This window comes from Pleurodeles waltl, chromosome 2_1, assembly GCF_031143425.1.
Source record: "Pleurodeles waltl isolate 20211129_DDA chromosome 2_1, aPleWal1.hap1.20221129, whole genome shotgun sequence".
In the NCBI taxonomy this organism is placed as follows: Eukaryota; Metazoa; Chordata; class Amphibia; order Caudata; family Salamandridae; genus Pleurodeles; species Pleurodeles waltl.
The window spans coordinates 51,732,554-52,020,911 of NC_090438.1; the positions used below are offsets into that span (position 1 = coordinate 51,732,554).

Below are 288,358 nucleotides of genomic sequence, written 5' to 3' on the forward strand. Positions count from 1 at the left end.
CCCTTCCAATCCTCCGCCACCAAAATCACCTGCGGAGTCCCACAAGGCTCCTCCCTCAGCCCCGCACTCTTTAACATCTACATGGCCCCACTAGCCAACATCCTCAAACCCCACGGCATCACCATCCTCTCATACGCTGATGACGCACAACTCATTTTTTCCCTTACCCGCAACCCCACCATCGCCAAAACCAACCTACACGCTGCACTCCTTGACACCGCTGCCTGGATGACAGCCAACCACCTTAAACTCAACTCCAACAAAACCGAAATAATCATTTTTGGTCCACACAAAAACACTTGGGACCCCTCTTGGTGGCCCACCACGTTAGGCCCTGCACCCACCCCCGCAAACCAAGCACTCAACCTCTGCATCATCCTGGACCCCTCCCTCTCTATGGCCCAACAAATCAACGCCCTCACCTCCTCATGTTTTAACACACTCCGCACACTGAAGAAGACATTCAAATGGATCCCCACAGAGACCAGAAAGACAGTCACCGACGCACTCATCAGCAGCAGGCTTGACTACGGCAACGCACTCTACGCCGGCACCACACTAAAACTCAAACGCAAACTACAGCGAATCCAGAACTCAGCAGCACGACTCATCCTCGACCTGCCCCGCCATGAACACATCTCACGACACCACAAATACCTCCACTGGCTCCCCATAGACAAAAGGATCACCTTTAAGATCCTCATCCACGCACACAAATCCCCCCATAACACCGGCCCAACCAACCTCAACGAAAGAGTGACCTTCCACACGCCACCTCCGCTCAGCCGACCTCTCCCTCGCCACAGTTCCTCGCATCAAACACACCACCACTGGAGGCAGATCCTTCTCGTATCTGGCCCCCAAAGCCTGGAACTCCCTCCCCACCCACCTCCGCAAGACCCAGGACCTCCTACTCTTCAGGAAGAACCTTAAAACCTGGCTTTTTGAACAGTGATCTCCCCTCCCCTGCCCCCCACATCCCCCCCCAGCGCCTTGAGACCCTCACGAGTGAGTAGCGCACTCTATAAGTCTCTTTGATTGATTGATTGATTCCAGAGAGGTTCTGTAAGCTCGGTTATAAGACAAGAGAAGGAAAGCAGAACAGACATAAAGCCCGTTTGATCAGGGTGTATCACGGAGGTGATAACTGTACTTAGTCTACACATGAGAGTCTTTGCCAGGACTTGGGCTTCTACATTTAGTAGGGAAATTGGTCTACCTTCCTTATGTATTACTACTATAGTAGCTAGTCTTTGGTCTTCCAGCAGATATCCGCTCTCCCTTGCCACCTTGAACATGTCTAGCATGTGCAGAGCTACCTTGTCCGCCAGTGTCTTGTACAGTTCAATGGGTAGGCGTTTAGGCCCTACCACCTTCCCTGACTGGAGGTCACATATGGCCAATGCAATCTTGGACACCGACAGCTCTTCCTCCAGAGTCTCTCTTGCATCTCCTATTAATGTCTGGAGGCTGATACGCTTTAGAATCTCTGCACAGTCCCCTTCTGTCATAGATGTTGTGGATGCATAAATGCCCTCGTAGTCGGTTGCAAAAATCTCTGCTATAACGTTACTATTATTGTGGAGCCTACTGTTGTCTTCGGTCACTCCTAGCTCCCAGGACCGTTCTGTATCCCTCTTCTCTAACCACGCCAGTAATTTATTGGCCTTATCACCTACGTCATTTGTCGGTGTTGTGTAGCCAGGACATAATTATGTGCTTTTTCCTCCACCAGGACTCACAGTCACATCAAAATTGTAAGAGGTGATGGAGTTCTTCCATATTCTCCCTCGCTATTTTGTCCTCTAGGTCTGCAATATCTTTTTCTATGACAACATAGTGTTGCAGAACTTCCTTCTTTTTCCCTCCCAACGGGGCCTGGGCTTGCTCACGTATGACAGCTTCAAATGTCTCCCAAAGGGTATATAGGCTGATGTAACTATTTATACTTATTTTCTTCAAAGTAGGAGCTCCAGTTTGCAGTTTGTCACTAATCTGCATTTCACATAGGTGCTAAAGGTCTAATTTGGGGGCCGGATTAAAATGACAGATTGGGCCTCGCAGATACACCTCAATTGGCGAGATCTGAGATCCCTCTCGGCTGTAGTGCCGCAGCTTGGAACCTGTCTGCCTTGGTGTGTTGTGTGAAATCATGGCCACTATGAGAAAAACAACCATGGGTTGCCAAGAAATAAGTGTAATGTCTCATATGTGGATTGTTTATGCGCCAAAGATCAGTGAAGCCCATGGCCTCTACAAAGGGGCATAGTGGACGTCCCATACCGCCAGAGGCAGCACCCCTTGCTGTATCTAGTGCCGGGTCTATCACTGTGTTTGTGTCACCCCACAAAATAAGTGCCCCTTGGGGCAATTCCAGAAGAAGCGTGCCTAAGTCGTGGAAGGTTTGGACATGAAGTCTAGGCGGGATATATGAGGAGCAAATATTAAGGAGAGAGCCCTACAAGGTGGCAGACAATACCACGTATCGACCAAGGGAGTTGTGTGTAATGCAGTGAGGGATGAGTGCCACTGACTTCTTCAGTAGTATCCCAATCTCCCTCGAGTCAATTGTGTATCTGGCGTGGGCAAGCAAGGTATAGCCAAATCTGTATACAGCCTAATAATGAGTGCCACGCAGATGTGTTTCTTGGAGCAGTACTCGGTCAGGGGCAAGTTTGCACAATTATTGCAGGACAAGTGTGCGCTTCACCTTACCCCCCAGTCTGTTCACATTCCATGTCCATATGGTCAGGTCATGTTGCACATGTAGTGTAGTTTATACAGGTAAAATGTAGTAACAGGATTCTGGGCACACAGGAAGGCCAATACTGGAGTGGCAAACCTCTGCAGATTCTCACGCGAAGGGGCTGAGCTTAATGAATCGGTGTTCAAGCATAGAGAGAAACAACCAGGTTGAAAACTAAGCAAAAATAATTGTTCCCAACTAAATCCCCCCTCCACCATGCTACCCTGCATTGTGGGTATAGAACTCCCCCCACCCCAGATTGCAGACAGCCTGTCACCCAAGAAATATCGACATTTGAGGGTGGGTCTTGCTGCCATGCTGCCACACATCATAATAATATATAAGGAAAGCAAGTTATGTGAGTTGTCAAATCAAAGAAACAACCTCTCTATCTCTGATTACCGAAGAATGTGACATCCTCCCCACCTCGGAAACTACTATATCAGATAGAGGTTCACAGGCAAGTCTCAAAAGAGGTTACAGATCATCACCTCTCCGGTCTTCCAAAGCACGGAGCTCGCTGCAATTCCACCCCTCCGGTTGGGTTGTGCCGCCCTCAGCACTAGAGATCAGAACCAACTTTGCTGTCATTCTGGATCGATGAGCCACTTCAAGAGTTCACTCGGGGAGAACAATGCTGCTTTGTCTCTGAAGAGGCGGGGCTATGCTGCGCCCTTCCTGCCTGCAACACGCCAGCCCTCCAGCCAGTCCCACACCTCCTCATGCAAGGCAAAGTGCCACTCTTTACCCACTGCAATCACTCACATTGTTGCTGGGTATATCATCATGTACTTAACTCTTTCGCTTTTTTAATTTTGTCAAAGTTTTGTTGTTGCTTTTGTATAGTAAAGTCAGGAAAAAAGCAGATGATGGCGTTTTGCTGTCAGAGATCACCATGTGTTCATGCTGCTTGTAGGATCATGTTGTAGTCATTATAATTAAATATCCTGGCGATGATCGTCCGTGGAGATGCCCCTGGGGGAGGCGGTGGTCCCTGCGCCCTGCCTGGTCTCTCAATAGAGATTACTTTGGAGAGCCTCTTTGGGCAGAGGGAGTTCAGGATAAGATTCAGGATAAGTTCTTCCATGAGCATATAGGCCCATCTCCAGCAGCTGTGGCGCGTTGCAAGTGGGGCAGCCCCTACAGTCCCACCAATGTTATCATGGCCCACAAAAAGTCATGGGCAGCGTTCCCGAATGTCTATCTCGCCCAAAAAGAACATGCACATGAGAACTCTACTCCAGCCACCCCTGGCTTAGTTCTCCCGGCTGGATTTTCCTCTGTTTCTGCCAGGGGGCTACTGACCTCTATAGTTCCAAAATGGAGGGAAAGGAAGGGAGCAAGCTGTCCCTCCCTCTTTCCCGCTGTCTCCCGCTCTCACCATCGACCAGGCCTCAATAAGTCTCTGGATCTCTCTGGGCCGCTGCGGGGCAATGTTCCAAACTCCCTGGCCCCCGCTCCCAAATTGCTCACCAGTTAGGACGCGATGCTGGTTCTCAAGCCTTGGTGCCCATGAGGGCCACCACGCACAACTGTGGCCAATCAGACAGGTCTCGTTGCGGCGCCCACGGGAGGCCTGCCTAATGTGGTGCCGCTGCCTGCAGAGCTCCCACAGGTACATGGGCCGCTGTCCTCTGCCCCCACCACCGCTTACCAGGGCACTCTTGGTGCTCCGATCACACTTGGTCTCATTTGGCCCACAGGTCAGTCCCTTGCTGCCACTTTGCTCTGGCGGTCTTCAGCGCCTCTGGCTGCCATTTTGGCAGATAATCATTTCAGGTCCGACTGCCCTACTCAACTTAGACAGGCCAGAAATCACCCCGGCACTGAAGGGAGGGAGCTGGGTGGGGGGGAAGCTCAGTAGTGGGGCCCCCACTGGGCTCCGATGGACAGGATTTTAGGGGGGTTGCAGGGGATAACCGGCCAGCAAATAGAGAGCTGCCCTAGTGTGCCCCCATTGTCAGTGACAGCTAGCAACACCCCCACAACTAGCAGCCTCATTGCAACAGATAAAACTAAAGAATTACTCTGAAGCATAGAATCTGAGCACTGTCTATGTAATTGTATTCCTCTGCCTCATCCCTCCTCTATATATGTGTAGACTTAGTTGGCTAGACAGTGACTTCTCACTCTGCTAAGAGGAATGGGGGGAGGGGAGACAGGAAAGAACAGAAAGTTAAAGATAATGGTGTTTAGAGAGAAGTGAAAAGAGGGAGACCGAAGGTAGAGATATAAATGAGTTAAAGATATTGGTAAAATAAGGAGAAACATAAGAGAAGGAGAAAGGTTAGAAAGCTAATAAAATAGAGAGGGGAGGCGGTAGGGAGAGGAATAAAAGCAGAGAGACAGGCCACATTTTAGAGGTAGCTAGGCAGTGTTTTAGAATGAGGCAAGGGGAGTTAGGGAAAGGGTGAAGGAAATGTAGAGAGAATGAGAGCTTGGGGTACACAGAGGCATGAGGAAGAGCCAGAGGTAATGTATGTTATTAAGAGGAAGTGGCAAATAGCGATTGCGGTAGACAGAATAATGCAGTATTGAGGGAATCTAGACACATGAAAGGTAGGAAAACTGTGGTGAGTGAAAGAAATAAAGTCATGAAAGAAAGAACAAGAGCTGAGTAGAAGCGAAAAAATGATTCAGGTAGAGGCAGGGACAAGGTTGAGCAAAGGAGACTGATGCAGAGGTAGAAAGAGATAGTGAGGTAGAGACAGAAACAATCTGTAGAGGTGTATAAAGAGATGAGCGAGAGGGAGAAAAGGTAGAGATGCGAGTTGAAATAGAGGTAGAGGAGAGAAAGACAGCAAAAAAGGTAAATGAATGGTGAGGTAAATTGAGAGGTTAGGTAGAGAATGTTAAAGAAATATTGAGTAAAAATGAGGAAGTGAGACGGATGTGAGGTATAGAGGCTAACAAAGTGGAGAGAACTGAGAGGGCCTCATTTAGAGTTTCTTAAAGTGTTTCTCCATCACAAATGTGATGACTATCCCATCCACCTTACTACAAGTACAATAGCATAGAATGCACTTGTAACAAGGTGGACATGATATCTGTCACATTTGTGGCACAATAACCCATCTGCTAAATTCTAAATCAGGCTCCGGGCAGAGGTGAGATAAAGAGCACAGGGAAAGGCGAGGCTAAGGGCGACGAAGTAGAGAGAAGTGAAGCATATAGACAGGGTATAGTGTGAGGTAAGATGGAAAATAAGCAGTGAGGCGCAGAGAAGTGGCGTAGAGAGAGAGGTGATAGGTACATAGGCATGTAGAGACAGGTAGAGAGAGATGTGGTAGAGAAAGTGAGCTAAAATAATAAAGGATTTACAGATACAAAGGAGATTAGGATGCAGGAAAAAGAGAGGATAGAATGAAAGAGCTAAAAGAGTTAGTGAATGAAAGATAACAAGTAAAAAGAACTAGAAAGAGTGGGAGGTGGGGAAATGAGGCAGCAAACAAATGGTAAATTAAGAGGTACAGGTGTGTGAGAAATAGAATGGTGCAATAGGTCTGAGGTAGTGAGATTAGAGTTAGAAAGTGATGACTTACAGTCGGTGGTGAGGGAGAGGGGTTATGGAGAGGTACGCATAGAGCAATGGAAAGGTAAAGTGAAGAGGGTTGAGGTTTAGAAAAAAGTTAATTAAATGGAAGACTGATACAGCGAGGTAATATGGAAACAGCAGTGAGGTAAAGAGAGAAGTGAGATAGAAAATAACTGAAATAGAGAGAGAGAGAGAAAGACAGGGAAGCCATACGGAGATGTAGAGGTAGGTAGAAAGTGAGAAGAGTGAAGGGGAGGGGTGAGGTAGAATGGGTGATGTCCAGTAAGGACAGACATTAGCCAGAAAGATCAATAAAGCAGAAAAAGAAAGTTAGTGCGTGGAAAAGAGAGGTGACAGAGGTAGAGATTGGGATCAGTGGAAAAGTGAGGTAGAATGGTGGGCATTGAGTAATTGGTGCGGTAGAGAGAAAGATACTACACGAGAGAGTAGTTGATGTTGAATTAAAAACAATCTATTTTTAATTCACATTTTATTATAGCTGGACTTCTGATTGCCCCAATTACTTTACCTGCTTGGCGCCTGGAAGTTGGTAGCTCTGGACAACTCCCGATATGGCCCATGCATTAAATAGTATCCCCTCCTTGTACACCGATTAGCCCCTTTGCAAATAGGAAGGTATTTAATGAGTACGGAAAGCACTAGCCTGTAATGTCAGTGTAGTTGAACAGTGTGTAATTTCACTTCCAATATGCCTGCCACTTTGGTGAATCAGTGTGCAAGGTCTTTTTGTCTCAAAGACACCACAAAGCCCATCAGGGAATCTAATGGAGAAAACTGTTTTTTTTTTATTGATAATAGCCCTTATGAGAATAATATTCCGGTCTAGCCTAAATGAAAGACTCTGACTACAAGTGTGTTGTTAAGGGGCATATGTGAAACAACAGGAAATGTTTCTCTTTACTGACATGTATCACACAAAATTACCTACTCTTCTATTGTATTGGAACCTCAAAAGACAGTATTGTATTTTTAAATAAATGCTCTGGAGCAAATTCTGGTTTACAAGTTACCTGTGGTTTCGACTTGGTACAGTTTCAGCAATTGGTTGTAGACATAGAATACGCTAGTATGACGAAAATTCCATTTGATATAAGTTGCATCTCGAAAATGGTTAATTTCCTTTGGCATTTTTGTAGAACATATTGAATTTTGCTTGTCTCTTATTACAACATTTATAAATCAATGTACAAAAATCCTTAGGAAGCAAGTGCTTTAGGTATAAATCATTTACAAGTGTTCAAATAGAAATTAATAGCTGGTAATGTCTCAGATAGCTCAGCAGGTGACAGTAAGTACCTGTCTAACATGGGTAAACTGCATGTCACATGACCCAGCCTCAGTAGATTCACCTAGTCTTTCATCCTTTTGAGTTTGAGAAAATAGGCAATCTTAAGTTATGTATTAACACCTGCTTTTGACACAATTTTAACAAGGCAAAGATGTGCTGTAGAAAGTGTTAAATAAAAAGCTTAGTGAAGAAAATAAGAATAAGTACACTTTTTTAAAGTTACTAATAAACATGGAAAGAGGACTATGCGCTGCTGACCCTTAATCAAACAAGTTACATTTTTATGTGTGTTTTAAAATTTTATTGAGATGTTCTTTATGAAGACTAATTCCAACCATAAATATTTACATTTATACATGATACTTTGTGAAATATTAGACAGGGAAAGAATGGCAACCTAATTTCTGGCAGTGCCTTTTTTGTATTGACCGGCTGCTTTCCCGAGTCTCTCTTACAGAGGTGTGTCAATTAATTTTTTGTAAAGTGTCTGTGTTTAATACACACTGCTAATATAGCAGGACTTTTGACTTCATCTGGGGACCCTTGGAAGGTGGGGCCTAAAACTTTTCCGACTATGTTGTGACAGCGCGGGCAGTCTGTGATGGGTGAGATGATGCAGCTGCTCAGGGAATCAGTGTTGCTTCTCCAGGATTTCATAAGTCATTATGGTCTTGATAGAACGACATGCCCACAAATAATTGTCCTAGCTTGACAACAACATGTATCCTAAAGCAGTTGTCTTTTCTAACCTAGATCATATGATAATGCAGTTAGAGGAAGATAAGCCCTATGGAAAGAGCTAAATGAATCATAAACTAGTACTATTGCTTTAATTCTAGATAGTCTTTTGTTCGATCCATGGTCATTACTGCCTTCAGTTGAAACCAGACCTTATCCTCCAATTAGACCTGCAACATTCCAGTTTAATAGAAGCACTGTTCAGAATATCCACATTTGTTAATGCTAATGTTAGCTAAACTTATAAAGCCCTTGAATACCCAAGGGTGTCTTGAGGCTGATACTGCTGAGCCGAAGGACTGAGACCACATTAAAGATTGAAAAGCCAGGTTTTTAAGGCCTTCCGGAAGGCCAGGAGATTCAGTAACTCCTTGATTTCCAGGGGTAGGAAGTTTCATTCCTTCATGGCAACCAACCGGAAACTTTTTCCACCCCATGAGGCTTTCTTGATTGTGGGGACACATACATTTTTAGATTTTGCTAATCGGAGAGTCCTGGACGGGGAGTACCATTTCAGAGAATACTTCAGCCGTGCTGGACCAGATCCATGTAATGTTTTATAAGTAATACATAAAACTTTAAAAATGATTACTCCATTATTGGAACTTTCCTAGATTCACATGCTTGAATCATTCCCCGTCGTTGAGATGGAAGTCCTCAGTACCTTTTTAAAAATAGCGTCAATATAGACCCAAACTTATAGGCCTTCAGCTATCATTTTAGTACTATATCATAGTCATTATGCAAAAAGGACTAAAGTTAAGAATCAACCAATCAGAAGACACCACCCTGTAGAACCCTACTGCATGTTGTGTTAGGGAGTCTCCACTGACCTCTGCTCAGCTTTTTTTCCTCACAACTGTTTCCAGAACATCTTGCCTGCTGATAGTTTTTTCAACAACCTCACAGATTTACCCTGAACATCAGTATTCTGTGCTTTTTAGGTACAAACTGACATATTAAAATGTCAAAAACACCATAAAAAGGGCTCTTCAGATCCTGTGGGACTTGCAGATGAAAGAGGCTCCACATCGATGACCCACACAAGGACTACATCCACTACCTTTATTCTGAACACAAACCGAAGGAATGCAATGCATGTCACACCTTTTCTAGAAAGCCCATGAAGGGCAACTCCTTTTATGACTCCAAAGACTTAAGTCAAGAGAGAATTCGGTCTCTGAAGAGGAGATACATTTTTGATCTATATTCTCTCAAAAAACGCCTGTTAAAAGACCAACAGAGGAGCCCTGAACTCATACTTCTGATCAGCCACCTAAGAAGTCTTCCAAAAAGTCTCAGGATTCACAAAGACACACATCTAAATCTCCTCAGGAGCTCACCCTGATTTTCGCACACAAACCAGTAAAAGAGGCTTCAAAACATCCTAAAAGCCATCTACATCATAGCCTCCAACCCCTCCACCTCAAATTAACCATACTTTTAAGAAGCTCTCTTCAGCACCGCTGTCAAATGGCTCGTTGACAGCTTCACCATTGATGAGAGTACCATTGCTGATGGCCTCGGCTACTACCACACCTATCCCGTTGACGCTAAAAATAACTTCAACGTCGACACCCGTGTCGCCAGCGGCATACCTGTAAAAAAAAAAAAAAGGATTCACCGACGGCAATACCACAGATGTCACCGACGTCCACAGCCAAAGACCCGTCGATGGGAATTATTCCGTCAATCTCATCATCAATGGCAAAAGTAGAACATCGCACTCTTCCATAATCACACCGGCACACACATCAGCAAGTAAGGTGCCCTCATTAGTACCCTTCCACCTCCTGGATGAGAACTCAGATGAGGACAGCCTTTTTGGGGAAGCTCTTAGCTCTTCACAATTGCATGTAAAATGTGAAGAATATTCCGTGAAAGGGGACGATTATGATCAACAATATTATGACCAACCACAATATTATGACCAGCCACACTATCAACGACAGCAATACCGGTAACCAATGGTATGTATGCCATCAGCATTGGTAACGGATCTTCAGATGATGCTTTTGGATATCAAAAACAGATTTCTGCCTTCTCCAGACCCTCTTCAACATTCTTCGGTGCAGCCTCCACCTTCAATGCAAGCACTTTTTCAGCCGTTACTTTCTACTCCACGTCCATATTTATAAAAAATAAAATACAAGGTCCCAGAGGATGCCCCAGCTTGCCTGACTGGTCATTCAAAACCAGGTTTGGTAGTATCTCAAGCAGCCCAAGGAAGAAACCCTTCAATACCTCTGTCAGCGCCCATATAAATATGGTAGACATTTAGATAATATAGGAAAATGCTTTTCAGGAATATTAGCGCTCACAGTCAGCTGCAAATACATTAGCCCTGCCGGGAAAATACGACAGACAACTATGGTCTGATATAGCACCATATATAGAAAAACATCTGGATGACATCAACGGAGAGGCCAAGAAGATCTTAACTGACGGTGAACACCCATTTCTGAAGTTATAGATTGTGCGATGGATATTGCTATGACTAGGTTCAGGCACCTCGCGGGAGCAGCGGTCTTATGCCATCTAGGATGGCACAAAGCTACCTCAATCAGACCGTAGGTACAAGCCAAAATACTAGATCTACCCTATGATGATCAAACTTTGTATGGAAAACATGTTGACAACGCTCTCCAAACAAATAAGACAGATACTGACATGGCCAAGTCACTGAGCATGTTGCAATGTAGGAAACTGCCCTTTCGAGGACTCCGAGGAAGAGGATAGGTATCTTACAGAGTGGGATACCAGCAATACCTTTTCCCAACATACTCCTCTTCAACACAACAATTTCAGGGCCAGTACCAACAACGTCAGCCACCAGCAGTGGCCTATGCCAGACCTCCACCCAGAAGGAGATCTGGACGGCAAACTAAGGACACTGCACGTCAACTATGATATGCCCCAAACACCGGCTACTGCCGCCAGTTTCTAACCAAAATATCAGGAAGAATAACCATTCATCTTCACAACTGGAGTAAAATAACAACAGACCAGTGGGTTCTGGACTTATTCTAGTTTGGACACGCACTGGAATTTATACAGACACCACTTCCAATGCCTCCACAACCTTTTCTCCAAAAACATCTTTGTATTTTCAAAGAGGAAATCTCCAATATGATTTTGAAAGGAGTGATAAAAAGAGTACCCCTATCAGAAAAAGGAAAAGGTTTCTACTTCCTTAATACGAAAAAAGTCAAGACAGTGGAGACTAATCTTGGATTTACGGAACCTCAACAAATACCTCAAGAAACAGTCTTTCAGGATGGTCACACTCCAAGATATACTATTCAACAACGGAGACTACATGGCATCTTTAAACCTTCAAGATGCATATTCTCATATCCCCATCTGTCGAAAGACACAGAAAGTTCCTAAGATTTACATTAGTCAGCAGCCACTATCATTTTTGAGTTCTACCCTTCGGTCTCAAATCCACTCCTCGAATCTTTACCAAATACCTTTCTCCGGTAGGCAGCAACAGCATCAGGTTTTCCCAAACCTCGATGACTGGCTCATCAAGGCACGTCCACTCAGTCAGCAAGACGATCCACCAAGGCTTGCATATGTTTGTTCCAGGATTTAGGACTTGTGCTCAATCCAGCAAAGTCGTCTATCCACCCATCACAACAGATAACATTCTTAGGGGCTGTATTAGACACGAAAGTGAACAGAGCATATTCGACAAATGAGAGACAGCAAATAAGTTGGCAAAAATAATACATAAAAAAGGCCACTTTTTGTTCGCCCTTACAAATCCCTTTTGGGCATTATGGTGGTCATTACAACCCTGGCGGTCGGTGTTAAAGCGGCGGTAAAACCGCAAACAGGGCGGCGGAAACAAAAATGGAATCTCGACCGTGGCGGAAACCGCCAACAAAGACAGCCACTTTAACACTCCGACCGCCACGGCGGTACAAACAAACAGCGCGGCGGTCACCGCCAACAGACAGGCGGAGGACAATGTACCGCCCACAGTATCACAACCTACCAATCCACCACCTTTTCCGGGGTGGATTAACCACGAACAAAAACACGGCGGAAACAGGACTTCGAAGGGAAAACGCTCACCTCTACACACCCCACGAGGAATCAGGACGCCATGGAACCCGAGCTCCAGATCCTGCCAGCCCTTATCTTCTTGCTCCTCTACCAGGAGCACGAACGCCGGCAGCGAAGACCACGGTGAGTACTGCACCTACGACACAGGGGAGGGGGGTGGGAAAAAACAGGGACACACACACGCAATATGCAACACCTCCACCCTCACCCACGACAACATACACACTAATAGATATTGATACATTACAGTTACACCCCCTAACCCACCCGGAAGAATGCAAAGACAAAAGGAAATGAGTGTAACCATTGTAATATATTAAAATCCAGGACGCAAAAATATATATATACACTATAAACAAAATATACACCAAGAATAGTAGTCCAGGTAGTGCTCTATTGAAGTCCGTAGAACACTGGGCCCACACGGTATGGGCGAGGCCCACACTCAATCCCCGAACATGACGGAGAGAACACTGCAGGGGCATCAGATAGCAATAAAACAGGCACCTCAGGGGGAAGGGAAAGGGGGGGCACCTTAGCCGGTTAAGTGCACAACGCCAAATCCACGAGGGGGCCACATGCCCACTGTTCCTTCCTGGGGAGGGCAAAGCCACAGTCTCTCAAGTCTCACAAGGGGGTGGTTTGCCCACTGTACCATCCTGGGGAGTGCAAAGCCACAGTCTCTCAAGTCTCTAAAGTGGGTGGTTTGCCCACTGTTCCATCCTGGGGAGTGCAAAGCCACAGTCTCTCAAGTCTCTACAGTGGGTGGTTGGCCCACTGTTCCATCCTGGGGAGTGCGAAGCCACAGTCTCTCAAGTGGATGCCTTTCTCCACTGGTTCTGGAGGGGGCTTTGTGCCAGAGTGCTTCATCCTGCCAAGAACAGAGGTAGTGGATGTGATACTCCACTGGTTCTGGAGGGGACTTTGTGCCCAGAGTGCTTCATCCTTCCAAGGACAGAGATAGTGGATGTGATACTCCACTGGTTCTGGATGGGGCTTGGTGCCCAGAGTGCTTCATCCTGCTCGTGACGGACTCAGTAGCGTCAGTGCCCTTGGTGCTCATGGGCCAGCGGTGCTAGTGGCGGCGGTGCCCTGTTCAGCGGTGCTTGTGGCGGTGGTGCCCTGTTCAGCGGTGCTTGTGGCGGCGGTGCCCTGTTCAGCGGTGCTTGTGGCGGCGGTGCCCTGTTCAGCGGTGCTTGTTGCGGCGGTGCCCTGTTCAGCGGTGCTTGTTGTGGCGGTGCCCTGTTCAGCGGTGCTTGTTGTGGCGGGGTCCTTTGCAGTGACTCAGCTGCTGGCGGTCCTGTCTGGCCCAGCGGGGCTGGTCCTGGCGGTCCTTCATGGTCCAGCGGAGCTGGTGCTGGCGGTCCTGTCTGGCCCAGCGGGGCTGGTGCTGGTGGTCCTGTCTGGCTCAGCGGGGCTGGTGCTGGCGGTCCTATCTGGCCCAGCGGGGCTGGTGCTGGCGGTCTTTATGGCCCAGCGGGGCTGGTGCTGGTGGTCCTGTCTGGCCCAGCGGGGCTGGTGCTGGCAGTCCTGTCTGGACCAGCGGGGCTGGTGCTGGCGGAGGCCTCCTGGGCAGCTGTGCTGGTGGCGTTGGCCTCCTGGGTAGCAGGGCTGGTGGCGGTGGCCTCCTGGGCAGCAGGGCTGGTGGCGGTGGCCTCCTGGGCAGCAGGGCTGGTGCTGGCGGTGGCCTCCTGGGCAGCGGGGATGATGGCAGTGGCCTCCTGGGCAGCAGGGCTGGTGGCGGTGGCCTCCTGGGCAGCAGGGCTGGTGCTGGCGGTGGCCTCCTGGGCAGCGGGGATGATGGCGGTGGCCTCCTAGGCAGCAGGGCTGGTGGCGGTGGCCTCCTGGGCAGCTGTGCTGGTGGCGGTGGCCTCCTGGGCAGCAGAGATGGTGCTGGCGGTGGCCTCCTGGGCAGCGGGGATGATGGCGGTGGCCTCCTGGGCAGCGGGGATGATGGCGGTCTTCTCCGCTGTGCTGCTCTTCCCAGCCTTGCTGACTTTCTTGTGGCCCTTCCCCACCTTGGAAGGTGTCACAGCTGAATCCACAGTCCCACCTGTACCCCTGGGAGTGGCTTTGGTGGCTGGAGTCTTCCCCCTCTCCCGCCGGGCACTGGCCAACTTTTGATGCTTGACAGGTTGGGGACTGTCCGTGCTGTGGCTCCGTGCCACACTGGCTGCCCTGGTGGCCGGTGCACTCCAGATTCCGGTGACTACAGGCACCACTGGTCCCGGAGATGTTGTGGCTGAGGTGCTAGGTTGGGACCTGGAGAGTTGGGCCCTAGGAGACGGACGGGGTGGGGGAGGTGTGGGAAAGAGGTCAAGGTTGGTCAGGAAAAGTTTTTTGGGAACACTGGGGGTAGCTGGAGGGGGTTTGGGAGTGGAGGAAGAGGTTGTGGTTGTAGGAGGTGTTGGTTTGGTGTTGGTTTGGGAAAGAGGTCAAGGTTGGTCAGGAAAAGTTTTTTGGGAACACTGGGGGTAGCTGGAGGGGGTTTGGGAGTGGAGGAAGAGGTTGTGGTTGTAGGAGGTGTTGGTTTGGTGTTGGTTTGGTGACTTTGGGTGAAGGTGCATGCGCTGGAGGCTGTCGTGAGGTGGATGGCTGTTGGGTGGGTGTGTGCCTGCGTTTGTGTATCTTGGGAGGGGGGGTCACAGACGCACTGGGAGAGGACACAGGGGACGTGTGAATGGCAGTGGGGGTGGTGACTGCACGTGAGCTGGGTGTGGTGGTGGGTGTGCTGGTGATGGAAGTAGTGGCTGTAGATTAGTGCATGCAGGTGTGAGTGTAGACGAGACAGGGAGGGAGGAGGGAGACGAGGAGGAGGGGGACACAGTGGAGGCAGTGGATGTTGGTGTGTCTGCATGTGTGTGATGCTTGCGTGAGTGCCTTTGGGATGTGTGGTGCTTATGTTTGCCAGAGCTTCCCTTGTGTGTTGACATGTGTGCATGCTGGTCTGAAGGTGTGCTTGGGATAGGCTGAGGTAGAGGGGATTGGGTCTGGGTGGAGGTAGTTGGAGGGGGAGGCTAGAAACAGGGACAATGGCTGCCATCAGTGCTGAGGCCAGAGTCTGAAAAGCTCGCTGAGGGGCCGTCTGACCAGAATGAATGCCCTCCAGGAATGCATATGTTTGTTGCAACTGCCTTTCTACACCCTGGATGGCATTCAAAATGGTAGACTGCCCAACAGTGAGGGACCTGAGGAGGTCAATGGCCTCCTCACTGAGGGCAGCAGGGGTGACTGGGGCAGGGGCTGAGGTGCCTGGGGAGAAGGTGATGCCCACCCTCCTGGGTGAGTGTGCATGGGGCAAAGGCTGAGGGGCTGCTGGGAGGGCGGTGGTGGTAGGGGGGGTGGCGGCTGTACCTGTAGATGCTGGGGGCACAGATGTTGCCACCACCACAAGGGAGCTCCCATCAGAGGACGAGTCCGTGTCACTAGTGTCAGCTCCTGTCCCCGCCGTGGAGCTCCCCTTGCCCTTCGTCCCACTGGTGAACTCCGAGTCCATAGTGTCGCCCTCCAGGGCCATGTGGGATGCAGCTCCCTCCTGCTCCGGTGCCACTGCTCCTCCGCCTGATGATGCTAATGCATACAAGAACAGGGAGACCACAAAAAGGTGGGGGACGACAGAAGAAAGACATGTTGAGTGCATGCATTACCGCTACCGTTGGCCGACACCACAGACACAGAAGCCCCCTGCACTACGCCGCGGACTTGGCCTCCACTGTTCAATCCCTGGGACATGGCCTACAAGGCTATGGACGACATCTGCACACATTGATGACACAGGAGCCTGACTATGTGTACTTGGCACTGTACACAGGTGGGTTTAGGGTGCCACAGGGTCTGCCAGAACAAGGGGACCTAACTAGCACACTCCCCTGGCCTAGGGAAACCCACAGCCCACCTCCCCCATCCAGACACCTCCACTGCGCGCAAAATCAGCAGAATGAGAGTGCACTCACCCCCTTGTGGCTTCTGTGATGCCCTCAAGCGCCCATCCAACTCCGGGTACGCCACCGCCAGGATCCTGAGCATCAGGGGGGTCATGGTGCGATGGGCACCCCTCCCACGTTGGGAGGCCATCCCCAGCTGGGCCTCTGCCGTCTTCCTGCTCCAGCAGCGAATGTCCTCCCATCTCTTACGGCAGTGGGTGCTCCGTCTGTGGTAGACCCCCAGGGTCCGGACGTCCTTGGCGATGGCACGCCAAATATCTTTTTTCTGGTGGGCGCTGACCTACATGAATTGTACAGGGGAAAAAGAAAAGTTATTACCAAATGCACCGTCACAATCATTGGCCCCCATCCCTACCCTTGCCATGATGCACATGCACTCACCGTCGTTTCATGCACGCGTCAATCTCCCCCCCCCCACCTTTCATCCACCCCACTCCACACAGGCATAGCCCATACAGCATGCTCCCAGTGTATTTACCTGTTTGTCTGGAGGACCGTAGAGTAGCGTGTACTGGGGGAGGACCCCTTCCACGAGTTTCTCCAACTCCTCCGATGTGAAGGCAGGAGCCCTTTCCCCAGACGCACGAGCCATTGTCTCTTCCAGACCGAGGTCACAGCAGCACTTGCAGTGTAGGTCCTCTCCTGTCGAAGATCAGGCATCGAGTGATTGAACAGATAGAAAATGGCGGTCATGTCTGCAGCGGTGCATACTGTCACCGCCGGCGTACATCGTCATTGTCTCCTGGGACCCATAGGGTCCAATGTTAACCAATACAGCATTGCGCCGCAGTCTTCGACCGCCTACCGCGACGGTGTACAACACCAGCGCAGTTACCTCACATCCCATTGTCCCACTTTACAGGTCAGGCAGCCGCCATTTCAGGGGCCCACATGGCTTAATTTTTAACTGCGTCACACATACCTAGGCCTTGCCTCAGCACTCATACAGGTCAAATATCGGATTATGATTTGTGTTCTGTGTAAGCTGTGGGTACGTACCTCTGAGTTGGTTGACTCTGTGCTCGCTGTTGTCCTTCATAGGCACTGTCCGCTGGGACATGTGAGGAGATGGCGGCATCCTCTGGTGTACAGACCGCTGGTGGACCTGTCGACAATGGAGGAAAGACATGTGATCATCACCTACAGGCTTGACCGTGCCACAATCCTGGAACTGTGTGCCCAGCTGGAGCCAGACCTGATTTCAGCTATCCGCTATCCCACAGGAATCCCCCGTCAAGTGCAGGTGCTGTCAGTACTCCATTTCCTTGCAAGTAAGTCATTTCAAACAACAGTGGCTATAGCATCAGGGATGTCCCAGCCTATGTTTTCCAATGTGTTGTCCAGAGTGTTGTCTGCCATGCTGAAACACATGCGGGGCTACATCGTTTTCCCTCAGGTGAAGGATTTGCCTACAGTGAAAGGAGACTTCTATGCCCTGGGACATATACCCAACATCATAGGTGCCATTGATGGGACCCATGTGGCTTTGGTACCCCCCGCAGGAGTGAACAGGTGTACAGAAACCGGAAGAGTTATCATTCCATGAATGTGCAGATGGTGTGTTTGGCAGACCAGTACATCTCCCATGTTAAAGCCAAGTTCCCTGACTCAGTGCATGACGCTTACATCCTGCAGAATAGCAGCATTCCTTATGTGATGGGGCAACTCCAGAGACACCGTGTGTGGCTATTAGGTGAGCACCTGGAAGCAAGTCTGTGGGAATGGTTGCCTGGGTCTGGGGATATCCCTAAAGGTTAGTGTGTGCCTAACAGTTGTCTCTCGCCATTTGCAGGTGACTTTGGTTACCCTAACCTGTCATGGCTACTGACCCCAGTGAGGAATCCCAGGACAAGGGCAGACGAACGCTACAATGAGGCCCATGGGCTAACTCAGCGGATAATAGAGCGGACCTTCGCCCTCCTGAAGGCCAGGTTCAGGTGTCTCCATATGACAGGTGGATCCCTATTTTACTCACCAAAGAAGGTGTGCCAGATCATCGTGGCCTGCTGTATGCTTCACAACTTAGCTTTGCGACGACAGGTGCCTTTTGTGCAGGAGGAAGGTCCAGATGGCGGTGTTGTTGCAGCTGTGGAGCCTGTGGACAGTGAAGACGAGGAAGCAGAAGAAGAGGACATCGACAACAGGAACTCGGTGATCCTGCAATATTTCCAGTGAGATACAGGTAAGAATACAAACCTGCCTACTACATGTACTTTAACACTACTACCTCTCTACTGTCTGTCGTTTTCAGCCAGTGTATGGTCACTGAGTTGTCACTTTCCCTTACGATTTCACAGATGTGGGTCCCACTGTGTGACATCTGCTTTGTTTCCTCATGGACTAGAGCTGTGTGACATAGGAATGTTGACATTACATATGAAAGAGCATTTTGACACTGTAATTGCTAATACACTATTTCGATATCACAGACTGACTCCAGATTGTTTGTGCTTCAAGGGTGTTTATTTAAGTGCTCAATATTGGAGGGGGTTGTAAAATGGTGAGGGGTGATGGTGGAGGAATGTCCATGGCAGAGTCCAGTCTATTAGTCTCACAGGTGCATTGCCCAAATGGGCATAGGAAGTGGAGCTGGGGCAGTTTGAGGATGGACAGGGTGACAAAGTGGGACAGACAGATGACATTCAGGGTGGTCTCATTTCTTGGTGGGGGTCTTGGCATCGTTCTCTGTCTTTGTCCTGGATCTCAGGGACCGCTTGCGGGGTGGTTCTCCCTCTGCAGGGGGTGGGGTGCTGGTGTGGTGGTCCTGTGGCGGTGCCTCCTGTCCACTAGCGCCAGCAGAGGTGGTGGGCAGTTCATCGTCCAGGCTAGTGTCAGGGGCCCCTTGTTGTGCCACAGTGTCCCTCCTGGTTTTGAGTACTTCCTTCAGCACCCCTACGATGGTGCCCAGGGTGGAATTGATGGCTCTGAGTTCCTCCCTGAAGTCCAAATACTGTTCCTCCTGCAGGCGCTGGGTCTCCTGAAACTTGGCCAGTACCGTTGCCATCGTCTCCTGGGAGTGGTGGTAGGCTCCCATGATGTTGGAGAGGGCCTTGTGGAGAGTGGGTTCCCTTGGCCTGTCCTTCCCCTGTCGCACAGCAGTCCTCCCAGTTCCCCTGTGTTCCTGGGCCTCCGTCCCCTGGACCGTGTGCCCACTACCACTGCCCCCAGGTCCCTGGTGTTGTTGGGGTGGTGGGTTAGTCTGGATTCCCTGTAGTGGTGGACACACTGCTGATTGACGTGTCCTGGGGACAGAGGTATGGGCCCGCTGGGTGGGTGCTGTGCTGGTGTTTCCAGAGGGGGGAAGCTCTGTAGTGGCCTGTGACTGTGTGAGGGGAACCGACTGTCCCGAGGTCCCCGATGGGCCGGGCTGGTCATCTAGATCCAGTTGGACAAAGCTGCTGTCATCACTGTGGGCCTCTTCTGTTGGTGGTGTGGACATGTGTGGACCCCCCTGTCCGGTGACGTTGGGTAGGGGTCCTGCAGGGGTATAAAAGGATGTTTATTACATCTGTGTGTGCCATGGTGTGCAATAGGTGGGTGACTGTGTACCCCAGTGCTTGCATTCCTGTGTGGGACCTTGTGTGATTGTGGTTTAGGGGGGTGTATGGGTATGTGCAGTGGCCATGCTTTGGTGATGGGTGTCCATGCTTTGTTGTTGCATGCAGGGCTTGGTGTTGGGATGGGTGGTTTGTGATGTTGGGACATTTGTGAGGAGTTGGAGTGATGCGGGTGAGGGTGGGGGTATGTGATGGCATGCAGGTAGGGTGGGGGATGTAATAGTTAAGAATTGACTTACCAGAGTCCATTCCTCCATCTACTCCTGCGAGGCACTCAGGATGCAAAATCGCCAAGACCTGCTCCTCCCATGTTGTTAGTTGTGGGGGAGGAGGTGGGGGTCCACCGCCAGTCCGCTGAACCGCAAGGTGGTGTCTTGAGACCACGGAACGCACCTTCCCCCGTAGGTCGTTCCACCTCTTCCTGATGTCATCCCGATTTCTTGGGTGCTGTCCCACTGCGTTGACCCTGTCCACTATTCTGCGCCATAGCTCCATCTTCCTAGCTATGGAGGTGTGCTGCACCTGTGATCTGAATAGCTGTGGCTCTACCCTGACCATTTCCTCCACCATGACCTTGAGCTCCTCCTCAGAGAACCTGGAGTGTCTTTGCCATGCCATGGGGTGGTGTGGGTGATGTGTGGGGTGGTATGTGTAGTGATAAGTGGGGTGATATTTAGTGGTGTGTTGTGTGAGGTGCGTGGAAGTTCTGTGGGTTAATGGTATTGTGTGCCTGTGGATGCTTGGTAGTTGTTTGTGGTGTCTCTCTCTGGCCTTCTCTCGGTAATTGTGGTCGTAGGGGTTTGTGGGTGATGTGGGTGTGTGTTTTATATTGTAATGGGTGTGTGGGAGTGGTGTGTGTATGTGTATCAGGTGTGTGTGTTTCGAATTGTCCAATGTGGATGTGTTTTGTAAATGTGTGTATTTTGAGAGCGGCGGAGTGTACCGCCAATGGAATACCGCGGTTGAAAGACCGCCGCGTGGATTCGTGTGTCGTGATAGTGTGGGTGTATTTCTGTTGGCGTGACGGTGGAGGTTTTGTTTTCGCCAGTTTATCACTGACCTGTGGTGTGGCGGACTTGTGTGGGTGTCTGAATTTTGGCGGATTCCGAGCTGTGGGTCATAATAGCTGTGGCGGCGGTCTTCTGCACGGCGGTAAGTGGCTTTTACCGCCAATGTTTTAATGAGGGCCTATGTCTTCCTGCATCCATCTGATACCAAACTGCCATCTACACATGCAGCCACTTCAGGAAGAGCTGGATTCTCAATGGGAAAAACCAACAGGAAACTTCAACATGGTCCAGATCACTCCGACGATATTCAATTTGTTAGTTTGGTGGACATAATCAGTCATCCTCCCACACAGCCTACCATACCTGGTTCCACCATCACCCTTAGTGGTCACCACAGTTGCGTCTTTTGATGGTTGGGGAGCGTTTCTTGAGGACCTACAGATCAGGGGAAAGTGACCAGTTTTCCATTGAGGACTTCATATCAACCTTCTTGAATTAAGGGTGGTACATCTCGCCTTACAAGAGTTCCTTCCCAGGATTCAACAATCTGCAGTGCTTGTTCCAACAGATAATACAAAACAATGCACTATATAAACTAGCAAGGAGGAACCAGATCTCACCTGTTATCTCAAGAGGCTCAACTACTTTGGAAATTCTGCATTGTCACAACATACATCTGAAGGCAGAACACCTCTCTGGAAATCAAAACGACCTTGCAGACACGTTAAGCAGGATCAGAAAACCTTGCACTAGTGGGAATTGCACCAACATACACTGAATCAGATCTTCCTTCAATGAGGCAAGCCAAATCAAAATCCTTTTGCAGTCCCTCTTAATGCAAAATGCTGGTACTTTGCTAATTGGCATCCCGATCTGGGATCGTGGAGGAATGAATTTTCAATAGTATGGTCCGGCATATTTGCCTGCGCCTTTCCTCTGATTACTCTCCTTTCAAAGGTCATCAGGAAGATGAAGGCCGAGCCCTGCAAATGATACTCATAGCCCCATTATGGCCATGTCATCACTGGTTTACTGAGCTTCTCCTCCTCTCAACACAGCAGTACATTCACCCAAACCAATTCCAATACTGTTGATAATGAACCAGGGTCAAGTTCAACATCTGGACCCCAGATCTCTCCGGTTAGTGGCCTGGCTCCCGGGTTCCACGAATTCAGACATCTAAACATTCCTTTAGCTTACAGAGGGATTTTAGCTAGAGCAAGAGCTGACAGTACTAACAAGATGCAGCGTCTGAAATGGAAGAGATTTTGCATATGGTGCCAAACAGCAAATATTTACCTCATCTCTTCATCACCAGAGCAGATTCTACCCTACTTGCTACACTTGGCTCAGTCCGGCTTATCACACTCTTCTGCTAAAGTCCATCTTGCAGCAATCTCTCATTTTAGGAGATCTCCAAAAACTCAATCTCTGTCTGAAGGGCTCATTAAAGAATTCCTTAAAGGACCTTTCCACACATTTCCACCTATTAGACCTCCTCCTGCACAGTGGCAGCTAAATACAGTTCTTTTGCAACTAATGAAGTCTCTTTTTGAGCCTATCCACAAGGCAGATCCTGGAAGGTAGCTCTCCTCCTTGCTCTCAAGTCAGCTAGACAAGTAAGTGAAATCCAAGCATTTATCATCCAGGAACCTTTCCTTCAATTAAGGGACAATAGGGTTATCCTACGTGCTAACCCTAAATTCATCCCTAAAGTCCCGTTGGATTTCCATCTCAATAAACTGGTGATACTGAAGTCTTTTTTCCCAAATCTCCAGACTGCAGCAGGAAAAGCTCACCACTCACTTGGTATTAAAAGATGCCTAAAGTTCTGTCTTCACAGAACAAGACATTTTCGTAAATCCAATCAGCTCTTCATTGTATATAGTGCAGTTAGAAAAGATTTTTCACTGACTAAACAAAGCATTTCCAGATGGATCTCTAACGCTGTTTTATTCTGTCACCAACAAGCTGGTAGACCTTTAACTCCAAAAGTTAAATCTCATTGCACAAGAGCTGTGTCCACAACCATTGCGTTGTTTGCTGGATTATCAGTAACAGACATATGCAGAGCAGCAACATGGAGAACTGATCATTCCTTCACTAAACACTACTGCTTGGAAATGCAGTTCCTTAAGGATGCAGCAGTAGGCCAAGCTGTTCTGAGACACCTGTTTCAATAAAGGTGAGCCAATTTTCTTCAACTCACCATTCGCTTAATTTCTTGTGCACATTTTATTCTCTTTGTGCACATACAGTGAAATGAAGATGTATGTGTATATATACATATATACATGTATACAGCTATATATGTATATATTTAAGTATATCTGTGTATGGGGAGTGGCAAAGCAAGATGGCCGGTGGGATGTGCTCCTAGTGAGATCCCAGCCCGATCGTGCCATAATCCTGGGGTGCCTGGGACATTAGGTGCCCCCCCTCAGCAAGGGAAGGTGCCCTGGTAATAGCGGTACACTATATACCCCCGTTTTTGGGGTTCCGAACCTCTGAATTTGGTGCAGAACGGGGAAGCCCGTATCAGGCTGCGAGGAGTGCGTGGCTCAGCTGCCCCAGTCAGACTTTCTGCCCCTTTTTTGGCCGTGTGTCGACGGTCAGACGGCCCCCAGAGTTGGAGTTGTGGGCTTGCTGGACCTTTGGTGCGCGCTCCTCTAACTAGTGGAGAACCAGTCGAGTGGGGGCTACGGAGGAGCGGCTGGAGAGCAGACCAGTGGATCGTGGTGCAGCCCGGAGGGGTAAGGCTGAGGCTCCTCACTTGGAGAACTGGCATGAGTGAGCTTGGGCCTAGTGGCGCATGGTCTATGGCCCAGTTGCGGGGCCATCGAGTGAAGGGGCATTGGGCTTACGGCGTGGAGCTTTTTGGGCCCCCCAGATCGCCTGAGTCCGGGGCTGACTGCAAGGAGGCAGGGACATAATGGCGTCCCGTGGCTAAGGGTGTTACGGAGCCAAGCGACCAATTTCAACTGTTCGAGGGGTGCTGCAGCTTCCAGGTTTTTTTATTCCCCTTCTCAGTTACTCGAGGCGGTGATAACCTCTTAATTTCTGGCTGGCGGTGAGATGGGGAGACACCGGCAGGCGGCCACGTTGCAGGGGAACACCATGGAACAGTACACCACGCCGGTGCCTCTGCCACAGTGCCAGACTTGTTCAGGTGAGTCTGGAGATGTTCTGAGCATGCCGGTGACTGCAGAGGAGCCATCGCGAGCTGAACTTCTAGCAGCTACACAGGGTTCCAGGATAGCCCTCGAAGGGAAGATTGAAACGGTGGCGGTGGAAGTGAACCTCCTTCGGGCGGACTTCCAAAAGGTCTCTGATAAGGTCAGAGTGGCAGAGGGCTCCATTGCAGAGTTGCAGACCGATGTGGGTGCTCTGTGAAAACAGATGGTCCGCCTGCTTGGGTTCCCGGAACGCACAAAGGGTGCCACGGTGGAAGGCTTTGTGGAGAGCTGGATTAAGGATGTTTTGCATCCGGTTGGGCTGTCCAGGGTGTTTGTGGTAGAGCGTGTTCACAGGGCCCTGGGGTGCCTCCCCGGGCCATTATTGCCTTTCTTTTCAATTATAAAGGCAGAGACTGTATCCTACGGGGGGCCTGTGAATCTGACAGGGCGGTGTTTGAGAATTGTAAAATTTCCATTTATCCTGACTACACGAACAAGGTTCAGACCTCTAGAAAGGGGTTTCTGGAGGTGAAGGCCAAGCTCGCTGCCATGAACATCAGATAAATGTTGTTGTATCCGGCACTCCTAAAGGTGCTCTGTGGGGGCGAGTCCCACTGTTTTGAACGACCGGAGGAGGGTTGGAGATGGCTGGAGATATGGGACAAAGTTACTCCTGGTAGACCTGAGAGGACTGGCCTGGTGGTTCATTGTGTCTCTGGTGTGGAAGGCCCAGACTGGAGGACCCGCAGGGAGAGCCAAATGAAGGGCACTGTGGAACAGGGTGTAGATACTGAATATAATTGAGATTCAACAGGATGGTACAATGCGTTGGTGATTCCTGGACTGGTTGATGGACCGAGTGGGGCACTAGATCAGGGAGCGGAGAGGATTCCTACAGATACTTGATTTTGTTGCCCCTATTTGAATCCTGTTGCCGTGCCCTCTTTTGTGGGGCCTGTGTCTATGCTGGAGGCGCCTGTGCTGCGTGGTGGGGGGTTTCCAGTTGATGGTTAAGTATCCGAAGGGGCACTATTTGAGTTTGAATTTGTATTGCATGGGGGGGCAACGTGCTCACTGTTTTATGTTGGGTAGTTATTCAGGCACAAGTGCATTGCTTACGGGGCGGGGGGTGGTTACTCCATGGTTGTGGTAGGGCCTAGTAACTGGGGAGTTGGGGATTAGACTGTTGTCCTAGCAGCATTTACAAATATAGATCTACAGTATGGTTTGATGCATTTGTTCTACTGTTCATCCGGGGCAGGTAATGGGGCGTTGGTTTATCTGGTTGGTCAGGTTTGCATATGTTTGAGGTTCTCAATAGCAGTGTATGTATGTATGCGAGAGGTGAAATGGGTACTCATCTTGCCTTTTCTCTTCGGGAGGGAGGTGAGGGTTGGAGGTCTAGAGGGACAGAAGGTAACAAAGCCTTGGTATGGTCCGACATATTAACCTGCTGTCATCTGACCTCAGGGGACTAAAGAGTTACACTACACGTTACAGGGTGCATTCCTTTCTGAGGCGTCATGAGGTTCATATAGCCTGTCTCCAGGAAACGCATATGATGGAGGAGGAATCGCAAAAACTAGCCAAGAAATAGCTGGGTCAGATGTTCTCCTCTTCCTTTTCCTCTGACAGCTGGAGGTGTAACAATATGGGTTGCCCCAGGGATCCCATTTACCCATGTTTACAGTGAAGTGGATGTAGAGGGGAGATATGTACTTATACAGGGCACCTTAGATGGGGTGCCATCATTATTCTTAACACTCATGCACCCAATATATATGATCACTCCTTCTACAATAATATACTGTGGTTCTGGGGGACGGGTGGATGTGCCTAATATATGGGCTGGTGATCACAATTGCATTTTGGATGGTGAGAAAGATTGTTACCGTCTAAATTGGGTACTAAACCGTTGATGACTATGGGCCTGATTACAACTTTGGAGGAGGTGTTAATCTGTCCCAAATGTGACGGATATACCACCAGCCGTATTACGAGTTCCATAGGATATAATGGACTCGTAAATGTGACAGATATACCACCAGCCGTATTACGAGTTCCATAGGATATAATGGACTCGTAATACGGCTGGTGGTATATCCGTCACATTTGGGATGGATTAACACTTCCTCCAAAGTTGTAATCAGGCCCTAGATCCCTTGTGGAGGAATTGCGCAATTTAGGGCTGTGGGATGGATGGAGGGAACTACACCAGAGGCTAGGGAGTACACCTGTCATTCTAAGACGCATAACACGCATAGTCGGCTAGATCATTTTCTTTTGGGTGGACTGAACTGCTCACAGGTGTTGGACATTAAACATCTGGGAAGGTTTCTATCTGATCATGCACTGGTGTTAATGCAGTTGCAACGTGGATATGATAATAGGTTAACACATAGTTGGCGCATACCTATGGATTTTCTGACAGATGCTGGGTGTTGCGATAAGGTGGCGGTTGCCATTAAAAATTATATGGACTTGAATTGGAGCACGACAAACTCTAGGGGAACAGAGTGGGAGACCATGAAGGCTGTACTGAGAGAGTTATGCATAGGCACCGCTTGTGGGGTGCGTAAACAAATGAAATAAGAACTTACTAAATGGGATGATAAGCTAGCGGTCCTGCAGCATCAGACACCAACAACAAGGGAGTCAGAAAGGGAGCAGCTCCGGTTGTACATGACAGTCAACAGCTGCTGGGACACACTAGATAAGGTAACACTTAGATCATATAGACAGCGGCTGCCTAGGGAGGGGGATAAATCTGGCAAATTATTGGTGTGGATCCTAAAGTGGAAAGTGGAGTCTCCCCCCCCCCATTTTACATATTAGGAATGCCAAAGGTTTGACAATTACTAATCGTAAGGATATCCTTCAGGTGTTGGTTGAACATTTGCAGGGATTATCGAGTGCTGGCGCCTCAGTCCCAGATGATGAGTTAGGAGAGTTCCTGCAGCCGATGCAGCTTCCACGGTTGGAACTGGAGTGTAGGGAGACTCTGGAGGCTGCGATAACGGTAGAGGAAGTGAGTGAGGCGGTGGAAGCATTGACGAAATCTAGTTCCCGGGTGAGTGGGGGAAGGTTCCCGGTTAAGCTGTATCAAACGTTTTCCCTCCTCCTGCAAGAGAAATTGTTGGCGGTGTTTGAGGAGACCCGGGAGTGGGGTATATTGCGGGAAACCATGCGCCAATATTGAATATTGATGTGAAGATTCTGTGCAAGATATTGGCTACTCGGCTCTGTGGAGTGATCCTGAGTTTGGTGCATGACGATCAATGTGGTTTTATTCCTGGCCATAGCACAACCTATAATGTATGTTGCATGGCACATGTGCTGCATGAAACTGAGGTTGAGGAGGACAAATTGGTGCTAGCGTCAATGGAACTGGAGAAGGCCTTTGACACAGTGGAGTGGGGCTACCTCCTGGCGGTGCTGCGGGGCACGGGGCTTGGCCTACAATTTTTTGCGTGGGTGAGACTGCTGTATACTGCACTCTCCACGCTTGTTCGGGTGGGAGGAGAGCTCTCTGAACTCTGGGTGATTGGCAGGGGAACAAGGCAGGGATGTTTACTTTCACAACCTCTTTTTGCCCTAGAGGTGGAACCACTGGTGATCTGGCTCGTGAGGAATTGGAACCTTGGGGTATTCGGGTGGGGCAGATTACCCACATTATCACCCTATATGCTGATGATGCGCTGCTATATCTTCGAGAGCCAAGTGTTTCGGTGACTTTGTTGTTGCGGTTGTTGGAGGCTTTTGGGGCAGTGTCTGGTCTCCAGGTGAATAGGAAGAAGTCACTTCTGTTCCCTTCAGGTTCTCTCTGTGGTGTGCCTCAGGAGGATTTACCGGTAATGGGGAGTTCGGCTGTGGCTAAGAAGGTGTTCCTGCCACTGTGTCTTTACCTGCTTCAGAACTCTCTGTTTTCGCTTGCTGCTCGGCTCTTTAATCACCTAGACAGCTTGTTGATTTTACTGGTGTGAACTGGGCAGCATAGTAAGGTGGCAATGTCGATGCTGCAGAGGGGCATGGAAGAGGAAGGATTGGCTAGTCCTAATATTAGACATTATTATTACGCGGCACACTTACAACATGCTGCAAAGTGGATGACTGAATCAGACAATTGAGAGAAGAGTGTCAACATCAGGGCAGTGCGTTCTCTACGGGCAACTAGAATGCAAAAACCAAATAATTTCAAGCTAACATAATTTATGCATTGTGCTGATATGATGTTGTTTAACCTTTTGCATTGCAGAGTTTAATCCTGAGGACTTATGTTCAGCATGCACATAAATACTGTTCTCATGTAATGTATTGCTGCAGGCTTTCAGACTGTGTCAGGGTGTGGTCCCTTTCCAGGGCCTTCTAGAAGCTTTCCCTGTAGCATGCCTGGGTGTGGTTGGTGGGCTGGGCTAAGACTCTATAAAAGGGAGCCAGCCCAGCTCCACGTGCTCACTATTCAGAGGTCCCGGTGCAGAGCAGCAGCAACTTCCTGAGCTCCTGTTCCGGCGGCCTACTTTGATCCTCCAGGCCTTGCCCTTTTTTCACTTTCATTGGTGATCCTAGATCAGGGAGGTAAGACGGAGGTCGGGCTGGGCCCCCGACCCAGTTATCGAAAACTCTTGAGTTCTTGGGCCTAATCTTTGCATAAAGTACTCTTGTGCGTGTGAATGTGCGCTTGGTAGTTTCGTGGCATTTGCATGTTGATATTCGAATCGGCAAGACGCGCAATTCTTTTCTCATGCTTAATTCTTGATATTCATTGTGCGCTACCATTCCTAGGCAGTTACATGGTAGCATTCGAATCGGCAAGACGTGCGATTCGTTTTCTTGTGTGTTAACTTTTGATATTCATTGTGCGCTACCATTCGTAGGCAGTTACATGGTGGCATTCGAATCGGCAAGACGCGCGATTCGTTTTCTTGTGTGATAACTCTTGATATTTATTGTGCGCTACCATTTTATGGCATTTACAAAGGAAGCATTCGAATCGGCAAGACGCGCAATTCTTTCCTCGTGCTTAATTCGTGTTATTCATTGTGCGCTACCATTCCTTGGCAATTACATGGTGGCATTCGAATCGGCAAGAGGCGCGATTCTTTCCTCGTGCTTAATTCATGTTATTCATTGTACGCTACCATTCCTTGGCAATTACATGGTGGCATTCGAATCGGCAAGACGCGCAATTCTTTCCTCGTGCTTAATTCATGTTATTCATTGTGCGCTACCATCCCTTGGCAGTTACATGGTGGCATTCGAATCGGCAAGACGCGCAATTCGTTCTCTTGTGCTTTAACCCATGATATTCATTGTGCGCTACCATTTCTTGACAGTTACATGGTGGCATTCGAATCGGCAAGACACGCGATTCGTTTTCTCAAGCTTGATCTCACGATGTTCATTGTGCGCTACCATTCCTTGACAGTTACATGGTGGCATTCGAATCGGCAAGACGCGCAATTCGTTTCTTGTGCTTAAAATCACGGTGTTCATTACGCACTACAATTTTAAGGCATTTACTTGGTGGCTTTTGAGTTGGCAAGTCGCGTGATTTATTTCTCGAGTCTAATTTGTGTTATTCATGGTGCACAATCAACCTGTGGTATTTTTACTACCTATGTAAAGATGTGCAATGTGCGCAAGTCATGTCCCAGCAATTTGAGAGAACAAAGAACCAGGTTTCTAGATGTAATGTTGTGTGTTCCTAATATGTTTCTCAAACACGATTCATATGATGGTTTAGAAATCATTCAGATTCTTTCCTAATCCTCATGTAAATGATAATTCTTGAATTTGAAAATTGCATTTAACCTTTCTTGATTCCCTCACAGGTATCCAGTCATCTTGAAGCCTAATCATTTTAAGGCTATGCTTAGGTTGTCCATGTTTTCAGAATGACAATGCTTAGAGTCATAGCCTAGTATTGATATTCATATGATGTAATTTTGATATTGTTTGTTTTAACCTTTTTGCTTCCTGCAGGTCTCCTTCCCAGCTGTTCCCTTCCTAATCCCCTTTTCCCCACTTGGACTCTCTCAGACTCTGTGACAATTCTAATCAGAGTATTGGAGCTGTCTTGTGGTGGAAGTGTTGGGAACGTGCACAGACCCCGAGGATCTGGTGACTCTGACAAAGAGATTGTTTGCAGGAATGCTGGGTGGGCATGTGTTGGCGCATGTATTGATGTTGGGCGGTTGGTCGGAGTCTGCTATCCCTTACTTGGTCAAAACTACTGTCTGGATCTTGGAGCAAGCCATTAGGAATGTGCTTTGACTTGCCCCGTTTGATAGGGAATTAATGATTTTGGACTCAGCCCCCTTTAGGGACATGGATAACCTAATGTCAATAGATGGCTGGAGGCTGGGAGGATGTGTAGTGGTGGGAGATTTATACCCCAATAGGGAGTTTATCTCCTTCCCTGATACTCTGGACACGTTCAGATTGGGCCCAGGTCAGTTCATGCAATATGCTAAAATGGAGAGTGTGGTTCGGGAGATCTGCAGTGGTTACCCGTTGTCCACTCCGGCATCGATGGTGTTGAGTGGGCTAATAAATTGGGGTGAGGGGACTCATTTGATCACTCGGTTTTATAAAACCCTTCAGAAGGATCAACCAGGTGCGATAGGTGTTGCGTGTAGGGCTTTGGAGCGTGAACTGGGGGACCCAATGGAGGACGTGGACTGGGCAACGGCCTTGTCGATGGTGTGCACGTTATCATGCAATAACAGGTTTAAACTTTTGCACTTCAATTTTGTGCATCGCACGTATATCACACCTGATCGTCTTAATAAGATTGATCTAACAAGAGGAGCTGGGTGTTCCAGATGTGGCGCATTCAATGCCTCATTTCTACACTTGGCTTGGTCCTGTAGGATGGTGCACCGGTTATGGTGGGAGGTGGTTGGAAGAGTAGAGGAGGTAACAGGATTGGGGTTAGAAGTAACGCCTTTGACATGTCTTTCAGGTGTATTGCGGAGACCGTGGGTATGAGTATCCCATATAGGCTTACACAACTGACCCTGGTACTGGCCAAGCGCAGGGTGGCCATTGGCTGGATGAGTGTCTGGAACCCTTCCATCCCTTGCTGGATTCAAGATTTAATGGAGTGGGTGCTGCTGAAGAGCAATATATGCTGATAACATGTAGAGAGGAGGGGGCACTAACAGATGTGATTGCATGGGGGACACTACTGGAACATTTCACTCGCGTGTGTCAGGAATAAGGCTGTGCGCGATCCAGGTCCTGCCCGAAACTCCGCTGCGTGTATTTTGCGGTGCTTCATGCGCACCTCTTGTCATCCCCTCTTGTTCTAGAAGTGGTCATCAGCATCGCCTGCCCTGTGGTAAAGCTCATGTAGCTGCAGGGTCAGGACATTGGTGGACAAGATGCACTTATCAGTGCTATTCTATGAAGGGACTACAATTCCCATGTTTCTAGAGGCAGCGGCCATCTTGGGTAGTGGCAGCCCTATAAAGCCCAGCCACACCCAAGCACATTGCTCACTATTTTGAAGACATCGATGCAGTCAGACTTCGTGGAGGTTCCTCTGAGGAAAAGCAGATTCCTGAATGGCAGAGTGGCAGCAAACCGGAGCATCCTTGTTCCATGGTGAATTCAGATACGAGTAGGTCGTACTCGTAGCGGTAAGGTCTTGATGAGCCACATCTTGAAGGGGGTTGTTACTTCCAAAGGTAAAGCGCCCCTTTAGCACAACGAGCAAGGCGTCTTCGGTCCACACGAGTGGAGCGCCCTTGGCAGGACAATCAAAGCGCTTCAAGCCACATGAGTAAAGTGCCCCTTAGCACAAAAAGCAAAGCACTTCAAAGCACGAAGGCCAAAGCATTTCAGGCATTAAGAGAAAGCGTTTCACACACAGAAAGCAGAGCGCTTCAAAGCAGGAAGGCCGAGGTAATTCAGACATTAAGAGAAAGCGTTTCACACACAGTTTATTAGTGGCAGCCGTGCTGTTTTAACTGTTCACTTCCCTTGGGTAGGTGCCTGACAACTTGTTGTGATGTACCGGGTCAGTATAGTTCATTTACCATTTTACCCGTCCTTACATTTGTTGTTTTGCTCCTTGCTTTAGTTCCTCCAGGTTTCTGACCTTACGCCATAACTTTGACTTGCTTCTAGATTACAATTTTGCTTGGTTTGCTGTGTTTTGTCCCTTACTTTCTCTTGCCTATTTTCCAGAATTGCTGTTAACGAGGAGTTCACCATTTCCAGTGCTGGCTTCCTCAATGTTAATGCTGTGCAGGCAGTCGGAACTCCCAATGGCAAAACAGGAAGTCAGGCAAGGTAGAAGGGTGCAGCCCTTCGTGCTCATGATTGTGTACAGAACTCTTATCACTCCGATGACCAGAGTGTCTCACATCATGGACTGCTTCCTCAGCCTTGCTCCTGTGACTGAAGTCTGTTGATTACTGGATTCTACAAGCGTTTAGAGTGAGCCTCAAATCATGTAAGGATTTTATTGACTCTATTTTGATACTTTCAAAACTGTTCAGGAAAGAAAACTTTGATTTTGATCTTTTTGACATTTGATGAAAAGTGTGGTTCAGAAATGAATCACCTGTATCCTTAACTCTGTTTTTGGACCTTTTCTTGTAAAAGCCAATTCAGTAATCTGTTGTATTGCTGCATGGGGCATAGTATGTATTAATTCCCAGTATGTGTGACATACAGCTTTATGATGCCATTAAGCATAATTACTAACAATTCGTTACAGTTTACTCACAGATATTACCTTGAGCAGGTGGGAGTAATTCAATAACAAATTGTTTCTGAAGTTAGACGTACTTCTTTTTGTCCTTTTGGTGAATCTAATAAATGGTGCACTGTGAGCCTTGCTTTGAATATAATTTGTATCAAAATTTAATTAGGAAACCAATGAGTACCAGTAATTCCTCGTGCAGCATATTCAGGTTATAATGGTTAGAGTGGATCTGGCTCGACAGTAAGGGCTGATCTGTTCCTATTAGTGCAGGGCCATGACTGATTTCCATATGTCTGGGTATAATCTGAGGTGGCATTTTGGGCAAAAGAACACTGGCCTGGAACACTACCCCAAGCGATTGCCAGTGGGTAGGTTTATTGCAGGCAGTCCTCCTATCACTTTTCTGTGTGTTTGGACTTTATTAGTGGCCTTGACCATATGGTGGCAGACTATTATTCAAGATTCCCTCCACAGCCATCACAACCTACAATTAGTACCTCACCTATGCCTCAACTCCAGGTGGCTCGGTAACCGGCCTGCAGCTTCAGTTGCCACCAAAACCTATGCTGCAGCCTTCATGGCCCAAAACTTCACTGATCTCCACAAAGACACTGATTCTACAAATGAAAATTAAGGAAACGTCATTGAAAACCACGCAACCATCTCAATGGATTCCATTATTATGTGGCACACACCGGAGGGCACCCTTCTGCTCCATACGCGGATCCCTTCCCCGGATGATAAAGCCCGTTTTTGCACAATAGTCAAGAGAGCTTCCAAAGGTTTTTAGCTCCTAGTGACTGTAATAGAAAGTGATTGCTTCATTTACTTTTTTTAAGGAGCTGGCAAGAACAGCAGTAACAGCATTAACTGCCTTATCCTGTAATTGGAAAGAATTTATAAAAAGTATGCAGACAACTGCCTCATTGCCAGCTCTGGTGCCGAGATCTGATTTTAAAAAAGAAATACAGAGCACCTGACAACACCTTTCTTTGTCTGACAGGCTAAACCAAAGCTGACTCTTTGGTCATGAAAGTGACCCAAAGAAGATCATATAAACCTCCATTTAATGCACCATCAAGTCATGAGAGGAGGAAAATTGAAAATGTGGCAAAAGGGAGTCCACTTTGGTGTCAACACCTATTAAGACAGACGATATATTGGCCATTATCGACTGTTTGAATAAGCAAAATTGTTTGGACCATGCTCCATACATTATCCTTATACAAGAAAGCAAGAGAGAGATGCTTATAGATGTTGCCATTGGCATTGTAATTACAGGCTTCAGGCTGACAGGAGCTGCATTCTTCATGCTCCACGGATGATTAAGGTACACATTGTTCTGACCAGAGTTTCAGAACTTCATTTTTGATATGCTCTTTTATGGGGAATGTACGAAATTGGATTGTTGGTTGATTGGGGTGTTAACCATGGTCAAGTAGAAACCACAATCCTTGTCAGGATAAGACACAAGTAAACCCCAAATTAATCTGTGCTCAACCCCTTGTATGTTGGCACAGAGTAGTCAGGCTTAACTTAGAGGAAATGTGTAAAGTATTTGTGCAATACTTCAAACAGTAAAACAGTGACAACACTCCACAAAAGAAGTTTAAAAGTGCGCATCACCCGGCCAAACTGACGTGCACTTAGCTTTCTCCAACCCAGCTGTGTTGCAGAGCCGGGTTGGAGAAACAGCTCAGATTCCCATGCACTGTCTGAACGGCAGACCAAGCCGCTCAGACCGATCCTGGTGCTGCTCTCATGCCTGGCTTAGCATCAGAGCAGTGCCAGGATTGCATGGGGAGCCTGTGCTGGTGTTCCAGGGACTGCTGGGGCACCATCAGGAGCCAGAGCCCCTTTTAAATTAACGCAGAACTTTTAAATTCTAGGTCACAGACCGATTGCCATTTCCTATGCTTCTTCCTGGTCAGGTAGCTTATGCTCTCCCCTCAAAATATTGGCTTAAAAGCTTCCCATAAGATACCAGGGGATCCCACAGAATTTTGGTTCTGGGTCAGATAAGTGTCTGTTGTTTCTCCCAGGTGTGAAGTGAGTGCTGTGTTCTGGTGCATCCAGGGAGTCAGGCGCATTAGAAGGACATTTGAGCACCTGCTGTGCAGAGGTTGAGGGTTATCAGGGAATGATTGGAAAGCCCTCGAGGTAGGATTTGTGCATCAATTACCTTATGTAGCTCTGTCTTTGGGAGGAGGACGTAATTGAGGTGGGAGATCGCACTGTGTGCTCCTGAATAAAATGTGTATCCCCTGTGCCTTTGATGGAGTTTGCGCCAGACCTTCAGCAGCCCCATGGCCTCAAGGAATGGCTTCATCAGGGAGCCCCCCTCGGAGCCTATCGAGGACGTCATTTATTTGCCCTGTTCCCATTGCCAACCAACACAAGGGGTCCCACCGGTAGGTTACTGATGAGTCTTCTGATTACCTCTACAGAGTAGTTAGTGAGCAGGGGCGGGCGTAAACATTCACCTATGTTAAGATCTCCCCAAACTGGTGTCCGATGACTGCAATATACCTTCTCCTTTGATTGGTCCAGGGTTTGTTGACCACATACAGGAGATGCCCTTTAATGAGTTTTGCTACTCCCCAAGTGTTTCCTCAGCACGCAAGAAATGGAACCCTGTTACCCAATAAGTGTGTTTCTTGCAGGAACAGTATGTCAGCATGTAATCTCTTAGCTGCCCAGAGGACCTTATACAACAGGCCATTAACAATCCAGGACATAGGTTGAACCCAATTGCATGGGGTTGATCCTCATTACCTGCCATTCGCTGAGGACGTGTAGGTTATGGTGGTGTGTGTCAGTGTTCATCGTGTATACTGCATGCCCGTCAACATAAATTAAAACTCAAAACGATAACTAAAGCAGTGACTATAGCTACCCCAACCCTCCCACCCTATACTCAGAGAACATAAAGAACCTGTCATTGGACAGGTCAACCACCGGTGCCAACAAGGCAACAGTACTGCCATGCCCCAAACTCTCTCAACCCTATCAAACTAGTTCCAGTTTTAACCACCCTGCGCCAGAGGCTTAGGCCTTTCATGACAACACTTTATCAGCCTCCTTCTTACTAAGGTCTCTTTCTCTGCTGTGATCTTAAAAAAACAACCTTAACACGGAATTAGGCGCTGGGAGATTCTGAGTTTTTACCTTTCTGGGGGCCCTTATAATCACTTTACCTTCCTTAAGGGAAACGCCTTGGCTCTCAGGCTCTTTAAAGTCCCCTGCCCTCTTCCCATTGCCTGTGATATACCTAAAGGGGCTTCGAGAACTGTGTCTGCGGCTGTCCTCAAAGGGTACAGTTGAGCTGCTTGAGCTGCTTATGGGGATGTTGGGCTGTTTTTACATTCAGTACTTTCCCTTTGTTCAGAGACTTTAGGACAGTCAAATTGTGGGGAAAAATAGCTTATACCCTGCTCTTGATCCCTTGTACGTGTTGCCAGGGCGGCAGTCTGCTGTCTTTTGCCACTAAGAACACCCTTTTCTGACATTTGCGGTTAGGATACCTTCCCTTGGGTGAAAAGATTCAACTTGCTCCTTGAAATGGTCCACACTTGGTGCTGGCCAGCTGACTCACATCCTTCAGTCTTGTTCTGATGTTGCTCACCTTCCCCCAGTAGGGGATTCATGCTCCAGCCCTATGCTCCTAGCATACCATCCGCAGAACGAGCCTCTGGCCAACAGCAAGCCAATAATTTCTGCTGGTCCTGAAAGATCATGCAGTAAACACCCAAAGAGTTCTTACAAGAAAGATTAAACCGGCTCTCAGAGGGGGTGGGTAAAGACACTTCTAGACTATCTATATTCTGTTTTTAAGCCATGACAGGAAGATGTAGTGTCTTCTCCAGCCCTGGAGCATGCAAATAGATTGTGCCACAAATGGGAGCTGCAGTTAAACATGTCTTTATTCTCCAACATCCGTTCACACTTCACAATATGTCATACTTCCCAGAACCACACCCTAACACCTCCCCTAATATGATATGATTCCTGTTTAGAGTCCGTCCAGAACCACAAGGAGTCCCAGAGCGCATAGCATCAATACACTACAGAAAGGGAAGCCACATTTGCAACAGCTTCTCAACCACCTGCGGCCATGTTCCCCAAACCGACTGCATCAACACCTTTATCCATTGCAGTCCAAATCCTCACTAGCAAAAAAGAGGGGCTCTTGTGCCCATCCTAAAATCACAGCAAAAAAAGATTACACTCTTTTTTTTGCTTGGTCAAGAAAAACTCGGTAGAGTGGCTGGCCGTAGAGGATCTCAGAACAAGTTCCATCACGAGAAGTGTTTAGTTCTGTTACTGCATCAGGGCGGAGAATTCCTGATGTATTTAAATGTCCAAAAGGTATATATTCACATCTTGTTCGACTCCAAGCAACACAAATTCCTTTGGTTGGGCGCCAATATCAGGGGCAGGGACCGCATAGTCCCTGGAAGAAAGGATAATAAGTTTTGAGGCTCTCGCAAAGCAAGTAGAAAAGATGCAATTAGTGACGGCACACCTATTCACATCTTCACTAGACATGATTTTATCCTGCATGTCATTGACAGCACGTTGCTGATTCTACAGTGCTTTAAATGGGCCGGTACTCTCCGGTACTGAGTACCGGCACTTTTTTATTTTTAGAGGGAGAGTACCGGCATATCTCAAGAAAAACGTAATACTTTTAATTGCAGAGTACCGGCACTTCCCAGAAACAAGCAGGTACTCTGGTACAGAGTACCTGCACTTCTATTTTTCCATTTAAACCACTGAAGTATCCTCTGCAGGAGGAGTGACACCCAGTGATTGCAAACTTTGGGATCCTTAGACGACTTGACGTTCCGTTATGCCAGTATGGCAGACTGCACCCTCTCCTGGTGGCACTCTTGCTCACCCATAGCAGTAGGATTCGCATTCCTTCGGGAATCGGCTCAGTTCGTCATGATGATGAAGCTTCCACGTGTAGACTGGGTTCCCACCTATAGAACTGGGGAACCACAGGGCACTAGTCCTTCAGTGACAAGCAGGTACACCGCAATATCCTGGAGCTGAAAGTGATAAAAAAAGGGCCTGCAATTGTTCCTTCCAAAGCTGATGGACTTGACGGTGCCGCGACAACAGAGAATGCTGGCAGACAGGCGTCGATCTCCAAAATCGGCTGGAGTGCAGGTCAGGGTCTAAATAGGGTGAATGGTCCACCATGGTCTTAATAGGGTGGACCGTCTGCCAGTGTCTAAATAAGGCCCATAGCTCGGTCCGCTGTCTGGACCACTGAACAGGTCTTCAGGCGTCATTACACAACACTTCATACATACGCCAAGAATAATCTACGTTTTACCAGGGTATTGCCTACGAATACTAACTTTCTCGCTCTTGCCCTTTATTATTTAATTATTTTCTTAAGCTGGTTACATTTGGGAGGGGTTTTCAGTTTCCGTTTTTCTAGTTCCTGTTTGTATCGATTCCAAAAACATGAAAATAGGGTAAAAAACTATTAGTGACTCTCCATTCAATTCTTTCACAGACTCGTATGCAACCATGCTTCCTCCTTAGAGATCAGTCCTTGGATGGGGATCAGGTCAACTTGCTTCTCCCAGAGAAAGGAAAACATGGCAACTCCCCTCTAGGGTGACATCTAGTGATATGGCTGTGTTTAGCCTCCTTTTTTACCAATAAACAGACAGGCTTGAATTTAAAACTATAAATTATTTTTCTGAAAGAGCATGGGACCCCTGAGAAGTCTGAGGGCCGGGGCATAACGCTCCTCCTGCCTTCCACTTGTGACAATCCTGCTGCTGTTTGCTGGCTTTGGAAGATATCCATTTGGAAACATAAAATGAAATGAAATGGCATTTAGGAATGGAGCTTTGACTAGGTGGGAGGTAAACAGGTGTAAGAGGTTCGAAAGTAAGACAAGGGTGAAAATACTTGATGCTATGCTGCTTGTCTTTACCGTAGCCACACAAAAACATATTGATTTCCATTCATTAATGGACAGGAAGCGTGAAGTCTATGACCAGTAACAATGCTGGAGGAAATTAACATTGACTCTCCAGCACTGTTATATGTAATATCTGTCCCTGTATTTCAGGTTTTAAACAACTGAACTTCTAAATCCAGAGAACTGCATTAAGATGGATCAGACTCACACTGCAGCACAGTAAGTATGCTGATGCCTTCTCAAGCTTTTTGTAGTTGGTTAGCCAGCCCCACTCAAAGTAGTGTCATCTTCTTGTGGAAAATAAGGTCCTCCTTCAGAGTTTTTTCGTTGTACTCGGATTGCTGAACACAATACTGTCAGGCAAAGCAGGAAACATGATCATCTCATACACAGAAGTCTGCATGAACTCTGAGTCAGTCCCTTTATTGAGCTGTCACATGTAGATTACTGGAGCAGGAGGAAGGTGTGCCTTAATGTCCCAGACCCTGATATGAGGGTTGTACCTCCTAGAGCAGTGGTTCCCAACCTGTTGACTTCTGTGGACCCTCACTTTATCATTACTGGAACCCAGGGACCCCCACTGAATCATTTTTGGAATCTGAGCCCCCCTCCCCCCACTGAGTCATTACTGGAAGGCCTAAACATTGTCGATGATCTGAACCGCAAAACAATGCACAAAAAATGCAAAGGCATTTATCAAACACACACACAAATGACAACACATTTGATTTAATTTGCAAACAAATATAAAACAAACATACAAATGTTAATTGTAATAGAAAGGCTGGAGCTTTTCCAAGTTCAGTGGAAGCCACACATCGTCCATACTATATTCTGTTTGATGCACCTGCGCTGCTCCCAAGAATCAATCTGAGGATACTGATGTAAATTTTAGTCCCCATTTTCAAATTCCTTGATATTTATAGTACTTTTTCAAATTTTCAAATGTATATTCAGCCACTATTTATATACACTTTATTGATCTCTAATATTATTTAATTTTGTAAGTAGTCACAGACCCCCTGAGGAGGCCACAGGTTGGTAACCACCGTCCTAGAGCAACTAAAAACTGTCCCCGAATGAGCATAACAAGAGTGCTAGAAGTTTTCATGAGAGGTCAAAGGATCTCTTTATTTTAGTATCCTCTGATCCGAAACTGGATCACCTGCATGAAAGTTACAAGCTACACACAATATGAGGTGCCTATGCATATGTGGAAAGAGAGTCCACTAGTAGTTTGGGTATGATGCAGCTGTTCATGTTTCATAACATAACCATCTCAATGCACACCATTACCTCTGTGACTAAATGGTCTGACTCAAAAGATGGAAGTTTTAGCATTGGGACTAAAAACCTTCAATGTTACAATGTGATGAATCCTTGCTTTCCTTCATTGATGTTGTGTTTAAGATATCAATGTGTTTCAAGTATGCCCCTTGTACAGCTCTGTAAGTTGTTAGACTTTCACGATAGTAGTCTTGCACCCGATGCACAAGATGCACAAGAATCCAGGAGCTTTACTCAGCCATGTTCTTAACATGAACTGTAGAGAAGTGCCAGGCGAGCGTTTGTTAACATGCGAGAGTGTGAGAAGGAGGGTTGATGATGTGAGAATCTCGAATTCATAACTAAGAAACCCATACTGCAAATTATTCACCAAGAAATTCATAACCACTTATTTGTGGGCCCCAGGGGGAGGACAAGGTGTTCCCTTCAAGACAACATGGGAGGAAGTGGTAGGAGGTTAAATGGGTTTCCATCACCAATAGAAAGAGCAATGAAGACAAATATATTTAAAAAAAAGTTGTTGTGAGGGTTTCTTAGTAGAGGGATAGCAGTTTTATTGACAGAGGTTTTTTCACATAGATCTGGAGGGGATGTTGCAGCATAAACCGGGTTAAGTTGAAGTCCAGTTTACCTCGGGGTTTTACATTAACATATGCAATCACAACAAAGTTTTGAAGCAAGTTAAACCTTTACGTTGTGCTGTTTTGGCCACATGCTTAGACATAAGTCAGGTTTTAGGAATAGAAAAATAGTTGTATTTATTTATTTAATCATTTTATTTTTTGGATTTCGAAAAGTACTGCTCGCAGCGTTTGGCTGCCTCAGAGGGCGTTGTGTGGAAGATGTTAGGTGGAACATATAGGTCCATCTTATTTAATTTAATTACCAGTCATTCATATGAGTGCTAGATAATGGGGATTGGGCATATGCTCAGGTACAGCATGGTACCTGGCAAGTGTTAGTCTTAATAGTATAACCAGTGACTATGCATAGTAAGGAAAAAGATGGGTAGTGCCTGTGTAAAATGAGGTAAGAGTACCCAGAGTAATTAGTGTGCCTCACCAGCACAGAGCACTCTATGGGGCTATATCTAGGCGAGAGATGTAAAAGAACCACCTTGTTACAAAGCTAAGGGGCTAGAGCATCCCATAGTGAATACTGGCTTGGTACAACATAGCAGTTTGAGCTGGACGGTTCCCATTGGAGCAGGGTCTAGACTGATTTGCATATGACTGGGTCCAAAGTGAGGTGGCATGGTGTGCAAAATAACAATGGACTGGGATGCGCCCTGGATAAATAGAAGGTTGATATTAATTCAAGCATTCCATCCATCATGTTGTGTATATTTTGTGGTACCCCCAGAATTCACGCTCATTGTTCATTACAGTGGCACCTTTGTAGAAGGATATAGCATTCCTGAGATATGAGGATGTACTGTATGAGGAGTCCAGCTGCAAATGAGTTAATGGGAAGCTTTGAACAGGGACGCAGCCTGCTTAGCACCCAAGCAAGAAGGTGCTCCTTATAGAACCTCCAACATTGCTCCTACCAGTCTTCCTGGATTTTTTGGGCTGCCCACACTGCTGACATCCCACAGACAGGTTTCTGCCCTCCTGCCCCTTCACCAGCTAAAGCAGAGGAAGGCAGAACAAAGGATTACCTTTGGGAATGGGAGGCAACACCCTCACCCTTTGGAAATAGGTGTTACATGGCTTGGGAGGGGTAGCCTTCTGAAGCCACCGTTATGTTTTGAAGGGCACATTTGGTGCCTTCCTAGCATAAACCGGTTTGCACCAGTCCAGGGAACCCTGCTCCCTGCTCTGGCGTGAAACTGGACAATGGAAAGGGGAGTGATCACTCCCCGGTCCATCACCACCCCAGGGTTGGTGCCCAGATTTCCTCCAGGTGGCCACTCGATTCTGACATCTTGAATCCAAGGTGAGCAGAGGCCCCCAGGAGCCTCTGAGTGGCCCGATCAGGCAGGTGACGTCATAGCCCCCTCGTGATAGATGGTCACCCTGCTAGGTGACCAATCCCACTTCCTGGGATATTTAGGGTCTACCTCCCAAGTGGGTCTTAGATTCAACATGCATGATTCCAGCAGGACTGCTCTGCATCGTTTACTTAATCTTCTGGCCACAGGGACTGCAAGTAGACCCTCCAGAAACCGACAATCTGCAACTTCACCGACAACCCTGCTCTGCCACATCCTTTCCAGGTGTGCTGAGTGGGCCTCCCTGCGACTCCTGTGCTTGCTGCCTGTGGGTCACCTGTGGGGGCTGCCTCCTCTTCTTGTGATCTCCCCGCAGCTGAGGGTCACCTCGGACTCCCCTCCTTGGGTCGAGACCCCCGGTTATTTTCTGGTCCTCTTCACCCTTGCAAAACCTTCTTCTCTGGCTCTTGCATTTGCCAAGGCTTGTTGGTGGTTCTCCAGCACCCGTGCTGACTGCTGACTTTCCTCATCCACCGTCGACCTGGTCCTGCATCCACAGAAGTGGGGTAGTGGCTCCTGCCACAGCTGGACACTGCAACTCGAACTGGACTTGGCCCCCTTCTTTTGCAGGTCCTCTTCTGTCAGGATCCACTTTTGGTTTCTTCCATTCTTATCTGGGTCTTACACAGTCCTTTTACAAAGTTCTCTTGTGAGTTTGGGGAAAAAATAGGTACTTATCTCTCCTGGTTGCAGGGGGGCACCCTGGTGCTTAGCTTTTTGCTCCTCCACAGCTACCTCTAGAGAGCCCTGGCTTCCTAGACACTGTCTACACCTCACTAATAGGGGATACATGGACCTGCTTTATGGTGATAACGCAAGAGGTGCTCACCACACACCAAGCCAGCTTTCTACAATAGGGTCCTCTTTGTCCTTACTGGTATTAATATTATTTCTGTTTATTACAGTTTATTGATTCCTTAGCCTGATCATTCAACCATTGTTTTTCATAGATGTCTATGGTGTTCAGGTCCACATACTATGGGTGCAATGGCGTTTCAGAAGTCAAAGATTCTAAATAATGCAATTAGAGGAAAACAGTATTTTCGACTCATTGGTCCTCGTTCCAAATTGAGTGGGCAAACTACATCACTAATACTGAGATTACTGCCTAAGCTTTCAACTCAGGGTAGGGAATAACATCTAAAATGTGTGTTTGGACAACACTTCCTATATGTTTTTCCTACTTCCTGCTGCACTCTCCCTAAGCAAATTTCAGCTTGTTATTCCTGGTGCTATCAGCATGGGAAAGGATCCCAGACTCTGGTCTTCTTGCCACACTTATCTGATAGAGACTTCCAGTGGAGATTCCTTACCTTAGAATTTCCCCCAGACGTCAGACTGGATCCACAGACTTTTCTTTGAGCAGTACTCTTGCGCGCCGTTAGGTGGGTCAGTCAACTCTGTGTTAGTTGTTGGCGTTGTGGTCGCTGTGATGACATCACGGTCATACATAAGCGCCACCCAGGCGCGCTGATGTCAGTTCTTTTCTTTCCGCGCCACACGCAGATCCAGAGATAGTTACCCTGGTCTTTTTTTTATGGAATTCAACCTTTTTGTCATCTTTTCGACATCTTTGGTGCGTCAAAGGATGTCTCGAAAGACCGGCTTCAAACCTTCCGATGCCTGTCACTGCATGATGTTGGTGACTTACTGGCACCTGGTGTGTTTGTGGTGTCTGGAACGCGACCACGACCCAAAGTCATGGTCCGAGTGCCACGTCTTGAACCCGAAGGCTTTAAGGGAATAGTCCCTAAAGATAATGGCGGGCCAGCACTTTTCTCTGTGTCGCTCCCAGTCTCACTCGAGAGGAGGGTTTGGAGCTCGGTCACGGACTCATCACCACTCCTCCTCATCCCATTCCAAATCTTCGGGACATTCAGGTCACAAGAAAAAGAAGTTGAAGAAAGCTAAACATTCTTCAACTTCACCCTATCGCTCGGCCAATGCGACGCTGGAAGAGCATCGAAGCTCAAGGCCTCCGTCCGAGGAGCCTGCTTCTGGCCCCCGCTACGTGCCTCCCTGAGTTTCCGGGAGCTGGAGCCACCCCTGCCCAGGTCAAGGAATTGTATGAGGCCATGTGCTTCATCTTTGGGCAGACCAAACCTGCTGCAGTGCCTTTGTGGCCGGGGGGCTCAGATGGGGGCCCTTTGGGTTCTGCGCCGGTGGCTCCGGCCCCGGCCTCCAAGGGCCCCTCCGGATCCATTTGACATAAACCCAATCCTCATCCCTGATGACCCGGAGCTGGAACAGCATCGATCAGTGCCGCTTCCGACTTCGACAGGGCCTACTCACCCCAGGTTGGGTTCTGACTCGTTTGATTATGGGTACGAATATGAGGAAGGATTGGAGGGGACTCCGGATCCTTTAGAATACCAGCTAGACAACCCTGACTTGGACTGGGCACAGTAATTGGGCGAGGCTAGTGGTCTGGATACTTTTCCATATGCTAACATGCTTTCTCCTCCTACCATGGCTACCGCGGAGGGACTGTCTTACTCCATGGTGGTCAGTAGGGCGGCTGAGGTCCTTGAGCTTCCCTCTGTGGCAGTCAAGGCTAACCTCCTGACAGAAGTGCTTCCGCCTGGGGCTTCCACTTCAGAGCCTCTCCTCCCATTTAATGAAGCCCTCACCGATGTCTTTCTGGGTCTTGGTCCGGACCCAGCACAGGGGCTCCTGTGAATAGATAAACAAATGAAGGGATAGGGAGGAATAAGGGTCCAGTGTATGACCTCCCTTATTGAATACTCTACACAACAAAATACACTGTTCCAAAAAGAAAGAAGGAATGAGGAGTCCTGATTCTAGGAGCAAGAATCCTCACACACCCGAATGGGTGTCATGCTTCATCATCGGAATGGCTCCTCGTCAGACCGGCGCCGCAATGTCTCACGGGCCCCCCCCGCAGAGGGGCTCTTTGCCGGAGATCCAGACCGGCGCTGCAATGTCTGACGGGCACCCCCCGCAGGGGGGCTCTTTGCCGGAGATCTTTACTCAATGATGCCAAGACCCCAAGGGGGAGACCATGTACTCAATATGGTTATACTGCACTTACAATGTCTAAGAATGGACTTAGACAATGTAGGGGCATATTGCTCATGCAGCTATGTCCTCATCTGTGGTATAGTGCATCCTGCCTTAAGGCTGTAAGGCCTGCTAGAGGGGTGAATTACCTATGCTGAAGGCAGTGGTTTGTGGGCAGGGCACTCTGAGAGGGGTGCCATGTCGACTTTGTCTTTTTTCCCCACCAGCACACACAAGCTGCAGTGGCTGTGTGCATGGGCTTAGTGAGGGGTCCCCCAGGGTGGCATAATACATGCTGCAGCCCTTAGGCACCTTCCTAGGCCACAGGGCCCTTGGTGCCATGGGTACCTTTTACAAGGGACTTAACAGTGTGCCAGGGTGTGCCAATTGTTGTAGGAAGGTAGCCTCTTTCTAGCCTTGTTACCCCCACTGTTGGCCTGTTTGTGAGTATATGTCAGGGTGTTTTTACTGTCTCACTGGGATCCTGCTAGCCAGGGCCCAGTGTTCATAGTGAAAACCCTATGTTGTCAGTGTGTTTTATATGTGTCACTGGGATCCTCCTAGCCAGGACCCCAGTGCTCATAGGTTTGTGGCCTGTATGTGTTCCCTGTGTGGTGCCTAACTGTATCACTGAGGCTCTGCTAACCAGAACCTCAGTGTTTATGCTCTCTCTGCTTTTAAAATTGTCACTGCAGGCTAGTGACTAATTTTACCAATTCTGATTGGCACACTGGAACACCCTTATAATTCCCTTGTATATGGTACCTAGGTACCCAGGGTATTGGGGTTCCAGGAGATCCCTATGGGCTGCAGCATTTCTTTTGCCACCCATAGGGAGCTCAGACAATTCTTACACAGGACTGCCACTGCAGCCTGAGTGAAATAACGTCCACGTTATTTCACAGCCATTTTACACTGCACTTAAGTAACTTATAAGTCACTTATATGTCTAACCCTCACTTGGTGAAGGTTAGGTGCAAAGTTACTTAGTGTGTGGGCACCCTGGCACTAGCCACGGTGCCCCCACATTGTTCAGGGCAAATTCCACGGACTTTGTGAGTGCAGGGACACCATTACACTCGTGCACTACATATAGGTCACTACCTATATGTAGCGTCACAATGGTAACTCCGAACATGGCCATGTAACATGTCTAGGATCATGGAATTGTCACCCCAATACCATCCTGGTATTGGGGTGACAATTACATGCATCCCCGGGTCTCCAGCGTAGAGCCAGGGTACTGCCAAACTAACTTTCCGGGGTCTCCACTGCAGCTACTGCTGCTGCCAACCCCTCAGACAGGTTTCTGCCCCCCTGGGGCCTGGGCAGCCTGGTCCGAGGAAGGCAGAACAAAGGATTTCCTCTGAGAGAGGGTGTTACACCCTCTCCCTTTGGAAATAGGTGTGAAGGGCCTGGGAGGGGTAGCCTCTCCTGGCCTCTGGAAATGCTTTGAAGGGCACAGATGGTGCCCTCCTTGCATAAGCCAGTCTACACTGGTTCAGGGATCCCCCAGCCCTGCTCTGACGCGAAACTGGACAAAGGAAAGGGGAGTGACCACTCCCCTGACCAGCACCTCCCAGGGGAGGTGCCCAGAGCTCCTCCAGTGTGTCCCAGACCTCTGCCATCTTGGATGCAGAGGTGTGAGGGTACAATGGAGGCCTCTGAGTGGCCAGTGCCAGCAGGTGACGTCAGAGAACCCTCCTGATAGGTGCTTACCTTTCTCAGTAGCCAGTCCTCCTCTGTGGGCTATTTAGGGTCTCTCCTGTGGGCATCTCACCAGATAACGAATGTAAGAGCTCACCAGAGTTCCTCTGCACTTCCCTCTTCGACTTCTGACAAGGATCGACCGCTGACTGCTCCAGGACGCCTGCATAACTGCAACAAAGTAGCAAGAAGACTACCAGCAACATTGTAGCGCCTCATCCTGACGGCTTTCTCGACTGTTTCCTGGGGGTGCATGCTCTGAGGGCTGTCTGCCTTCACCCTGCACTGGAAGCCAAGAAGAAATCTCCTGTGGGTCGACGGAATCTTCCCCCTGCCAACGCAGGCACCAAACTTCTGCATCACCAGTCCTCTGGGTCCCCTCTCATCCTGACAAGCAAAGTCCCTGGAACACAGGAGCTAGGTCCAAGTGTCTTCAACAGTCCAGTGGCCCTTCTGTCCAAATTTGGTGGAGGTAAGTCCTTACCTCACCACGTCAGACAGTAATCCTGTGTACTGCGTGAACTGCAGCTGCTCGGGCTTCTGTGCACTTTTGCAAGACTTCCTTTGTGCACAGCCTAGCCCAGGTCCCCAGCACTCCGTCCTGCATTGCCCAACTCGCTGAGTTGGACTCCGACGTCGTGGGACCCTCTTTTGTTGCTCTGAGTCGACCGTCGTCCTCAGATCTTCTAAGTGCCTGTTCAGGTGCTTCTGCGGGTGCTGCCTGCTTCTGCGTGGGCTCTCTGAGTTTCTGAGTGCCCCCTCTGTCTCCTCCTCCAAGGGGTGACCTGTTGGTCCTTCCTGGGCCCTAGCAGCACCCAAAATCCTCAACCGTGACTCTTGCAGCTAGCAAGGCTTGTTTGCGGTCTTTCTGCGTGGAAACAACTCTGCATCCTCCAGCACGCCGTGGGACATCTTCTGACCAAAGGAGAAGTTCCTGGCACCTTGCGTTGTTGCAGAATCTTCGCTTCTTCCACCCAGAGGCAGCCCTTTTGCACATTCATCCAGGGTTTAGTGGGCTCCTGCCCCCCTGGACACTTGTGTGACTCTTGGACTTGGTCCCCTTCCTTTACAGGTCCTCGGGTCCAGGAATCTGTCTTCAGTGTTTTGCAGTCAGTTGTTGCCTTTGCAGAATCCCCTAACTCGACTTTACTGTCTTTCTCGGGTAGTAGGGTAACTTTACTCCTACTTTTCAGGGTCTTGGGGTGGGGTATCTTGGACACCCTTAGTGTTTTCTTACACTCCCAGCGACCCTCTACACACTACACTAGGCCTGGGGTCCATTCGTGGTTCGCATTCCACTTTTGAAGTATATGGTTTGTGTTGCCCCTAGGCCTATTTCCCCCTATTGCATTCTATTGTGATTCTACATTGTTTGCACTACTTTTCTAACTGATACCTGATTTTGGTTTGTGTGCATATATTTTGTGTATATTACTTACCTCCTAAGGGAGTATATCCTCTGAGATACTTTTGGCATATTGTCACTAAAATAAAGTACCTTTATTTTTAGTAACTCTGAGTATTGTGTTTTATTATGATATAGTGCTTTATGATATAAGTGGTATAGTAGGAGCTTTGCATGTCTACTAGTTCAGCCTAAGCTGCTCTGCTATAGCTACCTCTATCAGCCTAAGCTGCTAGAACACCTCTAATCTACTAATAAGGGATAACTGGACCTGGCACAAGGTGTAAGTACCAGTAGGTACCCACTATAAGCCAGGCCAGCCTCCTACAATTGTGGAAACAATAGTACAGGTTTTGGGAAAGAACACTGGGGCTGGGGCCTGGGGCCTGGTTAGCAGGATCCCAACACACTCTCAGTCAAAGTTGGCATCAATGTCAGGCAAAAAGTGGGGGGTAACCATGAAAACAAGGGCACTTTCCTACATCTGGTCTCTGGTAGAGTCCAGACTCAACATCAATCTTTTGGAGCTGTGGGCGATCAGGCTTGCATTGAAAGCATTCCTTCATTCTATAAAAGTGAAAGTGGTCCAAGTGTACATGGACAAAACTACTGCCAGGTGGTACTGCAACAAGCAGAGCAGAGTGGAGTTGTGGACTCTTTGTCAAGAGACTGTATGCATCTTGACGTGGCTGGAACATCAGGGCATAATTCTGGTGGTTCAACATCTGGTGGGCTTTCTGAACGTCAGAGCAGATGAACTCAGCAGTCAATGCATAGTCGATCACGAATGGCGTCTCCATCCGGAGGCAGCGCAAGCTCTCTTTCAGCAGTGGGGAGAGCCTTGGTTAGATCTGTTCGCCTCCACAAAGAACGTGCACTGTCAACTGTTTTGCTCATTGGAGTTTCCAAGGTGGCACTCGCTTGGCGACACTTTTCATCCAGAGTGGAACTCAGGCCTCCTTTACGCCTTCCCGCCAACACCACTTCTGTCCAGAGGTCTGAAGAAGATCAAGAGCGAACAGGCCCAAGTAATCCTTGTGGCTCCAGAATGGGCATGAAGAGTATCCAGCACTACTGAGCATGGCTATGGATCCTCCGATCATACTGCCTCTTCAGGAGGATCTTCTGTCACAGCAGCATGGGACGGTTCTCCACCCAATCCTGTCCAGTCTTCGCCTTCTTGCGTGGAGATTCAGCTGCGGCAGTTGGCAGGTTTCGACATTCTCCCGAAGTTTGTGATGTTATTCTAGCAGCTAGGCATTTCTCCACCAAGATGGTATATGCCTGTCGTTGGCATAAATTTGTGGCATGGAGCACCAACAAGTCGGTTAATCCCCTTTCTGCACCTCTCTCTAAAGGTCTCTTGTTCATCCTTTCTTTGTCCCAGCAGGGCTCTGCTATGGGCACCCTTAAAGATTACTTATTGGCCATTTCAGTCTTTCTTAGATTGCCAGACCAACCTTCCTTATTCATATCTCCCATTGTTGGAAGGTTCCTTAAGGGACTCACTCATTTATTTCCTCCAACCCCGTTCATTATGCCCCAGTGAGACTTGACCCTGGTCCTAACTTAGCTTATGTGTGCCCCTTTTGAGATGCTGCACAGTAGGCCCCTGCAGATCCTAACAATCAAGACTGCTTTTCTTATTGCCATCACCTCTGCTCGCAGAGTGAGTGAGCTTCAAGCTCTTTCTTCCAAGCCACCATTTTTGTCTGTCCACCCTGACAAAGTCATCTTGCAATGGTTACTGCTCTGCATCAAAATGTGCTACTCTTTGGCATGTTTTAGTTGCAGATTAGTAATAAGCAACAGAGGAACTGTGGGGGTTTGTTGGTCAAGGAATTAGAGGGTGAAGGCAATGTTATATGTGAAGTGATGTAAGAGTTAATCAGCAATGTAATTAGAAATCACTCATTTTAGGATTGCTGTTTCAGGTCAGTACAAGTATATCCCTACATGTCTCTGGGAATTATCAGTTGCTTGTTGGTGCATCTTGGCCACCCAAAGTCTCTGGAATATGTTTGTGACTATAACTGTAAGATCTAATTGAAAATGCTCACAATGTACATATTGGATTGAAACAAGGTGCCAAGCGATGGCTTACTGGAAATATATCAATGGTTTTACTCTTTTTTCTTGAAATTTAAACTTTTCACACTGAAGCTTTTCCTGCCAAATCCATTGACTTCAGCAAAACCTTATTTAATGGTTATCCTGCTTTGTGATGATTTCCTCAGACACAACCTGCAACTTTGCCCTTTCGGAGAATTTTGAGTTTCATTTCAGAAATTGAGTCAAACGGTAAAATCTTTGATGTGAAAGAACCAGCTTGGTGTATTCGACCCGCACTCCCTTGCGGTTGTCTTGAAATCACACTAGGTCCCAGTTACGCGCTAACAGTGCCTTCTTTTGGTGGTTTACTTTTTGTTTTTCTCTTCAATATTTTACAATTCATATTTGTGGCTCCCTTTATTGACTTTTGATCATTTAGGAATGGAGCTTTGACTGTGTGGGAGGTACACAGGTGGAAGGTAAACAGTTGTAAGAGGGAAAAGTTAATTTTGTTTATTAAATTATAGTCTATTTTTATAGTTTGGAGTGGGAGTTGTATTGTGTTGTGTGTAGGAAGATGGGCTGGTGTGTGGTGAGCATCTATGGTGTTATCACCTTATACCAAGTCCAGGTATCCCTTATTAGTGAAGTGTAGGCAGTGTCTAGGAACCCAGGGCTCTCGAAGGTAGCTGTGGATAAGCATCCAAGTCTTATCTAGGAGACATGCAAAGCTTATGCAATACCACTATAGCCACACAGCACTCTCACTCATGAAAGAACCACACACCAAGGTGACCACTCCAGACCACCACCTGAGATGCAGGATTCATGCAGTTCCGGAGGAGAGCAGATCCACACAGCCGGTCATCATCGTAGTTGGTGCCTGCAGGTGCAGGGGAGTGACTATTTCACTCCAAGGGAGATTCCCTCTTACTTCTTGTGCAGGCTGAATACTCGTCGCCCTCAGAGGATGCACAGCCGGAGATATTTTGCAGTTGCTGGAAGGACCCGGAGAAACAATGTTGCAGAGCGAAGTCGTCACTGTAGTTGCAGATTGTCGGTTCCTGGAGGGTCCAGGTGCAGTTCTGGTGGCCAGAAGTTGAAGTAAACAATACAGAGGAGTCCTGCTGGAATCGTGCATGTCGAATCTGATGGCCCACCGAAGAGGGAGACGCTAAATAGCCCAGGAAGGGGAAGTGGTCACCTAGCAGGGTGACCACCTATCAGGAGGGGGTTTTGATGTCACCTACCTGACCTAGCCACTCAGATGCTCCCAAGGACCTCTGCCCACCTTGCATCCAAGATGGCAGAGTCAAGTGGCCACCTGGAGGAGCTCTGGGCACCACCCCTAGGGTGGTGATGGACATGGGAGTGGCCACTCCTATTTCCTGTGTCCAGTTTCACACCAGAGCGGGAGAAGGGTGTCCCTGGACTGGTGCAAACCAGTTTATGAGAGGAGGTCACCAAACGTGCCCTTCAAAGCATACCAGTGGCTTGGGGAGGCTACTCCTCCCAAGCCATGTAACACCTATTTCCAAGGGAGTGGGTGTTACCTCCCTCTCCCTCAGAATATCCTTTGTTCTGCCTGAGCTGGTCAAGGAGCAGGAGGGGAGAAACCTGTTTGAGGGGTGACAGCAGCGTGGGCTGCCCGGAAAGCCCCAGAAGACTGGTAGGAGTAATGCGCGGTGTCAGTATGGAATCATATGACCAATACTGGCAACAGTATTGGGGTATGATTCCGACATGTTTGATACCAAACATGCCCGATTCGGAGTTACAGTTATATAACTGGACACAGCAATACAGCTGGAATTCGTAGGGGCAGCTCTGCTCATGCAGGGATGCCGTCACACACAGGTACCTGCATCCTGTCCTCTGGACTAGGAGGGCCTACCATAGAGGTAAGTTACAGTGACCTGGTGTAGTGACCTCTGGTGAAAGGGTGCATGCACCTTTTCACACAGGCTGTAATGGCAGGCCTGCAGACACATTTTGCATGGGCTCCCATGGATGGCACAATACATGCTCCAGCCCCTGAGGAACCCTTGGTGCCCCAATTCCCTGGGTACCAAAGTATCAAATACTAGGGACTTATATGGGGGCACCAGTATGCCAATTGTGGGGTGTGCAAAGTCCTAGGCAACCACATTTAGAGGGAGAGAGCACAATCACTGGGGTCTTGGTTAGGAGGATCCCAGTGAAAACAGTCAAAGCAGTCTGACAGCAGGCAAAAAGTGGGGGTAACCATGCCAAAAAGAGTGACTTTACATTGTGTTTTTGACTTTCTAACGGCTTTGGTAATTCTAAATGCTTTACACATTTTCTCTAAGTTTAGACTCTCTGCTCTGTTTCAAAGCTAAGGGGGTTGAGCTCAGGTTTGAATGGCTGAAAACTTAGACTTGATCTAACAAGTTAGTGACTTTATTACTTGTGGTGGGCTCCAATGCACTTAAATTACTGATTCACCTTTTTGCATTACTCAAATGAGTTTTCAATACTAATACATTGATAGTTGAATTCCTTGCAAATGTAGCTTACTTCAGTTCATTTACACCATGTTTTAATCTGCTGAAATATTGGTCTTAACTGGTGGTAGGTTTCCCTTTACCTGCGCTAACATTGTATTTTATACTGTGTGCCTTGGGCCATTGGTTCCTTCATATTAAGGTGTCATCCAGATGAACAGATATGTTACATTTGGTGTTTGCAGTGGATATGAAGAATTTCTTTCTTTCCTCTCTTACAAAGGATAAACACTTGAGTAAAATTTTTAAACAAAAGTTGGCCAAAACAGCGGCTTTTTCTAATGAGATTTCATGTCAATGTTCTGAACAGGTGAGATTGAATTTTGATCTGTGTATTTTACAAGTACACAGACCACATTATGTAATGGGTGCTGCAAGACCACATTATGTAATGGGTGCTGCTAGACTTGCCACTTTCCGCAGGGTCATCCCCAGTCTTTTTGCCTTAACCCTCCTGTTTTCTGAACCAGCTCTTTTTTGGCTTTTAGGACTCTGCACATTTTACCACTGCTAACTAGTACTAAAGTGTTTGTGCTCTCTCTTTTAAACATGGTAAAATTGGCTTATACCCAATTGGCCTGTTTAATTTACTTTTAAGTCCCTAGTAAAGTGGTACTACGTGTACCCACAGCCTGTAAATTAAATGCTAGTAGTGGCCCTGCAGTACATATTGGGAAACCCACTCAAGAAGTCTTTTTAAACATGTCTCAGGTCTCTCATTGCAACCTGCATGTGCCATTTTAAATTGCCTTTTCGACCTGGCAAAATAAACCTTTTGCCAGGTCTAAACCTTCCTTATAAAACACATAGGTAGCCCCTAGGGTAGACCCAAAACAGCCTGTAGGGCGGGGTGCATTGCATTCAAAAGGTTTGACATGTACTTTTAGGTTTTACATGTTCTGGTAGTGAAAAACTCTTAAACTTGTTTTTACTACTTCAAGGCCTACATCTTCCGTAGGATAACATTGGATTATCTAATTACATTTAATAAGTGATAACTTTCAATCAGGAGCAAGTGAGATGTTGAGTTTGGTGTCTAAAGAATTGTAATTTAAAACCTCCTTTAATGGTAAAGTTGAATTTTAAGTCTGAAAATGCCACTTTTAGATAGTTGGCAGTTTGTTGTACTAACCATTTGGTGCCTGCAGCCTGTATCCTGGGCCACATGGCTGGATAGTCCTTATGTTTTGCTCCCAGACAGTGAGCAAGGGGGAACAGGTGTTGGCAGGATGGGCCATCTCTGACTTGATTAGGGGGAGGAGCTGTCATCTACCATACTTGCACATCACAAAGCCTCTGCCTGAGCACACTCACAAAGGGTTTGACTCTAGTCTTTTGTGACCCCAGACAAGCTGGGGCCAGGGCATGGAGGTAGAAAATTCCAAGCAGCTCTGGGGGTGGAAACCTCCAGAACCTTCTCCTACTTCAGAGTGGACACCAGGTATAAATAATGGACCCTCAGAAGCAACTCTTCAGTACACCTCTAGACCTATGGAATACTCAGAAGGACTGCTGTGCTCCTCTGGAAGAAGGATCACTAACCTGCTGCCTTGCTGCCCTGCTGCCTGAGTGAGAAGGACTGGACCTCATCTTGAACCCAGGACGACCAGAGTAACTCCAAAGGCGAGACTCAAGACAGAAAAGGCTCCAGCCCCCTTGAACCCAGCATCTGGACTCTTATCTGCTGTGAGTCTTGCCCCTCAATTGGTGCCACCACAGCCCTGGACCTTTGAAAGTGGTCCCTCTTCGATGGCATCCTCATCAACGCAAGACTTCGCATCACAGTCCTACAGCTTCCTCAGAACTACCACTGTACGGTGAATCCTTGACACAGCACTTTGCATTGCAAGCCCCTCGTCAAAACCATCCTCGACAAAGATGCAGGACTTCGCATCACAGCCCCGCCGCTCCTCAAAAAGGCCACAGCGCAACACATTCTCAATACTATATCTGCCAGTGCTTCTCAACCAGGATTTAGCATACTTGGTTCAGTCCAAGCCAAGCCAGGTCCTCTCTGGACCGGAAACAAGCATCCTGGGACCGGTTTCAGGGTATCACCCTTCATCAGCTAGGCTAGCTTGAATCTAGTGGCGCAGTGAGCATGTAACCCACATCTGGGCATACCCTTCCCACTTGGGGTGACAAATGCAAAGAGAACAGATGATGGACGGAATGCAGAACAAATCAAACATTCACCCCCAGTCACAGATCTAGGTTTAATCCATCAAACGATGGATTAAACCCAGATCTCTGTGACTGGGGGTGAATGTTTGATTTGCTCTGCATTCCGTCCATCTTCTGTTGTTTTTGCATGCATTCATAATGTGGCACGAGCACAGAGCCAATGTGGTTCCCTCATTTGCACGGGGCGATGCCCCCAATTCAAATGAGCAGCAATGGCCAGTCCATTTGAGCTGAGGCCATGCCCCCACACTTTTCCTGGCAAAAAGTGTGTCTGTCAGGCTGAACAAAAGTCATCCTGACAGACACTCTTCATGTCCAAGCAGCCAGGAGCTAGGCATGTGCTAAATGTGCATGCTCCTGGCTGCCTGAGCTGAACTTTGCCAGGCTGTGAGTATTGTGAATCGGTGTGTGTGCGTTTGTGAACGCATGAGTGTGTGAAAGTGTGTTGCCCCCGCACACCTCCTTGGTAAAATTACCGGTTGACACCACAAATGAGGGTACACCTTCTAAAGATAGCACTAGGGCTACATGTGCACCAGCACTATCAGTATTAAAGAAGTGGTTGCAGAAGCATTTGCAGCCCTCATGTAATACCATTGTGCCCAGGGGCACACAGAGAGGGTGCTCACACCTGTTGCACTCTGAGGCAAAATGCATAATACAGCCCTGTGAGAAGGTAGCCTCTTTCTAGCCTTCTTACCCCCACTTTTGGCCTGTTTGTGAGTGTATGTCAGGGTGTTTGTCACTGTTTTCACTGTCTCACTGGGATCCTGATAGCCAGGCCTCAGTGCTCATAGTGAAAACACTATGTTTTCAGTATGTTTGTTATGTGTCACTGGGATCCTGCTCGTCAGGACCCCAGTGCTCATAGGTTTGAGGCCTATATGTATGTGTCACTGGGACCCTGTCACACAGGGCCCCAGTGCTCATAGGTGTGCATGTATATGTTCCCTGTGTGGTGCCTAACTGTCTCACTGAGGCTCTGCTAACCAGAACCTCAGTGGTTATGCTCTCTCATTACTTTCAAATTGTCACTAACAGGCTAGTGACCAATTTTACCAATTTACATTGGCTTACTGGAACACCCTTATAATTCCCTAGTATATGGTACTGAGGTACCCAGGGTATTGGGGTTCCAGGAGATCCCTATGGGCTGCAGCATTTCTTTTGCCACCCATAGGGAGCTCTGACAATTCTTACACAGGCCTGCCACTGCAGCCTGAGTGAAATAACGTCCACGTTATTTCACAGCCATTTTACACTGCACTTAAGTAACATATAAGTCACCTATATGTCTAACCTTTACCTGGTAAAGGTTGGGTGCAAAGTTACTTAGTGTGAGGGCACCCTGGCACTAGCCAAGGTGCCCCCACATTGTTCAGAGCCAATTCCCTGAACTTTGTGAGTGCGGGGACACCATTACACGCGTGCACTACATATAGGTCACTACCTATATGTAGCTTCACAATGGTAACTCCGAATATGGCCATGTAACATGTCTATGATCATGGAATTGCCCCCTCTATGCCATCCTGGCATAGTTGGCACAATACCATGATCCCAGTGGTCTGTAGCACAGACCCTGGTACTGCCAAACTGCCCTTCCTGGGGTTTCACTGCAGCTGCTGCTGCTGCCAACCCCTCAGACAGGCATCTGCCCTCCTGGGGTCCAGCCAGGCCTGGCCCAGGATGGCAGAACAAAGAACTTCCTCTGAGAGAGGGTGTGACACCCTCTCCCTTTGGAAAATGGTGTGAAGGCAGGGGAGGAGTAGCCTCCCCCAGCCTCTGGAAATGCTTTGTTGGGCACAGAGGTGCCCAATTCTGCATAAGCCAGTCTACACCGGTTCAGGGACCCCTTAGCCCCTGCTCTGGCGCGAAACTGGACAAAGGAAAGGGGAGTGACCACTCCCCTGACCTGCACCTCCCCTGGGAGGTGTCCAGAGCTCCTCCAGTGTGCTCCAGACCTCTGCCATCTTGGAAACAGAGGTGCTGCTGGCACACTGGACTGCTCTGAGTGGCCAGTGCCACCAGGTGACATCAGAGACTCCTGCTGATAGGCTCCTTCAGGTGTTAGTAGCCTATCCTCTCTCCTAGGTAGCCAAACCCTCTTTTCTGGCTATTTAGGGTCTCTGTCTCTGGGGAAACTTCAGATAACGAATGCATGAGCTCAGCCGAGTTCCTCTGCATCTCTCTCTTCACCTTCTGATAAGGAAACGACTGCTGACCGCGCTGGAAGCCTGCAAACCTGCAACATAGTAGCAAAGACGACTACTGCAACTCTGTAACGCTGATCCTGCCGCCTTCTCGACTGTTTTCCTGCTTGTGCATGCTGTGGGGGTAGCCTGCCTCCTCTCTGCACCAGAAGCTCCAAAGAAATCTCCCGTGGGTCGACGGAATCTTCCCCCTGCAACCGCAGGCACCAAAAAGCTGCATTACCGGTCCCTTGGGTCTCCTCTCAGCACGACGAGCGAGGTCCCTCGAATCCAGCAACTCTGTCCAAGTGACCCCCACAGTCCAGTGACTCTTCAGTCCAAGTTTGGTGGAGGTAAGTCCTTGCCTCACCTCGCTGGGCTGCATTGCTGGGAACCGCGACTTTGCAGCTACTCCGGCCCCGGTGCACTTCCGGTGGAAATCCTTTGTGCACAGCCAAGCCTGGGTCCACGGCACTCTAACCTGCATTGCATGACTTTCTAAGTTGGTCTCCGGCGACGTGGGACTCCTTTGTGCAACTTCGGCGAGCACCGTTTCACGCATCCTCGTAGTGCCTGTTTCTGGCACTTCTCCAGGTGCTACCTGCTTCAGTGAGGGCTCTTTGTCTTGCTCGACGTCCCCTCTCTCTTCAGGTCCAATTTGCGACCTCCTGGTCCCTCCTGGGCCCCAGCAGCGTCCAAAAACGCTAACCGCACGATTTGCAGCTAGCAAGGCTTGTTAGCGTCCTTCCGGCGGGAAAACACTTCTGCACGACTCTCCAAGGCGAGAGGGATCCGTCCACCAAAGGGGAAGTCTCTAGCCCTTTTCGTTCCTGCAGAAACCTCAGCTTCTTCTGTCCAGTAGAAGCTTCTTTGCACCCGCAGCTGGCATTTCCTGGGCATCTGCCCATCTCCGACTTGCTTGTGACTTTTGGACTTGGTTCCCTTGTTCCACAGGTACCCTAGATTGGAAATCCACAGTTGTTGCATTGCTGGTTTGTGTCTTTCCTGCATTATTCCTCTAACACGACTACTTTGTCCTTAGGGGAACTTTAGTGCACTTTGCACTCACTTTTCAGGGTCTTGGGGAGGGTTATTTTTCTAACTCTCACTATTTTCTAAAAGTCCCAGCGACCCTCTACAAGGTCACATAGGTTTGGGGTCCATTCGTTGTTCGCATTCCACTTTTGGAGTATATGGTTTGTGTTGCCCCTATCCCTATGTTTCCCCATTGCATCCTATTGTAACTATACATTGTTTGCACTGTTTTCTAAGACTATACTGCATATTTTTGCTATTGTGTATATATATCTTGTGTATATTTCCTATCCTCTCACTGAGGGTACACTCTAAGATACTTTGGCATATTGTCATAAAAATAAAGTACCTTTATTTTTAGTATAACTGTGTATTGTGTTTTCTTATGATATTGTGCATATGACACTAAGTGGTACTGTAGTAGCTTCACACGTCTCCTAGTTCAGCCTAAGCTGCTCTGCTAAGCTACCATTATCTATCAGCCTAAGCTGCTAGACACCCTATACACTAATAAGGGATAACTGGGCCTGGTGCAAGGTGCCAGTACCCCTTGGTACTCACTACAAGCCAGTCCAGCCTCCTACATTGGTTGTGCAGTGGTGGGATAAGTGCTTGAGACTATTTACCACTCTTGTCATTGTACTTTTCATAAGAGAAAAATATACAAAACAAGGTCAGTGTATATACACATAGCCAAAAAGTTTTGCATTTCCTCTTTTCACTCTTTTCTAAGTGCTGAAAAGTACTTCTAAACTTTCAAAAAGTTCTTAAAAGTTTAACAAGTTTTTTTCTGTCTTTCCAAAAAGTTCTGAAAACTTTTTTCTTTTTTTTCTATCACTTTAACTCTCTCTAAAAAATGTCTGGCACAGGCCAAAGTGTTGATCTGTCCAAACTTGCATATGACAACCTTAGCTGGAAAAGAGCAAGGAGTCTCTGTATAGAGAGAGGTTTGAGTGTAGGGAAGAATCCTTCCTTGGAACTGTTACTAAACATGCTTAGAGAACAGGATAAGGCCATAGGTGCCCCATCTGTTGAAAAAGTACCTAATAGTTCCCAATCTGATTCAGGGACTCCCCCAGGAAAAGATTCAGGAAAGAAACTTCCTAGCCTGCCCATTACTAGACAATCTAGCATAGATGGTAATGATGATGAGCCACACCAAATAAATAGTGTTGTCTCACATCATAGCAAAAGCATTTATTCTCACCATACTGGTAGTAATGTTTCTGTAAACCAAGCTGTTAGGGTGGCTTCTGTAAGGGACAGGTCTCCTTCTGTTCATTCCCATCATAGCTCTGTTTCTAGAAATGTCCCTCCCACCAACCCTGATGACAGAATGTTAGAGAGGGAACTCAATAAGTTGAGGGTGGAACAAACCAGACTGAAGCTTAAAAAGCAACAGCTGGATTTGGATAGACAGTCTTTTGAATTAGAGAAGGAAAGACAGAAGTTGGGTTTAGATACCCATGGTGGCAGCAGCAGTATTCCCCATAGTCATCCTGCAAAAGAGCATGATTCCAGGAATCTGCACAAGATAGTTCCCCCTTATAAGGAGGGGGATGACATTAACAAGTGGTTTGCTGCACTTGAGAGGGCCTGTGTTGTACAGGATGTCCCTCAAAGGCAGTGGGCTGCTATCCTATGGCTATCATTTAGTGGAAAAGGTAGGGATAGGCTCCTTACTGTGAAAGAAAATGATGCTAATAATTTCCAAGTTCTTAAGAATGCACTCCTGGATGGTTATGGCTTAACCACTGAACAGTACAGGATAAAGTTCAGAGAGACCAAAAAGGAGTCTTCACAAGACTGGGTTGATTTCATTGACCATTCAGTGAAGGCCTTGGAGGGGTGGTTACATGGCAGTAAAGTTACTGATTATGAAAGCCTGTATAACACAATCCTGAGAGAGCATATACTTAATAATTGTGTGTCTGATTTGTTGCACCAGTACCTGGTAGACTCTGATCTGACCTCTCCCCAAGAATTGGGAAAGAAGGCAGACAAATGGGTCAGAACAAGGGTGAACAGAAAAGTTCATACAGGGGGTGACAAAGATGGCAATAAGAAGAAAGATGGTGAAAAATCTCAAGATAAGCATGGGGATAAGGGTAAAACCAAAGATCCCACTTCAAATCTTAAACACTCTTCAGAGGGTGGGGATAAAACAAATTCTTCCTCTTCTTCCCAACCTGCACACATTAAAAAGCCTTGGTGCTTTGTGTGTAAAAATAGAGGCCATAGGCCAGGGGATAAGTCCTGTCCAGGTAAACCCCCTGTGCCTACCACCACTAATACATCAAGCTCTAGTGCCCCTAGCAGTAGTGGTACTAGTGGTGGGACTGCTGGCAACAGTCAAGCAAAGGGTGTAGTTGGGTTCACTTATGGGTCCATAGTGGAAACTGATGTAATCAGTCCCAAGACAGTTTCTGTCACACCTAGTGGCACTGGCCTTGCCACACTGGCTGCTTGTCCCCTTACAATGGATAAGTACAGGCAGACAGTTTCAATAAATGGTGTTGAGGCCTTGGCCTACAGGGACACAGGTGCCAGTTTCACTTTGGTGACTGAAAACCTAGTGCACCCTGATCAACACATCATTGGACAACAGTATAAGATTATTGATGTCCATAACTCCACTAAGTTTCTTCCCTTAGCTATAATTCAGTTTAGTTGGGGTGGAGTTACTGGCCCTAAGCAGGTTGTGGTATCACCTAGCTTACCTGTAGACTGTCTCTTAGGTAATGACCTAGAGGCCTCAGGTTGGGCTGATGTAGAGTTTTATGCCCATGCAGCCATGCTGGGCATCCCTGAGGAATTGTTCCCTCTCATTTCTACTGAAATGAAAAAGCAAAGGAGAGAAGGCCTGAAAACTCAGGAACCCTCTCCATCAACAGGTAAAAAGGGTATCACAGTATCCCCTAACCACCCTACCATTCAGGATACCATTCCTGTGGTGGGAGAAACCTCTCCTGGGGTGGCACCTGTTCCAAGGGAATCATCAGTTGGCAAGACTGTACTCCCTGAGGTGGAAGTACCTCTCTGTGGGATAACTAACATTGGTGAGAAAAAGAGCACCATTTTAGTTAACATGGAGCATCCCTCCAACCCTCCCAGAGAAACTTTAGTGCAGAAACTCTGCACTGCCTCACAACACTTAGGACAGCATCCCTGCCCTAGTGTGGAGCTGATAGGACAGCATCCCTGCCCTGCTCCAACCCAAGAGAAACAGCATCCCTGTTCTCTCTTCCAGCCATATGGACAAAGTTTTTGCCCAGCTATGGCTTTTCTGAGACAGCATCCCTGTCTGGCATTTCCATCACTACAAATAGGTTCAGTGGACAATTCCCACTGCTCAAAACTAAAACTTACTGATAGAAACTCTGAAAATACATCTTCACATTGTTGCTTAGCTAAAAAACTTCAAACAGGGTGGTTTACATCCCCACAGGGAAGTGACCATATAGTGGATGATAAAGGGAGTAACCAGTCTATTGCAGAGCTACTCTCTACTTATCACCACTTAGACAATAAAGTCTCAACTGGCCAAGGTTAGCCTTATTGTCCTTCGTTTGGGGGGGGGTTGTGTGAGAAGGTAGCCTCTTTCTAGCCTTCTTACCCCCACTTTTGGCCTGTTTGTGAGTGTATGTCAGGGTGTTTGTCACTGTTTTCACTGTCTCACTGGGATCCTGATAGCCAGGCCTCAGTGCTCATAGTGAAAACACTATGTTTTCAGTATGTTTGTTATGTGTCACTGGGATCCTGCTCGTCAGGACCCCAGTGCTCATAGGTTTGAGGCCTATATGTATGTGTCACTGGGACCCTGTCACACAGGGCCCCAGTGCTCATAGGTGTGCATGTATATGTTCCCTGTGTGGTGCCTAACTGTCTCACTGAGGCTCTGCTAACCAGAACCTCAGTGGTTATGCTCTCTCATTACTTTCAAATTGTCACTAACAGGCTAGTGACCAATTTTACCAATTTACATTGGCTTACTGGAACACCCTTATAATTCCCTAGTATATGGTACTGAGGTACCCAGGGTATTGGGGTTCCAGGAGATCCCTATGGGCTGCAGCATTTCTTTTGCCACCCATAGGGAGCTCTGACAATTCTTACACAGGCCTGCCACTGCAGCCTGAGTGAAATAACGTCCACGTTATTTCACAGCCATTTTACACTGCACTTAAGTAACTTATAAGTCACCTATATGTCTAACCTTTACCTGGTAAAGGTTGGGTGCAAAGTTACTTAGTGTGAGGGCACCCTGGCACTAGCCAAGGTGCCCCCACATTGTTCAGAGCCAATTCCCTGAACTTCGTGAGTGCGGGGACACCATTACACGCGTGCACTACATATAGGTCACTACCTATATGTAGCTTCACAATGGTAACTCCGAATATGGCCATGTAACATGTCTATGATCATGGAATTGCCCCCTCTATGCCATCCTGGCATAGTTGGCACAATACCATGATCCCAGTGGTCTGTAGCACAGACCCTGGTACTGCCAAACTGCCCTTCCTGGGGTTTCACTGCAGCTGCTGCTGCTGCCAACCCCTCAGACAGGCATCTGCCCTCCTGGGGTCCAGCCAGGCCTGGCCCAGGATGGCAGAACAAAGAACTTCCTCTGAGAGAGGGTGTGACACCCTCTCCCTTTGGAAAATGGTGTGAAGGCAGGGGAGGAGTAGCCTCCCCCAGCCTCTGGAAATGCTTTGTTGGGCACAGAGGTGCCCAATTCTGCATAAGCCAGTCTACACCGGTTCAGGGACCCCTTAGCCCCTGCTCTGGCACGAAACTGGACAAAGGAAAGGGGAGTGACCACTCCCCTGCACCTCCCCTGGGAGGTGTCCAGAGCTCCTCCAGTGTGCTCCAGACCTCTGCCATCTTGGAAACAGAGGTGCTGCTGGCACACTGGACTGCTCTGAGTGGCCAGTGCCACCAGGTGACATCAGAGACTCCTGCTGATAGGCTCCTTCAGGTGTTAGTAGCCTATCCTCTCTCCTAGGTAGCCAAACCCTCTTTTCTGGCTATTTAGGGTCTCTGTCTCTGGGGAAACTTCAGATAACGAATGCATGAGCTCAGCCGAGTTCCTCTGCATCTCTCTCTTCACCTTCTGATAAGGAAACGACTGCTGACCGCGCTGGAAGCCTGCAAACCTGCAACATAGTAGCAAAGACGACTACTGCAACTCTGTAACGCTGATCCTGCCGCCTTCTCGACTGTTTTCCTGCTTGTGCATGCTGTGGGGGTAGCCTGCCTCCTCTCTGCACCAGAAGCTCCGAAGAAATCTCCCGTGGGTCGACGGAATCTTCCCCCTGCAACCGCAGGCACCAAAAAGCTGCATTACCGGTCCCTTGGGTCTCCTCTCAGCACGACGAGCGAGGTCCCTCGAATCCAGCAACTCTGTCCAAGTGACCCCCACAGTCCAGTGACTCTGCAGTCCAAGTTTGGTGGAGGTAAGTCCTTGCCTCACCTCGCTGGGCTGCATTGCTGGGAACCGCGACTTTGCAGCTACTCCGGCCCCTGTGCACTTCCGGTGGAAATCCTTTGTGCACAGCCAAGCCTGGGTCCATGGCACTCTAACCTGCATTGCACGACTTTCTAAGTTGGTCTCCGGCGACGTGGGACTCCTTTGTGCAACTTCGGCGAGCACCGTTTCACGCATCCTCGTAGTGCCTGTTTCTGGCACTTCTCCGGGTGCTACCTGCTTCAGTGAGGGCTCTTTGTCTTGCTCGTCGTCCCCTCTCTCTTCAGGTCCAATTTGCGACCTCCTGGTCCCTCCTGGGCCTCAGCAGCGTCCAAAAACGCTAACCGCACGATTTGCAGCTAGCAAGGCTTGTTAGCGTCCTTCCGGCGGGAAAACACTTCTGCACGACTCTCCAAGGCGAGAGGGATCCGTCCACCAAAGGGGAAGTCTCTAGCCCTTTTCGTTCCTGCAGAAACCTCAGCTTCTTCTGTCCAGTAGAAGCTTCTTTGCACCCGCAGCTGGCATTTCCTGGGCATCTGCCCATCTCCGACTTGCTTGTGACTTTTGGACTTGGTCCCCTTGTTCCACAGGTACCCTAGATTGGAAATCCACAGTTGTTGCATTGCTGGTTTGTGTCTTTCCTGCATTATTCCTCTAACACGACTACTTTGTCCTTAGGGGAACTTTAGTGCACTTTGCACTCACTTTTCAGGGTCTTGGGGAGGGTTATTTTTCTAACTCTCACTATTTTCTAATAGTCCCAGCGACCCTCTACAAGGTCACATAGGTTTGGGGTCCATTCGTTGTTCGCATTCCACTTTTGGAGTATATGGTTTGTGTTGCCCCTATCCCTATGTTTCCCCATTGCATCCTATTGTAACTATACATTGTTTGCACTGTTTTCTAAGACTATACTGCATATTTTTGCTATTGTGTATATATATCTTGTGTATATTTCCTATCCTCTCACTGAGGGTACACTCTAAGATACTTTGGCATATTGTCATAAAAATAAAGTACCTTTATTTTTAGTATAACTGTGTATTGTGTTTTCTTATGATATTGTGCATATGACACTAAGTGGTACTGTAGTAGCTTCACACGTCTCCTAGTTCAGCCTAAGCTGCTCTGCTAAGGTACCATTATCTATCAGCCTAAGCTGCTAGACACCCTATACACTAATAAGGGATAACTGGGCCTGGTGCAAGGTGCCAGTACCCCTTGGTACTCACTACAAGCCAGTCCAGCCTCCTACAAGCCCCTGTTGCCCTAAAAAATTATGTTATGACCTAGATTTGTGAATTCGCTCTTGTTCATCCGTATCACCAAGAGCAAATTCACAAATCTAGGTCATAACATAATAAACTACAGGCCCGGGATCCAAACCAAAGCATAAATATATCATCAATATATCTTCCTCTACTATGGTCCAGTTAATATATTGAGTTACCTGTACATTACATGCACCTTTTTAAAATCTCTGCACATGCAGATCTGTCCACTATCCTTGGAGGAAAAAGAGAATCACATTGAAGTGTCCTGTCATATTGTTTACTTAATGTGATCTAGAGATTCGAGTCTCAGCACCACAGACGCTCTCAGTGTTGGTCTAAGGTGAAGGTGGTAAAAAAGCTACCAAACCAAAGAGGATATTCAAGTCCCCTTAGGCCCTGAAGTGGGGGGACAAATTAGTAAATGATGACTTGGTCGCCTAAATAGTTCAACCAATGGAATAAACAGTCAGTAGACGCTGATCTTAAACACTTACCAAACTCTAGATGCACAGTATACCTAGATCCGATTGGGCAGATGGGTTTTCAGCAGAGTCCTGAATTTTACACCACTGCATTTTCTTCTAAAGGAGATGAGAAGAAATGTCCATAGTATAGCTTTGGGAACCATAAACTTCAAATCTCATATATTGGCTATTCCACCAGATGTTGTAGAACCAGTAGGAAGATAAAGTTCACAGATGTGAGTGCCCTCTCTCGCCGGGAGCGTTTGACATGGGCCAGGTGCCTCCTACATTCTGGAATGAACCTTGTTAATTAGCAAACGGAATGTGATTTTAGTTGACAGGTAGAGTGCAGATAGCCAGCAGGATGTCTCAAAGTGTGGCACTTAACTGCGCTAAAGTCCTGGAATTTCATTGTTCCCACATCCAGTGTGTCTAGTGCTAGGGACTGTTGCTGCAATATTGAAATTCCTAAGAAATGAAGAAAGAGTTGTACCACAGGATTCCCAGTCATTGATCCCATACGTCTGCAGAGTCGATAAAGTGCTCTGTGAGAGCAGAAGCATGTTAGAGGGAAGATGCTGTCTGCTCCCTAGAGAATGAGTGCTCAGGCAAATGCTGGGAGTAGATCACTGACATTTCTGTATGTTGAAGATAGGAGGGCGGATTCCCTCACTGCTCCTGATGGTTCTCTAGGGTTGCAGTGGTATTCATAGCTCAGCAAGGGTGGGATACTTCAGCCTTCACCCAACAACAGGGGGCTTGAGGGCCCACACTGGCAGGACTTGCTGCTCACGCATGCCATCATACCCCTGCTGCTGTGGCAAGGGGGGAGTATGATTGGTCTGTTGAATGCTGACGCATGTTCTGGCAGGGTGTTTCTGGTGTAAGAGTCTGTTGGTGGTTGAAGCAGAGTACTTGAAGGAGGAAAAAGGAAGACAAGCCACTTGTGTGTCACCTGAATAAATCACAAGTGTTTTATTGAGATGTCTGTGTTTATTTAGGGAGAGAGAAGCTAATACTGGACCAAAACACTGGACCAAAAGACATCACCCTATTATATAGCACTCAAGCACAATTGGACCTTTGTGCACTTGAGGAGACCAGAGGACACCCGAAAATTAAACTGAATTGAAAAACACATGCTTTCGATTTGCTCTCAGTGGGAGCAGACATTGTACATCTATCCGGCTTCTGAAGGAAAGGGAACTGAAGGGTGATGCTTTGCAGTTTCTTTGCTGGCCGGGGAATATGCTCCATTCCTGTTCTTCGAGAACAAGGTTGTCCAGTGCGTAGGATGTGAAGGTTTTTGCTGACTGGGGGCAACCATCCTACAGTCTTGTGGGATGTGCTCCATTCCTATTTTTTGAGGACCAGGATGTCCAGTGCGTAGAGAATGATGGTCTTCATTGACCACCTGGGAGTGGCCAACCTATAGTCTTGGGGGATATGCTCCATTCCTGTTCTTTGAGAACAAGAATGCCCAGTGCATTGGGAATCAAAGTGGCCAGATACTAGGGTAACTCAGGTGCCCTTTTCAAGAACACTCAACCACTGCTCTGAGTATCAAATCTGTTATGAAAGAAAGAAAAAGCAGCAAATGTTGAAATCTTCCTCTTGCTATTCGGGGCTCACACTTTTGCGACACTGTATTATTGGTGAACACAGATACCAACCACTCCCAAGTTTCATGAACCTGAAGTTCCTCTTCTGAAATGACTTGCCTGGGCTGATGTAGCTCCTTCCTGTCCTGAGCGCTAGTGCACTCTTCAGTAGGTACTGAGAGCGTTTGTTGGGTCTTGCAGACAGAGCCAGCAGCTGCAGTGGCCCAGCATGAAATCCCCGAACCGGACTGAACATAAAACTGAGCCGCATGGAGGACTAGCCGGTCAGTATGTCTTACTTGCCATTTCCCTGGCAGCCTTGGCCATCTCATCAGTTCTGTTGCAGCAGGCCTCCAGCTTGCAGGAAGAGTTCAGACAGCTGGGGCAGTATTTAAGGAAGGGAAACTCTTCTGTGACAAGGCCACCACTTCCTGCTTTCAAAGAGCTGGTGAGATTCTTTCAAATGCTCCCTTTTCTCTCCCATATCTCAATATCTTGGTTGATTTAGGTTTTGGAGTTGGAGGGGGTGGTATGGGGAGTGATGGATTGCTTTTAACACTGTGAGTGTGGCTCTTTCCAGTAAAGGGATGAGCCCATTCTCTATTTCATCTTCTCACTTTTTGGGAAAATATTTAATTAATGTAGATAGTAATATCAGTTTTTATTTTTAGAAAATCAATGTATTTCTTTTGTGTCTTTACAAATAGGATGATAAACTATTATCAGCAAATCTTGTATTGCTTTAGTTCAGTTATAAACGACGTTTGAGATTCTTTGAAAGTGGAAATGAACTCAATAGCAGAAGAACTATTTGTTAATTCTTTGTATTTTTATTTTTCATAGTTGTAGTTGTGTACTGCAATAACATAAAAAATAACTATGTGTTGAGTTTGTTACTGTATCATATTCAAACATAAAAAATAAAAGCTCACAGCACATCTTCAAAATAATAGACAGAAAAACCAGTTTGCAACTTTCACAAGAACATAACTTTGGTAGCTTTTGCTGCGGTCTATTGACACATGGAGGGTTTAACGTATATCGTCAGTTAGTTTGGTATTTGAAGCATTCACTTCTGGTCTTCTGCGGAAGTAGTCATAGCACGGTTCTAACTTTGTTTGTGACCTTAGAACCCCATCATGGGACCTTCATTGATATTATATGCATTGAATATCTCAGCTAATATCGCTCGCGCACTTTTACAAAGAGAGACTTTGATCCTGTTTACATCCCTAGTTGAAGGAAACACTACTCGGATTTATTTGTTTTTCTTTTAAAATAAATCCAGTGGGAATTGTAAAACACCCGGCAAGAAACTGGACTGAATCGGTCCTTTCACATTTGTGGGAGAAAAGGAAAACTAAAGTACCAGAAATTAAAACAAGAAAGACCTCAGCCATTTTAGATTTGAAGAATGGCTCCGTTTCTTTAAGGAAGTCAACAGCCATACAGCTCCACGATGCACTGCAGTGTAAGGAGCAGCGAAAAACCAATGTGACTTCAGATACCTTAGACCTCACTCCACAGCCTAGGGTAACTTCTTGTTTTTCATTCCATTTTTCTCTGAGACGGACTTATATCTAGGCCTTTTTTCCATCTTTCTTATTGTTGCCTGAACTCTACCGTGCCTTCATTGGTCATGCAGTGGCTCTCCTGTGTGAAGAAGCGCAAAAGGTCCTCACAATCTCTGCATCATTTGTCTTACTGAATGACGCACCATACAAGACTGTTCTCAGCCGCGGCCGCTGCATAACTCAAGGGGAGGGATGGAGGAGGGAGAGGGGGAGGTTTGGACGGAGACGAGGTAAAAATGAAAAATTAAAAAAGCACTTACCTTGCCTCTGTCCCTGCCACCTCGCGCTCCTCTTCTTCTGGTATCCCAGCATTCACTGCTGGAACACCAGCATAGGCTCCCCTGCAATCCTGGTGCTGCTTTTATGCAAAGCCTTGAATGAAAGCAGCACCAGGATTGGTCTGTGTGGCAGTGACTGCTGCTCAGACACAGCCCTTGGGTCTGTGCAGTTTCTCCAGTCCGGCTGGAGAAACCTAAGTGCGCACGTGTGTTAGGCCGGCACAGCCAGTGAGGTGACGCTCCTTTGCCATAGCGAAGGAGCCGCCCCTGCCCGTTCTCCCACAACATATTGAGGCGAACATTTTCACCGAGAGCGGGTATTAGGCAGCAAAGGAGGCTTGTGGATGTCAACAACGTGTATGATGGTTCAAATCTGGCTCAGAGTCTTTCTTCTGTGTTACCTAATAGTTACAATTCCCAGTTTAGAAAATGTGAACTTCCTTCTTCTGAGGTGTGAACAGTAAAAAGTAATTATCAAAACTTCTCCCATCCTCAATCAGTATTCAGAGGATCGTTGTGTTTTCCCACCAGGACGCAGTGGACAACAAAGATTGTATTTTTAAATGGGCGTGAGAAAGGTCTGAGCTGAGATATTGGACGAGGCTGACCTTCCACAAAGTAAGAATAATCTAGGTACTATCAAGTAAACAGGCTTCTGTTACTCTTGGTACCTTGGCATTCCTTAGAGATGGTGCATGAACTGGGCATTGTTATGTCAGTCACACTTTCTGTTGAAAAGTATTTTTATTATTTTCCTACAACTTTGGTCCCAGGAAAAAGATCTGCACTAAATTTGGCCCTTGCCTAGCATAGACAGCTATTTTTTTTCATGACAAATGTCATGCTTTTCTGTGAAGCGGGATTTTTTTTTTAAGAGGATCAAAAAAAGATGTGCTTTCACATTTTAGCTCATATATGAAATTTTGGTCACACCTACAGCGAAAACTGCTGGACGAGCTTACACCAAACTTTTCATGAAAGTAGAATTTTACTGAAAGTGTACTTTTGTTGGTTTAATGTAGATCTGATCAGTAGTTTATGAAATATTCGTGTTTTAAAGTATGCCAGATATGCTTTAAAGGTTTAGCACTTTTGTATATCTTGCCTTTTTTAAGACGAGAGCGGTCCTCGGATGGTCCACGAACACAGAATGTGGACCGTACGTGAACCTTCTGTTTGATTCTTGTGCTTGCCATTACAAGATGCAGGGCATGAGCCTGGTCTCCCCCCCCCAAAAAAGTGCTACATAAAGGGGTAGGCTGAGAACACCCTGATCTCAGGCCTTAGTGAGGGAAATAATGTCTTTGTGCCGAGGACCATGGATTATATTTCAAGAGCTTGGACATGAAAACACCCATTGTCCGCAGCCCCTACTGAAACCATTGTTTATGAAAGTCATGGACCCATGCTGAGTCCCCTTACAAGGTCAGTACTTTCGGTACCAAGGACTCAGACTATGGGCACTATTTTGGATGTTTTGAGTCGGTGCTCTCAACAAATAGTCCACAGACTACACAGACATTTAAAGGGGATGTGGAGAGTTAAAATAAAACATTACTATGCCTTCATAAAAATGTCCCGCGGTTGTACTGTGGCATCATTTACACATTTTAGGGGCTCTCTCATTGTGAACTCAACTTTTTCGTGTTGCGTCATGTATGCATCTCTATTGCAGAACAACAGACATAGCACACCTAATAATGAGGGCAGGACATCCTCTGTGGACTTCCTTCTTAGTCTGCAGACTGTTTCACATTTTTTATTCCATTCTCAGCATTTCATTTGCTAAAAAAACAAGCGACCGTTCACCACAACAAAGCATACATTTTCTTTGGCCACAGGAGGAACATCCATGATTTTGAGAAACAGGAGACCTGAGCTGGTGGTACATTTTCTACAGGGCATCATTCTAACCAGAAAAGCAAAGACAGTAAAATCACACCTTCCATGACCATCTACTGCTGCTCAACAGAAGGAAGAAGGAGGCGATCTCCAATGCATAGTTGGCTAGGGGAGAATGGAGAGACAGAGAAAGAGTTGGATGTCTCGGAGCTCTCCAGCCATCTCCCAGGTGAGTAAAAGATGAATGCCAGGTGTAAGGAAATGCCTCTTTTTCATGTTCACCCGCACATGTTTAGACTGATGCTGCTGGTTTTTTTACTCTGAGAGTGCACTAAGGCCTGCTAACCAGACCTCACTGCCTGTGTCTTAACCCCATGCAAATTTCATGTCGAATAGGATACACCCAATTGGCAAGGCCTGACTTACTTATAAGTCCCTAGTATATGGTGCCCAGGGCATGTAAGATAGTGTGTCCACTCAGGGCTGAAGCACTGTTTGTGCCAGCCTTCATTTGATAAGGTACAAAATGTCTTTCAGCCTGGAAGGGCAGTGCTAGCACTGCCAGTTCAACTTTGCCATGTAAACTATGGAAAAGGCAACCTATCCCTTAACATTATATGTAAGTCTCCTCTAAGGAAGGCCTATCGTGTCCTATGGCAGGGAGCAATATTTTGCTAGGGAAGACATATATTTTATAATATGTCTTAGCAGCATCACTTCCAAATTGTCGTTTTGCTGCTGGTAAAGTTGGGAGCTCTATTTTCTAGTATAGGGTTACCGCGTTACATCCCCACCCGGCTACGTTTTGACTGTGACTACCAAACTTTGTCATGTGATGTATCAAATTAATTGTGGCATTAAATGTGACCTGATCCCACGGTTGAAATTAATATCATGATTAGTGGTGGGCAGCTTTTAGAAAGTTGGCCCTCTGTGCTCTGCTTGTCCAGCAGACTTACAAAGGCATACACGCTCAGACAGGTTTCTGACCATCTGCAGAGATCAGTGAATGCCTACCACGCTCTGGAACAAAGGGCAACACCGCAGCAGAGAGAAATAACCTACTCTACTTGGATGGGCACTCAGGGGGTTAGCCCAGAGGCAAGCTTCAAAGAGGAAGCTGCCGTTAATGGGCTGTATGGCCCAACACCCCTGAGCAGGATGCCTTTTGTTCATATAGACAGCATGGAGACAGGGCCAGAGAGGAGAAACTTATTTTGCTGTGGACGTGTAGCTCTGAGGTAGTCACACCTCTAGGGTGGGCTACCTTGTGCCTCACAACTGAGGAAGACTTATGTCTTGTTAAAAGGGGCAAGAATGTGGCATTCTGGGATAGTCAGTTGCCACACATCACAGGAACATCGTCACTTGGTAGGAGGGGGACCCAGTAGCCCATTGGTTAGTGACTGCCTGGTTCTCCTCAGAGCACTTTCCTGGGATAAATATGGCACCCCCGGCAGGTTGACCCTCTGTACTTGCTAAGTAGTGGCTTGCAGGATTAGTTGTGCATTGCATAGCTTGCATTAGTTTACCAAAATAATATTAAAAAATATTATGTCAACAACTGAATTGTAACATTAAAATCAACCTGTGTGCAAAGACCAGATGGTATACTTTCATCGTTAATGAAGTCTTGGTGCCCTTGTCAATTTCTGTCTGTATGAGAAATTTGTGAAAAATAGAATAATTCCCATACCTGCAGTACACAGGCAATATTGTAATGTTAGATCAGGCACAAATAGAGCTGCAAAGGTAACTCAATATTTGTCATTCATATATCATATCATTGAAACTATCTGTCAGGGTTCTAATAGGGTGATCTGTCACAGAACTAACTAGGTGAGACTGGGACACGACTGAGAACTGGAGTGTAATATAAACAAGAGAGTACCTGAAGGCTGCAAGGGATTTATGACAGAAGCTGAGGACTGATGCAGGTTGGAACAGGCAGTGAATGGGGAACTAGATGTCTGCAGCGAAACACAAGTACTAAAAACAGGTAGGTAAGCAGTGAAAAGATAGACAAACTATCATAAATGCTAGTGTATCTGCTCCTTGGAAATGATCTCTCTGCGAGGTGAAAAGATCTTGTACTAAAGCAAGGAGCAGATTAATCTCATAGTTCTGGGAGACACCTAGCAGCTCCTACAGAGATGGAGTGCAAGGTGTTTCTCTGTGCCAAAGGCACACGCCTTAGAGTCTAACTAGCACCCTTGGAAGCTAAGGCGATCAGAATTACAATATAACAACAAGACACCAACAAAAGGGAGCAGACCAAGGAACATCAAAACAGAAACTAGGCTCAGGGCAAAGGAGGCCTTTAATGAGGTCAGGAACAGAATTGGAATACACGGAAATGAAATACTGAAAACAAGACTAGGGGAGGGCTACACTCAAACAAGACAAGGCAGAAATATCCAGACAAACTTGAACATAGAATGCAAGACAAAGAGTCTGCATATGAAAGGGCAGATCAAGAAGAGTGCAGACTATGATCAATGACTAACACAGGAACAGAGATGTAGGAAAACAAGGGACACAAACATACTACAAAATAGCCAATACAGAAAAATGGTTATGGTGAATAAGTGAAACAGAATCAAAGAAAAAGCCTGAAATAGCAGCAGCAGGAACACAACAGAGCACATGGGAACTCAGCAAAAGTTAGTTGCCAACTGCTGCACTCTGAGATGACAGGGCTGAAATAGCTGGAGGCTCAGAGGAAGATTACAGGTACAGGGAGAAAGCCAGGTGCAAGGACTGAACTGAGGCTTTTAAGAGAAAAGACAAAGGAAACCAGGAGTCACTAGGGTGGGTGTAGGAAAGCCTGGAATGGAGTATGGATTGGTGCAAACATAGAGAAGGACACTGAATGCAAATATAAAGGGGTCAGAATAAAAGTAGGAACGTAGGGCCAGATGTAGGAAAATAAAATTTTGCGACTCGCAATTTGCGAGTTTGTGCGACTCGCAAAATGCGAGTCGCAAATCGAAATGCAGGCAAAACAACAGTGCCGAAATAGCGACTCGCACCCGGAGTCGCAACGCAGTGTGCGAGTCCACCGATTGCGAGGTCGCTTTTTGCGACCGTGCAAAAAACGAACTCGCAATTTGCGAGTGGGTGTCGCAAATTGCGAGTTGCGTGTAAATTGATTACAGGTGCTGCAAAACACTCCAGAAACCACTCCAGAACACTCTGGAAACACTTCCTGGCACATGATGATGACATCACAGCCAGGAAGTTTACTAATACACCTTGGAGGAGGGAGGACCACACCCTTTTATAACTGCTGAACTGCACACAGGAGAAACAGTAGCTGCCATGGAAGGAACTCCAAGGAAGAGAAAGCTGAAGTTCTCAGAGAGGGAGTTGGAGGTGCTGACAGACGAATGCTGTCAGCACTATGACGAATTATTTGGCAAGCCAGCCCTAAATGTGCCTGAAGCCACCAAGAAACAGCTGTGGCAGGACATCCAGGACAAAATAAATTCCCTGGGGGTGAGCCACAGGAGCATTGATGACATCAAAAAAAGGTGGTATGACCTCCGCTCCCGGACCAAGGAGAGGGTGGCTGAAAGGCTCCGGGAGATGAGAGGCAAAGGAGGGGAACCGTCGTCAGTGCCACCACCCACACCCCTGGAAGAAAGGGTGGAGGAAACCCTGGAGCAGGAGGCAGTATCCGGATTTGGGGACCTGGACACCTCAAAGCCCAGCACATCAACCGGTGAGTACCATGTGACATGCCTGTAACCCTATCAATGCCATACCCCCACCCACCATGTACACAGGGGCATGCTCAACCAAGATAGCTCCATTTCAGGGTAGCAAACACCAGAATGATGCATTATGGGAAATGTAGTCAAGTAGGCAGTTCATAGGCAAATGTTTATTAGGAAGTGTGCAACAGATAGTAGACACTGACAGTCTGTTCCCCATGTCCCACAGGTCTCCCACAAGACACCACCACTACTCAAATCAGCCAGCCCCATGAGGACACCTCAGGACCCGCCAGCACTCCCACCTGCACGGCCAACATCATCCCTGCAGTATCCACACCTGCTGCAACTGTATCCCAAGAGGCTGCGCCAGCAACAGGCAGGAGTGTGACAGTGGAACACACAGGGCAGCCACCGCTGCGCAGGCGACGCAGGTCCAGGACATCAGGGCTGCAGTCCGGCCAACAACCTCCCAGCACCAGTGAGGCACAGCTGCTGCATGGTCAGCGCCTACAAAATAGAATTTTAGGGAGGATTAGTGGTGTGCTGCACCGCTTCGTGCGCAATAACGCGGCCAGCATGCAGCAACTGAACTCCAGGATGGACATGATATGCACGAACACTGGGGACCTTGCCCTAGCCATGAGGGAACTGGCGGGAGGACTACTGGCCCAGGCCGAGAGTGGGCGGCGCAGGGACTGTCAGCTCCTGCACAGACTAGACAGGATGGCCACATCCATCGGCAGGCTGGCTATGAACACCACAGGCCTGTCGAGGAGGACAGTTGGGCTGCAGGTGGAAATGGGCCATTTCGCTGGGGATGTGGCTAGGGGCCTGGGACATCTCACCCACGTCATTGACTTGATGGAGGCACGGCATCTGTCTAGGGGCACAGGGGAAACACCCCAGGTCAGTGAGGAGGGCTCTACAGTGAGCAGTGTCTCTGCCACTGACAGTAGGGTGCTCAGGAGTACCAGGCTGAGCACAGCGGAAGCACCAGGGACCAGCCAGGCTGGCAGGAGGGGCAGAAGGTCATAGAGATTACCCTGGTCCTGTTGAAGTGGCACATGACTTCAATGTGCCACATGCCTGGTTTGCATTTTCATGCCCATGGACATTCATTACTTGTATATAGTTCAATTTTTGCACTAATTAAATAGTTTATTTGTTCCACTTAACAAATGGTGTTTTTGGTCAATAGGTGAGTATGGTTGGAGTTGACACGTACCTTCCAAAGTATTGGTTTGCGATGTGTTCCCGTCTCAGTCTGCCTTGATTAGCTATACTCCGATCCCCATGATGGCGATGTGGTTGTTCTTGCTCTTCATCATCAGGATCTGGGTCTGCAGGGGTGAGAGGTAGCCCACGTCGGGTGGCTATGTTGTGGAGGATGGAGGATGGCGCATGCGACCACAATTTTGAATGCTGTAATGGGGGTATACTGGAGGGCACCTCCACTGCGGTGGAGGCATCGGAATCTTGCTTTCAGGAGTCCAAAGGTGCGCTCTGTGATGTTCCTGGTCCTCTTATGTGCATTGTTGTATCGCCTCTCACATTCATTGCTGGGTGTTAAAAACTGAGTCATAATCCATGGCCTTAGAGCATATGCACTGTCACCTGTTGGGCACAAAAAGTACACTGTTAGGAAGTCCTGATTGGTGTGCACAGTGGCCTGTGTGTATGTCTGCAAGGTGTCTGTAGCTCTACCTAGGAGGTATCCGTCTCCAAATTCCCCACGTTCCAGGCGTTGATGTATCCCACTATGCCTACAAATGTATGAGTCATGGGTACTGCCAGGAAACTTAGCTACAATGTCAGTGATGATATAATGGGCGTCACAAACAACCTGAATATTGAGTGAGTGGGTACACTTTCTGTTGCGGAAAATATGTTCCAGGTTTGCAGGGGGGCATATTTGAATATGTGTCCCATCTACACATCCTATGACATGGGGAAAGTTTGCAATCCTGTAAAAGTCCAGCTTGGTGCTGTTTATTTCTGCCTCATTCCTTGGTAGGTATATGAAGCGTGCCATGTGTGTGACTAAGGCATCTAGGAATGCCCTGAGGAACCTTGACACTGCACTTTGGGATACCCCACCTGCCACAGCAATGACCCCCTGATAGCTCCCTGAGGCCAAGAGGTGCAGTGAGCATAGCACTTGCACATGCGTAGGGATGGCGCAGCCACGCAGAGTCTGGTGTTCTAGCTGTGGTTTCAGTAAATCAATTAATTCTAGTATGGCTGCGCTGCTAAGGCGATATTTATCGTATATCTCATCCTCAGTTTGCTGAAAAAGAGTCTGCCTTGTTCTATATATCTTCTCCTGTCTGTGGCCCCTCCTCCTCCTCTGCTGTGCGGCGTGGACTCTCCTCCTCACTGCTATCAGGTATATCTCCGCCATCTTGAGTAACCCAGATGCTTTCTGGGTCTCCTTTTATGCTTTGGTTATGGTTACCACCTGCTCTGAGTTAGTGGTAAATGGGACATGCAAACTGGGCTTTTTGCGACTAGTCGCAATTTGAGAGTTGCAATTGCATAAGCTTTGCGACTCGCAAATTGCGACTTGCTATTTGCGGGTCGCAAAATGGGGTCGCAATTTTTGCGAGTCGCAAACGGCTCGCATCGCTTTTTGCAAGTCGGAAATGGGGTTTTTGAATCCCATTTCCGATTTTGCATTGTCGCAAATGGCCCTAAGATCCAACCTAGTGAACAGGAAACCACCACCAGGACATGATCTAGGAAGGGTCTGAAGACAGAGAGAAATTACAAGTACCAGAATGCTTCAGGGATGTGGAACAGAAATCTGGACTAAAAGGTGAAGCAAAACTAAGTATGTGTATTCTTTCAAATATGGATGGGTGTAAGGCCTGATTCTCAAACAACCCTTACACCTAGTGGGAGAATGTCAGAATCCTGACACTATCAATCAGTTTAGATAAAATTAAGGCAACAACATTTTCCAGATAAATAGTAAAGTCCTATATTAAAGAAATGTCAGTGATCTACTGCAACAAACTGTCAAGTCTTATTTGATCTTTATTCAGGATTGTAGTTTGATTGCTCGTTGTCATGGAGAATTCTTGTTGAAAACAGCCATATAAAATAATGTCAGTGACAAAGGTCTTCATTTCTTCCTGTTTGGTCTAACAAATAATTGATATATTTACACAAAGGTATGACACTGAAATGTCACATGTTGTGCTGTATTGAGTAGAATATTTCTATGCTGGTGTTATGAAAATGTTAATATATTCAAGGCAAATTTTGGAAACATATTCTGAGCACGTGCATTTCAAGGCAAAGTTTTGAAAACCAGTATGTGAATTAATTAGAAGCACTTATCAAGAAACTTGGCTTCATATGTATAAAATACAAAGTCACATTTCTTCATGTAAATGGAAATACAGTATGATTTGGCATCATTAACATAATTCCGCAAAGGCATTGATAATATATTTTATACTGGAAGAACATCAAAAGGATGGAAGAAGGAATAATTAGTTACTCGTTTATTATAGGAGTCACTTGATTTTTTTTAATGGTAACACAGGTGTAAAAAATGAAGGATTGCTTGTTTTGCTTATAATTAGGAAAAGTAGGAAACCGCATTTTATCTGTGCACAACTAAGAATCCGTCAGTTTGACCTTTTTAACCTAATTTTAAGACAGATACCTTCAGTTAGGAAGTGAGAGTGATCAAATATAATTTTGCCTTAGCAGTCAGAAGGCGCAGGTTATTTGAACATAGTATAAAGTCTACGATGCATATTCTGCTGGTGTGAAAATCAATAAATATATGTAGGGGGAAATGTATTTGACACTTGTTTTTAAAGAACCAAACATATACTGTTAGAATGGCTATAAATTATTTACATCCATCAATGGTTATTGTGTATTATGCTGTATCAAATTTGTCCCTCTGGCATGAAAGTTGCTCCACCTCATTCTGGAGGACACAATAACCTATGGGCATAGTATCAGGCCAACTACTGGGGACTGGAATCTCCACTAGTTGTCACTAGCTAAAGCAAACCACCCATGCACTGCATCCTGCCTTTACCCTATGTTGCGTAGTGCACCTAGATCTGAGCGAGTAATTGCACCTGCGTCTCGGACTCTCTTGAAGCCCATTGTTATATATTGGGCGTAACCAAAGTCATAGTCATGGTAAGTCAGAAACACACCCTAGGTTACCCTGTGCTCACCCTTTGATAGCTTTGCACAGAGCAGTCAGTGTTAACTTAAGCTGCAATGTGTAAATTATTTGTGCAAAACCTCAAACAGTAAAACAGTGAAAACGCCATACAAAAAGATACCACACCTGGTTAAAAAATAGAACCTAATTTAATAAATAAAACAAGACCAAAATGACAAAAATCCAAACAGTAGTACTTGAGATATTAACTTTTAAAGAGTAAATGGTAGAAAAGCGCTTGGAAGCAAGCGCCAATTGGGATATCTGGGTGCGCCAGACTTGGAGAAAGTCAAGAGTTCAGGCAGACCACAAGGGAGCGTGGGCCAGATACAGTGACCCACTTTGGCCATGTGAAAAAAAGTACCTTAATTCTGGTTGCGTCAACGTTGAGAAAGATGTGAGCCAATGGGTTGGTTCCGATCCCGCAACAGGAGATGTATCGGTTGTCTCCACGCGAAGTCGGCGTTGCATTGGTTCCGAGGCAATGCGCTAGTCCTGAATGTGATGCGTTGGTTCCACTCCTCTAGCAGAGGATGCCTCGATTCTGAAGGATTGATATGTAAGTGTGCTGTCATGATATTCAACTTTACTTCAAGTATTCAGGGGTGTTGGCATTAACAAAATGACAGCTGTACCAATCAGGCTGTCAAGGATTTCCAAACCTGTGAAATCAAAGCCTGTGTGTCAGTAGCTCTACTGAAATATGCCTGGGCTAATTATTTTGCCTAAGCTGTTAAGGATTCATGGCTAGTTATTGTTACTCATGGAAGTGTTACAAATTTACATGGTTATCAGCAGTTTTATTTCCTGGATTATATATAAGGGCATGATGCTAGTTTGTGCAAAACCTGAGTACAACACAGACTGTCATGTAGGTTGCCATACTGCAAGTTAAGCACTTGACATGAGCAAAAGATGAACTTTCTAGAATAGCTCACAGTGACATACCCAACACAGGTACGTAGAGATACAATCAACTACAATATAAACACCCCACACCCCTGTAATTGGACACTTTGAAACAAATATAGTTTTGCAGAGGTGAGGTACTACCTGGCTCCAATATTGTGCGTCTTGCACTAGGTTTCAGACAGGAGCCCCATAACTCAAACTGAACCTTATTATTTCCTCTGCTGGAAAAAGGTGGGTCCAACTATAATCTCCTGGTCAGGAGGAGCTACACACAACTACACAGAGGAGCATATTCTGGAGAAGACTAGGCACACATAGACAGGTAGACAGAGCTATAACCACCTAAGATGGGTGCTGCATAAGTCGGTTACCTTTGTGCAGTTTCAAAGTACGTTTTCACTGCACCAATACAGTTTGTGTGAGAAGACCTCTCTATCACATTTCTTACAATAATTTCTCTTAGTGCCCATCTCATGCCTATCTCTGTCTCTCCTCTCATGATTTAACCACCCGGGTGTAGCTAGCATTGCCACTTTGTGTGCTGTAACAATGTTTTAGTAATACAGCTGCACTGCTGCTTCCCATACTATTACTATTTTGTCTGAAGGTGCATGCATAGTTGCTTTCCATGCTCTGCCTGTTTGTGAAACAGTTCACACTCCTGCTACTACCCGTGCTATACCTGTTTTCAGTGTGGGAAGCATGCATGTTTGCTTTCAATACTGCACCTGTTGTGTGATGGGCACTTGTACTTCTACATTCTGTAGTGTGCCTCTAATATGTGAAGTTGGTTTTTTAGTGGGTGTCTGCTCTGTGACTGTGCTATGTGTTGAAAGCCTTCACTTCTGTTGCATCTGCAGTGCTTGTTTAGAATTGAGGAAACTTTCAGCTAATCCATATGTTGTCCCTATTAATTGAAGCACACTTCACTGTGAACCTGTGTGAAGAAATCTTTCAATTTTGTCTCTGCTGTATCTCATTTGTGTGTGAATGAAGTTCCCAGTACTACTTACCCATGCTGTACCTTTTGTATATGTCAACAAATGTGCAATCATGTTTCCTGGGCAGGACCTATTCCTTATGGAAGAAACCTCTTTTGGTTTGTCCTGGAGGAGTTATCTCTGTGGCCTATTGCCCCCACTACTTTGATCTCAGCCAGATCTACTGGTTACTTTATGTCCTGTCATGCAAATTATGGGCAGAAAACTCTTGAAATTTCCCCCGCTTCACCACATATTGTGCTCCGAGCACATGATGGACATTAGATGCAGGAGCACTCCCTTCTTGGCCATAGAAAACTTGGAACTAGAACAACCAGTGGATCCCACTTTTTACAGTAAAATAGGCAGGTGATGCAGATCTGTTGTCTGCACTCCACAAACTAGTGTGGGGTGTTTTATCCTTTCAAGTGTCCTTTCCAGGCTGCTTTCCAGAAACAGCCTTTGTGTAGAGTGGTACCCCTCATATCAGTATAGTCTCCAGCCTAGAGGTGTAAAAAAGCGTGCTCTTTCTGACACAGCTTTGATCAGGGGAAAGACAAAAACTTCACTTCACCTAAAGCCTCCCTTCCACCTTGAAAAACAGATACTGCAGTTCCACCCTTCACCTCAACCATCCTCCAAATGACAGTGGTACAGGATGTCTAATACGACAGCTCCTCTCAGCAAAAGGCCTAATTGAATTACCGAGGGAGACTCTTATCTCCCCACTTCAGTGTCTAGGTCTCCCTCCTCCAACTTCAGGAATGCCAGCAATACACTTCCATTCTCTAGGAAAACAAGCTCACCTCCACCTTGTGAACACTGCCAGGCCAGGGGCATCCAGAATGGACCCCACAGGCCTCCATTTACTTTGGCTCACTCGTGCCATTCTCTCCACATATAGAAAAACGCACTACATATTTTTGGAATACTAGCTATAGGATGGAGGTTAGTGCACAGAAGAAAGAACACTACATGAGTGTGCCATTAAATCGTTACATAGGTGACACAGATAAAGTCTAGTTACAAATATGGATTCACGTAGCACAGTTTGCTGCCACCACCATTCTATGAACCACATGGATTTCCCATAACAGGGACGGTAGTCCACTCCCTTCCAGGTCATGGGACAGGTTCAGCACCTCACTCATGTCAAGGGACAGGCCTATTCCTCAGTACATGCAGTAGATTAGGGTGAGGCTAAAGCCAAAATCAAAAACCAGCATACCAGATACACACAGTTAGCACTTTGAGAAAAGGGGAACACAACTGTACACCATGCAGATGGCATTCCCGTCCCAACAGTAGCTGTGCACACCACATCATACAAAGAGGTACAGCATAGGATATTGTAGTGTATTATGTATTCTCATACTGGTGCGGCATTGCTGCAAAGCTATGTAGGCTTCCCTTACCCAACACAAGGTAACAAAGGAATGGGACACTGCAAACCTTTTTCATATCACAGGTGTAGAACACAACAGAGTTTCATCACACAAAATAGGTACAGTGCAGGCAGCACAAAATAAATGCATCACTTCACCTGAAAAAAATTGAAACTTGGTGAGGGATGATTTATGCAGCTGCCAAGTGACTCCTTCAGTCAGTCTTTTTGTAGGCAAAACACTTTGCAAGCTTTCAGTTTTGTATTCTCAGAAACACGGCTATGAGTCCCAGAATGCAAAGTAATGTTGGCTAAAATATAAGGGTTCAGCTAACATGTCACATATGACATTGGGCCAATTGTCAGATGCGTGCATTCACTTGTGCCAGATACTTAACCTTAAATGTGTTAACTAAGCTTCATCACCAAATTTAGGCCCAGATTTACAAGAATCTGGTGCATCAGTACTGATGCGCCAGATTTCTAGCCCCCCACCCCCCACCGCCACCTAACAACACCATGTCATGTCATGCCATATTTAGAATACAGCACACCATGGCTCACGTTGGGCAAATGGCATCAACATTTTTGATGCTATTGTGGCGCTTTGCTGCACTAGTGTAAACATTTTTGATGCTACTGCAACAAAGTGCAAGGAGCCCTTTTGTTTTCAATGGGTGTGTCCTTTTAATGCCTGCTCTGAGCAGGCATTAAAAATTAAGCCAAAATGGCGCAATGAAATCTTGTAGATTTCATTACACCATTTTTGCGGCCTCCTAACTCCAGACCTCCCCCTTTGCATACATTATGCCTGGGGCAGGCATAATGTGGGGTAAGGGGTCTCAAAGTGGTGCAATGCATGCATTGCGCCACTTTGTAAATATGGTGCAGCAATTTTTGCCTTGTTGAGCTACATCAGCGTAAAACAAAATGCCGCTAATGTGGCGCACGGAGGTCCTAGGGCCTTGTAAATCTGGCCCATAGTCTCTCCCAAAGTAACATCTGGAGCAGTCAGATTTTAAGTTTGAAAGTGCATACTTTGAGGTCACCTACTGAGGTCCAACAGGAATACATAAAAGCTTCTGAGTTGAATATGTGCATTTTTAAAGAACATCTACATATTGATTTTTGCACAGCTGGGACTGTAAACAGAGTTTTAAGACTCGCTTTCAGCTTGCCCCGTGAGTGTCAGCAGGTCACCGAGAGGAAGCAAAACAAATTTACTTTTGGCAGGAGACACATTGGAAGAAGTCATCCAGGGGTCTGTTAGACTCACTGCTGCAGGATAAAGGTGTCATTTCGGCCTGGGCACACAATTTCACTGCAGCAGCTACGAAAGTGAAGTGAAACTGCTGCAGGAAGAGCCGAGCTGCTTGCTCTCACCAGGTGAGCCCCACATGACACAGCGTCCTCTCAAGAGTGCTCTGCACCTTCCCCAGGGAGACTCGAGAACCGTGGACTGAAGGGCTCCACTCAGCCCTGCCTGCTTCTCCTCAGCTCATCGTGAGCCCTGCGTGCAATTAGTGTTTCCTCTCCTGCAGGTGGTCCCCCTGAACAGGAAGGCCCCCACCCACCGCGGGGGCTGCGGGAACATGTGTTACGGCCCGGCGTCCGATCGTAATCCTTGTGCGATGTTTGCGCAAGAGCAGCACATCACCAGGAGAGGACATCCCAAGATAAACATTTGTATCATCAGCATATCGATGCTAGTGGAGCCATGTGTGCTCATCTGCATCTGTGCAACCGAACTGGAAAATCAAGGGTCAGTCTGCTGCTGCTGGCCCAAGAGGTGCGAGTGAAATCAATGCCCCAGCACTCTTTGAGAAACTTAATCAACTGGAAATGTATCACTATATTGAAGGTAGCATTTAAGTCCAGAACACCAAGAAGTACATTCTATCTTTTCCAATAACATGTTCTGGTTATATCGATTCAGGACTCATGGAATTGGATCTAGTTTCTTGTAGACATCCATAGGATGCCTAATGTGTGCCAAAGGCTTTGGGGACCCAACCAAGGCAGGAATGTTCTGCTATTTTCCCAGATATTTTTCTGTAAAGGAAAATGTACATAAAATATTTTCATTCATCATCAGCCATTAGAATTAGTTCCAGCCCTTTGTTCCACTGTGTGCACTCTCCTTTCTGGTTATCGCAGGCTGGGACAGGACTGAGGATCTCATTACGACCCTGGCGTCCGGCGGTAATCTGGGGAAAGGTACTGCCAACAGGCTAGCGGTACCTTTTCCCAAATTATGACATTGGCGGTTTGGCTCAAGCCAAACCGCCAATGTACCACTCCGTCCACCAGGGTAGTAGCGGTCGCTGGGCTGGAGACTTCGGTGAGCGTCACAATCCCACCCTCGGGATTATGACCCCGCCTACCGCCATGGTTTTCGTGGCAAGCGTACCACCACGAAAACCATGGCGGTAGGCACTATCAGTGCCAGGGAATTCCTTCCCTGGCACTGATAGGGGTCTCCCCCGCCCCCCTCCCAGAGTCCTCCCCCACCCTCTCCTGTCCCCGCACATTTACACACCCACACGCGCACACATACACACACGAATACCCACATCCACCCATGCATGCACAAATACATACCCACACACTGCAACACACACCAACATACATTGTCGTATACACGCATTCACAACACACAACATACACGTACACTCACATTCAGTCATTCATGCACTCATTCAACTCGACTCACACCGCATGCACGCATACAAAGCATACACACCCCCCCCACACACACACACAACACCCCCACACACGCTCACACCCCCCATCCCCCTCTCCTGTCGGAGAATCCGACTTTCCTGCCTGCAGGGGGTCCTCCGGCAGGAGACGGGACGCGGCAGCGTCCGCCAGCAAAGCACCGCCAGGCCGTATCATTGCTCATGATGCGGTCTGCAGTGTTTTGCTGGCATGGCACTGCTGCTGACAGTAGCGCCGCTTTACCGCCTTCCGCCACCATGACCGTCAACGGTATTCTGCCAGCCGTCTGGCGGAATTCCGTCTACGGTCATAATACGGGTGGGCGGCTGGTAGCCACAGCAACGGTATGTTGGCTGCCGTCGCCGTGGCTGTAGGCGGCCAATACCAACAATGTTGTAATGAGGGCCTGAGTGTTGTGTAACACTTGTTCTCACTCCTTTCTACTGTCTAAAATTCTCCAGTATCATGTTCCAGTGCTGAGCATTGTCTCTAGTTCCTAGGCCCCTGAGTGTTTCCCTTAGTAATACTGTCCCTTCAGTTTCCGCCCACTTGATTAATGCATTTCTCCAACGATTTATCTGTGGTCCCTTCGGATCTTTCCAGTGTGAAGTTATTTCTCTCCTTGCAAGTATCAAAGCCAGGTCTATGAATCTGTTTGTGATTTTATGCTTGCTGGGGCGAGGGAAATCTCCCAAAACCGCCACCATGGCTGATCGGGATAATTTTCTGCCCGTGCAAGTGGAGAGTGCTTCAAATATCCCCATCCAGTAGTCCCCGATTAGTGGGCAACTCCAGAGCATGTGCAACAACCCTGCTGCTAGTTCTGCACATCGGGGGCAGCTGGCATTTTCTACACCATAAATCTTTGATATCATATAGGGGGTTAAGTAAGCTCTGTGATAAACATATATGTTTATTAATTTAAACCTGGCATTTCTGGAAACTGTATATATGTGTGTGGTTATTCTGGTCCACTGTGTGTCATCTATTGTAACATCCAGTTCCCCCTGCCATTTGGTCTTAAGTTTATTTAAGGGAAGACATATGCTGGTTAGTAGAGATGTATATATCCCTGAAATCAACTTCCCTTGGTCTCCTATAGTGCATATTTGGTCACAGGTGTTATGTCTGGGGGGCTCTTCTAGTCCTGTACCCCATTGTCTACGAAGAGTCCTAGCAATTGCGTTAAAGGTTAGGAACAGCCCTGGTGGAATCTGGAACCTTTCCTGCAGTTCTGCATAAGTGCACAGTTTCCCGTTATTATATAGAGCCCCTATGGTGTCGATCTGAAGTGCCATGAATTGGGTGATACCCCTTATTACATGATTACCTGTGGCAGTTCCTATACAGATCAGGGGGGCCTCTGGCGAGTACGGTGTTCTAGTGTGTGTTCGTTTTAGGTATTGTTCCCAGCAGTGACGTGATGCTTCCCATTCTATCGGAAGTGTTTTATTCTGTTTCTTGGGGTTTAGTAGAATGCCCAGAATTCTATCACAGGGGCAGTGGAGAGGGGTTCTCAGTGCTTCCCCCACTCGGGGTGCTCTGATGAATCGCGCCAGCCATTGGAGTTGGATCGCCCAATAGTATAATTCAAAGTCAGGAATAGCCAAACCACCCTCTGCTGTTGTTCTCTGGAGGGTGCGCAATGCTCTCCTTTGTCTGTTGGTTCCCCATATAAATCCTGTAATCAAGGACAAAATTGTTTTAAATACCACCCTCTGTATAATGAGTAGGATGGTTGCAAAATAATATAACATTCTAGGTAACACTATCATCTTAATCAGTGCAACTCTCCCAGTAACCGCTAGCGGGAGTGTCTGCCAGAATATCATGCTGTTTTTGATACTCCTAATTGTGCTCTGAATGTTCCCTTCTAGTAAATCCTCAGCGGAGTGATAGATATTGACCCCTAAATATTTGAATGTGGACGGGGACCACAGAAGACCCCGATTGTCCATTGGTTCTTCGATACCCCTAGCAGCTGGAAAAATGGACGACTTCCCCCAGTTTATCCGGAGTCCGGATGCGGCTCCAAAGTTGTCTAACATTGTCATTGCTCCTGGTAGATCGGTCTCTGCGTTCCGGAGGAAGAGTAACATGTCATCCGCATAGAGAGCAATATGATGCGTCCAAGCATTGATTGTAATGCCTTCGTAGAACCTCTGGGACCTAGCTGATTGGGCGAGAGGTTCAACTGCCAATGCAAAAAGCAAAGGTGAAAGCGGGCATCCCTGTCTTGTACCCCTACCTATGGCAAAGGAAGGGGATATTGTACGGCCAGTGCGTACTCTCGCTGTGGGGTTTGTGAAGAGAAGCCTCGTCCATTTGTCAAATCCTTCTCCTAGTCCTAGCTGCAGCATCACTCATTCTAGGTAGTCCCATCGTAGGCTATCAAAAGCCTTCTCGACATCTATCGAGATGATTACTGTTCTATTTGCGTCAGGGGGTAGGGCATGAAGGAGTGAGATCAATCGACGGATATTTTGGGCAGTGCTTCTCCTTGGGATGAATCCCGATTGGTCCTGATGGATTAATGAGGACATATATGGTAAAAGTCTATTAGCTATTATCCTGCTTAGTATTTTATAATCTAAGTTCAACATTGATAGTGGGCGGTATGATCGAACTTCTGTGGGGGGTTTGGTAGGTTTCAGAAGGGGAATCATTATTGCCTCTGTAGTGGAAGGAGGTAAGCTGTTGTTATTCCATGCCTCTGCATATAAGATGCTGAGCTGGGAGGTTAATGAGTCCTGATATGTAAGGTAGAACTCCAGAGGGAGACCATCTGCTCCCGGTACCTTGCCTCTTGCCATACTCTGGATTGCAGCCTTTATTTCTGTAAGTGATATGGGAGTCGCCAGGGCTATTCTATCTTCCCCTTTCAATGCTGGGAGGTTGAGGTTCCCCAGATCTTGTAATTGAGCGTCGCTGAGTATTTCGGAGGGAGGCGCATACAGCTCTGAGTAATATTTAAGAAAGGTGGTATTGATCTCCTTCTGTCCATATACTTTTATACCCGGGGTGGTCTCCAACTCCACCACTATGGTTTGAAGTTGGGGCGGTTTGGCCAGCCATGCCAATAGGGCACCTGCTCTGTCGCCCTCTGTATGTTGCTTCTGCAAGAATTGTTTGTAATCGAAACATGACAATCTAGTGTTAGTTTCTATTATTCTAGTCCTTGTCTCTTCTAGTTGTATTGAGAGGTCGGGTTGTGATGGGTGCTTACATTCGAGTTCCCTAAGGGAGTTCTCGAGATCGGTTAGTTCTGTCTCTAGCATTTTCCGTACTCCCACAGTAGTGCTAATACAATATCCCCTGATCACTGTTTTAAAGGATTCCCATTCGACAGATCTGGATGAGGCAGTTCCAGCATTGTTCTCGAAGAATTCCGTAATCTGCGTGCCCAGTTGGGTTCTAAAGGCTTCGTCTTCAAGTGACTCTGCTCTCAGGTGCCAAGTGGGAATCAAAGGTCTTTCGCCGCACCAGGCCAAAGAGATCAATAAGGGATTATGATCTGAGATGGTGCGGCCAAGATATTCGGCCTTCGCCACCACAGATTGCACCTCTGGAGATGCCAGAACGGTGTCCAGTCGTACATGCAGGTCGTGAACTGCTGAATAAAAAGAGTATTCTCTATTGTGGGGATTAAGTTTGCGCCAACAATCCGTTAATTGCCAGTGTTTTTGCCACTGCTGGAAGTGCAGTGCTGTTTTATGAGTTACGGATTGTGACAATGGTGGGTGCGATCTATCCATTGCGGTATCCACTACACAATTAAAGTCTCCTCCTATTAATGTAGTGCTAGTGAGAAGTGTGCTCATGGTCAGTGATAATCTGTCTAGGAATTTTCCCTGTTCGTTATTTGGGGCGTATAGTCCTGCAAGAGTTATCTCTCTCACGTCCAATCTACCAGATATTACTACGTATCTCCCCTCAGTGTCGATCAAGGTATGAAGAACCTGTAATGGAACACCTGGTCTGATCCATATCAACACTCCCCTCGCAAATCCTGAGTGGTTAGTGGCGAATATTTGTCCCCTCCAGCGCTTTTTCAAGGCCTTGATCTCCTGCTCCAACAAGTGAGTTTCTTGTAAGATAGCTATGTGCACTCCCCTTCGTTTAAGAAAGCTGTGAACTTTGTACCTCTTGGACATGTTATTTAGGCCCCTGACATTCCATGTGATTATCTTGTATTCTGTGGTCATAATTTAGGGAGGGGTGTGGAGACGGTCCGCTAACACCGCTCTATTACTACTACTGGACAAACGTATTGAGTCTCGTAATCTAAGGTGTGAACCGTTTGGGCTGTGAGATAGATGTGCCTGATAAACCCTGAAGACAACAGAACCAAAATCAAACCCCCTTTGTAACTCCCTCTCCCTAGGACCGGTACCTACAACTCTCCCCGTCCAAACCATTACAACTATTGTAATCCTAATTATCAACCTATTGGAGGGAGGCGTGCCAGAGACCAAGAGGCAGCGTCCCGGACTCTCCCCCAGGCCCGATTATATGTAATGTGCCGGTTAAGAAATGACATCTAGGTTCCTATAGCTCTATATTTACGGTTGGGTCTTATCAATGTCCCTAAACAGATTGAGATTCCCCCACAATTGTCCGCTCACTTGCCAACTTGTTCTTTTAGCGAGGTCAGATAATCTCGTCTGCCGTTCCTGGGGTGATCAAAGGCAAGCCGACGAGAGTGTCCTGGGAGGATATTGAGGACTGTTCGCAGTTTGAGTCAACGTCTGATGTAGCATCTGGGGTCCGGCGTATGTGGAACTCCCCCGCTTAATGCTGCTGCTGTTTCCACCGCATCACGCATCTCCTGTTGTGATTGACGTTTCGATGGAGCCGCTTCTATGGTCTTTTTCCGGGATCTGCTACGTTTCTTCCCGGGGTTTCGGAATGTCCGGTCGCGGGTTGCTCTGCAGTGGATGTTCAGCGATTCAAGCCATTCCATTGCCAGCTGAGGTGTGAGAAAAAAGTGGGTTCTGTTATCGTATTCCACTCGGAGTTTTGCCGGAAAGAGCATGACACATTTTATACCATGCTCTCGCATGGTTCGTTTGACTGCGATGCAGGATGCCCTTTGCGCCTGTGTTTCTCTCGTAAAGTCTGGGAATATCATAACCTTTTGGCCATCCAATTGAATCTCACCTAGCTGGCGGGATTGTGATAGTACGTAGTCTCTATCTTTGTGGTGGAGTAATCTAGCGATTATTGGCCGTGGCCTGACTCCTGGTGGGGGTGGTCCGCCAAGGATCCTGTGGGCACGTTCCACCGCAAAGAATGGTGAGAAGCCCTCTGATGCTATCGTGTCTCTGAGCCACTGTTCTAGGAATACTTCTATATTAGCTGCGGAGGCCTCCGCCCCCTCCGGAACCCCCACTAATCTGATGTTGTTCCGTCGGGCTCGGTTTTCTGCATCCTCTGCCCTTGCCTCCAATGTTTTCAGCCGGGTGGTCAGGTCTTTGATTTCTGAGGATGAGCCTTTGTGCTCCGCTAATACTCCTGTCAACGTGGTCTCGTGCAAACCCACCATTTCTTTTAATTTACGGTGGTCGTCTCGCAAAAGGGAAAGATCTGTGGTGAGGTTATTGATTTTACGCTCAAGCGCTTCCCGGGAATCTTTAATAGCCAGTAGCACAGTGTCCAGAGTTGTTTCTTGTTGTTTGTGCCCCGTTTGCGATTCTCTGGCGGGCGTTGGGGGTGGATTCTCAGTGTGCGGGGAGTCCCCCGCTGGTGATTTGTCTTGCTTTTTTGGTTTTACCATTGTAACAGGTCTCAGACGCTTCTCTTCACTTTTTGAGATCTTAGGTTGTTATTATGGCAGTATCTAAGCTTTGGGCCTGGATTGTGGCCCGAGGGCGCTGCCCTACACTGTATTCGCTGATGTTCCGTACTGTTGTTCTCGTCGTTAGTGGCAAAAGTGACTGAGTCCTTTGCACTCTTCAATGGATCGAGGGCCGCAGCTGTAGCTAATTTCCTGCTCTGTCGCGGCCGCCATTTTATGTTGTGGCAGCCGCGAACTTGTCAGGGGGAGTTTTTTTTTGGGGGGCGATCTCTGCCCCAAAGCCGCGGTTCCTACTTGTGCTGTATATTCTCCGATCGCTTCTCTACAATTTTTAAGACCTCCGGTCGTTATTATGGCAGGATTTAAGCTTTGGGCCTGGATTGTGGCTTGAGGGCACCACCTTACTCGCATTCGCTGATGTTCCGCTTCGTAATGTTGTTCTCGCCGTTGGTGGTGAAGGTGTCTGAGCCCCTTCTATTCCTCGATGGATGGCGTGAGGGTCCCCACCTCCACGAGACCCTCGTGTCCTCACAACCGAGGGCCGCGGCCGCAGCGAGCTCTCTGTTGCGGCTGCCATTTTGGGTTGCGGCAGCCGCGAAGTTTTCGGGGGGAGCTTTCCGGGTGATCTCTGCTCCAGGGTGGGGCGCCGCGGCTCCTACTTGTGCTGTATATTCTCCGATCGCTTCTCTTCAATCCCCAAGACCTCCGGTCGTTACTATGGCAGGTTTTAAACTTCGGCCTGGATTGTGGTCCAGAGGCCCCACGCTATGCCGCTTTCGCTGATGTTCCGCTTCATACTGTTGCTCTCGCCGTTTGTGGCGAAGGTGTCTGAGCCCCTCGTATCCTCCAACGAATGATGTGGGGGCCCTCACCTCCACGGGACCTTCGTACCTTCTCAGCCGCGGACTGCGGCTGCAGCGGCTTCACTGCTCTGTCGCGGCCGCCATTTTAGGTCACGGCAGCTGCAGAGTTATCGGGGGAGTTTTCTTGGTAAACTCTGCCCCAAAATGTATCGCCTCGGTCTCTACTTGTGCTGTATATTCTCCGATCACTTCTCTTCAACTTTTAAGACCTCCGGTCGTTATTATGGCAGGATTTAAGCTTCGGGCCTGGATTGTGGTCCGAGAGCGCCGCACTACGCGTGCAGCTCCATTGGTCCCAGGCCACGCCCCCCCTCCTTTCTACTGTCACATATATAGTTCTTGTCATGTTGAAGGGCAATCTTCCATTCTGTTATATTCTACATGAATTACAACACTGGAATTTTCCCTACTTTTCCTAGGTATTTTCTTTCTTCGCTAGTGCTATTTTATGGTAAGTATGTTGCATTCTTGAGGACTTTCTTCCCTAAAATTTGAAAGATTATGGTGGCCATTTCTTGGAATGTTTTCATTTTGTTCATATGTGCGGAAGCAGGTGTGAACTTTTTTCCACCACTGTTTCTGCTTAAATGTAGATCAACAATTACTTTTACCATGAAGGTAGTAAACTCTGAGTTTCTGATTCCTTTTCATGTTTTAATGTCATGATGACGTGAAGGTGTACTTGTTCCTGATGGCTGTTTGTCATCAGCTCTTTCAAGACAACACTTACAAGAGAACAGTTACCAGTGGTAATAGTGAATAACCTTTGAAAAAGCCATTAAGGTTATAGTTGGGTCTGGTGTTAGAGTAGTCTGTTTTAATGTATGCACAGTTGCTTGTTCCTTGCACACCAGCCTCAGGACTTATCCCTCTTTGTTGCCAGGCTGAACATCATCTCTTGACGGGAAACTCCTATCTACCTAACACCAGTCTCCAGGCGCTCCTTCGTGGGAGGAGAGGCCACAGGAGGAGCCGGCGGGACACTAAGAACTGCACAAGTAAGAACACCGCGCTGTGTGTACACATCTGTCATAGACACAGAAGGAGAATTCACCCATAGACACAGAACTGGAAAAACCCTTTGATACATCAGGCTAAATATAAGAGCATCTCGAGAGAAACAACCATGAGTCAAAATTAAAAACTTGAAGAAGATAGAAATAATTAAGAAAATTCTTAATCAAAGTACTTGCATTGACTTTTTTCCTAAATGACACATGACCCTACCTTACACAGTGAGCTTCCATAACCTATTTGTGAAGATGTTCCCTAATATTTACATAGTGTGCTATTTAAGTGCCATTCACTAGTTTCTCCCTCTGCCTCACCGCTCAGTTCTTCCAACAGAGATATACAGTATAATATTTTGCTGCTAAAACTGTTGTTACCAAACCAAAGATCCCTTGACCTGTATCTTACATGAAGCTGTGGCTGTTCCTTGCAAGGGGGGCAAATGATGTGTGAGTGGGTGTGGAAGTTCATGCAGGTGCCACTTCCCCAAAGAAAGGAGCACAAGTAAAACTATGGATTGATGGAGCTGCCAATTGTGAACCTGCGTTTTACTGTCTTAAGTGATTAACACCAGTAACCATTGGCAAAAATTCAGCTAGCATTTTGGATTAATATTCTGGAACCCATTCCATATTACTAACTACTACTGTGCCTAGAATTTTGCGAGTGTGTGACTTATGCTAAAACAATAGAAGTGAGTAGTTATGTGAGGTGCCAGGCTGAGCACACTTATTATACATTTGGCAAAACAGGCATTTGGATGTGCAAGGGTCGCAGTCTGGGTACAGGGAACAGAGGGAGAGACTTGACATCGACGGGAGACACAGGAATCAATCAGTCTAAGAACACTTCCAAGGCTCCAGGACTGTTTTAAGCACTGTGCAATCTTTGGAAATCCCAGTTTAGAAGTGATAGTCTGGGATTTTTTATGTGTCTCTGCACTTAAAACATTCAACAAGATATCCTCTAGCAACAGATGGTAAGGAAGACATTGCATGCATATACTTAGCTGAGCGACTATGAGTTTAAGGTCTGTCTGATCTGAAAGGTTCTTGTAAGGATGGATAGAGCCTACAGAGTGAGGACCTACCAAGGAGGATAATGTTGTGGTGCCCCAGTGGGTGCTCTGCTTAGGTTCTCTCAATGTGAAGAGACTCTGGGGATGGGGCAAGTTCCCAGATGTGAAGTCCAGTTTGGGTGGACACAGTCTCTCTGACCCTCCAGCTGTTGGGCCACCTTGGCATTAAGGTTGGGTCTTTCAACATTACTGAAGAACTGTAGTGCCTGAGGTCATGAAGAAATAGGATGATAAGCGTCTCAAGTATAACATATTTGGATCACCATAATTGGCTATGTATGGGTTAGGGTACCCAGGCCCTGGGGAGATGCTGAGTACAAAGAGGACAACACAGGGTGAGTTTTACAGTTTAGAGTTGGCAGCACAATGCTCCTGATCCAGACTCTCATTAGGTGCACACACAGCAGGGGCCAGAAGGGAGGTCTACAGGCTCATGATACAGTAGTCATAAAATGGCCCTCTGCTGTACTGAAACAAAGTGTATGCACTGTCAGGAGTGCATGTTCTTTTCCTGCAGATGTATATGCAAGGGCCTCACTCTCATTCCAGTGAACACTTTTGCCAGTTGTGGCAAGGGGACGCCTCTTCTACTAGGCTGTTCCTATCAGATGGTGGCATTGTCACTCAGGATTACTATGGGATGAGAAAGGCTGCAACCTTCCCTAACATTCCTTAGTCTTGCCAACTGTGTCACTCTTCTTTAAGGGAAACAAAACATGGCCAAGTGATCAGGCATACACACTGTGACGTTTACGCTTCATTTTTTTTTCCATAAATCTGTTTATTAGTATTTTTGCCATTACATCGCTTCATGTTCTTGCATTTGTTTCATCATGACATAGTGTGGCGTGTATCCTTATATATTCACATATCAGTTAATGCATCAGAGGTGCATTGTTGGAGTATATTATACAATACATACTTTTAATCAGTCAATTAGTTTGTTATGTTACCTGCGTTGTCTTACAGCATTGCATTTGTTACTTGATGAATGTTGTCATTGTCAGCCCTTTACATGTTTGCGATTCAAAAAGTCAGTAATGCATTCAATGTCCATCATCCTACGCGCCGTTTAATAATGTTTTCTGAGCTAAAGTTATTTCTAACATATATGTTCAAGTGGGGTAGCTTGTTTAAATAGGTAGAGATTATGGCGGTGATTCTAACCGCGGCGGGCGGCGGTCGCCGCCCGCCATGCGGTTACCGCCAAATGACCGCACCGCGGTCACAAGACCGCGGCGGCCATTCTGGCTTTCCCGCTGTGCTGGCGGGCGACCGCCAAAAGGCCGCCCGCCAGCACAGCGGGAAAGACCCAGCAACGATGAAGCCGGCTCCGAAGGGAGCCGGCGGAGTTGCAGGAGTGCGACGGGTGCAGTAGCACCCGTCGCGAATTTCAGTGTCTGCTAGGCAGACACTGAAATTCCTTTTGGGGCCCTCTTACGGGGGCCCCTGCAGTGCCCATGCCCTTGGCATGGGCACTGCAGGGGCCCCCATGGGCCCGCGGCACCCCCTACCGCCATCCTGTTCCTGGCGGGAGACCCGCCAGGAACAGGATGGCGGTAGGGGGTGTCAGAATCCCCATGGCAGCGGAGCGCGCTCCGCCGCCATGGAGGATTCTCAAGGGCAGCGGAAAGTCGGCGGTACACCGCCGACTTTCCGTTTCTGGCCGCGGCTGAACCGCTGCGGTCAGAACGCCCAGCGGTGCACCGCCAGCCTGTTGGCGGTGCTACCGCGGTCATTCGCCCTGGCGGTTTTTACCGCCAGGGTTAGAATGACCCCCTATGAGTTTTATATATGTTAACATTAAAAGAACAGGGGGAGGGAGGTTAACATTAACAGTTGCAGGCGAAGGACACTTTTACTTATTACACCTGTATAATTATTTCCTAGTCAGGGCGGGGTTCTCATTATTGCAAATCAGCTCACTGCCGGAGGAGTTAGGCTAGGCGCCACAGCAAGTGGATATTGCCGCTTTAATTCCCAGAGTCGGGGTCTGTTTGTTCAACCTTTCGTAGTTGATTCCCCCAGTTATATATATATATTTTTGTATTGCTTTTTTCCCCTTTTCCCCCCCCTCCCGTCAGTAAGGTGTCCACTAATGCTACTCCACTCCCCTTTCTGGTGGGCATATTTCCGTATTACGCAGTCGCAGCAGCATTTCCTCCCAGTTGGCAGATAATGGAAACTGTCTCAACCCCAAGGCTTCTTCTTGCGCCAATGCCGTGCCCTCAGACCCGGCCCACACCTCAAATGAGCGCCTCCAGGCTTGTGTCGGTGGTGGGTCAGGTGATTTCCATCTGCGGGTCACTAAGCGCTTTGCTACAATGAGTCCTAAGTCTACAAATCGTGCCTCTGCTCTGTAGTGTTTGCTTCTGGGGAATAATCCTAGGATGCATGCTTCCCATGTGTAGGGTATTCGTTGTGTTGTACAATCAGATAGGTTGCCAGTCACTGCTCTCCAGTAGGAGTCTAAATCAGGACAGGACCACAGCATGTGCAGCAAGTCTGCTCCAATCTCGCGACATCGGGGGCAGGCTGCATCTCTACGAGCAAAGTATCTGTTCACGCGGACTGGCGTGAGGTAGGCTCTGTGTACTATGTAATATTGGATTAAGCGAAATCGAGAATTGCGAGGCACATTAAGGTGGCCCGAGAAGGCAGACTTCCATTGCGTTAGCGCGATCGAATCGCCAGTGTCTGTTTCCCATGCCACGCGTAGCGTATCGGTTTCAAGGGCAGTCTGGGATCTCAAAGCGCCCGCCAACCAGCTAATCAGCTGACGTCCCTGACCCATCACCTGTAAATACTGAATCAGCAAGTGGGTGGGAGGAGCAATTGAGATGTCGCCCCACTTGGATCTCAGTGCCCCTATCAAGGAGCAGTGTAGTAGAAACTGGCCAGGTGGCAGTCCCATCTCCTGTAGCCTGGCAAAGGGGAGGAGTTGGGCTTCTTCATAGAGGTCTCCCAGTGTGTACAATTCTATTTCATGCCACGCGTGTAATTCGGATTCTGACGTGACTCTGATACCTCTTGGTGTGCCCATTAATGCCAAGGCCGGTGCAAAGGGAACTGTTGAGTTTGTGAGGCGGAGTGATCGATGGAAACATTTGTGAGCCACTTTAAGAAAGAGTTGCCGTGGGGTCCACGTTTGTGTGAGTGGGTGGAATAGGTGTTGTATCTGCTGGAGTGACCAAGGTCTGCTCTCTGATGCTGTGTCCACTAGCTGAGCGCCTGCTAGCCATCTGGATATCCATTGAAGCTGTGCCGCTAGGTAGTATTGTTCCAGGTTGGGGTCTGCCAGTCCACCCTTGTCAGGTGGTAGGTACAATTTTTTTAAAGCAACTCTACAACGGCCACCATTCCAAATAAATTCCCTCAATCCTGTCTCCAGAGCCCTGAAGAAACTAGGGGAGATATAGTGTGGGAGGTTAGAGAAGAAGTACAAAAGTCTGGGCAGAACTACCATCTTCAGGAGCGCTATCCTGCCTGCTACCGACAGCAGTAGCGTCCTCCAGAAGCTCATTTGGGATTTAACCGAGGACACAGCCCTTGCGAGGTTACCTTCAAATATGTCTGCCTCGCGGTGATAAACTCGGACACCCAGGTATCTGTATGTGTGGGGTTGCCATGGAACGGGATTTCCAGCAAGGGTAAGTCCCGGGTACTGGAGTTCCGGATCAAAGGGAAAGAGGCAGGACTTAGATCAGTTTACCCTCAGGCCAGATGCTAGCGCAAATTGCTGTAGTAGTAAGCCAGCTTCAGGGGGGACTCGTGTGACGTCTTGGAAGTATAGGAGAAGGTCGTCTGCGTACAGTGAGACTATGTGGACACCGTCACCCAATGGTATACCCCAATTACTCCCTTCTTTACGCAGGGCTGCTGCCAGGGGTTCCATAGCAAGTGAGAACAACAATGGCGAAAGACGACAACCCTGTCTCGTGCCCCTGCGCACCTGGATCGGTTCCGATATCTCGGATCCTAACTTCACCCGGACTAGTGGCCTGGTGTATAGTAATTTAGTTAGGCGAGTAAAGGACGGGCCTATACAGAACTGTCGGAGTACTCGGAACAGATAGGGCCACTCCAAGGAGTCAAAGGCCTTTTCCAGGTCTAGTACAAGGCAGCCTGCCAGTGGCCAATCACGCTTCGCGTATTGCATGACTCGGAACAACCTTCTGATATTGTGGGAGGTGTCTCTGGCTGGGACAAACCCGTTTTGATCCGGGTGTGTCAGACCCGGCACTGCCGGTGCGAGGTGTGTCGCTAGTAGTTTGGCTAATATTTTATAATCGGTGTTAAGCATTGCCAATGGTCTATACGAGACCATGTCTGCCGGGTTCCTTCCGGGTTTAGGAAGGGAGACCAGTAATGCTTCCCTTTGGTGGCCGATAAATGGCCTTCCTGTTCAGCTGTCTCGTAAAGTTTGAGCAATTTGGGCGCCAGCTGTATGGCGAAGGCCTTATAAAAGTCAACTGGGAGTCCATCAGGAGATAATGAGAAAAACAAGGAGGAGTCACTGGCCAGTCAGGACAGCCCCTAAGGTGACCTGAGCTGAGGTGACTCTGACTTTTAGAAATCCTCCATCTTGCAAATGGAGGATTCCCCCAATAGGATTAGGGATGTGCCCCCCTCCCCTCAGGGAGGAGGCACAAAGAGGGTGTAGCCACCCTCAGGGCTAGTAGCCATTGGCTACTAACCCCCCAGACCTAAACACACCCATAAATCGAGTATTTAGGGTCTCCCAGAACACAGCAAGATAGTTTCCTGCAACCTAAGATGAAGAAGGACTGCTGAGCTGAAAAACCTGCAGAGAAGACAGAGACACCAACTGCTTTGGCCCCAGCTCTACCGGCCTGTCTTCCCACTTCAAAAGAACTGCTCCAGCGACGCGTTCCACAGGGTCCAGCGACCTCTGAAGCCTCAGAGGACTACCCTGCATCTAAAAGGACCAAGAACTCCAGAGGACAGCGGCTCTGCTCCAAGGAAGAAGCATCTTTGCAACAAAGAAGCAACTTTGAAAGAACACACATTTCCCGCCGGAAGCGTGAGACTATGCACTCTGCACCCGACACCCCCGGCTCGACTTGTGGAGAAACAACGCTACAGGGAGGACTCCCCAGCGACTGCGAGCCCGTGAGTAGCCAGAGTTGACCCACCTGAGCCCCCACAGCGACGCCTGCAGAGGGAATCCAGAGGCTCCCCCTGACCGCGACTGCCTGCTTCTAAGAACCCGATGCCTGGTAAGGACACTGCACCCGCAGCCCCCAGGACCTGAAGGATCCGACCTCCAGTGCAGGAGCGACCCCCAGGTGGCCCTCTCCCTTGCCTGCCTGCATCGCTGAAGAGACCCCTAGGTCTCCCATTGAACTCCATTGCAAACCTGACGCCTGTTTGCACACTGCACCCGGCCGCCCCCATGCCGCTGAGGGTATACTTTTTGTGCTGACTTGTGTGTCCCCCGGTGCCCTACAAAACCCCCCTGGTCTGCCCTCCAAAGACATGGGTACTTACCCGCTGGCAGACTGGAACCGGGACACCCCCTTCTCTATTGAAGCCTATGCGTTTTGGGCACCACTTTGACCTCTGCACCTGACCAGCCCTGAGCTGCTGGTGTGGTAACTTTGGGGTTGCCCTGAACCCCCAACGGTGGGCTACCTTGGACCCAACTTTGAACCCTGTAGGTGGTTTACTTACCTGCAAAACTAACAAACACTTACCTCCCCCAGGAACTGTTGAAAATTGCAATGTGTCCAGTTTTAAAATAGCTATTTGCCATTTGTGTGAAAACTGTATATGCTATTTTGCTAATTCAAAGTTCCTAAAGTTCCTAAGTGAAATACCTTTCATTTAAAGTATTGTTTGTAAATCGTGAACCTGTGGTTCTTAAAATAAACTAAGAAAATATATTTTTCTATATAAAAACCTATTGGCCTGGAATTGTCTTTGAGTGTGTGTTCCCCATTTATTGCCTGTGTTTGTACAACAAATGCTTAACACTACCCTCTGATAAGCCTACTGCTCTACCACACTACCACAAAATAGAGCATTAGAATTATCTCTTTTTGCCACTATCTCACCTCTAAGGGGAACCCTTGGACTCTGTGCATGCTATTTCTTACTTTGAAATAGTACATACAGAGCCAACTTCCTACATTGGTGGATCAGCGGTGGGGTACAAGACTTTGCATTTGCTGGACTACTCAGCCAATACCTGATCACACGACTAAATTCCAAAAATTGTCATTAGAAACTGATTTTTGAAATTTGAGCTATTTTTCTAAATTTTTAAAAGTCCTGCTAGGGCCTTATGTTAGTCTCTGTTAGCATTTCTTTTAGAGTTTAAAAGTTTTGTAAAAGTTTGAATTAAGTTCTAGAGATAGTTTTAGATTCCTAAAAAGTATTCCAACTTTTAGAGAAATAATGTCTACTGCAGAAGAGACGGTGGTGGAGCTCAACCTTACCTCCATCTTAGGATGTCAGAGTTAAGGACTCTCTGCAAAATCAAAAAGATAAAAACTGGGTCCAACGCTACCAAAGTACAGCTCCAGGAGCTTTTGGCAGAGTTCAAAAGGGACCACCCCTCTGAGGAAAATCCGTCAGATGGGGAAATTAGTGAACAGGAGGATGAATTCCCCCCTCCTGTCCTAAATAGGGAGAACAGGGTCCCTCAAACCCTGACTCCTCAAATCCTAGTCAGAGAGACTGGTTCTTCCATAGGGGAGTCCAGTACCTCTGAAAACATTGAGGGCAGCCTCAATGAAGATGACCTCCTGTTAGCCAGGATGGCCAAAAGATTGGCTTTGGAGAAGCAGCTCCTAGCCATAGAAAGGGAAAGAAAAAGATGGGTTTAGCTCCCATCAATGGTGGCAGCAACTTAAATAGGGTCAGAGAGAATACTGACATCCTAAAAATCCCCAAAGGGATTGTAACAAAATATGAAGATGGTGATGACATCACCAAATGGTTCACAGCTTTTGAGAGGGCTTGTGCAACCAGAAAAGTAAACAGATCTCACTGGGGTGCTCTCCTTTGGGAAATGTTCACTGGAAAGTGTAGGGATAGACTCCTCACACTCTCGGGAAAAGATGCAGAATCCTATGACCTCATGAAGGCTACCCTGATTGAGGGCTTTGGATTCTCCACTGAGGAGTACAGGATTAGGTTCAGGGGGGCTCAAAAATCCTCGAGCCAGACCTGGGTTGATTTTGTAGACTGCTCAGTGAAAACACTGGATGGTTGGGTGACTGGAAATGAAGTGCATGACTATGTTGGGCTTTATAATTTGTTCATGAAAGAACACATTTTGAGTAACTGCTTCAATGAAAAGTTGCATCAGTATCTGGTAGACCTAGGTCAAATTTCTCCCCAAGAATTGGGAAGGAAGGCAGACCACTGGGTCAAGACTAGGGTAACCAAAACTTCCACGGGGGGTGACCAAAAGAAAGGGGTTACAAAGCCTCCCCAGGCGAAAGTGGGTGACACTAGAAATAAAGAAAAAGAGTCCTCTGTAGGCCCCCAAAAACCAGACCAGGTGGGTGGGCCCCAAGACACAACCCAAAACAAAGGTGGGTACCAGGGTAAGAACTGGGATGCCACTAAGGCATGGTGCCAAAACTGTAGACAGACAGGGCACCACACCAAGGACACTTCTTGTCCCAAAAACAAACCCCCTAGCAAAATCCCAGGGGTGACCAGTGTAGCCATTGGGGATGTCTCCTCAGATGAGGAGGTCTTCATAGCCTTCAACTGGAAAAAGGGCCCAACAGGTGAGTTGGAGGTTCCAGAGGGAAGTAGACACTTCCACCACCTACTGGTGAATGGAATCCCAGCCACTGCCCTGAGAGACACTTGTGCCAGTCACACTATTGTGCATGACAGGCTGGTGTTCTCAAACCAGTACATCCCAGGTGAGACTGCCAGAGTAAGAGTTAGCCCAGACAGGGTCACAGATAGGCCTGTGGCTTTTGTGCCCATAGAAGTGGGTGGGACTTTTAGTTGGAGAAGGGTGGTAGTCAGTACAGACCTCCCCCTTGATTGTCTCCTTGGAAATGACTACCCAGAGGTTAGTCAGAGCCCAAGAGAGGAACTGGTCCAGTGCCAGTCCTCTCCCAAGGATTCTGGAGGTGCTACCCCTGCAGTAACTGCAAGTAGGCCCCAGAAGAAAAAGAAAAGAAAACAGAATAGGAAGGGTGGACAACCTTTAGCCAAGGTTCCAGCAAGCCAAGGAGATTCTGCTCCAGTAGGGGAGAACTCCAAAAGTGGCACTGGTAAAGTCCAACCTGACCCACAAGAAGTCCTGGCTAGTCAGGCAACTGTTAAACCTGAGTGGTTGGCTCCTCAGTTAACAGAAGAAAGAGTGGAAGAAGGGTGTTTACTACAAGATGTAGTAACCCCCCACTCTTACACAGCAGACAGGCACCCTGAAACCAAAGAAGCCTGTAACTTAGCTCCTTCCCTTGTAGGTGAAGAGCTAAAGGTGTGGTTCTGGGCACTGACAGCTGTCAGTGGCCTCTGCTGGGTGTTAACCTTTATGGCTGCACTATCCTTGGCATGGTGGTCTGATCCCATGCCAAATAGCAAGTTAGGTCCCCTGGCCCTGTTGGTCATGGTGGGGTTACTCCAGCTCTGGGTAACCTCTTTGGGTAAGCTAGGGGTGACCATGGCTAAGATAAGATTAGCAGAGGTGGATACCTCTAACCCCAAACTAGAGAGAATGGGTGAAGACATTAAAAGCACAGACAAGAGGCAATTCAGACTAGGTCCTATCACTGTGGAAGTGGTTCACACGGCTTTTCGCCCCTGGGCCGCTTCGTCCCGCGGCCCCGGTCTTGAACGTGGCCCGCGCGGTCGCAAGGCCGCCTTTCCTCCTGCGCAGGGGCTTCCTGCCCCCCAAGGCACCACGTCCAGGAGCACCAATTTCAGGTGCGTGACACAGCCCTGCCATCGCAGCACGCCGGGGGGGTCCACCCGCGGCCCACCCAGGCCTCCGAGCCTCCCAGGCTCCGGCTCAGGCCCCGAGGGGAGCCGCGCGCTCGCCCGGCGATCCGGTCCGTGTGCGCCGCGAGTGCGGTCGCAGCAGCCCCGTCAGCGCAGGCCAGTCCTCACCTCCGGGTTGTTCGGCCCCGCGGCCCAGAATATGATCGCGGCTCACGTGGGCGCAAGACCGCCTCCTCCTCTGAGTGCGGAGTTCTCCTCCTCTCAAGCGCCACCTCCCGGGGTGTCGACTTCGGGCACGGCCCTCGCGGCCGCGACACAGCCCCGCCTCCACAACACGCCGGGGGGGTCACCCGCGGCACGTTCAATTCTCCGAGCCTTCCGGGTTCCGATTCAAGTCGCTCACCCCCAGTTAGGTCGGATTATCCGGTGCGGAGCTCTAGAAGCTTGCGTCCGCCACGTTTAGTGGCCTGGCCACGCCCCCCCACTGTGACGTTTACGCTTCATGTCTTATTTCCTAGATATGGAGAAGACATATTTTCTTCTGTGTACGATTTATTTGCCAACTGTGTCACTCTTCTCTAAGGGAAAAAAAACATGGCCAAGTGATCAGGCATACACACTGTGACGTGTACGCTTCATGTCTTATTTCCTAGATATGGGGAAGACATATTTTCTTCTGTGTACTATTTATTTGCAACATTTTGGAGTGTTGAACATCACATTTCTGTGACTTCAGATCGCTTGCACCAATATGCATCAAGAAAGGTTTACTTTCAGAAATCCAGGAAGTGACCAAGGACTAAACAGACTATTCAGTGGCAGGTTTTCCCTCCAAGTTTCACCCTACACTAGACCTGCATTCACTTCCACCTGTCTCAGATTTGGAATAGGACAGGTAGAAGAGAACAGAAGTATTTCAACCTCATGCATAGAAAAGGAAAAGGCATCTTTACCGAAGGCATACTATCCTTGCCAAGAGTTCTTGCTGCTGTGGTATTTAGATATTGTCTTGTATTGAGCCTTACTAGGTGGATGCCGGATTGGGAATGTTCCTGCTGCCACTTCTTGTAAGGCATCTATTCCTTCTGTCAGTTCTGACTTTCCTTGTGATTCAATAGGGATCCGTTGCTGTTGCAGGAAGAATATTTATAGGAATCCAAGTGTCCTTCTCTTACTGATGCGATCACAAGAAGCCTGTACCACTTCTAGCACCCCTCCATGTTACAGAAACAGCCTCACCTGGGCAAAGAGTGATTACTAAAGGAGGGATTGGAGTAGCAAGAATAGATTCTCTGTAGTCTCCCAGATTTGCTTGCTGGTCAGCACCATAGCTTACAGGATGTAAGAGGAAGTCTTCAAGCAGTGTAGCACTCTGAAAGGATAAGGAAAAGAGCTAATGCTCATACAAAGCTTTGGTCGAGTTTGGCTGCGCAAAAGCTGACAAGATACCATTTATCTTATCTCCTAGCCAAACAAGGCCAGAAAACTATATCACAGCATATGACACCTTTTTGATTTGGATGGGCTGGTTGAAAGGTCCACTTATACAACAATGAATACACAAACACACAAACAATGTGGGCATGGTGGTGATATACAAGCTGTCCAGTTGGGGTGCTCAGTCTCCAGCCTGCCTGCTTATGCACGTCATAAATGAAGGACATATGGTGGGTTGGTGGATCACGCATCTGTCTAGCCAGAGTTTCTCAAATATGCAGTATCTCTAGGGTTGCAGAAAGGAAAGATCATGTAGTTCTACCATACCCCCTGTGATCTAACCTAACAATACTGGGATGTGCCTCCCTTGCTTATCATTCTCCTGAAAAATCTCAGGACATTGCTCTTCATGAAGTCCCCACAATCATTAACCATTATTTTATAAATTCCTTATACACAGTCCCACAAACATTTATCCTATGGCTTGTTCTCTTCTGTTCTCACATGTTTGTTAGATTTTCACCACACATCCTTACTTTCTTTAAATATTCTTGTCACCAACATTAGGCACCTAGTTCTCTGGAGTGTGGCAATAGCTTAGCGACCTCCATCTATTTGATTACCTTGACTTAAGGGTCAATACTCATATTAGTAGCTGTGCACTGCTTTCCAGCTAATAGATAAATAAATGTTTTCAAACAGGAAGATGGACTCTGGTCTTATTCATGCCATAGACTGTTTCTAGTCTCCCCAGCAACAAGAAGACATGCACTGGACACTCTTATTTTTCCACTAACATCAAGCGATAGTTAATAGCTGAGAGATACACTTTTGTTGAACATGCTCTGAGTGGGAGAAATTTGAATTTCACTCCCAGAGATGGTCACTGGCAGGCTGGATACTTTTTGTGTCTTCACCCAGTGGAGATTTCTGCCTTCAAACGTATTCAATTTTTGAGCTTGGATTCTTCTGGCACTGCAAGGCTGCAGGCTGTAGCCAAAGAGGGCTCCACAAGGCTGGACACTTTCTCCACGAAGACCTGATTAATCGGATTTGCTCCAGAGGAAGAGAATGTAGCAGGAACAAGCTAACTCTTTGACCCTGCCGTGATGTACCTTTGTCAGATCAGCTTGACAGGTTGGTCCCGGTCTTCAGTTGGGTCTCAGAACAGAAAGCAGCTATACATTTCCAAGTCCTAGGTTTCAGGAAACATCAGGAGAAGTACACCTTGACACCAGCCAAGGGGTCAGCACCTTGGGGAACTCAGATGGGAGTCAAGCCTCACTCCAGCAGAGGCTAGCAGCAGGATCCAGGGCAGGTCCAGGTGGAAATGGTCAGCTGGGCAGTTACAAGAAAGACCTCTGGAAGCCTGTTGTGTCCCTGTAGCTCAAACAAGAGGTCAGTCAATTGACCACTGGAGTCACTTCAGGGGTCCTGGGTTCAAGGCAAGTTTGTCCAGTCTTCTTTCAGGTTCCTCTGACAGAAAGGCAGTCCTTCGTCTGATTCTTTACAGGCCCAGGAGTGTTCTGAGGAAAGTTGTTAGGTTGCACATTTATGCCCACTGGCAGCCTATGGGTGGGGGAAACTACTGATCACTTCCTCACCAATGTGGAAAACGTTCACAGTGCGACCCTACCCACTTTTGCAGCACTTCCTGTGTCTTTCTTTAAGCTATCACACAGTAGCCCTCTTTCCCAAAAACCCACCATGGCAGAACTGTTCTTCCCCTGGCAAGAGCTCCTGGGCCCACCCAGAGTTTTGGCTATTTAAATGGGCAAACACTCCCTTGTGAAACTAGTTCTGTGCAGCTTCCCCCTCCCACTGAGTTTGGAGCCAGGCTGACTAGGACGCCAAAGGGAGGCAGGCCTAGGTGTGAGCTACGTCTGAAGCTCCCTCTGAGCTACGTCTGAGGCACCCTTTGAAGCTCAACTCGGTGGGGGCTGGGCACAGCCCTCCACCCACTGGCCATCCTGCTTAAGGAACAAAACCACCTCTCCACACCCAATCCTTTTGTTCGTTGTCTGGAAGCAATCAATATCTTACCACAGGGGAACATTAAACAGTCAGGTGCTACTGGGCACTGTCTGAAAGGCTCATTTGCTTTAGGCAGGAAAAAGACAACTTTATGATAGGGTAATTTTCAAAACAGTGATATAAAATCCTGCTTTACCATTAAGTTGGGTTTGAAATTACTAATAAAATGAGTCAAGGACTCATTTTCCCAACTGCTCACAAACTGAACATAAGAATTATTAGTTGTTATAATGTAACCCAGTGTTTTTGTATTGGAAAGGTAGCATTGCTACAGTGAAAATGGCTTTTGGTGGTGGTCACTGCTAGGACATGTAAAACATTAACTAAACATGCCCTAGGATTTATATACCATGCACCCTCCCCTATGGGCATTTAGGGCCTACATTAGGGTGAATTATAAATATTAAAAGGAAGATTTAGACGTGGCAAAAGGTTTATTTTGCCTGTTTAAAATGGTAGTTTAAAGTTGCTGACACAGGCTACAATTGCAGTCCTGCAGGCATGTTTTACAGGGCTTCTTAAGTGGGTGGCGCAATGGGCACCTTTGTCTACTTGTAGCATGTAATTTACAGGCCCTGGGTACCTGTAGTACCACATACTTGGAACCTATAAATAAGTTAAGTAAGTTATACATGTGCTAATTAGGTGCATTCCAATTTTACCATGTTGAGGAGTATTTTATTATTGGTTAACAGGAGTGGCATGTGCAGAGTCCTATGGCCAACAAAACAGGTTCAGTTAAAAAAAAGTTATTATCTAGGGAAATACGACACAAAAGATGGCCATTGCCAACAGTAGTCCCTTTATTATCGACTTTACTACTTAATTTTTAAGTAGTTAAGAAAAGCCCATGCATGATTAATGTAACGTTTGGTACTGCATGACGAGTGACTGTAACCTAGCATTATGAGATCTACAGTAACCATACAAATATAGCGCAGTATGTCTCTTTTACATTTAAATGTATTTTGATAACATGTATTACTTTTAGCAAATGAAGATTAAACTATTTTTTTTTAAATGTATTCTGACTTTCACATTGAATGTTACACAAAAGTAAGCATTGTGTTTGCCTACAGACACTCCTATACTTCTGGATGTGGAAAGTGAAAGAAGGAAAGTAGATTAGGAGATAGAATATGATGAGCTCAGTCCAAGTCCACCCACAAGAATACCAGCAGCAGAGGACCCAGACAGAGGCCAACACGTAGTCTGTCCAGGACTTTCATGTATGTAAGCTGCTGGAGATTCCAGAAGACAGCGAGAACTGCAGTTACTAGTGAGGACTAGATAATTTAGATTTACACTAATAGCCATTTGTAATGATGTTCTAAGACAGTGTAGCACTACGGATTGGGAAAGAGAAGGTTGAGTTCCATCACCTGCACAGTTTTATTGTATAGATTCCTATATGCATGGTGTTCAATGCCAGCAATTCAAAATTTTAAGAATAAGAAAGATGGTTAGGGTCCTTGGCACTCATATCAAGCAAGGTTACCAACATATATATTATCCTATGAAGCAGTAACTTTTTTCAATTAAGATGTTAGGGCTCAGATTGGGAACGGGAAATGGGCATATGTTGTATGCAAGAGACGGTGATATATTAAGGAAGAGAATGTCCTAAGAAATTTGATAAAGTATGGTCAGGATGGATCGGTGTTTTGGAGAGTTGAGCATGGCAACTTGGGAAGCAGAGGGGGGTCAAGGAGGGAGGGTAGTATGGCTGTGTTATGTTCTGTATGTATCAGTAAACTCAATAAAAGACTATTTAAAAAAAAGATGTTAGGGCTCCCCTACCTATTTTCTGCCTCTTATTATTTTTTAAAAAAATTTATGGCCCTTTTTTGCTTCATCATTACCACTGTGATGCTCGCTCTGAGCGAGAGTCAAGCATCAAAGACATTTTTCAAAACAACGTGTGCTAAAGCACGTGTGCCTCTTGTTGCTGGATTTACTGGGCGTCATTTATTTCAGCTCTGGTTCTGTTGGGCCTTTGGCACCGTTGGGCCACATCCCACTGTGATTTGGGGCAGTGTCACTGATTGAATGGAGCTTGGGCACTCTAGTCTTATGAGCTGCCCTGCCCAAGGGTGTGTGTCAGTCAGAAAGGGGCACATGTCGCAAGTCTCACTGATTCCACCTCACTCTGTAATGAGATGAGAAGGGGTGGAATTCTTACAGGGATGCACCTTAATGTTTTGGTACTGTAGGAGAGGGTGGACCAGAATGCATGTGACACTGGTCACATGCAGTAACAACACACAATGCATACATCAGATAAAGTAAAGCATGCATAGTATATCTGATCAGTGTCTTGCTATTTGCGTTGACTCCACCACTCAATTAACAGGAGTTGCTGGAGTCAATTGTATTAAAAGAAAGAACTAGACTGGCCTGTGCTGAAGTTAGGCAACTTCAACTGAGGCTGGAGAAGAGGAGGAATTCACACAGCTTATCCACCTGAGACTTGACTTCATGCACTTTCTACTACCTGTGTCTATGCATAGTGCCCCCACATCAGCTCAGAGTGTCCTCACTGTGGACCTCTGTTCTTGACATCAGCTTAAGAGTAGGTGAGAGTTAGACACAACCTTCTATGTAATAAATACTCCTTATTCTGAAACATAATATGAAGTGTGCAGTGTTCTGTCCCCACAGATATGATGAAGGAAGTGAGGGAAAAAGTGTTCCTGCCACACAGAACCGGCAGAGAAAAGCATCATTAAGATCATCATTAAGAACAGACAAGGTTATTAGAAGCAAACTCTTCAGTTTGCATGAAGCACCAAAAATCCAAAGCTTTCAAGTTCTGTTGCTGAAGCTTTTGTAACTCATGAATGAAGGGTTCGAGGAAAGATCTTCAAAAGCATTTTTGAGGTCACAGATGGACTGATTTGTAGGGGAACTGCACGACCCCCTTCCCTGAGCCATTAATGGCCCCAGGAACCCCATTCCCTGAGGCCGACTCAGTAGCTATGTAACGGGGAGTCCACCCCCGGGACATAGCTGTTTCCTAGACCGCACCGACGTGGGCATGGAAACCTGTTTTTGCTCTTACATAGTGGGACTTTTCAAAACTCCTACCAAGCGGGAGCAAACTCAGAGTCTGCTCCCAGCAGGTGTGAGCTTTGAAAATGCTCCCACCGTCTGGGAGCAGATTTTCGATGAGTTTCCCTGCCTGCATGCTCCCATCCACCGGGAGCAGCATAAGTAGCTGCTCCTTGCGGGCAGAAGCAATGCTGGCTCTTGCTTCATGCGGCGAGCTGGATGGGGCAGTGGGGGCCTTCGGGTCCCCTCTGCAGCCCCTCAACAACTGTATGGTGGATGCCCTGGCACCAGGCCACCCACTTTTATTAATAAGGGCCTCAGGGATGGGGTCCCTGTGGCGGATAACATTCCTCCCCTTTATTTTCAGAAATGTTCCTGGGGAGTGGTTTGGAAATGGGGGGCACCCCTCCCCCTAAAAAAAAATAGGCCCTGGGGTATGGCCAGCCCCCGTCACGCACGGCCAAAGGCCATGTTCAGCGTGGGTTTGGATACATGCGGGGGTTGCCGGTCCTGTGGCCAACCCACTGCCATGCACGACCGAAGGCCCTGCACAGTGTGGGGTTGGTGGCTTTTACTGGAGTTGGCTACATGGCTTGGAGAGCCACCCCCCACCATGCGCACCAGAGGCCGGGGCAGGGGTTGAATTTGCATATAACAATTAAATATTACTTTACATTTAAAAAAACAGAAATTCACTGGAAAAAAAACCACAATGGTTAAAGTAATGTTAAATTAAGGTGAAATGTTCAGTAACAGCATAACGTTTTAAACTCTAAAAACCACTAAATTTTACCAGTTATAGTTATCTCAAATAACTATAACTCGTGGCCGAAGGTAACTATAAACTTGCGCCCTCACCATGCACTGCTAATTACCCCACATATTAAATTACATATGACATCTTCTATGACGTCATTGATTATATCACTTCAACATTTGCAGTGAAAATATTGGTGACAAAACTGTGAGTGGCGGTGGCGCAAGTTAAAGTTACCTTAGAGCCTGAGTTATAGATTATATATAAATATTTAGAACACCTAGTGGCAGTCACACTAGGTAGTTATAGCATTAGTTAGGACCTAGTTTCTATCTGGAAAGCTTTTTTTTGTTGCTAATAACCATTTGATGAATCTTAACGAAATTTTCCAAGAAAATATGGCACTTACTTCAGCATCGGTCTGGAACATTTTGGGGTGATCCGTCAAGCGGGGGCCGAGAAAAGGGGGGTCTCAAAATGCTTCTTCCCCATTCATCTTTCCATAGGGTTTTTGAACAGCGATAGCGCAGAAACCACTGGATGGAATTACACAAACTTTAGTAGAAAGGTAGCTCTTGGTCCAGTGTAAATCTGTTCAATAGTTTTAGAGAAAACCCAAGTTTGTATATATAGGGGCGTGAACGATTCACGACGCCTCCCACTCTCGTGCCGAGACCTGATTGGCTGGATTTTGACTTCAGCCGAGTCCCTGAAAAAGATGTAAAAAAAAAAAATAGAAAGAAAAGGGGCTAGGGTAGAGTCACCCTGACCCCTTAGCTCTGGTGCTGGTTCCCAGTGGGACCCCTCCACCCCCACCAGAGCTAGAAAAGCATTACAAAAAAAAAAAAATTGTTGCAATTCAGAGGAGCCCACGGATGGCCCAAGTCCCGGGGGCGTTGATATTTTAATATGGGGCGGCTACCCCCCACCGCTCTTGGGACCGCCACCTCCCAAAGGCTAAAAATATTATGTGTGCAGGGGGCTCCTGGGGCTCATCTGTCCTGTTAATACAGGGGGGGCTCTGCTGCCCCCCGCAGCCCTAGGGTACCACCACCTTCCCGGGGCTATAATTATAAGAATGATAGGGAGGTCAGTTTTGGCACTCCCGCAGCCCTGGGGAACACCACCTTCTTGGGGCTATAATTAAAATAATGATAGGGGGTCCCATTTCGGATCCCCCGCAGCCCTTGGGACCACCACATCCCTGGGGCTATATTTGTTGGAGGGGACCCCTTCCTGGAGCCACTGATGGCCCTTGGGACCACCACTCCCCAGGGTCAGCTCCTGCTGTGCCCCGGGGTGCCCACCCCCAGGACATAGCTGTTTGCTTTTGTGCAAGAGAGAGCTGTCAAACTGCTCTTCTTTGTAGAAAGTGGAGTTTTCATCTATCTTCCCTACATGCAAATATGCAGCTGCTTGAAGGAGCAGTGCCGGCTCCCACAGGACGTGGGGAGCTGGCTAGGACCGTGGGGGCCAAGAGGCTCCCCCATGGTCCTGTCACTCTCTCTGTTTCTCTTCCATCCCATAATGGAATGGAAGAGAAAGAGATATAGGGGGTCATTCTGACTCCCGCCGGCCGCGGTATCCGCAGGGCCGGCGGGAGCCGCCAGAATACCAGTGCGCGGTCACAAGACCGCCGCGGGTATTCTGGGTTTCCCGCTGGGCTGGCGGGCGACTGCCAGAAGGCCGCCCGCCAGCCCAGCGGGAAACACCCTTCCACAAGGATGCCGGCTCCGAATGGAGCCGGCGGAGTGGAAGGGGTGCGACGGGTGCAGTTGCACCTGTCGCGATTTTCAGTGTCTGCATGGCAGACACTGAAAATCTTGGTGGGGCCCTGTTACGGGGGCCCCTGCAGTGCCCATGCCATTGGCATGGGCACTGCAGGGGCCCCCAGGGGCCCCACGACACCCCATACCACCATCCTGTGCCTGGCGGCCAGAACCGCCAGGGACAGGATGGCGGTATGGGAGTCGGAATCCCCATGGCGGCGCAGCAAGCTGCGCCGCCATGTAGGATTCCCCAGGGCAGCGGAAAACCGGCGGTACACCGCCGGTTTTCTGTTTCTGACCGCGGCTGTACCGCCGCGGTTAGAATGCCCAAGGGAGCACCACCAGCCTGTTGGCGGTGCTCCCGCGGTCCCCGGCCCTGGCGGTTTTTACCGCCAGGGTCGGAATGACCCCCATAGTCATTGCAATAAACTTTCCATGCAGTAACTTTTAGCACAGGCAAGAGTCACCTGTGGCATAGTGGTTAAGGTCATAGACCCTCATGCTGAAGATTGAGAGTTATAGTCCAGGTGTGTGTGTGGTAATTTCCATATTTTAAGTTTTTTCAACTTAAAAAATAGAAGGTTTATACTGAAAGGTGATCTCACTCTTTTTAATTGACAAATATGTTTTTCTTTTCTTTGTCCAGAAATATCTTATTCTAATTATATTATTTTCCTAAGCCTAAAAGAATCACTATCTCTCTCCCTCTCACTTTCTTTCTCCCTGTATCAATTTCTCTTTTTCAATCTCTTTCTCCTACTCACACACCTACTCAGATCCTTACGCACCCACTCACAGATCCACTCAAGCACCCACTCAGATCCTCGTGCATCCACTCACAGCCCCACTCACACTGTCATGCACCCACTCACAGACCCACTCAGTCACGTTAGACCTGACAGCCTTAGGGTGGTCACCCCTAACATTTTGCCTTCCTCCCTCCACTTTTTGGGCTCTATTTTTGCTGGTTTTAGGACTCTGCGCCCTTTACCACTGCTAACCAGTGCTAAAGTGTATATGCTCTCTCCCTTAAAACATGGTGACATTGGTTCATACCCAATTGGTTTATTTAATCTACTTGTAAGACCCCAGTAAAGTGCACTACATGTGCCCAGGTCCTGTAGATTAAATGCTACTAGTGGGCCTGCAGCACTGATTGTGCCACCCACATAAGTAGCCTCTTAACCATCCATCAGGCCTGCCATTGCAAGGCCTGTGTGGGCAGTTTCACTGCCATTTCGACTTGGCTTTTAAAAGTACTTGCCAAGCCTTAAACTCCCCTTTTTCTACATATGTCACCCCTAAGATAGGCCCTAGGGCAGGGTGCTATGTAGATAAAAGGCAGGACATGTACCTTTGCAGTTTATAAGTCCTGGTAGTGTAAAACTCCTAAATTCGTTTTTACACTGCTGTGAGGCCTGCTCCTTTCATAGGCTAAGATTAGGGCTACCCTCATATACTGTGTGAGTGGTAGATTCTGATCTGAAAGGAGTAACAAGGTCATATTTAGTATGGCCAGGGTGGTAATACAAAATCCTGCTGACTGGTGAAGTTGGATTTAATATTACTATTTTAGAAATGCCACTTTTAGAAAGTGAGCTTTTCTCTGCACTTAACACCTTCTGTGCCTTACAATCCACGTCTGGCTGGGTTAGTTGACAGCTCCCTTGTGCATTCCACTCAGATACCCCCCCAAACACAGGATACTCAGTCACACCTGCACACATCTGCATACTGAATGGGTCTTCCTGGGCTGGGAGGGTGGAGGGCCTGACACTTGCATGTCAAAGAATAGTAGCCTGCCCTCACACAATGGACTGCCACAGTCCCTACTGGGACCCTGGCAGACCAGATGGAACTGAAAGGGGATCTTGTGCACTTCTAAGCCACTCTTTGAAGTCTCCCCCATTTGAAAGGCACATTTGGGTATTTAAACAGGGTGCCTGACCCCACCAACTCAGACACTTCTGGACAAGATACCACTGGAGAAGAATCCCTGAACCAGAACTTGCAACCTGCCAAGAGGAACTGCCTGGCTGCCAAAAGCACTCACCTGACTGCTTTTCTGCAAAGGACTGCTGCCCTGCTGTTGCCCTGCTGCCTTGCTGCCCTCTGGCTCTGCTGTGAAGTGCTCTCCAAGGGCTTGGATAGAGCTTGCCTCCTGTTCCTTGAAGTCTCAGGACTTTATCTCTGCAAAAGAACTCCTTGTGCTGCGAAAATCGATGCACAGCCTGCAAGAAACGACGCACAGCCTCCATCACGGTGAGAAAATCACCACATGCTGAACCGGAACAACGCAGCCCGGCTCCCCGAAGTGGAGATCGAGGCAGCGGCAGCGTTGCGACCGGAACTTCGATGCACGGCCCACGGAATCGACGCATAGCTGAGCCGGAACGATGTAGTCCGACTTCCTGAGAGGAATCGGCGCAATCGTCAACCATATGGCAGAAATTTCCACGCATCGCCCACCGGATCGAAGCAGTTCCTGTGACTTCGTCCTGCACGCCCAGGATTTTAACGCATCATCCCCGGGGCGTCCGAAAACCTCGCAACCCGAAGAGGATCCAGGTCAGCGCGCCGGAAATCGATGCAAAGCCTTCCCTGCGTAAAAACTCAACAGCGCATCGTCTGTGTGCGCCGGAAAAATCGACGCACACCTTCCTGTTTTCCACGCATCTCCTCCTTTGCGGTCCCTTGCGGAGAATTTGAACACAAACCAGGTACTTTGTGCTTGCAAGAGACATTTTTTGCTTTTTAAGAACTAAAGACTCTTTATATCATTTTCTAAGTGATATTTCAACGTGTACTTATTGAATCTTGACCTGCATTTAACCAGATAAATATTCTATATTTTTCTAAACACTGTGTGGTGTATTTTTGTGGTGTTATACTGTGATATTGCATGATTTATTGCACAAATACTTTACACATTGCCTTCTAAGTTAAGCCTGACTGCTCACTGCCAAGCTACCGGAGGGTGGGCACAGGATAATTTGGATTGTGTGTGACTTACCCTGACTAGAGAGAGGGTCCTCGCTTGGACAGGGGGTAACCTGACTGCCAACCAAAGACCCCATTTCTAACACGCACCCACTAACAAACCCACTCAGACTCTCACACACCCAGTCACAGACCCACTGAAACCCTTAAGCACCTGCCCACAGACCCACACAGACACTGAAGCACCCACTAAGACACTGAAGCACCCACTTTCACACCCAGACAGACACTCACTCATCTACTCACAGACCCACTGAAATCCTCACGCACCCACTCACAGACCCACACTGACACACATACTAATACACTTATGCACCCACTCTCATACCCATACAGACACTCTCACAGCTACTCTCATTCCCACATACACCCACCTATACTCACACCCAGAGGCTGGATGAGGCCAACTCCCGCCATGCACTGCCAGAGGGCGGTGGGCAGTGTGGAGTTGGGGGGTTGGCCGCAGCATCTGGCTGCAGGCCTGGCCCTGCAACCAAACGACGCGGAAGGCCTTTGGCCTTGCGCAATGGTAGTTGGATTAACGTGTAGTAATGAAAATTACTTTACATTATAAAAACCATAGAAATCCACTGAAAAAGCCAAAGGTTACAGGGACGTTATGGTTAGGAAATCAAATATGAAAAAAACAGACATTCACTTAAAAAACACAAAGGTTACAGGATCTTTATAGTTAGGTTCACATTTTAAACATGCAAAACCATAGAGATAACTCTAACTCGTGCCCTAAGGTAACTATAACTCACTCCCTTGCCATGCACTACTAACTACCCCACATATTACGGCACTCATGACATCTTTGATAACATCATTGATAATTGTTCTGCATAGCTTCATTCTAAGAAGGAATGAGGCTACAGAATCCAAAGGCTGCAGCACTCTTAGTCTGAGTAATGAATTTATTAAGGCACTTCCCAGGTCTAAAACAAAAGTATACAATAATATTAACGTGAGCATTTAACTTGAATGCAGCAAAACACATGCAGATACTAAAATAATCACAGCAGTTGTATAATAATAAGCAGAAAAAGTGCAATATATCAACAATGAATATTTAGGAAGTGCATATATATAAATGCATGCACACAGCAAAGCTAGCTAATTAAGAATTAAAAATGCATCACTATGGGGATCAAATTAAACATCATCCTTGTCCTTGCCAATGTCAAGCTGTGGAACCCTGGACAGCTGAAACAGGAGAAGTTTTCCCCAATGGTACTCTGATTTTCCGAGCAATGCATCCACCCTCAGAAATTAGTTCCTTCTGCCTCAGCGCCAGGTTTCCCCACCTTATATACCCTAAACAAACTCAAGAGGAAGGTTCGGGTAACCTCCCTTCGATTAAGTTGTGAAATTTAAGTGCTGGCTGTACTTGGTCAGTGTTGAAAAAACACTAAGGGATTGGCCAGATCCCGATTGTGCATTTCCAAGACAGAGCCGTACCCTTGTCTGCTATAACAATTATCATCCTTGTACACTCTTATCATTGTTGCCTTTCCCATGTTATGTTCCCTTCTCTGGTGAAAAAAAGTGAAAACACATTCAATGCAAAGAACAAGCAGTGCATGGAAAAATGTCTGCGCCGCCGATGTGACTTCATTTGAAGCTAAACTAAGCACAAAATGGAGTCAGTGGTCAAGATGAAATTGGTGGTTAGCTACAGATAGCATTACAATAATATCAATGTGATATTTGCAGGAAACTCTTCAATGAAAACACTGTGCATGGCGTGGTTACTTGAGATAACTCTAACTATAACTGATGAATTTCTGTGGTTTTTAAATTTTAAAATGTGAGCCTAACTATACCATCCCTGTACCCTTTGTTTTTTTAAAGTAAATATATATATATATATATATATATATATATATATATATATATATATATATATATATATATATTTATATATAGTTAGAAATGGGGTCTCTGGTTGGCAGTGGTTTCCCCAAATAGGGACCCTCACTCTGTCAGGGTAAGGGAGTCACATAGCTAAGATAACCCCTGCTCACCCACTTGGTAGCTTGGCACAAACAGTCAGGCTTAGCTCAGAGGCAATGTGTAAAGTATTTGTACACCCACGCACACACAGGAAAATAACTACAAAGGTACCCCAAACCAATTTAAACAAATAGCCAATATTTATCTTAGTAAAACAAGACCAAAACCGCAAAGACAATTTTTTAAAGATTAAATATCAGTAAAGCGCCTAGAAACACAATAGCTCCAATATGGGGCTATCATGATGCCTTGATGGAGTCATTCCCAATAGGCCGTCTCCACTCACGAGGGAGTGCGGGCCGGTCATGGAGACTCACAGACCCCAGGCACAGTACCTTTAAAAACGATGAGGAAACAAAGACATTGCACGGAGTCGGGGGAGATGAGGGTTGCTGGAGACAGTGCGGCGTTGGTTCCTTAATGCTACCGGAGAGGTGAGGAATCCTTTCCTTACTGCGAGGCAAGGGAGGTGAGATGTTGGTTCCTTCCGGTTGCACAGGAGGCAGTGTGGTGAGGTGTCGGTTCCTTATGATCCAGCAGGTCAGGTGAATCCAGCAGGTCAAGACGTGAGATGTCGAATTCGTAGTGTCACAATCACACCACGGGGCCACAGGTACTGCGGCGGAGTAGAATGTCTCAGACATTGGTGACACGGCACTTACGACTCAGGCTATGGCGCGACATCAGAAGTGCTGCTGTAGCGGCGTACCAGTGGCGTCAGTCGCGGTCATTGCACTCAGCGCAAAACCACAGAAATTCAACAGTTACAGTTATACTTATCTCAAAAAGCTATAGCTAAGGTAACTATAAATTGCACCCCCGCAATGCACAGTTTTCGCATCAATACTTGTATTGCAAATGTTGCAGTTATATTATAAATGAGGTCATAGAAGATATCATTACTGATGTAATATGTGGTCTATGTAGCAGTGATGGTGCGGGTGTAAGTTATAGTTACCGTATGGCACGAGTCATAATTTCTTGAGATAAGGAGAACCATAACTGTTGAATTTCTGTGGTATTGTGTGTGTAAAATCTGAACCTAACTATAACGTCCCTCTAAGCTTTGTAGTGATTTTCTAATGTTTGTTTGATTTGATTTCCTAACTATAACGTCCTGTAACCTTTGTTTTTTTCATTGCATTTCTAGTTTTTTTTAAATGTTAAGTAATATTTAATTACCTTATGTTAATTCAACTCCTACCGCATACGGCCTTCAGCTGTGCGTGCCAGGAGTTGGTTGCAAGGCCTGGCCTGCAGCAAGGCCCTCTGACGAACCCAGCATATGGACCCATCCCCTCGCCATGCATGGCCTTTGGCCGCTGGCACCTGACCCCACTCCATGCATGGCCTTTGGCCATGCTCAGCAGGGGGTCGGCCACAAGACCTGGCCTGGAGCAAGGCCCTGGGTCCCACCCCTATATGTAGGCAACCCGGGAGGCGGGCACACCATCCGCCCTTTCCGGGCTTATTACAGCCCCGCAGACCCCATCCCCCAGGGCCTTCCCAATTACTGAAAGGGGCCACACAGCACACCTCCCTGGACCAATTTTGGACCTGGGGACCCCATCCCTGCGGCCCAGCCAATTAGTGCAAGGGGAGGGGGACTGCATGCCCTTCCCCCCTTCCTGGGCCAATTTGGCCTCAGGGACCCCACCCCCCCCCGGGCCTGGCCAATTACTAAAAGGGGAGGAGGGGGTCAATCAGCCCTCTTCCTGAGCCGATTTTGGCCCAGGGACTCCCATCACCAGGACCCTGCCCATTACTAAAAGGGGAGCGGGTCAGCCCACCACACTGCCCAAGCGACTTCAGCCCCAGGACCTGGCCAATTACTGAAGGAGTCGGTCATGTGGCTCCATCTCTGGGCCAGTTTTGGCTTTAGGGACCCCATCCCTGGTTCCCGGACAATTAGTAAAGGGGGAGGGGGCCAGTGTGCACTGTTGGGGGTTGCAGGGGAAGCCTGAGTGCCCCCGCAGCTCCTGCAGGCTCCCCACCTCCCGCAGGAGTGGGCATTGCTCCCGCACTCCGGAAGAAGTAAAAATGCTGCTCCCTGCGTGCGGGAGCAATTTTTTCATCTGTTTCCTTAACAGCGGGCAGGTAAGTAGATGAAAAGTCTGTTCTCAGCAGAAAGGAGCAGTTTATCTGCTCCCACCCTCTGGGACTAGACTTACTGTCCACGCATCCCCTTCCGCTTACAAACATTGTCGTCGTCCTGGGGAGGTAACAGTCCTCAGGGCTGTAAACAGCCTGGGGAGGGTCCCTCATGTGCCCCCTCTTCCCCAATATGCTTATGTTGATTTGCCCCCGGGATCTGCCCAGCCGAGGACTAAAGTTTAAAAATATACCAGAGGCCTCACTTTTTGAAAAATGTTTGCTGAGATTCGAGTATGCGCAGCAATTTTTGAGACAAAAATTTTTAAAATGCTTTTTGGCCCCAGGGAGGTATCTGGGGGCCCCCAACACCAGGTACAGGAGGTCAGGGTATTCCTACTCTGACTCCTTCTCCCTTTATTTAAATTTTTTTGTTTTGGGACTCGGCTAAGTCTGAGTCCCAAGATGACTACCAACACTTCCTGGTTGAGGTGTTGGCAACTAATCAGATCTCAGCATGAGATCTGTCAGATCTCTGGAGAAGCGGCATCCCTAGATATACAAATGCCTTTTTTCTTCAATAACTCCAAAACTACAGAACAAATTTTCACCAAATTACAAAAAGAGATCTTTCCGGACCAAGATCTAGCTTTTTGCCAAACTCAGGGCACTTCCGTTCAGCAGTTCGGGCTATAATTGTGTCTAAAATCTCTATGGAAAATAACATGGGAAACAAACATTTTTTAACCATCTCTTTTTCTCAAACCTACTTGATGGATCACCCTGAATCTTTCCTTGCAGTACTAGACAAACTAGGGCACGTTTAAAAAAATAATAATTGTGAGATTCTTAAAAGGGCACCAAAGTTAAAAGGAAACCAAAAAGCACTTTCCCTGTAGAAGCTAGGTCACAACTTTAACTGCCTACTGGTGACATCTCTGAAAAATGGGTAAAGCCAAACTTACAAGTGTAAATTACTACTGCCAAAAAATAAACTGTAGTAAGGCAGTAAAGTGGTAGTAAAGAAACAGGAGAGACTGATTCTCCTTAGGGAAAAGTAAAAAAAAAATGTTTTTTTAACTAAAAAATGTGAGTTAAAATATTTGTTCACCTAAACTTCAAACAATTATTTAAAATTAATATATTTACATGAATTAAAGATTTAATTCAAAATTAAGTTACTAATGCTGTAATATTTTACTCTTTTGTTCCACACTGATAATATCTATATGAAATTCATGTACAATAATATTTATCATGAAAATAGTTTTATATTGTAAATCAATTTTATAAATAATAAATGTAGAAAAAAAGAATAAAATGATGCAGCACTGTTGACTTAATTTTGAAATGTCTTTAATGTATTTAAATACTTCAAAATTATGTTTTGAAGTTTGTTAAAAAATAAATTTGCACTTAACTTAAAAAATATTTCTAGGGTTTATTTAATGTACAATTAGTACTTTATGACTATACGTAGTGCCAACCCCATGCCTCACAGAGGCCCTGATTACGACCTTGGCGGATGGGATGCTCCGTCACAAACGTAACTGATATCCCACCCACCATTTTACAAGTTCTGTAGGATATAATGGAACTTGTAATATGGCAGACAGGATATCCGTCATATTCGTGACAAAGTATCCCATCCAACAAGGTCGTAATCAGGCCCATAGTTTCCATTAAAAATATTTTTTTAGGTTTCTTAACATTGGCATCATTCCACAAATGCACACAAAACTTTCCTATAAAAAAGTTCTTCAGACTTTGGCTGGGCACGTCAAACTTCATGCAGACCTGTGAGATGTGTGTAAAAAACAGATGTGTCAAAAAAAGTGACACTTCCTATCTTAATTCCCATCCCAAACTTTGCCTTCTTATACAGAAACACAACTGAACAGAACTACACCAAACTTGGCATGAAAGCTGAACCTCATTCAAGAAAGTGTATTTGCTTGGATTGCTGTAAATCTGTTCAGTAGTTTTCAAGACTGTTTCAGGGTGGTCTAATGAAAGGTAATAATTTAGAAAAATGTGGACTTTTACTGGGCTATTCACAAAGGTAACTTGGACTTGTAAGTAATGTATGTGTAATTTATACTTCTGAGTAACTTTACTACTTTTGGCTACTCACAAAGTCAGAGTGTAAAGTTTCTCAAAAGTGTAGACTTACACGTTTATACCCCCTGAAGTAGTGGGGTGAAGCCAAACTTACATCTGTAAGTTACTACTGCTAGAACAATATGTAGTAATGTAGTAGTAAAGATTTGGCAAAGTATAGGAAAAAGTAAAAAAAAGTTTTAACTCACAGTTAACAAAATGTATTTTAATGTTAAGTGTTATTGTAATTTAATTTCATATATCTATTATAACTATAATTTTTAATTAAATCTTTAATTTAGATATTTTAAATTACATTAAAATTATTGTTTGAAGTTTACATTAAAAAATAAATTTCCACATAAAGTCAATAAATATTTTTTACCAAGCAGTGATAAATAGTAATGGTTATGTATAGAATTAATAAAAAGTAATTTAATTATATTTTATTAAAACCAAATCTTACACTATGTTTTAAATTAAAAAAAAAGTTAAAATGTTATAATGAAATAATTTATGGTTATATATTTTTTAACATTAAATTATATGTCTTTATATTTTTAACTAGTATAAATGATTTAATCTTACTTCTTATGGGGTTTTATTTTAAGTCTCTACAGCCATTATTTTCTATGAAGTGTTGTTGCAGTACCAGTGGTTGGCCATATGTGATGCTGGACTTACTTCTGATATGAGGTTGAGTAATTTATCACTGTTTAGGGTCCCTTTTTGGCTGTGGTTTGTGAACCGTTATAGGCTTCCTCTTTTGTGGTTAGGTGTATGTCCGTTAACCCTCCCTAATACCCTCTAATGCCCTTTAATCGTATCATTCTCTAGCCACTTCCCTCTATCCCGCCTATATTTGCTACTAAAATGTACTTGTGTGTTTGAAGACTCTGCAGTCGGGATGAAGATCTCTGTATCGAAAAATAAACGAGAGGTGGAGGCATAACTTCTGAACATGTTAGTCAATAACATTTTGTAATATGCTTGTAGTATTATTGTAGTACTTCAAAATGTACTGCAAAATGCAGTTGGTGAATAGGCCCCTTAAGCTGGAAGTGTCATCAAACTCTTTTTTTTTAAGGATAGTCTGTGGACTAAATTACAAAAATAAACAAATTCTATTGGATGAGGGAGCTTTTCCCCCCATTTTTGATTCCATAGTGCCAAAGCTAGGTCCATGGACCCAAGCACACCGACTGGCTAGCTACAAGAGAGGATTTTCTGTAGTAGTTGCATTATAGGACCAAACAATAGGTTGGGGGCCGCAGGGAGAGCTCCAGGGCCTCCGCTTCCCCAGCCAGCTCCCTGCATGCTGCTAGAGCTGGTGCAACTCCAGCAGGAGCAGCTTTTTTTTCCTCCTGCCAGCCCGGAGCAATGTGTGTTTCCCTGCCTTCAAGAGCATGGGCAGGGAAACAAATGTCTGCTGCCACCTGGCGGGGGCATTTTTAAAGCTTCCTCAGAATCAGAGCAGATATGCCTTCCTTGCCTGGCCTTCTGCAGGTAGGGAAGTCATATCTGCTCCCACCCTGCAGGAGATTTAAAAATGCAGAATGGTGATGGGGACAGACATATGTTTCCCTGTGCGTGCTAATGTGGGCATAGAAACTACTGTATCCCAAGAGTGGGCTCCCTGGGACACAGTAATTGTTCCAGCCCTGGGGGGTGGGGTCCCCGGGGCCTTTAAAGGCTCAGGGAGGGGTCCTCACTCACCCTCCCCTTTTTGTTAAATAACTGCTTCACGTTGTTAATTACATTCAAATAAACTGCACTTTAAACGTGGTCCCTACAGGACTCAACCTTTACAATTACAAACAGGTTTAGTTATCACCCATAGAGGGTGTGTATCAACATGGAACCTCACACTGAATCGCTTCAGGCCACAAAAGCCCAACACCGGGGAGTGCTTGGTGATCCTCTAAAATCCTTGAAGGGTTATTGTTTTAGAGTCCCACCCAACTTAGCGTGGGGACTCTAGTACATCTTTTTAGGACTCTGTTGATGCTCCCCATTGTCCTGGGACCACCGCAGGTCCAAAGCGAGCAATTTTGGTACAAAAATGTGACCAGGCCCGCAGGGCATTATGGGGTGCTCCTTGCATGCTTGTATGCATATAAAAGTAGCAGCTCTCCAGCTATGCCAGGCAGAGCCGCTTCCTTAGTTGTCTTCATTTCCCTTTCTTTTTTCATAGGTGGCTTTGTGCTGGGCTTTCTGTGTTTAGATGCAGCCTTGTGCAGACGTTTTCGGGGCACCCCACAAGCAACTCCAATGGGGAGGATGGCCGAGGAGTCCACCCCCGGCTGTTCTCGCCAGCTCCCCATGCAAACTGCACTCTTGCATGGAGCTGTTGGAGCAGGCCTGCTCCTGCGGGCTGACGCACACACAGAGGCTGACCTCCCCACTCCCACTGACATAGAAGACAGGAGGAAGGCTGGCTGCCTGAGCCCTTTCTTCAACCGTGCAGGGGCACAACAGCGCTCCTGCTTTAAAGTACTTTCACGGGGTCACAGGGATCCTGGACCTCTTCTCTTCTTAGGATGGAAAGAGCAATAGAACTTCCTCATTGGTTCCTCGTCTCTTGGGGGCAGTCCCCAGGCCCTACCCCCCACCCCCCGGAGGCAGAACTGAGAATGGCGCAGAGTCCCATGTGCTTCACTGAGTCCTGAGCAAAAAAGGCCAAAGGTTACCAAAACTTCACCTGGGCATATCTCCTGCCCCGTTGGGCTGATCTTGGTCTTGTTGTGCTCCTAGTGGCAAGCCGTAGTCGCCTGGAGCATTTTCTTCCAGCTTCCTGGTCTCAAAGATGATGAACTTTGTAGGAGGCTGGTCTCACTGGCTCCCTGCACCAGCCTTTCGCTTTGTTTTCATCTGGGCCCCTCCTTCTCCTGGTGCAGAAGCCCAGTGTTTTACCCAACTGGTCCTCAGGAGGTATTAAGGGGCCAGATCATCTGGTCCTGGGGGAATGCCCCCCTGGTCCTGTGGTCAATCAGGGTAAGAGTCCTGGAGCCAGATGGCAGTCAGGGGGTTCTTCCTTCCAATTATGCATGCCGGTTGCCCCCAGTTCCAGGATCCAGCAGAGAAGCACACCCAAGACCGAGCTCTCTCCCTGGCGAAGGACCTTTTAAGTGGGGTCGGGGGTGTCCATAGAGCTATGCCTCTGGCCTATCCTGATGTGCCATATCATCTCTCTGCTCCTGTCCTAACCTCCTGGCACATTCTTCTGGGATAGCTCAAAATGGCGTCACCCAGGAGTCACTTGCCACATGTGCTCTGGGGGTCTCAGCTCCACCCCATGCTGACATCACTACCAGGGCAATCCCCAGCAAATCTGCAAAGGAGCCCTACTTCTGTTTTGGCTCCAGAGGTTTGGGCTCCCTGCTTTGTTTAGTGGCCTGGGGCAGGACCTCTTCCTGGCACAGGATGACAACTGGCTGATTGATTCACCATCTCCTTTCATCCTTCTGAGATGATTTAGGTACTGTTAATTGCTCACTTTGATGGGTGAGGCCTTTGTTCCTATAGCTGGAGAGAAAAGTAATTAATTCATCCCAGCAGAGTAACAAAAGGCTTGGACTCTGATACTAAGCTGAGTCAGAGAAATATGGCATTCCTGAATGACTCATAAGCTGTACAGATATGCTTTTCTACTTTACAGTACTGGTTATAGTGTACATTGGTGCAACTCTGAAGTCTATAGACCAAGGGGAACCAAAGCTGCATCCTAAAGCAGCCTTTCCCATAGGTGCATAATGGAGTATTACTACAGTCAAGACAGTAAAGCTATTTAAATCTGCTTCCTGCTTGTGGGAACAATTCCGGCTCCCACAGTATGTGGGAAGCAAGGCTAGGACCACGGGGCCATGAGGCCTTTATGGCTTTCATCCCATAATGGGATAGAAGAGAGAGAGAGAGTTATTGCAAATGTCTCTCCCTGCAATGACTTCTCCAAAAAAAAAAAAAGTCAGCTGTGGCATAATGGTTAAGTTCACGACCCTTACACTGAAAGTTGAGGGCTCCAGTCCAGGTCTGTCTGTAGTCATTCCCCTACTTTAAATTATTTTCTACTACAAAAATGTAAGGTTCATAACAAAAGCTGATCTCACTCTTTTTAATTGACAAATACATTTTTCTTTTCTTTTCAATATGTCCAGAAATATCTCATTCTATGTATATCATTCACCAAAGCCTAAAAAACTATCTCTCTCTCTCTCACTCTCACTCTCTTTCTGTTGTTCTCTCTCAATTTTTCTTTTTCAATCTCTTTCTCCCACTCACACACCCAATCGGAGTGGGTGTGTGAGTGAGTGCCTGAGCCTCTCAGTGGATGTATGAGTGAATGAATTAGTCTGTGATTTTTAGTTCAAATTTTGTATTTTTCCATAATTGCGAATATTTTGTGAATAAATCACGGAAAATCGTGAAAAAGTCACACATTTTCGTGAATATCGCACACCGTGATGCAAAATTATATTAAACCTATAATTTGCCCCTAAAACACACCTAGATCACACCCCTGGGGTCAGGTTACCTTCACCCTGGCCCCTTATGCCACTTTCAGTTTAAATTTTCACCCCTGGGGACCGTGTCCTGTGAAATAAAATGGCAGTCGCAAACTTCCTGTCAGGTTGCGGTCGGCCAATTGCAACTTTTCTTTTTGCACGCGTATTTGCGAAAATTTGCAAATTTCGTGAATTATTCGCAGCTGAGATATACAACTTTATTTGCCCTTAAGTATCTCCTGAACGGATTTACACCAAATAATACAAACCACACTCTGTGTACCGGCAGCTCATTTTCTGCCAACTTTGTTGTAATTCCGTCCAGTGGTTCAGGCTGTAGACATGTTGACAGGTCCTATGGGAATTAACATGGGAAACGCAATTTTTGTTAGCCCCCTTTTTCTCTGCCCTCGCTTGACGGATCATCCCAAAACTTCCTGTGTGCAACAGGAAGCACTGGGCCACTTTTTTGGGGAAAATTTTGTGATGATTTGTCAAACAGTACTAAAGATATAGGCAAGTCAAAAATGCTTTTTCTATGGAATCATGGTTTTAACTATAACTACCTGCTGGTGGCCGCCAGTAGGTAATTAGGTAATATATATATATATATATATATATATATATATATATATATACACATATAATATATATTTTTTCCTGAAGCATATTCAAGATATGTTGCTGTGGAGCTAAGAATAATAAATCTATGCAAATATATTTGTATTTATCTTCCTGTGGTACTTGATAGTGAGACATAGAAACATACACCTCAAAAATACTTCTTGCTATGTGGCACAGCAAATATTATGCAGGTTAAAATAGAGTTAATTGGTATCTCCAAAGTTAATTTATTTTCCAGGTGAAAGCTGACTGCCTGCAGCTGTCGCATCACCTCTCTCACCTCTTGGTTTTTGTTTTGTGTAATATCTCCATTTGTTGTTGCAGGTCAGCAGTCCTTCATCCAGCTGGTCCCTGCGAAGAGCCTGCCCCTCCTGCAGCAAGGTATCAGTATTCCTGGCCACCTGGGCGTCTCTTCCCCCTCCTCTTCTCTTAAGAGGTATCTCCTCATTCTTTGGTTGTTTGGGCTTCCTGGTCACGAACGTTTATGAAACACGCCACTCACCTGATTGGATTCCCAAATGATTGGGGATACCAGATGAAAGACTACAAAGACAAGTTGCAAAAGTTCAATGAGTGATAATATAAGCGTTTTTCAAAATTGCATTGTAAGAATTTTTGTAGTGCAAACCAAGTGTAGAAAAGTAGTGAAGCACTTCACAGTAAACACATTTCTGACGTACAACGGGACATACGAATTCCAAAACATGTTTGTGACACGTGATTACTTAACATCATGTACTTGTAGGGAAGAGGGGAAATTTTGCAATTTGTCAAGAGTGCTCAGCGGTTTCTCAGAGTATTCTAGTACCCTAAGAAAGGTAGATGTTTTTCACACCACTCTGTTTGCCTCCATGTAGCCTTTACCCCTGTACAATGAGTTGATGAGTCCTGTGCTAAGAAGGAAGTGCCATACGCGAATGATAGTGTGCAGGGTTACATTACTGCATTTTGGAAATCTGAGACTGGATGATACCAAACACCCAGCAGTGGGAATGAACCCCACCATGTGTTCTACTCTACCCTCAAACCTATAGCAAAAGTACTGCAGCTTAACACCCAAACCAGATTTTAGAGCCAATGCGTATCTAGTGTTACTTTTCCAAGTGCAAACTGAGGGCTAATATGATACCTGTTAGAGGTATTCACACTGACTCAAAGGAAGTCTTAAGGAAAGAAAAGCAGTCTGTTACCTATGAGCTAATCACCGACTTCAAGCCTAAGGGCTTGGTTTAGATATTGGTGGACGGGTTACTCTGTCACACAGTGATGGATATCCTATCCACCGAAATATAAATACCGTTATATACTATGGGATTTAGATTTTGGCGAACGGGATATAGGTCACCGTTGTGACCGAGTAACCTGTCTGTCAATATCCAAATCAGGCTCTAAGTGTGAACTTCATCTGATTTGAGGTATTGGAGTCATAGGTGTTAACTATCCTTGACTAAATTTTAATTGAATACTTATGTGCCAACTAAGTGGTAAATCAGGAGTGCAGGAATAGTCCACTCTATGACAGATCACTGTACCACTGTGAGCGACTGGAATTCCTTAGAAAGTGTAGGGGTCCACCATACGGGCCTCTGGTGTTAAAAGGACTTCAGCGAGCATGTAAGCACTTAAAGGTGTCCCATGGATAAATACTGCTCTGCAGTTGTAGTTACGATATCTCTGGGATTTATTTTTGGAGTTGGGTTCCCTGGGACTTGGAGATCTGACAAAAGGACCAACGTCCATGATTTCACCTCCATGATTTGATTTGGGGGTGCGAGATACAATATGACATACTTGATAGTTTGTTTCCATGGCGGCACACTACCGAATAGAACCCGCCCTGTGTTACCCTTATGTCTTCACCCCTCCATGCACGCCAAAGACTTTCTTAGATCCCAGAGAATTTTACTCTTTCCAGTTTGCATGTAGATGCATCCTCTTGAGCTTCTAGAATTTCCTCCCAGACAACTTTCCTTTCCTCTTTAGTAGGGAATGACATTTCAGGGTAACAAAAGAGGCACTGTTGCAAAAGAAGACTTGCTCTGCTTCCATTATTCCAGCAAGGACAGCAGCATGAGGAGCAGTTCACTCAAACTATTGCAAATGGCTTTGAAGGCATCAGGGCACAAGCGCATGCTTTCAGTGCTCGACTAGGAGCTCTAAAATGGCCTAGAATTCCAGCAAGGACAGCAGCATGAGGAGCAGTCCACTCCAACTATTCCAAATGGCCTTGAAGGCATCAGGGCACAAACCCATACTGCCAATGCTTGCTTAGCAGCTAAAATGGCCTAGGTTAGAGGGAGAAGGGGAAGACTGTGAAAGGGCTGAAGAGCCGATGGGCAAGCGTTGAATTGGACCCTGGGGATGGAGGAATTTGGGGATGAAACCATAAGCTGAGAAGGGGGAAAGGGCATACCTGAAGGAGGGAAAATAAACAGCAAACAAGGAAAGACAAATCGAGGTTCAGCCCCTACAAATGGATGTCCAGGTGCTTAAGCAACAGAGCATGGTTAATCTAACCTGAGCAGTAGACTTGAGGTCAGTTAAGGCTCAAACACATGCTCTCAGAGAGTGTTGTCAAGAGTCTAACGAAAGCTTGCTCTGGAGGTGAGAAGGATAGATTAGCGCAAGAAGAAGGAAGAGCAGTGGGGGTGGGGGGAGTACAGTGGAGCTTATGGTGAGAGAAAAGTGCAGAGGAACCAGCAGCAGAGAAGAGAAAGAGCACACCTGAGGCTGGAAGGCAGTACTACATGCAGAAAGAAAGATGAACAAATTGAGCTGCAGCCCCTACAAATAGGATTCTAGCAGCTTTAGCAAGAGCACATTTGTGTTTCCTTGGATGTACCATTTATATAGTGTTTCATGAAACTTGTGGGATGCCAAAGTATATCTTTGGGAGGAAAGCATGCTACACCATGGGGAAGGGCTGGGGTAGCAGAGTGTTGATCCTATGTAGGAACCGGTTTGGTGGTGTAAGATGAGTGACCGGAGAAATGTTCCCAACAGGTTTTGGGGTGAAGTGCCTATTGGTGTAATGGAGGTGGTGTCAGAGATAGATGTGCAAATGTAATTAGAATTAATATGATGGTCATAATCCTGCACATCGGTGTGGTCCAGCTATAAAATAGCAGACCTCCTTGCAAACATTTTGGCTATCCATAGCATGACGATGCTGTTACTACGTCACCACGACAGTGAGCATTCTGGGCAACATTTCAACACTCTCTGCCCGGCTCAGCCTTCACATAAGGCCATGTTTGGTGACATGATGGTGGTGAAAATCCGATGATGGTGGTTAATGAGGGTGGAAGGCTGAATATGTCCACTTGTGACAGTAGTACTTGTGAATTCTTAGTGAACATTGCCACCTTTTCTTTGAGGACCAGTATTAAAGATCCAGCAAACAAGAGCAAAAATAATGTTTTGGAGGACTGAACATACTTATCCAATATGCAGTTATTGTGTTCCATAATGAACAGCTGCATTTTCATAAAATGAACAAACCGATGTTCCGGTAAAGTTGTTGCATTTCAGAATTATATTTAAAGCTAATATTTGAGAGATCATCCATAGAATGCCTGAGGGCATATAGTGCTGTGGCTCTTGTTTCACGATTTGTGTGTGGGCATCTTACCATCTTTATAGTGTAACATTCTGTAATATCACTACTTATGTCTGGGGCTTGATCGTGTAATAGTGGAAAAGCTGGTCTGCTTTCTGATCCTATTAGATCTGTGTAATTGAGAATGACTGTCTGTGGATATGGGATTAGGCCTGTCGATTACTGCTGTCTACAACATGTCATTATTAGATTTGTACATTTGATTTTTCCACTATGCCCTTGCCAAGTGGATTCTCAGTTATAACATATAACATATGACTATGAAAATACTTGGAAGGGGTTGGATGGTAAATGAAGTGGAGAAATATTATGACAAATGATAGTCCATGTGCAACTTTAATATCGAATATTTAGCTGCATATAGTATATTTAAGTGTTTAGACAATTATTTTTAAAACTGTGCTTAAAACTCAACTGTTCTGCTACCATTATTTAAGACTTCTTTGGAAGGTAAGCTCCAATAACCCCAAAGAAGCAGAGGCACACCTGGCATTATCCATAATTATGGGACTATTTCAATACTGCCCCTGACAAGTGTTGGATTTTTATTCAATTTACGTGAAAATTGTGCTATAGAATTCACCATTTGGCCCCTTTTTCCCTAAAAGTTCTCACTGCTGAGCCCTTCCTCGTCCCCTCAAACACTATGAGATTAACACAGTCTCGCTCCCTTTCAAGAAACGTGTTTACGAGAGGATCCGGAGGTCCTGCTCTTCAGGACAGTTAGACTTCCAGCACTAGAGAATCAAATAAATGTCCCATACAGACTCATAAGCTCATTGTTCACATATCCGCTACAGCAGGTCATTAGAACAGAGCAACCTTCTGTTTTGCATTGGAGGAATTAATAATGAACATTTTCATGAGCAACTCTCTTTTTCACTCTTTGTAAATACCCACCTCCTTACCCAAGCATACCTCGTGATGGCTATTCTTTTGCTTCAGTGCATTTCCATAACTAATCCTCTTTACTTTATAGCAGTGTATTGTTTTTCCTTTTGGTGTTTTATGTACATTTCACTAACATTTTGTGCATAAACAGTTTACTCCTTAGAGAGATTTAGAAAACATTGCTGATTTGGTCGTATGAAAATTGGACCAGTGTTTAGGCAAGTGATCACGTATCATGTACAAGTCTCATCAGTGTGTCTGTTGGCTAGTGTCATGTAATCACCCGAATATGTACCAGTAATTTTCATTCCGCTGAGTCTTACTCATCCTTGTCCCCTTCTTAAGCAATGGGGGTGTCCTACCAATGTAAGGGCACCTGACCACCCAAGATTTAAAAAAACTTTTTTTTATTATATAACTCCTCCTCTTCTCTTGTAAGGGACAAGAGTATTGTCCTCAAAAATAGCTTCCTGTAACCAGCCTGCAACAAGGAAAATGAGTAAGTAAGGGGGTCATTACCACATTGGGTCGCGTCCCCTTTGTCCTCTCCCACCCTGTCTGCCCCCCTCCCTCCTAAGAGACACAAATGCACGCACTCAGATACCCAACAGCCATCCACGTCACATACGCACACACACACACACGCACACACACACACTACATTCCTAATCATGTACGATGTAGCAATCAATAAAATTCAGGTACTGATACAATATGACAATGTAATACACACATATGTAGTTTATTTATAAAGAAGTCACCACAAAGTGAAGAACAATGGAACCAAAAGCAGCAGCAAACTCATGATCTAGAGTGTGTAGTGATGGATAAAGTTATTAGGAGAGATCCATCTAGATGTCCAGCATACACCCTGAGAACACCTCCAGCAACAGCTCAGGATGCTGCCATGCCATAAGTACAATGGCCCAGAGCTGTTGCAGGTAAAGGAACATTTGATCACTCAATCACTCTAGAAATCACAATTCTCATCCATCATCTAGGGTAGAAATATAAAGCTTCTGACCCCGTATTCCCACTGCAGAAGTATCAAATCAGGAACATTAAAATATAAGGTTCTCTGTAAATAAATGTGTATTCCACTTCCAACAGTCAGTGAGTGCAATGCAATTTAATTCTCGTGACGAGAGGGGGCTGGGGGTGATAAAAATAGCTGAACAATTTCCTGGTGACAATGACAATCCAAAACAATTTTTGAAATAAAATTATGGGTAACTGCAACAAAACACTTTCAGGAACAAAATGAAGGAATGGATCAGATGCAAAAAGAGCCACTGTTTCTCCATCTTATGAACAAATCTAAAAAAAAAACATTTGCTGAAAGAATTGTTAATACTACTTCCTTTAAGGGCGTAAAAGGACTTGACTGCAGAGCTGCAAAAACCAAGATGGAACTACTGAATCTACACTAGGCCCGGTTAGCCTAAAACTACACAAAAGGCGAACAGCAAAGGTAGAACATAGTTTCCAGACTACCCCATAGAGAGAGAGAGAGAAGTTGAAAAGCTGTGAGATTACATAAAAAGTGGGAGTGCAAGTCCCTTTCTAAAGAAAATGAGGGACTACATAGGACCACAGGAAATTGGCACTGAGGAGCTGATTTAGAGCAACCGAGACGGAGTACTCTCTCTGCCAAACTGAAGATCTGCCTGTCTGATTTACAGTCAAGTAGCCAGTAACTATGTCAGTGACAGACTACTCCACCTCCGTCATACTTCATCGGCCTACCGAAGCAAGGGCCATCCGAGGTTTGGCCATTTGGACTCCCGGCTGATTTAGAGTGGACGGTCGAATGGCCAGTTTTTGCTTTCTTTACCGTTGTGAAAAATGTGGCAGTAATGGACAGTAAAAACGTTTAAATGACCCCTGCACCATGGGAGAAAACTCTGATGGTGTGGGGTCATTAGTTTTTGTTTTTTTCAACAAGAGAAATCTGATTTGGGATATTGTTTTTGAAGAAACAACCACATGTCAAACGTTTGACGGGTCGCTGTCATATTTGCCTGAGCCATTTGTCAAACTTTTAACTCATTGACAGGAGGTTCCAGTCATTGATTAAAGTTGTCTACTGAGCTGGCAAACAACTTTAAACCTGTAAGACGAGTACTTCATCAAGGCGATGGAACATTTTACTTTGTTGCCCCGATGGAGTACAATTCATACTCAGAAGTTTAAGTCTTTAGAGGAACACTAGTTGACAAGTTGTCTAGTTGTAGGACTACAGGAATAAGGTTTGTGCAACTGATGGATCGCTAAAACTACCTCAGGAGACACTTCCAAACTACACAAAACTACCCCCTAGAAGCTTAACCGTCACATGCAGATGCACTGGTGAGTGAGAAATGGCACCAGAGAGGACACATGGAGAGGGGTAGAGGCCACTCCTGCCAAACGAACATGGAGGGGAAACCAAGACTAAATCACAATCACAGAGGGCCCCTGCTAACAAACCTGGAGCAGTTTCCAGAGGAAAAAGTATCATACAACAGACACCATTCCTACTTATACTATACCGTTATGCATATAATCAAAAAAGAAACACACACCTGGTTTGTGGATGAAAAAGGAGGTCTTTTTCATCTGCTAACCGGGTGTGAGGCTTCTTTTGGCTCTACATTGTTCACCTCCATTTGGAATTGTTCTGCGGTTTCGCACAAAATTATTGTGCCCTGAAGAAGGTGGCTCCCACATATGTGGGCTTCCCACCGAAATGCATGTCGGCACTAAAGATTGGAGGCACAATTTTCTGGACTTCAAGGCGTTGGAAATTGGATGACACAGTTGCAAAATATACCGGGACTCAATATAGTAAGTCCTTAATCATTCAGCCAAGGAATTTGTGAATTTGGATACAGAAAATATATGGCACTCTAATGAGCTAAATAGGGCGGTTTATTCAAGCACTGTGTGGATAAAACAATGGATATAATAAGCACAATTGAATGATAATCGATGGATGTATCTATTTATGTTATAAATTATTGTCCAATGCCAAGAGCAGATTGTCAGGGATTCCAATTTTAAGTTTGTTGTATGTAGGGTGTACAGCTGAATGAAGTGGGTGGGATGTTTGAAAAGAATGAGTGGATATTTAGTAACTGAATGGGGCTGTGCGAAATACATGAGAAACTGTATTGATTATATTGAATTTAGATTTGTATCATTTTGGGTTTATTGAAATTTTGGATTTTGGTAAAATTATAGTGTATGTTTATGTGAGAAATGTAAATACATTTTTGAATCTTTACTTGTTAGCGCCAACCCTTTCCTTTTTTTAAAATGTTTTCTTCTTTTTGATTATATACATAAGGGGTAACCAAGATTTCCTTGGCCAATGCTCGAACTACTTGGCTGGCCTGTGCCCAACCGTTCTTTATTCACAAAAACATTTATATACAAGTGAGAAGGGAGGAAACGCAAACAATCAAACCTGAAGCTACAGAGATATCATTGTATCTATCCTCATTGATTTTGGAATCTTTCGCCTCGGGAAGAACAGTGGAAATTCGTTGCTGAGTGTATGGAGATAGATCCCGTTTTTAAAGGACAAAAATGAGACAGATTTCCTGATACAGATCCAGTCTCAGGCAGACATTTGTGGACAGAGGGAATACATTACCCTAAGTATCTGCTCTCATATTGTGTAACAGACCATTAAGGACAGCAGATGAAGCTCCACCCATGCAGATATCTGATGTACCACAATCGCCACCATATTGTCTGTTTGCACATGGACAAACTTGTTTTTCTGGGAGGGTGGAATGTGCAGTAATAGTAGCAAGCAATCTCCATGGTGGCTCCCTTTCCCATCATGCTGGTATCCATGGTCATTACCAGAGGAGACAGTGAAGACTACACTATACCTTTTGGAACGATTGTCACCAGGCGCTATAGTAGAGAGTGGGCAGTAGTCTTGGATACTATAATCATCTTCTGTTGGTCCAAAGAATTGGGGGACCAGTGAAGGAGAATGTAATAATTCAGGGGTCTCATGAAATCCTGCCCATTGTACCCCATAGACTGATGCTGTCATGCCTCTCTGGCCCGATAGCCACAGAAAAACTAGAGCAGATGGAATCTTTAGAAGAGAACCAAGGGTATTCTGGAGCTTCAAGAACCAATGATGCTGTAGGAAAACCCTCCCAACAGCAGCGTTGAAGAGACCTCCTCCGAATTTGAGCTGTTGACTCAGCTGTAGCGTCTGCTTCTCTATGTTTAACAGCCAGCTGTGATTGTGTAATAGGGAACAAACATGCAGAGTGTTTACTTTGTTGCCTTGCAATGGGCTGAAGCATGAATCAGCCAGTTGTCTAGGCAGTGATGTACCTGAACTCCCTCATTGTACAGTATTCCCACAAGATGGCCAGGACCATTCTAAATAACCTTGGTGCAGACTTCAGAACAAATGGAAGAAACTGAAATTGAAAATTACCCTCTGGTGTTGGTTACCAAAGAAGGTATTATTGGTGAGACAGTAGTATGTGGAATTGTGAAAGTATACATCCTGGATGTTGGTAGATGTCATGAAATCTCTTAGAATGATTAAATGTAGAGCATTCAATCAGGATGGAATAGTCCTTATAAAACCAATCAGACTCCTCAGGCCAATTATCAAACAACATTTCCATTCTGATTTTGGAAGGAAAAAAAAGATGGCATCAATGTGTTTTCTCTCCTTGCATGGTGGTACTTGGACAACTACCCTCTTCTGTAATAGAACAACTACTTCCTGTTGAATAGCTATCATTTTCTGAGGATTGCTTAGCCTTGCAGTAGCTCGCAATTGTTTTAAAGGAAGATACTGTAGAAAATGTATTGAATGTTCCTCTTTGAATTATATATAATATGCACTGGACTGACATATCCCTCATACAAGAAAAACTTCAAATAGTCCCCCACCTGAGTTACTAAAGTCAATGTCCTGGTGTCAGCAGTACTCATTTTCTGCAGAAGGTGGATTGTGTGGATGAGTTTCATGTACAACTCCTCCTCTCCCTCTACCTTGTCTTCTGAAAAATCAACCTCTTGATGCAGCTTGGCAAAGAAGAGTGTATTGAGGGAAGGGCTGATGCCCTGCAGCTGAAAGAGGACATGCATTTCATAGAATTGCATTTTGAATTGCATCTCTTTCCAAAATACATACTCAGAAATGTCTGTCTGCAGCAACAGGAGCAAAGTTCCCAATTGGAATGCCTAGACGATGTCAAAGTAAACAATTGTTGGTGTTTTTAATAATACTCAGGGGATTTGTTTCTTACGTCAAAGCTGTAACCAGTTCCAGGAGATTCTTGTCAAGACCTCAAGCAATGGATCTGATTCTGATGATGGTCCACAGTCTCCCTGTAAGCTGCAGATGAGATAAGTAAGGTGATAATACTTGACTACAGATTGAGAGGAATCACAAAATAGGGCTAGGAATGGGAAACAAACAGGTCTTTGCTGATGCCCCCTGGTCATTGCAGTAATCAAAACCTGGGAGATTTTTACCACCACTGGGAGTTATAGGAAACAAGGAATATATTATTGACAGTCAAATTCACTCACACATGTAATTGATTATATAAGTTAGACTACTCAGCATCCCAAATAAAGAAACAAGGCCGGGGACATTTCCAGGAAACGGACTAAGATTAGTTAACAGCTTACAGACATGTAAGACAGAAAGCAGCAGTTCCGGTTGGCGTTCTCCAAGGACATGATTGATGAAGGAGGCATTGATGCAAGAGATGCTACAGAGAGAGCAAAATAACAAAATAAAAGTGATGGTAAAGGGAAAAGTAGGTGTGAACTAAGATGGCAACCAAAAAACACCCCACTAAATAACCCACAGTGTCAGGCTCCAACTGATAGAGAACGTCTCTTTAAATACTGTTTTGCCTGCACTGACCTAGAAACAGAAATCTAGTTCACTGAGTGCTGAGCGCCATATTGAAACAGGTAAACATTAATTTGACTCATAATCAGTTGCAGTTTTGAGAATGGAGCCACTGGCCTGAATGCCATTACCCATGTCACCATTATAGCCAGCCCAGCAGACAATGGAAATGCCAAAAAATCTGGATTTTTTGGCTCTGTAACTCTTGAGAGAGTGACAAAGAAAGAGTATGAGGCTACATAAATAAAACAAACAATGAACAAATCACACCAGTGGCATTTATAACTTGTCTCTTGCTCAACAAGAACATACTGTGACTAGCCGCACTCATTCCAGGATTCAGACCAGCGGCAGCTGCTGGCAATAACGCTCGATGGGGCAGATGGCGGTTGCGCGTGGGGGTACTTTGCACAGGGGACGTGGGAATAATAATATTGACAAAAAGCACTTACCTGCCGCATGCCGTCTCGGTGTTCCTCGTCGACTCGGTGCTTCTCTGCTTCTTCTCTCCCCACCCAATCGAGATGCTTCTCTCATGCTGTTACCCAGCATGAGAGAAGCAACTGGATTGGTCTGAGCGGGCTGACATGCCACTCAGCTGGGGAGTGAGAGCCTGCACTGGTTCTCCACCTGGGCTGTACAACACAGCCCAGGTGGAGAGTTCTAAGTGTGCGTGTCGGTTTGGCCAGCCTAGAATGGTCGGCCAAATCGACATGCGGCCTTAGAGTGCACTTTACTCCTCCTCCCACTGGTGATGAGGATGGCCCTGCCCTACACTTGGCAGACTGGCCGGGGAGGAAGCGAAAAATATAATGATAATATAATAGTTGTATTATCATTTTAATTTTCTGCTGCCTTTCAGCAGCGGGGTGATGCTCCTCCACCATATCAGTGGGGTTGCCCCTGATTCAGACCTGGAGCGGAGGTTACCGCAGGAGCTGATAGAAATACCACAAATGTGCTGCTGACATAAAGAGCACCAGCATGCTTGTGGAATTGGAGCACACAGGGGAAAGAACTTACTAGGCACAAAAGAGTAAATGGAAAACAGAGGATGAGACTAAGGGGTTTGGTGGATAAGCAAGGATGGGGAACTGAGAATGGTAAAAGTAGCAAACAGCGAGGATTCGCAAATGCAGAATGACAAACTGACAAAGTGACGTAAGCTGAAACAACTGGGAGCTGTAATCAGGTACTGACTTTTTAGAGCCACCGACCCATAAGAGCCCAGATGTCTCACCCACAACCTGGAAGTGAGAATTATCGTAGCTTTCAGCTTCCTATATTCTGTACTTGCCAAGCCTCACCTCTTCTGAACTTAATATTCTATGCTAGCACGATGTTTCCTGATCTACTTTATTGAGGCTTTTGTTGTCTTATGTGAAGGGTTCATAGGAGTGGCATTTTCAGAGGCAATGATTGAAAATTCCTGGAAGCTTGGCAGAAGATATTCTGTGTAATCCTGGTCAAACCCCACTAATGAACACCTTTTAGGACAATATCTAGGCAGAAATGCTTTCTCAGGATCTTTCCATTTCCAGACGACCTTTTGGATATTTTAATGAAGTGGGAAACCATTTAAAACATGAATAAGATAACTAGGAAAGACATTAGAGCAAGCCAAATCCCCAGTTGTAAAGGGGACATCAGGCAAAGCCATATAGGTAAGTGCAAACGACAGGTGTATGAGACCAAGGGTTAACTAGAAAAGCCAAGTGTTCAGCTTCATGCAAAAGTCATGAAGAAAGGAGGAGGCTCTGATGTGTTGTGGGAGGTCATTCCAGCCTTTAGGGGCCAGGTATGAGAAGGTGCAGATTTAGGGCCAATGTATGAGAAGGTGCAGTGCTTTTGGGTATACGTGGGGTGTGTGCTAGTGAGAGACTGGTCCATCATTACCAGTGGGAGAGTAACAATACCTAAACCTCTATTTGCTTTCAAAAGATCCTCTGACATCAGGGATGCAGTGGTACACACTAGACCTCTGCTGCGTAACAAGGAATCTGATCAAAAGTCATTGTGGGGTCTTCCTTCCGTTACAGGCCACCACCCATGTGGCAACTGTAATGTATGTTCATTGACTAAATGCACAAACATTATCCATCTGGAACCTATTGGCCCTTGGAGACTTCTAAGCCATATCAACTGTAACACCCGCAATTGTATCTACATGATTTGCTGTCTTTGCAATTTGCGATGTGTAGGAATGACCACAAGACCGGTGAAAATTAGAATTAATGAGCACCATAGTAATATCAGATGTGGACGTCTTACTACGAAATTGAGCATTCACTATCGTGATGTTCAACACACTCCTTATGACTTGTGGTGGATCGTGCTTGAGACCGTACAATCATCTTCCAGAACGTTACTGGAACTAGAACAACGTTGGGTTTTCAAATTGGGAACTCATATACATGGATTGAATGATGACTTACCATGGATGAGTGTTGCAGCTTGCATGAGATAAACTTTATTTTTCTATCCTTGTATCCTTGTCGTAGAAATATTCTTTTGACATATTCATCTTCATACTCCCCTCTCTTGGATGTCAAGCAATCTGTGAAGTTCAATATTGAGAGGCTATATATAATATTTTTGGGGTTTTTTTTGACCAGGGGTTCAACTTAGTCCCTTCTTTCTCTCTCTTTTCTCCAAGCCACATTTTAATTCATTTTATTTATTTTTTAAAATGTTTTTTTTTAGTAGTATTGCTAAACGTTAGAGCATTCCCCCTTGTTTTTGTCGTTCCTTATTTATCCCCTGGGTTTACATTAACTCTTTTTTCCATTCCTTATAAATTATTTTCTATTACCTCTTTTTCAGCACCAATGTAACTGGTGCCGAAAATCCATTCGTTTTAGCCGCAGCATCGGCGGTCCCTTCTTAGTTTCGATCCCACTCAGATGACGGATAGGAAGGATTCCTTGTCCTTCCTCTCTGTTTTTGTTGTACCGTTGATATGCGGGCCCAGGCACCATCAGATCTCTTTCTGATTGGGCGCCCTCCCTTACGGCTTCCTTCATCTCCCAGCGACTGCATTTCCTTCAAGTATTTCGGGAACGCGGCCCCCAGTGAAGTCCTAATCAGGCCTATGACGGTGCTAATGTAAGTTGAGTGCTCCAAATCGAATGCTCCTTTGATATTTCCTGGTTTCACAGTTTGTTTCCTTCTGTGCCTGCGACCGCGTTTCCTTCTAGTATTTCAGGAATGCGGCCCGGTTGAAATTTCTAATCAGGCTTATGACGGTGCTAATGTAAGTTGAGCGGTTCAAAACGAACGCTCTTTTGACTCTTTCTGTTTTCACAGTCTGTATTCTTTCGTACTTGTTGCATGCAATGCTACTGATGATGATTCTAGTATGTTTTTGTGACTTACGCTTATTTTTTTAGCTGCGTTAGAATGTGCCTCATTTGGCTTTCTCCTTGTTGACTGCCTACTTATCTCTGAATTCACCAAAACCATAAGAGTGTTGATGTACGGCTCCGTAACTCTACTTTGCATTGGGACCTCTGTTCCTTGAACCCTTTTTTAATATGCAAGAGATCTTTCATTTATCGTTAGATCTTTGTTGAATAGTACTCCTTTGCTTTTTGACTGTTTTATAGAAGTCTTGTCTGCAACATGTCATTATAGAAACATTGAGTGACTGTAAGCATGTGCTTTCCATGGAGCCCTCTCCCTAATTAATGATGATAAGCATCGCTTTTAATATGCTTATCTCCACTTAGCACATTTTTGTATGGCCATGATCACCATGCCTCATTAACACCATATCACTAATTGTGTATCTCCTACAATAGAACTGGGAAGAATGTAGTTTGTTTGTTCTTTTGTCTCCACAGGTATTTTCTTTTTTTCTAATTGGTTCGAACTGATGTGAGTAAACTTTTACTCCCCCTTTCTTGTATATGTTTTCTAATTTCTGGAGAAAATTGTGTTCAGTCCTGATGAAGCGCCAGGTGATCCAGTTGCACGTGGTAAGGCACGAAACATGTTGACCTTCCAGTGTGGTTAAAGTTATTGCACTTTTTCCCTTTGTTACATAGAGGGAAGGACCATCATTTCCCTCTCACTCTACAGGTGTTTTTAATCTTGACCGGCGCCTCCCTCTCCTAATAAACTTGGTTCTTCAAGGAGGTGACCGAGCCAATTTTACCATTTTTTTCTCTCTCTTGCTGTTTTTTTGTAATTTTCCCTATTTCAACATTTCTGGCAAAGAGGCCCCTTTAAGGGTCCCGTCAGACATTGCAGTGCCGGTCTGACGCAGAGCAAGCCCAATGATGAGGGCCCTTCCTTCTGAATTAACCTGTACCTGAGACACTTAACTTTCCATGCGTTCTTTTGCCTTATGTGGAACAGTGTACCTAATTATTGTAATATTACGAATAGGGAGAGTGTACATTAGACCAATTAATCTCCCTGTCCCCCCCTCTTTTTTGGATGCAATCAGCTTATTATCCTGCTTATCTTCCCAATAGAGCTGCAACTGCACCATAGTACAATTCCAGATGTCCCAAATTCACTTTTGGTTCAGGGTATTGAAGTAAGTGGCTTCTTACTGCTTTTTCAATGGCCACACAGCGAGCCATCACCCCGTCCCGAGCCCTTTCCTTTGAGCACTACAGTACGACTGCAAAACAGGAAGCATGTTTCCGGCTCACCAAGGAAAGGAAAAACAAGAAAGGGATGTGCCAAATCTAGATCACCGTCGGGCGGGGGATTAAATGAGCCAATGTAAATGCTTCTCAGTGCAAGGAGGAATGATCTACAAGGCCTATTTTTATGAGGCGCACAGCAGGGTCGTCTGAAAAATAAAGAAGAATCCCACACAACGGGACTCTCTTTAATTCAAGTTAACACAGGTTAGAACAAACCTTATTGCTTACTCGGGGCAGATGCCATAGCACTCAGGAGACAGGTAAAATATGAGGTTTCTTTGGGAAATGGTCCTCTTATCTCTTTCATAGGGAGAGAAGGGGTTATATTAAAGCAATTAACTTTTTTATGATTGAGAGCTTTCTGAAGTATGTCTCCAGGGCTAAATCACATTAATTGATAAGGCAGGGGGCGAGTGTCGGAGCTGACGGCCTTGGGTGGTAGTCCCCCAAACTTTTTGCCTTCACCACTATTGCTTTGCTGAATTTGTTATTGTTTGTTTTTGGACTCTGTGCATTTTATCAGTGCTAAAGTGCTTTTGCTCTCCCTAAAACATGGTACAATTTATCTATACTTAATTGGAACATTTAGGGCCTGATTCTAACTTTGGAGGACGGTGTTAAACCGTCCCAAAAGTGGCAGATATACCACCTACCGTATTACGAGTCCATTATATCCTATGGAACTCGTAATACGGTAGGTGGTATATCCGCCACTTTTGGGACGGTTTAACACCGTCCTCCAAAGTTAGAATCAGGCCCTTAGTGTACTTGTAGGCTGCTGGTAAATGGTACCATGTGTAACCTTGGCCTGTAAATTAAATGCTACTAGTGGTCCTGAAGCACACCTTGTACTACCCAGTAAAGTAGCCCTTTCAAACATGTCTCAGACATGACACTTCAGCCTGCAATGCAGTTTTAAACTGACATTTCGACCTGGCAACATAAAACTTTTGTCGTTTTGATCTGGCTAAGTAAACCTTATGCCAGGCCTAACCCTTCCTTTTTAATACTTCTAAGTCACCCCTAAGGTAGTCTCTAAAGGCTCATAGGGCAGGGTCCATGGTATTTAAAAAGTAGGACATGTAGGTTTTACATGTCCAGGTAGTTAAAAACTCCTAATGTTATTTTTCACTACTGTAAGTCCTATCCCACGGACTAACACTGGGTTACCTTATTACATTTAATAAAGGTTAACTTTTAATTGGCAGCTGATAGAGATAAAGGCCCCCATTACAACCCTGGCGGTCAAAGACCGCCAGGGCTGTTTCGTCGATTGCACCACCAACAGGCTGGCGGTGCAATCCTGGGTATTACGACTGCGGCAGAAGCGCCGCGGTCGCACCGCCGGGACTGGCCAGGGGATTACGAGTCACCCTCCCCCCAGTCTTTTCATGGCGGTAGGAACCGCCATGAAAAGGCTGGTGGAAAGGGGAGTCGCGGGCCCCTGGGGGCCCCTGCACTGCCTATGCCTTTGGCCGCCGCCTTTGGCATGGGCAGTGCAAGGGCCCCCTGGCACAGCCCCATGGAGCTTTTCACTGTCTGCATAGCAGACAGTGAAAAGCACAACGTGTGCAACTGCACCCGTCGCACCGCTGCAACACCGCCGGCTCCATTTGGAGCCGGCTCCCGTGTTGTGGCCGACATCCCCGCTGGGCCGGCGGACAGAAACTCGGTTTCCGCCCGCCGGCCCAGCGGGATGTTTTGATGGCCACTGTGGAAGTGCGCCTGCATTGGCGGCCGCACGGCAGTTACAACTTGAGGGCCATGGTGTTTACACTCAAATTTTTTGTTATTTAAAATCCTGTTTAATGGTAAAGTCGAATTTTAATTTTAAGTCACAGTTCTGCCAATGCAAAGCGCCCAGGCCACTTTTAGAAAGTTGGTATTTTCTCATCCTAACCATTTGTGCCTTCTGCTGATACCCTGGGTCACATGACCGTGAGGGCTCTTCTGTTGGGGTTTGTGTGTTCTTCCCAGGCAGTGACACAAAAGGCGACTTGGTGTGGGCAGAATGGGCCATCCTGCCGGAGTGTCTGGGTTGGAGCTGTGACCAGCCCCAATTACATTTCAAAGGACTCTGCCTCACACAACACACAAAAGAATCAGACACTAGTCTTTTCTCACCCTAGACTTCTTTCAGTCTTCACACGGGAAGGAAAGGACTTTCGAGAACCACTGTGGGGGTAGTATAGGGAATCCCCCCACTTTAAAAGCTGTCAACAGGTATAAGTATTGGACCTCCTGAGCTACTCTTCAGGTCACTTCTGAACCTGTGAAAGACTCAGAAGACTGCTCTGCTGTCCTTCTGCTGGAAGGACTGCCCTGCTGTCTGAGGAAGGAAGACTGGGCCTATCTCCTAGAATCCAGGATCACCAGAGCTACAGGGACGCAGCAAGCTCCAGAGTGTTGTCTTGCGTCTGCCCAGCTGACCAGACCCAACTGGACCTGCCTGTTCCCTGCTGCTGACCTCTGCTAGAGTGAGTCCTGATACCAAATAGGTGCCCCCGCCTAGTCATGGAGCCTTCAGATACCATCAGAATGTATTCCTCCTTATCCAACTGAAAGTTTCTTCAAAAGTGACGCAGTATGATGCTGCTCAACACAGGATTTTCCATTGCAGCACCTTGCAGCTCCTGATTGGCAGCCTCATTGGAACTGATGCAGTCCGATGCAACTTGACGCAGTACCTCACATCACAGCCCCTCGCAGCTCCTCATCTAAGGCCTCAACTAAACTGACACACAACTCAACTAAGGACCTCACATTGCAGCACTTCGCAGCTCCTGATCGGCAGCCTCATTGGAATTGACGCATCGTGACACAGCATAACGCAGCACAGTGCAGGATCTTGCATCTCAGTCAAGTACAAATAACTACACCTTCCAGTAGTTTGAACTTGGTCCTGTACCCGGCCCGTTCTCCATCTCGGTCAGCCTGAACTTGGGACTACGTTTGGCACGACCAGATAACCGCTCTAGGCGCTTTGTGCTTTTGGCCGCCATTTTCCCTAGAAAGTTTTAAACTCTGTAACTCCGGGTCTACTGATTAGATTTAATTAATTTTGATGTCATTTTAATTGTCAATATTAATTCTATTTTTCTAAATTGGTGTGAGATTTATCTTGTGTTGTTTTCACTTTATTACAGTTTGAGTGCTGCATACATAATTTACACATTGACTCTAAGTTAATTAAGTCAGGTTAATTTAGTGACTTTTTTGTGGTTCACCTTACAAGGACTGTAGTTGTCGCCTGAGTGGGGGTTCCACCCCCCTCAACCAATAACTCAGTTTCTTACAGTGAGAACGTGGGACAAAGTGGTAATGTTAAACTTTGAGTGTGTTGTACAAACCAGTGGCTTCTAAATGTTTGACATCCAGTACTTAATTTCTGTAAATGAATAAGTGCTGTGGCGCAAAGCTTTGTTCAGAAGCTCTTGGCTGGTGCTATGTAAGTTCAGTGAACTGAATGCCAAAGTTGCGTAGTCTTGATTCGATCTCCTTCCTCTTTCATTCACCACTAGATTCTTCCTTTTCTCACTCTTGCAGGTTTTTATCCATCCCTGTTCTCTCTTTGTTACTGTTTTTCCAATTTTCTTTTCCTCCCTCTTTCCCTCTTTTGTGTTTTTCTATCTCTTCCTCCAGATCAAAGTTTGTTGAAGGAAAAAAAGAGTGTTGGTGGGCCCCACCTGCAGCCACCGGCTTAGTTTAAGAGCTCTTAGCATCAAATCTCTTTCTTTTTTGAACGCTTGATATGGTAGCCTTTATTTTGGTTTTCAGTACTCCTTACCGTTGTTTTTCTGGTTCCAGCTTAAGCCTTGTTCATGGCTCTAATGATGTCTTTCCTCTTCTTTTTGACCAGGTGACTCCACCGTGATCCCCTGGGCGGTGGCCCTAAGACAAGGGCACGTCCTGGAAGTGAGAAATAACAGGCTTGTGATTGGGGAGGACAGTTATTACCTGGTGTTTGGGCAGGTGAGGAAAAAATGGACTGAAAAGCAAGCTTTTTATCTCTACCCATAATATGGTGGCTGTCACTTTCATGTTTCAGGGATTGAGACAGTGCAAGCTTGATCGAGCAGACACATAGATTTGTTGTCAAATTTGCCAGCAAGAAACAAAAGTTACGAAGACAATATGTAATACAGGAGGCAGAGAAACTATAAAAGTTTTCAGGGCAACGAACCTCAGAAAGTGGTGTAACATTTAAGTAAGACACTTCACATGTGTGAGGGTTCCCCATGGGTTACTTATTTATTTTTAAGTTTCTAGCCCTATATTTGAAGAACATAGAAACTCACCTGCAGCGGAACAACAAAGCCAGGTTTGTAAACTCTTTCTAAAATTCAGATAATCCATTCTCAATGTAAGAGCAAAAGGCAGGTATCCCATATCTTGGGAACAGACAAACAAACGTTGACAAAACCAACATGCCCGGCTTGGCTGCCAGACTCCTGGCTTTGTCAAGGCTTTTACTGTTAAGGGACATGCTGGAGCCCACCAATACAGAACAAGCACTGGCAAAGTCAATTAGATTTGAGGTTGTGGGCAGTGCCGGCTTTAGGAAGGTGCGACTGATGCCGTTGCACCTGGAGCCGAGCTCAGGGGGCGCTGCATTCTGAAATATCTCATGGAATTAAAAGCACCTGAGTTCTTTATGTGCACAACCATTTTTAGGCTGTAACAAAAATCAAGATAACTCTGGTGATTAATGTGCCTGTTAGAGAGATGCGAGTTTTGTCTAGTAAGAGTTTTGACGCCTCATAAAGTAGTGCAGAAGGTTGATGTGCCAGCAGCAAAGCATGTGTAACATGTAGCTCATAGAGTTGTATTTTATAGACCTAGCTCAGTGGGTTACTGCTTTTGCCAGAGAGATACTTGTATTACTTGCAGTTCATAGGCTAAAGACTTACTAATATAGCACAACGAGGTATAAACTGGCATCAAAGCGAGCATGAAAACTGCACAGCACAGGTTTAGCACCTTAAGTTTCCTCACGGAGTCTTTGGTTATCCTGAGGTTCCTAAAAAGTGTTTGTTTTTGGTAGATATAAATTCATATAAGTAAAGCTAACGCCAACCTCCGTGTTAAGTTTTGAATCTGGAGTTATACTTCTACAGACCAAGCACTCCTACAATGTACTGCCTCCCAGCGTGAAGGACAGGACTCCTGCACCCTGTAGGCCTCATTGTCACGTTGATTTACACACGTGTGTGACTGTCTCTGTAGAATGTGGGGATGTAAAGCGCTCTGACGCCCTCCATTGGTCTGAGAAGCGCAAGAAAAGAAATGAAATACATGTGAGGTAGGAGCTATGGCGAGATGAGGCCCCCCTTGGAGGACAGTAGAGAGGGGACCCGTCGAGAAGGATGTCCCCAGGGGGCGCCAGCCAGGATTGTCGCGACAGTAGGCCCTGTTTGTAGGCGGTGTGTGTGACGAGAGGCCAGGCGGCTATGTCAGTTCACACATGGGAGTAAGCACAGCGCTTCGAACAAAGCTTCTTGCAGCCTTGTGCTGCATTCATTCTTGACACCGGAACACTGAGAGCCAGTGAAAGTAGGTCAGTTAAGGGAGCTGTCAAAAAAGGCAATGCTGGAAGAGTTCACTAGAAAGGTGCAGCCATGTCGCAGCCAGTGCTTGATGTTGCCTAAACTGTTGATTAGGGCTTTGCATTTGCTGAACTTTTGAACTTCTGATTAATGCGGTCAAAAATCCTTTAGCTGGATCTGCAGCCTGTCACTTGATCGGACTCCGATGACGGACGTCTGTATTTTACATTCCAGTTAAGCCTAGTTCACACCTACAGAAAGGGATGTTTGCTTTTAACGCTATTTTAGCATGACCCGGGTATTACACAGTGTTTAATTTGTAAATACAAACGTGCCGGTGCTCAGATCTCTCCTCTGAAACACGGAGCGGCTGCAATTAAATGTGCAAGAACGGAATACTGAGGCAGCGCAATCCTGAAGGCATCTCGGGCCTCTTTAATCCATTTACAGCCTCTCCTTGCCCCTTCAGCTCACTCCTGTAGTGTTCTGCTTACTCCCATTGTGACGCTTTTTCGTTTTTCTCTTCCTCCGTTTTACCCAAATGTGTCTTTTGCTCGCAGCAAATGCTTGAGGCAGAAGAATAAGCCTAAAAAATAACTGCCGGTGCTCAGCACCGGAAACAAGAAGCACAAATTAAGCACTGATATTACACCAAACACTGGTTCACTGATCCGCGTCGCCGCGCTCGTGAAAGGCTCCATCCCTTTGAAACTCACTGTTAGGGGGATTGTGACACATTATTAAATAAATGACGTCCAGCCATTTTCCAGCAGCAGGGGCCAGCAGCATAAACATTGCTGTTCCTCCACTCTGGTTACTCTGCCAAAGAGCTGCTTGGTTGCAAGGTTTGGCGCGGCCGAGACGACCCATCACTGAGCTGAGGCCATGGCTGAAAATAAAGGACGGAATAATAATGAACCCAAAGAGCCTTCTTTCAACAGTGAAACTCATAAACACTGCTTCTAGTCAGAGACGTTTTAAGGCATGGGCAAATGGGCCCTGCCCCAGGGCCCCAGCCTTTCAAGGAGCCCCCTCTTAGACCCAGCTCTGTTCTGCAGAGAGGCTTGTCCTGGTGACCTTGAAAAATTCTTAAGCTGATTGTTTGATATACTGTTTTCTTTTAATATATTTTTAATGTGGGTGATGTGTGAGAGTCTATTACAGACTATTGCAGAAAAATGTTGTGTTTATGTTTCATGCAACATCCAGAAATGTTTCCTTTAGATCAAAACAGGACCTCACATATGAGATATGGGAGGATACCATAGAGATTATTTGCAATAATGTTAGTGAGCTGCTGCTGTGTTACAATATTGAAAACTCAAGTCACCATCCCTGAATATTAGATGTAAATAACTTTGGGGGTTATTACAACTTTGGAGGAGGTGTTAATCCGTCCCAAAAGTGACGGTAAAGTGACGGATATACCACCAGCCGTATTACGAGTTCCATAGGATATAATTGACTCGTAATACGGCTGGTGGTATATCCGTCACTTTACCGTCATTTTTGGGACGGATTAACACCTCCTCCAAAGTTGTAATAACCCCCTTTATATTTGGACGAGTTTGCCTGGGCACTGCCAGTGACCTGGCCATAGAAGGCATGAAAGAGCTGAAAATGGATCATAAATTCAAATCTGTCCCGAACAGGGGCCCCCAAAGTACGTTTGGCCCAGGGCCCCCGAAATCCTTAGGAAGGCCATTCCTCTAGTCGTCGTTTTCTCTTTGTGCAGACTATGGAAAGCTTGGGAGGCGTAGGCATTCGTCATGTGGTGCTTTAACCATTGTTTTAGGGCATTAATACTCACAAACATTTTTCAGAGGCCAAAAAGTATGATGTGTGTTGCGACCAAGTGCCGCATTGACACTAGCAGGGTGGTCGGGGTGTTGTAAGGTGGGCGTAGGCATACACACCAACATTTTAGAGCAGGCAAAAAATAGGCTTAAAAAATAGTCAGGAGAATTTAGTTTGCCCACTGATTTGCGCTGATTTATACTGAATCAGGTCTATTGGTAAGTATGGTGACAATCAACATTTCATTTTTATCAGTTTTTAACATAGCACAAACAAAAACAGAGTTCTAATCTCTGTTTTTGTGTGCACTATGTGAAACTGCCAAAAATAAAATGTTAAGCCTGTCATATGCCCTAATTTCCCACTGCAAGAATTGAAGACTAACCTTTAACCCTTCATGTCAGAGGTAATTCTTGGAGGGAGGTATTTGAGGATGTATGCAAACATTTTATTTTTGCCAGTTTTACAAAGCTGTGAATTGGGTTTCTCCTTGTAGCAATCAAGAAGCGGTAGACTAGATTTGAAATCCGTAGGTCCCTGCCTGAATCAGAGGGCTTTCATCCATAGGGTAAGTATGGAGTTATTTTAAGTGTTTCATTCCATACTGTCCTCTAAATTAGGCCCATAGTCCCTAGAAGGCTCATAGTTTTGACAGTACTGTGTTATGCTGTATCTAAGTCGCCATCCCTCTAACTCACCCTGGGGTATGCCTTCTCTGCTTGCTATTGCTACCTTTGGTAAACCAAGTATACATAGGAAGTGACTTGATTGTTGAACAGGAATTACATAGAATCTCATGGGCCTCCCAATCTCCTTATGCCTTTAGTCTCTTATCTGCAAACATTAGGAGTGCTAAGATACAGGCTCCATCAAGGTAGAAAGTGCTGTAAAATATCCTTGACAAAGACCCCCCCCACAACAAGGTGTGCACTTTAATGAGGTGGGCAGACACAAACATCCATCCTCCACTCCTAGACATGGGAAGGTGGGAAGGTTTTGGCCTCAATCGCAGGAGACCTGGGGCCATATGTACGAAAGCTTTTTCCTATAGACACAGAATGGGTAAAATCCTTTGGTACCTCTGGCCCCTGATGTTTAATCCTGGATTTACCACTTTGCCAACATATGCTGGTTGTGCACTCTCTATTTAAAATCTGTGCAGGTTCTACCATAGCACAGTGGCATTTCTGTAGTGAGAGTAGTACCTGAGAATCCTAAATGGAGTCACTCAGGCTCATGAAATTTGTGTGTGTGTGTATATACAGTATATATATATAGATATATATATATATATATGTATATATATATATATATATATCTATATATAATAATATGATAAAAACAAAAAGGTGGCTGTGTAGAAGAGAGAGCGCACTTTCCAAAGATGAGCTATTGCTTTTTTGTAAAGTCCATGATGACGTAAGATCGATAGAGGGAGTGCTCAAAGTGGTAATGCACCCAGCCACAGAGTGCGTGAACTGTCACCCCGAAAAGGTTACAGTTGTAACAAGCAAAGAAGAAAAACCACAGCACATCCCGGAAAGTTGAAAAGTTCCAATTTATTCCTTGTAATGTCCTTAAACGTACCAATGGCATCTGGCCCAATCTGACATCTTGGGACCAGAATCACACGATGACAACAGAATTAATTACCATATGCGACGCAGTCAACTGAATCAGTGAGAAACGCGTGAAGGATTGGAGGCTTACCATGGTCCTCATTCATATTCTTCCTCAATTGTTATATCAACTTATAAAACAGTAACTTTTTTCTGGCATTTTGGAACATCGAGTAAAAATCTTAACTATAGCCTTGATAAAGTCTACCCAGACGAAACACGTGTCGGTTGTTGTCCATTTGAAAATGAATTCTGTTGTCATCGTTTGAGGCTGTTGCCCTTTTGAAAATGAATTCTGTTGTCATCGTGTGATTCTGGTCCCAAGATGTCAGATTGGGCCAGATGCCATTGGTACATTTAAGGACATTACAAGGAATAAATTGGAACTTTTCAACTTTCCGGGATTTGCTGTGGTTTTTCTTCTTTGCTTATATAATAATATGAATATATCTATCCCAGTTGAGGTCGCCACTTGGTAGTTATAGTTAGTTCTACTTTTCCACAGGGAGAATTATTTTTGGTTTGCTGATAACTTTGGTGCCGTTTGATGAATCTTCACAAAACTCTCCAAAAAGGTGCTACTTTTTGACTAGATTGTTCATGGAAAGTTTCAGGGTGATCTGTCAAGCAGTGGTAGAGAAAAAAGGGAGGGTCTCAAAACACAAAATCCCCATGCATTTTCCATAAACTTCTTTAAGAAGTGCTACTGCAAAAACTGCTCAACAGAATTACACCAAATTTGGCAGGAAGCTAGATTGTGGTCCAGAAAGCCTGCTTCTTGTGATTGGGTGTAAATCCGTTCAGCAGTTTTTGGCATATTAAGGTACAAAAATATTTGCATAACTGGACTGTTTGGTTTGAGGGACTCTTGTGAGAGTCCATCAAACCCAACTTCAAAAACATGAAGGGTTCTATTTAGCCCCAGGGGCTTTTTTCCCTTGGGCCAATTCTCTCCCATGGGAGACAAGCTCCCCCGGGAGCGAGCGCTTTGGCTCCCTGCAACATTAAGAAAAATGTTGCAGGCATCCTTTAAAGGACTCAGGACTCAGCAACCTGTCCTGAGTTTAATTGCAAAAAACATAGGGGGGCAGAGTAGGGATACCATACCACAATAGGCCCTGTGGAGGGGGTTCTCACCAGCCAGGGCCAAAATATTTATCTTACCAAACCAAAATGTGTTCCCTGTGTCACTCACTAAAATGAATAAACCAGTAGTGCACAAATAAATCCCAAAACACACAATGGGACTCTATGGTGCAAAGCACGCAACAATTGACACCCAAAAGGAAATCATTGGCTGTAGGCTGTTGCGTGCTTTGCACTACAGAGTTCCATTGTGTGTTTTTGGATTTATTTGTGCACTGATGGTGTATTCGTTTTAGTGAGTGACACAGGGAACACATTTTGGTTTGGTAAGATGTTTCCCCCGTCCCTGGAAAATGAAATGCAAATATGACCGAACACTTGGCCTTGATTTTGATTATATAGTGAATATTGACCGAGTTGTTCAATTTAATATTGGTTATTGTCATTGGTTTATTAACTGTGAGTAGTTATGTTTAATTATGAAACACTTGAAAAAAAAAAAAATGACTAGCATTGAATGTACCAAACAGAAACGGCTGCTCCCACCAGGCGGGAGGAATGCCGACTTCCACGGAACCCAGGAACCCAGGATGGTGCATTTGGGGAGCCAGGGGTGGTCAAGAGGGCCCAGGGGCTCCCCTTTTAGCCCCCAGTGTGCTGTTTTGTGGATGGCCCTGTGTCAACCTGGTACACCTGTGGCCACAAGTGATGGGGTCTAGGAGCTACTATAGACTTGGGGAGGCACTCGCTACCTTCATAAAAAAAAGAAGGCTTCAGGGGATGGGGTTCCAGGGCCCATAGTGGCTTGCGGAGGGGGACCATGCGCCTTGCTCCCCTTAAAATGGATGTCTTGGCCCCAGGTAATAGGGTCTTCAGGGATGCGTGTGGCTCGGAGAGGGGTCTGCACTCCGCCTTCCCTTAAGGAAAAAAAGGTGCCCTGGGGTGGGGCCTCTGAGGCCCTTAGTGGCTCAGGGAGGGTGCAGATATCTTTACACCCCTGGGGATAGGGTCCATGAGCACTATAAACTTGTGGGGGGGGGGTGGGGGTACATCCCCTCCCCTCAATAAAAATAGAAGGCCTTGGGAAATGGAGTCCTGTGGCCTATAGTGGCTCAGGGAGGGGAGCCACGTTCCTCCGTCCCCTTAAAATATATGTTTTGTCCCCCAGGGACTGGGGTCCCTGGGGACCCTTGTGGCTTGAGGAGAGTCCGCAATCCCCCCTTAATATAAAAAAGAGGTGCCCCAGGGATGGTGTCCCTGTGGCCCTCAGTGGCTCGGGGAAAGGGGCTTTGTGCCCCACTCCCTTTAAAATATATGTTAAGGCCTCGAGGGATGGAGTCCCCAAGGCCCGAAGAGGCTCGGGCAGGGGGGCCTTGTGCCCCATTCCCTTAATGAAAAACAAAGGCCGTGGGAGATGGGTCTCCGGAGTCTTTAGTTTCTTGGAGACAAGGCTGTGCCAATGGGTTGGATGCAGTGCTTTGCGTGGCGTGGGCTTGGCTTTGCGTTTGCTAATAAAATATTACTTTATGTTAAAAAAACATATCAATTCATTGAAAAAAACATGGGTAAAAGTAAGGTTATCGTTAGGTGAAAGATTCAGTGGCAACATAATGTTTTGAACTAAAAAATGAATTTCTCCAGTTATGACTATCTCAAGTAATTATGCAACTATAACTCTTGCCCTAAATTTACTGTTACTCGCGCCCTTGCCATGCACTGCTTGTGCCGCATAGTACAGCACTCATGATGTGTTCAGGAACATCATTGGTAGCTTACCTGTTCACAACTGGATTGACATCACTGATTTCAACACTGTGTGTGGTGGAGGTGTTATACCTACTTTAGGGCACAAGTTATGGTTACCTGATATAACTCTAACTATAACTGGTGTATTACAGTGGGTTTTTGAGTTTAAAACGTTACGTTGTCGCTGAAATTTTCACCTTACTATAATGTTACTTTACCCTTTGGTCAGTGAACTTTATCCATTGGGCTGTGAACTTGTTACTTGGTGCGCTGGGTCAGTCCACTTAACCATTTGGTCCTTTAGTCTGAATAGTTCACGGCAGTGCAAGGCATCTTTTCATTTATTATTTTAATTGTTATTTTGGCCTTGCCAATTCATTTTTTTTTGCCAATGTCACTTGGCATTTTGGCAGGAGACCTTGTTGTTGGACATGTGACCATCCGTGCATGTTTTCTGTTACTGCCCCATGTAAGCGTTCTTTCATGGGTTTCTTTTTGTTTCTCTTTACGAGAGGCCGCAAGCAGCTTCATTTCATTCTGTGTTGTCAAACTGTTTACAGAGAGGCCTCTCTGCCTGGATTGAATATTATTTTGAAGTGGTCCAGTCAGGTCTCCTCGCTCTGGTGGACTCTAGGCCCAGTATCTTCCCTTTTATTTTGTTCTTGCTGAAGACCAACAATGCTTGTAAATGTCATATTAAGCAGGTAGTGCAAGGGTAATTTATTTACATTTTTTTAAAAATAAGCCTTAATTAAAGTTTGCTATTATAATCTGCCAGGCCTGTCTTCGATAAGAACTATGTGTGTTTGTGTGTAATAACAGATGCAGGTACTGTAGCATGTTATGTACGTTTTTCCTACATTTAGAAATCTTTCTTCCAGTGAAACTTTTGTGTTTTCATGTTCCATGTGAGTTCACTTTTAATTTGTTGTAGCCAGGTTTTACTGTAGTCCAATCATAAGTGCCTTGCTAACCATAATTAATTATTTGCTAAAGAAGCATTTTCAATGCAACAGATCTCGCATTAGAAATAGTTAGAGCTGTTGGCATTGTAAATGATAATGACAACCTCGCATTTTGGACCTTATAAATATTTAGCCATGCAGCACATTAATCTTTTATCAGAAATAAACTGTGTTTGTGCATTCCTTTATACACTGACCAGCCCCCATATATTCAGTCTCTTGAGGGCATAGTGTATTACACATTTTCAGGCCTAGCAGGCCTTTTAAATATCATTTAACTGTGAAGTCAGTGGTACAAGGGTGTAGTGCCGCAGGCCGTTATTAGATGTCCCTGTAAAGCCAACAGCAGAAGGTGCAGTACCCCCGGTTATGGATAGATGTCCCTGTAGAGTCAACAGCAAATAGTGCAGTACCACTGGCCGTGGCTAGATGTCCTTGTCGAGCCAAAAGCACTTAGGGTACAGTGTCACAGAACACTGCCAGAACTTCTTCTGACATCAGAAGCTCAGAATATGTCCCAAACCTGGAAACAGCTGAAGAAGTACCAGGTCCTCAGTGAAATGGCTGACATATATAGCCATGCTGTACATTAAACCTTTATCAGAAATAAACTGTGTTTGTGCAATAGCAGAAGGTGCAATATCACTGGTTGTGGCTAGATGTCCCTGTGGAATCATCTACGTTAGTAGTACCCTGGGGCAATTATCATCCTTCAGCCCTGGTAGAGCATAGTGCAGGCCGGCCAAGCTGTCAGAATCTATTACAAACAAGGCCCTTATAACACAAACTCCTCTCAGCTGTAAAAACACAAGTTCTAGTTATAAGAGAATATAAATATGCATTAAATGGTGGAAGAGGTTATGATTTTTGGGCTCTCTGTAATGTAGTGTGACCCACAAGATGGCCTGGACAGAAAGAGCACACCGTTTTGAATGTTTTGGTAGTGGTCTCATTTAGGACCACAACTGGCCAAGTTAATGGTAAAAATGTGCTGTAAAAGGAATGCCTGCAAAGCACTATGGGGTGAGTTTCCATGCATACGTTAAACCTTTATCAGAAATAAACTGTGTTTGTGCATTAGCAGAAGGTATAATACCACTGGTCGTAGCTAGATGTCCCTGGGGCGCCTACTGAGTTAGTAGTGCCTTGGGGCAATCATCATCCTTCAGTCCTTGGAAAGCATAGTGCATTACACATTTGCAAGCTGAGGAAGGCTGTCAGAATATTAATACAAACAAGGCTCTTATAACACAAACTCCTCTCAGCTGTAGAAACAAAAGTTCCAGCTATAAGAGAGTACAAATATGCATTGAATGGTGGAAGAGGTTATGATTTTTGTGCCCCCCTCTAACCTACTGTGACCCACAAGATGGTCTGGACTGAAAGAGCACATCGTTCTGAATGATTTGGTGGTGGTCCCATTGCCCTAGGACCACCACAGGCTGTGTTATGGGCAAAAAGGAATGCCTGCAAAGCATTATGGGGTGAGTTTCCCCGAGTGCAATGAATATTGTAGTATTGGCTCTCCCAGGAGAGCCATTGTTGAGGATTCATTCCTGGGACGAATTCATGCTATATAAAGCCATAACAAATATACAAAACACATGCACAACACAACTACATGTATTTACTGATTATGTAAAGTAAAGACCCAGTGAAGGGCAAACGTGGAAAACGACCGCACGTGTGAACACGAGTGCTTACTGACAAACATGAGAGGCAGGAAACAAAAAAAACTGGTCTGACCAAACAACACAAAAACCTTCCAGGCATAATTAAATTATACTTGGCTGGTGCTCCTCAGCCAAGTACAGGAAGTGACGCATCGGCTGCCAAACCAGTTAGGAGGCATCAAAACAAGAGTGACACTGACTTCATCCTGTGGTAAGCGTCAGGCAGGAGCAAAGTCCTTTACTCCATCGAGCAGGTCTCCCAACCTAAAAATGACTCCTGCATGTCCATTGTGTTGTGTTCTTTGTGCCTTTTATTTTACTGCAGTGGAATTTAAAGGCAGTAAAATGTATTTGACATTACAGTACACTAATAACGTGGTTAATATTAATGGTAATTTTGTTTAATGTAGCATATAAACAAACGCTGGTAGGCATTATTTCGTCTAGAATATGCCATTATTATAGCTGCGAATACTGATAACGCGTCCAGCCCTTATAAATTACCTGTACCTGGACACGTTGGAGGTCGGTGAATCTTTTAACCGAGTCGGGCTCTCCTCATCCTCAATAGTCGAGTCACTCAGATCAATAATCAATAACTGTTGTAGTCAATAATCAGTACTCAATTGATAGATCAATATAACACATCAGAAAATCAATAATAGTTAGTATTTCGGCGCACCATGACCTTTCAGTCATGAATAACCACACCAGTTTATTAGAAGTTAGTGAATTTATTTCCCTATATTAACAAAGCTAGCACGATATATATATGTCTCAAGACCAGTGCTTTAAATGGGCCGGTACTCTCCGGTACTGAGTACCAGCACTTTTTTATTTTGAGAGGGAGAGTACCGGCATATCTCAAGAAAAACGTAATACTTTTAATTGGAGAGTACCGGCACTTCTCAGAAACAAGCAGGTACTCTGTTATAGAGTACCTGCACTTCTATTTTTCCATTTAAAGCACTGCTCAAGACCAATTGATATATGTATATGAACATTACTAGCTGTCCATAACAGCGGAAGAAACGCAATCTACGCAAAATCTGAATGATGATACACTCTGTTATAGCAATGCAAATCACCAATGTGACTAACTGTATTTGACTAATTGCATACATTCGGTCAGCATAACAAGATTTCAATTCTTCATGATACATTGAATGAATACCTCGACTAACCTCTAATTAGCATTGGCATGTGGGACTTCATGCAAAATGAACTTAGTCAACACAAATTTGGAAAACTTCTAGCTAGGATCCTATCAAAATAGCAGTTGGTACCTAAAAGGAAAAACACAATGCATAATACATTTATCCTTTCATATTTACCGAATACAATCAGCATTCAAGAAAAGTCTTTGTCCTTCAGGTACCGGTTGATCAGCATGGGGCAAATTTCAAAGGGGCAAAGTTAAGGGCAAACTTCCTTGCAGCGGCAAGGAGAATAGGGCAAAGTTACTTCATGGGCAAGACGGGGGCAAATCAAAGTTAAAGTCTCTAGGGTGAGAATTCTTAAAGTCTCTTTCTCTCAGATAGAGAAAAGGGCATCAGGGTGTCGTCCAAAATGGAGTCTGGCATCAGGCTTCAAACTGGCATCGAGGAAAAAATGGCTGACTTCTCTTTGTCCGGTGGGTTTAAGTAAGAAACATTCCAAATTCTGCAGGGTCTTCCATTGGAGGGTTCATAGGTTGGCTTCAAATTGCCCAATCAAAAATTGTCTTTTACTAGCGCTCATTTATGCATACATTGTCCTTGGAGCCTTGGAACACAAATTGTATCATGGTTTGCCAATTATTTTACTATCTGTACCTTCATTGTCCGCACCTGCAGAGACTGACCTTGTATCAAAGGGGATGTAACCAGCCTAGCACGAAACCTTGGAGATAAGTGTACCAGCCAGTTTCTACTGGAAAATACAACTTCAAGCAAGAATATGTTTCATTAGTTCAAGAAAAAAACCACGCAGTTAGAATTTTAAACCAGGCAACTAGGCCAAAGCCTGTACTAAATTTAAGCTAAGCAAAACAGTTTTCAAACAAGAAATCATGGCATATATTTGCGATTATGACGGATTACTACATTTTCAATACATCATGATTAATAAAGCTCGTTTACAATGATGGCGAACTACCCCGAGGGCACAATTTCCCTCGTACATTATTTTCTTTACTAAAATCACACTTCATTATATGTATTGATTACACGGTATGTATGAATATATGTCGGACCTTCTTTTTCTGCGTCATCAATACTGTGTACGGCTCTCACTGAGGGCCACTATCATGAATACCAGATTCTATATCTGGTTGTTCACTGCTATGATGTAACAACAGGGGGTAACCAAAAAATTGAAAGAACCCCCACTTTGGTCCAGGCTTCGTACGTCATTGGGTGAGTGGAGCAATAAGGTCTACCCACTCTCGATGAGTTCCCTTCATCTCGCCTTCCGTCTGTCTATTGCACCATACGTTAAGCCGTTCATGCATCCATCCACCTATCCATCTTTACTCGTATCACCATTCTATCCATCCTTCGTTTCATCCTTACTGTCTCACTTCCAAGCATTCATATGTACTTCTACCCGATCCTTCCATTCATTCTTTTCATCATCCTCCCTCCTTTCATCAAAACACCAACCCATCCCTTCACTCTTCCATAAGGATATCCTTTCATCCATCTATCCAGTCATCCAGCCTCTGACCTTTCCAGTCCCTTTCAGCCAATTGAAATGTTTTTTGCTTCCATCCAACCATCCTTTCATCCTCCCCCTTCCTTCTTGTCACAGTTTCTTCGTTATTTGTATGTCTCCGCTTACTCTTCCTTCCAGCCCTCCCGGTCTCTCATTTCTCCCCCTCTTTTGTTCTTCATTTCTTTACTGTGAGTATCTTTGCATCCCTGGCCTCTTTCACCGTTTCCCCTTCATTGTGTTTTCAGAGCTTTTGTCTGCAGAGCTGCAGACAGGAAAGGCTTATAAGGGTGTCAACACCATCCCCGCTACAGCTGTGAAAGCGGGGCGTGGGGGGCTTGTTGAGCACTCTTGCTCCATGATGAAGGAACCCCCAGCTACTCAGGAGAGCAGGGAGCCCCGCCCGGCGAGGACAGGCAGGGAAGCCACCGAAAGCAGGAGTGCGTCGGAGTGCGTGGGAGGAGGTCAGGGTTTTGTTTTTTTACATTTGGACAGGAAAGAGAGTCCGTGTTAGCGTAGTAGTTGAAAGCAGGAGCATATCCCTTTGAAGCATACATAACATAGAATTACAGATGGCTAAAAAGTGAATAAGAAGGATCTAATACCTCTGGTACTAAGCACCGTTATAGATAACCTGTGGTCTGCTCTCCTCCCTATTATTCACTCATACCCATCTATAACTCTGTGTAACATTGTTCACATAAACTATGATCTACTTCCAATACCTGGTGTCATCATTCTGCACATATGCTTTCCTTTGAGGATACCTTATTTTGTTCTGAATAGCTTTCCATGGCCTTGCGTTGCCTGTTTTCTCAATTTGGCTTGTTTATCAATAAATAAACAGGAGGCTTTACTGTAATTAACGCTATCAACATCAGGAAAGAAAATACATTTATATTCAATTTTCCCTCTACACTCCATATGCGTATTTACGCCTAAGAGTACATGCGGTTAACTCTAGACAATAGTAATAACGTTAATAATAGAATTTATTATACCGTGAACACATTTTATTAGTACTTCGCTTCTAAAGATAATTTCTTTAAGGAATAGTTACCGTTAACCTTGATGAGGTCTAGTATATGGCCACTTGCAGGGGAGCTTTCTTGGTAGTTGTACTTGCATTCACATATCTTACTCGCAGAGTGCAATTACACCACATTTTGTCCTGAGCTGCCGGTTGATTCTGTACTCCATGTGTGATGTTGGACAGAAGTTGTGTACTGGCAGTTGCAGAAGCACTTTTTGTCGGCCATGGTAAGTACAGTCACTATAAAGGGTGTGATTCCTTCATGTAGCTGTGTCTGCTATGCAGTATTGTTTCTCAAAGGAGCGATTGCATTGGCCTTAGTCTTATTCGGAGCTCCATGTGTGATCTTGGGCATCAGCAGTTGCTTGCATGTAGGCCACGCTAGAAACATGGCTGCTAATAAACATAACAGCTTCTCTAGCATGCTTTATATGTTGAAGACAGCGTCATAGCAGACTATCAGCATCATCACCCCTGCTACCAATATCACCAACATCACAATTACCACCATCATTACCATCTTAACTGGTACCTTCACTACTACAGCCACCGCTATTCCATCACCACCATACACTACCATCACCACCGTATGCTACTATCACCACCAAACACTACTATCACCATCATACTGCTGCCACCATCACAGCTGTTACAAACACAACTGTCTCCATCACCACCAACACTATGACCTCAATTACCACCACTAGCAGTACCATCTCAAATACCGCCACCTTCATCGCCACTACTAGCACCATTATCACTACCCTCATCATCACCAGTATCATCAGCACCTCTAACATCACTTTACTACCACTTCCATCTCATCACAAGACCACAACCATCATCATCTCTGCTACCATCACCACTAGTACCACCATCACCACAATTTCCACTGGTACCACCATCACTCTTACTGTCCCTATCACCAATACCACTGCCACCTTCTCTGTGACTGCCACCACCACCCCACCACTACTACCACAATCATTGCTACCACTGACATCATCACAACCATCATCACTTCTATTTTTTGTTAGTTTCATTTATGAAGCACAAACTGGTACCCCAGAGGGTGCCCTGGTGCTGGTATAATTGAGATTCAGGGATCCACACTACAATCTGCGGGCCAGTTACTGAAATCACAAAGTATCAGGTGATTTCCAGGTGACATAAGCTTAGTCTACTGTGAAGAGGACATACATTCCAATATTTGACTGCTCACATGCTTAAAGAACAACTTCCTGCTCTTTCACTCCTTTAGTGAAGAATAATTGACCTACTATTCTGAAAGTTGAAAGAAGTAGTGCACTGAGTTTCTACTGTAGACATTTGACTTGGAGATAACTGGATCCAAGATGGGTACAGGCCCAGTGACTAAAGCAAAGAGCTTGAACTAAATTATTTTCTTAATGGGAAGCTGGTGTCGAAAAGGGAAACATGGGCTTTTCTGTGTAGATTAAAAGTAGTGTGAACTGCATAGTTCCAGGTCAGCTGTAGCCTAGGAAATAATCTCTCCAGGTAGAGACCATTACAATATTATTACCACTGCTACCACAGTCATGACTACTACCACATCTATCAGCATTACTAGTTTTACCATCAGCACTTCAAACCACCATCACCACTGCTGCTGACAATCACCATGACAAGTCTTACCATCAGCACTTCTACCATCACCACCACTGCTACTGCCATTTCCAATACTAGTACTGACAAAACTACCTGCATTACCACCCCTACAACTATCTACAACACTACCGACATCTTCATCACCAGCCATGCATAATACCTTCATCATCACCACCACCATTACCAACATTATTACTACAACTATCACAACCACTTCTGCCATCATCACCACAGATACCATTGATAACGCGTCAGAACCTTGATAAGTAAACTTACAAGGAGACACATCTAGGCCAATGAACCTTTTGACCACGTTTGGAGACTTCCCAGAACGAGATATCCGTATAGCATTGCAATCAATATGTCAATAACTCTTTCAATATTCACAATAACTAATCATTAAGCTAATCAATGACATTCAAAATATCTCAATACAGCGAACACACCATTACCTTTCGGCCATGAATAACCACACAAACCTAGTTATGTGTTAGGATATTTATTCCCTATTAGTTACAATCTAATATCGTATTTATTAGTTTCAACAACAACAAGCACATCAAAACCACTATAACTTGTCAATCAGAGCAAAACTTTATCAAAGCATAGATCATGAACATTAGAATGAAGCACGACATTAACATGAATCAACTTCAGCAGAGTAACATTAGTACATTATTCAACAAAGCAAGAATTTAGTCATTTGTCTATCTGCATACGACATCAATGAATTCCTTAACTAACTTCGAATTAGCATCAGCATGTTGGGCTTCTTGCAAAACAATTTGGCAAAACACAAATTTAGAAAAACATCTAACTATGGCCTCTATCAAAAGAGCAGTTGGTACCTAGAAAGAAAAGGCAAACAGACAATTACAATTTTCATCAGATAGTTACCCCTCCAACGTATCAGCAATCAGCGTAAGTCTTCGTCCTCAGGACATCAGTCGATTCACCATTAGCAAAGATAAGGCGGGACAAGTCTCAGTATGGCATACTTAAGAATAGGTTCTTCCCTCATAAGGAGGAGAAGTCAGTATCAAGTAAGGATTCAATAGAGGATGGTTAAGATATCAGAACAGCAAAGTCTCAAAGAATAAAGGCAAAGTATAGCTTAAGGCAGAATATCAGAATAACGGCAAAAGTGTCCCAATAATAGCTGAGTATGGCTAATAATGGCAGATTTCTGCTCGGGTCACGCTGTTATATCAAAACTGTCGAACTAGTCCTTAATTTCTCATTGGATCAATTTTGGTGCATCATTATCTCTGTCCAATAATTCTCCACGCACCTTACTAGAATTTTCCACAAAACAGAGTTCTCATGCAGTCTATTGGCTCCCGTGATTGACGTCTTCAACGGGTGGAATGTCAGGTAAGAAAAGTTAGTAGTTCCATTGTCTTCTTCTAGTCCAGGCGGCCTTGCATGTGTTGCTAATTACACAATTGCATTTGGCAAGAATGTCTCCTTGAGCAAGTCGGGCCCCATGAGAAAGAATTTACTACAGCTACACACACACATATCTCTAGCTTCTGGAAAAGTACAGCTTCCAGTCCTTCAGGAAAAAAGCACATTGAAAAACACAATTAATATGAGACCAGGCAGCTAGGCCCAGACCCTTGCTAACTAAGGCCTGGTGTTTAATTTAGCAAACCACTAATACATAACTCTTAATGCTAATACAAAGTCATACATTAGTACATTGTTAATTCATCATTAGTCAGTTTCATTAATCATCGTATACATTGGTGGCCACTCCCCGTGGGCACATTTCAAACGCGTACATTATCTTCTATGTTAACATATTTCTATGCGGTTTCACTACACATCATATTGCAAGCTTTTCATGTTATTATTAATTTTAAAGGTCACACTCCAACACCATCATCACCACTACTACTACCATTATCATTACTACAACTACTACCACACCATTACATCATCATCACACACTGCTAACACCATTATATTACTACCACTACTACTTCCATCAGTACCACCACCATTACTAACACCATCATCACCATTACTGTCTCCATCACTACTACTATCACCACTTCTAACACCAATACCACCGTCACCAGCACTACCACCACCAACACTACCATCACTCTCACTGCACCTACTATCATCACCACCACTACCATCATCACCACTATTACCAAAGCTACCACCCTCACCAGCACCACCATGCCAAAATCACACTACTACCATCAAAGTCACCGTGCTCTACTTTTACCATTACCACCACCCCTTCCCTGCTACTACCACCATCATCACGCCTACTAACACAACTGACATTACTAAAACCATCGCCATTAGCATCAGCATCACCACCACCAATTCCACCAGTACCACCATCATTACTATTTCCACATCACAACTATTATCGTCATATCCCATGTCACCCCCATCACTGGCAGCTCCATCACCACCACCAACACTATGATCCCATCACCACCAACACTATGACCACAGACACCACCACCATCGGCAGATCACCACTGCTGTTACCATCGTTACACTATTGTCAACACTCTCAGTATCCTCATCGCCATCACTATCAGCAACCTCAATAGCACCATTAACACCACCACATCACTACCACCAGCATTACCTCTACTATTGCTTTCACCGCCATCACCATGACTGTTGCCATCACCACAATCATCTCCACTACAACTGTATCAGTCATGTCATCACCACTACTACCACTATTACTACCATTCCTGCTACTACCACTGCCATTCCTACTACTATCATCCCTTATACTGCTACCACCTTCTCAATCATTACGACTACATCATCCCTGCTACTTTGCTACTTTGAGATTACCACACTCATCAAGACCACTTCTACCACTGTTATGACTACCATCACTACCAGCCTTACCGCTATTACCACTACTTATATCATCACTTCTGCCACCATCACCTCTATGGCCATCCTCACCACTACGTGCACTGCTTCCATTACTACCGGTACCACCACCAGTACTACCACAATCACTACCAATAGTACATACCACGATCACCACCACCACTATCAGCACTACTGCCAACCACCATTTTCTCCATCATCACTGCTACCACCATTACCACTATTGAAATAACCACTGCCCCTTTGCATTAGCATAAGGCAGCTACGGAAACTAAGGATATTTTTCTTTCTGTCTTCCAAGAAGAACCTCTTGCTGCATTTTGGCTGCTGTGGGTCTGTGTCATATGCGTTAAAACTCACCCTGGTGTCTGTTCAGATCCTTTAAGAATTCTCCAGTAGTTTGTTATTTTCTGTCTACTTATTGCATGCTTCTGCTATTAGGCTGTAGGGTGTTTGTGGGGTTGCTTGTTGGTTGGACTGCTCATGATTTTTACCTTCCTCTGATTTGGCTTATTAGTGCTTTTTTTGTCTGATTGCCACTCCAGAGTCCTCTTGGCTCCTCCTCTGGTTTATATTTAATGATCTGTCAATATGAATTCAACTTACTATTGATTAGTATGATCCTGCTCCTTCATAGTCCATGTCTAGATTAGTAGCATCACTGACTTGATCATAAACATGGCCCTTCTTTGATCTGTTGAGTCTGTTGTGTTCGGTTGAAGAACATGTTGAGTTTTGCTTTAGTTCTGCAGGTTCTATCTCTTGGTTTTGCTGGTCCATTTTGTTTCTGTTGGTGTTGCTTGGCAGCTGGTCTGATTGATTTTGTTCCTACCTTCAATTCAGGATATTGCTGTGGATCCCTTCTGATGGAATGGGCATCCTCACATTAGTTTGCCTTGTCATTACTATAAGGGTTGCAGTGGCTGCTTTCCTTATTTCTGAATCTCCAGTTACCTTTACTTCTGGATGTTATCAGTTGAGTTTGTTTGCCCTTTGAACTTGGCTGCCCTTCCGAAGTTGTTGGCTGGTTCTAATCCCTTAAGGTGTATGGCTTTGATTTCATGTTCTAGTGCCTGCTTGTCATTCTTCCTGACTTAGCGTTAGGTATTCAGGCTTTTCAAGAGGACTGAACATTTTGTGCCTGTTGGCCTTTTGAGCATTGAAGGCACATATAGAGAGCTTGCTATATCCTTACAGTAAGGACTGAAACAAGGAAGATGGACCAGGAGATAATGGGCCAATTACTTACCAGTAATCTTCATTACTCTGAGCTCACGTCGTCGTACTCATAGTCCTGCATCCCACCCTCCTATTCTGATGGCCATCCTCCACTATACCTACCTGACTTCATATAGGTCAGGAGGTGGTAGAGGTTGGAGTTTTCTTATATAGCCATTGTAGCAGTAATAGTCTCTTGTATGCCCTGTAGGTCTCCTCTGTGTAAAGTATTTTGTTCAAGAGGGCAATCAGGAACCTTCCACGTAAGCAGTGCTACGGTGGCCACAACTAGCTCACTAAATGGTGTTAGTGTGTTAGTGGTGCTAAAAATGGTGTGCACTGGAGAATCCTGGGGCCTTCCTTCCTGATCCTGGTGCTGTTTTAGGATAGCAATGGACATGGGACAAGCTTTGGGTCTGTGACATCTATTGAGGAATTACCTACTCCCTTTAGAAGCTTTCAGGTTGATGGTGCAGCTACTTACTTGCAAGCAGGGCAGGTGATGTTAGGAAGTTAGTGGAGGTAGATGCCTACTGTGAATCATGTGATGAGGCATCAAGTAGGGCAAAGTATGGCACACGTGACCTCCTTGTACAAGAAAAGAATCATATGTTGTACCTGGAGGTGTCAGAGTGAATGTTCTTGCATCAGATATAGTGACTGTCTCCTTCGATGTCTTGCTACCACAGCGCAGTACCATGTAATCTGGCCAGCATGTGAGACCCTGTTATGGCTTTTGGGGCCTGGGCATGTGCCTAACCTAGCTTGTCCCTCTAGAACAGATGCAAAGCTCCTGCGGTGTCACTCAGTGGTAAATGGGATATGGAGCTGCTACTCGCTGCTGCCGGCGCAAAGGGGTAGCGGGCATTTGAGTCCAATCTGAAATCAGTATCTGAAATCAGAACAGGGGTGGCTCTGTATTCCTTATTTTCTGTCCATTTTTATTATACTAATAGTGAATAATAATGTATTATTTACTGTTATTGTGCTAAAGAATGAGGCACACTTAGATAAAACGGGACATTTGGTGGCAGCTGTAGTAAGTATAAATGGTTTGTAATGTATGCTGTGTGTAAGTGCCAACAGAAACAGGTTCAGAAAACAGGAGGGGTGAAGGCAAAACGTTTGAGGGTGACCCCGAGGAGAGGGCCATGTCTAACACAAACCTATATTGTATGTATGGAATACCTTAAAGGCATATTTGAGAGATATCATGATGCAATATTCTAAGAGACCGAGAATGCAAAATGGATAGATCAGTCATTTTAAATCAAAATGTATATTAACATCCAAATACAATATTTCAGCCTGAATAGAAAGCATTCATGATACTGATATTTCTGCAGATGTCTAAAACTTAACACTTTCTACAAAAAGAAATAAAATAATCTGTAAGCAGGCATACAAGGAAAATAGAAGAATAGTAAACATTACTTGTCACTGTGTTCACAACAAATTGACAAACTCAACTGGATTAGCCAGACCAGATATTAGAAAATATTACTGGGTTGCCAGATTGCATGGCACACAATTTCTTTTAGCACCAGGGAGATGTCAAGGCAGTGAGTTTACATCTTTATGAGATCGGGTGTATCCAGATCATTAAGCTGGATATGTGTCATAAATCCATCCAAAATACTTTAAAAAACTTGACTTTAATATGATTCAAAGTCATAAGCCCATTTGGTATGCTATCCATATGTTCCTAGTACCCACCATCACGCTCTAACATGGGGCAAACATTCCTTTTCGTATCTGATTCTGCCTGTCCTCTCATACCTAAATAATGAAATATGTTTTAAAAAAATGCAGACAATGTGGGTATAATTCATAGCTTTGAAAGAAATTCACAAAATTAAATTACATTTTTATTATAGTATAAATTAAACTATATGTTAAAACCTAACCTTAAAAAAAGTCTTCCACATCCTACAGAATATCATTCAAAAGCTCTATTTAAATGCTAACAAATGGATCATAGAACTGGAACACAGATGGGAAAGTGAAAATCTCGATGTCTCTATAAATATCTAGGCAAGCTCCATAGCTTTTATGAGTAAAGCCATTACCACTTCCGGATATTGATACCAGCTTTGTATGACCGTTTACCACACTTTCCATACTTTTAAAACATTAAAGGAAACGTAGTCAAGCACAGTAAATAATGTCCCATGTGCAGTAACAGAGTCCGAACATAATTATATTTATTTTATTGGACGGAGTTGGATGAATTATGGTTCAAGGTGATAGAGCGGTCCGTACTAATAATTCACCTGTATTCGGACGCTCTTTAGGCCGATGAATCTTTTGACTAAGTGGGACTCTCCGTACTCTATATCGGTTAATTTTAATCAAATCAGTAATCAATAACGAACATAAGCAATACCTTGATCGACATAACACTTAACAATTAATCCAGAATACATTTCGGCGAACCCTGACCTTTCAGCCAGGAATAACCACACCAGTTTATTCAAAGTTAGTGAATTTTATTTCCCTATATTAACAAAGCTAGCACAATATAGATGTGTCTCAACACCAAATGATAAACATATATGAACATTAATAGCTGTCCATAACGGCTAAACAAGTGCAGTCTATGTAGCATTTGAATAACAAGGCATTCGATAATAGCAATGCAAATCACTAAAACTATAATCTGTAACGAACTAATTGCATACATTTAGTCAGCATAACAAGATCTCCAATTGCATCGTGCGACATATGGAATCCTCGTCTAACCTCAAATTAGCATCGGCATGTGGGACTTCATGCAAAAACAATTTAGCAACATTAATTTAGAAAACTCCTAACTAGGGCTCTTATCAAAATCAGCAGTTGGTTACCTAAAGGAAACACAATGCAATTGTACAATTTCCTTTCATATTTACCAATTACGATCAGCATTCAAGGAAGTCTTCGTCTCACAGGTACCGTTTCTCGATCAGCAAGGGACGGGGCAAAGGGGCAGGGGTGGACGGGGCAATTGCCTCACGGCGGCAAAATGAACTACTACTTCATGCAAGGGATCAAAGTTAAAGTCTCTAGGGTAAGAATCATTTAAAGTCTCTTTCTCTCGATTAGAGAAAGCATCAAAGTCTCTTTCAAAATGGCGTCGCAGCAAAGTGGGCCATAATAGCTGCAATGTCCTGCAAAATGGCGGGTATCGAGCTGGTAATGGCGGATAATAGCCGTAATGGCTGTAATGGCGGTAATGGCTACCTTCTTCTCGTGCACCTGGTTTAAATAGACAACAGTTCAAATCCAGTAGGGTCTTCCATTGGAGGGTTCATAGGTTAGCTTCAAATTGTCCAATCAAAAACGACAGTTCTCAAGCTTTTACTTAAGCATACATTATCCTTGGAGATGGGTACGCAAGTTGCAACATTTTATACCAATTAGCTCACTTTCAGAGCCTCCATTGTCCGCACCTGCAGATCGACCTTGGAGTAAAGAGAAAATATGCCAGGCTGGCACGAAACCTTAAGATAAGCATGTGAACGATCTCAGTGGAAAAGTACAGCTTCAAGCAAGAATACACGTTTAATAGCACATTGGAAAAATACGAGCATCTAAACCGTGAGACCAGGGAACTAGGCCGAAGCCTCTACTAAAGTTATGCTAAGCTAAAACATTTCAAACAAGCAAATCATAGCACACGTTTACGATTATGTCGGATTAATGCAATTCTAATACATCACGTTATATAAAGCACGCTTATAAATGTTGGCAAACTACTCTGAGGGCACATTTTGTCCCCGTACAATCTTTATTAGTTCGGTTAAAGTCACACATGATTATTTCACACTACGTTTATGCGTTAATAAATGTAAAACCTTCATTTTCTGCTTCATCAATCCCTCCTCTGATGACTACTTGTCATCACACCAAATCATGCCCACAAATTTTATTCCATTAAAATTCTGTCAGTTCTCTTTTCCTTTTAATTCCCCTAGTTTTCGCTTTGTATTCTTCTGCCATTCTCTTCATTATTTTCTCTTCCTTCCTTCTTCTAATTCTTTCCATAATCATTATTATTCCCCTTTTTATTCCCCAAATTCCAAATATGCAAATTAGTACTATTAATATTCCTTGTATTATTTTCAGCAATATTCCATTCCAAATTCCCCCAATCCAATTTCCCACTGAAGCAAGTCCTTTTCCAACCTTCTCCCACACTCCTGGTTCTTTCAGTTCCTTCAAATCTGCACTCTCTTTTGTTAGATTAGCAAGCATAGTTTTAATCTTCACACTATTGTCAGGAATATACGTACAACAGTGTCGTGCACCAAGCATTTTGCAAACGCCGCCATCCTTTGCTAAAAGAATGTCTAAAGCAAGCCTGTTTTGAAGAGTCATAGCTCTTTCCGCTGCAAGTTCAGCATCTATCAGGATTATAGCACCTGAAAACTTTGTCAACATGTTATCCACTATAGTAGACAACTTTCTTATTTTGATGGAATTCAACACGACTCCCAACGAAGGAATCATGGCTCCAAATATATCTCCTACCACAGCAGCTGCGGTCTCTCTTTTCTGGATACGATGGGATCCAGATGTCTTTTGAATCATCGATAGGTCATCCAGTTGATAAACCTTTGGGAACACTATACCCAAATAACATCTTCCCCACCATCCCTTTGGAAGACGATAATAGGCATTATACCCACAAATGTAATATACACCTGGAATGACAGGGTCAAGTCCGTTCATCATGAATGTCCATTTGGCCTTAAAGATAAACGTATGTTTACACTCACTCGCTCCTACAAAAATGTTATCATAATAAGATTCACCTCGATATATACAAAATTTCCCTACATGCCAAGCATCTAAAGCAATTCTCCCTTGTGTCTTTATTGCGGCAAAATCATAATTATCTACTGAAGTCCTCTTATGTAGCTCTTTTTCCAATTTCGCATTCATTTGTGCCCTTCTATCATCTGTGCGATCTAAAAAGCTTATTTCTATTGCAGAGAGCGAGCAGGTAAGGTTTTCTCTATGAGTGTGAGCCGTTTCAAAAGGTTGCATTGGCTCGAAAAATTCCCTCATTATTTTAGCATCCCAATCTTTAGCAATCTGGCTTAGCTGCGCTATTATAGGAACATATGCAAAGGTAACATCATAATTTGAGTAAAAATACTGTATGTTAGTTTGACCATAAAACCTAGACATTACTATACTACATGTAATCCCGTATGTAAGAGGCATGTGGTGATAAGTCACCCCTTCCTTTACTGATGTCGGTATCTGTGTACACACATAACAATCCTTCGCATCCATAGTCTCAACATATTCTGTTAGCAAGCGATAGAAAACATTATACGAAAGCTCTTTCTTATCATGCAAGAGCCTCTCATCTAATTCTAATCTTTTTAATGCGGTTAGTTCAGTGACAGTAACAGGAGCAAAGGTAGAAGCATCAATTTTCTCATTCTCACCCTTTCCATGCATTGTAAGCACTATTGCCATTATTATTAGTACACATGCAATTACCAAGCCTACACACACATATTTACAATATTTCTTTCTACTGTTTTGCGTCATGATCTGTATAGAATCAGAGAGCTGGAAGCACCTGTAAAAGAAACTATTTAGCAATTCAGTTACAAAGCTGAACGAGCGCAATGTTCACACAGTTTTCTTCAAGAGGCCAGTCACTTATCGGTTAGCAGCATTTGTCTCAATTCGGCAATAACTCAGTCTCAATTCTGCAATAAGTCAAAAAAAATTTGTTTTTCCCCAAAGTTCAATAACTCACTCTTTTTTTTTTTTTTTTTTTTTCTTCAGTTGGCACGTTGTCAAATCGTGTTTAAGAGTCAATCAGGTTTTCAAAAGTCTTATCAGGTTAGCAAATGTCTCATCCGGTTTAGCAATGTCTCAGCTGGTTGTATCACGTTAGATTGTAGCAAGCAATGTCATTTATCACCCTTTCAATCGACAGAGTCCATAAAACTTTTCTTTTCTATTGGTATCTCTTCTTCTTCGTTCTCGAGGCTAAGAGATACAAATTCGTCAGTCCAATCGTCATTGACTACATATGCCCATTCAGGACCGGAATACCTTCTGTTCGGTATCCTTTTCCTTTTCAATTTTGCCTCTCTTTTCGATTCTGCCTCACTGGTACTTTCCTCTTTGGCCAAGTCTTTTCCTTCACTTGAGGATGGTACCACGACAGACACTTCCTTTCTTTTCTCTTTCACTTTTGGCCTTTCTCCGTCGTTCAAACTTTCTTTAGTCCTTTCTTTTATTGGTGATATACTTAGTCTCCTCTTTGCACCGTGTCCATTTGATGGGCCTGCGATCTTTTCTGTGGAAGCTTGAACTGTTTCGTTCTGTTCTGCCTTGTCCCCTCCTTCTGGGGAATCAATCACGTTCTCCTTTTCTTTTTCTCTATCGTCTGCTTCTGGGAAAGCCCTCCTCTGATCAGGCTCTCCTGCTTTTTCACCTTTTTCGAGCCCTTCGTCACCGTTACTTTCTTCAGGCTCTTTATCACTTTCAGCTGCTTCAGGTTCTTTGTCACCTTCAGCTGCTTCAGGCTCTTTGCTACCCTCAGCTGCTTCAGGTTCTTTGTCACCTTCAGCTGCTTCGTCGCTGTCTGAAGTTTCTCCTTGGTCTTCCCCAAGCGAGTTGGTCTCTTCGTCCTCAGAGAATATCTCTCGCTCTCCCGTTTCTGCCTGTTCGCTTTCAGTTCGGTTTTGCTCTGTCTCAGCACTCAGCACTGTTTTGTCAGGCACTGGCAGTTTCAGCGCTTCAACTTCCTCATCTGTGGGACACAACACCTTCTTTGTGTGACTGGCGTGAATCCAGTTGGGAACCCCCGCACACTTCACAGCGGTAGTTGTCGTCAGGATCACTTGGAAAGGGCCTTTCCAACGGGGTTCCAGACACGACTTTCTCACGTGCTTCTTTACCACGACCCAGTCACCTGCTTTCAGTGTGTGTCCTGGACCTTGGATCGGTGGTAAGGTGGTTGCTTCCACCTGGTGAGAGAAAGAGTGAACCACGTCAGCCAGACCCTTGCAGTAGTCTAACACCATATCATCTGTAATATTCAAAAGCGCGTTTGCGGGAACTGCAGGAAGTCTCATAGCCCTGCCCATGAGAATTTTGTGCGGAGACAATCCAGTCTTTCTATCAGGGGTGTTTCTCATTGACATTAGCGCCAAGGGCAATGCGTCAGGCCATTTCAAATTTGTCGATGCACATATTTTCGCCATTCTTGATTTCAGTGTACCATTCATCTGCTCCACCAGTCCTGATGCTTCAGGGCGATAGCTACAATGCAGTTTTTGCTCAATGTTCAGCGCTTCGCAAAGTAACTTTATCACCTCGTTATTGAAGTGACTTCCCCTATCTGATTCTAAAGAGATCGGGAATCTGAAACGTGGTATCAACTCCCTCAACAATAGCTTTGCAACTGTAAGGCTGTCATTTCTACGTGTGGGGTATGCCTCAATCCAGTGACTAAAAATGCACACAATCACCAACACATACTTCAGACCTCCATGCACCGGCATCTCAATGAAGTCCATCTGCATTCGACTAAATGGTCCACTGGCCCTGCCAATGTGGCTCGCGTTCACAACTGTTCCCTTTCCTGGGTTCATCTGCTGGCAAATGACACATCGATGGCAAACTGCTTCTGCAGCTTGACGAAATCTGGGGTTAAACCAATCAGTTTTGAACAATCTTATCATGGCATCTCTCCCTAGGTGAGCTTGCCCATGATAGAACCGCGCAAGCTGTGATAAGAGACCATTTGGCAAAACAAATTTTCCCTCATTTGAAACCCATAACTCATCTGGTCTTTTTATACATTGTGATTTAATCCAGGAATCTCTTTCATCCTCCCTGACATTATTCTGTAATGCTTTTAGTTCATCTATTGTATCTACGACCTTCAAGGCAAATGCTTCAGCTGGTTCGAGTTCTGGCTCACTTATCGAATTCCATTCATCTCTGAGTAATATACAATTCAAGGCACAAAATCTTGCGACTTGATCCGCATATGCATTTCCCAGAGAAACATAGTCCTGTCCCTTTGTATGAGCACTGCACTTTACCACTGCAACTTCAGCTGGCATTTGAATGGCGTGTAACAATTCCCTTATCCTTTCCCCATTTTTCACTGGGGATCCTGAAGAAGTCAGGAAACCTCTCTGTGACCATAGTTGTCCAAAGTCGTGCACAATTCCAAACCCGTACTGACTATCAGTGTAAATGGTGACTTTCATCAATGCAGACAGTTGACATGCTCTTGTAAGGGCTACAAGTTCTGCTACTTGTGCAGAATAGACTCCTTGAAGCCACCCCGCTTCCAGGACACCTGTTACAGTGCATACAGCATATCCTGCTTTCAAAATTCCCATCCCATCTCTTAGACATGAACCATCAACAAAAACAATTTGGTCATTTTCGTCAAGCTTAGTATCCTTAATGTCAGGTCGAGGTTTTGTGCAAAATTCAGTCACCTGAAGGCAGTCATGCTCGACGTCTTCAGCGTTCTCAATTTCAGCATTTTCACCAGGAAGCAAGGTTGCTGGATTCAACGTAGTGCACCTTTTCAGCTGCACGTTCGGTGAGCCCAGAATTATCGTTTCATACCTTGTGAGTCTTGCTCCGGTCATGTGTTGCGTTCGGGAGCGGGTCAAAAGTATCTCAACTGAGTGAGGGACCATTACTGTTACTGGGTGTCCCATCACTATTCCTTCACTCTGAGTGAGGCTGATACCAACTGCTGCTACGGCGCGCAAACACCCTGGAAGTGCTGCTGCGACCGGATCCAAAGTAGCTGAAAAATACGCTACTGGTCTGTTTATGCCACCATGGGCTTGAGTCAAGACAGACAAAGAACATGCATCACGTTCATGACAAAACAATGTGAAAGGCTTTGTGTAATCAGGCATACCTAAAGCTGGAGCCCTGCACATGCACTCTTTCAATTCAACAAAAGCATCCATCTCATCTCCTTTCAGTTCAATTTGATCCAAGGCATCCTTCTGAGTCAGTTTCAGTAAAGGCTTTGCTAGAGTCGAGAAGTTGGGAATCCACTGGCGACAGTAGCCCACCATTCCCAAAAACTTCCTCACCTCCCTCCTTGTCTTTGGTGGACTCATTTGAAGTACACTTGTTATTCTTTCCTTCATTATTCTCCGTGACCCTTTCTCTATCTGGTGACCCAAGTATTTCACTTTCTTCTGACAGAACTGCAATTTGGAAGGAGACACCTTGTGTCCATTCCTTCCCAAATGGTTCAACAGAGCAATGGTATCGGCTGTGCAGCCACTTTCTGTCTTTGATGCAACCAGTAAGTCATCAATGTACTGTACTAGGGTTGACTCGAATGGCAATTCCAATGCTTCCAAATCTTTCTTTAGAATCTGATTGAAGATTGACGGTGACTCAGAAAACCCTTGAGGAATTCGACACCAACTGTATACTCTGTCTAGGAATTTGAAACAAAAGAGGAATTGGCTGTCCTCATGAAGAGGCACAGAAAAGAATGCTTGTGACAAGTCGATGACTGAGAACCATTCGGCATCGCAAGGGATTTGAAACATTATCACAGCTGGATTTGGTACGACAGGGCAACACTTGACTATGATGTCATTTATTTTCCTCAAGTCCTGCACAAGTCGGACCTTTCCACTTGGCTTTATTAGTCCCATTATTGGTGAATTACATGGACTGCTTAACACTTCTTTCAGTACCCCCTGTTTTACAAATTCGTCAATAAGTTGGGCAACTTTCATGAGGGTGTCTTGTGCCATGTGGTATTGTGGGGTCTGGGGAAAGATTGCATTGGGCTTTACAGTCACTTTCACTGGTTCCACTCCTTTCATCAATCCCACCTCTTTCCCTGTCATATCCCACACTTCCCTTCCGACTGTTTCCCGTAATTCAGCTGGGATATCTTCTTCAGTTATCATCGGGAAAAGACAAATCAGAGGATACTCTTCATCGACAGTTTCCATCTCATCCCCCTCTGCACTGTCCTCTTCTTCCCCATCACTGCTCGTCTGAATTTTGATTCCCTCGTTCGAACACATAATCGAACAACCCAATTTACACAATAGATCTCTCCCTAACAGTGCTATTGGGCTTGAGTCACATACCACAAATTTGTGTAACCCTTGATAGTTACCAATGCTGACTGGTACCGGATCTGTAATTGGGTTTGTCAGGTGCCTGTTTGCTACTCCCACCACCTGAACTGTACTCCCTGAGAGTGGCAAATTTGGTACTTCACTGCTCTTAACAGTTGAACGTGTGGCTCCTGTGTCAACCAAGAATGAAACACGATGACCCATTACTCTTCCCTCTACGTACGGACCCTTTTGATCAACTTCCAAGGATGCTGCAAGCACACAATCTCCTTCCTCTCCTGAACTTTCACTCTCCCATACATTGTTTATTCCACTCTCACTGTGTAATAGGAACTGTTGTACGGTGCCATTTGTACTCATTACCTGACCCGAGACCTGTGGAGGAACCATCACTTGCTGCTGACTCATTGGTGCCAAAGGTATTTGCATTTGCTGATTAGGTACCATGGGTAACTGCTGTTGCATTGGCTGCATTTGCGTCATCTGCATACGAGGCATCTGCATTTGCTGCGGCTGCATAGGTTGTAATCCCTGCAACTGATTTACGGTCTGAAAATTTGGGTTTGGACCTCTCATTTTCGGTCCCCTCATTGTCTGAAATGCATTGACATCATTGTTTTGCTGACCAACACCTGCACCTGCACCTTCCTGCACCACCATCGGGCACTCGCGTTTCCAATGACCGACGATTCCGCACACGTGACACGGCATCACCTTCTTCATTGCCTGTACACCATTCACAACAGTGTTCAAATCCGGACCATTATTCACAAAACCTCCTCTGCCTCTGCCTCTCGCCTGTGGCTGAAACGCCATGTTTCCCTGCAACTGCGGCTGCGGTTGCGGTACCTGCTGTTGGAACCCTTGCAACCCTTGCAAACCTGTCTGAGCTGCTTTAAGTTGCATCATCATCACCTTCTCTTTCAACCTTTTCTGTTTCACCTCAATTTCGTCGCTACAGTATTTCGCATAATTTAACACCTCATCAATAGGTTTCGACTGCCAACAAATCAAATGCGACTTTATCATCTGACTTATTTCTGGTCTCAGCCCTTCCACAAATCTAAATACAAAATGAAGCATGTCCTTCGCCTCTACAGTATTGTCTCCGTGCCACTGTAGTTCTTGAACGCCTTCAACAACCTCTCATAGTAACTATGAATCGATTCTTTAGCCTCTTGGGCAGTTCGATCAATCTTCTGCCAATCCACATTTTTCGCGGCAACCTTCGTCTTCAAATGCTCAATCACCTTATAGTACAAGCTCATCACCATAGGTGATGGTGCACCCGTATCCCTGTCTCTCTCTGGTTCACTTGTCGGCCAACCTACAGCTCTTTTGCAATCCTCCCACAAATCTGCTGGAACCACAATCTCAAATAGAGTGTTCAGGTCTTCCCAGAGACATTTTGCAAGCTTCACAAACCTATCAGTCTGTTGATACCATTCAATCGGCTTCTCTCTCAGTTTGGGAAAATCGTCCGTAAAAGACTGAATGTCGCTTCTGTGCCATGGTACATGTATTAATTTTCCCCCTGCTGTTTCCCTCATTGGTAACATGGTTACTGCCTCACTACTCTGTGGTCTTTTCTCATTGTGCTCTGTAGCACTGTCCCTCCTCTTTTCCTTTCTCTTTACCCACCTGCTTTCCCACTTGTCTAAGCACCTCCACACTTGTGCACTCTGTAGCAGTTCTCTAAGGTGCGCCTTCATGCCTGCTGACCTCATATGTTCGAAATCTGTGGTCCCAAAATCCAACCTGTAGCTTCTGCTCAAGTGTTTTGTCTTGTCTATGTCAACCCCGTTTTTGTCGGCTATTTCCTGCAAGCTCTTATGTACCTTGTTCACTTCCTTCGTAATCCTGGGACATAGATACCTCAGTTCTTCTTCCGAGTAGGACTCTAACCTATTCACACCCATAGTCCCTTCCACCAATTCTTGTGCTTCCATGTTCAGCCTCATCCTATTCATATAATCTTCTCCCTTCCCACTGGCTGAGCTTTGTGTGGAATTCAGACTGTTGAACCACTGTGTCAGCTGTTGCGCATTCAACCCCATAAGTGTAGCATTTACATCGACTGCCATTGATGGTTGCGGCAACTTTTCAGTGTTCGATGTTAGAGGTATTATCAGTGGGGGGCTCGACCTCACCAGTGTTGACTGAGCACATATGGGGCTAAACTCCATCAAGGACCCGGATCCAGTTGGCTGAGCCGCTATCGGAGTTATCCCTGGAGTGTTTTCTATGCACCTTCTTTCTGTCCCATTCTGCAGCATTGATCCTTGACTGCTCATACCTAAGTTAGGCTGACTATACAAAGGTACCGCTGGACCTACAGTAATGGGTAGTGATATCGCGTCTGGGTTCTGTCCATTTCCCATGTTCTGAGGCACGTTCATTCCCACACTATGGGTCATCATTGCCGGCATGCCCATCTGACTCCCCGTCATCTGAGCATGTGCGTTTCCCCCCTGCATCTGCTTTTGAGGCATCAAAAACTGAGTTGATTCAGCTTGTGCCATGGTTGGGTTGTGACCATTCTGTCCTCCCATTGCGGCTGGGTCTAAAATCATTCCCGTACTATTGTCGCTGCTGTAATACCTTGGGACCTGCGGCTGATAATTTTCTGCTGGTTTCAACATGGGCACATCTGGATATATTCTCCTAACCTGCGGTATCTGCGGGGTGAACGGTAGACTCGGGTCCTTAGATCCCGATGATGCTCCTGAACTCTGAGTTTCACTGTTCTGTACCGGTGCCGGAGGGGCAGAACTGGTACTTGGACCTTGTCCACTCTCCGCATAAGGTGGTGGACGGTCGTTCAGCAATTGCATTATTAACTCCTCATCCTCTAACTCCTCTTCTCTTCTCAACTTTTCCTCTTCCCCTCTATCCTTGGAACACTTCCTGTCTGTCTTACAGGTAGCTTTCTTACCTGTCTCCTCTTCTTCCTTAGTAATTGCGGGAAACAATTTTATCCCCTGCAATACATCTGACCTCCACACCTTCTGTGCATTATCCCACCTAGCGTCCGCTAGTGTCTTTTCTACCTTCCTTATCCTGGTCTCAAACTTATTTTGCTGCTGCTGTCTAGCCATTAGTTCCCAAATTGCTAGAGCCTCAAACTGTGCTGGCCTTGGAGGTACCTTCATGTCGTACATCGTGAATCTCAAATTCTCTAGGATCCTTATATTGAATGTCCCATGTATCGGGAACGCTACGCTCCCATGTTTCTCTGTCAGCTTGTGCCATTGCTTTAGCCAAAGACACGGAGCTACCCCCTTCTCTTCCATTACAATGTAAGCTGGTGTGCCTTCGGGCGGCGTTTCCTCTCCTACGCTCGCTTTAATGTAAGACTCCCCCTTCATCGCACTCCTTAATGCTTTAAAAAATTTCATTTTCTCGTCTTTTATTTCACAAAATTTGTAGTCAATAGGTGACTTTAATTCCCGGAATACTCTTCGCTTGCCTTTCCCCTTCCAATCGAGCCCTACGGACTGCGTCCAATCCGTGCGCGACCCTTCTCTGCAACCAACCTATCCCAGCGCGGCTCCTAGTGACGTCACACTCACACACACTGCGGCTGACAAAGCCTCGCGGCTAGTCCTCCTTAACTCAGCTCCTCTCGTAACAACTTCTGGCATGTATCGCGAGCTACCAAAAATAAAACAGATCTGTCGGTTTACTACAGGAAGGGTAACACAATTGCTTCAGGACCTTAGGGATTTTTCACTAGCCTCGGCAGTTATTCCATCTTTCTCGGTCCCCACGTTCGCAAGCAAATCTGACCCGCAGACCTACTCTCAACTTGTCAATGATCTATTCTAGTGCACTTAGAATCTTGTCAAAGCCCGAAGTCGAAGTTTCTTTCACTCCCTAACACACGTACCGACCCGTTGACCACGCCCGATCAACCTACTAAACCGCCCAGACCACAACATAAAACAACATACTCCGGAGTCTCTTGACCTCGCAGGGCCCGTCTCAACAACAACAACCACGTGGACCTTTTTATGCACAAAGCGCCACACGCACATGAAGTTCGACGACTTCCCTACTCTCACACTCGGAGTCGCACCTCCGCTATTTCTATGAAGTTCGACGACTTCTCTACTTCTACCCTCGGAGTCGCACCTCCGCTATCCTCTAAAAAGGAAAAAAAAAAAAAAAAATCCTCGCAACCTTCTCACACAATCTGCGGCAATAAGCTGTGCAAGCGCAAAACCCTAACTTCACTCATACCATCACTAGTACCGCCAACGCCGATTCCACACCTCCATTCTCTCCATTCGCAAGCTCCGAGATCCCGGGAAAGTCGCGGTGGACCTAGCCCATCATCATTCTGTCAATCTGTTTTATCCAAGAAAAATCTAATTCAACTCCTCGAATGGGGTCTCAAAGGGCGTAACCGTTAATTCAACACCATGTACTCTAAGAGTACAGGGTCCCAAAAGACGAAACCGTCCTCTGCTACCATCTACTGATAGAGCGGTCCGTACTAATAATTCACCTGTATTCGGACGCTCTTTAGGCCGATGAATCTTTTGACTAAGTGGGACTCTCCGTACTCTATATCGGTTAATTTTAATCAAATCAGTAATCAATAACGAACATAAGCAATACCTTGATCGACATAACACTTAACAATTAATCCAGAATACATTTCGGCGAACCCTGACCTTTCAGCCAGGAATAACCACACCAGTTTATTCAAAGTTAGTGAATTTTATTTCCCTATATTAACAAAGCTAGCACAATATAGATGTGTCTCAACACCAAATGATAAACATATATGAACATTAATAGCTGTCCATAACGGCGAAACAAGTGCAGTCTATGTAGCATTTGAATAACAAGGCATTCGATAATAGCAATGCAAATCACTAAAACTATAATCTGTAACGAACTAATTGCATACATTTAGTCAGCATAACAAGATCTCCAATTGCATCGTGCGACATATGGAACCCTCGTCTAACCTCAAATTAGCATCGGCATGTGGGACTTCATGCAAAAACAATTTTGCAACCTTAATTTAGAAAACTCCTAACTAGGGCTCTTATCAAAATCAGCAGTTGGTTACCTAAAGGAAACACAATGCAATTGTACAATTTCCTTTCATATTTACCAATTACGATCAGCATTCAAGGAAGTCTTCGTCTCACAGGTACCGTTTCTCGATCAGCATGGGACGGGGCAAAGGGGCAGGGGTGGACGGGGCAATTGCCTCACGGCGGCAAAATAAACTACTACTTCATGCAAGGGATCAAAGTTAAAGTCTCTAGGGTAAGAATCATTTAAAGTCTCTTTCTCTCGATTAGAGAAAGCATCAAAGTCTCTTTCAAAATGGCGTCGCAGCAAAGTGGGCCATAATAGCTGCAATGTCCTGCAAAATGGCGGGTATCGAGCTGGTAATGGCGGATAATAGCCGTAATGGCTGTAATGGCGGTAATGGCTACCTTCTTCTCGTGCACCTGGTTTAAATAGACAACAGTTCAAATCCAGTAGGGTCTTCCATTGGAGGGTTCATAGGTTAGCTTCAAATTGTCCAATCAAAAACGACAGTTCTCAAGCTTTTACTTAAGCATACATTATCCTTGGAGATGGGTACGCAAGTTGCAACATTTTATACCAATTAGCTCACTTTCAGAGCCTCCATTGTCCGCACCTGCAGATCGACCTTGGAGTAAAGAGAAAATATGCCAGGCTGGCACGAAACCTTAAGATAAGCATGTGAACGATCTCAGTGGAAAAGTACAGCTTCAAGCAAGAATACACGTTTAATAGCACATTGGAAAAATACGAGCATCTAAACCGTGAGACCAGGCAACTAGGCCGAAGCCTCTACTAAAGTTATGCTAAGCTAAAACATTTCAAACAAGCAAATCATAGCACACGTTTACGATTATGTCGGATTAATGCAATTCTAATACATCACGTTATATAAAGCACGCTTATAAATGTTGGCAAACTACTCTGAGGGCACATTTTGTCCCCGTACAATCTTTATTAGTTCGGTTAAAGTCACACATGATTATTTCACACTACGTTTATGCGTTAATAAATGTAAAACCTTCATTTTCTGCTTCATCAAAGGTATATCGCTTTTTTAAAATAAGAGTGAATCCGGACATCCTTAGGGTTAGTAACATTTATATCAAAGAACCTGTAACAATTCAGATGATCTTATGTGTGACTTACCCTGTTGTAAAATGATAAGTTGTTAAAACATGGAAGAATTCGATTCTCCTGCAGTTTGATTACTGGTGAACGGCTGTTTACATCTCTAAAATGGAATGGTCTATTCCCAGAAAGGGAGTGTTAAAAGAACAGAAATATGGGGAAAATATATCGTTTGAAAATGAGATCTGGGCTAAAAGTATAACATATGAAGTCATCAGTGATCGTTTATCATGGGTTTTATAATGCTAGACCATCATTCTATTACATCCTACTCTTGAATTATGTACTGTCTTGTAGCTTTCTATATTTAAAAATATATATATATATATATATATATTATTGGAGTGGAAAAGCAAATGTAGCTATGTCTAGTGGAAATTGCAGTCCGCCCCTTGTGACAGCTGCCTTTCACCTGTCCTCGCATTCTGTGACTGTGGGATGTGTCTCTTCTCTAGGTTCTGTATCAGGAAAATGGCCTCCCGATGGGACATCTCATTCAGAGAAGGAAGAGGGTGGTAGCAGGGATTGACCTTAAAATCCTTCTGCGGTGCATCAAAAACATGCCAGAGCTCAACAGCAACAACTCATGCTACACTGCTGGTGAGTCTGGGTTTCTGAGGAGAGTAACAAGGAAATTATATTAATTTATGTCCTTTTGGTATGTGGTGCTAAATCTACAAAAGAGTGTGAATAGCAGCTCCTTTCAACATCAGCTCCCATTTACAACATATAATCAACTAAATGACACATTTTTCTCGTTCCTGTTTTCTGAATTTATTAGTATGTCAACTCGCACTCATTTGCTTGTAAGGAAACATTAACTTCCGTCTCTTCGGTGAAAGAAAACAAAAGAGTATGTGTGTTGCTGCACATTGAAAATCAGAATGCCAGATTTAAATCGGTCTTATCTTAAACTGCTTATGTTAAAATGTTAGTTTTCAGACCATTACAGACTGCATTCCGCTGTGTGTAAATGCACTGTAGATGCTCTTACTTACTTCCAAATTTAGGGCCTCATTACGAGTTTGGCGGTCCATTGACCACCTTGGCAGCGGTAACGGTCCGATTGCTGTGGGGATGGCGGTCGGACCTCTGTATTATTAGTCAAGCGGGCCCATGGAGCAAAGACTGCTGTGATCCCGCTGGCACTGCCAAGCAGCACAGACCACCACGGTCACGAGGCAGCACAAACAGGTTGGCGGAGCCTGTGTTTCTGACGGACACATTATAAGGTTGCACACCGCCAATGTGACTGTGGCAGTTCAACCACCTCATCTCAGAAGGTGGAAATGGAGACTATAAAGGGATACACTCATCTGCAGACAGCCTCACAAATCTGGTGCTGCTGTGGAACCCATCACACATGTCCAGCGGCTGTTGTTGATCATTAAAGGAGCACAAAATCAACGCTGCCTTGAGCGCAACTGACCATAAGTACACACGCCTATCTGTGTCCTTAACCTTAACAGCAGATCGTAACGCCGTCGTCCACAACATATGGGCGTCACGCTGCGGGCACTAAGTACACGTCTCACTGTGTACACAGCCCAGATCATACATGCAGATGTACACATGCACATTCACAATGCGCCCCCTTTGGGCTGGTCACTCACACTGCACAGCACAACTACACAAAAACGCATGTCCACGCATCTCAGACACAGGGAGAGCGAAGGCAACACAACATTGTCTCACACATCACCAACAACACACAAACATTACATCTACCAATACAGCTCACACACTCACTTTCCGGACAGGCCAGGGACTGTTGTCACAAGCAACACACACATATGTATCGATGTGGCATGGAACACAAACAACACTCCCTGTAAACAGCCATGCAATGGACACACACATCACACACATCACAGTACAATGAAAGGACAATGGCATACACAATAGACAAAGAGACTAATAGACAAAAAGCACCATGCCAACAATACCTGCACAGTAGGGCTGGGTGAATCAGGAGCATTTATGGAAGGAGGCTGCACTGGGACACATTTCACTTTGCACAGGTCCCTAAAACACATGTGTACAGTTAAAGGCCCTACATATGTCTCATGGACAAACAGTACTAGACCCATATGTCATGCTCATCTGTACAATGTGGAAGTGCAAGTCAACAAAGCACATATAACTCCAACTGCATGGGACATACCTCTCTAGGAACTAGCTGGAAGGTACAAACAGCTAAATGGACACATCACACTCAAATGCAAACACAGCAAGCACAACTTTAGACACCATGTCTGCACAATGAAAACTCAAGCTGACACACATCAGATTAATCCATAAGCCATATCAGGGGACAGGTCTAACACCATACATGCTCGCGTTGGACAACACAAGATGAAATACTTACAATAACAAACAGTGCACAATGCTATGACACAACAATTGCATTCTCAAACACATATCCATACAGAAAACATATACCCTTGTCTTGGGGGGCACTAGCACTGCCCACAAAGTCAGATACTGCAAACAACAGAAAATGGAACAGCAAGCAGGCTCAAACACACACAACTGTAGCCACACAACATAAGTCACTCAGGAACAACCTAACAGTAGAAAAGCAATTGCAGGACAAATGCATACTCAGACAAATACAACTGTTTGGGTTAAATACACAATACATATATGAAGTGCAAAGGCCATTGGCCAGTCCAAAAGCAGTCCAATAATAGCACAGTATTATGCCTAAACTTGACCCCCAACTGCAATGAAACTTCCACAGGAACGTCACGGGGACGGTCATCAGAAGGGGGTTGGGATTTGCAGGTTGAGGAAGTGGTTTATGCTGTGTTGGTGTGAATGTCATGGGTGTCTGTTGGGTGGGTGAGTGAGTGCGTTTGTGTGCCTTGGGTGACTGGGAGGGGGAGGTGCCGGGGGATGGAGTGGTGGATGTGTCTGTGGTTGTTGTGGTGGGGACTGCCGGTTGGCTGGATGTGTGTGTGTCTGTAGTTGTTGTGTCTGTGGGTTTAGTGCCTATGGTGGATGTCTGGAGGTCTGCGGGGGTGGTGTCTGTGAGTATGATGGGTGTTCTGTGTGTGTGTGTTAGTGACTGTTGGTGTTATGTCTGTGGCTATGCCTGATGCTGTGTGTGTGATGCTAGGGGTGGTATGGGTATCTGGGGAAGTCGTAACTGTTGTTGTGTCTGTGGGTAGATGTTGTTTGCTTGGGTGCCAGTGTGTTTTGTGGTGCTTGGGTTTGTGTGTGCTCTTCTTGTGTATTGATGTGGATGCATGTGGATCTGTCTGAGTGCTTTAGGTAGGTAGTGAAGGGGGGTTTTGGATTGGGAAGAGGGAGGTGACAGGGGGACGGAAGGTGGGGGGTGACTGGCTGCCATCAGTGTGGAGGCCAGAGCCTGAAAAGATCTCCATAGGCCAGACATTGCCCATTGAATGTGTTGGTTTGTTGCAGTTGGGTGGCCAATCCCTGGATGGAATTGACAATGGCTGACTGACCCACAGAGATATGTCTCAGGGGGTCAATAGCATCCTCACTGAGGGAAGCATGGATAACAGGGGTTGGGGCAGAGGTGCCTGCTGCAAAGGAGACGGCCACCCTCTTGGGTGAGCAGACACGGCCAACTTGGTGGGGAGCAACAGGGAGGGCGGTGATAGAATTGGAGGGGTGGACAAGGATGGTGCTGGGGGATGCCCGATGGGTCCACCACCACTAGGGAGCGACCACCAGAGGAGAAATCAGAGGATGATGAGGATGATGATGTGGTCTCTCATGTGGCACTCACCTCTCCCTCCAGGCCACTGGGTCCCTCTTTGTCAGTCTTGACCCGAGGTTCCCTCTTTGTCCCCTCTTTGTCAGTCTTGACCCGAGGCCATATGCTTCCTCACTCAGCTCTGCTCTGTCTCCTTCACTTGCCGGTGCTGATGCTGCAAATACAAAGAGAAATAGGGTCATCACATGCCCATGATCACACCTGAACAACAGCTCTGATTAGCAAATATTACCATGATGTCAAGTAGTCACAAGCAACAAATTCCACCTAAATGGCCCATACATGTGCCATACCATATGCATGCATGTGATCTGAACTGGCAACAGTTGCTCACAGGAAAATCAGGATCTCACACAACTACAATTGCATGGCTGACGTTGTGCAATCACAATGACCATTCAACCATCAGGAGACACCATCACCCTCAATTTGCTCCATGGAGCAGACCACAGTCACTTGCTGGCATACAATAGCAGGACGATAAAAAATGCATTGCCACAGATCCTACACAAGGTCATGCCCACATCTCTATGTCACATACATGATGACCCAGCAATGACGACTGATGATACAAAATCATGCCATGTTGATGACAACAGTACAATATCCTGGAGAAGGTGACATGGAAATACTCATGTCACACTGGAAATATATCAACAATGTACACTTCACCAAGCGATATTTGTCCCAATAGAATCAAGGAGGTAGTATTACTGTTGCTCAGATACACCACACATGTGGCTTGGAAATGAACACTGTGGACACCATATGCAGGATGTCAGGGAGAGATGTCCCCAAAATACACAACACAATGAATCAGCAAGCACCAGGGTTATAACCACTAATTTCTGGTACCCTTCACAGTGACAAACACATAGTGCTTCAATAGAAGCCATTAGTCTATTGCATGTTGGGGAGACACAGACATTTGCAAGGACTTGTAGAAGGCCCTCAACATGTTGCCCAATGGGAAGCTCTATCACTGTCCCCATTTTGCTCATGCCATTTAGGTCAAGTTTCATGGGAAGCACAGACTTACAATCACTCGTTGTTTAATCACTCGTTGTTTATGGGAATCCTCCGGGACCGAGTTTGGTCTAATCCAGGTGCCGAGTGACCTAAGTTAAGGATGGTATGGCTCAGTTCTTTCTAAAATCAATGTGAACTGGTGTGAGTAGAGTCTCACTGTTATATCCTTTCATAAATTTTGAATCTAACGTATGATTTTTCCTACAATTTCTGGAGAAGAATTTGTCCAGTCCCGATGAAGCGCCAAGGGATCCTTATGGACGGAGCAAGGCGCGAAACATGTTGACTTGCTGGAGTGAAATAAGTAATTGCTTTTGGGCCACTCATTTCCTAGATTAAAGGACCATTATCTCCATAACTCTATTTTTGTTTTTAATCTTGACCAACACTTCCTTATCCTAATAAAATTTGTTTTCAAGGGAGTGTCAGAGCCAATTTAAAAAATGTTTTCCTTTCTTGCCAGCCCTTTTCTGCTCTTTGTCTTTTCTTAAAATTCTGGCAAAGAGGCCCCTACAAGGGTCCCGTTAGACATTGCAGTGCCAGTCTGACATGGAGCTAGCCCAATGATGATACATGAGGGCCTTTGCTTCTGAATTTACTCATCACACCTGAGACATCTGAAGTTCTTCTGTGTCGTTGTGTCTTTTTTGGAACAGTGTACTCTGTTGATTGATATGTTATGAATAGGGAGTATGTACACTGGACCAGTTAATCTCCCAGTCCCTCTTTCTTTTTCGATACATCCCACAGAGATGACATCCAACAAACAAAGACATTCGTTGTCCAGTTTCTGCTATGTGACCAGACTACTGAGTCAAATATCATGGCATCCCATGATATGTGGCACCGTCATTTATGCTTTAAGCCTGTTCAGGACAAATATAACCTATGGGAATGTGACAATAGAGCTGTGGGAGTAAGGGACCTGTCATGAGCTGAAGACACACATTGACAATGAGGCAAGATGCACATATGGACCAGCTTAACTTCTTACATGTGTACCCATTCCTAATCTAATCAAAGGAATGAGGCATTCTGGACACGATTCTACACCAGAGCCTCATATTTCCCACATGACAGGATCTGCTGGGGTACAGGGAGTGGGCACAGTGCCACAGTTGCATAGCCACAGTGACTTCACCCCAGCCTAGACTAGGACCCATACTTTTTCAGACGCTGGTCTCTGCAGGCTGAGCAGACAAAACCTACATGAAAACCCATTCCCATCACTTCCATGCATGACAGTACATTATATATCCAACAGCAATTTGGCATGTGGTGTGTATTGCACCTGAAGGGCAGAGTGAGTTATGATATGCCTTCCAAACAACAGTTTAGCAAGGGCAGATGTGTAAAGAAATGTCTGTGGCATCATGCACATTGCTCACTTTACTCTTAGCTGACTCATACAGCATGCATACTCAGCTCATGCTGTCATTCACTTACATGTTGTCTCACATATACAACAATCATGAGGAAAGAGATATCAGTGGATGGCTGTAATGTCACCTCACCTAGTTATGTGCATCCAAAACAAGGTGGATCTAGGAACACAAAAACACACACACCACAATGTGAATGAACTCAACATATGACACTAGCCACCAATAGCCGCACATTGTACACCCCTTGGATGCCAGACTGCACCTACAGGCACATGAGTAGTCAGTCTGGCACACATTCGCACAATCTAGCCTGTGAGGAGGGGAAGGATGGTAAAGTACAAAAATGTGCACATGAGCTACTTACCTTCTCCTCTGGTGCACCATAGAGCTGCTCATACCGGGGTAGGACCTCAGTCACCAGCCTCTCCAGCTCCTCTGGAGAGAAGGCAGGAGCCCTATCACCTGCTGGACATGGCATGATTGTTCCCCGAGGCGGTACACAGCAGATCAGGTGGTGGAGGTCTTGCTTACAGCAGTGTATGGACTCAAGTGAGGGAATCTGCAGAACATGGCGGTCATGTCCGCCATATACACGGTCGTCACTGCCGGCAGACACAGCTTTTGGCCCACGACCGCCACTGGCAACAACGTTAGCCTGTTGCTTTGTCCATTGCGGTTGCAACCGCCTACCACCATGCCGACTTCCGCCGGCGGTCATGGGTGGCCCTAATGTCCACTGGCGTGGATCAGGCATCTGCCATTTTAGAGGCCTGAAATGTGGTATTGGGCTTCACAGCCTGTGTCACACCTCTGAAAATGTTGTTTGACCTCACAAACATGATAATCCTGTCTTGTCATGTAGGTCCTACTACTCAAACACCATTTTAGAATATTGCAGGGCACAGATGGCATTTTACAGTGGAGCACAGTTGACCCCCTACAAAAGTAATTTTTGCAGTCAGGATACCAGTCACATTTTAAGGGGCATTTGTGATGCACATCTTTGAGGTAGATCCAGATATATGATGTGTACATGTGTGTGGCAAACCATGGGGGTCACATGTGATCCCTGTGTCATTAGCAGCTGTGATGTGTACTGGTTGCCATGTCCATCCCTTCTAATATGTCTTCTGACATGTTATCATTGACATGCATCATGTATGTAGCTGGCTGACTAATGTCAGAACTCATTTCCTGTCATTTATAGGTGGAGAGGGAGGATGTGTCAACCACTTGTCTACTGTCCACTTTCAGACCCACAGAGCATGGAAGAACGCCATGTCACACTCCTATATCATATGAATCAGTAAACAATAGTGGCCTTATGTCATCAGTTGGATCCAGATCTGATGCCAGCTATTAGTTATTCAACCAGCATACCACCCACTGTACCCACTGTACAGGTCATGTCAGTATTGCACTTTCTATCCACAGGGTCCTTCCAACATACAGTGGCCGTAACTGCTGGCATGTCCCAACGTATGTTCAGTCTGGTGTTGAAAGACATCCTTTTAGCAATGTTGAAACACATTGACAACTACATCCAGTTTCCCCGATGTGAGGATTTAGCCCATGTGAAGGCTGACTTTTATGGTTTTGCATGCCTCCCACATATGGTAGGGGGTATTGATGGCACGCATGTTGGCTTGCTCCAACAGCATGACAATGAACAAGTTTACCGCAGCCAAAAGACCTTCCATTCCATCAACATCCTGGTTGTATGTCTGGCAGACCTATATATTTCACAGATCTGTGTGCATTATCTGGGTTCAGTCCATGATTCCTTCATTAAGTGGAACACCACAATCTCCCAGCTGATATCATGACTGTACCCAGAGAGGGCCTGGCTGGTTGGTGAGTCACATCTGTCCTGTTTGTGTGCGTGCAATGCCTGGTGCCACAATTCTGATAAGAGAGACTAATTGTTGCACATGTGTCCAAATCTGAAACAGGAGACTCTGCATATATAAACTGTCCATGGTTGTTGACGCCAATAAGGAATCCACCTACGCCAGGGGGAATCCACTTCAATGAGGCCCATGTAATAACAGAGCAGGTAGTGGAGTGGACTTTTGGGCACCTGAAGGCCAGATTTCGCTGTCTGGACTGAACTGGTGGAGCACTCCTCTACTCACCCAAAAAAGTGTGTAAGATCCTGAGGAGGAATATCCTGAGCATCCCAGAGGAGGGGCAGCCTGTAGTGCCACTGAGTGAGACTCGTGAAATGCTGAGTGAGGGTGACAGTGGTGAAGAGGAAGGAACTGACTTGTGGGAAGATCTCATCAACAGCTACTTTTCTAGAGTGTAAGTATATCATGTCACGTAATGACTGTGACTGTACAAAGAAAGGTAGTTGTTAGTATGTGTATAGTAGAGTGTTTTTGCTAGAACTGGGGAGCTATTACTCTGTAATATTTAGCCACAGGGTGCATGAAGGGTTAGTCTGTGACATATTCCCACCTTGATGTAGCTGCATCATGTGTGTCAGTCTCATTGCAATGTATGTTCCTTTCCAGATGCTTGCCATATGAATTGGGAAATAGGAATTTTTCAAGCTCATACTCCTTGTTTTGTCTTTGTCCAGGTACCTTCACCATGACATCCTCATGTGGGCATTTCAGAGTTGTGACATTGGCAGGTCTCTGATGCTGTTCCGACATTGGAAGTGGACATGGATTGTTCCAGGTAATGTAGGTCACAGATTTGGGGTGTTTGAGACCTGTGCCAGGGAGCTTGGACAGTGTTTGGTTGGAAGGTCTAAAGTGCAGTGGTGCTTTGCTGTGGTGGGCTGACTGCATTGTGTGTGATCATGTGGCATGAAATCTGTTGTCATCATGTGCAAGCATGGCATTCACCCTTCACATAGGCTAATCACACTTCTTGTATGACTTGTATGTAGCTTTATATGTCTTTCATCATTGCAGGCTACAGTGCCTGTGCCAAAACAGTGACATATGTCTGTGTCATACTAACAGGTGCCTGGTCATTGGATCATGATGTGCCTGTGATCAGGGACTGCTGTACTGCCCTCTCTCTGTACCTTGGGGTATGTGATGTTGTATTGCTTTGGTATGGTATGTGATAAGGCTCAAGCTGGTGTCACCATCCACTTTCAGGTTTGCCTATTCTACAGGACAATGCCTGACAAGGCCATTCCTTCCATGGTCTGGTTTTTTTTACCTTGGTCTGTGTCCCTTGACACAATTTGAGTCACCCATTCTTGGCTATGACAGTCCAGACATTTTGACAGCCTGTGTGCTGCACAGGGGAATATAATGTTTGATGTGACCAGACACCTGTACCAATGTGTTTTTGTGTGTTGGTTGTAATCCTTAGCAGTACACTGTACCTGTAACACACCCTTCCCTTCACTAGTATCTTGTGTCTTCATCATTTGCTTCACGTGTTCTTACATCTCAACATAAAATTTGGAACAGAAGCAAGCAGATACAAACTTTGTGATAAGTGGTATTTATTCTATATTTGTGAATAGAACAAAAAATAGGTATATGACGGAACAGAATATTGAAGGGTTCAGTCATGGTGGATGAAATCATTGTAGTTGATGCCACAGCATTGTAAGTCCAAATTCCAGGGTACTCCTCCCATTGGAAATGGATGGTGGTTGAGGAACAGTCAACAGAGTGAACATGTGGCACACAAAGGAGGTAATTTGGGAAGAGGTTACTTGCTGGCTGTGGTAGGAGTCTTGCCATCTGAACCTCCCAGGCACTTCGCTGGACGTTTCAGCTTGCATGGGAGGTGATCTTCTGCTATAGAGCAAGGGGAGTCAGATGCCGGTTCTCCAGCTGGTAGGGCCTCCCTTCCAGTGACTGGCACCGATGTTGAGGTGCCAGGTGTAGACATGGCGGGATCTTGCTTTTGATCTCTACTCAGAGTGGTGTTGATGTCCCTCAGCACCCCTGTTAGGGAAGCCATGTTGGTATTGCGGACCTCCCACTGTGCATGCACTTCCTGTAAAAAATCCCTCTGCAGCTGCTTCATTTCACAGAGTTCAGTTAGTACTTGGCCCGTCACACTTTGGGACTCCTGATAGACCCGCAAGACATTACTGATGGTGTCCTGCCTAGGATCAACTCCAGTGGCCTCACCCCACTGGCCCACAGCATCCCTCCAACACACCCTACTCGCACTGGCATGTGCCCTTGCCACACTGTGCCCTCTCCCACTGGTTCCTGGACCATCGTTGTCAGAGATGTTGTCCTGTGAGTCAGGATTCTGGGCTGGGGGCACGAGACGATTGCCAGTGTTCTAGGGGGACAAGTTGGGGGGGAGCACATGGATGCCCGTGATGTTGAGGCAACCGGGCTGAGAGGTATTGATGTGGCCACAGTGAGGCTCACTTGGGATGTCTGACTAGGTTGCCCAGATGGGCCAGAACCGTCCTCCACATCCAGATGTCCAGGAGTGACTGAGGGCTTCCTCCTTTGGGGTTGTGACAGTCTCTTCAGCGGACTCTGTTTGGCCAGTGGCAGCACGGCATGTTTATGTGAAAGATAACATGTTACTGGTTGTATTGTGACATCTATCTCCAGTCATTTACAATGACATTGTACAGAGACCTTGTACATAGTTGCCTAGCATGCAAACATATTGTGACAGGTACACATGGTAATGGTTGTTTTGACATGACATTTGTGGAGCATGCCAGCTCTCCTTGACTGTCACAGCTGCTGAGATGTACAATACATTGTTCCTTGGGGGGATGGCCTAGGAGTGCCACCTTGCCACCAGTGCAGGCCACACAGTGACTAGGGAAGTTAGGTTTTTGGCCATTTTGAGGCCTCGTTGAATGTGACACAGGCAGACCAAGGGGTTTGTATTATATGTGACAGAATTCATCATGGTTATTGCAGTGTTAGTGTGTGTGCTATCAATACCAATATGATTATGTCTCTTGCAGCCTTTGAGATCATTGTTTAGCACACTGGGTAAGCTGTCCTGCTTCTCCTCAAAGGTTTCATCTTGGGTTAGTAGGTCGGGATGGATCTAAGTAGCCAGACACATCTCAGAGTTAGGCATGACCTGTATGTCTAGTGAAGTGAATCTCAAATGTGACTTATCAGGCGAGGGTATTTGATCAAGGGACCACTGGTGTTTTTTTTTTTATATTTGAGGAACCAGTGTCTCCTGGGAGTCAGAGTCCTGTCACTGTTTCCACTACAACCACTTGACAATTTACAATGCCCAAGGTGTGTAAAGTTCATTTGGGTCTTCTCTACTAGATTGGTTTGGGCAAGTGAACACTGCTCAGGGCTTTGGAGTATGTGGGGCAGGGCCTATTGAGCTTAGTTTTCCGGTCAGTCCCACTACTTCCCAGAATTTCACAAATTTTCATCCACCAAGGCGAGACTTCACAGACATGGATATTTATGCATATGGACCCTGAACTTGTGTCTGAAGTGTGAGCTACAGTCCTGTCACTCCCTCTACTACACACACTATATAAACGACATCAACACATCTGAGTAACTTTATATTTAGGAGTTGGGAAACTGTGCTTATGAACACTGTTCTGGTGTTTGTAGTCAGGGTAACAGAGTGTCTCATGAGTTGCAGTCAGGTAAGTCTAGGTCCCTGACACACCTGACCAATGTCATCCCACAAGGTGAGTACACGTCATGTGTGAGTTTACAGACAGGGGTATTTGGACAAGGGTAATGTGCTGGTGTTTGGAGCTACAGAAACAGTGCCTGCTGGGAATTGCAGTCTTGTCAGTCCCTGTAGTGCACACACTATAAATATGTGAACCCCCCCAGGTGAGTAGATTCCATTTGAGAATTGCCAGACAAGGGTATTTATAGCAGTGAACAATGGGCTGGTGGTTGGATTCACAGACACAGGGCCTTTCCGGCCTTTGCAGTCCTGTTAGTCCCTGTAGTACACACACTATATAAATGTTGTTGTCCCAGGTGAGTGCACTTCATTTGAGAGATTACCAAAAGGGTATCTGTAGCAGTGAACACTGTGCTGGTGTTTAGAGTTACAAAAACAATGCCTGCTGGGAATTGGAGTCTTGTCAGCCCCTGTAGCGCACACACTATATATATGTGAACCCCCCAGGTGAATAGACTTCATTTGAGATATTACCAAAAGGGTATTTGGGCAAGAGAACACTGTGCTGGTGTTTGGAGTTACAGTAACAGTGCCTCCTGGGATTTGCAGTCCTGTCACCATCTGAACTAAGCACTCTATACATACAAGTAAACCCCAGGTGGGTACACGTCAACTGGGAGTTCACATACAGGAGTATTTTGAGGGGAAAACACTGGGCCGGTGAGTGGGATAAAAGTATATTAGAGGAAAGGTGAGGTATGGGCATGCATGACAGAGCATTTTGGTGACCTTTTTAGTGTTGTGACTTACCAGACACCACTCCCCCCAGGTATTCCTGTCAAGCCCTCAGGGTGCAGGATGGCCAAGACCTGCTTCTTCCAGGGAAAGAGTGCGATGGGGCACTAGGAGGGCCACCGCCTGTCTTCTTGGCCTGCAGCTGGTGCCTGGAGGCCAGGGAACGAACCTTGCCCCTGAGGTAGTTCCACCTCTTCCCGATGTCCTTCATTGTGCGCAGGGTGGAGCCTACAGAATTCACTCTGTTGACGATCCTCTCCCACATTTCCATTTTCCTACTGAGAGGAGTGTGCTAGACTTGTGCTCCAAACAATTGTGATCTACTCTTATGATTTCATCCAACATGACTCTTAACTTGTCTTTAGAGAAAAGGGATTTTTGGAAAGTGTCGTGGTGGAACTAAAACAATGGGTGAGAGTGACTTACTAAAGAGGGGAAGTGCAAAAGGGTGTGAATGGACAAAAGTATGTGCCTGGTGTTCAACGTGATGGTGGAAAAAAGGGGGCCTAATCTATATACTCTACAAAAAAAAGATGCTCATGCCTAGAAAATCTCTTTTTCACAAGTGAGCAAAATATCAGTAATTAACTGTGACAGTCAGTGGGTGTGCTGTGTGTCCATGTATTATAAAAAATAAAATATCCACTATCATATGGAAAAAGGATGTTGCAAGTTGTCTTTTGATTCCATGTCCTACAAGGAAGCTGAGACTGCATGACCCCATTCATTTCTGATCAGAGAAATCCTCAGTGCCTTGAAATGCCATTATTGTACAGTAGACTGTACGTTATGACACAGACTTTGAGTTAATTTATTCTTAAAAGAGTAATGTGCAAATATGTAACCTCACATGCATAGTTGCCTGCAGCCAAATACATATTTACATACATTTTTCTATGCCCCTGGTATATAGGAACACAAATATCTAATGGCAGTATATATATATGATCATATATTCCTGTATAACACTGAAACACACCCACTCATTTACAAAGGTAATGGGCATATCTATACACACTGAAACACATACTAACATCTACACAGACGTTAGTTCACCTAAACATATCAACTACTAAAGGACACACACACAACCACCTGCTTTCACTAATAGGAACTATTCCATCCCAAAACAAATGTATAAATGTGAATGAAAATCTATACTTAAATGTGTGTGAGAATCTATATCCAAAGCACACACAAATTAACAAGATACACTGGAACGCAGACATACAGTAATGACCACTGAGAAAAAATATAGAATAAACCGATTGGGCTATTCAGTTTTGTAAAATAGATTTTATATACATGCACACGCATATGTAGATACACACAAACAAATGCAACAGCTCGTGCTAAAAAATAGTCCCTCTCACATAAACTTGATCAAAGTCCCAATAAAATTCAGAAATCCCCAAAACGCTTCTCCATAGCAACACCCAAGGAAGCTCTGGCTGTGCATAGACCCAGCAGCACGATGTAGGTCCTAATAACCTACCTTCAGCGTTTGAAAGTACTAAATCCTGTCCTTATTGTCAGACTTTACAGTTGCAACGCTCTTAGCAGAAAATGTCAGAAGTAAACTCTAGACTCCATTAACCAGTACCAGAAGCCAATCCATGGACACTTTTATACCTGATGCACGTATGTGGCCTGTTTATGAGACTTTCTGACCCTTAGTCCTTACAATTGAGGAGATGTAGAGCTGGACACATGTCCACTTCCTTGAGATGCCCTATGTGCCATCTCCCACATCCCCCTCCTCCCTCACCCATCTTGAAGAGTCTTCCTGAGAGACCGGTGACTACAATACATCAGGCCTACCCAGGTTACCTACCAGACAGAAGGATATTCCTGAATAGACAGGGAGATGGGGGACATCAGATGTGAGGCTGTCTAGATGGCATATCTACGGTAGGACACAGTGACCTCAGATTCATATTCTTCACTATTACTGTGCCCTATCACGCTAACACACCAATAGTGATGCCAGCAGAAGACGTCATGGTCGATGAAGAGGCCAGGAGCAGGGGGGCCCTGTGCTTGATTGCGCCATGAATACCATCGGAATGGGTGTGTGCACCTCAGATTCTCCTTCCTTTCTTTCTTTACTTTTCTTTCTTTGCTTTCATTTTGCCCATGTGTACCATTATGCAGTTGTTATTGACCTTGCTGTCGTCTCTAGGTATACTTGGACCCTGTGAACATATTCTTGGCCTTCAGATTTGGCCTATTATTTTGGATCTATTACCTTGTGAATTAATAAAGAATAATTTTAAAAAAAGATTTATTTGTACATTAACTTTGCAGCGTTTTTCTCAGTAGTTCTACATTTAATATACATACATAAAGATAATTCATATTGAAGTGTATCATAAAAATACTTTTACAAACTTTTTCCAAGTTCAATAAAAGTATTTACTTTTCCCTATACCTTACCAATGGGAGACTCTGGAGTCGGGGTGGAGCTCCTCATATGGTGAAGTATAGAGAAAAGTAAATATGTTTATTACACTTTAAAAATAATTGGCAAAAAACTATTTTATGGTAAATATTATTGTAAATTGTTTTTATACAATTATTTTAAAAGTAGAACTAAAGAAAAAAAGAAGACTTTGCAACAAAAAAGGCTGTTTAATGTTTGAACCTAGAGAAATATGTGTTTGTATAGCTTTGCTATTTATTCTTACAACCAAATGCTTGGTATATGCACTAGAAGGAGTGCAACACATGCAACACACCTAGAATTGAAATGAGGATTGGTCTGAACTCCACCACGCATTGGTAGATAACACTCATTTCATCAACAACCCATCACAGCTAGGCTAACTACATAAGAAAAAGGACTCGCACCAAACCTTTTTTCCTGCCGTCACTATGTCGTTGAACATCTGTATACGATTGTCCCATATTTTGATGCATTTTTTGAGGAGGAGGAAGGGAGAGAGAGAGAGAGGAAAAGTGAGAGAATCAAGAGAGCACTGGGTTTACAGGCAAAGATCAACATCTTTGGGATGTCCAGTTGAGCTCTAATTTCCAGATATCGCTTCTCATCTGATGTTATCCTTGACATGGTTGCTGGCTGGTAGCAGGAGCTGGATTCACCTACAGCTGCTCCCAAGCTGTCCTAAAACACTGGCTTAACTTCATTTCATGGCCACTGGGGCTTTTCAGATAGTCTCCTTTGACAACGTTGACATCTTACTGGCTAGCCATTCCCAATGCTTGCATCAGGTACTGAGATGCATCAACACAACAGAGCAACTTTTTATCATCAGGCCACTCTGTCTTGAGGGAAGGCAAAGGTTGGCAAGGGAATGTTATGCCTTTGTCCACTACCCTCTTGTTCTAGGTGCCATTGAGTGTACCCATGTGCCACCTCACCACACAGTACAGCTAGTAGGCAACAGACACCACTGGCACTCCATCCATGTGAAGGCGGTCTCTGATGCCAGGGGTTACTTCAGTGGTATGTATGCCACCTTTACTGGAAATACACATGACAGTTACATTTTCCAACAGTTGCCTTTTACACATTGTTTGGCTCCTGGGAATTTCCGTGGCATGTGGTTTATTGCTAAGTAACAACTTCTTACACTGGGCCTACATTTGTAGCTGGGGGCATCTCAAACGTAATCATTAATCACTACAACGCGCTACGTACACATTCTCTGCCTACTGCAATTAAACAGGGAAAGTCATACAGGAAGGGAACGTCGGACATTTTGGTTTTATTCTGAGCCACCTTCTCCTCCACGGAGCACCCTCCTCAATACTTCGGCTCCTTGGCACAGTGTTGCCTCAACATGGCTGAGTAACTTGATGCAAAAGCCCTCCATTTGTGTGAAAGTGAATTGCAGATCATCATGGAAAGGACCGTTGCCAACCACCCTCAGCTGTATGGGGGGGACCAAATATGTGGCTGAGCAATGCAGCACGGGGCAGATCTGACAGGACATTCCCATGCGCTACAGTGCAGTAGGTGTCAACACCCGGGGGTGGAGTCGTGCCGCAGGCGCTGAGAGAACCTTTGCACGTAGTAAGACCCAGGGCATTATTGACTTGTTCTCCCAGCCACATACACAACACCTTGCTCGACACCATTGTACTAGAGGGTCCTGAAAGCTGCCTGGCTGATCCTTCATGCTCAGCTGGAAAAGTTTAGCAGCAGAGAGACTGGAAGTAAATGTAGATTAGCACTTGGAACATAGATGCTAATGAGTTTTGAGAATACTGTCCTGTCCAGTACAAGCTTTTTCATAACCTTACATACCCTGTTTATCATGTTTTGTTGCTGTATGATAGTTTTGAAAGTTTACATTTTTAGAGCATGCATGTTTATTGTTTTTCTTTTCTTTGCTTTGGCTACTGATCTGTTTTTGACATTATGGAAATGCTGACAGTGTTCCATTACGTTGCTTTCTAACCACCGTGCGTTTGCGAAGTTTTACTTTCTAAGTTCAAATAATTTCCATTTGTTAGTAAGTTGATAATTGAGTGACTGATGTTATTAAAAGACTTAAGGCCTAAAACATCAGAATTCTCAGTTACAGTCAGGCAATTACATGAGCCATTATAGTTGTGAAGTTGTGTGCAATAAGATTTTTTTAAATTAAAAGCAGAGTAACCTGATCCCATTTTATCCTAGGACCCCCTTTATACCTTCCAGTCCCCGGTACACTCTATCCCATTGACGTAAAAGATGTCCGGAGAACTTTAAATATAATAATATGGATTGTGATCGCTAAAATTGTAAGGTTTCACAGGGACTTGTGAGCATAGTGTGAGGGAATGAGCATAATGGACTTACCTGACTCTAGGACGATGGCTGCTGCGGGGACACCACCCGCATAACTGAACAAAAACAAAGCAGAAAAAGAGCAAAGAGGGCAGGAGAGAAATGAAAGGACAGAAAGGAGAGAAAGTCATTTTTCTTCAGGGTTTCAATCTGGAAGAGGAATACGTGTTAGGAGAAGCAGACGCGAGAGGGGACTACACGGACAGGGCAGAGGCAGAAAACATCTGTGAGAATGAGGACAGAATGTGTTGGCCCACAGTAGAGAAGACCACAGAGGTTCTCGGTGTCAGGACCAGCCCGAAGAGCCGAAGGGACGAGTCGAGCCAGCGGGAGGAGCGTACAGACCCCACCAGGCCCTTGGAGGAGCCCGGCCGAGCCAGGTGGGTGGTCGCCTGCGTGGGCAGAGGACAGGACGCAGTATGGGGAGCACAAAGTAGAACCAAGGAATGTGCACGACAAAGAAATAACGACCCAGGATTAATCTTCCACCTTTTTTATGTATTTAAATTAACCTTTAAGCAACAGATCGAGTGATAATGAATTAGAAAATTAGAGTAAGGAAACCAGAAAGGTAAGCAAATGATATCAAGAGAAGACAATGAAGTAAAATACAGAGAAGGAATTCTTTGGAGCTTTTGAATTAAGAAGGAGCAGAGAAGCCATATATACGGCAGACATATATGATGTAAAGAATGCTTCAAACACAGAAAGAGATACAAGAAGGCAGAAACTAGAGAAAGAGCGGAAATAAGAATTTTTATTTTATTTTTTCCTTTCACTTACCTGTTTGTACATTTTGTTTTGTTTGAGGGTCTCTGGTCTGAAAGGCTCACCTAAAAAGAGACAAGGAATGCATCAAGAGAAAAAGAATCAAGCAGGAAGTCACAAGACTCTACCTATTAAGTTAATTCAGGAAAAAAGAATAAAAGGAAGTAAAAAAAGAGTTGCAGCTTTCATCTACATACAGATTTGTTTTCTTCCCAGGAAACCTGTACTCACTCATGGAGGAAAACCTGTCTGCGTAGGTAGTTTACGTTGTAAGACCTGCCCTCTGTGTTGCCCTGCTGCAGTTGCACTGACATCTGCCCCTTGCTGAGGCACTGAATCCGTCTGTATGAAGAGTAATTAAATAAACAATAACACAACATGTATATATTTTTAGGGCTTAAGTTATGGGGCATTTGGGAGGCGTATACATGTGTTGTGCAAATAACAGTGGAGGTGCGAGTGAAGGACAGATATAGATGAGTGCTATTAGTTTGGTTTTGATAGAGCTAGAGAGAGTAATAGCTGCCATGGTTTTCAAGTCTATACATGACTAGCTAGTCCAGTGTCAGTTGTTTCTTAGAATTCTTTTACTTGTAGCCTTGTAGCCAGTATAAAACTAGGACTACAAGTCCCATAATTCAAATAAAAAGACAGGACTGGCTTACCTTGTCAAGTTGGACCTGGGAAACTAGCCAGCTATGGAAGGTAAGGATTGGGGAGTTCGGGGTTATGATCTTACCTGACATCACATCACTCTAATCTTGAACTAGCAGTCCACGTAGCAGGTGGGGGTGATGGTGGAGAGGACGCCCTTCCAAAGGGGGGTGAGATAGAGACGGGATCCAGTTGAACCTTCAGGAACAACTTTAGCCAGGTCAATTCTGGAGAATTCTTCCTTCAGCCGACTCCTCTTACCGTGCCAGTTTTTATTAATGTACCCATAGTCTGGACCTACTCCTCAATGCATTGACAGAGTGAGTGACGTCCTTCCACAAGTCTGCCTTCTGGGTTCCACTGAGAGAGAACAGAGGCAACCCATGTAGTCGCATTTATTTTTTAACCACACATTTAACTAAGAGGGCTTTTTCTTCTTCAGTAAAATTTTTCTTCCTCTTCAACACAGCCAGCGTCCTGGAGTGTCCAAGACACAGGTTGGCTGCATGAACCAAAAGTGGAAGAGGAAACAACCAGATCCTACGGTGTGGGTAGTATTTATGTGGGTCTACGGGAAGGTGTGTCAGATGTGTCTGATTTCTTTGAGGTGCATTTAATTTTCCTATTCACTGCCATGCAGAGGTGTCCGCTCCATGTGCAGAGATTCCACCCTGTGTGTGTAGAGCTCATTTTCACTACCATTCGTAGTCTGCCTGTGAATGGAGTTTCTATGTACAATATGGTAATAAGTTACATATAGTAACCAGCAGCAGCCGCCACATATGTCAAAGGGGGCAGGGACGATGACGAGGGAAACAACATTTTAAAAAAGAAAAAAGAAACCACTCCTGCCGCCGTCTCCTGCAGCCTCGCTCCTCTTGTGGTGTAGGCTCCCTAGCAATACTGGCACTGCCTACATGCTAAACATAGCATGTAAGCAGTGTCAGGATTGGTTTGAGCGGCAGTCACTGCCACTCAGACACAAGCCTGGAGCCGGTGCTGTTCCTCCAGGTTAGAGAAACCTAAGTGTGCATATGTGTTTGGCCAGCCTCAGAAGGCCAGCCAAACACACATGCGCACTTTGTGCATTCTCCCCTCCTCCCCCTCACACCTCCCCTTGGCCCAGCCCTGCCCCTCCTTGCACCTGCTGACTGAGTCAGCAGATGAAAAATGATGGTGAAAATTAAAACTATAGCAAGCTATAGCTATAGCTTGTTTTTCATCTACTGGCTCAGCCGGGGGGCGACTCCCCTCCGCAAGTGCAGAGGAGCCACCTCTGGTAGTAACTATACTGTCTCAATTTATTGTCATTCTAATGAGACATGTAGGTCTACGCTTTACAGGAATTTTACATTCAGATTTTGTGGACATCCAAAAGTAGTAAATTTACTAAAAATGTAATTGTAAATTACACAAATAAATTTACTCACAAGTGTAAGTTACCTTTGTGAAAGTCTTCTCAGATCCTCATCAGGAAGACTGCAAGCAAGGGACATTCCTATGGTTAGAAGGAAAAGTTGATGCTGTACTCTTTTAACTAATTGGGAATCCTCCAACCCACATGGCCAGATAAATCCTGATCATAATACAATGAAATTTTGTAATAATTGGACCTATTTATATTGTTTTAATATAATATTATGTTTTTATACTAACTTTAATATTTAAAATGTATATTGTTAATGTATTTTAATTTGTAAATTACATGTTTTTGTATGAATTAGGTTTTTATAAGTTATTACATTAATGTTAAGGTTTTTATATAATATACTTTTTATGAATATCATATGTACAAAAAAGTAGCTATTTTTTAAAGGTATTATTATGTTAACTGTATATATTTGTATATACTTACCTATGTAATGGCGATATTTGTGTTTTTGTAGACAATATTCTTGTCTAAAATTAATCTGTATCTCCATCACAATGCTTTTGCATTGTATGTGAAGACTATCATTTTTTTACCACAATAACTTTTCCACAGTATTTTTGTATCATAATATTTTTGCACTTGATCGTCTGTGAGAAGCCCTGTAATAGTTCTCAGTTTGGTCTGTACCAACTTCATAACTGAAATAGACACACCAAACGGCTGTTCCTTTTGCATAGGTTGATAATAAGCTAATAAATAGTCATAAAAAGTAGACATTCCTGATAGATCTTCAGAATCTGTTGTCAGATCTGCCTTTTTAGGTCAATCTTTTGAGACCTGTTGTATATACTTTAGTATATACTTATTTATGGACCTAAAGCCCGCCCACTGCTTTTCATTTGTTTGTTTTAGTGTCCTTTAAAAATCCTTGCTTGCTAGTGGTCAATCCTTCCTGTTTGTCTCTCCTTTTTGACTTTTGTTTCCTCCCACGGAGCAGGGACCAAGTACTGTATCTTTACACTTTGGTTCTTTATCTCGTCGTTTGAGAGCCTACTTTATTATTTATTTCCTTCTCGTGTTTGGCAAAGCTTCCCTTTTCATTTGCAGAGCATCCTCGCTCTGAGCTTAGCTTCACTCCAATGCTGGTTGTGTAACAGGGGCTGTAAATCATGCTGTTTTCTCAGATACATTTGCTAAGCATTCAAAGACCGAGATCAACTCCTCCTCCCCAACCCTGCTTTAACCATTTATAAAGTCAGCACTCCGGATGGGCAAGCTTCTCACACACGGTTCTCAGACAACCATAGACTTTGTCACACTAAACCCTTCCTTCCGTGATGCTGCAGGTGGTCCTTGCATCTGAGGCAATCTGCCATAGGTATTCACTGTGAATGTGGTGCTGCTCATCTGGTTCTCCCTAGGGGGCAGAGAGCAGTGCATCCCACTCCTTGGGCCGGTGCCTCCAGCTGCAGGTTCAGCCTACACTCCTCACCCGGGTTTTATTCTCTGCCTTGGTGATGACATCAACTCTGCAACAAAACGTCTGAGGTTAAAACACTACCTCATCCCAATTGCCTCCCAGCCCTCGCTCCCAAAACATTTATCTGATTTTTTTACCACTTTAAGGAGTGGAATGTACCCACTCACACAGACTCACCTCTCCTCACAGGCAGGTCTTTCATCCAAGTGCTGAAGACATCTTTTTAAGATGGTTTGTGCTGTAGGTGATTTACAGCGACGTGAAGAGCACACTAGTGTGTAATGGCATCATGTGTGCTTTTATGCTTGTTTACATTACATACTCCTTTCTGTGTAGATTGCATGCCCCCTTGCTTTTGCACACATAACTTGTGTGTCAGCTGTATTTGTGTGTATATTAAATATTCCTTTGAGTTTGAATACGCGTTGTGTTCCTGATTGTGTTTACTTATTTATACATTGCTGGCAACATTGTGTATGTAAATAACATACGCCGTTGCACGTGTACATCACATTCGCAATGTGCTTTTCTGCATGATTATCACATATGTAATGTCCTCTCGTATATCTTCTTTACATGTGCTTTTGTGTATGTTCTTCACATGTGCCTTTGTATGCACTCATCACATGCGCTTTTGATTGCGCGCACATCACATGCGCATGTACTTCTGTGAAATCACATGCACCCACAAACGTACGTCTACTAATTATGTGTGCCTTTGTGTGTCCATGTGTGTTTTTGTTATTATTATGCAAATCAATTGTGGATTTGTGCGCCTGTGTACCCCATGATTATCTGTTCAAATACATCACATGATCCTTAGCATGCTCAGATCGCATGTTTCTTTGTGTGTACACAGCGCATGCACCCTCATGTGTACACCGATCACATTCATATTTCTTTATACATATATATATATATATATGTATATAATTAATTTGTATCTCCATCACAAGTACCTTTGTGTGCCTTTACGTGAGATCTGTGTGTGTGTAAACATGCAGATTTGTATACATGTACACAACATGTGCCTTTGTGCATGTATATTTATTATATCTCATTAAGTGCACATTGTCTGCCTTTATGAGAGTACATCACATGTGCACATGACTGGGTTTTCTTGCATGTTTGTCATTGGCACATGTCAACGTGTCTGAGAACATTTTGATCCTTGTCGGCTCCTGCGGGTCTACCATATGCACATCTGTCTGTGTGTACCTGACTTGTGGTCATCTCTGTTGTTTTGTGAGCTTGATGTTGCCCTCAGAATGACATGTATAAAGGATAGTGAGTGGATGAGGAGGGGTAGGCTCAACACCCACGAGTCAATGCAAACACAAACATTATTGTCTATAGGTTTTAAAGCATCATGTTGCTTTTGTAAATGATGTTCTCCATCTACTTGGGCTCCTAGTGCTGTTGGCTACGTCGGAACGTGGATTCTTGTGCACTGGAGACAGGGCTACTAGAACTATGCGATTCTGTGGCTTCGGAGTTTTCCTCAACATTATTTATTTGCCGCAGTTGCCGGGTAATAAATACATCGTCTTCCATAGAGGCTGGTCACATTTCAGTTGCTGCGTGCTTTATTTAGGTATTAAACTGACAATAATGAGATGATACCTTTGACCATGCAGCATTAACACGCATATAAATTGAAGTAATGGTGCTTGAAAATATTCCACATTACTCCGCATAACATGTCTTTTTTGCCACATAAGTTAGTCAACGCTATAACATAATTTGGTCCTTGTCTGCTGCTTAATTCTAGTGGCCCTGATGCATCAGTGTCAGGATATCAGGTCTTGCCACCTTCCATAAACCAGTGTGAGCGTGATCAATGAGCTGTGTGCTGTGAAACCCAATAAGGAAATAATTGAAAAAAAGAACATATGGGCCACATATCTACGGGTGGTTGTGTTCCTTTGATATTTACTGAACAGTGGGCAGTTGGAGTATACCTGCTACTTGCTACCAAATGGGTGTTTGGACACATCACGAACTGCACTCAGGAAAGTAGATGTGATTTCACTAGCATAAATAAGCTGGTTGTTGGTGTCTCATCAATTCAAATAGTTTGAGTTTGCGATTTTTTGTATGTAGATTTTCACATTTGCATAGCACCCACACTGCTCTGCAACATAGCTGAAAGACATTAGCAAAGTCAATAGCTCTTACTAAACACTTATGAGGTCCCAAAAGTGAGACCTATTGGCTGTGGCAATGCTTGTTCAGTTTAGTTTTCTATCTTCGTTTGCCCACCAATAGGAAGTCTTTTACAGGTCTGCCCATCTACAGGGGCGAAGCTTGGTCAACAAGACGAGGGGGGGTCGGTGGCTTCAGATTTCCCAACAATCACGCGGGGACATCTTGTTAAAACGCATCATATAAAATGCCGGACATGAGGAGGACTTGAGGGGAGAACGGATCGTTTGGGGCACTTAACTTTTCAAACTAATCAACATTTCTTAAGTTCTTGTAAACGGAGACAAGAGAGAGAGAAAAAAAAAACTGCACCCAACTATTCACTACACAGTACATACTTTAGGGGCTGTATACCCCAAAGAGCCCCCCTGAACCTACGCCTCTACCCATCTGTCACAGTAATCCCATTGAGGCCTTTCCTAGTTACAGTGTCTCCTTCTAGATGCCCGTACAACCGGCCTTAAATAACATAAACATACACGGCTCTTTCTGCAGTGGCTGGTCCAGCCTCACGCTCAGGGCTGTGAATAAAGCTCGGCTCCTCAGACCTCAGAGACCCGGTCCAAGGGGTCTGGCCCCAGGTGGGTACTGGGTCTTAGCTGTACGGCCCTGGCCAGACCCTTCTCTTAGGTTTGCCCAGCTGCTCTCCATGTGTGTGCTTGATTCATTTGCTTGTCTGGTTTTCATAGCCCGAACGTCACCCGAGGGCCTCGGAGCGCTTTACAGCCGAACCCTTGAGTTCTGGGTAAAACAGATGGTGAGGCAGGAGGCAAAATAAATACAAACGCGATGGATTGCCGTCAAAACAGGGACCATGGGACGACGAATAGCAAGTAAGGATGAAAGGATTCAAAGAGCCAATGGTTAATAGGAGAAAGGACAAAAGGAAAGGGCAAATCAGTAAAGCAGCAGCTTCGAGGAATAATAGAGCATCCCATGACATCTCCGCTGGGCAGTCAGTCAGTCAGTGCTTAATTTGTGCTTGTCTTTTCCGGTGCTGAGCACCGGCACTTATTTTTGAGGCCCGGGGCTTATTCTTCTGCCTCGAGCATTTGCTGCGAGCAAAAGACACATATGGGAAAGACGGGTGAAGAGAAAAACGAAAAAGCGTCACAAAGAGAGAAAGTAGAAAGCTGCAAGAGTGGACTGAAGAGGCAGGGAGTGGCTTTAAATGGATTGAAGAGGCCCGAGATGGCTTCAGGATAACTTTGCCTCAGTATTCCGTGCTCGCACATTTAATTGCTGCAAGCGCGTGTTTGAGGTGGGCTTTGAGCACCGGCACCTTTTTATTTACAAATTAAGCACTGCAGTCAGTAGAGATGCAGAAGGTAAGGGCTCTGCGTCTAGTCGAGGGCACCTTCCCTGGGGCTGCTGGCCCTTGCACACGAGAGCAGGTTGCCCCCTCTCCCCCTCCGCCGGAAGCTGGTCCGCGTGTGCGGATGCTGGGACACTGTCCCCGCACCCCCTGAGGCGCAGATAGGCCCAGAAAAGAGAGAGGCACTTTTCGTCAATCCTGAATCGTGGGTAGATATTAAGCGCCCCTTTGCAGGGGTACTTCCGATAAACTCGGTGGTGCCTAGGTGGTGGTTCTATTCAGTGGGGATCCGTTCAAGAAGCCGACAGAACGTTTTGCAAAACTTTATTCAGAAAGGGAAGTATCCAAAAACGGAGACGATTGAGCCCAAACCCAAACACACACCGTGGTTTACCGCATATAATGACAGAGGTAATCCCAAGGCACTCATCATGATGGTGTCATGTTTGAATGAACGATCCAGCGCCGCTCTAGGCCTTCTCGTTCCACACAATTACACAAAGCTCGGCGAAGACAGCCAACACAACACAGAAGCAAGGAGCCCCCGGGGTTCAGTACGCGCTACATTTGGATGTTATCACTTTCATCGATTTTTCCAGCTCAATTGTTAAATGAACTGATATGAATCATGTACGAACCAACTTTTATTGCCTGCGCTAAAGTTTTCGCTTGCTACTTTTTTTTCTTTTTTTATGTGCCACTTTTGTAATGGTTTTAAGTAACCATGCAATAAAGATTACTCATTCATTCATTTAATTCTCTGTGTAGACATCCAACACACATTAGAAGGGGGAGCAGCTGTCATCATTAAACATACCATCGGTAGCAAGACCTCCTCAGGAGAAACATACAACACCTTGGAATGCCTCAACTTAGCTATCAGTTTCGCATCCCTGACTGCCTTGTATACAGCCCCCAATCTACCGCCCACCAAAAAACACAACACAGAATCCATCGAACAGCTGGCCTACTTCATAACAAGAAAACACATGCTCTCTCTTCAGAAGATATTCATGGGCGATTTCAGTGCAGATTGTGGCAATGTAAAGAACACACATTGTCTAACTGCTAGCAACATAACCTCATTGCACAGCCACAGGCCCCTGATCCCCTCACTCACTCCAAGGACACACCACTTGACCACGTGTGCACTTTCTCCCCTTCGGCACAGGCTGGTCTGAGCACCGACCTGTGCATTTCACATTCTTACCAGAAGGCTCACTCACTCACTGAAAAGGTCTGCTTCTCTTGGCCCCCAAGAGCAATGCTGCTCCGACTGTCAACAACTACATGAGCATCAAAGAAACCACGTGGGATTATCAGAAAATGATTACTTCCACTGCAGACGACCTTGTCACCCAACAGCTCTTTCCGTAGAAAACCAGCCAACCATGGTTGTTTGAATCCCAGCCACAACAAGAGACAGGCTCAGGAAAGTGGCAAATGAATGGAGAAATTTAAACTACTTTCCGAGCTCAATAAACTAAGGAAAGCCCGCAGAGTTACCAGCTCCCCAGGTACCCTCTAGTAAGTCTACCTACACTCGGGAGCAAAAATATCCTCTCCCAATGCTACATGGTCACTCTTCTGGCACATCAAACAACTCTCAGCTGGACACATAGAACACGATTGTCCCCACAAATGCAAAATGCTAAGAATTCCTCACATGCTTCACAGAGAAAATTAATCTGATAAGATACACCTTCAAAACAAATGCCCCAAACACCTTCATACCTGCAAGGTCTTCTGCTTACCCATCACTATGTAGGAATTGGCCACATCTATAAAAGACATAAAACCACAAATTAATTTTACTTCTCTATATGAGCCAAAATAATCAAGGACACATGGTGCAATTTAATTAATGTACGACACCAAGAATACGGGCATTCAAAACTAGGGACAGAATAATTATTCAGGCCCAATAGAAGCCCATAGCAGGTATCATCAAAAGATGTGGAAAGGTCACCTCACCCACAGATTATCGTGGCCTGCTTCACCATAGGCGGCCTACCATACCAAGGTCAGAAAATACTACATTGGTCGCCATTTGAGAGATCTTGATCTATATTCTTGAATAAAAACAGGAATCCAGATGAATGCTTAAAAATACTGTAGGATTTGCCCACTAGGGGCCAGATGTATCAAAGGTTTTTGCATTCGCAAACGGTGTGAATAGCCGTTTGCGAATGCAAAAATGCCTTTCAGGATGTATGAAAGGCATTTGCAAAGCAAATTTAAGGAATCGCTAAAATAGCGATTACTTAAATTTGCGAGCCCGTTTAGAGAATCACAAATTGTGATTCTCTAAATAAGAAATCGCAAATAAGGAATCCTTATTTGCGATTTCTTAACCACATGTATCAAGCAATTCCTTAATGCGAATTTGGCATTAAGGAATCGCAATTACCACCAAGTAAAACTTGGTGATAACCATGTGCAAATTTAAAAAATGCATTAAAAATGCATTTTTAAAATTTACATGTAACGCACACATGCCCCTTTGGCATGTGTGCGCCTTACATGTCCAAAGAAACTTATTGGGGTGCAGCAGAGGGGGCCTTAGGCACCCAGCACCCTGGGGTTTTGCATTTCCAAAGTTGCGAATTCCAGGTAGGAATTCGCTATTTGGAAAATGCAAAAAAATCCCAAATTTGGGCCTACAGGCACCATAGGTGCGAATGGGGGCTGTATCGCAATTTGCGATTCGGTAATAGTATTTGTGATTTTTAAGACATCGCTATTACCAAATCGCAAATATGATACATAGCATTTTGCGAATCAGAAATAGCGATTTCTTAAAATTTGCTATTACGGATTCGAAAAAGGCTTTTTTGATACATCTGGCCCTAAGTTTCCTTTTTTAATAATTGTCTACCTGGGATATGAATAGAAACCTAACACGAGTGGATGCTTGATAAGAAACAATGAGTCATCCATCTAATTAGCCAATATGTTCTAACTTGCCCAGAATGGGTCTGCGGCTTTTAAATACATGTCTACATTATTTTGGTCCAATCCGTGTCCTTGACATGTCTGGGTTCGGTGGACACCTCCCTGTAGTCACACACTGATGTGAATGATACAAAGTAATATACTGGAAGTCAATCATATTTTACTTGTTTTTTTCTTTTATTTCACACTTGTGCTGTTGTTTATTTTCCTTTTTCCTTTGTTTTATTTTTTCAGAGGCACTTGGTTTAAAAGGTGGAGTACAAACACACACAGGGCCTGATTTAGATTTCAACTGATGAATATCCCTTCCACCAAAAGATAAATCCAATTATTTCCTATGGGATTTATATTTCGGCAAATTGGATATCTGTCATTGTGATGACGGAGTAACCTGTCCGCCAAAATCTAAATCGAACCCATAGAGACATACATATACATAAGTTATATTCGTAGTGTTGACATGCTGATATTTGTACTTTTATTTCTTAATTTGTTTTGTATGGCAGAAGACAAACAAAAATGAAGGCATGCACCTCTGTAGATAGTGATTGCTGGTGCACTGATCCTTTGTGATCAGCTTCCGTTCTCTTTCTGCTGCATAGCGATTACTGTTGGTAGCTGTAAGCTTGTGTGTATATGCAGGCTCTCTGGTCCTTGCTTTTCAAATTGTGATTCTATGTGCCACTGTGATTGCTGAGACTCCACCTCCAGTGCCGAGATTCTGCTAGACATAAAGGGCCTGATTGCGGCCTTGGCCGAGGGGATTACTCCATCACAAACGTGGCGGATATCCCGCCCGCCATATTACAAGTTCCATAGGATATCATGGAACTTGTAATACGGCGGGCGGGATATCCGTTACGATTGTTACTGAGTAACTCCCTCTGCCAAGGTCGTAATCATGCCCTAAATATGGTCATAAGTTACATGTATTAACTAGATAGTCAGAATTTATGATTATTCTACCTTCTCCCCCTACACTGGACTTTGAGATCGATATACCCAAAGTCCGAACATCCTGTGAGTGGATCCCATATTTCTTGTAAAGATCCCAATGTGATGTGATGTGAGAAATAACTGGTGCGCTAGGAGTAGGTCTTATTCCCATCCTTTACAACTGTGCGCAAATCCTGTGAATATCAAACTGATTGGTTCCAAAAGGAGTGGGTTCCTTGTATTCTTATAAATAGTATGGCACACCTAATCCCTTTATTTTCGACCTTACGGAGAAAGGCTACACATGTCTGCTAAGTGTGCTCGACTTATCAGTAGTCTTTGACGCAGCTGATCTTCAGAGATTACTTCAGACTTTGCGCATCCCATGGGCTTCTACAAGGTCCTGTGCTGGTTCAGAACCTTTCTAACTAACACATCCATTCTACTGAAGATTGGAGTCCACACCTCCACCACTCCCAAAATGCTTTGCAATGCTCCACAGGACCTGAACCTAAGTCCATCTTTAATCTACACATGGAGCCTCTAAACCTGACCTTAGAAAAGTCAGACATAACCTTGCATCAATATGCTGGTGACACAAACGTCACTGCCTCTCCGAATTACAAGCATGGGCTCCTTCTGCTAAATCCTTAGAAAACAGAATTCATCCCTTAAAATCAAATTTCATTCTAATCTCTTGGGATCTTTGAAATTAAAGGGTCTCGCTCACAAAAAACAATGTGGCCAAATCTGTTGAATTCCAAGTATATACCCTGAAAAAACGTAATACATCAGTGAAGACTGCAGTTCAATTTTTAATTGTGTCAGTGATCGAAATTGGAACTGGTATTTTAGCAGAAACTCAATTTTAACTGCAAGACTGGTTCACTCAACAGGTAGATATCACCACATTACTGCATACTTCAATCATCCACTGGTACCCAACACACCAGGAATCATGTTCAAAGTTTCCTATGCATAAAGCCATTCACACACCCCTCCACACCTAGCCTGTCTACCCATCTTCTCTGGGGATCACGGGGCCTTAGAAGGCTACAAACCCTTCTTCTAGAACTGCCTAAATGTAGAACATCTCCAGCACAGAAACAAGTATTTTCCCTTGGAACAACAGCCTGGAATGTGTTGCCTCTCAACCTACTTTAGTGGGTGTATGTGGTTTGTTCCATTAAATGGGATACAGATGTTTGTCTATGCTGTGGGAATAGCATGACACCATGCAGACAATGCAAACCTTACATTATCTAAATACTTAGATCTGGTAGCAGTCATTTAGTTCTGTCAGAATAATGAATTATAAATAACTTCCCAACTCCTCACATGATGCAGAATCGATGAGGCACTGATGCTGAAGCTTGTGATGACAGCCATCAGCGTCACGTGTAGCAGACTTCTGCGCTGCTTGTGTTCAGACTAGCAAACCCGGTCACAAGCTTCAATAGAACTGAGATGAGTCCCTGGTGTTAGCACGTAAGGGTGGGCAAGGCAGCAGTAGAGGAAACTTGGCAAGGTAGAAGAGCCTGAGTGGTAAGAGTGGAGCACCATGTGATCCTGATAAGAAGAGACGTTGGAGCGTAGAGACAGAAGTGTTGCGAGAAGAATCTAGCCAGCGTCTGTAGGAGGCTGGACTGGCTTGTAGTGAGTACCTAGGGGTACTTGCACCTTGCACCAGGCCCAGTTATCCCTTATTAGTGTATAGGGTGTCTAGCAGCATAGGCTGATAGATAATGGTAGCTTAGCAGAGCAGCTTAGGCTGAACTAGGAGACGAGTGAAGCTCCTACAGTACCACTAGTGTCATATGCACAATATCATAAGAAAACACAATACACAGATATACTAAAAATAAAGGTACTTTATTTTTATGACAATATGCCAAAAGTATCTCAGTGAGTACCCTCAGTATGAGGATAGCAAATATACACAAGATATATGTACACAATACCAAAATATGCAGTAATAGTATTAGAAAACAGTGCAAACAATGTATAGTTACAATAGGATGCAATGGGGACACATAGGGATAGGGGCAACACAAACCATATACTCCAAAAGTGGAATGCGAACCACAAATGGACCCCAAACCTATGTGACCTTGTAGAGGGTCGCTGGGACTATTAGAAAATAGTAAGGGTTAGAAAAATAGCCCACCCCAAGACCCTGAAAAGTGAGTGCAAAGTGCACTAAAGTTCCCCAAAGGACATAGAAGTCGTGATAGGGGAATTCTGCAGGAAAGACACAAACCAGCAATGCAACAACAATGGATTTCCAGTCGAGGGTACCTGTGGAACAAGGGGACCAAGTCCAAAAGTCACAAGCAAGTCGGAGATGGGCAGATGCCCAGGAAATGCCAGCTGTGGGAGCAAAGAAGCTGTTACTGGACAGTAGAAGCTTAGGTTTCTGCAGGAACGACAAGGGCTAGAGACTTCCCCTTTAGAGGACGGATCCCTCACGCCATGGAGAGTCGTGCAGAAGTGTTTTCCTGCCGAAAGACCACCAACAAGCCTTGCTAGCTGCAAATCGTGCGGTTAGTGTTTTTGGATGCTGCTTTGGTCCAGGAGGGACCAGGATGTCGCCAATTGCGTCTGGGGACAGAGGGGGCGTCGAGCAAGACAAGGAGCCCTCTCACCAGCAGGCAGGCCCAGCAGAAGTGCCAGAAACAGGCACTACGAGGATGCGTGAAACTGTGCTCTCCCGAAGTCGCATAAAGGAGTCCCACGTCGCCGGAGAACAACTTAGGAGGTCGTGCAATGCAGGTTAGAGTGCCGTGGACCCAGGCTGGACTGTCCACAAAGGATCTCCGCCGGAAGTGCACGGAGGCCGGAGTAGCTGCAAAAGTTGCGGTTCCCAGCAATGCAGTCTGGCGTGGGGAGGCAAGGACTTACCTCCACCAAACTTGGACTGAAGAGTCACTGGACTGTGGGAGTCACTTGGACAGAGTTGCTGGATTCAAGGGACCTCGCTCATCGTGCTGAGAGGAGACCCAGGGTACCGGTGATGCAGTTCTTTGGTGCCTGCGGTTGCAGGGGGACGATTCCGTCGACCCACGGGAGATTTCTTCGGAGCTTCTAGTGCAGAGAGGAGGCAGACTACCCCCACAGCATGCACCACCAGGAAAACAGTCGAGAAGGCGGCAGGATCAGCGTTACAGAGTTGCAGTAGTCGTCTTTGCTACTTTGTTGCAGTTTTGCAGGCTTCCAGCGCGATCAGCAGTCGATTCCTTGGCAGAAGGTGAAGAGAGAGATGCAGAGGAACTCGGATGAGCTCTTGCATTCGTTATCTAAGGAATCCCAAGAGACAGAGACCCTAAATAGCCAGAAAAGAGGGTTTGGCTACCTAGGAGAGAGGATAGGCTAGCAACACCTGAAGGAGCCTATCAGAAGGAGTCTCTGACGTCACCTGATGGCACTGGCCACTCAGAGCAGTCCAGTGTGCCAGCAGCACCTCTGTTTCCAATATGGCAGAGGTCTGGAGCACACTGGAGGAGCTCTGGGCACCTCCCAGGGGAGGTACAGGTCAGGGGAGTGGTCACTCCCCTTTCCTTTGTCCAGTTTCGCGCCAGAGCAGGGCTAAGGGGTCCCTGAACCGGTGTAGACTGGCTTATGCAGAAATGGGCACCATGTGTGCCCATGAAGGCATTTCCAGAGGCTGGGGGAGGCTACTCCTCCCCTGCCTTCACACCATTTTCCAAAGGGAGAGGGTGTAACACCCTCTCTCAGAGGAAGTCCTTTGTTCTGCCATCCTGGGCCAGGCCTGGCTGGACCCCAGGAGGGCAGAAGCCTGTCTGAGGGGCTGGCAGCAGCAGCAGCTGCAGTGAAACCCCGGGGAAGGCAGTTTGGCAGTACCAGGGTCTGTGCTACAGACCACTGGGATCATGGGATTGTGCCAACTATGCCAGGATGGCATAGAGGGGGCAATTCCATGATCATAGACATGTTACATGGCCATATTCGGAGTTACCATTGTGAAGCTACATATAGGTAGCGACCTATATGTAGTGCACGCGTGTAATGGTGTCCCCGCACTCACCAAGTCCGGGGAATTGGCCCTGAACAATGTGGGGGCACCTTGGCTAGTGCCAGGGTGCCCACACACTAAGTAACTTAGCACCCAACCTTTACCAGGTAAAGGTTAGACATATAGGTGACTTATAAGTTACTTAAGTGCAGTGTAAAATGGCTGTGAAATAACGTGGACGTTATTTCACTCAGGCTGCAGTGGCAGGCCTGTGTAAGAATTGTCAGAGCTCCCTATGGGTGGCAAAAGAAATGCTGTAGCCCATAGGGATCTCCTGGAACCCCAATAATAGGGAATTATAAGGGTGTTCCAGTAAGCCAATGTAAATTGGTAAAATTGGTCACTAGCCTGTTAGTGACAATTTGAAAGAAATGAGAGAGCATAACCACTGAGGTTCTGGTTAGCAGAGCCTCAGTGAGACAGTTAGTCATAACACAGGTAACACATTCAGGCACACTTATGAGCACTGGGGCCCTGGCTGGCAGGGTCCCAGTGACACATACAACTAAAACAATATATATACAGTGAAAAATGGGGGTAACATGCCAGGCAAGATGGTACTTTCCTACAGCGTCTCCCAAGACGAAACAAAGACCTGCACTGGCTGGCAGGGTGGTCCCCAACAGACCTGCAACCATTTCCTTCACCCTAAAGCCTTCACTAATCTTCCATCATAGAGTCTTCCCTCAGGTGATACAGATGTATAAGCCAGGGTATATACCTCTGCCAACCAGAAACCCTATCTCCAACAAATGCAATGTCTCAGGCCACCAAAACCTTTCATGTTTGGACAGTAGGCAGCATATCTTTTGTTCCCGTTAAACAGAATGTACAAGCCAGCTCTGCTCACAGGCTCAGCCTCAGAGAGAAGAGCAAAAACTGTTGTTACAGAGATTTTGTAGAGTGATCCATTGACCAGCAGGAATATTGCTTGAGTCACATTGACTGACAGGCTTTGACTTCAGAAAGCAGAGCTACCTAGCAGCAAAGGACATAACAGGCCTGTGCATCGCACATCATGGCTATCTTTCAGGTGACTAAGAACATACAGGTCCAGGCCTCGTGCAGTGTGTATCTAAATACCTACAATAACACACCTACCTACAGCCAAATATACACTTTCAGTCAGAATCATAATGTTGTTTGGTTGTGCTGAGATGATCTTCATAATATTAAAATATTTACCTGTTGCCAGGCTGTGTGTCAAACATGCATATCTCTGTGATTGTCTGAGATGTACCCGTGTCACACTGGCCCATGGAAAAGTAGTTTGGAATCTTTTGTGGCTCCAGTATTTTAATGTTAACTTCTATCCTCCCTTGTGTGGTTGTAAATCGTCTGCCTTCCCTTCCTCTTCAGGGGTGGTGAAGCTCGAGCAAGGGGATGAGTTGGAGTTGGTTATTGCCGATCGGCCGCAGGCGCAAGTCTCCCTAGATGGCGATTCCACATTTTTTGGTGCTATACAGCTGTTGTGACCAGCGTGGGCTCCGCCTAGTTCTGCACTGAAGACTGAGTGTGACATGACATGGGATTCTGATCTTGGAAGAACCGTTCATCGCCTCCATCAGACTCCTGCCATCTGAGGAGTCACATATGATTATTTCACTGCTCTCATTGTGCAACAGCCCTTTCTTTCTCATACGGCAGTCTATGAACCAGACCTCCCATTCAGTCACCACCTTGTCCTAACTTGCATAACTCTATTTTCATTGTTCATCCATCCCATGTGAGTTGTTGATTCCGATGTTTTGTAGACCACGCACATTGAGAGATGCTAGGATATACCTAATCAGGACCGCACACTGTTGCTGTAAAAAGTCTTGATCATATGTATTCCAATATAGCTCAAAAATAATTGTGTACATTGTATTTGCATTCACTTTACACTTGTTAAAGTCCTAACTGATAAAATGTCTACATCCCAACCAGACCTGAACCCCAAACACTGCAGCTGTTTGAATTACAAGGATCGTTTAGTGTGGGTAGGAGGCAATGGAGGTCTACCAGTGACCTGAGTGTGGGTAGGAGGTCATGTAGGACTACCAGTGACCTGAGTGTGGGTCGGAGGTGCTGTAGCACTACCAGTAGCCTGAGTGTGGATAGGAGACGATGGAGGACTGACAGTGACCTGAGTGTGGGTCGGAGGTGATGGAGCACTTCCAGTGACCTGAGTGTGGGTAGGAGGTTATGTAGCACTACCAGTAGCCTGAGTGTGGATAGGAGGTCGTGGAGGTCTACCAGTGACCTGAGTGTGGGTCGGAGGTGATGGAGCACTTCCAGTGACCTGAGTGTGGATAGGAGGTGATGGACGACTACCAGTGATCTCAGTGTGGATAGGAGGCGATGGAGGTCTATCAGTGGCCTGAGTTCGGGTAGGAGGTGATGGAGGACTGCCAATGACCTGAGTGTGGGTAGGAGGCGATTAAGGACTACCAGAAGCCTGAGTGTAGGTAGGAGGCGATGGATGTCTACCAGTGACCTGAGTGTAGGTAAGAGGTCATGTAGGACTACCAGTAGCCTGAGTGTGGGTAGATGGCGATGGAGGACTGCCAATGACCTGAGTGTGGGTAGGAGGCGATTAAGGACTACCAGTGACCTGAGTGGCGGTGGGAGGCGATGGAGGACTACCAGTGACCTGAGTGTGGCTAGGAGGTTATTAAGGACTACCTGTAGAATGAGTGTGGATAGGAGACGATGGAGGACTACCGATGACCTGAGTGTGGGCAGGAGGCGATGGAGGACTAAGGGTGACCTGAGTGTGGGTAGGAGGCAATTAAGGACTACGAGTAGCCTGAGTGTGGGTAGGGCTCCTCAAAGTTCTCAGTCTAATATGTGATTCCCCAGTTAAGCTTTCCATTCTCCACACTTGTCCTTTTCACCCTGTGATTGATAAAACTTGAAGAGAATGCCACATGGGGAGCTTTCCGCAAAAGCTTTGAGTACTGTTATTCTGAGTGCTGCGATCTATTTGATTTACTATCTTTGCATGGCTTAATGCTTCTGTGCCACTCTGCAAAATTAGTTAATTAATTGAGATATCTGACATTAGTACCGCATCAGTTTATTGAATGGTATAAGATATGTTTTAGGCCAGAGATGCATCTGTTATTTGAAGCAACATTCTACACAATTAGTTTGCTGAAAATATAACCCCCAGAGAACATGGATGTCCTACAAAGAGGATTGCTAGATGAGTTGGCTTTCTGAGTGTCTGGTGGCTCTAGTAAGTCTCAGTTAAGACAAAAGTCTGTGGAGATGAGTTGCATTTGAAGACTGAGACTGAGTGGAAGAAGCTCAGTAAGATGAACTACAATTATCAGTAATAAGCTACACACACACCCACACCAAACATAGGAAACTGAGCAGGGAAAGGCAGCAACGCTTATGACTTTAAAAGGCAGATGAAAAGATCTTCAGGTTGATGGGAATTGTCCTGGATTAGCTTCCGGAGACTGTCTGGCAAAGGAAGATTTCCTATTGATGCTTGAAATTCAGGGATAGTTTATGAGCTGAACTTCACTGCTCTATATGCTTGCTTGTCGGAGACTTTTGCATAGTCCTTTGCTACTCTGCCTCTTGGCTAGTACTGCCCTCCCATGGATATGCTGCCACCCTCTGCTTCTTCCTGGCCCAATTATTTTTGTACAGAGAACCCCGTTCGATTTCACCCTTCACAGGGGTGTGCGCCCTGAGTATCAACACCCGAATATCAATGAGACACAGTATTGAGGACAGAATATCGAAAATGAAATATCAACAAGGTAAGTAAGTCAGGATTCTCTTAAACTAACTACACATGCGCACCTATGTGTGATGTATATCTTTAGGGTATGTAGATGTGTACTTAGGAATAGCAAGTCAATTCCTCCCCATATGCACTTACCTTTTGAAATGATGTCACTCGAAATTCTGTCCCCGATATTCGTGTATCACAATATTCTGGGAATCGCTGTGCATTAGAAGAACCTCCACAATGAGCATGCGCAGAGAGGTGTTGGTGACTGAACCTTTGAAGCTGGTCAGAGGGTGATGAATGGCAACTGCGACAAACTGGAAATAAGGTAAAGAGTCTTTTCCAAGCCAAATGCGCAACACAACGGGGCAGATAGCGATGGAAGTCGCAGACCTCTGTGGAGCTGCACCGCTTGGGGGCTGACATAAGGTAATATTGATTACATTACTTTTGAAACGAAAAGAAACTGAGTATGAGAAGAGTGTCTCCGGTCCCAGACCCCATACTTTATGTTTGTGTGTGGTGCACTGCATGCAAACTATTTGTTTTACAGCAACACAGCAAATATTGGTTAATTCATTTCATTTGATCTAAATTATCTTTAGGGCTCCCAGTTTTTCGTTTTTAGTGATTTTTACAGATAAATCCAGTGAGGTCTGTTTTTTCTCCTGTCTGTATTTAGGCGATCTTTAGATGATTTTTTTTACTGTCAGTCAGGAGTGCCAGCTCTGTAGGTGCACAGACTGAGAGATGGGGAGATGAAAAAAAGAGACAATAGATTTCCTAATTGCGCTTAATTAAGTGCAGATCTACAGTTATTTATGCTATTCTATAATGCCAATGTTTTCAGATCAGCGCTATTGCACCATATACTGCTGAAACCTTTTGGACATTCAAATGCAAGTATACATTTATCAGTTTAATAAGTGTGGAAAAATAGCTATTGCAACTTCATATATACATTAAACACAGAATAAAAATGGATAAATACATAACAAATTAGCATAAAAAAACTATAGATTAATATAGACGGAAATGTCAAAAACATAAACGGCCTAAAACCGGGATCTCTACTTATGTTCAACACATAAAACTCGAGCGTTTGTAGGTAGTCTTGTGTTTAGGCTCCAGCACTTGGACTGGCACAGTCAGGGCCGGTTTTTGGGCGGTGCGAGCAGTGCGACCGCACTGGGCGCTGACCTCTGGGGGGCGCTGTGTTTAGCAATAACTTCCGAAATTTGCGATTTAAAAGCACCTGCTGAAACGTTCCTTGTGAGTTTAACCTTCAAGAAACAAAATGTCAGGATACCTCTTGTGATTAATGTTCCTGCTAGAGAGAGAGAGGGATGGGAGTTTTGCCTAGTGGCATCCTTTAATCAACATAAAGTAGCATAGAGGGTGAATATACCTGCTGTAAAAAACAGAACTATGGGGCATTTTTATGAAAAGTGGCGCTGCACACAGTGCAAAATATGGTGCGCCATGGTAGTAGTTAGGGGACGAGTGTCAGAATTTTTTACGCTAGTCCGTCGCTTTGCACGATTAGCACCAAAAATGTTGGCGCTAATCTTGCATACCACCCAGAGGCCCATTGTAACCAATGGAAGCCTCCTTTTAATGCCTGCTCTGAGCAGGCGTTAAAAGTGCCAGAAAAAAAATGACGCAAAGAAATCTAACAGATTTCTTTGCATAATTTCTTTGGCCCCCCTAACGGGGGAATGCCTCCTTTGCATACATTATGCCTGGCGCAGGCATAATGTAGCGCAAAGTGTTACAACATGGAGCAAAGCATGCATTGCGCCTCTTTGTAAATATGGTGCAGCGTTTCTGGCCTTCTAATGCCACATTAGTGTAAAAAAATGAAACTAAGTTGACGTTAGAATGGCACTAGGGGCTCTTAAATATGCCCCTATTGCAGTGCTTAGTTTGTGCTTGTTGTTTACGGTGCGCAGCACCGCCACTTAATTTTGAGGGCCGGCACTTATTTTTCTGCCTCAAGCATTTACTGCGAGAAAAAGACACATATGGGAAAAACAGAGGAAGAGAAAAATGAAAAAGCGTCACAATGGGAAAAAGCAGAAATCCGCAAGAGTGAGCTGAAGGGGCAGGGAGTGCCTGTAAATGGATTGAAGAGGCCCGAGATGGCTTTAGGATTACCCTGCCTCTGGATTCCGTGATCACACATTTAATTTCAGCACCCCCATGTTTAAGAGGAGGACTTTGGACAACGGCACCTTTTTCTTTACAAATTAAGCACTGCCCTATGGGGCATATTTGAAAAAAATGGCGCTCCACACAGTGCTGCGCCACTTTTCTTGCGCCTTTTAGCACCCCTCCCCAACGCCACCATGTGTGCTTCATACTTAAAATATGGCGCACCATGGCGGTAGTTAGGGGACTAGCGTCAGAATTTTGTATGCTAGTCCAGCGCTTTGCAGGATTAGTATCAAAAATGTTGAGGCTAATCCTGCAAAGCACCCAGAGGCCCATTGTAACCAATGGAAGCCTCCTTTTAATGGCTGCTCTGAGCAGGAGTTAAAAGTGCTGTAAAAAAATGACGCAAAAAAATCTGTCAGATTTCTTCGCGCCATTTTTTTTGCCCCTCCCCTGGCAGAAGGGTGCCCGCTTTGCATAAATTATGCCTGGTGCAGGCGTAATGTAGCACAAAGGGTTACAAAGTGGCGCAATGCCTGCATTGCGCCACTTTGTAAATATGGCGCAGCATTTTTGGCCTTCCAACGCCACAATAGCTTAAAAAAAATAACACTCATGTGGCTTTAGGATGGCACTAGGGGCTCTTAAATATGCCCTATGGGGCATATTTTAAAAAAGTGGAGCTGCACACAGTGCTGCACCACTTTTCTTATGCCCCTTAGTGCTCCCCTAACACCACCATGTGTGCGCTGTATTTAAAATACGGCCCAACAGGGTGGTAGTTAGGGGACTATTGTCAGAATTTTTTAAGGTAGTTTGGCGCTTTGCAGGATTAGCGTAAAAAATGTTGATGCTAATCCTGCAAAGCACCCAGAGGCCCATTGTAACCCAAAGAAGTCTCATTTTAATGCCTGCTACGAGCAGGCATTAAAAGTTACGGAAAAAAATGACGCAAAGAAGTCTGTTAGATTTCTTTGTGCCATTTTGTTGGCCCTCCCTAACGGGGAATGCCTCCTTTGCATACATCATGCCTGGCGCAGGCGTAATGTAGGGCAGAGGGATACAAAGTGACGCAATGCATGCATAGCGGCACTTTGTAAATATGGTGCAGCGTTTATGGCCTTCTAACGCCACATTAGTGTAAAAAATGATGCTTTTTTTTCGCTTTCTCTCTCTCTTCTCTTTCTCTCTCCTGCTTCTCTTTCTCTTTTTCTCTTTCTCTCTTTCGCTCTTTCTCTTGCTTCTCTCTTTCTTTCTCTTTGTCTCTCTTCTCTTTCTCTCTCTGTTTCTCTCTCTCGCTCTTTCTCCTCTTTCTCTCTCTTCCTCTCTTGCTTTCTCTTTCTGTTTTTCCCTCTCTCTTTCTCTCCCTATCTCACCCTCTCTCTCACACACTGCCTATATCTCCCTCTCTCCTGACAGTGGTGGTGATCATGGCATTTGTAAAACACACACGCCTTTTTAGCGCTTAAGGAAACAACAAAACAGCATATTTCCCCTAAAATCCACAGTTAACTCTGTAGATCTTCACTGGCACAACTCGCCAGTTTCATTAGATTTCTGCTGACTTATGATATTAGCAGCTTAATATCATACGGGCACCTTTAGGCCGCTGCTGTGCACGATCAGTGCTGTACTGCGGACAGATGCTCCTCCGTCTGACTGTAGGTTGGAGGGCATGCACAGTCACTGTGCACCAACCACACAGCTGGGAGTGCTTATAAAACAATGAGCCGAGCCCACCACATCCAGCGTGAAATTGTACGTATGTTTGTGATGTGTGCCAACACACACACGAAAGCGTGCAGAATAGTCCAAATAATCCATGGCTTTCCCCAGTTTTTCCATGACCTGACAAAATGTAGATCAGAAACCACAGGCGGCCCTAGAGGAAGCCTGCACATGGCACAGAGGCAAGATGTGTGACTCACAGACCTCACAGGGAAGTAGGACTTCTGGCCAATATGGTCAAACCATGATTTCCTTTCACTTTTACATTTGTTCTAGAAATGGAAACCGCAAGAAGCCTGGAGTAATTTAATCTACTTACAGTAGCTATATAATCAAGCCTGGTCAAGTTTATTTTAAGTTTATAAAATCATAAAAACTCGTGTCCTGCACAAATAAGTCTCTAAAGTACAGTTTCATTCTCGTTGAGTTGGTTAACAAATTCATCCATTTAGAATCAAGCACCGAGGCCCTCATTGAGAGCTGGCCAGAATATACTGACACTAACAACCAAGAGAAGTGAACCCTCATACCATATCATTCCAGGCCCTCTGAGATCTTTGTTAAAATACCCTCAACCACGTATTCTCCCCTCAAAAGTGAATGTTACCCCGTGGGGTGATTTCGTGGGTAGCATCATCACGGGGTCTCCATTCACTTCAGTATCCCATTATCCAAATGAACTGAAGAATATCTCCGTAATTAGCGCCTTGAGACCCGCACGGGTGAGTAGCGCGCTTTATAAATGTTAATGATTTGATTTGATTTGAATGGTGAGTGAAAGAATATGAGTTAAAATTACCTCATATACTAAATTCCTATTAACTAGTGCCCATAAAAAGGATAAGGGTAATATTAAAAGTAGGAGACATTGTGAGGATCAGCAATGAATCCTATACAACAAAAATTACGGTCGACGTGTTTCAGCCTGACATGGCCACTCAGGGTTCATGGCTTTCATCAGAACCTATTGTTAATTAGATTACTCACAACTTTCAAGAAATCACCAAATATAGTTATGGTTTGTGGTTCAACTAGTGCCGCAACACTGGGAGCCAGAGGGGAATCTGAGATAATCACGAGACAAGGAGGAAAGAATAATCAATATTATTAATTATATTCTCAATCCATATCCCTGTTGCCCACTCTGTGAAAGCTACATTTTGAGTGCATTAAAAAAACACATAACCTAATTCTAGGTGAAAAAAGGGTGTCATTGCCCAATTTATTATGTGCATTTAGCAACTATTGAATATACTGGCTGAATATTTTAAGCAGTAGTACCACTCCACCCGACAAGGAGTTAAACCTGGTGTTGTTTTGGTGGAACACTGCACCTGCAGTTACCACACCGAGTAATACGGAATATTCAACTCCCGGAGCGTGACTATCAGATGCTGTGTGTTTGGAAATAACGCACCTGAACAAGTTTGCGCCTGTATTTACCATGCCTTCCTAATCCCCATTGTGTAAATACCGGGTGCAGAGTTAAAATTCCTATTACAAGTTGTTGAGTAAACTGGAAATTAGGTGGAATGTTCACTGAAAGTTTGTACTGCTCAGAGCAGGTGCTAAATGAAATCAATTGTTAATCATGAGTTTAAATACATTTAAATAGATTATTATATAGCTATATTTAAAATTAAAAAAAGTTATATAAATGTATGTAACAATTTTAATTGTGTATCTATCTATCTATCTATCTATCTATCTATCTATCTATCTATCTATCTATCTATCTATCTATCTATCTATCTATCTATCTATCTATATATACATGTAGATATGTATATATTACCTAGTGGTAGTCGCCGTTAGGCAGATATAGTGCAGACCTAGTTTCTATATAAAAAGCGTTTTTTTACTTGCCTATATCTTTGGTGCCGCTCGACAAATCTTCACAAAACTTTCCCCCAAAAAAAATTGTCAGCAGCTGTCTGGAAAGATTTGGATTGATCCGTCCAGGGGGCCAAGAAAAAGCAGAGGTCCCAAGACACATTTTCCCTATTCATTTTTCCATAGGGATTTTGACCAGCTATAGCGCCAAAACGAATGGACGGAATTACACCAGATTTGGCAGAAAGATAGGTCCTGGTACAGAAAGCCAACTTTTTTGTTTTGGTGTAAATCCGTTTAGTAGTTTTTGACAAATTTAGTGGCGAAAAACTGTATATAGAGGGACACAAAGGATTCGCGACCCCCCCAGATCTTGTGCAAAAATCTGATTGGCTGTCAATACTTCAACCAGGAAGTGTTGGCAGTCATGTTGGGACTTGGTAGCTGAGTCCAAGAAAAAAAAAAGGTAAAAAAAAAAAAAAAGAAAAGGGGCAAGAGTACAGATTCTGACCCCTTAGCTCTGGTGATGCACCCTCCCCCCTCCGAGGTCTACAAGCATTTAAAAAAAAAAAATTTGTCCGGATATGCTTTGGATCGAACAAAAATAAAACAAAAAAGCAAAGCATGGGCTCCCACGGTGGGCCAAGTACCGGAGGCATTCTGTTTTTTGAGTGTAGTGGGGCTCCTGCCCCCCACCTCCTCGCTGCCCTGGGGACCACCACCTCCCTGGGGCGAAATGGAAATAAAGTGCTGGGGGCCGCTGTAAAAAACCAAAGCTTTTATCTCCAGCCCCTGCACGCAGGTATACGTGCAGAGAACAGAGATGAGAGGATTGCTTCAGCAACCACGAAGCTGCTGCTTAAAGCAGCTCCTTACTTGCTGAATCAGTGGGACCACGGGGGAGGCCTTGAGGCTCCTCCTGCGGTCTCAGATAGCCTGTCAAGGGCTTCTTTAAAAAACAAAAATGTAGGGACTGCAGGGGTGTCCTTGAAGGCTCGTCTGTGGTCCCAGATAGCCTATAAAGGGCTAAAACATAAAAAAAAGGAAAACAATAGCTCAATGTGAAGGTCGCAGAACTATATGTTACAAAACCATAGAAAATCATAAAAAAAAACAAAGGTTACAGGCACATTACAGTTTGGAAATAACATTTTTTTTTAAACATAGAAATTCACTTCACTTGCCAAACTGCTCTTGCTGGCAGAAAGCAGAGTTTTCATCTGTTTCCCTGCACTCAAATATGCGTGCAGGGAAACAGATGAAAACATTGCTCCCATAAGCAGGGAACTGTTATTTAAAGCAACTCCCTGCTTCTTGGTGCAATGGGGGCTCCTGCAGGACACAGGTGGCCAGCTAGGACCGTGGGGCGCCTTGAGGTTCCTCTGTGGACCTGTCACTCTCTCTGTTTTCCATCTCATAATGGGATGGAAGAGAGAGAGAGAAATTGTCATTTCAATGGTCTCTCCATGCAATGAGTTCAAAGAGTAAGACTAGCAAAAAGTTTGGTGCGAATGTTATAGTTACGTTTAGATGCAGGGCAGAACAAAGTAACTTCTGAGCTAATGGAGGTCTTGTGCTGTCACTCAATAGGCTGAAGGTTCAGATCGTAGTATCGCTTGGCAGTGTGTTTGTTTATTTAAAAGTGTTTTGAAATACCTCATTCTAAGTATATCATTCATCAAAGCCTAAAAACCCTCTCTCTCTCTCTCTTTCTTCCACTCACAGACCCACTCAAACACTCATGCTTCCACTCACAGACCCACTCAGACTCTTGTGCACCCACTCACAGCCCCACTGAAACTCTCATGCACCCACTCACAGGCCCACACAGACACTGACAGACACACCCTCACACCCAGACAGATAGATGGGGTTGGGTATTTAGGGATTTTGGCCACAGTGTCTGGCCGCAGGCCAACCCCCGCTGCGCATGGCCAAAGACTGTGCACGACACAGGTTTGGGTGGTTATAGGGGTTGGCTGCATGACCTGGCTGCAGGCCCTGTAACTAACCCCCGCTGTACGTGGCTGAAGACTGTGTGGCACGTGGGGGTGGGTGGTTATAGGGGTTGGCTACAGGCCTGCCCGCAGACCAGGCCCTGCGGCCAACTCCTGCTGCGCATGGCCGAAGGCTGTGTGCAGCATGTCTTTGGGTTGTTATAGGGGTTGGCCGCAGGCCTCGCAGCCAACTGCTGCCACGCACGGCTGAAGGCCATCCAAAGCGGTGGTTGGAATAACGTATAGTAATGAAAAATACTTTATGTTAAAAAAACATAGAAATTCACTGAAAAAAACCCAAAGGTTACAGGGACGTTATAGTTAGGAAATAGAATTTATAAAAAACATAGAAATTCACTTAGAAAGCCCTTGCACCCTAACCATTTACTGCCAATTACCCCACAAATGAAGGCACTCAGGACATCTTTGATAACATCATTGTTAATATCAATGTAATATATGCAGTAAAATGTTTAACAATAAATCTGTGTGTGACGTGGGCGCGAGTTCGACTTACTTTAGACCATGAGTTGTAGTTACTTGAGATAACTCTAACTATAACAGGTGGATTTCTCTGGTTTTTAACATTTAAGATGTGAGCCTAACTATAACGTCCCTGTAACCTTTGGTTTTGTAAGTGAATATATATATATTCTTAATGGCTGGCGCTGCGCGTCTGCTGCGCGGATGTGCCGTTGGCGCGCCAGAGGCAAGCCCGTCTGCGCCCGTCCGCGCCTGGACCGCGCTCAGTGCCACCCCCCCTGGTCCGCACGACCCCCGCACCACCAGACGCCGTTACTCGGCCAACCAGCTCGTCGCCCTCAACCCCGGCTGCTCCACAACATGCTTCCAGGCCTCACCAAAGTACACCAAAGGACCCTTTTCCTGCCGCACCTGCAACTTCACCTGCGACAGAACAAGGAAAACTGCAACAACCGGCACAAACCACCTCCACTGCATACTCCTCAACACACGCTCCGCACGCAAGCACGCCATCGAGCTCTGGGACCTGCTCGACACCACCTCTCCAGACGTAGCCTTCCTGACCGAAACCTGGTGGAACGACTCCTCAGCACCTGACATCGCCATAGCCATCCTGGACGGCTACAAGATCATCAGAAGGGATCGCCCCAACGGAATCGGAGGAGGAATAGCCATCGCCCACAAATCCACCCTCAAAATCCACACCCACACGGACGACACCCTCAAGACCGCCGAACACCTACACTTCCGGATCCACTCTGACCCCAACACCACTCTCAGGGGAACGCTCATCTACAGACCCCCAGGACCACGAGCACCCACGCGCTCCCTTCTACGGACTACATCCTCCTTGGAGACCTCAATTTCCACTTGGAGAAAAACAACAACGCCAACACCGCATCTCTGATTGACAACCTTTCCAACCTCGGCCTCAGACAACTGGTCAACACACCCACCCACATCGCCGGCCACACGCTTGACCCGGTCTTCTCCGCAAGCAACCACGTCACCTTTAACCACACCACCGAACTTCACTGGACCGACCACCACTGCATCCACTTCACATTCAAGAAGCACATCGAGCACCACCGCACCCAACAACCACCACACCGCCGCTGGAGCAAAGTCACTGATGACCAGCTGACCAGCACCCTCACCCAGAACCCACCCACCGACTCCACCGACCCAGACACCGCCGCACTCAACCTACGACAGTGGATCTACGACTGCGCCAACACCCTCGCACCACTCAAGAGGTCCACAGACAACCAAGAAAGAAAAAAAGCCGCCTGGTTCACTGACGAACTCCTAACCTCCAAACGCGTCTGCCAGAAACTAAAGAAGAAATGGCTCCTCGAACACACACCCGACAGCCTGTCAGCACACAAGGAGGCCACTCGCAAGCACCACCAGCTAATCAGACTCACCAAACGATCCCACTTCACAGAACTCTTCTGCATCGTGAAAGAGCTCTCCAACCCCAGCGCCAACGTCAACGACATCCCACCATCCCAAGAACTCTGCGACGCCCTGTCCACCTTTTTCTATCAAAAGATCACCGACATCCACGACAGCCTCAACACCACGCCTCCTTCAGTCCCCACCCCCGGAAACCCCACCTGCACCAACCGCTTGACCGCCTGGACCTACGTAGACGACACTGAAACACGCAAGATCATGAACTCCATCCACTCAGGATCCCCTTCGGACCCATGCCCCCACCACGTTTACAACAAAGCCGACGCAACCATCGCCCCCCAACTTCGAAAGGACATCAACTTATCCTTTCGAAACCGCAACTTTCCCGGAAAGCTGGAAGCACGCCGAAATCCACGCCCTCCTGAAGAAGCCCAAGGCAGACCCCAACGACCTCAAAAACTTCCGACCGATCTCCCTGCTCCCTTTCCCGGCGAAGGTCACCGAGAAGATCGTCAACGCTCAGCTTACCCACCACCTTGAGGACAACTCCATCCTGGACTCCTCCCAGTCCGGTTTCAGACGCAACCACAGCACCGAGACAGCACTCCTCGCCGCCACAGATGACATCAGACAGCAAATGGACAACGGCGAAACATCAGCCCTCATCCTCCTGGACCTATCCACAGCCTTCGACACGGTCTGCCATCACACCCTGTTAACACGCCTCCACGAAGCCGGAATACAAGAAAAAGCCCTCAACTGGATCTCCTCATTCCTCTCCGGCAGAACCCAGAGAGTCCGCCTTCCACTCCGAAGCCACCAACATCATCTGCGGCGTACCCCAAGGCTCCTCACTGAGCCCGACGCTGTTCAACATCTACATGGCCCCCCTCGCACAACTGGCCCGTCAGCACAACCTCAACATTCTCTCTTACGCCGACGACACCCAGCTCATCCTCTCCCTCACCAAAGACCCACACACCGCCAAAGCCAACCTCCACAAGGGAATGAAGTCCATCACCGAGTGGATGAGATACAGCCGCCTGAAGTTGAACTCTGACAAGACGGAGGTCCTCATCCTCGGACGCACCCCCTCCGCCTGGGACGACTCCTGGTGGCCCACCTCGCTGGGAGCCCCGCCAACGCCAGCCAACCATGCACGCAACCTGGGTTTCGTCCTCGACTCCGCCCTCACCATGTCCAAGCAGGTCAACGCAGTTTCCTCCTCCTGCTACAACACCCTCCGCATGCTCCGTAGAATCTACAAATGGATCCCGACGGAAACCAGAAGAACGGTGACCCAGGCCCTTGTCAGCAGCAGACTAGACTACGGCAACGCACTCTACACAGGCATCCCAGAAAAAAACATTCAATGCCTCCAACGCATCCAAAACGCCTCCACCCGACTGGTCCTCGACGTACCCCGCCACTGCCACATCTCCCACCACCTGAGAGACCTCCACTGGCTCCCTGTGGACAAGAGGATCACCTTCATGCTCCTCACCCACGCTCACAAGGCACTCCACAACGCCGGACCAGCCTACCAGAACAACAGACTCAACTTCTACGCCCCCACCCGCCAACTCCGCTCTGCCAACCTCGCCCTCGCCATCGTTCCCCGCTTCCAGCGCAAGACCTCCGGTGGCAGATCCTTCTCCTACCTTGCCGCCAAGACCTGGAACACCCTCCCGACCTCCCTGCGACAGACCCAGGACCTTCCCACCTTCAGGAGACTTCTTAAGACCTGGCTCTTCGACCAGTAGCAGCACCCCCCCCCTACTTCCAGCGCCTTGAAACCCTAACGGGTACGTAGTGCGCTTTACAAATGTTGTGATTGATTGATTGATTGATATATATATATATATATATAAAACCTACTTTACCTACTGGCGGTCGCCAGTAGTTATAGTTAGGACCTAGTTTCCATAGGAAAGCGCTTCTTGTTTTGTTTATAAGTTTGGCGCAGAGAAAGAGGGGGTGGTCCCAAAACGCTTTTTTCGCATGCAATTTCCATAGGGATTTTTAGACACAATTACAGCCCAAACCGCTGGACGGAATTACATCAAATTTGGCAGAAAGGTGACTTTTGGTCCAGAAAGCTGTGTAAATCCATACAGTAGTTTTTGAGATATTAAATGAAAAATACATTTGTATATCTCATAGTGAGATCTGATTGGCTGTCAGCATTTTTGCAAATTCACACTATCTTTCTCAGCCATATGAGAATGAAGTCTGAAATTCTCAGTAAAACACATTCTTCCAACTGTAGCAGCCTGTCAGTTGATTCCCGTGTGCTCACCTGCAGTGTCCCAGAGTGTTCTAAAGAACAACTACAGCGTTAACAGTCTTGTTTTGCAAAAGTGTGGCACGATTGAAGCCATCCTGATTGAGTCAAACTGGTCAAACTTAAAACACTTAATTCAGAAAGGAACAAAATGAGGGTGTTTATTTTGTCATAGAAATTATGGTTAGTGCTGTAGAAAGAAAAAATTAGGACACATTTTAAGTGACTTCTCAAATATCTTCCTCTTCTATTCCATTAAAACATTCTGAAATGCAGACTGAAACATGCACTTTCAACACCAGCATCAGACTGCCAGTTAATTCTATGTCAGGACTGGAGGCTCCGATTATGCTTCTCTTTCTTTACTATAATTTTTACAGCAGCCAATCAGATTAACATGAACAAAAAAACTACAACCCCCATGAACCCAAGTTTGCATATCATATGGTCCAATCACCAGCAACATAGCCCCTCAAGAGCCACTGCCACCATCTTGGCTTCCTCTTTCTTTACAGCTCGGCAGCCAGTTAAGTCACATCTTATTAATCTCTTATAACATTGTTAAACTTGGGAGAATCACACTTTTTTAGGCTGTTGAAGGTAGAAGACGGGCGCCGCTTGCACACGCTGTCTGAAAGCTCAGTACTGGTGTCAACACATGTGCACCCTTGGAGTGCCTATCCCACTTCTATTTTGCATAATGACTAACACATTTCTTCTTTGCAGGGGAGCGCTTTGACCTCGCAGGCCTTCTCATTTGTGGAACGGGAGTGAGAATGTGGAGCGGGCCCCATCCTGCATTAGCCGCGATCCCCTTCTAGTCCTTCGGGACTCTCAGCACACTCACATATGCGTGCTTCCCGCCGCGCGTCTTTTGAAGGCAGCGAAGGAGTTTTTACAAGCGTTTAACAGTACACTCTACTGCTTATGGGCATTGTTACTCAAAAATTGAGTTTCCAGTGTGTGCTATTTGGCTCCCCACACCCTGAGGCATCAGAGAGTACTCAGGGTTGTAATAATCTTGCATAGGCTCTGCTTAGAGTGCATTGCAGGCTCCTCCCTCCACTCTCTAACAGACTATTTGCGCCTGCTGGGGTCGCACGTCTCCTTTAATACAGTTGCCTAACTGGTTATCATTGTGAGTGTGTGTCAGCACTCCCTAGTGTCATCATGGATCAGTATAACCCTTATGATGATGAGGCTGGTGAATTTCAAGAGCTATCCCCCTCCTTTGAGGAGAATCTTGCGGAGGCATAAGGTAATAATGTTCAGCTCTCAGTTAGTAAGGCTTTGGCCAAAGCCCTTGACTTCCCATCTCAAAGATTTTGCACGCCAACAAGGTTGGCTCCCACATATCGCTCCGTCCACAGGGCCTTCGTCCCAACCGCCCAATTCTTCCAAAAGAAAAGCAAAGGCAAAGAAAATGGGCCCATTCTGAGGCTTTTGAGCAGTTATCAGCGGCAGTCCTGGAGGAGCATGGGTGTAGCAATCCCCGGTCTCAAGCTCTCCCCTCGGACGACTCACTCTGCTACTCCAGACTTGCAGGTACTGATTCCACTCAGGTTCCCTCAGATAGTGACCAGGAAGAGAGGCCTGGACCCAGCAAAAGAAGGTGTCCAGAACCGGACCGCAACCCAATTCCACTTAGGGTCATGGCATTGGACCCAGCTGAAAGTGTGCATCCTCGGGCAACCAATTGAACACCCCCTCCCTGAGGTGGCTAGTTATGTCCAATCCCACCTCAGACAGGTTTTTGATAAGGAAGTCCAGGTGAGGCTAAAGTCTGAGTCCTCCAGACCAGACCTGGAGGGCAAGGTATCTGATACACCTGAGGTGGATTCCACCATGGTGAACTTTATGAAGAAGTGGCCCAAAGACCCTAAAAAAGGACTGGAAAGGACCTGGTGCTCCTGTAAGGACAGATTGCTGGACCTTTCAGGTCCCATCACAAAGATACTGGCACTGGGGTTCCAATCCAAGGAATCCAGAGTGTCAGTAGATCCAGACATACTGACTGGATGGGTGCAGCGCCCCGTCTGCCAGTTGCAACATGCAAATTTTTACTGAACGACAGTGCTCTATTTTAATGCACATCAACCCTTCACTTCGTCTGAGGCTAGTCCGGTGGCAGAGTGTCTACTCTTTGGAGGGCCCTTTGTAAAAGACCTAGCCAAGATTGCTGTGACCTACAATACCTTGGATAAAGCACAACTCTCACTTAAGAAAGTCTTTTGATCCAACCTTTTTGGAAGGGCCGGACAATACAGGGCCCATTCGTCAGGCTGAGCAGTGTATCAGGGTCCCACCAAGACAGCTTTAATTGTTCCCGCAGAGGTTGGCCAGACCCGTCTGTGGATCAGACCTTCTACCCCACTCGAGCCCGAGGGGGTCACCAACGCTTCTGCAGAGGCTAGGGCAGGGGTCAACAGAGAGGCAACCCAGACGCAGGATATTCAGGTGAGAGTTTTACCATTGTCAGAAGTGATTTTGGGGGGTCAGGATCCGATTATTTATTAACAGTTGGAAGTCCCTGACTCAGGACTCATGAGTCCTTGATTCTGTGATGGGGTACAAAATCATGTGTCCGATCCCCTTCCAATGGATGTAATTTTGGGGATTTCAGATAGATTTGGTGGTGTCCAGTTGATTGTTCTGTCTCAGAAGATCCAGTCTATTGAGAAAGAATTGAGGTCTGCACTTCAAAGGCAGACAATATCTTTGAGGTCAGTAGCTCAGATTGTGGGAGTACTGGCCTCCTCCATCCAGGCCATATTTCTGGGCCCCGTTCATTACCCTTCAACATCTCAAAATACAATGCCTTCAGAAGGGGTTGAAGTATTCAGAACAGATTTGGCTTTCGGCAGAAGCCAAGTTGGAGATAAATTGGTGGTTGTCCCAAATGAATGCCTGGAATGGCAGGGCAATCTTTGGCAGTACCCCGGACATAATCCTGGAATCAGATGCCAGCAGGTGGGGCTTGGAAGCCAGATGCGGTTCCCTTTCAACGGGGGTCATTGGTCGGAGCAGGAACTTCAGCTCCATATCAATTGCTTGGAACTTCTAGTGGGTTCCTTTGCTGTTAAGAGCTTATCACTGTCCAAGACGGACTGTTGTATTTTACTGCGGATGGACAACATCTCAGCATTCGATATGTCAACAGTATGAAGTCCCGAATGTTGGTGGAAATTGCCAAGGACTTTTAGCATTTTTGCCTTCAGCATTGAATTTTGATCATAGCAGAGTATCTGCCAGGGTCAAAGAATTCTGTGGCGGATTGGTAGTCTTGTCACCTCCGAGATTTTAGCGATTGGAGGTTGCATCTGAGGTTTTTCTCCCACCTTATTCAGGGCCCCTGCTAGGTGGACTTCTTGCCTCTCGGCTCAATTGCCATCTTCTCCTGTTTTTCGGTTGGTGCCCAGACTCAGCAGCCCTGGCAACAGACGCGTTTTTGCAGGATTGGTCTCCTCACCTGGATTATGCATATCCCCCATTCAGCATGATTCCCAGAGTGCTAGCTGTGGCGCATCACCAGAGAGCTTAGCTTATCCTGGTAACGCTGCTCTGGAGGGAGGGCACAGCAGTGGTTCCCCATGGCTTTGGAGATGTCTTGCGACATTCCTCTTCTGATACCGCTGAGATAGAATCTTCTGCTAGACTCAGCAGGCCTTCCACTCCCCTTGATCGTGTCAGATCAATTGAGGTTAATAGCCTGTAGGGTTTTAGGAAAAGATGGAAAGTGCCAGGCATTTCTCCACAGGCTTCTGCCTATATTGACCAGGCCTGGGCATCTAGTACCTACAAATGATACGCTTCTGCTTGACAAAGATGGGTATCTTGGTGTAACAAAAGGGGTGTGGATCCTTCTCAGGCAGATGGATGCCTTATAATCAATTTTCTGTCCTCCTTGGGGGTATTGGGATTGGCTTACAGGTCTGTAAAAAACTACAGATCCACCATTTCGGCAGGTCATGTCCAGGTTAATGGTAAACCTGTTGGTGAGGATCCTATGGTGTGTAAACTGATGAGAGGTATCCGTTTTTTGTAAACCTCCCCAGTCTAGATATTCGGCCTTGTGGGATGTGAACATAGTGCTCCAGTTTTGAATTCATGGCCTGATAATCAATATATATCATGTAAGCAATTATCAGCCATGTTATCTATGCTGTTATGCCTGATATTTTGCAAAACGGTCTTGAACGTCTGAGCTCTGGGTATCAGGGGTAGAAAATTTTCCTCAGAGGGGGGTACGTTTTTCCATATCTTGCAGGACAAAAAACAATATTAAGTCAGTTTCTTATCTGCCTTTCCCTAATGACAAAAAACTCTGTGTGGTGCAGTGTATCAAGGCCTATGAAGCAGCTACTAGTGAGTTTCGTGTAGATCCTGCTGGACAGTTACTCGTCGCTCTCTGAAAGTCTTTTGGGACATTATCATCAGCCACCTTGGCTAGATGGATGAATTGGCTGCTCTCAGAAGCAGGCATTGATGTCTCCGTGTTTGGGGCTCTTTTTACGTGGGGCGCTATGGTCCTTTGCTTTAGGATCTCGATTAGAGGACATCATGAAAGCAGCAGACGGGTCCTCCAAATCCACTTTTAAGTCATTCTTTTACAGGCCGATTGTGGATGTGGTATCAGTGATGGTGGCACAGCTTTGAACAAGCATAATCGCAGCCTCCGGTACTGACATAGAACAAAAAGTTTTCTATCTGTTGCAATAAGAATTTTCAATTTTATTAAGGACACGGAGGTGAGGATTATCCCACCCTGAGGTTACTGCTTTACTGTATAAGGTATAAGTATATTGTTTTTCAATACTTACAATGTATGTACTGTTCATTCCCACCCATTTTGACTACAGTTAAACATGCCATGAATGCAGTTTTTAGGCTCTCGTTCCTTTCTTTAGGTAACGAGCAAAAGCAACCTTGAAGCATCACTTCGGTCCTAAGGGTTTGGCAGTTACAAAGGTCTTCTTCTGGATGGCGCTCTGGGACGCTGAGTTCTGAGGGTTTTGCAGAGCTCTGGGTTCCTGTTTCTTGACCAGGAGAGACTCTGTTTGTGTTTTCCCTTTGTATTGTGTTTCATTGAATTAGACTTTTTACTCCAGCCATTGCAAAGTAAGAGGAACCCAAGATGGTGGCAGTGGTTCTTGAGGGGCTATGTTATTGGTGATTGGACCAGGTGATATTGGAACCTGGGTTCATGGGGGTTGTAGGTTTTTTTGTTCCTGTTAACGTGATTGGCTGCTGTAAAAATTATAGTAAAGAAAGAGAAGTATAATCCTTGCCTTGGTGTCCTTAATAGAATTGAAAATTCTTATTGCGACAGCTAGAAAATGTTTATGCCATGGTCATCAGCAGCTTTACTACAATGTTCTAATGAGCAACTAGAGTACTAACATTCTGAATTTATGCCAAAAGTGTGGCACATCTGGACGCCATCTTGATGGAATCAAAGTGGAAAACTGAAAGCAGTTTCTTCTGAGAATGCTGCAGTAAATGAGGAAATACGGGAGCTTCATAAAACATAAGTCTCCCAAGATGGCCACCATGGAAAAAAGAGCCCAAATGCTGTCCAAGTATAGCCCTATGACAGAAGCGTGCAAAACACTGAAGTTTTTTGCAGTTTTATGTAGTGCAGACTTCACCCGAAGATATTAGAGTGCTTAACATGAGCATCAATTACATTACACAAGGACACATTCATTTTGGTTTTAGGCATGGGGAGATTAAGTGATTTGCCCAGAAACCCAGGATTTTGAGCTGACACAAAACTCAAAACTGGTTCCCCAGTTGCAAAGTCTGTAGCTCTGGCCATAGCGCCACATCCTCTCCCCTAAGTGTAACATATAATCAAGTAATCAACTGGATGGAAAAACATAAAGATAGCAAATAATTTAAAAGTGGTTTGCTATTTGAGAACTCCGAAAATATGTCCTCACTTTACTACTTTTAGAGCACTAACAATATTTCTATGGGAATAAGACCCTCTCATTTTTATAATTTCTAAAGGAAATGCTTTAGGTATTACAGTTTTGATTCCATCAAGATGACATCAGGCTTGCCACACTTTTGTAATAAATATAGAATGTTAGTGATGTAGATGTTCATTAGAATGCTGTGGGGAGGCAGAGGTCAGGGGCACGGACTCGGAAAACTGATGGCAGGGAGGAGGTTGTAGACGCAACAAGGTGACCACGCTGGGAAAGTGGTAGTGTCAGTGGCAGCACAATGGACAATGGAGGACAGGGGCAACAAACCAGCAGTGCAGGACAAGCAAGAGAGGCTGTGACCATATAACAGACCATTGGGGGCCAAAAGAAGAGGCAGTGGCAGTACAACCATACATGCCAACAGACTCGATTCAGGCAGGAGACTATAGTTGTTTTTAAAAGGGCTTCATTTTATTTGTCCCCTGCATAAAATATCCTCTTTTTCAATGTAAGTCATGTGGAAAATCAATTCCCCAAGTTTTTGTTTTTAAATCTTACTCTTACCAAGTTTAAAATGTTGGCAAGTATGTTACATTGGATCACAGAGGGCAGGAGGAATGGGATAGGGCAGGAGCGAGATGGGCAGGGGCACCAAACTGACCTAACAGGGCAGGCGTCAGGGATTCGCAGCAGCACAATACACCACACAGGGCGAGCGGGCGGCAATGCAGCACAAAGGACCATTAAAAGCAGAAGGGAGTGGACAGGGCCATGCACATGGACCACAGACAGCACAGAGGAAAGAGGCAAGGGCAGAAAGCTCACTATACCCGACAGACAGGAGGGACAGTTCAAGCATAACGGTCCATGAAGGGCAGGAGGGAGGTGGCCGGGGCACGACAATGGGTTGGACAAGGCAGGAGGGAGGAGATAGGGGCCTGCACATGGAAAACCGAGTGCAGGGGGAAAGGGGCAGGGCAAAATCAGGAAGCTGACCATGGAGGGCAGGCGGGATGAGCACTGGAAGCACAACATGGAGAGCAACAGTGAGACTATAATGGCATACACACAGACAATGGAGGGAAGGAGAAAGGGTTTCAGGGGCAGCAAGCTGACCACACAGGGCAGGTGGGAGGGGCTGTGGCAGTACAGAAGACCATACATGGCAAGCGGGAGGGTTAGTGGCAGCACAACAGCCATGGTGGGCAAGAGGGAGGGGGTAGGGGCATGCACAAAGGACCATGGAGGACAGCAGGGAGGGTAAGCTGCTGGATACAGACAAGAGAGGGCAGGGGAAGGGTCTTCACAAAAGACCACTTAAGGCAGGCATGAGTAGCAGTTGCAGCACAACAAAGCATGGACGGCAGAAGGGAGTGGGAAATGGACCATGGAGGACAGGAGGGAGTGGATAGGGGCAGGGAACTTGGACAGGCAGGGTGGAGGTGGCAGGGACAGGTGGCAGCCATCTGGGCATGCTAGCCAGGTGGGAGTGGCAGTGGCAGCTCAACAGAACTCTGAGTAGATAGGAGGGGTAGTGGCAGTTCCATTGAACATGGGCAAAAAGGAGGGAGCAGGGGCATGCACACAGACACAGGAGGGCAGGGGATGAAGGGTAGGGGCAGCAAGCTAAGCACAGAGGCTAAGCAGGAGGCAATGAGGGAGCATAGAATTGGGCAATGGAGGGCAGGAGTAGTGGGTATGGACCTCAAGCTAAATGAGGGCAGTGGCAGCATATCGGACCATGCATGGCATGAGGAAGGGGCTGGTGCATGGACTTGGACAACAGAGGATAGGGAGGAAGTGGATGGGGCATCAAACTAACTTTTCAGGGTAGGGCAAAACAACGGCCGCACAGGTCTGTAATGAGGGAGCAAGGGCATGGAGTTTGACAAGAGATTACAAGGAAGAGGGGGCAGGAACAGCAAACTTGGGTGGGGACAGCACAGTGCCAAGCAGGCCCTGCGCATGCAACCCCCCAGGGTTCATTGTGATGGGCATCTTACTTAACATTAAAAAAACCTTAGAAATTCACTGAAAAAAAACAAAAATTACAGAGATGTCATAGATTGTAAACACACAAAACCATAGAAATTCAGCTGTTATAGTTAAGGTTATATCAAGTATCTAAACCTTGTGCCCTAAGGTAACTATAGCTCGTGCCCTTGCCATACCCTGTAATTACCCCACAAATTACACCACGAATGACATCTTCTATGGCATCATTGATAATATAACTGTAACATTTGCCGTTAAATTATTGATGAGAAAACTGTGCATGGCGAAGGCGCAAGTTATAGTTACCTTAGGGCATGAGTTATTGTTACCTGAAATAACTTTAACTATGACAGCAGAATTTCTCTGATTTTATGCGAGTAAATTCAGAATCTAACTATAACAACCCTGTATCCTTTGGTTTTTTAGTGAATATATAATATAACCTGGTGGTGTTGTTTGAATCAGTGAGGTAGTGAATGATCTGAGTGTCATTGGTGTATGAGACGATATTGATGTCGTCGGTTGTTATGATGTGGGCAAGAGGTGCCATGTTAACATTGAACAGGGTTGAACCGAAGGAAGACGAGCTGGTTGAGTTTAGAGGTGAACGTGGAGAGTCTGAGCCATTATGTCCTCTATCCATGACAGTGGATGTCGTCTTCTGCTGCCAGGAGGGCGGCCTTTGTGCTGTGGTTGCTGCGGAATCCTGATTGGCTGGAGTCCCTTTTAATTGGTAAACTTTCACATGCAGAGCTGTAACCTGGGGTTTAAATATCTCTGCAAAACCTTCCTTCCTTACACTTGCAACCAACATTATGGTGGTGGGAGCAGTCGACCAGTACATCTTGCTGAGTGCACCAGGTTGAGCAAATGATAATATGCCCCAAGAGGGGAAAGCAGCTCGGCACCAAAGACCATTGCAGTATGTAGAAGGAAGTATCCAGAAACTTATGAGGACATGGTATATCCCTTTCAACATGACTTTCTGAACACATCCTGACCACATATAGGACAAATAGGTATTCCATACTGCACCCGCTAAATGCAGTGGGAGAGGCACTAGTTCCTTATTTTAGCATACGGGCTGCCAGCCCACCTCTTATCAAGTTAACTGGTTCTGTACCGCGGACGTAACCATTACGCCCCTGGACCGAAGCTCGGAGGGAGTGCTCCCTCTGTCGGCTTCCACACGCCCCCTCAGGGCAGGGATGGAAGAGGAAGCCCTTCCACCCCCAACTCTCCCCCCATGACGTCAGCGGGCAATCACGCGCTGACGTCATTAGAGGGTGCCAGTCGTGCTGGAAGCCATTTGCTTCCAGCACATCTTCGGAGAAACAGGTAAGTTTCTCCTCTGGCCCGAAGGTGTTTGCACACAATGAGGAATCGGGAGAAAGGAAAGGGTTTTCCTTTCCCTCTGTGTCTCTTTGAGATGTGATCAGGCAGCAGGAATGCCCACTAGACACCAGGGATTTTGGAATCTGTGTGTTTTTGTGTGGTTGGTGTGCGAGGGGAGAGGCCCCTTAGGCAAGGGTTGCTCCCCTTTGGGGGCATATACTTTATGGCCATTTCTGCCCCCCAAGGGGGCATATTGGGCTATTTGTTTAGGCCCATCTGCCCTCAAGGGGAGCAGAAGCCACTTAGGCACCAGAGATAGTGTATGTGTGTTTATTGTATAGGGAGGGCTGCTCCTTGGGCAAGGGTCACTCCCCTTAGGGGGGAATATAATTTATGGCCATTTCTGCCCCCCTTGGGGTAAGATAGGTCTATTATGTTTAGGCTGATCTGCCCCCCAAGGGGGGCAGAAACCGCTGGAATGCCAGGGATTTTTTTCTTTGTTTATTTCTGTCGGGGTGCCCCCTTGGGCAAAGGTCACCCTCATAAGGGCGGCATAGAGCTGTTGGCCATTTTCACCCCCCTTAGGGGCAGATCGGCCTAATTTTTTTAGGCCCGGGTCAGAAGCCACTTAGGCACCAGGGATAGTGTGTGTGCGTGTTTTTTTGTTTGGGGGTGGCCCCTTGGGCATGGGTCGCTCCCCATGGGGGCACACTACTAAAGGTCTTTTCTGCCCCCTTTGGGAAGATCGGCCTATTTTTTGTAGGCCCATCTGCCCCTAAGGGGGACAGAATCCACATAGGCACCAGGGAAAGTTTCTAAATGCTTGATGGTGGGGTGTTTGTCAACTGGTGAAGTATTTGCATTTGTGATTATAACAGTGTATTTCTCCTTTTTGTTATAGTTCAAAGCTTTTGCTTCCTTTGTTGTGGCTCCTTGCGGTTTTGGCAGTGGTTGACCTGTGGTTTGCGTAGTTGCATGTTTTAGGTAAGTAAAAACAATGTGCTCCAAAGGAGTATTGTTGCCATGCATGAATAACATGTTTGTAGGTGGTGTACTAAATGAAGGATTGTGTGTGAAATTGTCCTTAGATTTGTACATAATGATATTTGTGTTGCCTTATGTCTAATTTGCTTTTCTTTTTAGTGGGATATCATTGGTGATTGCTGTGTCTGTGCAGAGTAGTTGCTGGTGAGTAGGTTTTTCAGGCAAGTGAGTGGTAGAGTTTTTCAGTACATAACTCTTTGTGATAAAGCCACACTTTGTTCATTACTTATCTTACACAGTGCTGGTTGTTGGTGGTGCATTTGTCATGTATTGTCATGTATTTTCGTAGGAAGGATCATGGCTAGCCGCAGAATGACCGCTCAGCAGGTTGTTGGTATGCTTTTTGAGTCATTGTCTGACCATGATTATGAGACTGACTCTGCATCTGAGGCAGAGGAGGAAGTGAGAGATTCTGGCAATTAGTTTTCTGTCTGAGAGGAATCTTCTGATGAGGAGGCCGCTCTGATTGCAGATGAAGGGCCTGTTTTAGAGGCGGACACTGACGTGGCAATAGTGCAGCAGCCTGGGGCTGAAAGGCTTCCCTTTGGAAGACCTGAACTCTGCGTTGCCCCAAACATGGAGCAGCCAGAGTTGCCTGCCTTTACTGGTCTCCTGTTGTGTGGAGTCAATATGGAAAACTTTTTGCCTGTCAATTTCTTTCAGTTGTTTATGGACGATGTGTTTTTGGTTAGAGATATTTGAGCAGACTAATTTGTATGCAGAGCAGTATTTGAGGGACAACGCTGTCAGACTTTGGCCACACTCTAGAGCTACCCAGTGGATTCCCACAAATTTGGAAGAGAGGAAAAGGTTTTTGGGTTTTACTTTTTTGATGGGGTTGATAAGGAAGCTGTCACTGGCTTCTTATTGGTGTATTAGTCCCTTGATGGCAACAACTATATTTCCTGCAACCATGAGTCGTAATCGGTATTTGCTTCTTCTTCGGATGCTGCATTTTGTTGACAATGCTTTAGCCTTGCCACAAGATCACACTGATTCTGATGGCCTTTTTAAGATTAGGCCTATCCTTGATCATTTTGTAGATCGGTTTTCAGAGGTCTATGTTCCAGGCAAAGAAATAGCTGTGGACGAATCTTTGGTCCTGTTAAAGGGTCGTTTGTTTTTTTAGGCAGTACATTCCTAGAAAGAGGGCACAGTATGGAATTAAATTGTATATGCTGTCTGAAAGTAGTACAGGATATATGTATAATTTCCGGGTCTACACTGGTAGGGATTCCAGTATTGACCCCCCTGGTTGTCCGCCCACTTTTGGATTTAGTGAGAAAATTGTGTGGGACCGTTGTTACCAGCTATAGGGATAATTTCCCTGTCTAGTCTGGTGTTGGTTATATAGTGGTGGAACCTTATTCCTTTCCCACTCCCCGTTGTTTTTAATGTTGACCTACAGGTTCCATACCAATTAAATTAGTTATTTGGAGACTTTTAGAGCCAATTCTCTTTTTCTCCAGCTTTCCCTCGAGGGTAGGCTTGAATGTATTCCTACTACTATCACGGGGTACACTTTTGATTCTAAAAGATCTCTGGCAAAGTGCCCCCTTGTGGGGCCCGTCAGGCATTGCAGCGCCGGCCTTGACGAGGAGCTGGCCCTATGATGAAGCATGACATCCATTGGATGTGTGAGGGCCCTTGCTTCTAATTAAAGAAGTGCCTCTTCTTGAACCTGTGCACCTTTCTATAGGAACAGTGTACTATTTTTGTATGAGTCAGTGATAGAGAGCCTTATTGTGGCGGAATGTGCAAGAGTTCCTAGAGAAGCAGTGGTGGAGGATGTGGCTAGATTGAAAGATCGCCACTTTGCTGAGCACATTCCTCCCACAGCCCACAAAAACTTTCCTGCTAAGAAATGTAGAGTCTGTGCTCGAAGAGGTATCCGGAGGGAGACTCGTATGTACTGACCAGATTGCCCTTCAAAGCCTGGGCTGTGTGTGGGTGGCTGTTTCAGGAGTTACCACACTCAAAAGAATTATTGGGAAATACCGTGAGCGTAAATTGCCTGTTTTATGTTTTCAAATGTTCTGTTTTACGGTTTCCATTACTGTCATGTATTTAGTTACTTAGTTAGAGCTTTTGTGTTTGTAGTTTTGAACTCATTTCTAATTAGTTAGTGGTTTCTTTGTTGTTTAAAAAAAAGTGATGGTGGGTGTAGAGTGGCGCTGGGCTAGCGGTGTAAATAGTGACTTGCTGTGGGCCACTGCAACACGCTGCCAGCCAAACGCCAGTCCACACACTCCCATCAGCTGGTGTGATTGCTGTATCAGGCATGTGGGCATATGAAAGTGATGGGCCCTTGAGTGGTGCTGTCTGTCGATGCGAGTGTTTTAATATGCTGGGCCTGTGGCTGGCGGCATGAACGGTCTTGTGCATGTCATGTATGAAAGATGTGTGAATGGACTGTAAAGCGGTTGGTGCCTTGTCGCGGCTTTACAGCTCACGAGCTGTAAGTCACTAGTTCAGTTTTTTGGCCTTTCAGTTATTAGCAGTGAATTTCATTTTTGTGAAATCTGTTGTTAATAAAATTTGATCTGCTGAACCATCACTCACCCTCCTGCCAAATCCAGCCAGTATGTCTGGTAAAAATAACAGTGTGGTAAAAATGACAAAACCTGCTCCGCTGTAATCAGGCGTCAGAGCACACCTGTGACATGCTAGGTGCATCAGGTGGGACCCCGATGATGAAGCATGCCACCAACTGTGTTAGTGGGTGAGGGGGCCTTCTTAAAATAACCTAAGTGCGTTTCTTTTCACATTTTCAGTGTTTGGAACATCACAGAAGGATATGGACACATCAAAATGATCTGTTAAACCCTACCTGTTTTTCTGGGGGGGCTCACCTGCATTTTTGGTCCTGGGTACGGCGGTCTTCTAGGGAAACCTACCAGACCCAGACATTTTTTTTAAACTCGACACCCAGAGGAGTCTAGGGAGGTGTGGCTTGCGTGGATCCCCCAACATTTGATTACCCAAACTCCACTGCAAACCTCAAACTTTGCTTAAAAAAGCATATTTTCCTCACTTTTCTTTGTAGGATCACTGCGCCAGCGCACATTTCCTACCACCCAGCATTCCCCTCAGTCTCCCAAGTAAAATGATACCTCACTTGTGTGGGTCCCCAACGTAGAGTCAGCCTAAAGATGTATAAAAGAAAATATTGTGCTTATCAACTCGCTGTGCTATCCCCTCAATCTCTACACATTTTTGGCCTTTTCCTGTTGCAGGCATCTGGGCCACACAAGTGAGGTATAATTTTTATCGAGAGACCTAGAGGAATGCTGAGTAGATGGAAGTTTGTGGCTATCCCTCAGATTCCAGAACTTTCCATTACCGAAATGTGAGGAAAAAGTGTTTTTTTGGCAAATTTTAACGTTTGCAAAGGATTCTGGGTAACAGAACCTGGTGAGAGCCCCACAAGTCACCCCCATTATGAATTCCCCTAGCTGTCTAGTTTTCAGAAATGTCCAGGTTTGCTAGGTTTTCCTAGGTGCCGGCTGAGCTAGAGGCCAAAATCCACAGCTAGGCACTTTGCAAAAAACAGGTCCGTTTTCTTTAGGAAAATGTGATGTGTCCACGTTGTGTTTGGGGCATTTCCTGTCGCGGTGAGTAGGCCTACCCCCACAAGTGAGGTACCATTTTTATCGGGAGACCTGCGGAAACGCTGGGTAGAAGGAAGTATGTGGCACCCCTCAGATTCCAGAACTTTCCGTCACCGAAATGTGAGGAAAAAGTGTTTTTTTTGCCAAATTGTGAAGTGTGCCAAAGATTCTGGGTAACAGAACCTGGTGAGAGCCCCACAAGTCACCCCATCCTGGATTCTCCTAGGTGTCTAGTTTTCAAAAGTGAACAGGTTTGGTAGATTTCCCTTGGTGCTGGCTGAATCACAGGCCAAAATCCACAGCTAGACACTTTCCAAAAAACACGTCAGATTTCAATGTAAAAATGTGATGTGTCCATGTTGCATTTCCTGTCGCAGGCATTAGGCCTACACACACAAGTGAGGTACCATTTTTATCGGGAGACTCAGGGGAACACAGAATAGGAGAACAAGTGCTATTGCCCCTTGTCTTTCTCTAGATTTTCCCCTTCCAAATGTAAGAAAGTGTGTAAAAAAGACGTCTGTTTGAGAAATGCCCGTAATTCACATGCTAGTATGGGGACCCCGGAATTTAGAGATGTGCAAATAACCACTGCTTCTCAACACCGTATCTTGTGCCCATTTCGGAAATACAAAGGTTTCCTTGATACTTATTTTTCTTTTTTTTTATATTTTACCAAATGAATTGCTGTATACCTCGTATACAATGAAAACCCATTGGAAGGTGCACCTCATTCATTGGCTCTGGGTACCTAGGGTTCTTGATGAACCTACAAGCCCTATATGTCCACGCAACCAGAGGAGTCTAGTAAACATAACAGTATATTGATTTAGAAAATCTGACACCGCAGGAAAAAGTTACAGAGTAAAACGAGGAGAGAAATTGCTGTTTTTTTCACCTCAATTTCAATATCTTTTTTTTCAGCTGCTCTTTTCTGTAGAAAAACCTTGTAGGATCTACACAAATGACCCCTTGCTAAATTCAGAATGTTGTCTACTTTTCAGAAATGTTTAGGTGTCTGGGATCCAGCAATGATTTCACACCCATTTCTGTCACTAACTGGAAGGAGGCTAAAAACACAAAAATTGTAAAAATGGGGTACGTCCCAGTAAAATGTAAAAATTATGTTGAAAAATGTGTTTTTTCGATTTAAGTCTGCCTGTTCCAAAAAGCTGGCAAGATGGTGATTTCAGCACCGCAAACCCTTTGTTTATGTCATTTTTTGGGGAAAAAAACCACAAGCCTTCTTCTGCAGACCCTTTTCCCATTTTCTTTTTTTTAAAACAAAATTTTCGCTGTATTTTGGCTAATTTCGTGGTGTCCTTTAGGGGAACCCACAAACTCTGGGTACCTCTAGAATCCCTAGGACGTTGGAAAATAAGGATGCAAATTTGGTGTGGGTAGCTTACGTGAACAAAAAGTTATGAGGGCCTAAGCGCAAACTGCCCCAAATAGCAAAAAAAAGGCTTGGCACAAGAGGGTAAAAGGCCTGGCAGCGAAGGGGTTAATGTTTGAGCTGTATTCCCATATTAACAGGTGAATTACAGGCACCAGTCTGCATGCAATGGCCCAGCTCACTTTCAGTAAAAGTCCTGAAGCAGGAACCAGCACCTCTACTGAAGTTGGTGCCACAATACATGAAATTCCCCAAGTGATCCTCAAACAGTGAAGAGTGTTACAACAACTTATATGGAATTGAGGGATTCCCTAATGTCATAGGGGCTTTAGACTTCACCCTAGTAAATCCTGCTGCAGCAGACTCCATCTTTGATGTGCATATGTGGAGACTTGTAAGTCTATGCCTAAGTGTAAATGTAGGCTTGAGATGGTTAATTGCAGGTGTAGTAGCAAATATACACACACTAGTAACTATAATTGGGTATATTTGTGAATAGGCCCCAAAGTGTGATGGTGATCTGATCATAAACATTGTTGTGCACATTTACAAGTATCTACAAACAGTTTAAAGATCCTAAGAGATATCGGACTTTCCAAAACAATGGCGAGATGGCAAGCAAAATGGATTTCGCTGCTTGGTGAGTAAACGATCACATAAAATATATACGGACTGACTTATAATATAAAATAATCTATATTTTTTTAATACATGTAACACAATCTTTAGACACTAAGGCCCTCATTATGATATTGGCGGTAAATCCCACCTACCGCCATGCCGACTGCCATCAACATACCGCCGCGGATATCCGCTACCTATATTATGACACACACACACCAATCTGTCACTATTCAGACACACACAAAAGTCCGCCACACCAAAGGTCAGCAATAAAGTGGTGCTATCGGAACCCACACCGTTACGCCAACAGGACTACACCCACCACATTATGACCCACGAATCACCACGGCGGACATTCAATGGCAGTAAACCATTGGCGGTACATACCGCCGCACTCAAAATACACACACTCAAACAAAATAACACCCCATTGGACAATTCAAACTGCACACACCTGACACACATACACACACCACACCCACACACCCACACCAATATAAAACACACACCCACACTACCCACAACCCCTTATGACTACAAACCATTGGCACGAGAGAGATAGCACAACCACAGACAAGACCACAGCCATACACCACCATCACCTATACAGCACCCACACCACTCACACTACACCCATGGCACCCATGGCACCGCAAAGGCACCCCAGGTTCTCTGAGGAGGAGCTAAGGGTCATGGTGGAGAAAATCATCCGGGTAGAGCCACCTCTATTTGGATCACAGGTGCAGCAGATATCTATTGCAAGGAAGATGGAGCTTTGGCGGAGGATCGTGGACAGGGTCAACGCCGCGGGACAGCACCCAAGAACAAGGGACAATATCAGTAAGAGGTGGAACGACCTACGGGGAAGGTTCCTTCCATAGCAGCAAAACACCAACTCGCTGTACAGAGCATTGGTGGTGGACCCCACCCTCCTCCCCCACAACTAACAACATGGGAGGAGCAAGTCTTTGTAATCATGCATCCTGAGGGCCTGGCAGGAGTAGGAGGAGGACTGGACTCTGGTAAGTCAACTCTATTACTATAACCCCCCCTACCTGCATGCCATCACATACCGCCACCCTCACTCCCATCACTCCACCACCTCCCACACACCCCACTATCACAACTCACTCATCCCAATTCCAAGCTCAGCATGCACCACCAATGCATGGACACCACTCACAGACCTGCATGGACACCTATCACTAAAGCATGCACACTAGAGGGAAAGAGCTAGCCCACCAAATAACAACTGACATGAGGCAAAGCTGCCAGGGCAATAACAACCATAGAGGGCAATCCACCCATGCACAAGATGTCACACAGAAACAATAACACTGCATTTACATCCCCACAGGTACCCCAGACAATGTCACCGGAGAAGAGGTGCGAGCAACATCCAGTCCCCCTACAGAACAGGCCCACAGTGATCTGGATGACCAACCTGCCCATCAGGGACCTCCGGGCAGTCGGTTACCCAGGCACACTCGCACACCACCACAGAGCCTCCCCCTCTCAGGAAACACCATCACTGCACCTACCCAGCGGGCCCATACCTCTGTTCCCAGGACACGTCAATCAGCAGTGTGTCCACCACTACAGGGACCCCAGGTCACCCCCACAAACCCAAGACAATCAGGGACCTGGGGTCAGTGGCAGTGGGCACAAGGTTCAGGGGACAGAGGCACAGGACAGCAGGGAAGCTGGGAGGACTTCTGTGCGACAGGGGGAGGACAGGCCCAGGGACCCGACCCTCCAGGAGGCACTCACCGCGATCCTGGGAGCATACCAACATTCCCAGGATACGCTGGGCCAGATCATGGGCAAGTTGCAGGAGAACATGCGGTTACAGGAGGGACAGTACCTGGGGATCAGGGAGGACTTGAAGGACATTAACACCACCCTGGTCTCCATTGCAGGGGTGCTGGCAGACATGGCCAACAGTATGAGGGAGGCAGTGGCACACCAGCGGGCCCCTGACACTAGCTAAACTACTGAACAGCCCTCCACCTCCACTGCCGCTAGTGGACAGGAGGCCCTGCCACAGGGCCAGCAGGCCACCAGCACCCATCCCCCTGCAGAAGGAGAACCACCCCGCAAACGTTTCCTGCGATCCAGGCAGAAGCCAGAGACTATTGCCAAGACCCCCGCCAGCAAAATTAGACTCTTCTGATTGTCACCCTTGTTTCCCACTCTGTCACCCTGTCCACCTTCAACTGCCATTGCTCCCCTGCCTATGCCCCCTTGGACACTGCACCTGTGTTATAAATAGACTTGACTCTAACTTGGACTTTCCTCCATCATCACCCCAGTCCAATGCACTTGCCCCCTACTCCTTAGCACTTAAATAAACACCCTTCGAAAAATTACAAGTATGGTGTATGTCAATCATTTCAAAATGTATTCCATTAACAAGGTTAAAACATTGCAATTCAACTGTACAGTAATGTTTACATAGCAAGGGCATGTAGTTGGCTGCAGTGAACACAACAGGAGCTATAGTGGGGCACCAACATCTGCAAAAAGAGATGCCAAAAGGTACAGTGAGTGGGCATAGAAGTGGGAATTCACAGGCTGCCAGTGACAATGTGAAACCAAAAACTGTTAATGGAAAGTGAAGTTAGACTGTCTTACCTGTGTCTCACCATACCCATACACTAACATCCACTGGGTGGGAACCAAGGCTCACCTATTAGCCACACCCGGTGCCTCTGGAGTTGGGCCATCACATTTGGGATGCTGCTATTCCTAGGATAAAAGCATCATGCACAGATCCTGGATATTTAGCATTGACATGGGAGATGTACTGGTCCGCCAGGCACACAATCTGGACATTCATGGAATGAAAACTCTTTCGATTTCTGAAGACCTGTTCATTTCGCCGGGGAGGGGTGGGGGACAAATGCAATATGTGTTCATCTATTGCCCCAATGATGTTGGGGATATGTCCCATTGCATAGAAGTCAGCTTTCACTGTGGCCAAATCCTCCACCTGAGGGAAAACGATGTAGCTGCACATGTGTTTAATCAGAGCAGACAACACTCTGGTCAGCACGTTTGAGAACATTTGCTGTGACATTCCTGCTGCCAAGCCCACTGTCGCTTGGAAAGAACCAGTTGCCAGGAAATGGAGAACTGATAGCACTTGTACAAGAGGGGGGATCCCAGTGGGGTGACGGATACCAGATACCAGGTAGGCTCCAATTGGACACACAGCTCTGTGATTGTGGCCCTGTCAAGTCTATAGGGGAGGATAATGTGCCTGCCCTCCATTGTTGCCAAATCCACCAGGGGTCTGTACACGGAGGATGTCTCCATCTCATATTCATCTGCAGCGGTTGCAGTCTATGGGGCAAAAGAGTGAGTAGTTGGGCATTATATGTACATTCTAACCACTACAGTGCAACGCGTTTTGTGATTGTCTCAATATTGTGGTGGGATATGTCCATAATGTGTGTATGTGTACTGTGACCCACGGCCTGCCCCCCCCCTGAAATGGCATCCGCCTGTCCTGTATGAAGTGACATGTGGAAATGAGGTAATTCCGCTGACGTTGGGCGCCGTTGCGGGAGGCGAGAACTGCCTTGCAACTCCTCATTGGTTTATATTGGGCCCTATGGGGTACAGTGGCCAATGGTGATGTACGCCGGCGGTGACAGTACTCACCGCTGCAGACGTGACCGCCATTTTCTATCTGTTCACTCACTTGCTACCTGACCTTCAACAGGAGAGGACCTACACTGCATGTGCTGCTGCGACCTGTGTCTGGAACCGACCATGGCTCGTGTTACTGGGGAAAGGGCCCCTGCAGTGCTGTCTGGGCCTCCTGACCACCAGGTGAGTACAATGTGAGCACGATGCATGGGGCATGAATGCATGGAGTGGTGTGTGTGAAGGCCCCTTGTAGGGGGGGTTGGTGGATGGACCCTGGGAAGCGTGCAGCATGTATGCTAGGCCATGTCTGTGATAATGGGGATGGAATGGGGCATGGTGGGCCATGAGTGTAACAGGCAGGACAGTCGGACTAATACCTTTCCATGTGTGGATTTCCTCTGCAGGTCAGCGCCCATCAAAAGAAGGGTATATGGTGTGCCATCGCCAAGGAAGTGCGGACCCTGGGGGTCTACGGCAGGCAGAGCACCCACTGTCGGAAAAGGTGGGAGGACCTGAGACGCTGGGCACGCAAGATGGCGGAGGCCCAGCTGGGGATGGCCCCCCAACGAGGAAGGAGTGCCCGTCGAACCCTGACCCCCCTGATGGCCTGCATACTGGCAGTGGCCTATCCGGAGCTGGATGGGCACTTGAGGGCATCACAGCAGCCACAAGGGGGTGAGTACAGTGCCCTTCATTACTACCTACGCCTGGTGGGGTGGTATTCCGGTGGGGGATGTGGGCCTGTGGGTGTCCCTAGGCCATGCCTGATATTGCAGAGGAGGTCCCATGTTGGGCAGGGTTCTGATGTGAAAGTCCTCCATTCAAGCTAGTAAGCATCCACCACTGGGCAGGGCTCTGTGGGTCTCAGGTATGCTGAAATTGGCGTTAGGTGTCCCTATCCATCAGCTGCTGATTAGCATTGTGACTGGTAGTGCATTGCCTAATACGTAGGGCTGTTCCCTGTGTGTGAGGGTGCTGTGTATGCCAACGGTGGTGTTGGTGCACCATTGACCAACTGCATTCTTTGTCTCTACCCCCCTTTTTGTTCTGTCACCCTGTCCTTAAAGGCATAAGCATCGTCTGACGGAGGAGCAGAGGCACCAGCGACGGAGGGAGCTGCATCCCACAGGACCCAGGAGGCAGAGACCACCGACGCTGAGGGCACCAGTGGGACGGAGGTTGAGGAGAGCACCACGACAGAGACTGAAGGGGACAGTTTGGACACAGATACCTCCTCCGATGGAAGCTCCCTAGTGGTGGCGGACACCTCTGTGCCCACCCCAGCTAGAGGTACAGCCGCCACCCCTGTACCATCACCGCCCTCCCAGCAGCCCCTCTACCAGACATGATTCTGGATCCCTAGGGTAAGAGCTCCTGCTTTCTTGGACCAGAAGACAAAGCCTTTACTGGGTGGAGGTGTCACATCTCCTCCCCAAGGAATGGATCCTGCTCTGGCAGGAAGCTTCAAAGGCCATGCCGTCTTTGAAACTCTGCTCCAGCCATTTGCTTACCTGTGCATTGTGTTTCCAAGTGGTCCCCTTCCTTGTGGCACACCAGCTCTAAGACTTTCAGCCGCTGCTCCTGACAGAACCAGGAGCCGCCCAAACGTCTCCGGCTGGCCCATGGGACACCTCGATTACCTCGACTTAGATACAAAATGTGACACTTGAGAGAGCATTGCCTTATATGCAATTTTAAAGTTTTCTCCCATTGATTCCTATGGTAGTAATTATGAACAGAAACAGAACATTTTCTAAACTTTGAAAATACTTACCCGATTTTGATGATCTTGGTCTTAAAAATGTTATCAAATATGTAAGTATTTTTCTAAATTGGTCCTGAGTTATTCTTCCAAGTGTGTGTCCACATTTATTGATACTGTGAGTACAACACATGCTTAGCACATCTCCTGGATTAGCTTAACGGCTCTACCAAGCTACCACAAAAATAGAGCGTTAGGTGATCTATTTTTGCCTCTGGACATCAAGGTGTTGTTGCTCAGACCCTCTGCAGAGTGTACATAGTTTGCGTAACTATATAGAGAGTCAGCCTCCTACAACTGCGGTGTCTGGGGAGGGGAGGAAGGTGTTGCGCTGCAATGTTCAGTATCCTGGACAGTCAGTAGTGTGACAGTCTTACCCTGTTTCTGTTGCATGGGCAAGCTGATTCTGGACCAACTCATGTAACATGTCTCAGAACGCTAAGGGCCTGATTTAGAGCTTGGTGGATGGGTTGCTCTGTCACAAACGTGACGGATATCCTGTCCACTGTACTACGATTCCCATAGGATATAATGGAATCGTAATGCGGTGGATGAAATATCCATCATGTTTGTGACGGAGTAACCCGTCCGCCAAACTTTAAGTCAAGCCCTCAGTGTCCCTCCCTCACTTGCCATGTTGATTCTCTAGTGCGTGATTGAGTGCATGTCTGTTTGCCCTGTCTGTCTGCACCTGCAGGCCTATGTGCAAAGTGTTGCCCTTATGTCACTCCTCATTCTTATGTGGTGATGCGTGCTGATCTTGTCTCCAAGCATTGCCACGCCACCAGATCCTGACGTGTGTGCTGTATGTTTGGTAAAACTCCTGGTGCAATGGTAGAGGCTTTTTGGATGGTCTTGACAGTAGAACTTTCCCATCCACTCTGCAGAAACAACTGTCTTTCTACAAGTCTCTCCATTATGTCATCCTGTTCCCTGGCCAAGTTGCCGACTGAGCGTGATGAATGCATTGTGGTAAAGAAGAGTATCACCATCAGCCTTCGAATCTGTGCTTCATGCTTTATGTTGGGGAGAGCCCTCCTCTGACTACCCCTTTATCACCTGACTTTCTGTCTTTCCTCCTTTGGTGGTTGCAGCTAGTGTGGCAGCATAGGCGACTATTACGGTGGCAGAAGTTGTTTTAGTTGTGATGATATTGAATGTAATGTGGGGCCGTGGTGTGGATGTGTTGATGACACTGGTTGTTGTTGCAGGTGTTGAGGATGAAGTGCCTGAGGGCTCTCCTTTCTTCCTGGATGCCTCTCTTGTGGCAGGGGATAGCAGGTTAAAGGCTATTCCTCATACTCACCCTCTTGAAATGTTGAAACTGGTCACGTCTGGTTTTAAAAATAAAAGACATTCAGTAGTCCGAAAGTTAATTTTGGCATCCCAGATTAAATTATACATGGGGTTCTAATAATTGGAAGGGTGACCAAATCTGAGGTGTTAGATTCAGAATCATGAGTGTGCCCTTGGAATAGAATAATAACTAGAATATATGCAATGTTGCTAGCACTTGCTGTTACCTGCCCTGTAGGATTTAAATATTTACTTTTCATCCAAGCTTTACCTATGGACATAGTGTGTAACATTAATGCACATGACGTTTGGCATTACCTAAAATATAAAAAAAAAATACGCAATTTTTGACTTTTTTCATTAACATGGCACATCAATTACATGTCTATTGATTTTGTCCAAGAAATGGAAGTAAGCTTACTAGGTCCAATGTCCCCTTCAGCATCTACAGCACCAGCAATTCCCTCCAGTTCAGGTATAGGACCTTCACCAGTGGCCAAGGTGTAATGCCAGTGCTTGGAAAAGAGGTTCCTCCACCCTCCTCTCTTAAGGTCACTGAAACTTTGTTACAGTCTTCGATGGTATGTGGGATACTGGGGACTGCATTAACACAGTCAGTGATTTTCTGCCGTAATTGGGCCTTCGCCTTACAAGTCTTCATCATGAGGTGATCCATTATCTGTGTCTACTCATTAACAACCACATCTGCAAGAACCTTTCATTAAATTTAAGCTAATGCCCCATGGGGTTTGCCCCAATGTGCAAACTCACTACACTGCAGGTTTTCCTTCTTGCAGAAAGCAAAAAGTGTGGTGCTGCCCACACTGGCATCAGACCATGCTCCTTCTCCAGAAGGAGCATGCAGTCTTTCTGCCCCCAGGAGGGAAGATAGTAGGATTTGCCCCTAATCTGCCCCTGAGGGGGGTAGAAAGCCTACTAGCCACCAGTGATTTCTTTTTCCAGAGGGCGGCCCCTTGAGCAAAGACCTTTGCCCCACCCATGTAATACAGCCTTTAAAGCCTCCAGGGGGCCCCCAATCTGCCACCAGGGGATAAAAGCCCTCTACACATGCAACTGCTACTACCTTGAGAAGTAATGGTGCCATACCAAGACCCCCTCTGACAGAGCTGCCCTCAAAACAGCCCTCAGCTACTACCACATGCACATCAAGGAAGCCAGGAGAACAGCCCTCTCCGCCCACATCGACACAGCGGCTGACAACACAAAGGAGCTCTTCAAGATAGTCAAGAACTCCCCAACATGATGGCAATTGAGAATACCATCCTCCCTTCCCAAGAACCCTGCAACACCCTCTCAGACTACTTCCACAGCAAGATCACCAACATCAACAACAACTTCGACCCCCAACCCACCACTCACAGCCTTTGAAAACCCCGTCCAACCAAGGAGAATCAGTCAAACGGTCACCACCTGTCCCCGCTCACTACCCAGACCACTGCAGACATCATGTTGCCAATCCACTCTGGGCACCCACCGACCCCTGCCCCCACCACGTCTTCAACCTCAGAACCAACCCAATCAGCTCAGAACTCACCACCATCTTCAACACCTCCACAGCAACCTTCCCTGACAGATGGAAACACACAGAAGTCAAACCCCTCCTGAAGAAACCCTCGGCCGACCCCAGTGACTTAAAAAATTACCGACAGAGTTTACTACTTCCCTACCTGGCAAAAGTACTTGAGAAAGCCATCAACAAACAGCTCATCGAATACCTTGAAAAAAAGCACCTACCCCATACCTCACAATCAATATTCGGTGCCAACCACAGCATCGAGACTGCACTGATTGCTGCCACTGACGACATTAGAACTCTCCTTGGCTGCAGAGAAACGGTAGCCCTGATCCTCCTCAACTTCTCTGCTGCATTTGACACCATCTCCCACCAGCCCCCATCAACACACTCCGCAACATACAGCAAACAGCATACACCAAAACACCCTCAAATGGATTGCTACTTTCCTGACAGGATGCACACAGAGCATACGCCTACCTCCCTTCACCTCTGCACCCAAGGAAGTGGTATGCGGCGTACCCCAAGGATCATCCCTCAGCCCCACCCTGTTCAACATCTACTTGACACCCCCAGCACACGTCATCAGTTCCATGGACTCAGCATAATCTCCTATGCAGACGACACTCAACTAATCCTCTCGCTCACCCCTTCAATGCCAAAACCAACTTCTGCAATGCCATGACCAACATAGCCAAATGGATGAGAAACAACTGCCTCAAACTGAACTCAGACAAAACGTAAGTACAAATCTTCTGAAAGAACGCCTCTGTTTGAGACTACAGCTGGTGGCTGGCAGAACGTGGGCCAACACCCACACTGACAAACCACGTGCAGAGACCTGGACATCATCCTCGAGAGCCAATTGACCATGAAATGACAAATCAATTCAGTCGCCTCCTCCTGCATCCATACCCTCCGTGTGCTCCGCAGAATCTTCAGATGAATCCCAATCAACCATCTACAAAGAGAAGGGACCAGGAGTGCTTATAGGTCCAGCATACATACTTCTAACTGCACCATATATCGCAACAAGTGTATGTCATTCCTTTACTAGAAAAGATGAGGAATAAAATAGGTACGGTTCGAGTCTGAGGTACCAGGAGGAGTCTGGTTGCTCAGAAGCCCTCACACATCGAAAAGGGTGTCATGCTTCATCATAGGGCATGCTTCTCGTAAGGCCAGCGCTGCAGTGCCCGACTGGTGCCCATGAGGGGGCTCTCTACTGAAGATCTTTTATGTAAAATGTGAAGTAAGGGTATGGGGCTATTGATGTAGATTGAAAGTAAACAATTGTGAGTGTGAAGGAATGTGCAGGATAAAATAGACTAAGTGGTCCTCAAAATACTTTTTATAGATGAGCCCACCTATCTGATTAAAAGAATGGTCGCTATCTAGACAGACAATGGCCTTCAATAACTCAGTGGGTCAACATGTTTCTTGCCGTTCCAAGTCAATAACAATCTTATGGCAATTCTTCAGGACCAATTGTTCTAATTTACACTGAGGTTGGCAACTAATCTTATGTGTTTCCTAATATTACCAATTACAATTCACCACAACTTGGCGGAAGGTTAGTACCTTGTTATTTTTATGGAACCGACCCCATTTAGGTCCAACTAATTTGCTACTTAGCTTCAGAAACACGGTGCGACGTCCAGTGGTTAACCTACCCAGGCTTTGCTTCCTCTGGAGACCCAAATGGGGTTGGTTCCATAATAATAACAAGGTATTAACTTTGTCTAGTCTCAGAGACCTCCAGTGGCTTTCCACCCAGAAGGGATGCCAGTTCAAGATCCTCACGCTCACCTACAAAGCTCTGCACGACCCGGGACCTTCCTACATCAACCATCGACCGAGATTCCATCTGCCCACAAGACACCTGTGCTCCACCTCACTTGCCCTCGCACACATCCCCCGCATCCGTTGCAGTGGGGGATGCTCCTTTTCCTACATTGCCGCCAACCTGGAACGACCTGCCTCTCCACCTCTGAACACCACCCACCCTAGCGGACTTCAGAAAGAAACTCAAGACCTGGCTTTTTGACTGAGACAAGGCACCCTCAGCGCCCAGCTACCCCTAAGGGTGACAGTGCTTTGCTTTACAAATGCTCCATGGGATCTACTCAAGGCACACCACCCTTGACCACCCTTTGTGTCTAGTTTTTAAATAATTTTTGGGTTTGGCAGGTTGTCTTGGGTGAAGGCAGAGCCGTGGTTTAAATACTGCAGCTACCCCATCGCCAACGCAGGTCATTGTTTTTTTTACAGGAAATGTTGATGTCTCCACATTGTGTTTTGGGGCCTTTAATGTTGCGAGCGCTAAGTCCAGCAACACAAGTGGGTTGGTGTTTTATCAGGGGACATGTAGGAACACTGAATAGTGAAATATATTTAATTGTGAATTGAATTTCTTTCCGTTATCGGCTTCCAAATGGAAGCCAGTATGAAGAAATAGCACATTTTGTCAATTGCCCTCTGAATCACATGATGGTAAGGCAATCCAATTTCCCATGCATTATATTACCATATTAAGTAATGTATGCTCAGTACACAGGGAAATATTATAGGAAGCTGCAGCTCAGATGTGGTCTCTTCACATCACGTGTTTTCGGAAAACCAAGAAGCACTATATATCCCTGTGACCAGAAAGCTCTTGCTGATGTAACAGTATATTGCTTTTATGGATCAGCCTTCAGTGAAAAAAGTACAGATGAACATTTTCAAGGACTATTTTCTGAATTTGGAATTTTGTCTCGTTTTCAAGAATGTACAGCTTTCCAGCTTGACCCATGGGCTTCATTCCTGTTTCCACCACAAACTGCAATAGTTTGAAACCACAACAAATAGGAAAAATAGACTACTACTTAGAAATATTTACTGTAGTAATTTTGTTTTCACAAAGCTGGGGTATTAGGGATCTTAGCACTGCAAACCTTTCATTGAAGACATTTTTAGAGGTAAGCTCGTGCACTTTCTTGAACAGCACTTTTTTCCAATTTGTGAAAAAAGAACTCAAACAAAATGTACCTATATTTTGACTTTTCCCTTGGTTCCCTTCAGGGAAATCCACAATCCCCGGATACCTTTAGAATTCCCAGAATGTGGGAAAAGTAGAATTCATGTCTGGCATGGATACCTTTTGTGAAAAGAAAGTTGGGAAGACTTATGCGCCCAGGACCCAAAAGGATTTAGCACTAGGGGTGGAAAAGTCTCCGCAGCTAAGATTAATTAATCAGCAGATACTCCTTTCAGTTGCTAATATGCACCTGAGTCCCATAACATCAAGGACTAGAAAGTGATGTCATGTGCTTTTAATGCACTGTCTTATTCAAGAGGTTGGAGGAGGTTCCGCACTGGAAGTTTCTTTCCCTGGGACCACCGAAATCCACTCAAGTCCATGGCATTAGAACCCCATTTCTTCCATCATTTCCTTTAAAACTAACTCTGAAAGCGAGCCATTAATTGCATGGCCCATCAGTAGCCACCCACGGTTTATGGAGATGCCCTGCTCTGTAGCAGCTGTCACTTCTCTTTAAAAATGGAACAGGGGAACATCAGAAAATGGAATCGACAAATGTCAGGAGCAACAAGTTGTATCTACAGGACAGATATAACGACTAGGCATGTCTAAATACACTTTTAGGTTTTTATTTTGGTTTTAGAGAAGAATAAATGCAGTCCGGTCTTCCATGAGACTGGAAGTGGCGATCAAAAAGTAGGCAGTGCTTAATTTGAGCCGGTGGTTTCCGGTGCGGGGCCCCCTCACTTATTTTTGAAGGCCGGCACTTAGTTTTCTGTCTCAAGCATTTACTGCGAACAAAAGACACCTATAGGATAGACGGAGGAAGAGAAACACGAAAAAGTGTCACAAATGGAGAAAGCTAAAAGCTGCAAGAGGGAGTGGCTGTAAATGGATTAAAGAAGCCCGCAATGGCTTCGAGATTACGGTGCCTCAATGTTTCGTGCTCGCACATTTAATTGCAGCAGCTGAGTGGTTTCGGAGGAGAGCTGTGGGCACCGGCACGTTTTTATTTACAAATTAAGCACTGCTAGCAGAGTGTGTTTGAAGTGGTTCAGTTCTCTCCTAACAGCAACCACAGTGATCACTGCTCACTGCAAAAACAAATTCGTTCACCCCTACTTTCTCCAAGATGTAATTTGTACTAGCAATGGGGCAGGGGTTCTCATAAATTTACATAGAAACCTTCTTTGCAGAATGCATTCTTAGTGAATACACGTTGATGTCCACTTAATTAAAAATATAGATATTATTCAGGTACTTCATCACAAACTTTGCAATTCCTTCTACTTTGCCAAATCAGAGTCCAGCTCAGTTGCTATTGAATTCCACCCTTGATGTAGGTGGGATCCCACAGCCTCCAATAAACCAGGCCTTTTCTGGGCTTATATGGCCAAAGGTAAGCATCTTGTAACAGTTAATTTCAAGGGTGTTCCCTGTTTCCCCCACAGTAGAAGGCTGACCCCCTGTGTGAATTCTACAGCCCCACTATTGTGAAGCTGATTTTTCTGCAGTCTCACTGCTATGAAGTTGATTGATTACTACAATTCCACAGCTGTAAAGTTGATTGACTTCTCCAGTGGCCTCGCCCATGAATGATTGTTTCCTTCAGTCCCACAGCCATGAAACTGATAACTTTCTGCAGCGACCTTGGTCGTGAATCTGATTGGTGTATGGACTCCTACAACTGTGGAACTGATTGGTTTCTGCAGTTCCACAGTTGTAAACTCCCAAAGCCAGACTCGATTTTGGACATGTTAAGTGAGCCTGGCTGCCTTAGGTCTACATTCAGCATGTCATTTTCTTTTGCAGAACTCATAAAAGTGACTTTGCTAACACATAATGCAACACAAGTCTGCTACAAGCTACATGATATCTATGTTTCAGTTTCAAGTTCTGACAGTAGATATGTAAAATAAATATGTAGTCCAAGCTGACGTATTTCCATCATGCTGGTTTATACCGGTTATGTTTCAGATTTGTGGAAAGTTCCCAAAGCAGGTAAAAGTCGGTGATCAACCTTATATAAACCCTTCCCCGACACAAAATGACATGGTGACCTGCATTAGAGCATTCCAACTGTCGTCGTAAATGCTTATCTGCAAACACTAGACTCATTATGAGATTGGTGGTCATTCCCGAAGACTGCTGTGCTGGCAGCTGGCAAAAGACGTAGTTGCGGCAGTAAACTGCTCCCCCAATTATGACACACATAAACAAAATCGCCAGAACACAGCCACACAAATGACACCGTCGGGCCGAACGACAGCAGCAGAGATGCGGTCTTACCACCCACACCGCCATGGCAGAAAAAGACCGTGCCCCCCCAATACGACCCATATATCAGCACAGCGGTCATAGCTCGGCGGTAATCCATTGGCGGCCGAAATGGAACCTCCACTGCAACACAACACCACATAGGCCAATTTGAATACCCCACACCTAGAAAACATACACACACCACACCTCCTCGCTATAAAACACACACAACCCCTTGCCATGACAAAAAACTGACATACATTGCACGACCACGCTGAAGTTCGCACTGCACACAGACATCACAGACACCTGCACACCTCTCATGCATCACACTTCACTTAAAATATCTTACACTCACACACACATCACACTCACCATGTCCAGACAAAAGCACCCACGTTTCACCAATGAGGAATTAAGAACCATGGTGGACGAAATCATCAGGGTCGAGAAACGGCTGTTCGGGGCATGAGTCCAGAAAACGTCAATGGCAAAGAAGATGGAGTTATGGCGGAGGATCATCGACAAGGTGAACTCAGTGGGAAACCACCCACGCAAAAGGACAACATACGCAAGAGGTGGAACGAACTGAGGGGGAAGGTCCGGTCCATGGCGTCCAGATACCAAATCGCCCGCATGAAGACTGGCAGTGGGCCCTTCCCTCCTCCCCTGGAGCTCACATCATGAGAGGATAGAGTCTTGGTGATTCTGCAAACTGAGGATCCCAGCAGAATCCCGGAGGAGTGGAAACTGGTAAGTCACCTAAGGTCCCCTTTTATGAAGTATACCTGTAATGCATGCATCTCTATCCCCTGCATGCCCATCCCACCGCACTAACTCCAATCAAAAATTCCACACTCCCAAAATGCATCCAAAGCATGTACAGCATGAAGCACTACGACTCCCACAATGCATCACCCGTTATCCACCTAACAATGCACATTCCCCTCGCATAACTACACCGGAGTCCTGAAGCATGACACTTAGCTCTTACCGCCCAGCCCCTGGAAAGTACATCAGGCAGATGTGAATAACAATCCTTGTCATCCAAAGGTGCAACTGAGAATGTAGTCAGACAACTAGTGTCACTTACAGCCAGTCCCCCACCTGATGAAGACCCCAGGGATGACAGTGACACAGGATGTCTGGAACTGGAAGACCTGCCTGGCCCATCTGGGCTCTCTGGGCATTCCACCTCCACCAGCCTTACCCAGGACCCCATAGAGCCCTCACAACCTCTGCCACCACAACACCTGTCGTCCAACGTCCCCACACCAGTGTCTCAAGGCTACGTCAATCCATAGTGTTCCCATCTGTACAGGGACCTGAGTCAGCACCCAGTACACAAGACGATGAAGGTCCTGGTGTAAGTGGGAGTGGGCACACCGTGCTGGAGACACAGGTACAGGGGGCTATGACCAGTGGGAGTGCCCGTAGGGGTCACAGGGCGGGGCAACCCAGAGAGCCACCTGCTCATGAGGCCATAGCACAAGTACTGGGAGCACACAACCTATCCCAGGACAAGATGGGCCAGATATTACACCTGTTGGGGGAAACCTGAGCCAGCAGAAGGAGTACCACCAAGAGGCCATGCAAGAGTGGCATGCCCTCAGAGCCACCATGGCTTCCATGAAAGGCTTGATGCAGGACCTCATCACAGTCCTGTGTGAGTCTTCTACCCACCATCAGGCACCTTCCACTAGACAACCAACTGACAAGGTCTCACAAGGCACCACTGAGCAATCCCCTGTTGCCGAGGACCCCCCACGCAAACGTGTTCGCAGACCCAGACATCCTGCAGGGACAGAAGCCAAGACCAACCCCACTGCCAGGAAATGAGCCTCTCAAGAACTGTCTCCCTTGTGTGCCACTGAGACACCTTGTTGACTTCCAGCTGCCATAGCCCCATTTCCAAATGCCACATGGACACTGGAACTGGAACTGTGATACCAACTGCTGGGTCTTACAGACTGATGGAATTGATCACTATTGTCCCACTGCTATGCACCCTAGCCACCCTTTGGTATACACAATAAATGCTCTTACACACAAGTTTTGGTGTAATGTAGTTACTCATTGTAATAGTGCAACAAATGTGTGACACGTCACAGAAATTGAGTTATTGAACATAGTGAGGATGTGAATGTATCATGCTGTCATCTGGTTTCCTGCAGCAAAGTCAGTGTCCACACATCCCTGGGTCCTCTCGTAGAAGACAGGGAAGAGTGGTGAAACATCATCCATAGAACAGCTGCAAATGATAGCACACAAATGTACGTCACATATTGTTTTCACTGTTGCCAACAGTATGTACCTGCACATCATGATGGTTAAATGATTTACACTGTAGGTGTACACATTGATAGACAATCCAATGCTCTTGCAGACATGACCACAACCCTGTTCAGGTACTTTGTAATAGACACTCATTGTAGTTGTATTACACAGCTCACATCCTTGGATGCCAAATATTAACAGCTCTTGAAGTCATAAGAAGCAGCAAACTAGGCCAATGAACACGTGATACCAGAATGGAGAAGTCACAAATGTGAGAAGTAGTAGATAGGATGTATGAACTATATGCTACACAGACAGATGGACTAGCTAACATCACAGTGGCACTGTTGACCTACTTGTCTGACCACTCCTGTATACACTCATCTGAAACCCAAATGGGGTCACAACCTACTCACATCAGGAACGGATAATGAAGTACACCCAATCTGTACACCAACATGTGACATGTTAAACGTAGTGAGGTACCAGAAGCTTAGCTGAAGTACTGCTGGATAAGATCTGTCCTTGTGCCTACATCTTCCTCATCCCCATCTTCGTCACTCATATTTCCTCCCTCCTCTGCCACTGGATTGTCCCCTACTCCTACCTCCTCCAGCAATGGGATATTCCTCCTTACTGCCAGATTGTGGCGCATGCAGCAGGCCAACGCAGTCTGCCACACCTTCTGTGGTGAGTACTGCAGGTAACCCCAGAGATGTGCAGACATCTGAACCTTGCCTTCAACAGACCGAATGTCCTTTTGATCACCCTTCTTGTCCTCCCATGAGCCTCACTGTACTGTTCTTCAGCCCTGGTCCTTGGATTCCTAACCGGTATCAGTAGCCAGGAAAGAATGGGATAACCTGAATCACCTGTGGATAGGGTAAACTAACATTTACATTCCACTATGTCACATACAGACTGAGTAGTAAGGCTGGGGTAACAGTAAGTACATATTGTTGGACCTGGCCCTTTTTACACGGTCATTCCCCAAACTTTTTGCTTTCTCTGCCTTATTTTTCTGACCCTTTTTGGCTGATGTTATGACTCTGGGCACTTTACCACTGTTAATCAGTGCTAAAGTGCATGTATGTTATCCCTTGTAAACTTGGTATGATTGGCTTATACCTAATTGGCACATTTAATTTACCTGTAAGTCCCTTGTACAGTGGTTTCCCTATACCCAGGGCCTGTAAATTAAATGCCACTAGTGGGTCTGCAGCGCCACACACTGAAGTAGCCTTTCAAACCTGTCTCAGGCCTGCTAGCACAGGGCCTGTGTGCACAGTTTACTGCCACAGGGACCTGGCATCTAAATTTACTTGCCAGCCCCAGAACTCCCCTTTTACTACATGTAAGTCACCCCTAAGGTAGGCCCTAGGTATCCCCATGGGAAGGGTGCTATGTAGGTAGAAGGTAGGACATGTGCCTAGTAGCATGGCCTGTCCTGGTAGTGACAAACAGCCTATTTGGTTTCTCACTGATGTGAGTGCTGCTTTCTCATAGGATTGCATTGGAAATACCCTGCCTTAGGTCTAGGGGGTATTGTCTGATTTATGAGGAGTAGCGTAAGCATGTTTGGTATGGTTGTAATGGTAGTGAGAAACGCTGCTTATTGGTGTAGGTGGATTTTTTATTATCATTACAGAAATGCCACTTCTAGAAAGTGAGCATTTTCTGTGATTATGACTGGTGTTTTGCAGCTTGACTCCAATCCACGTCTGGGCAGAGTGATAGTTGGACCTTGTGCATACTTCTCAGACAGCCTGCACAGGGAGGGTGGAGGTTTCACAGAGGTACATCTGCATACTGATTATTCTTCCTGGGCTGAGAGAAGGGAGAGGCGGGGCACACATGCATTTGTAAAGGCTGTGCCCTGGCCTCAGACAAAAGGGTTGTTTACCCCAAATTGATGTTTGGAGCCTGTGCTGGAGGAGAGAGGGGGCACTCCCAGAACAGTTGTAACTGGTTGGAACCTCCTCTCCCTTTCTTTGTGAAACACTGCTAAAACTGAGTAAAGTAAAGGGGAGTTTTCCCCACAATTTGGTGACACTTTGCAACTTAACATACCTGTAACTGGACACAGAATACTGCTGGAAGGACTCACCAGGGATCGCCATGGACTGCTGCAGCTGTGCTGATCTGTGACCCACAGGAGGCATCCACTTTGCGCTGGCCTGTTGCTGGGCCCTACCACCCTGTGCTCCACCTTGTGTCCCCCAGAGGCTGAGTGCTGTGGCCCCTGCTCTCTGCAACCTTGGACTTGTTTGCAGCGCGTGGAGACTCTTCACTTGTCCTACCTAGCGCCTCATGAGTGCCTTCTCCCCTTTGTCAGAGCACATGAGAAGCGCTCCACTTCGCTCATAGGCTCCACTTCCCAGCGTGAGAGAAGCACCTCCTTCCCTCGGTCCACCGTGTAAAAATCGCCTTATTTTTAGTGCTTCTCTGGATACCCCCGTTGCGAGCGCTCTTTTGTGTCTCCTCGAGAAGAAAAGCATTGCTGTAACTGGGACGCATCAGCGCATCCAAAATGTGCGTTGCCAAGTGCCCCCGGGGCGCGGTTAGACGTAGACAAGAGGATTCCGCTACCGATTGTGCCCCAAGGAAACTAGGGTGCTTTCAGAAGTGCTCCCAGGGAACGTGCAGGCACCTATTTTGGGTGCAACATCAACGCGGCTTAGCTCAGGGTCACAAATGGAGAATCAGCGGAACACCCACTGCAGGAAGCAGTGGGAGGACCTGAGACGCTGGGCCCGGAAGACCGCAGAGGCCCAGTTGGGGTCGGCCTCCCAATGAGGACGTGGTGCCCGTCGGACCGTGATCCCCCCTGATGGCCTGCATACTGGAGGTGGCCTACCCAGAGTTGAATGGGCGCTTGAGGGCAACACAGCAGTCACAAGGGGTGAGTGACAGAGTACATTTCCTGTGCAGTTTGCTTTAGACTGGATGCGTGTGTTAGCCATGAGATCACGGATGTCTATTGTAGGTTTGACAGTTAATGTAGGTAGGGGACGGTTGTGCTGTGAACAGAAGTAGCTGTGAAGGTGAGCTTCTGAGCAACAGGTTGTCATGGCATTTTTACAGTGCCAAATTGTAGGATTTGACATGGACATACAGGATCTTAAGTTGGTTCCCATACCTATCTATACATGTCCATTATGGGTGATACGGGTAGGTATGACAATTTACAAATGTCACTCATGGACAGAATTCTCACAGTGATGATCCTGTTTACAAGAGCCCTAACAGTGTAGAGTAGTACCTGAGTGTAATTGTAGTTGTACCATGATTGTGTATGCACAGTGGGTATAGAGTGCATTCAGGAATGTTCATAGAGTCATGTTGTTGAAATATACTAATGTGCAATGGTTAATGGTATTGACCCTATGCTCCCATCTTTTTCACCCGGTCCCCTCCTATTTGTATCATCCTATCCTTGTGTGCATTAGCATCAGCAGGCGAAGGAGTAGGGGCACCGTCGAGTGGGGAGGCTGCAGCCCATGGGACCCAGGAGGCAGAGACCACCGAGGGGACCAGTGGGTTGGAGGGCGGGGTGAGCACCACAGGGTAGACTGGAGCAGATCCCACTGATACAGATTCCTCCCCTGGTTGAAGCTCCCTGGCAGTGGCGGCAGCTCCTGGGACCATCCCAGCACCATCCTCGTCTGCCACCCCCCCTTACCAGCACCGCCCTCCCAGTAGCTCCCCACCCAGCATCTTCTTCGCTGCAGGCACTTCAACCCATGCCCCAGTCAGCCCTGCTGCCCTCAATGCCGTGGCTATTGACCTCTTGACATCCATCTCTGTAGGGCAGTCAACCATCGTGAATGCCATCCAGGGCCTGGCATCCCAGATGCAGCAGACTCATGCCTACCTGGAGGGCATTCACAGTGCCTTGACTGGCCTACAGAGATAATTTCGGCTCTGGCCTCTTCAGTGACAGCAGCCAGTGTCCGTAGTACTTCCGTCCTCCCTCCTGCTACCTGTGCCCCATCCCAAAGCCCTCTCTCCTCTCCCAGCCAAGCCACACATACAGACAAGAAACACAAAGACAAACACAGGCACCACAAATCACATCACAAGCATGCACACACCCAACACACAAAAGCAGACACAACATCAGCCACTACCCCCCTGTCTCCCTCAGCACATCCTCCCTTGCTGTCACATCACCACTCACACCTGCCAGCACTGCATCATCACTCCCAGTTCCTGTCACCACTTTTCCCTCAGTCACCACAACAGCCGACACTCATACATGCACCCCATGCACCACGTCCGCACTCACCACAACCACCATCACTCACACATGCAGCACACCCACCTTACATGCAGACACCACCCCAACATTCATCCACAGGCATAAACGGCTGCACTCAGACACCCAACATTCCTCCACCTCACACATACATACTTTGCATACATCTGCACCCATATCTAGCACACCTACATGTCCTACAATTACTCCCTCTACCTCCACTCCCAAACCTGTTTCCCAATCCATCCCCCTTGTTTCTAAGAAGCTTTTCTTTGCCCACCTTGATCTGTTCCCTGAGCCTGTCCTACCCCGTTTTCCCCACTCCCTCATGGTTCCCTTGCCAAGCCAAGTCCCTCCACCTCCAAGTTCCCCCCTAGCCCCCCCTTCTACCTCTGCCCCTCTACCCGCAAAGAAGCCTTCCCCTGTTCCCAGAAAAAAAAACCTGCCCCAAAACATGGATCCAAAGCCCCTGCCCCTCCCCCTCCATCCAGAGCAAAGCTGAAAACCCCACCCCTCCCAGACCAAAGCCTAAGGAGCACCCTCCCAAGCCACAGCCCAAGGATCCCCCTCCCAAACCTAACCCCCCACCCCCAGACCCTTGAGGTGCCTGCCTGCCCCATTGATGCCCCTACCTTGTGGAGGCCATTCGGCTGTCAGGAGTCAAGGTCTTTGACAGGCACAGTTATGCCAATTGGACATTGGATTGGCCTACGGGCCTTGGTGCTTTCTGTTCACATGTCATTGCATTTGTTATTTATGTTTTTTTTTTTAACAGGATTCCTGTTGATTTCCTTAACATGCAGTTGTCAAGCCTTATTTTTTTTCTGGTGAGTTTCCATCCATCTATCATGTGCTGTATAATGTGCATTTCTAGGTATTTGAGTGTTTAGAATCACTGTTCTTTCTTGTATTTGGGCATCAAATGTAGTGTTGTGCCTTTGTACTGATTTGTGTGTCTCTGCTTGTTGGTGCTATTGGTGTGGTTGTGTAGTTGTGATCCGGGGTGTGTGTATGTGACGTGTGTTTGGCGTGGCTGTGTTTTGTATGTGTGTGTCTTGGTACGGGTGTTGTGTTGCATGTGTGAGCGTGTGTGCACACTGGAGTCCGTGCATGGTGTGTGTGTTGTGTGTGGGTGTGTCAGTCTCCCCTCCCCCCCTTGTGTGCTCTACAGGTGTACTCACCAATGGTGTCAGCGGTCATAGAGGAGGAAGGTGAGGAAGAGCACTGGGAAGATTTCAAGGTGGCATTCCATAGCTTCCGCACAGTTGTCCGTGTCCCTTGAGGTGAGTGGGTCCTTTCTACTTGCGGTTTCCGCCAGGCTTTGGGAGGCAGGCGTCCCACCCCGGAAATCATTGCGGTCTGCAGAGTCGTAATTGGGCGGGCGTTGCAGTGGCTACCGCCAGCCTGGGGATGGCAACCGCCGGAGTCCGGGGTCTGGCCACACTGGCGGTACTGTTGGCAAACTGGCTTCGTTTCAGTGGGTTGACCGCTGTGGTTGTAATATGGTGGTCTGCACCGCCGGCTTGGCGGCGGTCCGACCAACATCACTGGCGTGGCTCGACCGTTACCGCCAGTGTCATAATGAGGCCCACTATCTCTCTGCTGCCACTTTCCTACTTTAAAACCTGGCAATTCCAAGATTCGGATGAGGTAGGCTGACTCACGTAATGTGATCTTATATAAACCCCATGAATTGACTACCGAATTAGAGTGGCCTTCACACCAGGTTATCATGAGAGGTCCTGCCAGAGGTCGGCAATAGGCATTCTTCAGCTGACAGCCGGCACAGAGACGAGAGATGCTGCTTCCAGCTGTTCGTGTTTTTTTTCTGTGGGAACATGGCCCAGCTGAAGACTGATAACCACATCTGATCCACTGTGAACAGCTATGCAGTGCGTTGAGCCCCAAGAAACTCTACAGGCAAGTTAGCCACTCCATGCTCTCATAGTGTAGTGCAAAAAGGTAGTCTTTAGGGTGTTATACTGATTGGAGCATTCTAATTATATTAGAACTGTTCATATTAATCTTGCTGCTAGCAAGATGCATTTGTGCTGTTTTAATTATACTACGTGTGGTTACTACTCAAGTACTAAGCAACATGATATGACTGTTGAAATAAACACTTTTAAACGTAAATAGCACCTTTATTAGTGCAGTGCTTGGGTGTACTAATCTAAAGAAGGAAATTAAGGTTTGAGTTACCACTTCATCCCTGCCCTTTATGGAACTGTCAGTAATCCAGAAAGCACAGGCACCACACCAGCAGGCATACTCAGTAGAGTTTTGTGGGGCTATAATAACCCCGCTCAAGACATGGTGCACTGAACTCAGTCCAGGCACCCGTTGGTGGGAAAGCCAAACCTTTCAGACCTGAGCCAGCTGCCAGGTTACACAGTACCACAACAGTGAAGCTGGTTGAGTTTTGCACTTCTACAGCCGTTAAATGTTGTTATTTTTTTCTGCAGTCCCACAGCTGTGAAACAGATTGTTTTCTGCAGTCCAACTGTGTGAAGCTGATTGATTTCTGCAGTCCCACTGCTGTGAAGCCACACAATGTATATTAATCTGCATAATACAAAGCAAGATTATGTTTCTCACCCAGATTTAGGGGAAAACATTGTATCTGGATCAGCTCCTCAATCACCTGTGAAACATAAAGATTAAATAATAGCATGATGAGGACACTTGCCTAATTCACACTTGCGTGGCAGACCATGCTATATACAATGCATGCAGAATTCACCATCAATCACTTCTTTCTCCAGAATGTCAGGGGATATCATCACTACCTCTATGAAGAAATTTATCTCCCACAACCTCATTGCATATTCTTGTATTCTTTCCCACAAAGTGTTGGACATTGTATTTTAGGGTTCCTTTTTTTAGAGTAACTAGTGGACCAGAATTTCTGAATATTTCTTGTAGGTAAAGTCATCCCTTCTTGTAATGCAGCTCTACCATTTGAGCAGTGCTTAATTTTTAACAAAATAAGTTCCAGGGCCCTCGCCAGACAGCCTCTGCAGCTTCCACCATCTATTGGCACACCTGCGCTGCCAATGACAGTACCAAAACAACTACTAACCATCACACGCCTAAAGGACTATCCCAGCCACCCAAACTATTAGAATGGGTTGGGTGGCAGCTAGTAGTCATTTTTAATGTATATTGAATTAATAAACAGCTGCAGCTGTGCTTACCTCTATATTAGTCAAACAGCACCACCATGTGGCAGATTGTCATATGTGCCGCTGTAGGCAATTAAGTGCCGGTCCCGAGCACCAGAGACCACTGGTTAAAATTAAGCATTCAATTGAAGGAAACATCACCTATTTTTCCTCTTGCAGTCGTCAGTGAGGAATTTGAAGTATTTTGCCTTCAGGCATCTCAGTGTCACTAAAGGGTCAGGACCCAAAGGTTGTGATGATTCCAATTCTCCAGCCATATGAAGCACAGAGATTCTTTCCCACCAGTTTGTGCTCAGATTCTGGCTTAACATAATACCTGGAGGCAAGTTGATTGGGCAACGCAAGAACTCCATCCCTTGATGCTACGTTTCTCTGCAGGATCTGCTACCAATAGGCAACTGACAAACAGCACAAAAGCAATGCACTTGTGAGGATGCCTGCACCGCTGCTGCGATACAGCTGTACACTTTGGATGTCCTGGCAGCTGGGTAGGATGTAAGACATATGCTGAGTCCTGAAACCCAGCCCGAATGCTGTACAAATAGCACTCTCCACGCAATTATAAATAAGCTGGTTATGAAAAATAGCTTGGCAGAAACACAGAAATTCAAAACAAAGTTCCACAACATCATGTTAGCAGGGATTATACTACTTGTATGGCATAGGATGTATAAATAGCTTAAAGATGATCAGGGCCAGATACATATTTGAAAGATGTGTTGTTATCCCAGCTGCCCAAGCCACTAATGGAAGCCAGCTTGGGAGTGCTTGCCTTTGGATAAATATGTTCATAAGTGGTTTGGGGAAAGGCCAGAATTTTGAATGTTCCTTGTGAAATAAAGAATAAGGAGGAGGCCAAGCGTTATTAACACCTGCTATGCCCAAATTATCATAAACAATAAAAAAAATGGCTAGCTCTCTTTGTTCTAATGGAAGAAATGTCTGCCTGGAGGTGAGTATCCATGCAGACTCCAAGTGGCACAAACTGTTAACTTCAGGTCTATTCACAGTAAGGAAAGGTACATAGGATCACAGGAAACCACTAAGATTACAGCAAGTGTGGGAAAATAATTGATATCTTACCAGGAACAAGAGCTGTTACCCTGCTCAGACTTTACCACTCTCATCCATTTAATATCTCCAGCCAGGTGCCACCTTCAGCACCCACTGTTGTAAAAGGGCAAGCAGAAGGAGAGAAGCATGCCCCAAGTCCTCACACCCCCATTTAATAGTATACAGCAAGAAATGACACTCACCACCCCACAGCAACCCCACAGCAACCTTACGGAAAAGCACACCAAAGATGGCAGCACAAGATACAAAGGGAAACAACAAACAGAAAGTTGTGGTAACACACAAACATCTGCCACTTGAAAAATACCACACTCAACCAGCCAAGGTATGTCACATGCCAAAAATGGCTTTGACATCCTTAAACCACTCTGAATATGTTGTGTGCCAAAATGTAATGTTCTTCTGTGTGTCACACTCAGCCAATCAGGGTACCTTGTGTGCCAGTTGGTAACATGCATCCTTGCACCACGCTTTATCTCCCTGTGCTAGTTTGCAATGTTCATCCTTACATGACACTCAACCATTCAGTTTCTTTTGGTGGATACTTCTAACAACAGATTACTCTCATTAAGAATATTCCGCAAAAGTTAGACTGTTTTTGCAAACTTCAAAGCAGTACCATTCCAGAAGTGACAGGTGAACCACATATTCACACCACCCATGTGCAGTTAGGTCAGCTCCTTTCTTTTGCGTGGATCTGGAGCTACTTCTTCATCTTTTGGTAAGGTTTTTTCCTTAAATTTGTCCAGATTTTCACTGTGTGTAAGGGATGTCACCTTCCAAAACAACATGATTTAAGCCTTGTATTGACTGTTGCAAGCAGATGAGTGTAACAGATCCCCGCGAGGTATGCCTGTGGTCCTTGGGATCTGAAAATGACTCCAGGACCTGCAACAACAGCGTCCAGATGGACCCAAAAGTTCTACGGGACTGTAGGCGGAACGTTTCTGTTAGACACCGAAAGACTCTATGCTGTGACTGGTCAAAGCCATATGAAAGGCCTAGTTCTTGCTCCTTTAGTCATTTACTCAGCAGATCATCATCACAGTGAAACATATTGGGTAAGCCTAAGAAGAAACACAAGTAGTCGATTGGGGACTTGGTCCCTTCCCACCACTCTTGAACTGCAGAGAAAGAGCGAGGGCATCAATGTGCATCCTAGAATTGCTAACGATCCCCGTAAGAACTGATTTTGAATTTGGTGAGAAAGTGGATTCAGCCCTAGAACATCTTAAGGAAAGTACGGCCATGGTCTATCCCTAACCAGGATATTCCATAAGCAGTTTCACCTCGTCCATGGCTTCTCTGTGGGTATCGCAGGGTTTTTCTGTATGGCCATCACTAGTCCTCACCACCAGCCCAGCAGGTCTCCCAGCCTTTTTGTGGCAGAGATCTCAACTCAAAAAGACAATGCCCAGGAGATCAGGCACCACATGCAGCTCGCTCCCCTGCCCCTGTAGCAACTGCAGCTGCAAACCCTCTTTGGTGTGTCCTTTGTGGCACACATCCACCCTGTCGGAGGCAACATCCTTCATTTTCTTCAGCTGTGGCATGTAATCACCTCAGACAAGTAACTCCTCCAAATTGTCCACTGGGGCTTCACTCTCCCATTTATTTCCACCCCACTGCATCTTCCATCACAGAGGCTAGGGGAAAAACACCTACCCATCTTACAGCAGGAAGTGCAGGCCTTTTTGTCCAAAAGGGCATAGAAAGGGTTCCGGCATCAGAAGAAGTAGCTGGGTATTACTCCTGCTATTTCCTGGTGCCTAGGCCTTCATCCTATTTAAGATCTGCACCCTCTCAATACTGTCCTGCAGATGGACAGATTCAAGATGTTCATGTTACCCCGGGTTCTATCTGCCCTAGACCATGGACTGGACGGTGGTGTTGGGGCTGCAGGATGCTTATTTATATATCCCCGTTCTCCATACCCACAGGAGCTGCCTGCAGTTCGAAGTGGGCCAGGACCATTTTCAGTTCGTAGTGCTCCCTTTTGGCATCACCTGCATCCCTAAGGTGTTCACGAAAGTTATGGCATGGTCGGAGCACCATTTCAGAGATTGGGGTTACCAGTCTTCCGTGAGCTCAATGACTAGCTGTTGAAGGTGGGCTCACTCGTCAGTTGTCAGCCACCTCCACATGACAGCAAACCTTCTAACATCATTGAGATTCACTATTAACAGGCCAAAGTTACACCTGACTCCTTTTAAGATGCTCCTGTTCATCGGATCTATTCTGGATATGGTATGTTTTGTGCATTTCCCTTGGAGCCGAGAGTCCAGGGTATTCAGGCTATGATCCCAAAGTTCTAGGCTTTTTCCTAGATCTCTCTGTGGATGACTCTTAGGCTACCTGACGTCAGGCAAACCTTTTCAGAAGCCTGATTACTGGACTTCTGCATCCTGCTGGTGAAACATATCAAATGGATATGTGGACTCTGCAGTGGGTCCTCAAGTCCCATTGGGCACAGCACTAGGGGAATCTGCAAGAGGCCTGCAGTGGTGGCTGCTGCACCACGATTAGGCCAATGTAGACCCGTCTCCTTTTTCCACCCAAATTTGACTGTGGTTATGGATGCATAGCATCTGGGTTGGGGAGGCTACCTGGAAGAGGTGGAGACCAGAGGCCTCTAGTATCCCACAGAAGTTCGAATCCATATGAATTTTGCTAGGATTGAGGGTGATTCACTTGGTGTTGAAGGCCTTCATACCCACCATTAGAGGATCGCTGGTGGAGTAGCGCAGTTTAGACTCCATCCTTTACATGTCTTCATTGTGCAAAATACGCATTAACATTTGACATATTACTGTATGCCTTAATAAAATTAGAGTGTGCATATTTAGACATATTAATATAATGTAGTCACTGAAAGACTGAAGTTTCATAACATGCATACTCATGTTCATAAAAAGGTGCTTACAAGTAATTATCATTCATGTTTTACATTTACACTTTAAGTTGCATTTATTGAAGTAACATGTATTTCTTTTCTTTGCATTTATGTTATATCTGAAAGTTAAAACTTGCATGTATAACCATGTATTCGAAATGCACATCAAATGTTTAGTTAAAGTCAGGCTAACCTAACTGGCTGAAGGCCTTAATTTTAAAAATGTGTTTTGCTTTAATAGTGTGTTTTTGAACTTTTCAGGTGCGTTTTAAGGCTTTGTTAGCTATTGAAAAGAGTATTGTCTTAAGTATTAGTTTTGCTGATAGTAAGGTCTCAGAGAATAAATCTTGGCAAGAGACGTGAAGATTTAATGAGCAGCTGAAGCCTCCTATTTATCATGTACCAGGAACGTAGGATATCCAAGGTCATGGTACTATACGGAATATGTATGATAAGATATTCAGGTGGTGTTGCAAATTCAGATGACAGATCCGAAGGCGATTGGTCCTTCAATGGAAGGAAACCGATAACTTTCATGTTGGAGATTCTGCTTTCTATTTTAGTTAATGCTGTTGTTAGAAGTTAGGACAGACTTCCCTCAGACTTTGAGGGGTACAGACCTCTCTGCTTCCCTTCTTCTTGCAAAGTGTGAAGCTTAATGCTAAACACTTATTCCTTTTTCTGGAGGACTTCTGTGAAGACTTCACTGTGCTGACACCTTCCCCCATTTCCAAATTTACTTAAGATTCCATGTCAACCATCCTTATTCATGATTTGGAGTTCTGACTAAATGATTTTGGAATTATTTCATGTTTAGAAGAGAGAGAGCAGGGGCTTCTTTATTAACACATCTCTTTCTGATTCTCAGTTTCTGTCTTGCTGTGGTTGTTTTTGCTTGGTATCTTAATTTGATGCGACTGAACCGATTGCGATATTTCAGCTTGGCAGCTGTAATTCTGTACTTTTTAAATATTTTCAGGACCTGCATGCACATTGGATTGATTATTGACTGGAAATAAATCATTTAACTTAAATTTCCGATTCTTGGTCCTTGTGTGTGGCCAAATGGGTTCCACATATATCTGAATTGTTTAATATTGTTGATTCCTTCGTCATCTCCATCAGTAAAAAAAACCATCGATTGAGAGATTGGAAACATGCTTCATGAGGGCTCGCACTGGTGCAGGTGCTGATCGACAGCAACACATACATGTGGTACTGCAATAAGCAGAGCAAGGTGGGGTCTTGGATCCTGTGCCAGGAGGCCCTATATCCCTGGAGGTGGTTGGATTGGCAGAGATTTTGTTTCTGGTGATGCACTACCTTGCCGGATTTCTAAAGGCCAGGGTGGACAAACTCAGCTGCTGACACTTAGCAGACCACAAATGGCAATTACACTTGAGGTGGTGTAGGGCATCTTCCATCAATGAAGAGAACCATGACTTGATCTTTTGGTCACCCCCACGAGTGCACAATGTCAACACTTTGAGCACTGGAGTTCCCAAGGAGGCTGTCTCTCACAGACACATTCTGCCTAGAGTGGAGCTCAGGACTCCTGTATGCCTTCCCATTTTGGCTTCTCCTCCCCTATGCTCTGAAGATCAAGAACGACCAGGCCTATATCTTCCTAGTGGCACCAGATTGGGCGAAGACCGTATGTTAACTATAACACCTGGGCATGAGCATCTGCCTTCTGAACAAGCTGACTCTTCGAGAGGATCTTCTATCTCAACAGCAAGGCAAGCTGCCCACCTGAGCCTGCTCAATCTGCATCTCCATGCTCGGAGATTGAAGAGCAGCACTTTATTTCATTTAACCTCCCTCCTGAGGTCATTGGTTTCATTGTGGCAGCTAGACATCCCTCTACAAAATCAGTGTACACCAGTACAAATTTATGGTTTGGTGTGACACTCGTCAGATAGACCTGCTGCTGGCTAAACTGTCTGAATTTTTCTTGTTTTGCCCCTGGCCCAACACAAACTTTGCTTTGGTACTGTTAAAGGCTACTTGTTGACTCTGTTGGCTTTTTTTTGCATTTAGCTGATCACCCATCATTGTCTCAATCACCCGTTTGTGATGTTTTTTTTAAACATTTTTCAATATTTGTTTCCATGGAAGCCCTTTGTGGCGCCGCAGTGGGAGTTAAATGTGGGTCTTTCTTTTCAATGTGTACTTCCTTTGAACACAGTTGTCCATTGAGTGTCCATACACTCATAAGAGTCTTTCTCAGTGCCGTAACATCAGCTCGGCATCTGAGCGAGCTTCAGGCTCTTTTTGTCCAACCATCTTATACCGTGTTCTTCCTAGATAAGCTGGTGCTGAGAACCCGAGCTACTATTCTGCCACACTGGGCCTGCTGTATCACTTCTCGTGTGCTTATTCTACCTCATCCGTCAAAATAGGAAAAAAGAGACTCGATTTTTGAACCCCAAGAGCACACTCGGTTTTTACATTGATCACACCAAAGAATATCAAGTGACGGTCAGCTTGTGGGGTTTACTGGTGCAAAGAATGGCAAGGCTGTGCAGAATCGCGATTTGCTACACTTTGGCCAAGAAGCAATCCCAGTGAGTCCTAGGGGCTCATTGCACCAGGGCTACTACCACTGCATTGGCATGCAGAGTGCCTGTTCTGGAGATCCGTCAGGCAGTTACATGGGTGTCAGTACTCATGTTCACGAAGTACTCCTACCTCAACAGTCAGGTCCATCAATATGGGCATTTTTCCTATTCAGTCCTGCAGGACTTAATGGTATGAGCCAGTTCACAGACCCACCTCCTGGGAAGGTACAGCTATGGCATCTATTCATAAGGTGAGGAATCTGTGGTTAGGAATATCCATCAGCAGAGCAAGTTATTTACCTTCAGTAACACTCTTTCTGGTGCATATACTATCTAACCACTGATTTCTCACTAGTCCTCCCACCTCCCTGTTCTGGGAACTGGACTGTGTTCCATTTAAAAAGGCCACAATCTATGCCTGAGGGTGCAGACTTCCTAAGAAAGCAACTGACATCAGCGTGCCTGGGTAGCACTTTTATGTGGCTTCACTTCCAGAGTGGAACGATGTTGGTGAGGGGCTGCAGGATGCTACCTACTGGCATGCAGGTGCACTACTTTGAAATGTCTGGATCCAATCTGATGCCTGGGGAATAATCACAAGGTGAAGTATCTGTGGTTAGATAGAGAACCCACCAGACAGTGCATTACCGAAGGTAAGTAACTTGTTATAGGGTGCCATTTGTTACTCTGTATTCCTACACCACACTAAACCGCTCAGTATCTTGTGTGCCAGTTTTATTTTGTATGTCTACTTCACCCTCAGTCACACAGTTCCCCATGAGCCAATATTTATTGTGCATGCTTACACCATATTCCACCATTCTGGGTATCTTGAGTGCTAATTTGCAACACGAATCCTTGCACCACACTCAACTATGCTAGGTATTTTGCATAACAAAAAATAGTGCTTGCTAAATGCTACCCCACTGCCCGAAACATAATGTGCCTCCTACTCACTTAATAAACCAAAACATAATTTTTATACCACAAACGATGCTACCTAATAGGTGATTTATGCACTAACAGACCTATGTTACAATCAGAAATAATATGTAAGTCGTATGTGCAGTCTATGGTCTGTACATTGCAAGAGAGAGGTGGAACACAGACCACTGACTACATTTAGTGTGAAAAAGGCTGCTTTATTGAAACAGGTCAACATTACAACTTAAACCTAGGTCAAACGTCTTACAAAGCTCACCTCAGTATACATCAAACCAACTATCCAATGTCCCACCTCCCACCCGTAATAATCCACCCACACAGTCCCACCCTGTTAACACCTTATAGCTATTAAAATTCCTTTTAACATTCCAACCTTATTTCTTCAAGATACCCAACCTTAACTATTCCTTACAGCCTAATATTGTGATTCTTAACCTAAAATCAACTAAGACTTATCTCCTGAACTTTGAACTTCCTACCTACCCTCTTTTTTCTGTTTTCCCCAACGGCAACAGTAATCCAATTCTTGTGAATTCCTGCAAAACCTTCCCATGCCACCGCCACCCAGAAAAAGACTGCTTGCCTCCTTTTTCTGCCTCCCAAGAATGATCTCCTAAGACTGTCTTCTAATGAGTGTTGAAAATCAGAGACAATACTTCCCTCAGCTCTAACAAATACAACTCCATACCTGTTCTAGAAAGATGAACCCCATCACTCCTGAAAAAATCGACACTATCGTACTTAATGTCAGTGTGTCTAATACAACCAAAGCCAAGACTCCTACAAAATCTACTCATCTCTTTAACAACTTTCCTGCAAGCGTTATCAACAGCCGATGGTTTCCTGGCTCCTGTCCACTGACGTCTGGGCACAAAATCCATCCACAGCACATAAGAACCAGACTACTGTACCTTTATCTGTTCCTGCGTCATTGCCCTAATAAAAACACCCCTTTTTCTTGTGCAAGATCGTGCTCCCCCAAGAGCAGCACTAAAACATTTGGGCACCTCCCCCTCACTAACATGCCATTCAAACACTGTAACAAATCCTGCCATCTCTTACCCTCTTCTCTCCTGCCACGTAATAGAGAAATGGCGTTGGTCCAAACCCACACATGTCCCAAAGCCCCTATCTATTGCTCCACTAATTAGATGAATGAATGACCAACCACCCAAATGGCCACTCCGTCTGCTCCTGGACCAGCCACTGAACCTACAATAGAAACAACAGTAAATAATTCACACCACAACTCCTGTCACCTTTTCTGGGCGCCCTTATCTCTGAAAGCAATTTGATTTCCATCGGCCCAAGCTCATAAAGTACATTCCCGTGCCCAGCCACAATTACCTGCTTCTTGTGTGGCCACGCGATGCAAAAGGAATGTGTACCATATGCTGCTGCGTTCAATTCCAGGGCTACAATGGCCTTGAGCAGTACTGAAATGAGTTGGAAAGCAGCCACCCTTGCCCCTGCCCGCTGCCAAAAAAGCTCCATGCTTGCTGCCCTGCAATGCACAGCTCAAGTGTCACCCCACTTTACAGGGTACAAAATCATTGGTGAAGAAGCATGCAATATAACATTCCTACCCTGACCCCTTTGGTCCTTTTTGGAGCTGTGCAGGCTAATTTTCAACCTGTTCACCATCTCTCCGTCTACCTCCCAGCAATTCTGACACCATGAAAGTCCCAAAAAACATCCAGGACATGAGCGTTGAAAACAAGCCAACTTTTTCCTCCCGTTTACACACATTAGGCAGTGTCTGCAGTACCTTGCACAGCAAACACCATGTCAACGGTCTGTGCGTATTGCCCAGATGTCCCCGTTCAATCGCTCATCCCTCGAGCATTCTTTGACCCAGTTCCCCCACTACGGTGTATACCCCCACAGCAGCTTTCCCATGAAAGCAATGCCCGCGAGCTTACCAGAAATAGACACCTGAGAGAGACCCTTCTCTGTTATGTCCAGGATAAATTGCACCACATCCTCTGTCCTGCTCCACCAAAGTGCCCTGTGCCACGCTCCCAACACCAGGCATATTCCTCACTCCTAGCCGTACGCTCTCCTTGTTGATTCTGCTAAGGACCCTACCACCAATTGTACTATCCTGTGTTGCCTACTGACTACAGCTCCACCGGTACTGGTGCCTTGCATCTGTCTGCTTCCTTGTCCAGCCCACAGAATCGCTCCCACTGTGAATGACACAAAGCATCCATAATGTCATTGTCTACGCCCAGTGCATGCTACACCCTGAAAAAGATATCAGATTGTTGCATGTTTTGATTCTGGGCTTCTTCAGAGCCCAGAACAAAAACGTGCAACAGTTTCAATACCTGAGCATCTCTCACCAATTACCTGTTCACCACTTGCACAACCACCATGTTGTCCACCTGAAATGTCACTTTCTTGCGTGCCAGTTTCTTGCCTCAGAATGTCACTGCAACCACCAGCGGAAAGAGTTCCAAGAATGTGATGCTTCTGCCCTCCCCCCCCTTTCCACAGCACTGATCATTCCTCTGCACACCACCAACCTCACCAGTAAAGATCAAAACAAAGGCTACCCGCCACACCTGAGAATATCCGAACGTCCCAGTCATAATCCTCCTGTCCTGCTGTCCCATTGAAGGAGTCCAAGAAAAACTTCCACATCCTGAGGTCCTTTCTAACCTCTGCTGACAATCGCACATGATGGTGTGGCAAATGAGACCCTGAGATGGCTAACCACAATCGCCTGCAAAATGTCCTCGCTGCCTGTGCTACCCTGCATGCAAAATTCAAGTGGCCTAGGAGCACCTGACTCTCGCCCACATTTCACTTTCTCTCTCACCAGCATAGTTTCCAACAGGTTCTGCACTGTATCTTTTGAGGTAATCTATCTGTTGGCTTTTAACTACACTCACTGCATGCCCATCACGCGTTCATGGGCTTTCCTTTAAAAAATTATTTGTTATCATTGGTAAATGCTTTACGTTTGTCTTTCCTTGGGGCAGTTTGGTTACTGCCTTTGCCATCAACCCTTTTCCATGGATTGCCAATACGTTTTACTGCAAGGAAACTTATTTTTTCTTTTGTGTCTCTCCTTCGAGCTCATGCTCATGGCGACTGTGGTGCTTTGACTCAGCTCGCTTATGTCAACTGTTCAATTTATGTGGCAAGAAAAGTCGAGTCAGAAATTTACAATGAAAATAGCTCTAACTCGAGCAAACGCAAGACCCATTGCATTGCAAATGCTTGTTTCTTTTGCAGCAATCTTGCCTTCATCCATACAAAATCAAGTTTGATCTCTAAGAGGAACAGTGCTGATCTGGGCCCCTCCATCTTCTCCAGTGCCAAAGGCATGCCTGCATCCACCATGAGCTCTCTGAACCTAGCCAACACCTGTTGGCAGTTCGCTGAGCCTGGTATGCCCATGAAGAAAAAATCATCCAAGTAATGTGTCACCAAAGTATGACCCTTCTGCTAAGTGAAGAGTCATTGCAAAAAGAGCTGAAACATTCGAACAGTGTACATGACATTGAACACCTCAAGGGCAAGGCCTTTTCCACATAATATTTTCCTACAAAGTGCATACCAAACAGCTGAAAATCCTCTCTGTGTACAAGAAGCAGCTGAAAAGCCAACTTCATGTCACACTTGGCCATAAGCGCTCCCGTCCCCACTGACACCACCAATGTCATTACCACATCCACTGAGGAGTATGAAACCGAGGACAATTCACTTGAGATAAAAATCATTTACCGATCCTTCCTCGGGCCATGATACATTTTGTATCAGCTGAAACTGCCCATGTTCTCTCTTGGGCACCACCACTACTGGTCAGACAATTAAGTGTTCCATTGGCCAGTCATCGAAAGGCCCTGCCATTCTTCCTTCCACCACCTCCTTATCAAGCTTTTCTTGCACTGTTTCCCAGTGTTGTTGTGCCAGTCATAAATTGTCTGCCCTCCTGCGTGCCCTAGGCCCCTCATAACCCAAACAAAATCCCCATATGAAACCTTCCATCAAAAGTCGTGCCTCCTCTGACCTGTCATTCCAACCTGTCCAACTTAAACAGAGTGCAAGCACTTCACACTAGGTCCCTGTGTCCCTCCCCCTCTGTTATTGTAGTTATGCTGCTGTTATTGTGTACCCTGATTGCTGGCATTGTCCTGCTATTGCCCTGAATTCTGTCCGTGGGAGCCCCTGTATTTCTGAAGCAGTGTAGAAGAGCATGTCTGCCTGTGCACTTGGAACACTTGTGCCGAAATTTGCAATATTGTTGCATGCACAGACCTTTATTGTAGTCCCAGCTGGCTCCCACAAACCCCGCCTGAGCTTTGGAATTGTTTCCCACCCCGTCCCGGTGGTGTGCCCCTGAAAAGGCTTATACACTGTTGGCAAAACACTGGCAGTGAAAATTGTCCTACCAAGCTTGGAAAGCCCTATAGCATTTGGCATAGGTCTGTGTCTAACTCCCCCCATTTCACCTCCAGGTCCCAAGCCACGTGTGCCCTGAATTCCTTGTCATACTGAGCCCAGGCATAACACCAGAAATTAATTTGAGCTTTACTTATTATGCCCATATATTTAAACAAGGCCACACATCACCTGGGAAACTTTTCGCAATACACACAGGCGTATATAAAGAACGCTGCGCTCCAATTCTCTATAGTCAAAGGAACCTTTGGCCGCTTGGTCAATTCATCTTTCTCCTCCTTTGACCCCTCCTTCTCGCATACTTCCCTATGCAGAAGTTTCAACATTTCCACATACTCCCCTTTCCAAATCTCCTTTGTGGCTAGCATCTTTTTGCCCCCGTGGTGTTGGCCTTTCGTCCCCAACCACCTCAGAAAAAAACATAGAGAAGCCCACCGGCAACCTCTTGCTGAGCGCGATTGAATCGCTCACTGGTTGGTGCCTCCAGGGCACAAGCAGGCACCTGCTTTGGTGCCCTCACCACCACAGCTGGGCTGCCAAAAAACAAGAGGAGCCTGATCACCGCTGCGGCCCCGGGAGAGAAGTGTTGTGCCTCCCCCCTTCTTTACATATAGCGCAGCAGTGGAGAGGACACAAAACAAGGGTAGCAGAGCTGTGCTGCCTGCCGGGGGAAGGGAGGTGCCCGAATGACAGAGGAGAAGTGGAGCAGCGAGAAGCCGCTGCGCCGCTGGCCCGGAATGTGAGATGCACTTGGGGCTCGCGGGAGGAGCCCCTGATGGCAGGGATGAGGGAGTGAGGTCTCCCTGCAGGAGTTGCCCATTCTGGATATTCACCTGGGCAGGAGCTGGAGGGCTCATTCCGAATTCCATAATTCGTTGGACCTACAGTGTCAGTAGCTGTATGGTCTAGGTTGGTGCGAAGGACATGGGGAAGTCTCCCCACTGCCAGGGGAGCTGTAGGTGTGTCCCCCCACTGGGTGGTGCCCCCCCTCCCAACCATGGGGACCCTGTTTTCAGCCTCCCTCGCACGACGGGACGTAGACTTCAATGGAGTGATCATATGACATAGTTCAAGGAAATGTTTCCTGACCTGGGCAATCTAGTAACCTTTCTCTTTTTGTACTCCCTACAATTTCATATCATGATACAACTTGTTCAGGGTTGATGTTTTACAGGATAGGCGCTATAATGTTTCTTCTATGATTTGGGTGCCAGATGGGATTTGTTTTTTGTTATGTGCATTCATGATGATGTCTTATCATGTGTATTCTGGCATGTGCCTTTTTGGTGGTACTGACAACCTGACTACTGCTTGTACTACAGAATACCAGTAACCTATATGTTTACATGACTACTGCTTAGTTTCGCAGATTACTAGTAACCTGTGTGATGTTAAGACAACTGCTAGTGTAGCAGGGTGTCACTGCGACATCTCGTGTTTGGTCTAATGATGTTTTATACAATACAGTTTATTTGTATATAACTTGTTGTTGTGTTTCCTTTGTGGTGTATTTATTGTGTCACGTCGGTTGTGTGTGTTGTGCAAACAGTTTACACATTGTCTCTGGGATAAGCCGGACTGCTCATGCTAAGCTACCAAGTGGGCGAGCAGGGGTTATCTTTGGTGTGTAACTCCCTCGTCCTGACTAGAGCGTGGGTGGGTTCTGTCTGGCTTAGGTGCATACCCTAGCCAACCAGAAACCACATTTCTTACACTGATGAACAATTCTGAGCTCAGCCATCACTTCATCTCAGTGCCAACAAGCTGCAGCAAACTCGCCTGAGTCTGCAAACTTCCTGCGCTCCATCACTTGTGAAGAGAAAGACCCGACTGGTGTGCTGGCAACCCTTACCCAACCCTCCTTGAATGCAGCTGCACCTGCACCGCTCTGGAGTGCACTATACCCTACCCCACCCAGGGTGTCCTCCATCCTGACCCCGTCCTTGTCACCCCTGCTACCACCCTAGAACAAGCCCACACCTAAAAGCCCCCGTGCAGCTGCACAGATTGCCCCCGTCATCAAAATGCCCTTCATCATCACTCCAGTCCAGTGCAGTCAGTTTACCTGGCTTGTCATTAGACGTACCATCAGCCTCCTGAGCCCTGGGGCTGCATACCCATGGCCCCCTGGACCCCATTGCACCTGCACATCTGCAGGGGCCCTCCTAAGGTAATCTCACCTGTCTAACCTTTCCACATGCGGGGTCCAAGCATGTGAAGATTCATCTGCAGCTCTAAAAATTGCCTTCTGTGACTGCCCCTGAAAGATACTATTGTGCCCCCTATTTTTATTGCGCCCAATGCCAGGAGCAGTGTGCACTACATTGGATGCCCATTCCACTGGTCATGTTTCCACCTCAGCCCCATGTGTGCCAACTTCCTTCGCCTGAGCTGCTACTTGCAGGGCCTCTGGGGTGTCGCCACAACCAATGTGGTTGCAAAGCAATTCGCAGTTAGCACCCATGTCTTGCGAATGTCACCAAAACTATTTTTTCAGAGCAGGCAGTGGTCCAATGGACCACTGCCTACTCTGCAAAAATTAAACCAAATGGTTTAATTTTATCTTTTGTATTGCAACTCGTTTTCCTTTGTGACTGACCTGGATTCGTAGATGGGTTGGATATGACCTTAATTCCTTTGACAAAAAGTTCCCCTATATTAGGAAAAACACTGTTGTAATGGGTCTAGCTCATATAGCAATCAAGGTTGTAAATATATATATAGAAACTCACCCATATATGTATGTTTGTACATTTTCCCAATTTCTGAAGTGACTGAATTTACTGCTCATCACACACATCCTTTGTAAACTCTATATATTGGAAGACAGACAAAATATCAATAAATAAATCCACCCAGCGATCTGGTTGGTGAAAAACATGTACAGTTTCGTAAACACTCACCAGATCCAATGGGATTGCGTGCTGAATTATTACATCACATCCCAATTCGTATTGCTATTAGCAAAAATATTGAAGTGAAAATGAGCTAAAGGACTTCATATATCCAGAACAGTCACATTAGAGGAGCCCGTTTGTGAGGTGCGGCACCCTGCACCCGATAAATAAAGAAAAAGCAGCGCCTTGACGCATGCATGCACACATTGTTCCTGCCAGACCTGATATCCTTGTTAATGCTTCTTTCAAATTGTGCTTGAAAATGTGCGTATGTCAGAGTGCAAACTACTGGGGCAAAGGGCCTTATTTAGAGTTTGGCGGATGGGTTACTCCATCCCAACGGTGATGGATAGTCCGTCCGCCAAAATATAGGATATAATAGGATTTATATTTCGGCGGGTGTGATATCAGGGAGCATTGTGACAGAGTAACCCGTCCCCCACACTCTAAATCAGGCCCCAATTTCCCTGTTCATGACCTGTTGGAATATGCTTTCCAGTGTGTCCTAAAGCAAACTCCACACATTGTCTGTAAATTTTCCATCTGGAATGAGTGCAAGTGACTGCTACACGTGAGAAAGAAACTGTCTGTAATATTTATGATTCGCAGTAAGTCTTTCACTAGAAAGAGGGGTGGCAGCTGTCTACGGCCAGGGGCAGCTCCTCCAAGAGGGTGGAGAAGCGACTTCCCCCTCTCTTTGCCTCCCACCACCAGCAGCGGCAGCTGCAAAACCTTTACAAGGAAACAATAACAAACAGTGGCCGGGGCCATAGGGGTGACGTGTTCTGAGGGGGAGTGCTCAGCACTCCCACTCAGAGCGCACGTGTGTTTGGCTGACTGTCTCGGGCCGACCAAACACACATGCGCTGTAGGCTCTCTCCAGCCCAGCAACATTGTTGCTGGGCTGAAGAGAGCCTGCACAGGCTCCCAGTCTGCCTGGGAGCGCCCTGGCTGGGCTCTCCCAGCCATTCCTGACGCTGCTCTGAGCAGCATCAGTATTGGCCGCAGAGCAGGCTGGGAGCCTGTGCCTGCAGCCAGCCGGGAAGAGGAGCACAACGCGGGACTGTGTTTAAATTAATTTTATTACATAGAAGGTGCCCCCTTCCCCCCCCCCCGGTGCGCTGCATCCATCCAGCTCCTTTCGAGCGAAGCGGACCGCGACTATCTACGGCATGATAATGAAGAAGGAGTTAGAGATATTGCAATATTAAATACTTCTAGCCATCACCAAACACACTGACAGGTTCACAAGTCCCCAGGTTACCTTTTTCCGTTGTGATGTTATTGTAGTACCAGTTAACAGGTGCACTTTGTGCTTTTTTCCCCTCATGCTGCAATTGTGCTCAGATGCTGTTCACTATAGTTCTCTGTGCTGATATCATTTATGCTTGTTATGGCTGGTGTTGTTTCAAAAAATGACTGTTTTATTACGGATGCTTGCATTCTGTGGCCGAAAGCCAGTCGCAGAACATTCTTAACAGCACCGACTGGATGTTTGCTTTAATTTGTGTGTCTCATAACAGTCGTTGTATCCTCCTTGCTGGCATTCTAGCAGAAAAACGTGTTCTGATGATTGACTTGTGTGACCCGAACTTGGACCTGCCTGAGTTCTTTTATGATATACATGCACATATGAGCCAGATTGAGACAGACCTCAATATAGTGGGCATGGAATTCAATATGGCATTAAAACCCCAGATTGACTCCACTAGCACTCTGATAAATAGCAAGCCACATGCGCAGAAGGCTCTATACCATATTATCGACTCCCACGCCCTCACAGACATCTGACATGCCTGCTATCTCACTTCATCAGACTACACCTTCTACTCTGCCCCCCCCCCCACAACATATGGGCAAAGCTGGATCACTGGCTCCTAACTGTGAACGCTGCACTCTGGACAGTAGATATTGAACACTTACCATTATCGGGCCACTGTCGGGTCTGTTTATTATATGCTCCCCATTTGAGAATGGTCTGGAATGGCAGTGCCGCTTCCCAAGTGATGCACTTCATGACGCCGCTTTCTGATCTGTAATGCTTGACTCCATCATCTAGTACTTCACTCTTAATACAGGCACTGTCTCACCCCAGCCACCCTATGGGAAGCCTTCAAGGCTTACATATGAGGAATCTGCATAGCTAAGTATGCTGGTAGTCTCCGTGACATACGCTCCCAGCTCACTAGAGTCTAAACCAAAATGAAGCATAAGGATCAGGACAGTTCTCACCATCACTGTGCACCTTCCCTGCATCTCAGTTTAATCCTTTTGTCTGAATTTCAAGACTTGGCAACCAGAGAGATAGCCCACATGGGCAAACATGACACAGCTAGACGCTTGGGGTAGGGGGAAGGCCCCTGGCGCACCCTGGCAAGACATCTCCACCATAACTATCTCAATAACTACATCATCTACCTTACATCTGCCACAGGAGATGACATCTCTGGCAATCAGGGCATCATGGTCGAACTTCTCTGCTATTACAAACAGCTGTACTCCTCCCGAGCACTCAACAACGTTGTGGAATTACCAGATTACTTTGCTGAAATTGCAATGGTCTGGATCACAGACGCTCAGCAGCAATTTGTAAGTGAACCTCTTACTTGTGAAGAGGTAATACAGGACATAGACACCCTGGATGGGCCCCAGGCTCCTGGCTTAAATGAACTAACTGATGCCTTCTACAAAGCACATAAACATCGATTTGCTCCACATCCACCCGTTTTACATTCTGAATCCGTGACCACTGGCATACTTCCACCTACATTACGGGAAGCAGCACTTACACTCCCCCTAAAATGGGTGACGATCCTCATCTGCGTGCCTCATATCGCCCCGTCCCTCCTTAGCATAGGCAAGAACATGTTAGCCAAGATCCTTGCCTCTAGACCGTCCCTGCTGATGGAGCAGATCATATCCCCTGCACAATCTGGTTTAGTTCCCCATAGGTCCACCTTGTTCAATCTACGCACAGTATTCTCAGCCTGAAACAATATCCCCGACAGCCCCTGCAGTGGCAGCCTTGCTAGGCACCAAAGAGGTGTTCGACTCCCTGGAGTGGTCCTTTATGAGAGCAACACTCCTTAAACTGAGCATACCCAGGAACTTCATATCTTTAATCATGCTGTTGTACACTGACCTCATCGCCCGGGTATGGGTAAAAGGTCCTCTTTCAGAAATCTTCCCCATAGCCAAGGGGGACTACACAGGGCTGCCCCCTCTACCCCTTTGTATTGATCATTGCAATGGACCCGCTGATCAGACATCGCCAGGAAAAACATATGCATTGTGGCCTCCAACTTGTGCATGGCCCCTTGTCAATCTCTATGTATTATGTATGATGATGATGTCTCATTGTTCATTCGTATGTATTTGTATTTTTATTTTGGAATTTGTAAAGCGCATTATACCCAAGGTTATCAAAGCGCTTGCCATAAAAGAAGAGGCAGAAACATGAGGAAAAACCTCCAGCCGTTCACACAGCAAGGAGAAAAGCCAGGTTTTTAAATCTTTTACGGAAAACTGCATAGGAGTTGATACTAACCAAATCGGGAGGCAGATCATTCCACAGTTTGTCTGCAGCAACCAAGAAGATCTGTCCTCCCCATCTGACTTTTTGAAATCTTGGGGTATTCCCCTTCTCCAGAGATGATGATCTCAATGGTCTGTTAGGAGCATACCATTGAAAAGATAATCCTAGGGCAAGTGGGCCCTGCAAGTGCAGGGCAGTATGAACCAGACACACAGCTTTGAACACCGCATGCTTCCTGATCGGCAGCCAATGAAGAGACCGAATGCCATCCCTAACGGAAGAACGTTTAGGGACATTCAGTATCAAGCAAGCCGCTGCATTGTGAGCAATCTGAAGTCTGTTGAGAGTAGATTTATTGATGTCTAAGTATGAGTTGCAGTACTCCAACCGTAAAGTTATCAGAGCGATAATCGCTGCAACCCTAAGCTCAACAGGAATGAAAGGAAAGATCTTTCCCAGAATTCTAATGATGAAAAAACAGGCACTCACTGTCTTCTTGGCCTGATAATCCAATGAGAGGGTTCTGTCAAAAATAACATCTAAATATTTGGCTTTGGAGAACAGGCAAGGTAAATGGCCACAGGTCTGTGGCCACCACAAATCAGATCATACCGTTGTTTGCTCACCATGACCAGAATTTCAGTCTTATCAGCATTAAGTTTTAAACAGTTCTCTTTCATCCAAGTACAAATTTTTATCATGCAGGTTTTGAACCTGTTTGCTACTTCACCTACATCATCTGTAATGGAAACAATGTTTTGAGTGTTGTCCGTGGAAGACAAAACTTTGAACCCAAAATGTTTTATTAGTTTTGCCTAAGAGGCAACGTACAGATTGAACGAGGAGTCCTGCGGAACTGCACAAGGCAGCTGATAAGGTTTTGATCTGAAGTGCCCACAATTCACTGGATGAGTCCTATTTGTGAGAAAGGATTCGCACACACACACAATGGACTTGTGACCGAGTCCCTCATACCCATCAGGTGCAATCTATGTACCAGGCGGGTAGAGAACGTGTTGAATGACACTGAAAGATCACATAATAACAATATGGTAGATCCACCTTGATCCACCTGGTGGCGCATAGCATCAGTAGCCATCAGCACGGCAAATTCAGGGCCATCGCCTCCCCTAAACCCATTTTGCAAAGGATCCAACAAATCTTGAGTGATCAGAAATTCCATGAGTAGCTGATTAATGTATTTTTCTACAATCTTAGCAGGCACAGTTAACAAAGAAATAGGACACAAGTTGCTAAGGTCTTCTGGGACCCCGATGGGTTTCTTTTTCAGAGGGGTGACTACTGCCTCC

At 45.9% G+C, this 288,358-nt stretch overlaps 1 protein-coding gene across 2 annotated transcripts; it reads left to right on the forward strand.

Moving 5' to 3' along the window:
* The first annotated feature begins 67,077 nt into the window (after positions 1-67,077).
* LOC138258306 (tumor necrosis factor ligand superfamily member 13B-like) lies at positions 67,078-215,769 on the forward strand. 2 transcript variants are annotated; one of them, XM_069205930.1, is made up of 6 exons: positions 67,078-67,407; positions 92,108-92,222; positions 125,956-126,012; positions 144,552-144,664; positions 181,323-181,467; positions 215,274-215,769. In XM_069205930.1, the coding sequence occupies exons 1-6, from the start codon at positions 67,189-67,191 to the stop codon at positions 215,387-215,389; spliced, it is 765 nt and encodes a 254-aa protein (XP_069062031.1). In that variant the 5' UTR covers positions 67,078-67,188; the 3' UTR covers positions 215,390-215,769. The 2 variants fall into 2 exon arrangements, with proteins under 2 accessions (XP_069062031.1, XP_069062032.1); XM_069205931.1 differs by lacking the exon at positions 215,274-215,769 and adding an exon at positions 189,614-189,715.
* Positions 215,770-288,358: the final 72,589 nt, after the last annotated feature.

Excerpts from the sequence above, each read along its gene's own strand:
- LOC138258306 (XM_069205930.1), top strand. The coding sequence starts at position 67,189 with ATGAAATCCCCGAACCGGACTGAACATAAAACTGAGCCGCATGGAGGA. Across the intron at positions 92,223-125,955 it reads GGACACTAAGAACTGCACAA|GTCAGCAGTCCTTCATCCAG; the intron begins GTAAGAACACCG and ends TTGTTGTTGCAG. Across the intron at positions 181,468-215,273 it reads CAACTCATGCTACACTGCTG|GGGTGGTGAAGCTCGAGCAA; the intron begins GTGAGTCTGGGT and ends CTTCCTCTTCAG.